This window comes from Falco biarmicus, chromosome 6 (genome assembly GCF_023638135.1).
Source record: "Falco biarmicus isolate bFalBia1 chromosome 6, bFalBia1.pri, whole genome shotgun sequence".
NCBI classification, from domain to species: Eukaryota; Metazoa; Chordata; class Aves; order Falconiformes; family Falconidae; genus Falco; species Falco biarmicus.
The window spans coordinates 27,963,460-28,251,817 of record NC_079293.1 but is presented as its reverse complement, the minus strand read 5'-3'; the positions used below and the strand labels follow the sequence as shown (position 1 = coordinate 28,251,817).

The window sequence follows — 288,358 nt, the reverse complement described above, 5'->3', positions numbered from 1 at the left end:
TCAGGTGGTTGGCATTTATCAGCAGGAAAACTCACAAAAAAGGACAGCAAAGCGCTTTTCAAAAGGGAATTTATAAAATCCATACATTTGTCAAAATTGCATGTGAAGTCTAGAAACCACAGCACACAACTTGGGTAGCTAATCAGCAAAGCTCTAATGGCAAACCCTTGCATCAGGCAGCTGAGTCACGAGATAAAGTGGGAGAATTGGGGATGAACAGCAAGAAAATCCACATTCTTGGCTTGGAGAGAGTAGAGCATTTCTGGTTCCCTCCCTGGCTGCTGTCAACGCTTAGCAAGTAAATAATCAGCATGAATAATCTACGCATTTTATGCACACTACTCTCATAGAGTAGTTTTAATTTGGAGAGGGTTTAAGGGATTTTGAGAAAAACTGCTCAGAGCCATTTGAAACAACTGCTAGGTATTAATGTCATGTTTGCAAGTCCTGGTGTTTTCCTGATTTTAGCAGAAAAACATTTTCTGCTTATTAAGGCTTTATCTTCTTGCTGTAACTGTAAAAATACCGGGGACAGATGGTAAATTGCAGGTAAATACACCGCCGTGCTAGGGAACTGCCTTGTACCAGACATAATTGAGGCAAACACTTTTGAAAGCCAGGAAGCTAAAAATTTGTCATTCATTCAATCTGCTTAACAAGGGTTGATGAATACAATTAGGGAAAATCAGAGCTGATTCATGGGGTATACACTGCCCAGAAGAGAAATAAATATATGGTGAATATATTTTATAATAAGCAGTTCAACCAAGTCTAATGTCAGAATCGTTCACAGCGTGATGGTGTGCTTTATTCTTTTTGAATTGAGATATCAGGCAGAAGATTTAGTTCTTCTCCCACCCTCTCCAGATAACACACCAGGCACCACTCATAATAACACATCTGATAAATTTCCAGTGTGAACATCCCCATGTATGCAGAGCCCTGTGTGTCTTAACAATTTCACAACGTTAGGATTACATGTTTCCAAGAACCCTTCATGAAATGTGCGGTTTGAAGTAGTGGTTTTAACCACTATTCTGTGTGTCTGAGTTGGCTGGTGGCCTGCGCTTTACTGGCAAGTGGGGAGAAAACCTACTCAAAGAAAATTAAAACCTTTTAGGGAAAGGAAGTTACATCTCCTTTAAGGAACTTCAGAAGGAGCTTAGTGGATGAGGGAAAGGCTGTGGATGTTGTCTCTCTGGACCTTAGTAAAGCCTTTGGCACCATCTCCCACAGCATTCTCCAGGAGAAACTGGGGGTCATGCCTTGGACAGCTGTGCTCTGCACTGGGTTACAAGCTGGCTGGATGATAGGGCCCAGAGTGGTGGTGGATGGAGTTACATCCAGCTGGGACCGGTCACAAGCGCTGTTCCCCAGGGCTCAGTTGGGGCCAGTCCTGTTTAGTGTCTGTATCAGTAATCTGGAGGAGGAGATCGAGTGCACCCTCAGTAACTTTGCAGATGACACCAAGCTGGGGTGGAGTGTTGATCTGCTTGAGGGCAGGAAGGCTCTGCAGGGGGGTCTGGACAGGCTGGAGCGATGGGCCAAGGCCAACTGTATGAGGTTCAACAAGAAGTGCTGGGTCCTGCCCTTGGGTCACAACAACCCCAGGCAGCGCTACAGGCTGGGGCAGAGCGGCTGGAAAGTGCCTGGTGGGAAAGGGCCTGGGGGTGCTGGTTGATGGCCGGCTGAACGTGAGCCAGCGGTGTGCCCGGGTGGCCAGGAGGGCCAGCAGCACCCTGGCTTGTGTCAGACACAGTGTGGCCAGCAGGACCAGGGCAGTGACCGTCCCCCTGTACTGGGCACCGGTGAGGCCGCACCTGGAATCCTGTGTTCAGCTTTGGGCCCCTCACTGCAAGGGGGACTTGGAGGGGCTGGAGCGTGTCCAGAGACGGGCAGCGGGGCTGGGGAAGGGTCTGGAGCACAAGTCTGATGAGGAGCGGCTGAGGGGCTGGGGTGTTTAGCCTGGAGAGGAGGAGGCTCAGGGGGGGCCTTATCGCTCCCTACAGCTGCCTGAAAGGAGGCTGTGGGCAGGTGGGGGTCGGTCTCTTCTCCCAAGTAACGAGGGACAGGACAAGAGGGAATGGCCTCAGGTTGTGGCAGGGGAGGTTTAGATCGGATATGAGGAAAAATTTCTTCACCAAATGGGTGGTCAAGCATTGGATGAGGCTGCCCAGGGGGGTGGTGGAATCACCATCCCTGGAGGTGTTTAAAAGACACATAGATGCGGTGCTTAGGGACATGGTTTAGTGGTGGCCTTGGCAGTGCTGGGTTAATGGTTGGACTTAATGATCTTAATGGTCTTTTCCAACCTAAATGATTCTATGATTCTATGAGTCTGTGAGAGGTTTCCCAGCGTAAGTCCAGAATACCTTTGAACTGTGATTTGGTAAGCAGTGTAGGAGAAGCTTGGATTTAACTCCCACTTATGTCTTTGTTAACACCGCTATGCCAAATTCATGTAATTAAGGATTGTAGCCCCTCTGAAAGGCTTTTTTGTAGATCACAGAGCTTTATGGCACAAGGCAGAGAGCATCTCCCTCTGATGCTCTCCTGAAACCAGTGAGAGGGTGGTCTGGGTTACATGCAGCAGTAAACCATGCCACGACAAGCCAAAATTGCAGGTTTAGGGAAGTTTGGCTAACAGCCTTTGGGACACAGTTTTGCAGCACCTTCTGCCTTTTCCAGTATGAAAGGCCTCTTCTGTCTTCTGCTAGCAACACTTGGGTCTGTGATGCAGCTGTGCTATGGAAGTCAAAGAAATGTGTTTATCATGACTGAGATGAGCAACAGGCAGCACTGGACTGGAGCTCAGCCTGCTGTGACCCCCACCATCTCCACCATGTGCACACACACTGCTGCGCCCCAGGCAAGGGGTGGCATCACGAGACATGAGTGCAAAGCAAGCAGCACAGCCACCTCCTGGGAATGGTGGGTCCCAAAGGGTTGTCCCGTGTTCCCCACCAAAACCAGCCTCACTGTGATTCTCTGATGTCTCATATGAGAGAAGTCTGCATCGTGGCCTCTTCCTCATGGTGGGTATTCATTTCCTTTTCGGCTGCATTTATTTTTCAAGGTATCAAAGCTGGCAAAAGCCTGTAGAACTAATAGTCACCAAGAAGATCCCAACAGATCACAGCTGTCAGTGCGTGAGTGAGATTTTAAGGCAGACTAACGCAGATCAGTGGTATCTCCTCAGCAAACCATCCTACCCCAGAATTTTTATCTTGGAATGTGGCCTCACCCCTTTGGGGCTTATTTGCCAGGAATTCCTGAGGAAGGGTTGTGCTGCTGCGACATGCCTGGAAAATCCCATATTTGTTCATGTTAGGAAATCAATCACTAATGTATGGAAAACTGAACCTAGGATAGGAATGATTCTACAATATGCTTACTTTTTTTTTGGAGAAGAAGCATAGCAGGATCTTTACTTGACCCTTCCACCCCACACCTCAAGAATTTCTGATTATGGAACAGTTCTTTTTTTTCCATTTTACAGGGGTTTTAAACTGTAAACCTCTTTCATTACTAAATGGAGTGTGGTCTCCCGCAAGGCTTGGATCCAAGATCTTTCCAGAGCAATTATGGAGACCTTGCAATAGGGCTGTCAGCGGTAAAATAGCCCGGAGAAACTTTCCAATACAGACTTTCAGACTGGCTTCCCTGGGAATATCCTAGGGTACTTTTTACTGTCACTTTAAGTATATGTTCTTCCCGATTTTTCCTCATGGCACTCTAACTGTAAACAGTTGGATTTAACTTCACAGTAAAAGCCAAGAGCTGTGTATGGTGTCAGCCTCAGCAGATTACCTTGGTTTTCACCACAAAAAGACCTGCCTTTGACTATCGCAGTCCCTGTGGTGCCTGAGAAGTGATTTGTCCCTACCCATGCGCTCTGACTTATGACTTCAAGGTCCTGAGAGCTTATGGGTAGAGCATACCTTAACATCCACAGACATCCAGAGAATTTCTGCATGAAGATCTCAGTTCACGTTTGTTCTTAAAAATGCAACATGTAAATCTGATGAAATGTCACAGGTTTAAACCAGTATGAACCTACAATGAGGTTATCTGGATTCACAGCATGAGGGCTGGCTCTGTCACTGCTTGGTCTACAAAATTTGCCGGTTCAGGCAATCGGGCTTCTTTAGTTTAAATGTCTTGGAGCCAAACTTATGCAATTTATTAAGGAATTAGCTTAGCATGAAATGCAGGAATGAGCTAACGACATTATAGGCAAGGCAGTGCCAGCCCAGCGGAGGGACAGGCTCTCCTACAGGAGTCCGAAATGGACCAGGCTCAAGAAAGGGCTCTGGGGGTGATCGGGGTCAGGGGAATGCCTGGCTGATGCAAGGAAAATAAGCTTGATTTAATAAGCCTAGTAAACAGGGGAAAGGGTGGGGATGGTAGTGATCTCCATTAGTGCAGCAAGCACTAGGGACAAGGATGATGATTAAGCCAGGGGATGGCAGGGCTGGTGTCAGCAGTTGCACTGCAAGAGCAAATGGGCTGCTCTCTCAGGAATGGCTTAGGACTGAAAAGGCAAAGGTGATTCTGGCCTGTTAGAGCAGGGAGGGTCTGGAAAGGCTCCCTGCGGGAGCAGAGTGGGGAAAACCACTTGCGAGTTTGAAGATGGGATTGGATTTGACTGTGAGAGGGTGAGAGGGAGATCCCTGCCCACCCCCTGCATCTCACGTGCCTTCTTGTACTCACTGTCAGGAACTGCTCTGCCCAAGGGGTGCTCACAGCTCTTTCCATGTAGCATTCAACTCTGCTAACAAAAATCCACTCCATCCTGTTGTTAGTTTGGCATTTAAACACTCACCCACCAGCTGCTGGGCTGCACTGAGGAACCACATCTCAAGGCATTCAGCATAAACTGAGTTCAGACCAGTAGCACTGGAGTAATGGGCTGCGTTGTGATGCCAGTGCCCTGCATCATCCAGCTCCCACAAATCCACCTCCTTGTTTACTAGTGTGACCCTAAGTTGATACAGCTTTTGCATGAACAACCTTTTTTTTTCCTTTAGATATACTGCTTTTTCATTTATTACTATTAACAATAAAAAGTCTGAAGCTATGTATTAAACAGCTGTGCATCTAACTGAGCCAGCCACAACAGATTATTTTTTCTTTCTTTCTTTAAATGGGAAAAGACTCTTGTCAGGCCCTCCTAAAGCACAGGGAAGATAAGCTAAATAAAATTCAAATCAACGTCAAGAAAACAAGCCTACAGATAATGGAGTCCACAAGGATATCCTGGGGAGAGAGCAGCACTTAGGTCAGGTAGAGCTTGTGTTTCAACATGAAACTCTTAGCTGTATCAAAACCAACCCTTGTTTCCACTGAAGTCATTACTAGCTATTCCCAGTTGATAAATACCTTATTGAAATAGGATGCTATTAACATTACCTGCAGCAAAGCTCAAAGCACACAGATTTTCACACAAAAAATGCCTGGAAATATTTAGGATCTGTTTTTCTCTACTTAACTACTTATACAATCTGGATGTGTTGCAAAGAACGTTTATGCTTAGTATGACACCAGTATGATCTGATATAGTCCTTCTCTAAATGGACATTTGCAATAGACTGGGCAATCGCTATGATGAGGCATTAGATGAGCAATAGCAGCCCATAAGCAATGACACAATGTAAATCCAGGAGGCTGGGCTGAACAGACTACTGTGATAAGATGGATAAGATAGCCATGCTGTGTTCTTACTAGCAGTACTACTGAGCATTAAATGGGCATGTCAAGGAGAAAAAAGACTTATTTCAACCCATGTTTTAAGTACAAAAGCAAGTGGAATTGCTTTAAATTTGGTCCAGATGTAGGAAATGTGGTTTGTAATTGAAAACAAACAAGCACAGAGATGCAGGGTGGTACAGCGATGCTCCTGGTGTATTGTTCCTGACATCAGCCAGGATGAGGAGGAGAGCTAAGGGAACCTGGAGAAGGCTCTGTTTCCTCCTGAGCCTGCCTGCCTTCCTTATTCGGACTCAGCTGAGACAGGAGCTCTTCCTGGCCTCTCACGCTTTCCCTCTCTATAGTACACAGGGCACACGAGGCTCCAGCCTAGCCAAAAATATCATGGCCCTGGCTCATGTACCCTGCTGTTTGTGTAATCAGGCCACGCTGTTGTGGCGCATGAAGCTGTGACTCCCCAGGAGCATCTCCTGGTCCCTGGGAGGATGCTGGAGGGCGGCTGGCGCAGTTGGGAAGCCAGCCGGCTCCCTGCAGGCCAGCAGCTAAGTGAGGGTTTTAGGTGGGAAGTCTTGCAGGCGAGACAGGCGCTGCTTTCTCTTGTCTAAAGATACTCTCCTTCCTTCCTCTCTCCCTTCCTGAGACAGACAAAAGTAGGTAAAATGCCAGGGCCTGTTCTCTGCATGGGGCATCATTTCTGATTCGTTTCTGTTTCCAGACTCCTGTGGAAGTGACAGTCCCAGATATTACTAGGCTTCATTTCATCCAGGCTAATTTAACTGTCGACTTTTTAATGCAAACATCTTGTTATCCTGTTCTACAGAAAAAGTCTGGATTGTAAAGGGATCCGTTTATGTACTTAAACCAATAGTTAAGATTTTGCCTTAAACATGCCAGGGGTTAATCATTCAGGATAATATTTCTGTTGTGCTCAGCACCACTTACAGAGTCACAAAGGATGAAGAAGCCCTTCAGCAGCAATGCTGCTGTAGGAAAGCTAAAGAGCAGACGCTTGTTACCGGCATTACCCAAAGAGTAACACCGACTAGAATACCCTGAGTTTGGTATAATCAGCCTAAACACAAAAGAGTGATTAGTGAGAACTACGAGAATCTGAACATAAATGCATGTTCATCAACCTGCCTTCAAATAATGTAAGGAAACAGAAATTAAGCCTTGGGACTAAATTCCTTCCTCAGGGTCACTTTGAATTGCCTGTGGACCCAGGGACGAATGTGGCCAGGGTATTTTTCAAAGGCCAGATTAACATGGACTCCAAAAATACAACCACAGGTCTGGCGGCATTCAGTGCAGATAGTAAACCTGCTTGATGAATAAAGGGCAGAAGAAACTTGTGGATAAAACCCAACGTGTCTCTCAGGTGGATGGTGCTCTCAGGGCAGCAGTGTGTGCCTGTTTTCTGGTGCTGTTATTTTTGGACACAGCCACCCTTCTCCCCTGGAACTGACTCACCTCTGCAGGAAAGCCTCTTCCCCCCCGTGCAGTTCTCTGCATTTTCCTTCCAAGGCTCCTGATTTCCTTCTAGGGGTTTGCATCAAACCTCTCACACAAACAGTTTTAGAGCATGACCACTGTGACTGTTTTTACAGGGAGAAACCTGAGCCAAAGAAAACAATAAATGCTTGAACTCTGTCCCGTTAATCAGATCTCAAAGCATGATTACAATGAATCTCGTAAACCCCAACAAATTTAATTCCTTTTATCCTTGCTTTGAGTGCATGGAAGGTCAGGCATAGACAATTCAAGTTATTTTCCCCAAATTCATGCTGCATGGCAGGGTCAGGAATAGATTTTAGCTCTAGAAATTCATAGGCAGCCCAAGTTGGAAAAGATGAGTTTTCAATCAACATCACATCAGAAGCTGGTCTGAGATGTCCCTTCTCAGGGCTGTTACTTAGATTGTACCAGGAGATAAATCAGGGCAAGGAACCCTCTAAGCACAAAGGAGACACAAACCTTTCTCTTAGAAACACCGTAGTTACTCTTTCTCCAGTGAAAAAGTGTTCTTTCATGTAGAAAATGAAAGCTGGTGATTCACGAAGCCAGCCGGCACCATGTTGCAGAGCCCGCTGGGAGCAGGCATTCCTGAAACACAGCCCATTCAGAAGCTGCGGGCACCTTTTGCAGGAGATCCTTGCAGTGAATCTTTCCTTCAAATTCCCACATAAATTGGTCTTAAAAATAACAGGCAACTGAATAAAGCAAGCATCTTAGTAATCATTTTAAGTCTTTAAAATAAGAGGAGGGTGAAGGTGTCTTCTTAGAGCTCAGCAGGCTGGTGGACCTGTGGGTGCCTAGGGCTGTGCGTGTGGTGGCAGACCCTGCTGGGAACGGGAGATGAAGTTGTGCCCAGTCCTGGATTTTTTTTTGGGGGGCGGGGGTTTGTCTCTTTGCCTTCCTGTTCTGCATCCTCTGAGATGATGCACAAACTTCTTGTAACTTCCAAAGGTTTACAGTCATTACAGCCTTTTGATAAATGTTTCATTTTAGCAGATCCAACTCCCCCAGCCCTAGGCACGCTGCAGCATCCAAGAGGAAGGCCACGTGCTCAGCATCCTTCCTCCCTGAGCAGCACCACCAGGTATCAGCCTACTGCAGCCAGAAAAACTTTCCCTATTTGATCGGAAACCATAACATCAATGAAAACTGCAATTTCCTGGCTAAAATTCAGATACAAAATTTGCATGTAGTCAGGGCCTTGCAAGGTCATCTTGTGCTCTGGGCTGATCACATTTCTCTTCCTACTCTTTCTCATCTGAAGTTTTTAATGGCTTAAATATGTACATGTTTGGAGCAGCCACAGTTTGTATCTGTGTTTTAGAATAAATAGGAAGCGAGAAGACTTGAGCAGCAGTGAGGTTGCCATAGCAATTGTTTGTTGGAGGAGAGAAATTGCAACAAAACCCTGGAGAACGTGTCACTGTGCCTCTACCTTTTGCACCATGCCCGTCTGGACTTCAGAGAGGACAGGTTGTATGGGAGAAGAGTGGATCCTTGGCCTCCCTGCTGCTCTTCAGCAGATGTTCCAGGGAACCTGCCCGGGGGCATGGCCGAGGCAGCAAACTTAATGGTTCAGCCTGAAGTTTCACCAAGCGACACACGCAGGAACTTTGCACACACCTTAAAACACGCATGAGTCATCAGGTGATCTGGATCGTCATTATATCAGTGCAAGTACTTACTTATAAATCATAGATGAATCATAAGGCATTAGTTTGACTTTTTAAACCACGGAGTATCAATCATATGTTTTGTCTCAGATTAAAGCGTGCAACCACTTTGAAAGCAAGCTGATCTCTGGTGTAGGGAGGTTATCTGCAGGGTGCTCTTGTGCTACTCAGCTGAATGTTGATGGATCACTACCCAGAGAAGTAGCTAAATGGGAGATAAATCCATGTGCAATTTGGGAGATTTACTTTCTTTTACATGAGAGTATCTCTGAGAACCGAACACCAGCTATATCAGCATAGCGATACTTGTACTGCTGTTATCTGAGCAACGCAATGGTAAATTGACAGCATTTGTAGAGGTTTTCACTTGTGGCTTCACATTTGATGCTTTATGTATTTCATTTGCTTACACCTGGCAGCAGCCTGTAATGGCTGACAAGCATCTTACAACGGGAGGGACAGGGACAGAATGTAAATGGGGGCCAAGGTGAGTTAGAAACAGCAGAGCTGGAAATAGATCTTGTTTCCAGGCTCTGTTTGACACAGACCTTGCCTAATAGTATAAACTCACAATCGTTTTGCTGCCATTACAGCAGATGCTGCTGGCACCTCCTAGATACGAGGGTCACACCATGTCTGAGCATCAGCGTTTCGGTGACAACATTCAGAGTCACTCATGGGACATTTATATTCATACGTTAGCATCACTGGCCCAGGAAATAATGTTTGAGAAATAGTTTGAAAATACTGCCTGGAAAATCTTAACCACCATAGGACACCCTTCTCTAAATCCAAGAGCAAAGTAACAGTTGTGCCTTAAGAAGAGAGATGGGGTGACAGAGCAGTGTCTCACTGGTCACCAGACTGGCAGCCAGCTGCACTGGGCATCAAAAAGCACTTGCAGAATCGCTCTGCCATCCTCACCCACAGGCAAAACAGTGGAGACTAGTACGGCACTTCTAGAGGAAGGATTTAAAAGGTCGCTTCATGACTGTGCCTGTGCTAGACTATACTGAAGTATGAATGCCTAAGCTGTGCTCACAAAACATACACGGGTGATGGCCTGATCAGGCCTGACAGGTCTGATCACCTTATTGGGCATAGCTGGCCCCAAATGATTTTTTTCTCTTGAGATACTTGCCAGCATGTTGTCAGACAGAGCTGATCCTGTCTTGGAGCATGAGGATGGACCAGAAAGCATCCCAAGATCCCTTTAAGCTCTATTTTCTTGTGGTCCATGTTCTGAATAAAATCAAATCTGTAGCATCATTTTTGATCCCTGCTTTGAACTGTTAGAGCTTATGAAGCAGAACAAACTGCTCTGATACTTCTTCAAAGCAGGGAATTGCCAGAGAGCCAGCTGTGTGAGGGATTCACCAAAAGCTATGGAAGAGCACCAAAAACTGCTTTCCTACAACAAACCACCAAGCCACACAATCTAGGAGCTGGTGTCTAGCAGCAGTCAGTTATGCCACAGGCAGAAGGAGATGCAAAGTAGCACTTGGCGTAAATACATTCCCAGCATATCTCACAGTATTGACTATGAGTTAATAACATTTAATTTCAGGAAAAAAAAGGCAGCTGTAGGACAATTCACCCCCACCTGCCCTATAGCTTTACATCAAACATAGCTTCCTCGGAACGGCTTGGTATCGGTAGCTGTCGAGAAAAACTCTAATGCGCAAAGATCTTCTTGCTATTTAAAATAAAAAACAGCTTGTCATAAAGAAATGAAAATCTGGGACCTTTTAGATATTCCCAAGGCAGTTTCCAAGACAGGATATGAAAAGCTAAGGCTGCACTTAAAAGCATGCATTAACTGAGTGCTTGTGTTAGTTGAAGGTTAGAGAGGAAACAGTCACCTTGCCCTCAAAAAAGACGGGAGAAAGTTTTGAGGTGAGAATTTGTTTCATCTGCTTGGACCAGCTCATGAGAAAACTGCCCCATGCTGGGGAGGGCTTAGCCCTGGCACTTTCCCCAAGGCTGCTCCCTGGCACAGTATCTGTGTTGTGGTCCCTGTAGGGAAAACCAGTTCACTCACTCAGTGATACAAACCTTCCCGGTTACCAGGTGCACCAAGAAGTGAAGGTCAGTGCAATAAATCGTACATGTTTGCCATCATCTGGAAACAAAACACCTCTCAGTCTGCAGAACACATTTCTGCACAGCCTTCCTTCTGCAAAAACATTATGTGTGCTTCGCATCGTCCTACCTCGGTACCGTAACAGCGTCACCAGGCAAAGCTACTTCCCTTGAATAGCGTACTGAATACCAAGGAACACAAACCATCCTACATGAGGAAATTTAGTAGAGCTCAGATACCAAATCCAAATTTTTCTTGCTATATACATGTTAAATAAAAAAAATATTTATAGAACATTATTCCTTGAAGGGTTTGAACTGCAGGTTTGGTTTTCCTACTGACTGTGCTTCAACACACAAATGAAAGCTTTTCATATCTCTACGTTCCTGCTTTCTAGCTTGGTCAAAGATGATTTGTTTGACAGCAGAGCACATCTTCTGAAGCCCAGGTCAGAGCCCATGTGTGCCGGCTCTCTGTCAGAGATTGCACTGAAGGCCCTGGTTTCAGACATGTAAATATTGGCGTGATACCAGCCAGGCACCATTTCTAAAGCAGCTTTCAAATCCTCCATGCTAAGGAGCTATTGCTGCCTTATGAAAAGCTTTACCGAGCGAAGACAGGTCTGCTCATGGGTCAGTTCCCTCCTCTTGTTTTGTTGCAGATATTTACGTGAAAATAAGATGCTTTATTCGTGAAAGATCATCTATTCCTTGACGCATTCCCGCACTAAAATCCAGGTTGTCTCATTATCATATGCAGAATTAGTAGGCTACATTATCAAGATCAGCAAAAATACCTCATTTTTAGGGAAGATTTTGGTACAAGCCACAAGCAGGGAGAAGCATAAGTTTATACTGTCTCAGCAGGGCTATTTTCTACTGGAAAACTTTTAGATTTGTCAGCAGTAGATTATGAAATTCATTGCATTTCTTAGCATCCCCCTTCAAGGTTATACATACACTGGGACCCTTAAAAATTAAATTTTTCCCCTACCCCTGGCAGAAGGACTACCAGTGACCACAACAAACTCCTGAGCAGGCCCAACCCACTCCCCAGCAGCAACCAGGCAGCATCAGGGAGAGAAACTAGGACAAAATCTGTATGGCATATGGCCCATGAGGTGACATGCTCGGCCCCACAGCTGCTGAGGGGGAGTGGGAGCCACGCGGCACCTCCAGACACCACGAGGAGCAGCCAGATGGCCCACCAGGCTGCAGGGTCCCCAGGTCAGGCTCTTGGTCAGTGTCAGTGCACATACCATTTGGCTGGCCAAGAGGCACGTGCATGCTGCTGGCTAACAGCCAAGCTGCCTCTGTTTCCCTTTGGCCAGCCCAAGAGGCAAGCGAGCGGGAAGCTGGATGCTCTCCTGGCTGGAGAGTGATGGAGGGGGGCTGTTGCAGTGATGGTTGAGGGCTCCAGGGATGCAAAATCAGGGTCAAGTAAGAGATGTGGGAGGTGTTACACTTAGAAATCTGAAGGCATTACAGATGGCAGATGTAAGGAATGAGGAGGAACCACCCTGGGATCTCGTGGAGAAGACGGAAGGGAAGCTGAGGGGTAGATACCGTGGGTGCAGGGAGTTGTGGCCCAGTAGTGATGTTTGGTAGTCTCTAAAAGCCCGCATGAGCTGGGTTGCTCTGGGCTGTCTCCTCAGGCTTCAGGAAACTAGCTTCACCTCAGGGACTACCTTCGCTGTTTGCATTCGTAAATACCAGACCCACCAAACAGCAGGGTGTAGATCAGCGCCGCCTGCGCAGCCTATTCGTATCCTGTTCGGGTTGGGCAGCATTGATGCTTGTCGTTTTTTTCTTTTTTAATGAGGGAGTTTTCTACTCCTCATGATTGCAGACAGAATTTTCCAAACTGGGGTTGGATATCACAAGGCCCACCCAACCACTTAACTTCAAGTTCTCATTTCACCATGGAGTGTAATTAAATGTGAAACCCTTCTCTTTCTGTCCTAGTTTTGGCTGGGGTAGAGTTAATTGTCTTCCTAGCAGTTGGTACAATGCTGTGTTTTGGATTTAGTGTGAGAATACTGTTGATAACACGCCGATGTTTTAGCTGTTGCCAAGTTGTTGCTTGCTCTAAGTCAAGGACTTCTCAGTTCCCCGTGCTCTGCCAGTGAGCAGGTGCGCAAGAAGCCGGGAGGGAGCAGAGCCAGGACAGCTGACCCGAACCGGCCAAAGGGATATTCCATACCATAGAGCGTCACGCTCAGTATATAAACTGGGGGGAGTTGGCCGGGAGGGGCCGATGGCTGCTCGGGGACTGGCTGGGCATCGGTCAGCGGGTGGTGAGCAGCTGTACTGTGCATCACTTGTCTGTCTTGGGGTTTATTCCTCTCTCTCTCTCTCCTTTTCATTACTATTATTGTTGTTGTTATTATTATTATTAACAACTTTATTTCAATTGTTAAACTGTGGGTAAAGCCCACAGGTTTTATCTTTTTTCATTTCTCCTCCCCATCCCACCGGGGTGGGGGGAGGAGGCGGGGAGCACGCGGCCGCATGGTACTTAGTTACCAGCTGGGGTTAAACTTTCTTATGAGCATGCACGTCTTGTGAGCCACCCTGGTTAGGAGTTTATATTCTCAAATGCATCTGAGCAGGCCTACAGAAGGAGAACGATGGTGACACTGATTTCTGCATCGCCTCCCTTAGCTCTGACTGTGCGTAGGTTCCACTTCTGCATTCACAGATCAGCTCTGGAGCAGAAAGCCCCTGACTCCAGCGAGACACAGCACAGCTGTACGTGCCCACCAGATCAGACTGCCAGAGCAGAGGCTTACCTATTGCATTACAGTCTCGGTGCAGCTAAGCAATAACCCAGTTCTCACCACAAGTCTTACAGATTACCATCAAATGAAACGTGTTATTCATTGCATTATTATATACTTTAAAATAATAATAATAATATTATAGGAGAAATATCATGATCACTTTCTCTTAGCAATGATTTTATTTCTGTTATTAGTGCCCATTAGTAAATTTCTTACATCAGAATATGATGTTGGCTGGAACTTAAAAATGTCATACAGGCAAACAGGATTTTATAAGCAAGTATGATTCATTACCAACACCAGATAATGGAATTACCAGTTCAAAGACCTCTGAACTATTCACTATTCACTGAAGGTGAACTATTACGTTTATTCATAAGAGGTATTTGTATGAGGCAGCTTCTCCACATTCCTAAGAGGGTACAAAGGCACTATGGTGTGCGTCAGCCTGTGCAAAGAAAATTAGACACATCAGGAGCAAATTAAAGGACTTAACCTCTCCAATTTTAGTTATGAAGGGAAGCACAGTGAAAGCTTGCTCTTCTCCATACTGCCACTGGAAGGTCTCGAGGGGGGCATGCACCAGCACACAGGCTCCTGGGATGGCAGTGGTCCTGGGCAGATGCATGCTCTTCACTCGGCCCCAAGCAGCCATGGAGAAAGAAACACAGGAGCCTTGGTGATAAGTGCTTCTTGGACTGTGGGTTAACGTTGCCTTACATCATTGCGGGCACATCAGCAAGGGCATGGGTGCAGGTGTCACCGCCTGTTTGCTCTGCCCTTCTGGAAACGCCTCCAGGCTCCCCACAGCAGACCCATAAGCCAGCACCATCTTCAGCCTCTCCTGATGGAATTTTCCCCTTCCCATTGCAAAAGCGGTGTGCTGTGCAGCACTGCCGGCACTGGGAACATGAATGTCCCAGCAATTTCCCAGGCATCTGGCACTTTGCTGGTCAAACGCATACTCAGGAACCATCCTGCAAGAGTTTAATGTGCATTCAAATCTTCTGCCAGGTGTCCTTAGATTACGACAAGGTTTCAAGAATGGGGCCAAAAGAGCCCCAGCAAGCAGGCGCAAATATCTCATTGCTAGCCCTTTCTGTTCGAACAATTAAACACCAAACCTTTTGAAGTCTCTGGCTTAGTACACTCTGCTATTTCATCCCATGGTGATGTTCTGCTACAGAAAGCGTGACCTGTGGAAGGCATGAGTAATATCCCTTGTAGCTGACCTCTATTTGTTTCTCCTGTGGAGACCAGACAAGGTGCATTTTGGCTCAGGCTAACAATCCTCGCTCTCCCTGGGTAAGCCTGCAAGCTAGTCTCCTCATAAACTTCCTGAGGAGGAAGGGCTTTGCATGAGCAAATCACCATTAAAAGACAGACAAACCAAGTTAGGAATAGGCAGCAGTATTCTTGGACATGGATGATTACCAGTGAAGTCCCACAGGGATCTATTCCAGGGCTGAGATCATATGAATCGTATGGATCATATGACAACATCTTCACAAATGATCTGGAAAAGAGAGGAAGAGAGATTGCTGGCGATATGAACTGAATCAGAACAATAAAACCAAAAGCTGACTGCACAGGGTTGTAACAACCTTGCAATAGTAAGTGGCTGGATGATGAAAAGCCAGGTGAAACGTGATATTGATAAATGTGGAATAATGCATTATGGAAAGAGAATTGTAACTGTGTATTCAGTCATGGGCTCCAGCCTGGTTATTGCCACCAGAGGAAAGACATCTTAGATAGGTCTGTTAAACTGTCTATTCAAAGTTCAGGAGCAGCTTTAAAAGACTAATTTTAATATTAATATTAGGAAATGTTAAGAAAAAATCAAGAAAAAACCAGACAATATTATAACAGTGATATGCCTCCATCTTGCCATACATCTCTACAGTTTATAGCAATGGCATGTCTTTCCAAAGCAACATAGTAGTAGTAGAAAAAGCACAAAGACAGGAGGCAAGGGTAATCTTCCTATATGGGAAATAACCTGGGAGAGATAAGGAATCTTCAACCTAAGGAAAAGAGGACCATAAGGAATACATTAGGGTTTATAAAATCATGAGACACATAGGGAATGTTAACAGGGAATAATGATTCAATTGCTCATAATAAAAATAAATAAATAGAGGAACCTCACCTAAAACTTTCTAGTGGCAGATTTGAAAACAAGAGGTGTACACAGTGTGTTGTTAAACCGGGGAAGTCACTGACACATGACATTGGTGGGTGTCACAACTCTATGCGTTCAAACAGTGAATTCAAAAAATTGATAGAAGAGAGAATATATCAAGGATTATTAATCACAAAGATATCATACTTGACTCAGGATTTCCTTAGCAAAGCCTCCCGAGGGAGCTATCCTACACCTTCCATACTTCTGTGCCCTTCCCTAAGTGTCCACTGTCAGTGACCTTATTTTTTCTGTGCTTTAACTTCTACATGGCTCTAAATATTGTTCTGCAGACCTGTCAGAGGTGTGAGGATGCAGCAGAGAAACCTAGCAGAAATGTAAGTCAAGCTCACAGGGGACTAAGTGGCCCCAGAGTGTGCTAGCCCAGGTCACAGAAAGAACAGGTGCTTCTTAAACCAGAGGATTTCTAAGGCAATGGCGGAAAATTATGATCTTCTTGCTTGTCTTGACATCTTTTGATCTGCAGCAGCCCGTGGCCTGCACAATGTTTATCTCTCCTTCTGGACGTGGGCAGAGACAACCTGCTGACCAACCAACCATCCAGTCTCAGCAGTGCAGAGTGGGTCGTAATGCTTTCTGGCTGGCAGGGATCTTAATAAAAAGGTTGCTAGCGTGTAGTGTCTGTAGTGTGCTTAATGCAGTGGAGGATTAAGTGAACAAAATCAAACAAAAAAGAACAGTTTAGATTATTAATTGGGAAGGTAATAATAAGACAATATTCATTTGTTATACGTAGGAAAACAAACAAAAAAAAGTCTTTTTTGGGTTCTTGAACTTGTAAAGAACTTTGCAGCTTTCTCTTGTGCATTCCTTTTCACTCTTGGCCAAATTTCCACGTGCCAGCCTCCATGCGCTTGGGGACAACCAGCAAAATCCCTGCTGAGGGCACTGTGCAAGACCTTTTCACAGGCTTCCTTTACGCTGTGCTGCCCAGATTGGTGCAAAAGGGAGCTACAAGCCACACAGTTCCTGGGATGGGTCTCAGCCACCCCTTTCACTTGCCAGGGCTCATCTGCAAGGTGCCCAACACACATCTCTACAGAGGAAGGGCAGTCGCCCAGATGTCTCGATGTCTGGGAAAAAAGACAAGTAGCCTCTACATTCTGCAGGTACAAACACTTCGTCCTCACCATGGGTGTGCTGAGCACCTGCTAGCAGTTGAAGGTAGTTGGATGTATAGGCACTTATACAGAAAGGAGAGGCATTTCTTACCGCAAAATGCTGCTGCCTCATCTGAGGATGGGTGAGCAGGTGTTAGGCGTGTTTTTGGAGTGTCTGCAGTGTCTAAACGGGAGCTATGCATTAAGTAAGGTTACTAACTTTAAATGAAAGTGATCAGCCAAACATGGCTCTGAACAGAAACATGTTGAGTTTAGCTGTTATTGGGGGTGTGGGTGTCGGGGGGACTGTGCTTAGGGGAGTCATACCTACATGAATGAGCCAGAATAAGGCTGTACTTTCAAAAAGTTTGAGAAATATTGACTTGGACAGACCCCACTGATGGAAAAACCAGTGTGAGCAGGGTCTGGTCTGCTGTGCTAGTGTGGGGCTGTGCAGTGTCCCCAAGGACACTCTCCTGTCCCATGGCTGCTAGTGCCAGCACTGTGTCACTGCATGGGCACAGCTGAAATGCCCTTTAAATGTCAGTAAACAATGTAAGGAAGACATCAATTAGATATTTATCCTGCCCTATTTCATGCCTCCTGTGGCATCAAAATCCAATATTATAAAATTTAGGAAATTTATAAAGAAAACTAAGTACCTGGAAGAAAAGGTCATACCTGGCAAGATGGATGGCAATGAAGAGACGGGATGTCCACTTTTTTGGTGCTAACTGTTGGACAAACCGCGGCTTCCTGAGCAGGTTGTGAAGTCTACGAGAGGGCTGTTGTAGCAGCAAATTCAAAAACAGTAGGCTAAAACCCCTCAGCAACTGAAAGACAGTGAATTGTGGTATTAGACAAAAAAGTGTAAATGCTGATGAACAAGAGCAGAAATATAATTATGAAACATAAGACCTGCCAAAGAGAAGAATTAATTCTCTGAGGAGATTATGTGTTTGATTTATAATGGCAAAGACATAATACATCTTTTGCAAGGTTTTTTTCTGAGCACCATATTGGCATTCTGATTAGAAATTATCAATATCCAATATTAATAAAGCATAAAGTGGACTAAGAAATCACTAATAAACAGCTCAGAAACTTTTTTTTTCATCAAACAGATTTGTTATCTATGAGAATTAGGAAGATCATCAGGAGATTGGTACCTCTCCAAAATTTTTATCTGTTATCCGTCAGACACAGAATCACTGTTGGTAAAAATTCAAATGCAGAAAATGTTGGGGAGGACAGAAAGATCTGGATCGTGTAGCAAACTGAGACTTTTCAAAAGCAAGGCATTTAAAGGCAGTCAAATTCAAAGCTGGTCTGACCCAAGCAAGGCAGACCAGCCCTAAGAAGAACTGCATCCAAGAAGTGACTCTGGAGCAACCAGTGCAACGCACTATGAGCACTCAATGTGGTTAAAAAAGGCAAAAGAGTTGTCTAGTGAGCAGAGAGGCAGTAGAAGTAATGCACTATGTTAAAAAAAGCATAAAGCTGAACACATTTGTCTCAGCCTCTTCCAGTGCCTCCAGACACATAGAAACCATCAGCAGCCCTTGCACCGTGTTGGGTGCTGAAGCCCTTCCCCACGCACCCCCACCAAAGCCTGCATCCCTGGCACTCCGTGCTGCTGCTTTCATTGGTTTTTAATCTCCGGTTATTTAAAACCAGAGTTTGCACAATCACTTGAGAAGCAGCCCCCTTGAGAGGGAGACAAGAAACTCCAGAGAAGGTGGGTCTGAGAACAAGTACTCTCATGGCAGCTGGTAAGAGCAGGGAGAGGATGGGACCAGCAACAGTCATGCCACTGCTAAGGAAGCATCAGTGGTCAAGGGTGCTTCTGCTAGGGCATGCATAAGAAACTGCACTGCTTTGTCAAAGGGCTTAATTTCTCAATGGTTTTGAACTACTTATGGTGTACACATGTCACTTTCTAATTTATTTATGGCTAATGAGATTTCTGAGAAGCAAATCAGATTGCTATTGACACTGAATCTAATGCAGCCCCTTCTTTGTCACAGCCACTTTCTGAAATGAAGTTATAACAGTGCTGTAAAAAATACTTGATGTGACAGGCCTGGAAGATGAAATGGTTTGTTGATGTCAGTCTGTGGTAATGGAAGCTGAGCTGAATTGCTCAAGAGCAACAAATTATATAGATTTAGGGCACAGAACAATTTCAGCTACATCACCTTAATGTCCTTTTTAATGGAAACAAATTGCTTTGTGCTATGTAAAGTGGGAGCTGGAAAGTTCAAAATGACACAAGGGCATCGGTAGGATCCTCATCCTGTTCAGTGGAAGCATGACAGAGTGAAAAATGAGGAAGGAACCAAGAATTTGGCCCCCAGCACATACTCTGGAGCCTTTGTTTAGAGCCCGTATTAAACCAAATATGAACAAATATTCTTGTTTTTTTCATAATAGTAACTGCTTATCATTTGACTTCATCAAAGTATCCATCAAACTTCACTTAAATTTGCAACTCCTCTGGAGCCTGGCTTAAGTTTCAAAGTGTTTAGTCATTTTAACTATGATGATATATTTGCAACAGAAAGAAAACAACTCCTGAAACAAGTGGTGGTACCAAAGGGCTGTTATCTCAATACAGTTTATTTTCAACTGTGCAAAGCAACGTAAGCAGTTACCTTATGAGTGACCGTTATTTATACAGTGTGGCACCTCAGGCTCCCAGAAACACACCTGCATCACTCAGTACTTACTAGGTGCTAGATGAACATACAAATCTTAAGCCAATATTTTTGTACCAGGCTTTTAATATCTGCATTACATTTGCAAAAGTTCGTTTTTAATTGACGTAGTGTAACCATATCTTCATTTTAAAGAAGAGGAAAAGGGAAGTCACTTGAATTCTTCCTTCTGTCACAAAGGTGGAAATGCAGAGATTTACAGATTTCCACAGAAGAGACTTGACAGGACACCTTTGCCCACAAAGATACTGGGTTGCTCATTCCAGGTCGCATAATGAAGTGGGACTGAGTGCTTTCCTTTTTCCTTACCCATGCAGAACTGCTATCCTTTTTCTTTTGGAGATGAATATATTTTAGTGCCACTCTTCTGTATTGTAACAGTGATATTTTTCAGGAATAAACCTTTCCTTTGTACGTGGAAGTTCACAAATGACTTGAGGTTAGTCTTTAAATTCAAATAGTTTTACTAGCTGCAGACATTATTACCTTCTGTACTTAAAAAAAACCACATTGGAGTAAATATTAAAGTCATTATACCTGTGTTGTTACAAGGGGCCATGGGAAATACTGACTTTGATCGGGCTGGTGAGCCTAATGGAAGAGCTGTGGTATTGTTCAACAGACAACACAGCTGTGCTGCGGCTCCACTGTGCCAGAGCTCCGGGACTGCCCTTGTAGGGCTGAGATCGGAGTAACCACACAGTCATCAACGCTTTGTTCTGCAATAAAAGAAAGCTCATACTGCTCTGACAGGTATATAATGCTTAGATCATATCCCATTTCCAGCTTTTGATGCTTAGATGACACACAAACCACTTTGTTCGCTTTTGATTAATATTTCTACAAACTTAACTTTTTGCTAACGCATCTGTAGGAAAAGCATCATAAATACTTCTGGAGATAGACACTGATCATATGGCTTGCAGGAAATTGCTGCTTGGCCAAACTGAAATGCATGAATGAATTGGCGGATGCTCAGAAAGCAAAAATCACATTGTATGAGCTGGGTGACTTTCCCTGCAGCATGAACAATGGATTATCTCGGGTAACATAAGCAAATTCTAGGAGGAAATGTATTTACTCAACCGCTGGCCAAATAATTTGAATATCAAGTAAGTTTGTAAAAGATCAAAGTCTATTCAAGGACAACTAAAATGAGTTAGTGTGGTGAAACACATGGCCAGAGAAAAAGTATTCTCTGCTCTACGCTCCATCAAAATTATTCAGGTTTCCAAATGCCCTCTATTCCCTTGCACGCATTATTAGTGCTTTGGTTATTTATGTACAGATGTGCAGTCAACAAAACCATGAAGTATCCATGTGACCCCACATATCCCAGTGCTGCCATTACCCAGATACCTTTCCATTCCCATGCAGAAGTTAAATTTAAGCGTAAAATGCCCTTTCTTGTAAAATACTTTCTTTTCAAAATTACCATGCTGAGCAATGGCTATTCTATTATTTGACAGCATGTAAAGGATTTGTGAGGCAAAACCCATGCTGTTATACCAGAACCTGGAAGCTGAGAGTCTCCCCAGTACAAGGAAGATCTGGACATACTAGAGCGAGTCCAGTGAGGGCCACAAATGTGGTGAGGGGGATGGAGCATCCGTCCGACGAGGAGAGGCTGAAAGAGGTGGGACTGTGCAGCCTGGGCAAGAGAAGGCTCAGTGGGATCCTATCAATGTGTTTAAATACCTGATGGGGAGGGAGTAGAGAGGATGGAGCCAGGCTCTTCTCATTGGTGCCCAGTGACAGGACCAGAGGCAAATGGGCACAAACTGAAACACAAGAAATTCTGTTTAAGCATAAGAAGACGACCTTTTTTTTTCTGTAAGGGTGGTTGAACACTGCAACAGGTTGACCAGAGGGCTTGTGCAGCCACCATCCCTGGGGATACTCAGAACCCAATTGGACACAGTCCTAGGTGACCTGCTGCGGGCGACCCTGCCTGAGCAGGACTTGGACTCACTGCTCTCCAGAGATCCCTCCCACTGGTACCACAGCATCCTTGCCCCACTTGAAGGCCTGGTGGAAAGTAGAAAACACTCTTGCAGTTTGCAAAATTTCATTACTTAGCTTCCTTCTCCTTTTCTACCTCTCTCTCCTCATACCTTAATTTATTTCTGATGAGTCTTTTTGGCCTCTGAGCTGCAGTTTAATGAGCCAGCTGGCTGACTTTCACTATGGCTGGACTGGATTATAGCCAGACTGTGTCTTCAGTACCTAACGCTTTTTTATTGGGCTAAAAGAATGGGAGATATTACAGTGGGACTGAGCTGGACAATGCTCATGTTGGAATCACTCTGTGTCAGGCTGCCACAGGGAATGCCACCACCCTCGCATCAAACACTTCAGCAAGAACTAATAATCCAACTTTAAACTAGATCACAGTGACAGGGCTTAATTTAGTCTTATTTTAGGGTAGCTGTTATAACTGCAGTGAAAGTTGATGATGATACAATATCTTGTGGGATGGGAGAGGTAAGACCAGGATTCATCTACACAATCAAGCTGGTAAACTCCTGACTTTGTCATCCCTCTCGTGTGGCACTACGTGCTCCACAATGCTTGAGAGCTTCTGCCATGGACAGAGCAGGGGCAGTCAGCAGGGCTGTAAGCACCCATGGGACTGCTGAGGACCTGGGTTACCATCCCATCTCCCAGCAGGGCTACCTTCCTGACCAGTCTCCTACTGCCACATGCCTGCAAACAGAGCGTGCATGGGCCTCAAGCATTGCTAACCATTCATCTTCACAAGTCATGACATTAAAAATAAACCGACCCCTCCCTTTTTTACCATTATTGCCTTGTGACTTTTAGCCCACACAGTTGTTGCAGCTCTCTCCCTGCCCCAGAGCACCTACAAAAGGGAGGTAATTTCCCCTCTTCCAGCAGGGAACACCTCACTGTGGTAAGGGCTATCCCTGTGCCAAGGTCACCTCCTTAATTAGAGCAACTCCTGGTCTCCTATCTTAAAAACCAAAGGAAGATGAATAATGTGCAAACCCGGTATGCCAAAATCAATTGACTCAATACAATGAATTTTGACCCTCGCCTCCTGAATTCCTGAGGAAGAAACCCTTTCTCTAAGGATGGGCAGTTCTGGAGAAGAGAAAAATCAGAAAAATAATTTAAAAAAAGAAATGTGAGGGTTGTCATGTTTCTAGTTGGATACCTATACATATGTAGGTGCAGTTTAAGTTCAGTAGTGGTGCTAATAACTTACCTCATTCTGTGCGAAAACAAGAGTAGTATATTGAGGTAGGAAACAGAAGCGAAGGGGACGTTCATAAAGATGCCAGCAAGCACAGTAAATCCTCAGGATCTAGGCAGGACAGGACACTCACAAAGGCACCGCTGTCCCTGGCAGCCCTTCGCCAGGGCGCTGTCGCTGATGAGACAGCTCTTGGCCTGGGAGACCGCCGTGCCTTTCCTGCGCACACACGGGATGAGAACTGGTTTGCTTGGATGGGAAAAGAGAGAATTTTCATTAAATCTGCTACCTGGGCAGGCAGCCTGCTGCCTGCTGAAACCTGACATATGCGACTGGCTCAGCCCCACAAGAGGCAGCAATAGAGGGAATCCAGGGTAAGGAATAACTCATACTACAAACAGACACACAGAAAAAAAAAAAAAAAAAAAGGGAAAAGATTACTTAGGTGCAAACTCCTGCTAGGTATGACAGATGGTTTTCCAGGGCCAACAGCCAAGATATATATTTTTTTTAGTGTTGGCCAAGCAATCACATTAGATCTTATTTATTTATTTATTTACTTAGTCTCCAATTAAAAATATCATAGAAATAAATCCGACAGTGTTCAAATTCAGTTTGCTCCAGCCTTATCATTCCATCTGCCGGTGGGTTCAATTCCTTTTTGATCTTTGATTTCAGGATGGTGAAGTTTAAAAACTGCTATATCAAACCTTTAGGAAGGCTTCTGATTTTTTCACTCGGCATCAGCACTCCCAAGGCTTGCCGGCAGCAAACCCACGTGGACAGGTACGGCATGAGCAAGCCTCATTCCTTCTCCCCTCCACACCAGTGATTATCCTGGAAGATGATGTCATGGCTGATTGCAATGACATCATCCGTGCACAGGGAAGGCAAAAATAGTCCTGCATATCTCAAACCAGGGCGAGGGGAAGGGGAAACCTAAGTCTCTGTGCAAGGCAGGGTAGGCACCGGGTTCTCACGCAGCACCATCACAGGCTGGGAGCCTACCTGCTGCGGGGACCCTGCCCCCCTCAGCACAGCCACTTTGTTTACCCCGACAGAGGATCAAGCCCTCTGCGGGCACATGCTACATGGAGGTCCTGGCTGCATTTCTGCGACTGCATGGCACCAGTCTCTCAGCACATGTTCGCAGAACAGTTCAGGTTGGAAGGGAACTTTGGGGGTCATCTGGTCCAAAAGTGGTTGTCTTCATCTGCGCAAATATTATTTGTGTTATTACCTCCGTACCAAACTGTGCAAGGTACGCTGAGACCCTTGAGTCTAGCTTTGCGTAGTAGATTCTTAGGAAAAATTGGGGTGTGAAATCTACTTGTCTCTTTTTGTTACATTTTTTCGAAGTGCTGCCATGTGCATTTTGAAGTGATGGTCTATCACAGCACCATACCCCAGCCAAGTTTTGCTGAAGGTGAGGATTGTCTGGGGGTAAGGTGATGAGACAAGCAAGCTTGACAGCAGATTTGTGCTTGGGCTGATAACACAAGAGTAGGAGAGAGACTGGCCTGCCCTGTGTGATGGGGTCTCCTACCTAAAACACAGGCAGTGCTGAGGACTGTCACAGCCAGTCTAACCTCACCTGAGATACTGAGGAAAAAACAGGTAATCCAAGCAAACACGAGACAGAGGGGAATAACCTACAGGAATGCCAAACTTTGTGATGACGAGGCCAAAGGAGAAGATGTCATGGGTGTTGGGCAAGGGGCCAGCAGCAAGCAAGGCACAACACTCCCAGGCTTGGAGACCTTCCACCTCCAGCCCCCTCTGCCACCGACTACAACTGAAGCAGGCAGGGAAGGGGACTGGAAGCACCTCACAGCACTGATGGGATGTGACAGACGCGGTCTGGGAAAAATCCCAATGCATTAGGTAAGCCTTTATCTCAGGGCTGGCTCCAAGAATCGGCAAACAAGAAGAGTTTGTATCACATAATGACTTTTAAAAACAGAAGTGGTGGGTTGGTGGTTTTTTTTTTTTTAAGTAAGAAAGTTCTGGTTATGTGATCCAGCTGGGTTTTTGTTTAAAATCCTCTCCTTCAGTTTCATGTCATAACATTTCCTTAAAGCAAACTGCCCAAGGACTGAATTAGGATAAGTCAGAGCATTAAATCTATTAGTTCACAAGGTTTTAATTTTCTGCTTGTTTAAGTTAGTGAAAGTCCTTTTATAACACCCTCAAACTGTTATTTAAGAGAAAAAGTGATTTTAGCAGTTAGAAACAGGAGAGAAGGTGTCAGGGCTTATGAATCAAATCATAAAGGGCAAAGCAATGAAGCTCCACTGTTTTCCACGAAGCTAAAGCCATTTTACACCACCTGAGCATCTGGTCTTTCAGCTTCAACTCACCTCCACTGCCAAATCACCGTTGTGATAACGTCCTTCAATAGAGGACATCTATTAAATTAAAAAACAACAACAACAATAACAAGATTTTTCTTGCCTTTCTGCTGTTTCAAAGATAATTACAACTAAAAAGCCTCAAGAAAGGTTGTCTTTGCTTTCAGTTTTGTACATAGATGTTATTTTGTGGTGTCAGGCACAAGATTTAATCACAGTTTGCATCTCCTTAGATAGCACTGCCAGTCACCCTGAAACACACACACTGAGGGAATTCAGCCCCTTGAGCATCACCACACGGACCTGCGTGTGTCCTGCCTTCCTCGGTGGGTGTTGGGGGGAGCCTGTCTCCTCCGGGGTAGGTATAGGAGGGCTCCCTGCTTACAGACTGGCTGTCTGGTGCTCTGAGTCCAGCCCTCCATACTCATGTGCATTTCATGGTCTTTGATAAGGAGGGGGAGGCAGACATCACTTGCTTATTAAGCAGATTAAAACCCCTGAAATACTAGAAAAGGGAGTCACGAGGGGACCAGCCCACAGCCCCAGCTGCAGCATGGGAACCAGTGGGAACCAGTGGCAAAGGGAAGGGCTTTGCACCACTGTAGAGGAAACCATGGCCCTCCAGAAGTGCTGCACAGGGAATTTATTAATGTTTTTAGAGTCCTGCCTAGAGGTCAGACCACATATAAGGGTCTCTCTGGGGATTTACTCCATCATTTACTCATAAGAAACTCCCAGATTTGCAGCCTACCTACAGATGACCCATTTTTGCCCTTGGATGCATTTCACCAGAAGTCCCAGTGTTCCAGTAGAGGCAGGACCCAGCTGTCTCCATGCCTGGCATTCCTGTGCTGGTTCACAACTACTCATAAGCCTTTTTTAGGGTCTGCTCTTCAGAGCAGGGGGAAATCTGTGGATCTATTCCTTGCTTTTAAGTGTGCAGTCTGCAGGTGACAACCCATTATGGACTGAAAGTGCCATAGGAGAGATCTTCACAATCTGCGGAGTGGAAGCTTCTCTTCAGTCTAAACTACGATCAGCTTTAGGTTGAATAAATTTCCTTTTCTAGATAACAGGCTTCGTTTTAGAAAGGGCAACACAGTGCATAGCAAGGACCTGAACATCCCAGCATGGTGCAAACAAGCCTCAGAGCCTGCAGATCAGCCAGACCGATCCCAGCACATTCAGTCGGCGTTAACAATGTTTCCAGTCCACTGCCTGTGCAATAAACCTGGGCTGAGATGAGACTCTGAGGAGTCCCACACTGTTTCCAAGTAACTCAGCCTTATACTTCAAAGTCAGTGATCCTGCCGGCTGGAGATGAGGCAGGCTGCCAGCAGTGCACGGGGAAGGTTTTTGCTGATCACTCCCTGAAGCAGGAGTAGTAACTTCAGTCTCCAGGGCTGCCTTTCAGCAGCACAAAATTCATACTGTTTTTAAAGACTGTTTACAACCGTTAGTAGGTCAGTTCCAGGTAAGCAAATCAGGTTATTAAAAAATTTCCATGAAATAACATGCCTCAAAACCACATTGAACTGCCTACCTGCCCATTTGTTTAGTTCTCAGACCTGCTGTGTGATGCCTGCCACGGATGCCCACATCCTTAGGGTGGCATCCCTGGGGCACCAGCAGGGCTCTGCTACCTGCCCCAAGCCCCTGCATCATCCCACCGCGGGCACCAGTCCCTCTGGGGAAAGATGCTCACTGTTACCAGAGGTCTCCCAACTCAGCCCAGTAGTTCCCAACTACAACCTGGAAATGCAAATGGCAACAGGATTATGATCCCCATTCACAGAGAGAGATCGCTGGCAGAACAGGCTGGGGTATCGATCCGGCAGGCAGCTCCAGCACTGAATCAGGCTGCAGGGCTGGGACTGCCTTTGCAAAACACTGCGTTTTGCAGTGAACAGCTTGGGACTTGGTCCAAAGCTCACCCAACGCAAAGGAAAAAGCACTGCATTTCACGGAGTTTGGATTAGATTCCCCACCTTTAATACAAAATAATATTCTCTTGACTTACTTTTCTTTCCATTATTAAAAAAAAACCCAACACAAAACCCCAGTAAAAGAACTGCTACTTGAACCTACAAGATATGTCCCCTCAAATCCTTATCCTCTTGCATTCCAGGACATCTGCGCATATGAAGCAAAAGGAACTATTATCTGCTACAAGGCAGGTGCTTTAGCTGTACTGGGAGTTAAAATGAGCGTCTCACTAAAAACTAATGGGATTCAATGGGAAATTCTTTAATTTAACAAACAAATTGATTTGTTTTGGTTGATTGATAGTGATAAAAATAGAAATACATGCTTTGAAATAATTAAAGAAACACTTGACTGGAATAAAATGTTCACTACAAATGCCTTCTGAATGAGTATAATTTTGACTTCAGTTTTCTGAGAGAAGATTTGGAGCTGACAATGCCCTGGACCAGTTTTCTAATGTTGGGGTCCTCGGCTGGTTAGTTGGTTGCTCTCCCATTATAGTCTACAAAAGCTAGATGCTACATTTGAGAGTAATCATTTGACTTCAAGATATGGCACTTAAACTGATGCCATAATTTTTCAACTGCACCTACTTGCACATCGTGTTCAAATCCTTTTTCAGTAGGCAATTCAATGCTCTAAAAATTGAAAAATACATGGTAGGAAAAATCATGGCTCTTAGTTTCTATAGTTCCTTGTCATTTGCTCCATCCCTGAACTGCTCAGAAGCTGTAAAGATCCAGAAAAATGCAGAAGCATCCCCCTCTAAAAAGAGTTACGTAGTGTTTTGCACTATAATAACAAAAATGTGACATTATTGAGTGGTTCTTCATCTCTGCAAAAACTAAAGCATTACTTCTTTGCTCAGTAGTTCTTGCTCTAAATTGAGGGATAAATCAGGGTGATTAGTATGAGATGGAAATTAATGAAGTTCCTAAGAAAAAGTCCTTTAGGCAACATCCAGAAAATTGGTATGTGGCCTATCTGGGTGAAAAGCCTGCAGTGGGAATCAAAGCAAAGGTGCTGAAAGCTTCCTGGTTTTAAGTTCATGAGCTTGGAGAACTGGAGCACTCCTTGACAGGCATTTGCATCATTTCCAGTGGAGAAGTTATTAGAAAATATTAATAAAAGTAATTAATAATATTTTCCAAGAATAGGCACCAGTAATTTTCTTTGGTTTTACACCCATAAAGACAAACCTGTAACAGATATTTATGTTCAAACAATAGACTGTGGTGGGCTTTGCTGATGCATATGACATCGTTCATACGGGGTCAGTTTTATTACTTTTTTATACTAGTTTGTATACATTGATTTTGTATACATTGGAATTACATTGAGGACCTGTTTTCGAAATAGCTTGAAAAAACTGTACAGAAGAAATAACTTGGACAGACGAGCCCCCTGTATTTTTAATGTGTTGCAATTCTCAAGGGACCTTGTCATATGGGGAATATGTCTAAGCAATCACTCTTGCAGTGGGAGACCAAGCGACGGAGCTGGTTCATGGGCTGAGCGTGGGACTGGGAAGAAGGACTGACCTCCAGGGTTTTCCTCCTGCTTGTGCCACTGACCTGCAGGGTCATATTCTGCCAGACTTTCTGTAGGACTTAGCATCCTTGAGGTACTTCACCTTTAGAATGCTTGACCAGCTCTGAAATTTTGCTCCTCAGAGTCTGATGTGTTCAGAAGCGATGAGCACTCTCGGCTCTGGCTAAAGTCATTGAGTGTCAGGGTATCTTGCAGCACGTATGTCCAAACAGCTGTGTTAAAACAGAAAACCCCTGGGAGGTGGGATACAAACCACATTTACTTCTGTGTAGATGGAGAAAGCCGTTCTTCCAGCTTCCAGCAGGGTTTTCCTTTCAGTAACTGTCTCAGGGTGGGCACAACCCTGCCTTATCGCCATTAGCATTTTACATGCAGGTGGACAGCTTGAGCTCACTGTGCAAGGTAAGAACATTTTCTATTTTTATTTTCTTGTAAAGACAGCCTAAAAGTCAGGATATTACATTTATACTTAATGTTCACAAGGAGCCCTACAACCCTGGGATCACATCTGTATGCTGTGCAAGAGGAAAATATTGTCATAACCACTGTGAGCAAAGGCTCATCACTCTTTCTCACAACCACCTATATTTTCCTAATTGCACTCTCTAGTAAATTGTTTATAAATAGGACCATTGTGCAGCTAACGTAGTCTCTGAATGAAATGTAAGCTCATGCTAGACACTAATACTAAGAAGGGAGAAATGACATTGGTCAATCTTCTAGTCGAAGCAGAAAAGCTGAAGAAGGATCACAGACTGTGCCAAGAAGGTCTCTGCCTGTATGAATGCAAGCGCTTTAATCTGCATGACAAAGGCTCCCCTCCCCTTCCAAACTGCTACTTCTTTCTGCTTTCTGAAACCAGGAGAAATAACATCGCATTCATTATTCATTCCATGCAGTCTCCATGCTGCAATGTGGGAAAAGAGGCTGAACCCATCCATGCAGGCAGTGCCGTGAGTACATTTTACAAGACCCAGAACATTAAATTCTCGTCAAAATACGTACATTCACTACCTTGCCCCTGCGCAGGGCAGGACTGCATTCTGTGTTTCCTTTGTACTGCACTCGGTCCCTTCACTACACCAGAGATTTTGCAAGCCTGACTCTAAAATATATTGCAGAGGTTGTATTACTCACCCAGTATGAAATTGTGCATGGTAATAAGATGCCCCTTAGATGCAACCACTGTGCTGCGGTCGACACAGCAGAAACAGCGCAGAAACAAAGGCAGAAGAGTGAATCACCAAAATCCACAATAAAACGAGTTTCCAGTCCAAAACACAGGTTGCCTGTTGATACTGGGTTTTGGGGAGAGCACTAGTGAGATACCACTGAGACCTGCAGGGTGGGTGACCCCACCGAGCGCTACCCACCCTGTGGTGTACCGGCTGGGGCCAGCCCCCAGGCACAAGACCCTGCCTGGGGCTGGGGCTGGGGTCAGGGCAGGGCAGCTCCCCAGCTGCCCAGCAGGCAAGCACGCAAGCCCCCCAGACCCACTGCCTCCCCAGACAGTGCCAGCGCTGGGGCAGGGGCTCTCTTAACCAGGTGGATTTCTTTAATCAAATGGTATGTGTCACTTTTGACTCACGTGTGCTTGTGCTCCCCAGACGCACCGATTCAGCTACCCTGTCTACATATTGTCAACTCCAACCCGACTGGAAAACCTCAGGCACTCGAGTGCCAAGCTCTGCTCTGAGCTGCGTGGTGAAAGACAGATGAGCTGCAGCGAAGACAAAGTTTTACACACAGTAAATAAGCAAATGTTGGCCTTTTTTCCCTTTAACACTGGCTTGCATTTCATTCTAGTGAAATCTCTCCCATGTTTTTGGCAGGATCCTCGCTCTCCGATCAGACAGAACTCCTGATAAAGACAAGATGAATTTTGCTCAGAGCAGGATGCTGCTAAAAACAAGAAGGTATTTGTTCGGAATAGGATTTTTTCTTATTATTATTTTGATCAAGTGGCAAGTGGTAGGAGAAGAAAACAACAGATTTAAGGGCCAATTTTTAAAAAAATATCTATTTGCCCTACAGATCTGTGCCCCAAAAATATTTGAGATGCTGAACTACAACAATTACCCATCTACTTGCTTGCTGACATGGATAGTTCAGTAGCTTGGGACTGCGGAAAGTTCTTATCGCGCGGCACTGAGATGCTGTGCCAGATTCTGATCTCAGCTGCACGTGGTGTAATTCACCTTATGTTCATATTTCACTAGAATAACTGAGATGGAAATGTGCTTCACCCTTTCCATCTTTTAGCCTTTGGAATTGAAGCTAAGGGAAGCTTTCCTTCAAAATGTAGGAACAGCGGAATGATTAACAAAAGCTAAATAGGGCAGCTTCAGGCTGAAAAATGTATGATTCATAGCAACTTGTTCAGACATATTCCTAAGTCATATACATTATGGCAATTTAATTATGTAATAGAAGGGATCATGTACTGTTGCATGCCCACAGATCCCACTCATCCGACTAAATGCAGATGGGCTCACACTACATGGAAAGTAACACACAAAGGAGAGGGAGAGAGAGAAAAGTGATGCTGGCATTTAAGAAAAAACTACGTAGCAAAAATAATACCCAAATGGCAAGTTTTGCATACCACAAAGTATTCATTTGTTCAACTGTAGCGAAAGGCTGGGCAGAAGAGCGTCCCAGCAGCAAGCCAAGGCAATCCCAGCGTAGGATTAATGCCATTAAATGGAAGGGAAATGTCACAGCATGCATAAGAAATCTGAAGACTTCAGACAAGCAAGTACCACTGCTCTCGAGTGAATGTGGGTGTTTCTATTATAAAGCTGGATGTGGAATTTCACAGCCTTTCCAGTACGTTTCTCCACTTCAATCAGAGGTTTAAAGGCTAGCGAGCATTGCTTCAGCTTCTTTAGCATTCTGATAAAAGCTAGCAGGCGATTTCTGAGCAGTCTGGGGAGGGTGCAGGCATTTTCTGGACCACTTGCACCCCATGACTGCATCTTCTGCGAGCCCACAACACTACCTGCTTCATCCAAAGAAGCACCATCTTCAAAAAAACTCCTGCTTTGTTTATGTGCTGGAAAACTTAAGTCTATGGGAACGTGCATCCTCACAGATTTGTATCATATCAATCTCTTTTGCAAGTAGTGGTGGCAAACAGCAGCTGAACATGAGGGATGCAATGGTGACAGTGCTCACAGAGATAAATTGCTACTCACAGGGATGGAAAACTTCTTTAAGAGGAAATGGCCTCAAGTTGTGCCACCAGACTGGATATTAGGAAAAATGTCTTCACCAAATGGGTGGTCAAGCATTGGGCCAGGCTGCCCAGGGAGGTGGTTGTGTCACCATCCCTGGAGGTATCTAAACAATGTGTAGATGCGGTGCTTAGGGACATGGTTTAGTGGTGGACTTGGCAATCCTGGTTGGACGCGATGATCTGAAAGGTCTTCTCCAACTGAAACGATTCTATGAAGATTCTAATGAAGAACTCACTAAGTCCACTGAGATGCCAGAAGTTACATCCTTCTTTTGATTGACCTTCATATCGCAGAACATCATTGGCACCATCTGCCATCTGCTGTAGCCATCAGTCCTGCTGAAGACCATTTCTTTGTGAGAACTTGTGACTGCAGTTATGCGATCATCAGCTTCAGATTTGTGCAATAAGAGATAAACCACTGGTATGTATGCAATCTAGATCTGACACCAGCACATAATTACATTTATATGGAATTAGTAGGATCAGATAATGCCAAATTTATGCTCGCTTTATAGTTTTGTGCCTGCTTTTGTCAGCTTTGGGAGAGCAGATAAGAACTGAGTGGCCACAAGGTGCCTGGTGTGCTTTGCAGTCCCTGGGACAGGGTCATCCCCCTGTTCATCCTGCTGTCGGGGCCACGTCCTGCCAGAGAGGATTGCTCCCAGCCAGAGAGGAGGAGGGCTTAGAGCCATAAAAAATATATTTTAAAAAATTATACTACTCAGCTCTCATGAGACCCCACCTAGAGTACTGCAGTCAGCTCTGGGGCCCCCAAGGACATGGACCTGTCGGAGCGGATCCAGAGGAGGGCCACGGAGATGATCAGAGGGCTGGGGCACCTCTCCTATGAGGACAGGCTGAGAGAGCTGGAGTTGTTCAGCCTGGAGAAGAGAAGGCTCCGGGGAGACCTTATAGCAGCCTGTCAGTGCCTAAAGGAGCCTGCAAGAGAGCTGGAGAGGGGCTTTTTACAAGGGCATGTGGTGATGGGACAAGGGGGAATGGCTTTAAGCTGAAAGAGGGTAGATTTAGATTAGACATAAGGAAAAAATACTTCACTGTGAAAGTGGTGAGGCACCGGCACAGGCTGCCCAGAGAAGCTGTGGATGCCCCATCCCTGGAAGTGTCCAAGGCCAGGCTGGATGGGGCTCTGAGCAGCCTGGTCTGGTGGAAGGTGTCCCTGCCCATGGCAGGGGGTTGGAACTAGGTGATCTTCAACGTCCCTTCCAACCCAAACCATTCTATGATTCTATATATGATATAATAAAAAGCGTACATTTGAAAAATAAACTATGTTTTGGTGGTCTGGCTGAGCACCTGGGCATGCCCCCCAGATGCATGCTCTCTGTGCCAGCTCTAGCAGGGCTATAAGTAACCCTGCTGCACTGGAGGAAAACCTGCTTCTTCCAGGTGAACAGCACTTGAGCCACGGGCAACTTAAAAAAAAATATATAGGGCACACAGTGTGAATGGCCTCTGAGCAAACAGGGCAGGCACAGGCTCCAGCAACCCTTGCTTCTTCATATTTGGCTGCTTCCCAACGAGGGGAGCAGAGGGCTGCTCACCGGCTCAGCACCTCACTCTGGCCACCCAGATGTGCAGGGGAAGCCAGAGGGATGCAGAGAGGTGCAGAGGGATGCAGGCATAGGTGGGAGGAGGCAGGTGCTTACAGGAAGCAGAGACAGCATGGGCACCCCCAAGGGAAAAGGGACACCCCACCGGCACGGGGCGAAGTGACACGTGGAGCTGCCGTTGGCCAAAGCTTGCTCCTAGTGCAGGGTGGGAGCTTACACCCTGCAGAGAGGGCAGGGAGGACCTATTGTGCAGGGGAGGTGTTGACACTCAGTGTGAGAATGAAACCTTGATTTACTAATCTGTGCCCCACCAATGAAGAGAGCCAGGCTGGCACTTGCCTGCAGGATGTACAGGGAAGAAAACATAAAGCCTGAAGAAACGGGATTAATCAATTTAATGAAGAATAGTAAAGTGTAGTAGCCTCCTGCAGGAAGGAGGCCTGGAAGGAGGAACAGCCCCCCGTGCTCAGCTGCACTGTCTCTGGACCACCACTCCTAGAGGGGAGAGCAGCCTGCCGCCGCCCCGTGTGTAAGCAAGCCATTAGCTGCATTACCTCATCCCACAGGAGTGACTCAGATCAGCAGTATCACCTCTGCATGCCAAGCACATCAGGTCAATACATTATTTCAAAGTATTGAGGAAGCAGGTCTAGTATGTAAGAATCCCTCAAGGGAAGAGAAACAGACAGAAACTGTAGGGAAAGGCACTATACTGTACATTCCTGTACATCATCAACCCATGTAGTAACACGCAGAGGTGATCAACGTCTATCAGCTGTGATGCTGTCCCTTCTCTCCAGGAAGAGTGTGGCATATTCATGCTTCAGGTGTGCATCTATCTTCCTCATCCCTGCTGTGTGCTGTTATCAGTGAAGACAGGGTCAAAGAAGTTCATCTGTGTTTGGAACAGAAAGGGAGAGACTCCCAAAGACTTGCAGAGCTGGCTGCGTGATGTCGAGCTAGTCCCTGGAAAATCGCAGCTAAAGAAGCAGCCTGTACTGCACCATAAATATTCATCATCAAGTTTACAGATCAGCAATCACACAGCAAGACCTTTGGGCTCTGATTGCAGAGTTATGGGGTTTTAAGCTTGCTGGAGGCTGAGAAAGAGGAGTAAGTCTGATCACAGAAACTGTTCTGGTCTGGATGCAAGCTGGAATGGTATCTTCTTGTATGGGAAACTGCTCTGTAGCTATCACATAAAAATGTGGAGCTGTGCTTTGGGAGTGATGCAAGGAATACGCTTCAGTTTGCCTTATCTTCTATAGCTTCGGGTGAGAGAAAGCTGTGTCAGGAGAGACACAAAAGCCAAGCCTGATCCCACCCTGACTTTACATGTCAGCGCCCCACTGAGCTGTGATCCCTGTGGCACCGTTTCTAAGCTGGGTTTTCGTGAAGGGCAATTTGGTGCACTTTCTTATAAGAAAGCAGTATTCAGGTTTTAACATTTTCTACATATGGTAAGGCACTGGTCAAAACTGGCTCAGTGACAGTGTAATTTAACACACTTTTCCTTAAAAAGAAAAATAAAAAATACAGCTGTCTGATTCGATGACGGGCATCATCTCCAGTTTAGAGCTATCAGAACCCTAGGATGCAGGAGGCAGATTTTTGACCTCAGATTCTATCTGTTGAACCTTCATATAATTAAGTTGGGAGGCAGAAGCTATTTCTTGGTTCATCTTTACTCACAGCGGCTTTAAAAGACATTTTGCACTCCTTTCTAATCTAGGTTTTCAAAGATTTGCATAAAATAAAGCAAAACCACCAGATTTATTTTTCTTTATGGAATTAAAACCAGCAACACGTATTTAACAATCACATGAAGAGTACCCGTTTTATTTCAGTTTGCCTTTAAACAGAATAAAAAGGCATCAATTAATCAATGCAAGCACTACCAACAGCCAACAGCAGGCTCTCCTCCCTGCTTTGTCTGCAGGGCAGGTCACTGCAGATGGCACCGTGTGTGGTGTCCTGCCAGCCACAGGGGATTTGCTGAAGAACAGCCCTTCTGGCACCGAGATTGTTGACTATGGTATTTGACAATATGGCACCTTTTTTGCCAGTCAGATTGAGAAATGGAAGGGGGAATCATTCTGGGGTCCAAAGTGTAGCAGGTCATGACAAACAACCAGGAGAAATGGCCCCAGGGCTAAAAAACAGTCCTTATTGCCAGCCCGAGCTCAGCCTTCGTGCAGAGCCTGAGCAAGTTTTTGTGCACATGGTTACATCCCATCAGAGCTGACAAAACTAACCCGTCTCATGGGGGAAGGTTTACTAAATTCACTAAACCCGTTGCTTGATGGAGTGAGCCCAGGGCTTGGAACTAGGCACAGGTATACCCTGGAGAACTGCTCTGGCCTCTGGGCAAAAACCTTTCCCACTCCGACCCTCCCCAGTTTCTACCAGTGGCATCAGCGGGGCCAAGACTTTATTTTTTGTACCAAGCACAAATAAACAAGGATGTAAAACTGGGAACAGTAATGTTTACTGGACACTGTCCACTGCTTTGAGGTCTCAGGGACACGATTACACTGGCAACTTCTGGCTTTGCCCAGCCCCGGTGCAAAGGACTTTCCTCTTAAAATGCCAGCAATAAGGTTCTCTGTTTGGACATCTCATTAGCAGCAGACTCTCAACAGAAGTTTAAAAAGGCTGTGAGAAGGATTAACACTGCCTTGAACCTGACACTAACCACAGATAGGGGGAATTACACCAGTATAAAGGAAGGTGTGAATTTAATTAATCATGCTGGCAACCTAAATGCCCCATGTGAGCATTTGTCTTCCAATATGGACCGTGGCCATTTTCAAGACAGTTGATGTTTCTTAAAAGGCAGTTTAAACTAAGCTGAGAAAAAGTCACTCTTTACCCTGTAATAAGAGGATCCACATGGGAGCTTATACGGCATAACTGCAGCAATATATCTATAATTACAGTGGTCTGACTTCCCATGCAGATGAGCCCTGGCTCTGGTAGAGTTACTGATTTGTGCTGCTGCGTGTGAGAGGGGAACAAACTCATTGCGTCTGAATTATCCTCTCTGTATGGCCAAGAAAGAAGACAACAATTTTTGGTAAAGAAAGAAAAGAAATTTCCTCTCTCCCCTTTTCATTTCACAACTCCCAGTGAAATTATTTGATGCCAAGCCACGTAATCTGTAGGACTGTAATCCTCCCCAAATACCGTTTGATTTGTGGAGGGAAAGGAATACATAAACAGATTGCTTTTTATTTCTCATTTTTTTAGGCACTAATGCAGTTGCTTTAGATACTAAACCACAGGAGAAGAGAGAACATGTCCTCGCCTTTTCCCCCTGCAGCCAAAGGTTAGACAGCTGGCACTGTAGGCTGAGCCTGGTTTCATGACATCTTCTCTGACAGCTCATTTTCAATCCCTGATTCAGCTGTCCCTGATCACAGGTACATTGCATCAGACCTACAAGCTCAGTGGCAATTTATCAAACTACAAAGAGCATACTGTATTCCCACATACTGTACTCTATATGTAAATAGCATAACATGAAGTCATATGTAAACGTCTAAACACAGCCCAAACCACCATTAACTTCCATATAGACGTATCAAATACAGGCACACTGAAGTCAGTGTATCAAATGCAATTTACCCCAAACGAGGATCTAACCCCAAATGCTTGTGAAGTTCAGCACTGCCTTTGTTAGCACCAGGTGTCATTCCACATGCAGCAGACAGTCCATATGGCAACTTTTAATTATTTGCATAAAAATTTGACCAGAATATTAATATTAACAGCACAACTTCTGCAAAACAGTGCCATGCACAATCACTAAAGTCTATGAACTCTAGTCTTTCATCAGGCCACTGATATAAAAGTCTATTTATGAACTAGTTTCACTGCTCTTCTGATCAGGGTCATTGTCAAGTAAATGTAATGACTTGGGCTGAGAGACACTTTGTCTTGGCATAAGAATATCACCTTTTCCCTCAAGCAACATTTTCACCTAAGCTATCATATGTAAATAGTGCATGAAACAAGGAGTGCCTGTTAAAACACTTTCCTTGATGGAATATTTAATACATTTGTTAATTAACAACATACATACCCCATACCCCTTATCTTCTTAAAATAAATTTTTAAAAAAGTTCTTCTCTGCACAATGAATGAAAATGAGAAAAAGCAAATGGTGAAGGATATCAGAAAGTTTTATGAAAGGCAAACACCTCACTCTTAAGATATTTAAGAACAGGGCTTCCAATTCCTGTGTGAGATGGAAATGCCTGACTAAGGACTGCACCCTGGCAATGCAGGACACTGACTTTGGAGAAGACCTTTTCTCCCTGCCTGGACTTACACAGCACATGGGTCATGAAAAGCATCCATGGTGGGCAAGGGGCAACAGGCAAAACCTGGGCCAGCTGAGATGCCAATGAATCCTATTTCCACAGCCATTATACAGGTGCCCCACAACATGCATGAAGACCTGAGCCCTAGATGACCATGATGATGCCCTGCCCTGGAGCAGAAAACACTGTTATGGGGAGGCAAGATCCTAGGGCAAAAGCACAGGAGGACTGAAACTCAATGGCAAAACACTTTTGGAACCAGGAAGAAGAAGAGCCAGGACAATCGGCATGTTGTGTGGCTCACCTGGGCTGTGTTAATACATGAGGACACAGGTAAACACAGGCAGGACTGTGAAAGATGAGCATTGGCATTGTGACGTCCTGAGGGGTGAATCCCATTCCTGTCATGGCAGGGGGCACCCATGGAAACCTCCCGTAAGGAGAATCCTGAAAGGTTTCTTTCTCCTTCTTTGATCCTCTCAGGTGTCTCCTGGAGAGGATGTTCCTCCCTTTCATGTTCGAGGGAAGTACACTCCTGAATGGAAAGGGCTGGCCGTACCTGCGATGGTGGTGGGAAGAAGCATCAGCCCTGCAGGCTCTCTCTGTTGCACAGGAGAGCACACACTGTGCACAGAGGTGCTTTGGGGTCAGGCCAGGGCACAGACCCCTTGGTGTACTTGCTTTGCATGCACAGCTGTGTCAGTGACACAAAGCAGGTCTGCAACTTGAGCTGGGCCACTGCCCTCCAAGGACTTCCTTCTGGGGCCTCCTCCAACCAGAGGATCCACAGCAGAGGCAGGGATGACTCTGACGTGTTTGTATGATTTTTGAACTGAAGATTAACAACAGTAAGCTATAAATAAGAATTTGGACCTGTCGTGGCTGCTGGGCCACACTGCGCTCCCACCTGGAGTCTCATCAGGGATGCTTAGTGAGCAGAGGGGCTTGTGTCTCTCCTCTCCTGGGGAGTTTGCCAAGGCTCACGCTAAAGCTGTGACCCACTACAGCTACTTCAGCTCTCCCAGAAAAAGGTTTGCTTTCTGCCAGTTGATTGCTATGGATCTGCACCTTCCCCTCAGGAAATCTTTTTTATTCATCCCCACCAAAAATCGAAGTGACATATGGCCAAGGTATAATCCCCCAGGCACCCACTTCTTCCAGCATATTCCCTTACCTACATGTATCCCTTCTGTTCCCAGCACAGGCAAGTCCCGTTTGCTCATCCTCAGGGGTAGCAGCAGCAGCCAGCATCACTTGCAGCCAGCTCCCTCCATCTCCAGCTTCCCACCAGCACACCCCGGCATCCCCCAGCTCCCTTCCTTGCTGTGGAGCTCCTACGGCAGTTCAGCTTGCTCCCCTCTCGCCATCCTTCCCAAAGCAGCCTCACAGACAGGGAGCTCAGTGATCCCTCCTCATCCTTCTCAGCCTGGTTACCCATTTCTGTCCAGGAGAATGGGTTTTATCCAAGCCATTGTTTTCTCTTTCCTGCCTGGCTTCTTTAGCAACTCCAGCACTGCCTCCTTTAACTCTGCATTTCCAGTTAGCAACATAGAAATGAGCTGGGAAAGCAAGTTGTAAGGGATGATAATTAAAAAACAAACAAACAAACAAAACCAAACCCCTGAAACAACAACAACAACAAACAAAAAACAACTAAGAGCAAAACATTTTGGGTGCTTTTCCATCATTTGAAAAACGATGCAGAAATTGGTATGCATAAAAACGCAGGACTCTCCTGCCGAGATGCTGAAGCCCTGCAGGGAGAGCAGCGGAGCCTCCAGCGCTGAGTCACGCTGGCAGGCAGGGCACTGGGGAAGGCAGCCTCTCCTGAGGTTTGGGCTTTCATATGTTGTCCGAATAATCAGACATGTTGAATCCTACAAAGGGGTTAAGTTCAAACCTTAAATCAGTAAGCTCCGGTGGGAATGAGTCGCAGGGTGTTTCCCCATCTCTCTGTTCCTCCCTCACAGCAAACTGGCAGACTGTTCAGGTTTATCCCTGCAAACTGCCAAACCACTATTAAGCCTTAAACTCGTGCTGCTGGAAAGAGGAAACTATTTATAGAATAAAAAATTGAATGAGTTTGCTGGACCTAGTTCATATTTGTGACTTCAACAAGTTATGTAAGCGCAGGTTTCAAACCACCACCTTTGGAGAATCTCAGGCTTTTCCCATTTTTTCCTGTTGTTTTGCTCACCTCTGCTGATTAGAGCTGGGCATCATCCTGCAAGAGTATTTTAACTGGTATATTTTTTATGTTTTCTTTAGGTGAGGATTCTGAGCTCAGAGCCTCACTCCAAGCAGTGGGATCCAGCAGCCTCAAGAAGTCACGGTGTAGGATCCCCCTGTAGTCTACTCATAAGCCTGACAGTGTGGAGATGATCATGGAAGGGATGGAAGATGTCTCCTTCCTTCAAATCGTCTGGCATTTATCAAAAGTAAGTTCTGAATAAAATATTTGGTGTAAAAAGCACTGCAGCTTAACTTGACTTATTGGTAACAAAAGAGCTTTATTAAGAAATATTTCATGGCTTGCATAACAAATGCAGGATGAATATCATAGTTAAATACATAAATTGAAACTCAGGACTGAGCTGCCAGAAGCCCAGGAATCACGGATGCTCAGCACTTCTGAAATATTAGTTGTCCTCAAAATCAAGATGCAGACAGCTATGTGGATGAAATACTGACCTTTTGGGTAACACAAGTCTGAATATGGAGACCAACCTAAGGACACAATTTATAATCCAAGGAACAGAAAGAGCTGCTGTCCCATTGAAAAGTGCTCCTGCAAACTTCTGAGAACCCCTCACAAGATATCAGCCCCAGCTGCCACCGAAGCCAAGGTGCTTGCGCAGCATCTCCACGAAGCAGAGCTCTAGTTTGCAACTGGGGGGAAACGATCCATATTACAAACATGGCACCCACCGCACCCCTATCAGTTGTGGTGCTGCTTTCCATCAGTGAGATGGATTGCTTTTCTTATTTCAGGACACATCATAGCAATACCTGACCTTTGGATTGTACAAGGGGCCTGGTGGGATCTCCAAAAGCATTGCATTGCTTTTTAATATCTGTGTCCGGGAGCTCACATGCATTAACAAATGCTGCAGCTTTTTACAACACAGATCAGCAGCCTAGGGATGGTTTTGGCATCTCTGCCTACCTCAGGTCCATGTGGCAGTTAGAAAGCAGTTTCTCAGGTCACATGGAAGGTGTGTCTTATTTCCTCCAGTTAACAGAGGCAGGGAAGTGCCCCCTGGGGACCGTGTTCTAGTTGTAGTATTTCCTTTGTTGTAAACAACAAGTTGTGCCCTAGGACAGGACCTGCTAAAAGGATCTGGAGGGTGAAGTGTGCTTCACTTGTGGCTTGGCTTAGCTTGGCTTTCCCTCCTGGCATCAGAGTTCATTAGCCTGTGCACCTGAGTAAGTGGCCAAGCTCCCACAGCCTTTAATGATGCTTTTGAGGTATTTAACAAGGAATTAATTAAGACTCTAAACTGAATAACATCTGTTAACACAATCTCAATTTTTTTCATAAACTGCGGCAGTTGCAACATTTAGGAACTTTAGATCTGTTGGTAAAACCTGAACTTCTAACCTTGAAAAGGAACTGAGCAGTGTTTCGGGCCCCACGCTCAACCAGTGCTTCAGGTTTCCTAGTGATTTCAGCTAAAATGATGAATTATAAACCAGTCCTTGGCTTGCAATTTAAATATTTTAGCTATCTGTCACACAGCAATCTCAATCATTTAAATATTGTGTGGGCATACACCAAAAACAACAGGTGAGGAAGTGGACTTTAAAAAAAAGCAAGATGCTGCATTAAGTGCAAAAGGGGAGAAATTAAATGGAGTGTTAGAATATAACTTAGATGTTTAATGTTCAGATTTAACAAGCTCTCAAGCAGTGCTTGAAGCAGGGATTAAATCTAATTCATGAATCAAGCAAAACTCGAAAAACTCCATGACAGAAATGTCATACTTCTTTGCGCTGGAGGTTACTAACAGCACATAAGTGACTTCTAGGCAGCAGAAGATGATGAGAGCAGGGGCTGCATCTAACAGCCTTCTGTATCTGCAGCTACTCAGGGCGAGCAAAGCTTTCCTGTGTGCACAAATGAAACACTGTATTACAGAATAATGAATCATTTAGGTTGGAAAAGACCATTAAGATCATAAAGTCCAACCATTAACCCAGCACTGCCAAGGCCACCACTAAACCATGTCCCTAAGCACCACATCTATGTGTCTTTTAAACACCTCCAGGGATGGTGATTCCACCACCCCCCTGGGCAGCCTCATCCAATGCTTGACCACCCATTTGGTGAAGAAATTTTTCCTCATATCCGATCTAAACCTCCCCTGCCACAACTTGAGGCCATTCCCTCTTGTCCTGTCCCTCGTTACTTGGGAGAAGTGACCGACCCCCACCTGCCCACAGCCTCCTTTCAGGCAGCTGTAGAGAGCGATAAGGTCCCCCCTGAGCTTCCTCCTCTCCAGGCTAAACACCCCAGCCCCTCAGCCGCTCCTCATCAGACTTGTGCTCCAGACCCTTCCCCAGCCCCGCTGCCTGTCTCTGGACACGCTCCAGCCCCTCCAAGTCCCCCTTGCAGTGAGGGGCCCAAAGCTGAACACAGGATTCCAGGTGCGGCCTCACCGGTGCCCAGTACAGGGGGACGGTCACTGCCCTGGTCCTGCTGGCCACACTGTGTCTGACACAAGCCAGGGTGCTGCTGGCCCTCCTGGCCACCCGGGCACACCGCTGGCTCACGTTCAGCCGGCCATCAACCAGCACCCTCAGGCCCTTTCCCACCAGGCCCTGCCCAGCCGCTCTGCCCCAGCCTGTAGCGCTGCCTGGGGTTGTTGTGACCCAAGGGCAGGACCCAGCACTTCTTGTTGAACCTCATACAGTTGGCCTTGGCCCATCGCTCCAGCCTGTCCAGACCCCCCTGCAGAGCCTTCCTGCCCTCAAGCAGATCAACACTCCACCCCAGCTTGGTGTCATCTGCAAAGTTACTGAGGGTGCACTCGATCTCCTCCTCCAGATTACTGATACAGACACTAAACAGGACTGGCCCCAACTGAGCCCTGGGGAACAGCGCTTGTGACCAGCCACCAACTAGATTTAACTCCATTCACCACATCTCTTTGGGCCCTGTCATCCAGCCAGTGTTTTACCGAGCAAACTGTACACTCATCCAAGTAGCCAGTTTCTCCAGGAGAATGCTGTGGGAAACATGCTCCAAACACTTCTTCGTTAGAAAGATCCTAATGTGTCCTCCCCAGCTTCTGTAACTCTGTAAAGGGCTGAGACGGAAGCATGGAAGGGACTAAATAAACACAGCACTAACCACATACCTACAGGGATACTCGGTCTCATGTGTCATCACATGACAAAGTGATACAGGAGCTTCCCCAAGATAGTATGGGCAGGGCATCACTGCCTGTTACAACATGAGTTCACCTCACATTACTGCCTTTAAATTGCTAATAGTCTCTTACCGGCTGAGTGACACAACTGGGCGCGGCAGGCGCACTTTCACCACCAGACTGGGAGTTTTGACATGGGCTCAGCCTCTGTCATGACGCAGAATGAGGACAGAAGGAAAATTGCCAGCGTACTTTGCGGCAAGGGCAGTGCAAATTAGCGTGCAAGTTTTGTTACTGCAATTATAATGCCTTTTAACAGGCAAGATGCACATCCTTGAAATGCTTTGACAGAGATTAAATTTCATCTATAAAGTCCAGATTACTTGATGTCCTTCATTTTTCTGTTCAGTTAGGTTAATACAAAAGGCTGCAAGGCTTCTGTTTTATTTTGCTCTCTTTGAGCAGGATAAAAGCAACATTCCCAGTTTTATTTTCCCTAATGGTGGGATGCAGTGTTGTGGCCATATTCGTCCTTCCAGCTCAGAAGCTGGCTTGGAGCAGGTTGCTGTGGTTTCTCAAGCTGTCCTTTGCTGGGCATTACAAAGGAAGTGTCTCATTTGGACAAATGCTTCAAAGGACAATTGCTTGGAGAAAGCAAACATCATTCAGAGCAGATCCATCTTGGCAGATCTATACCTGCATTACCATAGGAACTAAGCTACTCCCAAATATTTGGCAGTGAAAGCGTACAACCAAAATGGGAGTGAGCCTGCTACTGTACATAGGAGGCATACTGCTTGTAGTGTACCTTAAAATGTGTGTCACATCCTCCTTCAAGTGTGCTAGGAAGCTTCTGTCCACACTTGGGGGAACACAAATAGTAAAATGCACACGGGAAGGTAGATAATATGACGTCCTGAGTTCAGGGACCAATTCTACCCCTGGTCCTCCCTTTTTGACCTGGGACAGGGAATCTTTCCTCTCCCCATCACTGAAAGGGAATAGCTTTGAACAGAGGATATTTGTTCTTAACTCCCTCTCCTTTGCCAAAACAGATCCCTAATCCTTAAGTGGTAAGAGTCAGGTGCTCCCCAAGGCACACTCCCCCTCCTCCTGCAGGTGAACATTCACTAAGGTTCATCTCTGTGCCTCAGGCTCATGGCTTTGCAGAGAGCTTATGGTCTGGCTGGTTCTTGCTCCAGATCCAGCCCCAACTGAGAAAGAATGCAAAGAATGTGGGGAAATGGAGCAAAAGTGATCACCCACAGTAAAGGATGAGCCAGGAGAGGGCTTTTTGTCTTTCCATGCCTAACTCCAGCTGGATGGATGTCAGAGGGATAGGAGTTATGTATAGTGCATTTCACAAACTTGCTCTGAGTTTAATAGCGTTGAGATGAACACTGAATACACAATGAACAATAATAACCGCATCCAGCTGGGAATGGCAATTCCCTCTCCAGCACACTCAGAGAGCTGCTTAAGCCTAAGGACTGGTACAACAGTAGAACTACAGCTTAAAACACTAATACAGGAATGAAAAGGGGCGATACTGCCCATTCAGATGTGGCTCAAGCCATGGAGGCACAAGTTTTTCCACCTCCTCCTTTTTGGCCTTCTGAACCAAGAAAGAGATGAATACTACTGAAGGAAGGATGCCATCCTTGTCTTCACCGAGGATCCTTGTAGGAGAGCTTGTAGACTAGTGTGAACTAGGCTTGCTCCTACAACTAATGTTACTACTGCGAACTGGCAAAGATTTAAACCCAGTTTGGAGGCAGACTGAATAAGCTGTTGGAGGTTATCTAACGCTTTCAGAATAACAGTGAAGTCCATCCTTCTTCTGAAGATATCCCACATTCTTCTGCTGACATCCCAACTTACTTTGCCAGCTACCCATTTTTTCCTGCAGCCATTACTTGCCTTCTTGCACTCTGGTAAGCAGCCCAGTGCTGGTCTTTGTGTTCTATCTGGCGGCAAGCTGATTTGCCACCACAATCTCATAATGAAGCCTGGAGCTGATGACCTTTTGAGAAGACTGCCTCTTGGCCACATCACTAGCAAGTGTCTAGTGCAGGAAAAAAGCAGATGAGGGATACAATGCTAGTTAGGACCCTCACTGTGACAAAAATAGAGGAAATAGAGCTAGGCTAGGCAAAAATGGTACCAGGGCACCAAGAAAAGGTAACATGGCCTGCTACTGCATAGTGTTACTGAAGACCTGACTGCTCCAGTTCTTTCTGAATCCCAGCTGGAGCTTGGCTCTACCTTGTAGACTGGGGAAGGGACCATTCCAAAGGATATCATATGATACATTACATCGTACATGTTCAGAGACAATAAAAATACCTCTCTTCAAAACAAGTAAGATTGCAGACAACAAGAAATCTGCTCCATTGCCCCCAGAATGCCCTTTGACATAGCATAGAATCATTTAGGTTGGTAAGGACCTTTAAGATCATCAAGACCAACTGTTAACCCAGCACGGCCAAGCCTACCAGTAAACCATGTTGCTAAGAACCGCATCTACACATTTTAAATACCTCCAGAGATGGTGACTTAACCACCTCCCTGGGCAGCCTGGCCCCAATACTTGACAACCCTTTCTGTGAAGAAATTTTTCCTAATATCCAACCTAAACCTCCCCTGGCACAACCTGAAACCATTTCATCTTGTCCTGTTGCTTGTTACTTGGGAGAAGAGACCAGCACCCCCAGGCCCTTTCCCCCCAGGCCCTGCCCAGCCGCTCTGCCCCAGCCTGTAGTGCTGCCTGGGGTTGTTGTGACCCAAGGGCAGGACCCGGCACTGAGCCTTGTTGAATCGCATGCAACTGGCCTTGGCCCATCGGCCCCAGCTGTCCAGATCCCTCTGCAGAGCCTTCCTGCCCTCCAGCAGATCAACACTCCTGCTCAACATGGTGTCATTTGCAGACTTACTGAAGGTGCACTCAGTCCCCTCATCCAGATTATTGGTAAAGCTTATTGCCTCCTCCTCCACTGAGCTGATAGCTGAGCCCAGATGATAGAGCATTATTACATCAGACAAAGAAATCCACAACTAAGGGAAAACTACATCAGCTGGAAGGAAAAGTTCTTTTATTCTAACAGTGCTTACTGAACAAGGGGACAAAAACTTCTAGAGACATGTCGCTGGCTTACAGTTTAATTGATGCCCTCAGCTTTGAGCCAGCATAAATTATTATTATGAGGGAAATCGCTGAGCTGAAGCTATGCAGACACTTGCCAAAGGAAAGCAATTCTGACAGTTGCTATAGGGAATTCTCTGCAGCTTTCCTGTAATTTTGCAGTGTACTTCATGCTGACCTGCTTGAATTAAATGAACTTATGCCAAAAGTAGTGCTCTCCCTTAGCTGTGCACCGACACAGCTCTCTGGTGGTGCTCATACTGGGAGGCAGTGTGCTTGTACCTAGTCTGGGGCCAGTATCCTGGAAGAATAGGATGTATCTTTCCTCCTCTGTCCTTATCCTTGTTAAAATCTGATTTTGCCTGCTAGCAATAAACTTGACAGTGTCATCCTTCAAAGTGAGGAGAGCATAAATTTGCCCACTTACTAATTTGCCTTTCATGTACTTTGCTACCCCATAATGAAAGCAGCCATTGACCGCCCTAACAGAGACTCATACACCCCCTGAAGCCTCTCTCCAGTTAATAGCCTTCTACCCTCCTGCTCCTTCCCTGGATATCTAAAAATCCATGCCATGTTTAATGAATTTCAGCTTGAGTTACCAGAGAAGCTCTGCCTTTATACAACAGGCCCAGGGGACCAGCAAAAATTTGGGAAGATGAAATTCTTGCAACTTTGGATTTGTTTAGGTCTGGAAAGAGTCTGTGAGAATGAAGACCGAAACCTGAGGAAAAGGCAAAAGGACATCTGCACTGGGTTAATGCTTGTAAGTTGGAAAGTAAATTCTTGTTCTTCTCCTTTGTGATTCCCCAGAGCATCAGTATAATAAAGAGAAGAGAGACAGAAGAGGGCAGGAAAAGGGCCAATACGCTACAGCACAACAGTTCTTGGGGATCATGGAGGGGCAGAAAACCCTCCTGAAGCCCATGGGTTTTAATACTCCTAACTGCTTTTCAGATGCTTAATAATGATTTTTGCTCAATATTTAGCTCTATGTACTCCTTGCTATTTATTAAAAAAATCACTGAAAATATATTTCCATTCCATAGAAAGTGCAATGAATTCTGCACAAAACGTAAAAGGTACACATGAATCATGACAACAGTATTCCATACACAAGAAGACATGCAATAAGCTTGACTAATCCTTTATACAAAGACATATCTGTTTTTCACAAGTGGCTGTTCGAGTCACACCAGGAGCACAATGCATTTCTGACTCCATGCCCCCAAGAACACACAGCATTTCTGTGAGGCTCCTTATCTGGCTATTCACGGCATTCGGCTCATGTATCCACCACCACTTCCCACATCTGCACTAGACCCTCTTTTTTTTCCTTACAAAGTTACTGCAAAATGCACTCAGCAGTAAGACACTAATATTTCTGTCCTGTCTTGACCTCAGCATTGGTGTTTTCCATCCAGCCATGCTTCTTCCAAATCATATTTCATTGTCCTCATAAAACTACTCAGGCCACAGCACAAGGGACTGTTTTGCTATCTGAGTGCAGGACAAAAGACTGAAATGAAGCAGCATCCTCCAAATAACCAGAATAAATCTACAGAAGACACCAGGATTAGGCCGATTTGTTCCCACGAGGATCTGTGCTGCGTCCTCTGTTTATCTACAAAATGTACCCTGCACAACCAATTAAGGCTTCTTCAAGCTTGGGACCTTGGAACTGATCTTATTTAATACTTTCATTAACAACCTTGGCACAAGAAAATGAAAACATGCTAATGAAACTAGAGCATATCACAAGATTCAAAGGCTGTGTCAGTGCAGAGAAAGATCAGAGTATTATACAGGTGGAGTAAAAGTAAACCAGACAGGATAAACTGAAGATCATGGAGTATAAAGTCATGTATTTAGGCATTAAAACCAGAATTTCTGCTACAAATTTAGAACCAGGATTTCTGCTATAAATTTAGGAGCTTATAATTTAGCATCAAAATAGGAGCACCTGATACTTCTTGCTAAACACAATCTGACAACCCCTTGCTAATGTGAAGCTGAAACCAAAGTGTGATGCCAAGAGGTTTAAGAAGAGTCTTTTTCACCAGTAATAAAGGGAACGTGCTAGCACTGAAAGTCCTACTGGGACCTTGCTGGCATACTCTAAGACACGGGGGGTGGGGAGTGGGGTGTTGTGTTGAACAAAGACAAATTCAGGCTGAAGAGGTACTGGGGCTCTTTTGGTCAAGGGAAGGAAGGAGATGCAAAGGGACTAGCACATAGGACATTTAGGCTACACTTGTGCAGGCAGCATGAATGAATTGTAAGGTAGGATTGCAGCATTTGAGGCAGACGCAGCCAACCAGGCACGCTCCTGCCTTGAAACATGCACAGAATTTACTCTCACGCTTCAGTGAACAAGCACAGAGCCTTTCACCATCACTCGTACCGCCTTCCCAAAGGTACCCCCAGCATACTTCTGCTGTTCATAATTAAAGACAGACCTAAGAGGGGAGACAGGCCTGCAGGAACAACTCCCTCAGAAGCTGCCTTAGTGAAATATTGAAAAGCAAGTGGATCTTCCTTGCCAAATTGGACTAGACATAGCCATCTCCTTCCAATAATGAAACACTTCTTTTTGTTCAGATTTCTCAGCTGGGACTCCTATCCTTGTATTTTGATACCTGATCCCATTTTTCCCCATCTGTTCACACATTCTCTCCCCCCACACCCCCATTCCCTCTGCAAGCTGCCTACGTGCATCTGAGGGATGAGATGAACTACTGAAGGGAATGTCTCGCATCAGGCTCTTGTACTTAAAAATGGGCATTGAGTGGCTTTTTTGTAATGAAGCAGCATCAATATTTCAGCAGCATGAGAAGAGTGGAATGCCCATAGCTGAATAGGAGCCAGGCAATCATTCCAGAATGCAAAAGATGCCAAGACTTTTCATCCTGTGTTGAAGCTTTCGGAATATAACACAGCAAAGAGAACAGAGTTCCCAGGGATTGTGGACTTCCATACTACCCCATCCTTGTTGAATGAGCCACAGTGATGATGAGCTATGTGCAGAAATACCCTTTTCCTGTAAGGACTAGAAAGACAGATGGAAGAAAGAGAAAAAAAAAAGTACAGAGAGCTTTACATTGATCCCAGTGAAATCCAGTCTGCTGTGTACAATCCCCAGTGCGCCAGTCAGGCTTATGCATATTGTAGAGAGCAGAACATGCACGCACCAATTACCTTAGCCCACACTTCAGCTCCCACCCAAGCGGTCACCTGCTCTGCTCCTGAAACTCCTATAGGTTTCTTGGAACCACCCTGAGATTCTGATGCCACCACAGCTGCTCACAGAACAAATTTTTATCCAAACTGGTTCAAACTTCAACCAATGTGAAAGTCTACAGTGGCAAGAAGATTTTTTTTTAGCTGCCTTCTCAGCTGCATCAAGTTGTGCCGTTGTCACTGATGTAATCAAAAAAGTGGGAATACAGTTTTACTTTTTACTCAGGCCAAGGATTAACGGCACAGTGCCTAAAGATGCAGGCTACTGCTCAATTTCCTGACTGATGATCTGGAAAACAGAGTGAGCAGAGAAAGTTTACAAGTGACACACTGTTATTTACCAGTCAAACGGAAGCCTGAGATGAGGTTGTAAAAAAATTGCATACAGACAAATGCTGATTGAATGGACAACACAAAAGAAAGGAAACTCCATGTTACCGAGTACAGTCTTGGAAGAAATCATTTAAGTATTGATGTGGTCAGCAAAATAAGAACATTTGCACAATTTTCAGCAACACTCTAAAAAGCTGACAGAAGGAAGCACTGGACAGAGGAAAGTCCTGAAAGCATTAAACCACTGCCTAAATCAATATAGTCTCACCTTGCAAGCAGTGTTCAGCACCAAGTCTCCCATCACAAAGATATCTAAGAAAAAGAAAGTGTCCACAGCAGTATAATAGAAGAATTTCAGAAGCAAGGATGGACTAAATGAGATTGAACAAATCCTACAATAGGCTTACAAGAAAAATCTTCAAGCAATTAATTAAATACAAAAGACACACACTCACAACAGGCAGCACTTTTCTCTGATTTACACCAGATGAAAATCCAGCCTTATCCTTTTAATGTGAATCAAAGGGAGTTTGTGCTCTGTGAAAGCAAAGCACTAAATGATTCTTGATGACAATCACCCTACTTATCAGGCCCTGCAACTACTGTTTGTTCAAACCAATTAAACAGCTGTGTGCCAAGAATAACAATAAACCCAGTTGCACCAGCAATACAGAATATTCCTCTCCACCTGAAGAAATGTATGACTTTGAATGGAAGTGTCTAAGTATGATATAAAAGGGGAAAATATGGAGAATTCAGCTCCCTAAAAAATAACACTTTGCACAGTATGAAATTTAGCCCTACGTACAGACCTGATGACTGCTTATGTGCCTTCTGAGTGAACCTGAACATAATTAGTGTATTGTCTTTATATTGGTCCATCAGGAGTAAATTTCAGCCATTGTGAATATTCATCAAATTGCTCTCATATTTGTAGACTTTGGCTTATGTTCAACCTATTTAATTTTATTTAGTTGCTTAAGGATCTGGAAAGAGACCCCTCCAGAGGCTATGTGATAGGAAGGATTGTACCCTGGAAATGCTTTCCGCAGGCTACAAAGAGATGCTAGGACTACCACACACAAAAATTCAGCAACTTGGAGTGATGCCTACCACAGAGAAATCCATGTCTGTCTTGTCGTGGAGTGTACTAAGAAAGTATTGGGAAACAGACCTGACATTTCCAGGATACACCTTTCTATAAGGGTGACCTTATTACAGCCTTTCAATATATAAAGGGGCTTATAAGAAAGATGGAGAAGGTCTTTTTACCAGGGCCTGTAGTGACAGGACAAGAGCAATGGTTTTAAACTGAAGGAGTGTAGATTTACCTTGGACATAAGGAATCAGTTTTTGAAGATGAAGGCGTTGAGGCACCGGCACAGGTTGCCCAGAGAAGCTGTGGATGCCCCATCCCTGGAAGTGTCCAAGGCCAGGCTGGATGGGGCTCTGAGCAGCCTGGTCTAGCGGAAGGTGTCCCTGCCCATGGCAGGGAGGGGTGTGACTAGATGATCTTTACAGGTCCCTTCCAACCCAAACCATTCTGTGATTATGATTCTATAAGAATAAATACATATTCACTAAATAGCCAATGAAGTACTTCTAATTATTCAATTGAATTGTTTCATAAGTCTCCAAAAGGGGTTCCTGATTCCCCTGTAAACTTGTCATAAAGCTGAAGAACTAATTATTTCTCAAATGATTGCTCATTGTACAAAATCTTTGTTATTTCACATCACTACTACACAGACTATGTTTGTCCCCACCATACCTAAATCTTATCTGGGCAGTTACCTAACCAAGCCTATCAGTTACAATACTCTCCTATGGAAACAATCTTTTTCATTTATGATTTTTCCACCCTCAGCAATGACTACCTGCCAATTCTAAAGAATCTTGAATCCAATCACCTTTATCAAAGGACCATTTTCTTACAAACATACTTGGAATCAAGACAAGCTATTTGAAATGGTAGAACTATCTTATAGTTCAAAAACCTCAACACAACAGGGTGCTGGTCTAAAAAGAAAGTTGGCCCATTATGATACCATCTCTGAAGCACAACACTTTCTGTGATGTCCCACTAACACCATTTAAAGCAGAAAGGCCTTTCAGGCTTGAGAGGTACATCTGATGGCCACTTTCTATCTAAAGGAATTTTTTAAAAAGAGAGAGACTATGTGGAGGAGTGCGGCAGAAATTGACTTGCATGAAGCAAGACCTGATGCATTTGGCACACTGGACAAAATATATCATATTTGGGGAAACAATGTGCGCAAGCCACAGATTTTAATGATTCTTAAGAAGGAGGCATTGACTGTCACCTTGAGAAGGATGAATTTTTTTAGTTTGTTTATAGAAAGTTTGCTTCTGATAAGTTCTAGGAAAATGTCTTTCCAGGTTCTCTCCTCATGCAGCATTTTTCATGATTCTGATACAGTTTCCAGTATATGTTATAGTACAACAGCTACAATAATAGCCACAACAAATTTTTTAAACTATGCATACTAACAAGGAAAACCTACTTACAATCAATGTCAAAAGCTTTCTCCATATTTCATATTATATAGCCAGACATTTCTTTGATATTATGCACATTGATTCCATAGTACGGGAAAGATTGAGATTTTATGTATTTATTTTCAGGGGAAATTTTGGACTGAAGCCAGGAAACAACAGCCGGTCCTGGTCCAGAGTTATCTGCTGAAACATGAGGAGGGACTGCTGGAAAATTAATGATCAATAAACCTTCTGCTTTGAAAAGTTTCTTGTGTTGGAGACAAGGAAGAGACAGGAGAGATCACTCTCCATTTAAAATAACCCACCGAGATAAAAAAATGGCAAAATGGGGATTTGAAAAGAGATCTCACATACCAGATGAGTGCTTTCATTACTATTGTAGAAATATGGTTTCTTTTTTCATTAGAAAAGTTCTGCAACCTTCCTCTGCAGGGTAAGAAGCCTGAATTCCTGAAGAGTTTGACAGGGGAGGACATTCACTTCCTACCCGGCTCTGATGACAGCGGCATGGGAACAATAAAGCAAACTGGCCAACCAGTACTCCTCCGACGTCGCACCCAGGAAAGTAAGACACCGTCTCTCCAGGAAAACATTTGAATACAATGGCTAAGAAAGGTGGTAATCTGTGATGCCAGAAAAAGAGATTTATGAAATATTTGATACATTTAACATAACATTTTATACCAAAGCTTTCCCATTAATTACCTTATGGTTTTAATGATCCATGCATAGCTTTTAAGCACAGGGAACAATTTATAGAAACGTTGTATTTAAACTTACATAAATTAGATCACTTAATAGAATTGCCTGTTCTTAAGAAGGGGAGCAATGCTAACTACATAGCACTAACATCTAACCTTTCAAAAACACTTTACTGAAAGTTACACAAACATGAATAATTTGAGAAGAACAGGAACCGTTTAGCTGCTGTGGGAGGGATCCCACAAAGAAGCAGAATGAAATAAATACTAGGATTTAATTACAGCTTTTCTGTGTGTTCTATTTGAAAGTCTCCAGTGTTCAAATACATGGAAATTAGATCTGAAAACTCCTCCCAGCATCACTGGTTAACATTGTGAACATCTAGCACCTCCAGACAAAACTCCTCATGTATTCATCCATGGATCAGGACCACATGCGAAGCTCTCTATTCAGAAGTATCTCCCACTGCAGAGATGTCACTACCTCCCAACACAGCAAACAGTGTTTTATCTTGTTCTTTTGGGGACTATATGTTGTAAGTGTAGCTCTTGACCTCATCAGAAAGCTCTACCATCTCATTAGCAGCAGAACATGTACAGAGAGGAGGGATGCCTCTCTCATTTCAGTTTCTCCAGAAGGCAAAACTTGCCGTTGGTAAGCTCATCCCACTAATGTAGGAGGCAACCCATTGCCTAGATACCTCTTTCACTGGTCTGAAGCTTTTTTCCCTTGCTTGTAACTACATGGATGCTCATGCTGTGTATCTGAGGCTTCCTACAACATTAATGGAAGTAATTGATACAATTTGCATTAGCACAGGCCACCGTTAAGCAGCTTCCTTATAATGATGGCAGATAAGTACAACAGTGATAAAATATTTCAGTAAAGCAAAGATGCAGTATGTTAACTGCCAAAATTAATCCGGTTACTAAAGATCCATGTATAGTGTCCTGTTCTTGTCCCGTAAAAGAGCATTTCAGTCTAAAGTATGTATATATGTGTATATATATGCACATGCCATTCCCTTCTTCCACTGAAGGATTATTTCATTCTATCTATAAATCACTATTAATGGTGTGCCAGGTACATAATTATAACTAGCTAGAGATTTAACACGCACTTTTCATATTCCTCAGATTTCTGATCTTTGTACAAGGAAGACAGTACAGAGTCCTAATTAAACTCATAACCAAGAACCTTGTCATTATAAATTGCAAGGAAAAATTCAATCCTTCTGCCACACTGAGCTGATGGAAGAGCAAGAACTCTTCAAAACTGAGGTTTAAAAAATATCTTACCTTTTAAACAGACTTCTGAGGCTTACTACAAGGTTTATTTTAGCCTATAAAGTTCCCATGAGAAAGGATAGCTATATCACATCTTCCCACAGCTATCTCTGGTTAACTGCTTGACTACCTTCTTTCCACCTCTGTCTTTTCTGTCCTCTCCCTTTCATTCCTTATTATTCCTTATTATTATTATTACTCTTCCTTATTATTGGTCCCTTATCAGGCACTGTATTTCAGAATAAAAATGGCTCGCTTTCTAGAACAGAGTTTCCATGTGAGAAATTACCCCAGCTTACCTCCAGGGTACAGGTATAATTGTTCATGATTCCTTTAACAATCAGTTTCCCTGTACAGACGAACACTTGACCTTCAAATATCCATCAGCCTTAATATTATATGGCCTAGAACAAAAAAGTATGTTTAGATTATATACATTAGGTGCTTTCAGATCAAATGCTTGTCTATTTTTCCAACTGTTAATTGATCTAGTACAAGATACTGCCTCTCTGCACCAGTTTTGCCTGTTGACATCCCTGGCCCATCACAGCTACACCAGTTTAGATAACCAACCTAACAAAAGTGGCCTGCAGTGACCTGCCTGCAGAACCTGATGCTTTCTTACAACCTCCCCACGCTCCTACCTATACCTCCAACACCCCCTTTTCAGCCCCCATTGTGCAATCTGTTTGACTGACGTACCTTCTCCTGTTTGGATAACTTGCTCGTATGGCAGCTGCAGAGGAAGGAGAAGACAGAGATAAAAAAAAAGCAGAAAGTGCAGAGATCAAAGGCATAACAGACAGAGCTCTCCCTGAATTTACTAAACAACTGATGAAGCCTTTCCAAGCACCAGTGGACCTTTATGCTTGTTCCCTAGTGCCCCCTTCCCCTCCAATACGTCTTGCTCCCTTAAAGACATGCTAAATGTGTGCAGGGTTTATGCTCTCTGCCCTCTGCATTTCATTTTTGCCTTGTGCATCCATTCCCACTACCTGCTTTCTCATTTGTCATGACCACTGGCAAAACAGCAGAAAAGCCAAAAATCTATACATATCTATTGCAATATAGATATTTTCTGAAACCAGCAATCTCATAGCACCACAATAAACTGTTCATGGATGACTGATTTTAATGGTCCACTACCATAAATTGGGTAATTTTTCTTAGATAAAAGCAAGTCATACAATTAGAAATTGTACATACAATTAGAGGTTCACTGGACCTACTTGGGACCAGAACGGACAAACTTGTATTTTTTATGCCAACAGCATGAAGAAGGGAATGGTTCTGTTTAGCCAGTATCCTCCCTCCCTCGCCAGCCATCAAGACGAAAGGAAAGGTGTCTGAGGTGGGGAGGCAGCTCACCCAGGTAACATAGGTCTGACTCTGCTCCCCAGGGCCTCTTCCACTTTTCAGCACCACATTCCATGGAAGGAAAGGATGCAGAGAAACCCTGTTACATTTGATAAGGTGCGATATATCACACTCCCAGAAAGAGGATTGGAACTTAACATCAACTACCATAACAGTAAGAGGGAAGAAAAAGTGTCAGACAAAAGCTGAGACGTTACTACCAACATGATCAGCAGCTACTCCAGCATATCAGACTACAGCAGCATTTACCCTGCAGCAGATATCAATATTCATCAATATCATCCTTTACCAGCAAAGCCCAAACTACCCTCAGCATGGAGATGCCCTTATCCTGCAGCAAGTTAAACCAGACGAATGGCACTCAGCAGCAAAACTGAGGTTCGGTGCCACCCTTCCACACTGACAGTCACCTTCCTAACCCAAGCATTCCTTGATGCCTCTTGTCCCAGCAGAAGAAAACGGCTCACATACAAGAGCACTCACGATTAGCTACACACTCAACAACTCCTTCAGAGGCTTGTCCTCCCTGAAGCCATTAGCTTATCCCAGCAATGAACAAGCCATGCAAGTATTTTCAAAAAATTAGGAAGTCCTGTGGCCCTCCTCACAGCACAGTGCAGATACAATACAGAATCAGGCTAGATAATGCTTAAAGACCTTGATCCCACTAGCTCACATTTATTTGCTACTTCCTGGACTCTGATGCTGCTTTAGCCTCTTAAATGGGTGACTTTTTATTTTTAATATAAGCAGAAAAACACTCATGCCAGCCTCTAGCACCTTTACACAATGAACATAAAAAACAAAATATCTTCTCCTTTTCCTTTCATTCCTAAGTCCCCAAACTAAGTGAGACATAAATAAGTACTTTACCTCGAAAAGCTGTGACCATCGTTTTAGTTCTTCTGCAAAGGCTTAAACATGGATGTCTATATGAACATGCTTAGAATGTTTTCCACATTTGAGCTAGAACAGTTTAGCTGTTTCTCACAGGGAAAATCAGAGCCAGTTCCAGTTTTGCCCAAGTTAACAAACTTTATTACCATTTTACTGAAGAATTCCAACACCTACAACCACTGGAGTGGCACCTTTAAACTCATGAAGAAGTTGGACTGTTGGAAGTAAAGTGTTCTGCTGGTTCCAAGGAAGCCTACTCAAATATGGAAAATCTAATGTGAAAACTCAATTTTAGTATGCTCAGCTGACATCTTAAAATTTGCTAGCAGAATTTCCTTAAGACTCCAGCTCTCACATAAGACTGCTAAATGTCCAGTCCTCCTAAGTCCTCTTCTCCACCCACAAGCTTTACTAGAAGTTGGAACAAGAAAAGAAGGGCAGAGGGTACAACTACCAAAAGAATGACAGCAAGGAGAACAAGATCGGGAGTGTATGGGCAGGAACTGAGCAGAAGGCAGGAGTCAGAAGGGGAGGAGATGGAATAGCAGTGTAAATTAGGGGGCAGATAATAACGCAAAGAAGAGGACAAGAAGCAGCACAGGAGCAGAAGAGAAAAGTCCTTCACCACCAGAACACTGGGCCTTTATAAACAAGAAATACATTCTCTCACCATTAAGCAAACAGGCATGAGACTAGTTGTAAAGAATCTCCATCCCACTCAAGGCAGGACACAAAATGAGTAAGTTTTTCTACTGCTACCCACGACAGGACTATTTCGGATAGTATAGGAGTATGCTGTGGATCCAAAGAACTCAGTCATGCTGTTGTTCAGGGGCAGCCTGTGTAAAACCCATGACAGAAGTCTGTTTTTCGGCATTCTTTGTGTGTTTACTTTAATTCACTGTTCTATATGTTTGCTTTGTGAGATGCTACCTTCACCTGCCATGTCGCCATTGTACAGGGTGTAGGGAGGGAAGTTGCTGTCTATACCATCTCTACCTGATTTGCTACAGAGATGAAAAGCATGTGATGGAAGGGGTTGATTCTGCTGGGGGAAAAAAAATATTTAAAAAATCTTATATGTATGGCAAATAACGGAGCCTTTAGAAAATTGGGTTCTAACTCTCTTGTAAAGTTCGCATGTAAGTCTAAGGAATTTGCTTACATGTAGTCCTCATTTTTCTCCCACACTCCAATTGAGTAATTTGTGGTGTGAGCTGCTAAGATGCTGAATGTGAGTAGGTGCATCTGAAATCAGTGGGAAGCGGACTTTCAGTACATGCCTAGTAGCATAAAGCATGTACCACCCTGGAAATGAAGGTTCAGTATTTACCACTCTGGAAATTAAAGTCTTGTATTTGTCCACATAGGTATCCAGAAGTGTTGAAATTCTTCATTTCCTGGACATAAGACCAGATAATGCCAACCATTTCATAAATGGTGTGACAAGGGCAAAGTCATTAATGGTTAGTAGGATGATAGCATTCCTGAAATACTCTAAAGGAAATTAACTTCTTTTTTTTTTAATTCCATGAAGGGTAATGCTACGCAGTAAACTGTACATTAAATATACATGTAATGAGCAATAAAAGAAACATTAAATAGAAACATAAAACTGGAAAACTTCTGGAGTTTAGCCTCCTGCTATCTCAGGCAACTACATCACATGAGCACTTTTATAAATTGAGCAGGCTCCAATTTCAAAGTGAGTGGGCTTCCTGCCCTCAACACATGGGAGTTGGTCCACAGCCTCATTGCTCTGAAAGTCTGAAATCTTCTAATTCACAGTCTAGATTAATTAATGTCCATTTTACACAAATGTGTCTTCCATTTAAATAACAATTCTACATCCACATCGTTTACTTTCCTTTTGAGACAACACCAAATCTTCTTTTAACCTTCACTTTGCTAAACTAAACACAACAAATTCTTCAAGTCTCCTCTCATAAAAGCTCCCTGAAGAGCATCATTCCTACTTAGCAATAGGGTTCCTCTGGGGAAACGAGCTTACGGTTATGTGATTAAAAGCACTATCACAGTGCAGTCTTAAGGCACATAAGTCCACAGGACCCAAACCTGAAAAGCGAGAAGCACACAGTAGGTCTGAAGCCACCACAAAGGCCACACAGCTGCTCTGCACACATGTATCTGACTGTATCATGCGTGCAGTTAAGCCTGGATCCATCACACAGCTCTGTGCACACAGACTTGCTAAGCTCAGCACTTCCCAACTTTTAAGATGGCTCTGCACCTCCTAATGCAACCTCTCAGCAGGTGGGACAGAGACACGAACTAAATGGTATGAGGCTAATTCTAATACCTTCCCCACTTTTTAAGGGAATCAGTGAAGGAGGTAGCCTTGATTAGGTCAGGTGTCCTTCATCAAATAAACCCCACTCATCCGTGCCTTATACGTGGAATGATTAGTTTTATCTCTGATGGAGACATGATGTTAATCAGAAAAGATTTTGTTGCACAATTGGTCCATTTTGGTCTTCATGTGTAAATGAAGATAATCATTAGGGACTTCGGTGAAAATGAGAGTGTCCTGCTGACAAGGAAGGATAAAAAGGCAACCTAAAACCGTAGCAAGTTGCCAAGACAGTCATTTCTGGGGTAAAGTAATACATTTCCGTAATGTTTTCTGAAAGAGTTTAATTAACTTTGAAAAGGGTGTTATCAATAGGTCCTCTTTTATAACGGAATAAACACTTCCCAAACTCAAATGACAAAGAGAGTGGCTTGTCCACAGCATAGATCCAATTTCCACGTACGTAATCCCAGTCCTAGTCCAAACGCAGACCAGGAGCTTTATGAATTGAGACAGTAACATCCTGGGGTTGATTCAGAGAATTCATCATCCCACTTGGATGCCGAAGTTGCTCAGCATGACTATATTTGGTGATGCTGGAACCAGAGGTAAGAAATCACATCACCCCACACCGAGACTTGGTACGGCGCAAAGACATTGGTGAACCCGAACCAGCCCGAGCCCTGACAGACCAGATGCATTCGATCCATGCCTGGATTTTGGATGGTGAATGCCGGGACAAACAGAACAAACCCACTGCGTCCCTACCGCATCCTCTGAGATCAGGCCTGAGGGCAGATAAAATCCCACACCTGCCAGTCAGCATTTTGGCCATATGTTGGGCAAAAGGCGCCTCATGTTTATCCATTCATAGATGGGTAACATTTTATTATTCGTATTTCATGACCATAGACCTAAAATTCCAGTCTGTGCCCATCACATCTCCGACTTCTTGAAAACTGAGGTGTAATCAAGGGGGAAGGGGAGTGGGGGGGGGCGTAGTAAATTTGTTGATGGCTGCTTATGTGAAATGCTCGCCTCCCCCTGCGCGGGGCCTCAAGAACGGAGCTCTCCAGGAACACCCCGGCCCTGGGGCACAGCACAGCCACCCGCGCTGGGAAACAGCTTTCGAGAACCTGCCACCGGGGACAACGCCGCGTCAGGAGCGCAGTCCCCGCGAAGCCCCGCGGGCACGGGCCGGGCCGGGGGGGCGGCGGGCCGCGCCGAGCCCCTCTCCCCCCGCGGCGGGAGCGGCCCTTGCCCCGGCGCGGCAGCTCCGGAAGAGCCCGCCGGCCGTGCCCGCTCCTCCCGCCCCTGCAGCGGGCCCGCCCCGCCCCAGCCACCGCGGGGGCAGCCGAGTAGGGCCGGGCTCGCCGCCCCGCTGCTGCGGGAGCTCCCGCCCGCCGGCCGGCGGTACCTGAGGGGACAGGCGACCGAGGGCACAGCCGCACCGCAGGCAGCGCAGCGCGCGCTGCCCCTCCGGGAAGCGAAAGGCCGGCCGGGGCCGCCTCACCCCCCCCTCACCCCGCGGAGCCCCCGCCCCGCCCCGCCCGGCGCCTCCCACCCGGGAGCTCCGGCCCCTTCCCCCGCGCCCTCTCTCCCTCCCTCCCTCCCTCACCCGGCGCGCCCGCCTCGGCCCCTCGCGCCCCCGCCGCCGCCCCGGCGCGCGCCCGCACCGTGCCGCGCCCCGGCCGCCGGGGGGGGGGGAGGGGGAGGGGGGCCGGCGAGGGAGGGGAAGGGGGGGGTTGTAGCAGCATCGCCATGGTGACAGTGACGTCATCTCACCCTGGATCTAATTGGAGGAAACCCCGTGGCCCCAGCCGCAGCCCACGGGCCAACCGAGCTTGTGCCCTGCCTGCGCTCGCCCCCGCGGCGGCGCGCTCTGCTCGGATTGGTCGTCGGGGCGTGGAGGGGCGGAGCCAGGCTGGGAGACCGGGCTGCGATTGGCCGCGTGGGCGCGGGCTGAGCAGCGGGTAGGCTTGCCTGTGCCAACGCCCTTTAGCGCTGGCTCTCGCCGGAGACGGGAGCGGCTCTTTCTCTCCGCCACAGCCCCGAGCGAGGCAGCCGATCGGGTGGCGCCCGCGGCCCGGCCTAGCGCAGCGGACTCAGGTGAGCGCGGTGCCGCGGCCCGGCAGCGGGCGCTGGTCTTGCTCCGCCGCCTCCTGCCGCCGCGGCGTCCTCCATTTTGTGATCGCGGCGTGGAGCGCTCGGCGGCCCCGGGGAGCGGGAGGCGCAGCCAGCTAGCGCCGCCATTTCGCACCCGGCGGGGCCGCCGGCTTCCCCTTCCCGCCCTGCTGCCGCGGGGGCAGCGCCGGCCGCCCACCCTGCCCGCCGCCCCCGCGCCCCCCGCTGTCCCAGGGGACGCGGCCGCCCCTGGCCCCCGCCCTCGGCGGGGCCGAGACCCCACCCACCGCCGTGCCTCCGCGCTCCCCCACCGGCAGAGCGGGGCCGCCGCGCCCCCCCCCCTCCTACCCCCGCCCCGCCGTGGGCCGCTGTCCCGGGGCCGGAGGTGCGGCCACTCCCGCCGCGGCCGCCGGGGGGAGGCGGGGAGGCCCGGGCCCCGGCCCCGTCGCGCCCCGCCGCCAGGAGGCGAAGCGGCCCGGGCCGCCGGCCTGGCCCGAGGGCTGCCCCGCCCCGGCCGCTCCGAGCTCCCCTGGCCTCGCTCGCCCCGCCGAGCGCGGGTGCCTGAGGGAGGCGGATCCCGGGCCTGCTCTGCTAGCCCGTTGGGTTTTAACCCCTTCCTTGCCTCCCCGCCAGCGACCTCGTCTCCTCCTTTTATATTACCATCCCCCCCCCCCCCAGCTGGTCTCGGCTTCGCCATCCGCCTTTCCTCGGCCCTCACCTGCAGGGCTGGTGGCACACGGGGAAAGAGCTTTGGGCAAGGCCCACCCGGCTTGGCGGTAACCGGCTATCCCTCTCCAGGTCCCTGTTAGACACCGTATTAATACGTTCACGTAAGGCGAGGAAAGAAGAGCAGGGTGAGGGCAAAAAGTCCGCTTTGGTGGAAAAATAGCAATTTCTAGTGCTTGGTCTTCAGGCTGCTGACCCTTGGCTGGCACTGAGCTGCCTACCCCGGCTGGGTTTCTCGGCCGTGGTTTCCCTAGCGGTGGAGCCTTGAGACAGGCACCTCTCCCCTTGGCTCTGCGTGGAAGGGTGCAGCGCTGCAGTCCCTCTCCATGAGAAGCACCTGAAGGTGGGGAAGGGGAGGCAAGGCTCCCTGGGATCCTTGCTTTTTGGTGGGTTGTGAGGGGTGGTGTAAGATTACGTTCTGTAGTGTTTCATCCGTTGCTGTCTTCTTTCTGGCAGGTTTTGAGGTGCATTCTCTTGTTGATAGCGTGACATCCCCAGCTTCTCCTGCTTTTGCTACTATACTTCTCTTGCCCCACTGCCAGCCACCATGGATAAGACCGAGTTGATCCAGAAAGCCAAGCTGGCTGAGCAAGCTGAGCGCTACGATGATATGGCCACCTGCATGAAGGCAGTAACTGAGCAGGGTGCCGAGCTGTCCAACGAGGAGCGCAACCTGCTCTCGGTGGCCTACAAGAACGTAGTGGGGGGGCGGCGCTCTGCCTGGAGGGTCATCTCTAGCATTGAGCAGAAGACAGACACCAGTGACAAGAAGATGCAGCTTATCAAGGACTATCGGGAGAAGGTGGAGTCTGAGCTCAGGTCCATCTGCACCACTGTGCTGGTGAGTGGAGACTTTATTTTTTCTTTTTCTTTTTTTCCCTTTTTTTTTGTTTTAAGAGAAAGAATTACACTATTCATGTGTGCTGCTGTGCTGGGGAATAAGACTGGGAACTTGATTGGGGAATATGATGTGAAGTATTACACTGGGGTAAGGGAAGTCAGTGCAGTAACTTCTGTGACTGTTAACGTGGGTTACTGTGAGGAGGGAGATATCAGCGCCATGCTGTGGGCCCCATATGTGTAGAAGTATTGAAGATGCACCCTCAAAACTGAGTGTGTGTGGAGTAAGTTTTTGGATGGAGTGATGCATATACAGTGTTGTTCTAGGTAACTGCAGAGATGCAGAGAATTTAGCCTCATGCCTGTTTGTGCTGTGCTTATTAAGCTTATCTGTTCATAAGATAAGCTGAAAAGAAAATGAGAAAACCTCTTTATTTCTTCAGATCAGAGCTAATAACCTGTTAAAAGCCTTTAAAGTAATTGGGTGTGCATTTTGTTTACTTCTTGTGAAGAAAAATACTCTCAAGGAGTCTTTAAGAGACATTTTGAGGTTTTTTGATCAAAGATGGGAAATAAAGACATAGAAATTGACTTTGTCAGATTCAAGCCAACTTCTCAGCTTGAAGAATGTTTTAAGATGAATTTGCAGGAATTGTGGAGTCATGTCAAACTAAGGCGTAAAGACTGGTATGACACCCCAGGCATGCATCAAAGCCCAGGAACACATTCCTGTACAAGCAGCAGGATTCCAGATGCTATCAATAGTGAAACTGTACTGCACTGTAGTGGGAGCTGAAGAGATGAGTGTTAGCAGTGTGGAGGCTGCTGGACCCTATTCTGTGTGATCAGGGAGTTGTGGTTGCAGTAAGCTGCATGTTTGTGATGCAATAGTAATTGTGTGGCAGGTAGTCTTTAGTGGTTTATTTGCTCCTTCTAGGTTTTTTTGGTTGGTTTGGGGGGATTTTTGGTGCCTAGGATTGCTAACATGAGAACAGGAAGGAGCAAGTCTGTAAGGACATAAACAATTTTGAGGTAAATGTATCCTCAACTGGTTTAGGAGACGTAAATTTAAAGCTGACTGGTTTGGAAGTGATGGAATTCTCTTCCTGATTAAGTGTTCTGGCTCATGTACAAGGCAGTACTTCTTTGGATTGTGCTGAAAATACCTTTATGCTTCCTTGCATGCTGCCACCTAGGGTGGGTTGTTGCTTTTTTTTCCTAAATCAGTCAAAATTAGTTACCTTTGCTTGAAAATAATTTGGAAATTTATTAGCTTAATGAATCAATTAATTCCTTAACACATTTAAGAGTCCATGCCTTCCAAAGAAGCTGTTTCTTCAATTACAGGTGTAGTTGTAAAACTTTCACCTTTGTGAAAATGATGTGACTTGTGTAGGGCACCAATTCCTGTTTGCTGTGACAAGAGTTCCACTGGAATCAGTGTGGTAGGGTGCCAGCATTCATGCTGTTGGCATTCCTCTCGATCTGCTGTGCTCAGTGCCCCACTTCAGAACTAACTTCTTGGGACCTCAACATAAAGCTTACTCTTAAGACTTCTTAATCTCCCTCTGTCCTTCTACCACATCTAGTCCCTAAGAAGAGGTTATGCGTAAAATCTCATACTGGTTGCTGTGCCATCTTCAGGAGCTCATGCTTCCATAGGGAGATTAAACATCTCTGAATGGTAAAGGTAGTGAGCCATTTCACGCAGTGTCTATACTGAAATTATTCCAGTTGTATCAAATGGTGGACAGCAGGTAGTCTGGTAGCCGTGTTAACGCAAACCTCTGATGCAGGGAAAGCAAGCTCTTCCTGTGCCAGCCAAAGTTTTGCCTGCATTCTAGTCTTTCTCTGTTCTTGGCGATGGCCTGGTTGGCAAATATGTCCTTCCCTTTTTGCCTGGAAGGCTGCAGGAAATAGAGAAGACCAAAACCTATAGCTTTGCATGCTTTTCCTGTTCTGCCCTGCTGGCAAAGACATGCCTCCCTTTGGTAGGAGGAGATGTCGGCTATCTACTGCAAGCCTTCTGATTTTTACTCTATTTGTTTGAAGGCCATGTGCAGTTATGTTCTGTTCTGCTCCTCTCCCTTTCCTCCTCAATCTACCACTCCTATGATCCATGAGTCAGCATCCAAGAGGTTGGAACTCACAATGTGCAGGCACTACAAAGGACCAGCAAAGTGGTTTTGACTCCTCCTTCTTTGAATGATAATCTCTTCTTTACTAATACTATAGTAACTGCCTGTAGCTTTTTTAGGTCTCTGTAGCTGAATCTCGGGGATGCTTTTTAATTCTAGGAAGGCAGCTAAACTGAAACAACTGCTGGCAAGTAGTATGGAAAGGTTGCTTGTCATCTGGAGTATTTGGATTTAGCAAGGGTGGATGTGTTGGGTGGAGTGTGACTGCTGTTAGTCATACTACTAACAGTTTTTTCAAAAGTTTTTTTTTTGTTACTGGTATGGTACAGCTTTTCAAAATTAAGTATATCTGCTGTTGTAGAAACCCTCCATTTAGAAACACTTGTGCTAGCATTACAAAATACTGCTAATTTTTGATTTAATAGGCAGCAACACTGAATCTGCAATTACTTTTCCTGTAAAGAGTGCCTCAAGCCAGTTAAGTAAGGCATTGTTTTAGGGCACAGATGGATAAGGAACATAAATTTAATCACTACTAGAATACAAACATCCAAGATTACATTGATATCTAGATATAGATAATGTAAATAAAAATAAAACTTTTACTAATTAATTAATGTACAACCTCCATCAGTGGTCACAGTAAGATACTCCATCTCATGCCAAGCACTGAAGACATTTCAACTATCTTGCAAGTAGGAGTAGATGTGATCTGAACCCTTTTTAACTGTTAATTTTATGACTGGTATTTCAGGTGAGAGTGGCATTTTAATGAAGAAATGGTATGACTTTGTCAAGCAACTTGCACAATGTTTTATTTGAAAGGTATGCTAGGAGGTTTTATTGAAGTCCCTGTATTGATTGACTAGTTCTTTGGTAATGTACAGAATTAAGGTTGAATCATCCTTTATGAATCATAGTTGACACTGTTCTTGAAACTCTTGTCCTTGAATAAAGAAACAGGTTGGCAACTTAACTTTTTTTTGAAGGTAAAGTTGAACTGTGTTGTTTCATATACTCTCTGAGCACAAAGCTCATGTTTCTTTGTATCCTCTGAGTGATTTCGAGACAGGGATTACTAGGCAGTGTAGGAAGAGGCGGGTGCAGCAGCAACTTTCACATAAACAGTGAAACGATTTGTGAAGCTTTGAAGGTGGAATTTTTGGTTGGTTGGAAGGTACAATATTGGGCTAATGCTTTGTTGTATATACACCCTGCTGTGTAGCGACATGAGATTTTCAAAAAAGGTAGCTTCTGAATTGGAACTGATCTGTGGGAGCAGATCAAAACTGCTGGGTTTTCAGAGATCCTCAGTTTCTTTGCATAGAGATAACTTGTGTTGCATTCAAGCTCCTTCATTCTTTAGAGGGAACTAGTGTAAAGGCAGGAAGAACACCAGCCCTTGCCTGGAAGCACTTCACTCTCTACCTGCAGCTTGGGGTTTTTTCCATGTATATTTGGAAGTGCTTTGCATATGTTCAGTTTCTAGGTCCTGGTGCTGTTGGAGCTTTTCACAGAGCAAGTGAGATGAAATTTGGCAACTACTTGCCCACAGTTTAAAACTCGGTGAAAATGCAATGACTAAAATCATTAGGGAAACAACTGTATCTTAATGGCTACTTACTCCTCACATCTCTAGCTGAAACATAAAAGTTTATTTTAATATGCTTTTAAGGTTTTGCACAGAAAAGTTACATATATGAAGCTTTTCATTTGTTTCCAAACATCTATTTTTATGAAATCCTCTGTAAGCAGTTTTGCATTGCACTGTGTCAGGCCCCTGTCAGCCAGGTTTTTTCTAGAAATGAGCAAGGGCATTATGAACTTCTACACATGGACCAGCAGAAACGTTACTTGTGCTGTTGATTCTTTTCTGTACCCTGCAGCAGTGCCTGCAATGAAATAGTCTTGAGCTGTAAGGTGCATCTTATTTAAATTTTTACTGTCTTAAGGTGGAGAGGATGCTTGTAAATGTTTGATCTGTGAGATTGCAGTGTTAATTGTTGAAAGCATGTATTAATATGTTGTTCTTGCCAGCTCCCCTTTCCTTCCTTCCACTCCCCCAAGGTTGCCATGTTACTACTTCAGCTTTGCATAATTAAGAAACAATAAATGCTAATAAAAAGAAGGGTAAAAATCTATGTCCACTTCTGATTTTTATCCATTTTGTAGATCTAGTTCTAAAGTTAATCCCATAAACATAAAAAAAGATAATTCTAAATCCCCATACTAGAAGGTAATGTTCAAAGCAGCTTTTTTCAAAAGCACAAGTTCATAGCTTCATTGGAAATGAAGTTGTTATTTTCTTGCAGCAGCAAATAGAGTCCTGGTATCAGCTGAAATATCTGGTTTCAGATGATGGATGATCTTTGACCATAGCCCTGTTTTTTCCCTGCTGTTACCTTTGGCTTACAGAAAAGTGAAATCTTGATTTATTTATCTTTTTTTAATTGTACACGCAGAAATTTAGCAGGTTCAGTAAGTGTCAGCTTGATGTTGCTGTATGAACAATATACTAAGACTTGGTTTCATGTCTTTGAATCCATTTTCTCTGCTTTTCTATTTTCAATGAATGGCCAGAGTTTATACAGAAATGCATAGTGTTGTAGAGGTGAAACTAGCATCTGAGTAAAAAGATATTATGGTTTTCTGACACTGGGAACTATGTAGAATGCAGTTTTATTTTGAAGGTCAGGCATATTATCACTTCAGTTAATACTAGTTTTGGGACTTGAATTGTCCCAGTAGTGGTTGGGACAGTGTTTCAACTATTACTTTTTTTACCTTTTGTAAATTAAAGCAAATACTATTGACTCGTCCTTTTTAAGTAAATGACTAAAAGGACTAGCTACTTCATGATTTAAAGCCAGACCTTAGGCTGGGGACATTACTTCTTGGCAGATCCAGAATTGTGGGATGAATGTTAAATAAGTGTTTTAATTTGGAATGACAGTTGCCTTTTTGATGAAAGGTAATATGTGGGGAGTCGATTCTTCTTTGTGTTCTCGACACAACTTCTTATCATAAATGTGTTGATGTTTACTAGAATTGTGGAACTTAATGCATGAATCTTCTCTAGTTTAATATGCTTGAAACTTAAATTTAAATTCATGATCTGAACTTGACTTACTCCTAGCTGTACCTTCTCTTACATTAGTTTTTGCCCTTCATTACAATCTGCTGCTGGACTACTATGCTTTTGTGCAAGGAAAATTGAATCCATTTCTAAGAAAGGACTGACACTTGCAGAAACAAAGCCTAGAATGCACTGAGGTTCTTGAAGTGGCTGAAAACTGTTAAAGCCCAACTAAAAATCGTTCAGGGGATTTTGAGGGTAGCTGAGGCCTCCATCCCATACAGTCATTGCTTGCTGCCCCCTCCACTTGCAACTGGATACTAAATTTCTAAAACATACAAGCAAGCTAGCAAGGGATACAAAATAAACAGATAAACTGTAGCAAAGTGTTCTGTCTGAGGTTGCTTAAAACTTGGCCATTATATTATTTCTGTGTGCAGTGTCATTTCCTCTTTCAGAAGCTACTGGTGTAGATCGATGGCTTGTCTATTCCTAAAAATTTAAGAAACGACCACCAGAGATTTGCACTTATACAAAGTGATAGCTCCTAACAGTTCTGAAAGGCCTGTCCTAAATGTTAACATCTTATGAGAAGCAGGATGTGGAGCAACTGAAAATAGGAAATGGTAATACCGATGCAGGTGACCAGCTGTTGAGAATGGGACAGCAAAAGCCTCATCTCTCTCCAGTGTCAAATCCATTTTTTTATGGAGTTAAGCTGTAGATTAACTAGCCTGGTTGTAGTCACGGCTGTTAAAGCTTTGCCTATACTGTACCTCAGTCTGCTCGTACATCTAGAATTACTAAATTTCCTGGAGGACATTTACTGGTTTGGTGGCCTTAAGAAAGTATGTATTGGAAAGATAGAACTTTATGAGGAAAGAGCATACTCGAGCTTGCAGGTTATTAGCGGTTGATTTCTTTGGTGGCACAAATGGCAGTTGTTGAGCACATGATTAAAGCAGTAGATTGTACCAGGTCTGCCTGGGCACAGAAGCTTCATATTTTTTCAGTGCTGAGGGTTACCTGATTTTCAGGGGCAGGTAGTGAGGAAAGTGGTGATGGGAGGAGGGCTGGTGAAACCGCATGGATGTGCTTTCTTTGTTAGTTGGGTAGGTGAAGGTGTGTACTTGATTAATCAGTGTTTTCTGATTCGTGTAGATCTTACCTTTTTTAGTTTTATGCTTTTTATCTTTGAGAGTGATGGGCCTAGTGCCCAGTTACTTGGTGTTTTTTCACCTTTTGTAAACACAAACATGCTGTTTGTGTTCAAGTGCTTTTATATTTGACCATACACTTGGAGCTAATTTTATCACAGACTAATTAGGTAAGGTAAGTAAGACTGTTCTTGCACACTTCATTTGTGGCACTTATTCTGTATAGCTCTACTTAGTTCGTTGGCCTGATGTTTACAGGTTCCTCCTCATCCTTTCTGCTTCCCAGGATGCTGGAACCAACATCAGAATGCTCCAGCTGAGTGTACAGCTGAATTGTAAGCTTGTAATTGGCTAATCGATTCTGTACATCCAAATGTAAACTGGGTGCTTAGACACAAGCGGCAGTAAAAATAATTTAAGCACCAGGTTTCACGTGGTGTGGTTCTGTGCATGCACCAGAATATCAAATATGAAGACCTGTGAAAGTGGATGTCCTGAATGAGCTGTGATTTTGGTTGTGCCTTTCTTTTTATTTGTTAAAAGAATCAAGGGTTTGATTTACCAGTTTCAAACACTGATAAAGGTTTATTCCTTGCCCTAGCAATCTTTAATCTGTCCTTTAATTTATGTGATCCATCCGCTGAAACAGTTGGATATAGGAGTCATGTCAGGCTCTGGAAACAGAAAACTTTCCATTTGCTTTGATAATAAATTTTGAAAATACACTACATACACTCTTATCAGACTGACAGCCTCATATTTCCTGGATAAAACTTCTTCAGGAAGTTCTGTTCTGAAGTTGAATACATTTTGCAAAATTCTTGTAAGCAGAAGCTGGTTTAAATCAAAGTAGGTAGCAGGGCCTTAGCAGGAAAGTCAAGGTTCACCTTCTATGTGAAATTATTATAACAAGGTTATCTGAAATGTTGTCTTTAGTTTTTGTGACTTAAAGGTTAGACTTCATTGTTGCAGGTTGTCTCATTTGGGGAATAACAAATTACTGGCACATTCCTAATACACTGGATAAAGTAACACATTGCCGTGTTTCCTTCAAGGTGAAGTTGGGCAATGCAAAAGGCTCTTCCAGCTGCACTTAGTGATCATGTTTCATGATCTTTCTGGATTTCAGTGGTCATAAGCCTCTGATCTGGGGCTCCCAAACAGGGCAGAACTGAAGCAAGTAGAACTTTTAGGTCCTGCAGAGCTGATTTATTACATAACTGATTTTTAAAGCCAGCCTTTTATTTGAACAAGGGTAACATACCCTAAGCCCACGTAACTCCTGCATGCTGCTGTTCATTTTGAGGATTGTTAGTCTAGATATATATCAGTCAGTCATTTAATTGTACCTTCAGGGCTTCTGTAGCTGCAGAGTATAGAAGTATTTTTGAATGCAAATTTAGACTTTTTTGTTTGATTCTATAGTATTATGGAAGACCACAAATGGAGGATGCTGGAAGAAATTTTTAGGTAGTCAGGATTCTGAAGGGAAGAATTTGATGTCAGTAATGCATGTTTACTAAGAGGAAAGTAACATTTGAAGTATATTGAGGAATTAGAAATACAGAAAATGCAACCATGGAAGAGTGTTAGAATCAATTTGAGATAAATCTGTCTGATACCAAGAAAATTTTCCTGAAAGTTTTTGCCTGTGGTGTTTGGCAATTACTTCAGCAAAAATTTATAATTATTGAAAAAGGGATTGGTATTTTTTTGAAGACTCACTTCTACACTTGGCAGGGGAAGACTGGAAAACTTTAGGCTAGGTTCTTCCATAAAAACTTGAATAATTCCTTGACTTCCGCTGGATTGTTGGTTTTGTCTGATGAGAAGCTATTGAAAGGAGAACTTGCGTTTCCACACACTTCTAGTTCCTGGCTTCCACAGTTCTTTGGGGACCACAGACCTTTCTAACTTGTTTTAGGAGAAATGTAAGCGTTGAATGTAAGTTCTAGATGAAATTAATCTCAACCCCAGGTGGGAATAGTGTGGGCAGACATGCTGCAGCTCAGGCTTCCAATGCATCTGTTAAGTGGGATTCCAGATACTTCATTCAGGGCCAATCCTAAATATTGACTGCCAGTTTTTAAAACTATGTAGACAAAGACTCGGAACCAAATGGAAAAGATGAATTAGGTCACCCTCGCTGTTTCCATGCCAGGTACGTTTGTCTCTGCTTTAGATGGTGCTTTGTCAGGTCATCGTAAGGCCATGCCATTACTGGAAAGGCGTACATGTTATTTTCCTCAATATACAAACTGAAGTACTAATGCTCTTAAGAAGTCTGTATGAAAACTGTTTAATGTTCTTCCAGAAGGAGTTGATGCATAGAGCTTGAATTCAGAAGGATGAAGAACTTCTGCTGAATTACACTTCTGAAAGTAAAGAGATCTTACTGTTGTAGCAGGGGACTTTCCTGTCAAGAAAACAACCGCTGAATGTTAAAACACACCTAGGTTGCAGTGAGTCATACTGTGGACTTTGGAATGACTGATTATACTTGAAATAGTCAAGAAGTCTTAATACCAATTTACTAGACGATTAAAACAGGCAGTCATTTGTGAGAAGCCTTATTGAAAGGGCTGAGCCTACACCCATCATCTGTGCTGTCAAACACTATGGAACATTTAATGTGTTCAAATTTGTGTTTAACAGTTACATTAAGGGAATACATTGGTCTGAGCTGCCTTACCAACTTCTTAGCTTTACTTTTTGAGTGCAGTTAGGGTGGAAACCATTTCCCTGTATACTGCTTGTAGGTGGTTTTTCTCTTATTGGAGCTGGATGGACCTACAGAAATACTTGAGACTGAAGAATTTTTCCAAGTATTTTCCATATTGCAGCATGGCTGAGTTTATGTAATGTCACACACTTTGCATACTGTGCCTGTTGGATGCAAGCTGCTTATCTTCTAGGCGGAACTGTGATGTTGAATCCATGTTCAGAGTGGTGAGTTAACTTGCCAAAAAAAGTGGTGTTGGCATGCACTATGTGCATGTGCATTATTTTTAAGGAACCTTATCTCAAAATATGTTTATTTCAAAACAGTTTCTTCCATAGCGTGTGACCATTTGGTTCTATGGGGGTTGGCCAATAAGTACACTGTTATAGGCAAGTATAATGTTAACTAATCAGTTACTTGCTGTCACCCATGTAACATCTGTTCTGGTGGCTATCTTCAATACTTAAAAAAAATCCAAAAAACAACAAAACCAACCAACCAAACAAAAAACTAATACCAACAACAAACCAAAAGCACTTAAAAGCTGGATACAAGGAACATTCAGTGTTGGCTCAGGAAGGGAAGGAACACCTAGGGAACAGCAGTAAAAACTCAATCTAGTCTCTGTAAGACCTATGAAAATCAGTACCCTGTGGAATGGTAGCACCTCCTCTGCTGGCAGGTCTGATGAGCACTTGGACAGCAGAGAGCTTCTGAGCAGTTAATTTGAACTTCAAGCTGGTCATTTGTTTGGGGGTGGTTTTTTTTCAAATAATTGAGCTTTTTCCATCATGGGGTGAGGAGGAATATAATTTTTTATTATATTATATGCATTGATATTGAATAATTTGTTCTTGTATCAAAAAAGAAGTAATACTACTGAATTTTCTTTTCTTTAGATGCATTGTGTGTCATATGAGTTAAAGCCCAGCAAAGGACTTTGGCTTAAATTACGAAAACCTGCAAATACAAATTACTTCCCACAAATGGTTATGATCTTTGTTTTTAAAGAATAGCATTTAAAATCATGTGCCCAAAAGATGAATAAGGTGTTCTAAACAACTTGAAGTACGATATATGTGTGTTAGGCTCAAGAATACTGCTAAAATACTCTTGAGTTGAAAAACAAACTTTATTACATAGACTTTATTCACAAAACTCTATGCCAGCAATTCTGAACATCAGCACACTCCTTGTAAAGATCATGTGGCAACTTAACCAGTTCATATTTATGGGGACAAACTTTTGGAGAACATTGCTGCTCTGATGGTTGCTTTTACATTGACTTTTTCTTTCTGGTGGGGCAAAAGTAACAAACTGGACTAAGTTGGTGAGAATGCAAATGGTGATGTAGATCAGTCTTATAATAGCATAATGTTAAATAACTTTGTGCTAGTGATGTGACCCAGACATGTCCTAGGTGTTGACATCTGAGTGGTGGTGGCACTGTAAATATTTTGAGTTACTTGAGTTTACCACATTGAGAACTTCTGTCGGTATACCTAGGCACATGATATCTTTAGCTTGCTTTGAAAATTGACCTTAAACTACTTATGATCAGTAGATAATCTCTAGAGCTGACCTGGTTCATGTTCATCCTCTGGTATTGAATGGGTAAGTTGAAGAATACATCTATTAACTAATGGTGTTGGAAGATATGCAGAGTCTTACACTTGTATTTGCTTTTGTTATTGAAGTGCAATTCTAAATGGTTCAAGTGCTGAAGGCAGTTTGAAGGTCAATTTGGTATACAAGATTAATTTTTTTAATTTATCTTCACTGTCAGGATTCTTTATTGCTGAATATGTGGGAAGAGAAGAGCACAGATAAGATAGTGGCAGTATTTTTCTGCCTACCATAGTAACATTGTACAGAAAGTATTTAGTGTACACTGTGGCTGAACTTGATGTCTCAGTCAGGCTTGCCTTTTAAAATAAGCTTATTTGGAATAGGGAGGAGGTTGGTGGGACTTCCTGTTTTGATGTCAGCTTTTAAAAGAAGGAGCTGTCCTGAAAACAGGTGACTGAAAGCATATGTGGAGTGGAACTGGTGCATGAATTGCAGGGGATGTGTGCATAGTGTATGTAAGGAGAGGCTGGCTGGATGCATACTCAACACGTAATTATGAAGGAGCTGTGTCTTCAGGGAGCTTCGTTGTCTGTATTAGGTACTTCAAGTAAAGATACGGCTGGCATATTCCTTCAGGGCTTGCTTTTCATAAAGCTGAAATAATAGGGAAGTGATGAGAGCAGCTGAATTAAATTTAGCATTCCTGGCTCAGGTTAATTGCAGTGGTCTGATACTACAACCACATGCTCAACCCTTGTTCTTGCTTAAGCAGAAGGGGAGAAGAGACTAAGAAATGGCAGTTAGTCAGTTGGGGAAGAACAAAAGTAGAACTGGAGAAGGATCCAAAAAGGCAATTGAAATGTTGCTTTCTCTTGGCATGTAAAGGAATGAATCTGCCAATAGAGAGAAAATAAAAATAAATTAAAAAAAAAAAAAAAAGAAATTTCAGCTTTAAAGGGGGAAGAAGTGGACTGCTGCTCCTAGCCTGCTCCCCGTGGCTTCTTCAGGCAGCTGCGGATCCATTCCAGGGACTGGTAGCCTATTTTTGCTGGCATCTCTTTAATAGATAAATAAATAAGATGGCCTTCTGTAGGAGGGGAAAAGAATATAATGTATGAGAATATGATTAATGTTATTAGCACACTGTGAAGGTAGAAATAAATTGAGATGGATGAGCAACACTAATGAGAGGTGGGGTGGGAAATCCTGTCATGCTACAGGAGGATCAGCACGACCAGCACAGAACTTGAGAATAATGTATCAGTGCAGGGGAAGTAGCAGATACCAACACAAACTGTCCCAGTGCAAACCTATTGTAATGCAGCTGCACCAGGACACAACGGGTCTGGCTTGAGGACACAGTTTTGATTCCTTTGTCTTTGTACTGTTCGTGGTTCTGAGAATCACCCACCAACAGGGCAAGCCAGCAGCTCAAATGTGTGGCTTTTCATGGCAGCATTTGAGGCATGTTTGATGTTGTAAAGCATGTAATTGCTGGTTGTTCAAGCCTTGGGTTTAAAAGGTGGTAAGAACAGTTGCAGTTCTTAATGATTGGTAGCATTTGTATTTTGATAGATAATTTTCTCTGACAAAAAAAAAAAGTGATGGGCATGCTTGCTGTTTGTGAACATGGATGGCAGTCTACTATACTGTGACTTCATCACAGAATCATACCTGTGGCAGTGCCTGTCTCTAGTTAAAATTTCTCATAATGAATTTTGAGGTTGGCTGAAGTCTGCTTCATTGCTCAGGCTGCCTGTATTCATTTACTTACTATCAAGTGATGTTTAAAATGAGGATGCCTGGCAGATTGCTGCCTGGTGGAAAGGTAGAAAAGGCCAAGTGAGGAAAAAGAGAGAACCAGATATAGGAAATCTTGAGTTTTCATGGCTATGACTGACTCACGACAGTGTAAAGTAAATCATTTAGCTTATTGTGCTGTCTGCTCTCAGTACTCTGCCAACATTTTGTCTGTTAGAGGGAGGGTAAGATGCCTTCCAAGAAATGATGATGATATCCTGAGATGAATGGCTCACTAAGTGTACCAAATACATTATTGATTTCAAAGATAATGTCTGGATAGATAAACAATTAGCTTTACTCAAAGTCTGTTTGTATTCTGTTCTGTCCTACATGATTCATAAATGAGATCTTGTTCCATTTAAGGCTATTTAAAAACCAAAGCCGGATACATGAAGTCGAGAACAAGGATGTTCCACCCTAGCTGATACAGGCACAGATCTCTCCCTTACCATGTGCTGTGGTATGGATTCAGAGGCCCTCAAGATGAACTGAGAGTGGGAGCTGCTGACTAGGCAGCTTAGCTCCTCCAACTGAGGAGTGCCTAGGAAATTAAGCAATGTACATAACCCACTCTTTGCTCTCTGGAAAACTACAGTTTGCTCCCAGATCCACTTTTTTTCCTAAGTTTCTCAGAAATCTGCACAGAATCACGGGTTTTCAAACCTGCATAGTGGAGGTATCACTTCTAGGATGCACTGACACACAGGCTGCAGCTCTGCATGCTTATTGTAGGGCTGGGGCCATGGCAAAATCCTTTCGTGCTCTTGGAAGTGTGGCCTACAGCATCTGGGGAAAAAAAAAGTGAACATTAATGCTCTAGGGACTGTCGATTTGAGGCTCAGCTTAAATTAGACAAGTTAAAGCTCTCCTTTAAACATTATTTAGTGTACAGTAGATTCCAGGGTGCTAGTATTTTTAAGTCATAACCAGGCCACATCAGTTATTAGAGCTACCTCTGAAGACAGAATTTTTTAGTAAGACCAGTAATATTTTTTGCGTGCCAAGCTTGCAGTAAATCTTTAGGTTTTAGAAGGCATAAAAGAAAAATGCCTGTTTATTCCCTTGTTGATGCAGTTGTAACATCTTGAAAAGTTTTTATTTCGCTATTTAAAAGAAAAAAACAAAGATACAGCTTTGTCAAATATCTGATTTAAAATCCCATACAACATATCTGTCTTGGTTGTCTGGTCAGTGCTTCTTAGATGGTGGCACAGTTTTTCACATCTAACCTGAGTACATGGGTAAATCATTCCTCTGCTGCTGAACATAGTACCAACCTTAGGGTGGCCTTTAGAGGCTGGTAGTTCCTCTTTGATTGTGACTGATTTAAGGAACCTTTCTAAACATAGGTGTATCATGTGTCAACTTTTATCTTTCTGGGCAGTTTCTTGTAAAATCAGACTTTGTGTTAAACTTGAAGTTACTGCATTGTCATCTCTGAAATTTTGAAACTGGTTTGCTTTTATGGCTGGCGCTAACATCTGTCATAAGAGAAAACGTCAGGAAAACATCAAGCCAAAATGTGAAGTTTTTCTCATTGCAGAATCTTGTAGGGTGGGAATAACTCGTTCTAATATGGGAATGATTCATGCAAAATAACAGTATTACTATGGGGCTGTATTACCCATCTGCCTGCTGTGTTTTGAAACAGATGTAAATTTTTGCTGCTTTTTCTGTATCACCAGTGAGGTGTACCATTCAGTCCGCTTGCTCAAGCATCTGTTTCCGATTTGGTAAATGGAAGGGTATGTCAGGTTCAGTATCGTCTTACTCTCCTGCTGTTTTCTCTAGGGTGGTAATAAGAGCACTTATAACTCTTTACTGTTTCTTAATGCCTTGGTAGGGGGATCTCTGAAGGGAGCTTCTCTGTGGAGCTGTATGCGGTATTACATCCATGGTAAGCACACTGTGTGGATGCAGAAATGCTTTTTTCACCCAATTGGAAGTACCCTACTTACCAGTGTTGGTTTATAATAATTGCCAACACTTCAAATGGACTTGGAATGAGTAAACTCTTTCGGCTGGATTGCTCTGCTGCTGTTGATTATTAAAGGAAGTAATAATGGTACGGTGGTATGCATAGGAGTAGGTTTGTGTCTAAAATTAGCTTGTTTTGACTATACTGCTACAGTTGCTAATTAAAATGCCAAAGGTTTTTGCCCTGAAAGTTTACAGTTCCTTAAACATTTTCTTTATAGTGGCTTCATGAATTTGGATACATGTTCCTGTAACAAAAATCTTACTTAACTAGTCACAGTTGGCAAGCCTTGTGGAACTTTCTGCTTTTGTGACCTGTTTGTTTCCCAGATAACTGAATGCAGATCTTTATTACTTAAATTCGTACTGTAAAGTTTTTCTGAGTATTGTGGGGTTTCCTTGAGTTTATTTGCATCTTTTGTCAACTTCAGAGAGCATAGGTTGGTTGTGATAATGAGTTGGGTAAAATCACCAGTGCTTGGGGACAAGGAGGTCAGCCAGAAGCTGCTCTCCTCCTTGTCAGTTCTCTGAAGTACCCCCTTTGCTGGAAGAAAAATCCTTCTCTCCTTTGCCTTCACTGCTATACCGCTATGTTGGAAGGGTTAGAAGGCCTCGCAGCCTTGGAAGACAGACTTACCTCCTCATGGTGGAGGCTTGTAAACCTTTCCCTCTCCTTCTGGTTATCAGGTAGGAGAGCTGTGAGCAAATTCAGCAGCAGCTCAGCATCTGCTGGTGAGTGGCAGGGTGGGCATGAAAGATGCCTCCGTGCTGTGCTGGAGTGGGTGTTACTTTACAGCCTTGCAGAGAGCTGGTACGGTTTGGTGAAACTGGCTACCAACTAGACGGGGTTGAATCCTTGGCTCTGTCTGGTAGGTGGGCTGGAGATGCCTTATTATATGTCTAATGAATGCAATTTATACAAAAAATCAGCACAGTTGGTTTTTTAGGTTTGCTTTTTTTTTTCCTGTGAAGTGGGAGTAGGTTCTAATCTATAAATAGCTTTAAAACTTTCTGCATAGTGTTTCACTTTTCCAGTAAAAGCTTACTCATTTGCAACAACATTTTTTGAAATGAGAAGTGCATATTGTGAAACTAAACTTGGTCCTGAAACTATATGCCAGTAAACCTTTTCTTGTTTTTCTGCAGTTTGATCAGATGGCTGACTGATCATCTTGATGTAGTCTCTAGTGCTGCGCCTTTATGCAGTTTGTTTAAATAAGTGTGCCTCTATCTAAAATGCCATTAAAACTCCTTTTTTCATTGCAGCAAACACTTGAGCACATCCAAACTTTCTGGAAAGAAGAAAAATAATTTGAACTTAGTTGTAACAGTGTATATAATATGTTGGTGTCTTCTTGTTGTTGTTTCAGGAGCTGTTGGACAAATATTTAATAGCTAATGCAACTAATCCAGAGAGCAAGGTATTCTACCTGAAGATGAAGGGAGACTACTTCCGATACCTTGCTGAAGTTGCCTGTGGTGATGACAGAAAACGTAAGTACCTTGTGGTCTTTGGGTTTTTAATAGCTAAAGAACTTCAGTTTTGGGCCATGGGTGAGGGAACAGTAAATGAAGTACACATACTGGTATCTTACTCTGAATTCACGTGAGTTAGCTGAGTGGAAACAACTAAGTTTCAGTTGGAAATGTCCAGTGTTCCTACAGACAGAGTAAAATTCTGAATAGATCTGAAGCATAGTACACTAGGGAATTTTAGCTGGTGTTCCTGTCACCTGCCCTAAAATTTTGGATAGTTGTTCCATAATGCTTATTCAGAGCTTTTGGAAAACAATTTAGGCCAATTTCTGCTAACATATTTAGTATTGGTTTGTATTTACTAAAATAATTGATGAAGAAGTGTAAACGGATCTCTGCAACATTTTTACTGCGTGTTGGAGTCCTGTTGATCTGTAAGTTTTAACCATTTCAGTGGCAAGCAGACTTCATTGTAGTCACCTAAGTTTATTAAGAAGCCACAAAATTACTAGGTCAGTACACTATCCAAAAAAGTGTGAGCTGCACTCTGAAATGGTTCATGTTCGTGGGGATAATACTGTCCCTGTAATATTAGTTTGCTCTTTTGGGTCCAGCAGAAAAGGCCTGGAAAACTTCACAGCTGGTACTGTCACTTGATACAGAGCATCCGGAGAATTTGTAACATTCCTAGAGGTTAGAACATGTGCATAGTTGGTTGGAGGTACCTCAGGAAGCTCTTCTGGGGAGCGTTTTAATTCTCTGTTCAGAGGGCGTATTGAATTAAGTGTAAGAACTGTCTTGCAAGGTGCCTAGATACTGTTGTGATGTTAAAAACTCCTGGTATGGCATAAACTAGCGATACACTTCTACATAACAAACTAAAATTAGTCCTGGAGCGATGCCATGACACAGAAAGGAGATGGACTGTTGGAGCGAGCAGAGTGCTGAAGTGACTGTCCCTTTGGGTTGGGCATGGTAGGCATTTGACTGTGTTGGCTAGTTTAAACCGATTGAATTGCCAAGTAGGAGGACAGAGCTGATTGTCATTTAAATAAAGGCTTTGTTAGTCTCCTGGTATTGTAAGAGCATTTAAGTTGAAAGACAAAAATATCCAAAATGGAGTAAAAGTCTTTGCATTAATGAGTTGCATTCAGAAATTCTTAACCCTTCTCCTGACTCGAATGACAGCAGCAGGTCCAAGTGTAGCGGAGACAATTTCTCTTTGGCTTTCACAAAGATAATTTGATTTATGGTTTGTCTCAAGCAACAGTTAGAAATCTGTGGGCTTTTCTGACAGAGAAATACCAGCTTATCTTCGCTAAAAACACTGCATTTAAAGTGATACACATGCTGATATGGGTGCTCACTGATAAATTTATTAGCAGATCTTGGTGTTATGCTGGGAAGTTACAGCTTGTGTGTATCACCATGCATGCATTTTGTGCTTGAATTCTCGTGATTAAAAATTTTACTTGAAGCTTTTCTGATGTTTCTTGTCTAAGCATCTGTTCATTTCCTCAGCTTCAAATATGTGTACTTATAAGCTAATTTATTTCCTGCATTTGCTAGGGTTTTTGCCCTTTTTTCACCTGTTCTCAGCAAACTAATGGTCCGTTAGCACTTATTACAGTGTGAACGGTGAAAAAAACCAAGTCTGTGTTTGAGTCTTTTGAATACTTAACAGATTTTACTTACCAAACTTTTTTTTCAGCTCTTTCTAGAGCAATTACAGTATCAAGTCCTTCAGAGCTGTATTCTGAGCTCTGACAATGGCCTTTCTTTTTCTGCCAGTCTCCTTCCATTCTGCAGGCATGTTTAGGGTGGATGTTGGCTCTTTGGTTGCCTATGGAAGAGAATTTGGAGTAGACTATATGTAGCACTCTTGAAGTATTCTAGCCTGGTAACCTCTTTTCTCTGTGGCGTTTCTCCCAGTTATTTTGGGCACCACCTTGTGTTTTTTATCTTGACCTGTCTACACACAGTTTTTGGAGGCAGACTTTCAGTTTTTCAGGAGCACGCAGTACATGCCTTGCAAACTTCCTCAAGAAGAAGCAGGGCCATACAGAGTAGCCTTCTTTACTCTGCACCTGGAACTCACATGAGCGTGTCCATCCTGTGCAGGGAATGAAGCAGGAGTTCTGTAGAAAAAGTAATGCACAATTTTTCATTTTTTTTAAATACCTAAAGTATCAAAGGCCATTGAGGTAATAAAGTCATTTTGGATGTTTGCATTTACTGACTTCTGTGTGTTTATCTGTCTCCTAAATACCTTTGCTCTGTAGTAGCTTAATTTGCTGCCTGTGTTTTGTCAGTGTGGCAGCTGTGCTTAAAATGGGTTTAAAATCATTACCTTGATTAAAGTCAGTGCAGGGTTTTGCTAAGAGTGGGCTTAAACACAGGACTGTTCAGTCTCCTACTAATGGAGTACTTTCAGTAGTCATATTTTTTTTAAAAAAATAAAAATAAAAAACAACCTTTAATGTTTCTCATTCTTTTAACAGAAACAATAGAAAACTCACAGGGAGCTTATCAGGAGGCATTTGATATCAGCAAGAAGGAGATGCAGCCAACACATCCAATTCGCTTGGGTCTAGCTCTTAACTTCTCTGTATTTTATTATGAGATTCTCAACAATCCTGAGCTTGCCTGCACACTGGCAAAGACAGTAAGTTACTTTCTTTTTTTTTTTTCCCTCTGTATGCCTGCAGGGACAGTAGAAGAGAGTTTATGCTTAAAATAATGAAATAACGTGAAGATCTCGAGTTTATGCACTAAATGATCCTATTTAATGTATCTGGTTTTCAAGCTCATATTGTTAGTGGGATTAAAGGGGTATAAGCAGGCTGAATTTACAATGTGATTTAAATTTTCAGCAACACTGCAAGCTTCTATTATTATGCCTTTATTCTTCTTCTGTTTCAAATAGAGCAGGTCATTAACTTACATTGCGTGTGGGGCGGGCTCTTTTTTTTTATTACTATTTTTAGCTACCTTTACTGGTAGGTTTAGCTTCTGGTTGTTTAATGATCAATTACTAGACTAAAGATGGTTTACTTATTCTAGGCATTTGATGAGGCTATTGCAGAACTTGATACACTGAACGAAGACTCATACAAAGACAGTACTCTCATCATGCAGTTGCTTAGAGACAACCTAACAGTAAGTTGCCTTTTTATGTGCTATCTTGTTCTCTAACCATGTATTTGCTTAGTTAAACTGAATTTGTGATGAAGCAAAACCCTTATTTGTCTCTAATGCAAAACATAAAATGGAGCACTGTTTTGGGCTATTCACCCTACTATACCTTTTCATAACTTAGTTTGAATGTAGTGTAAGTTGATGTCAGCAACTTGATGCTGTGTAATCTAGAGTAACAGCCTGGATAGCTCACATTCTTCATTGTTTGCTGGCCTTTTCAGTGGAGGGGGAGAAAGGTGCACTCACGAACTTCATGTACAAGATAGGACAAGGATTCAAAAATTAGTAGTCCGTTATCTGTCTGAGATTCTTACTCAGAGTTTTTGATGACTACCTCAGAAACAGTGTCATCTTTCCTGTTGTACATCCAGTGCAGCTTTCTTCATTAATTTTCCTGATTTTCATTTAAAATAAAAGATCTGAAATTTCAGTGTATTCGGAATAGAATCAGTTGATGTTTGAGTATGTATTATAATGATTAACCGTTTAAGAGAAGCACCTAATGGAGCCACTAGATTCTATTAAAATATGTAACTAAGGCAATTTTTTTAGGGAATATGCTCTCTGGGTATTCACCGCATTTAAATCTACAGTAACATTTATTACTTTGCAATACTCCTTCAGTAGAAATGTCTTTTATTAGCACTACAAACTGCTTAGCTTCAGTAACCAAAATGGTCATCTTCACTTCCAAGATTCAGACCGCTGCTTTTGAAATTGATGTTACTCACGAAGCTACCGTTCAGACTTGTTGAATGATCTAGGATCGATGATGTAGCTCGCTATTAAACATGAAAGTCTGGACCTGTTTAGAACACTGTCTGCTCTGCCTCTGATACCTGAGGTGCATAGCTAGTTGTGCCTTGTGCATGGGGAACCATTTCCAACTACCTCTCTCTGAGCAAGTACTGGAAGCCAGGGTTGTACAGCCCCAGTCAGTGCACCGGTACTTTGTAGACATCCTTAAGTCTAATTCATTATCGTTTCTATACAGTCAGCAGTTGTCCGTTTCCAGAAACTGCACTTCTGAAAGCTGACAGTGTTTTTCTTTTCTTTCTAGTTATGGACATCAGACAGTGCAGGAGAAGAATGTGATGCTGCAGAAGGTGCAGAAAACTAAACTGCACGTGGGGCGTCATTCTCCCTTTCCTTCTCAAGAAACCTTTTTACACGTCTCCATTCCTTATAGCTCCACTTGGATTTCCTATAGCAAAGAAAACCCATCCATGTGTATGGAAATCAATTTATAGTCTTTTCACACTGCAGCTTTGGGAAAACTCCATTCCTTGATTTGTGTTTGTCCTGGCCTTCCTGGTGTGCGGTTACTGCTGTAGAAAAGTATTAATAGCTTCATTTCATATAAACATAAGTAACTTCCAAACACTTATGTAGCGGACTAAAGTGTTCCTGGTATTTAAAAACAAATCTGAACCAGTTCCTGCCAGTTGACTGTGTTTTGTATTACAGTAAGATATGAAAATGTAGTTAATTGCAACTAAAGAGTGTTCCACATAGCTTTTAATTCTCCACATTCCCTTCTTATTCTGCAGGGTTTCCTTTTCATAATTGACTTTCACATGCTACTGTGCATTCTTGTCAGTAGGAATATGGAAGTATTGGGCCAGATCAAGTTGAGCATTTCTAGTTTGGAAAATGACAAATTGAGTTGCTTCCTGTATCACATAATACAGAAGCTTGTGTGTTCAAAAACAGGGGCTTCTCTTAATCTTCAGTTGCTGCTGTTTAAGTTGATATCCCTTCCCAATAAAAGTTCACTTACACTCCCGCCTTTGTAGTTCTGGTATTCACTTTACTATGTATTAGAAGCAGCATGTTACTGCTGGAGTACAGGCAGTGCTTTTTGGCAGTCTAAAGTGCATGTCATTTCTTAATACACTGGAATGGGAAAACCAATTGAAGTTCACATGTCCAAGTATAAAATTTAGTACTTTTCCATGCAGGTTTGTGCACATGTGAGAAGGTGTCAAGTTTGTCCAGTGATTGTTATTTAGAGAGTTTGGACCACTATTGTGTGTTGCTAATCATTGATTGTAGTCCCAAAAAAGCCTTGTGAAAATGTTATGCCCTCTGTAACAGCAAAGTAACATTAAATAAAATTACATTTTATAAACCACTTACTGTTGACTTGTAACAATTCCATGTAATCACTTAAGGGCTAAACTTAAATGTAAGGATCTTGCGCTAGAAGTGTCTCTTGCAAATTTAGTGCATACTTTTAAAAAGTCTGCTCTTAAATTAACTTGTTTGATGAAAATATCCTGGATAACTTTTTATAGTTAACCTGACATGTGGACTTCTTAACTAAATCTACTTGAGCTAATGGCTTCACCTTAATAATGACCTACGAAAAGATAGCCAATTTCTTGCTATTCTTCCATGGTTTGCAAATCTTCTCATCTAAATCACACATTTTTATTTTTTTTTTGTATTCTCTTGAAATTCTCTGATCCGTCCTCTGGTTGTGTTTTTTTCACTGGTGGTCATCATTACTACAGTATTCCAGCTACACTTTTAGTAATGCGGAGGAATTTGTCCTGCTCTAAATATTAATTTGTGTGCTGCCACATCATAATCTGCTTTCTGTCATTCTTAGACTGCTTGTAGTGTTACTGTTTCCCCCAGTTTTTGGAGCTTTCTGTAATAATACATTGCTCTGCCACCTTTTTTTTTTTTTTCCCCCCCCCTTTTCTTTTTTTTTTCTTCTCCCCTAAATCACTCAAGAGTTTGTTTCCTAAACCTCTACCTCTTAGTTTCCCATGTTGGTGGGTTTTTGAAAATATTTAACTCCTATTAGTGTCCTGTCTAGCCAGGACATGACATTATGGAAAAGGACATATTACTAGTCCTTGCAGGCTTCTGATGGTACATCTTCCACCTTCCATGTGTGTGTTCATTCTTTGAGTGTGCACAATGAGTGTTCCTACAATAAAACTGTTCAGATTATGTGCTTCAACTGATATGCATTGATTTTTTTTTTTTTTTAAATATTGTATCAATTCCATTTTCTTCATACAGTCACTTTGAATTGCTGTCAAAAGTATTGTGTGGCAGGATTCTACATAAACTCATATGCTTCTTAATTGGTGTTTTGGTTTCATAATTTCTTCCCCTCCCCCATGCATTTCTTATTGATCCTTTATTTGTTTCATAAAGGTTTTTAACTCCTAAGTGCTCTCATTTTCTATTAAAGATGTTTCAGTACTGACATATTAGCAGTCAGCTTTATTTGCTCATTTAGGAGTCTGCTTTCTCTGCTGTCTTCTGGAGTGCTGTCTTAGCTTCCACTACGTTGTCAGCTAATGCTCTTCTCATTTCCTTCCTTTTGCAACTTGTTGAGAGAATTGTCAGTTTTCCTTACAGGAACAGTAACTCGGCCTTGTGTCTAGATTATAGCTTAACTTAGACATTAGAGCATTTAATATCAAGCTGGGCAAATTCTAGTTGTCTCTTGTTCATTGCATCTACATTTTGCACAAAAAAGAGTCTTGAAACTGCAACATTAGCTCTTGAACTTTAATAATAATGAATGCAGCATCATCTTTCCTCATACTGTTACTTCCAGAATTTGGCCAAATAGATGTATTGTTTTGGAGGGGGGAGGGAGTGAAAGGTATGGGAGAGTAGGATGATAGTACAGAAAAAAGGAATAGACCATAATTCCCTACATGGCTTTGCCTTGTCATCCTCCCCCAACCCCAGTAAATTCCATTATTAGTACAACACCCAGACTAATTAGGTGCATTCTTGTGGCATTATGGTTTCCAGCTCCAGGAGGTAATTTGCACTCGTGTGCTGCCCCACCTCGCATAAAAGGACCTGCCCCACAGCTCAGGAAACGCTGCACAGACACCTCAGATCCCAATCCACGCTTATTATTTGCAAGGCAGACAGACAGTTGACAATACAATCAATCTAAGACACCTTAGTAAAACAATAGCATCTTTTTAGATCAAGGATGAGACTTTCGTATGCTGAATATGGGTGTGTATAGTAAATCCTGTGGGGCAGTTACTGTCTTAACCCCTACAATGAATTTCATAGTAGTGCATTAATCGTTTCAACTTCTAAGTATTTTGAGAATATTAAGGAAAAAGAGACTTCTTTTCTGCCGGATGGGTGATGGTAACGGAGATGGTACTTCATGCTAAGCCACTTTTATTTTGAGGTATTTGTGTTATAACTCAGTTTGGCGGCAAACCATAGACTTCTGTACTTAATTTCGCAGGATCTTTGTTGAAATGAGTAATGTCAACAAACACACTTTTCTCTAAGTCTAGTTGCAGTATTCTTGGCATGATAGCAGGCTACGTGTTATACCAGGAGACAAATTATTTTACGATTCTATAAAATACAGCACTTGCTACTTTGCATCTGGCTTTCTTTTGTGCAGTACAAAGCAGTGTAGGGAGACCAGAGTAAGTATGGGTTGAAAGTTTGGGGGATTGAAAGCTTTTGACTTAGACATCACCACCCCCACAAAAAAAAAAAAAAAAAAAAAAAGGCCAGTAGAAATATTAATTTAGTTAACCAGATTTTACATGAGCATACCAAATGTACTAATGTTTTAAATGTTAGTGTGGTTTTCAGAGTAATAGTAATGTCCTCAATATGTCTGAGAAATGGTGTGATGCCACCTAAAATTATCTTCTATGTCAAACCAAGAGGGTAAACTGGGAAATAAATCATCGTATATTGGAAAAGGACAAACCTGACATCCCAGTTCTACAACTGAAATCCCAGACTTCTGTAACAAGAACTAACTGCTGTCTTTTGTGTGAGTGTAGCTAGATGACATGGCTGCTGAAAGCTTCAGCAATTACAGCTTGGCCAGCTTTCAGATGAATAAAATGCCAGTGTGGGAAGGGTGAAATGTTAGTACCAGCTCTGGATTACTGCCATGGTATTTTCCACTACGCTGTGAAGACTCCAACTTGCTAGAGGAATGCGTTTATCGTCTTCTGCCGGAATCTTCAGATCGATAAACAGACGTAAGTACATCTCTGATAATAAAGTGTAGCCTCAAACTGTGTGATCAAGTATTTTAAAACTTAAAACTTAAATTTGCTTAAAAATATGTGCAAACTCGTTTAAGGGAAGTTTGTCAGTGTAGGATCTGTGAGTTGACGGTAAGAATCCCTAAGCTGAGATTCTGTAAATGCCATTAGAAGTGGCTCATAAGCTCTTTTATTGCAAACGATATTCTCAGTTGTCCAATCCTTTCACTTAGTTAAATCCTCATTCCTGCTGTTGTGGTCATTGTAATTGTAAAATCCCTCTACTCTGGAAACAAAAAGGACAGTTTGTAAAACCTGTTTGGGGGAGAAGGGTGGGGGGTTTTTAGACCTTGGGTTCAATTTACATACGGCTGCAGATCTTGTTATTGCTGGGCAGATGCTAGGTATTTCAGATTTGTTGTAAATCTGTTGGAAACAATAAAGGCTCGTTAAGGCCCTGTAGGAGGGAGGAAAAGGAGAGGGAGAAGAGATGTTTGTTTCTGTGCTCTAAATTACTTAAATTGCACTCTCCAAGGAAAACTCCTGATGTGTTACGGCCAGGGAGCAATGAAGTTTGGTCTCGGCAGTGGCAGCAATAACACAGCTGTACATTATAACATTCTTCATGTAACTCAGTCTTCCGAAGAGATTTTGTGTGTGTATTAGAGATACTATAGCCTCTATAGTACAGGATCCATGAATCAGCCCAGTTTAGATTAGAAAATACTCAAGTTTCTGCTCATGGAACAATCTATGCCAATGTGAACGGGGAGTCAACAGAATGTTTTGGGGCTATTTTGTAAAACGGCAGACACAAGGTTTTGCTGCTTTCTCATCCCTTCTGGAAAACCCAGACTGCCATAAAAAGCTGCTTTTGCTCTGTTAGCGTACTTTCCATCGGTTTCAATATATAGGTGGTTTAAATCCCATCCATACAGCTAATTTGATGGGAATAAGTGGTCTGAACAAGATCTTGCTGTCCGATTTAAAAGGTTTCAGGTAGCTGGTGAACTTTATTCATCACTTAATTCACCTTTAATGCTAGAATTAATCAGTTTAAATACAGGACCTTAAGAATATAAGTCATTTTTTGTAGATCAGGTCTTCAGCAAGATTTTATTCAAACACTATTACCATTAGTTTTAGAGGTAGTCATGCAAAATGTGGTTTATTCCGAGGCTTCAAAGCATATATATTTGTTAATATGTAGCCATGCCAAAATGCATTAAATGTTAGTGCCCAGGAAGTATTGCATCAAGTGGAAACTGTTACTCTCATGCCAGTTTGTTGCTGTTAAGCTTTGTGCTTGAGAGAGGGTTGACCTTTTTATCAGTAGGGTGTACCTAAGCATCACTAGAGAAGTTTGTGTACAGTAGTACTGCAGCTAGAGACAGTTTAACCGACCCCATGTTTCTGCTGTTGCATTTTGTCCCTTCCCTCAGTTTTTATCTGTGACAGTTCCAATAATGCTCAGTGGGAGACAGAATGAAAGCTTTTTCTAGGCCCACTCTTAATTGCTTACCAACTGAGTTAAAAACTACTCTGTGTTTCTAATGTTCTAGTTACCCTCCTGCTCTGCTTCCCTCCAGCTGTCCTTGCCCTTCCTTCCTACCCTGCCCTTCTAAGGATCTAAAGTGAGGGCTGGGCACAGATGGTTCTCTTGTACCTTGACAATACTTGTGGGAGGGTATGGTCTCTGCACCCAGGTGCAAGGTGTGTAGGATCCTGGAGGGGACGAGGTACAGCAAGGTGATCACTAATGAAAGTGCACTGTAAGGCAAGAGGGAAAAAAAGGAAGAGAGCACATAGATCAGAGGAGTATTGAATGCAAACACTACTGTCTCTTGTTCTACCTCCGAAGTGGAAAGAACTGAAAATATCTTTCACTTGCAAAGCGATGCATGGCTGTGCAGAGGCATGAAGGCGCGTTCTGTGGTCAAGGCTGAAGAGATGTTTATAGGCTTCTGTATGCGACGCTCCATTCTGCGAGCAACGAGACAAGACATTTATGTGCTGTTCTGCATCGAGTGTATGGTCACCTCTGGTGGAGCTGCAGAATGTGGTTCAAACACAGCTTTGATAAATAACAAAAAATACTACTTTATAGAAATAATAATATAAATGTCCCCTGTGGAGAAGAAAGCCTTAAATGTGCTGATCTAATCAATTAGAGACTTCTGCTTCAAAGTGGGACAGCGTATACCATGGTTTATGTGTTTAAAAGAAGACTGCTGGAGACCCCCTAGATCATCACATCCCACTCAGTCCCATCACAGGCACTACACAGCATGTTTATCAAGCCTTTATCAAGCCTTATATTTAGATTCTTTTCCTGCTTTGCTATTGGAAGCCTGCTCCAGGTCCTCACCCTGCTGATAGCTAGAAATCCAAATAAAAAGCTTACACTTAGCCAGTTCGTACCCACTTGATTTAGTGTCAGTTCTGCCTGTTGGCTAAAATCCAGTCAGCATTCTGCCGTCAGGAGGTCTGCAGAGAGAGCAATCTTGGATTAATAGATCAGAGTGCTCCAGGAACCTTTTGCGGTATGCAGGGATGGTAGGAATTGCAGAGCTTCAATGTATCTGTAATAGTAGCTGTTTTTCAGGGGCAGGTCCTAATGCTGCACATCCTTTTGCTCAAGGTTTTGCTGATTCTAGTGGGGATTCTGTTTCTAGATGGTCTGCAATAGTTAAATTTGTATTTTGTCAATGACTGTTTGGTTGGTAAGGGACGCATTCTGTTTTGGTGTCCGTGTGCACAGGATCTATATTGCAAAGGGAAAAAAAAACCCAGCTGAGGAAGGAGGATCTCCAAATTCTCATTTTGGTTGCCTAACAGAATGATCTTTAACAGCATGGGCATTGACATTTGAAAGAAATAAACATTTTATTTTCTTATTGCTGCTCTTTTTAAAGGTGGCTCACGTCTTACTTCACTGTTAGAAGTTGTTAGTTATTGGCAGGAAATGTTGCTTACCTGTCTTGATTGATGGGTCAACTGCAAATACTATTTTTGTCTAATTAGAACCAGAGGAGAAAGGGTGGATCATTATTGTGAAAGGCACTTTGATTTTTAAAAGATGCTCAAGCCTTCCAAATGTAAAATAGCGGGTTTTATCAGGCAGATGGAAATACGAGATCAGTATCAGCATCTTGGAACTTCCTACTTTATTCCTTGACTTTCTACATTTCACTTGTCGAGACAACTAGGCAGGCCTCATTACTAATTAATAAATCACTAGAATTAAACAAGTTGACTGTTCAATGGATTGCAATACTAGAACATTTTTTGGTTTTCTGAAATGGTATGAAATTGCTACACCCATAAAAGCACTATAATTTAGTCTGTTCTGTTAGTAATCACACCTTTCCTCATCAAGTGGAATCTCGAAGCCTGTTACTTCAAGAAAATCAGTGAAAACTGTCGTGTCAGAGTGGATCTAATCGTTACTTTTATTACAGTAAAGCTTCAAAACCATGCCGTGGAGACCATTACGTACACAAACATCCAGAAAAGTCATGCCCCTAGGAACTCACACCTGATATGCTAACCCTGCTTTCATGACTGATGCCTTTTTGACAACCTTTGGTCACTAGCTGAATGCTTCAATGACTACCTAAAACCATGGGGTAAAGCCCTAAAGCCCATTTAAATTAACACAAGGTCAAGCATTATTTATGTACAAGAATTAAATGCTCTTGTGCTCTTTAAAAGATAAGAAACATGGTAAGAGCTTGACAATGACTTCTGGTTTTATAGTGCAGGTGGAACAACCCTGTCATCTGTTTGAAGCCTTGAGTCTGATTTGCTGGAGACAAGAGGAAAAGCTATGTGGATTGATTTGCAGATTAAATAAGGCAACTGTAGAAAATAAGCGTTTAACTCCTGAGCTCAGAAGCACCTGAGAGCACTCTTCTTCCTCTGTTGGAGAAGGGGAAAAGGCATCTTTCACCAATAAAACCTTCTAGTTCCTTTGGTGGGACATAAAAAGCCAACCACATGAACTTGTACTTGAGGTTGTAGTGGTTGTGATCTTTTCAGAGAAGTTATAGAGGAGAAATTACTCATTTTGTCATGATGAGCTTGAACTGCTGGGTTTCTGCTGAAGTTCCTTAAATGCTCTTGGGTCCTCCCCAGTGAAAATGTTGCAGAGCGCAGTGCGAACAGGATTCTCTAGTGAAGGACGATGGTCTAAGACTGTCACTACAAGAACTGATGTAAGTAAGCGTGTGAAGGCAGTGAAGGATGAGAATTTGGTGGTAGAAGGAAATGCTGTAGCAAAGCTGAGCAGAGTTTGGAGAATCCCTAACTTAAGACAGTAAATGCTTAAACCAAACTACATGGTGGCACCTCCTGGTAAAACAAAGCAAACGGGTCCTTTGGGAAAGGAGATCGAATTTAGGGAAATATTTGGACTGCCACTTACTAATTGAAACCATTGGACTTAGGCGGTGAACGAAGTGATGTAGTCGAGGGGTAAAAGATGGGGGTTACTCTCATTCGCAGGCAGCATGGAAGTTAGTAATGCTGAAGTTGCTGAAAAGGAAGTAGTTTACCGCTTCCTTACATCTAAGTTTTATCACTTTTTCTATTTGCATTTGTTCATTTCTTTCCATAATAAACCAATCCTGCTCTGTACAGTCTGAGTGCTTTCACATTAAGATGTTCTGCTGAAGGATGGGGATAATTACTTGGAGTAATTTATCAAGGCAACCTGGAATGCCTATAGTCAGCTAGCACAAGTGCTGAGTCTCCTGATGAGGGTCTGCTCAGAGCATCACAAGTACTGGCTGCTTCCTAAACTACTTACTGAACTAGTTGTTTAATTTTTTTAGCAGGAAACCTATTGTTTATTTTGTAGAATTGAGTCATAGAAACTATTTCCTGTCTGAATGGAAACAGTGTCCCCGATTATCCCAAATATTGCACACTTTTTCTATTAAAAAGTTTTTACTAAGAATCAAATTCTGAGATTTGCTTGTTTTGTCTTTGAAATATATTTAAAACTGTGAGCTCCGAGTCTCTTATTAAGCATTTTTGTCCAAATAAAACGTCCTCAAAAGCTCTGGTAGTCATAGCCAAATGGGACTCTGAATTGCATTTCCATCTTACAAAAGACAGTTGGAAAGATAACTGTGTGGGAAGTGATACACTGCAGGGAACAGTCATGCCCTGGCAGCGAGGATGGACCAGATGACCTAATTTCTCTTTTCCATTAGAGCTGTCTCTGATTCCCCAACTAGTCATGCAAGCACATGACTGACAATAAAGATAAAAAAATATGGAAAACATACCTCTCAGCGTAACAAATAAATCCTGCTGTTCTTGATTCCACCACTTTGCAAGTGCTGACGGGTTGAACACTATATAGTCTTATTTCATTATGTTGGTCTTTCAGATGAAACCTTTAAAACTGACTTGCCATCTGCTCTGCCTGGAATTGAGAACTGCTTTCTCAGCTGCATGAGACATCTGCTTCATGCAGCTGATGGGCGAATATAAGCAAGATCTGAGAAGAACAGCTCAAAGAAGCAGTTGTAGGGGGTAATAAACTGTATGCCTCATTGTAGTAATATCCCATACAACTCACCTACAAGGTTTTGGAAGCACAGCACTGCGCTGACTACTTCTATGTTATCATACCTTGTACACAAATGACATGGGCTTGCTGTGCCAACTGTCTAGTAAATCAGTCATGACCTGGCTGTCATGATCCAAAGGACTGGATTTTGGGGTGGTTTTTTCAGGTAAAATCTTCCCTGACCTTTTGCCAGATCTTCCTTTCCCATCACCTGGTGCTTCTTGCTGACTGACTGCTGTCCCTCAGCCAGGTAGCTTGTGGTCTTGCAGTGTCAGATCTTATCTGGAACATGAAAAATTTTGGAATCAACATTTAGATAATTATCATTGGATAAGTCTTTGAGATATGTGTTATTAACATAACCTCATGATGCAGCATTTGTACATGAAAATTTATTCCAAATTCAGTCATCCCATCTGTATCATTCTCCATTAACATTATTCACGTCGTATCTACAAACAAAATCAAATCAAATACCAAAGACCAGAGAATCCTGAATGTAGCATTATAATGAAAATGGATTACAAGAATGCACTTAGACCTGACTTGCATCTAGGTGAAGAGAAGTGAGGGTGTATAAGATAAAGAACTTTAGAAAGCAGAACACACTGACCAAAATACACCATTGTTTTGATGGAAACTACACAAAACCACCCTATTGTCTGAAAGTGGGTGTTTACCCTTGAGATTTGTCACAACTCTGATCTGCAAATACTAGATGGATGCTCAACTATCCAACCAAGACCCAGGAGGAATTTGCCCCTCAAATCCATTTTGGAAGGATTGTTGTAGGTTTTATTTCCTTTTCTGTAAGGCAGAGTGGAGTAGAGTGCTGCCTGATGGAACTTTATGTCATATACTTTCTACTACTGCAGAAACTTAGGATCAGGATCTCTGTAGTGCCCAGTCTCTCCTGAACTCTTCTTGTAGCTTGCCTTTTTTTTTTTTTTTAATAGTTGTGGCTTTCAGTCTTTTTCTGTAGGTATTTTGTGTTCCAGGATGTTTAAAAAGCCCAGATTCATGGACTAAATGTTTTGTGGAGCCTTCTGAAGTCGAAGTCTGTTACATGTTTACTTGGATGTAAAAGGTTGGACCAATCCTGTGTTCCTTTGGCACTGGTAATTAGATCTTTTCTTCTCGTATGGGTCAAAAGAAGAGGTCTCTCCACCCTGCCACCTGTGGAGCCAGAGAGAAGGACAAGGTACAGGGACGTCAATTGATTTCCATGCCCTGCATTCCTCTTCCTAAAGTATTTTCCTGTGCAGAGCAATCCCAATTTCTAAAACAGACAATGAGGAAAAATCTTCATGCTCTTAAGAAATATAAATAGATGTGGATTATAAAAATCTTATTGATTAATAAGAAAAATACTCTGATAATGAAGGAAGTTTAACACTTAGAAATTAGGAATGTCTGACTACTGAGGGCACTTTGTGGAAGAAATGACCAAAAATCCAAAATCCTACATTTAACAGCATATTTCCTGTCTGTTGCTACTTGTTTTTTCCCTTGAGTCGTGAAGTTTTTCCGTGTTTTCCAAACGGAATAGAGAGATTGTTGCTGTTCAGGGAAACTGCCTCAGAGACCTACCTCATGAAGACAAAAAAGTAACTAGCAGGTACAGTTTGATGTATTTTTCTTTGGTTTTCTTCCTTGTCACTGAGGTTTCATATTCACTTGCATCCACCCACTCCCCAAACTCTTATCTGCTATTAGTAATTTGTTTACTTGTTTTCACTGAACCACAGAATGGTCAGGGTTGGAAGGCACCTCTGGAGATCATCTAGTCCAACCCCCCGCTAAAGCAGGTTCCCCTAGAGCAGGTTGCACAGGATCACGTCCAGGTGGGTTTTGGATGTCTCCAGAGAAGGAGACCCCACAGCCTCTCTGGGCAGCCTGTGCCAGGGCTCTGGCACCCTCCCAGTACAGAAGTTCTTCCTCATATTCAGGTGGAACTGCCTGTGTTGCAGTTTGTGCCCATTGCCCCTTGTCCTGTCGCTGGGCACCACTGACAAGAGCCCGGCCCCATCCTCTTGGCACTCGCCCTTCAGACATCTGCAGGCGTTGGTAAGGTCCCCTCTCAGTCTTCCCTTCTCCAGGCTGAACAGGCCCAGCTCTCTCAGCCTTCCCTCACAAGGGAGATGCTCCACTCCCCTCAGCATCCTCGTTGCCCTCCGCCGGGCCCTCTCCAGTAGTTCCCTGTCCCTCTTGTACGGGGGGAGCCCAGCACTGGACACAGCACCCCAGATGCAGCCTCACCGGGGCAGAGCAGAGGGGACAATGACCTCCCTCGACCTGCTGGCCGTGCTCCTCCTAATGCACCCCAGGGTCCCATTGGCCTTGGCCACCAGGGCACACTGCTGGCCCATGGGCAACTTGCTGCCCACCGGAGCTCCCAGGCCCTTCCCCGCAGAGCTGCCTCCCAGCAGGCCAGCCCCAGCCTGTACTGGTGCGGGGGGTTATTCCTGCCCAGGGGCAGGACCCTCCACTTGCCTTTGCTGAACTCCATGAGGTCCCTCTGCGCCCAGCTCCCCAGCCTGCCCAGGTCTCGCTGAATGGCAGCGCAGCCTGCTGGGGTCTCAGCCACTCCTCCCCGTGCTGTGTCACCAGCAAACGTGCTGAGGGGACACTCCGTCCCTTCACCCAGGGCACTGATGAATCAGTTGGACAGGACTGGACCCAGTACTGACCCCTGGGAACACCACGAGCCACAGGCCTCCAGCAGGACTCTGCACTGTTGATCACAACCCCCTGAGCTCTGCCACTCAGCCGGTTCTCAGCCCACCCCGCTGTCCACCCATCTCACCCACACTGCCTGAGCTTACCTGTGAGGGTGTTGTGGGAGACAGTGTCAGAAGCCTCGCTGAGGTCAAGGTAGACAACATCCACTGCTCTCCCCTCATCTACCCAGCCAGCCATTCCAACATAGAAAGCTATAAGGTTGGTCAGGCGTGATTTCCTATTGACGAAACTGTGTTGACTACTCCTGGTAACCTTCTTTTCCTTTGCATGCTTAGAGATGACCTCCAGGATGAGCTGTTCCATCACCTTTCCAGGGATGGAGGTGAGGCTGACCAGCCCGTAGTTTCCTGAGTACTCCTTCTTGCCCTGTTTTCTTATTTCAAAGGTCCTTGGCTTAAAAACGCTAGACATTGCTTTTAAATGATGTTGCAGGATGAAATATATCAGTCTGAGCCTTATAAATTACAGCAACTCAAAGGGTGTGCTGATTTATACCAGCTGCCAATTGTGTCTGAGGACTGTTTAAATGGGAATTGCTGCAGTACCAAGCTCCAGTGGCAGGCTCCCTGCCTCCCCTCCTCCTCCTGGGCTATGCCTCCTATGCTGACAACCAGTTCCTGCACTGGATACGTGCTTTGGAGCATCCCTGTGAGGCCATAGTTACGTGGTCAGTTCAGCCCGACGTAAATCCATACTGCCTCCAAAGCCTTCTGCTGTGTCACATCAGGCAGCCTGAATGCAAAACCGAATATGAAGATGGACACCTTTCATTTGTCACTTCCCCAACCATGTGCTGACGCACACGCAGCCTGGTTCTGCAACAAGAAAAATGAAGAACCAGAGGGCAGACTAGGAGGACTACCTTCCCCATTTCACAGCAAATTACATTCAGCTGATGTGGCTACTTAACCAAAGCCTGAGTACAAGGACTTTTTGAACACCCCTATTTGTCAGACTCAAGGCAGATTTATTTGTCTGCTTTGCACTGGATGCTGGGTCTGGTCTTGTAATGTTTATTGTTGGCTTAAAGTAAATGATACCGATTTGCACCTATTAGGGCTGCATGAGAAAAGTCTCTGTAGGAGTTATACTTTGCAGTATTGTAAATATAGTGAAAGCTCCCAAGACTCAAAAGTAATTTACACAAAAATAAAAGCTGTGTCTAAAAGACAAAACTACAATCTTCACCAAGGAAAGAACCATGAAAAGAACCTTAGCAGAACCATCAATCCAAATGACACCCTAGAAGAACACAGGCATGGTAAGCAAATGTGTCTTACTACAATTTTCATATATTCTGTATGATCCAAATTTCTTCCTACCTTCACAGCTGAGTCTAGGGGTAAAAAAAACAATTTTAAGCATCAAAAGACAAACCTTGTTTTCAGTCTTCCTATGCTTTATTGTGTGGGAGGCTGTTTCTCTAGTGTTCCAGAATGAAATGTCCTGGTACGGATGCCTGTAATCAAGGAAATGGGAGAATATGGGATTAATACAACAAAAAGATGATCTGATAATTATCCACAAAAAATTTGTTCACTAAAAAAAGTTGAACTGATTAAAATAAAACAACCTAGGGCAAGATTCCTATTAATTTCAATTGCAAAGCCAAGAGAATTTGGAATCCTCACTTTAAAATTACAACCTAAAAGATGCACCACATTCCTGGGAAGTAAAAGTGTAGGAAACTAATCAGTAGTATGCCAACTAGTTTCAGTTGTGCTGGTCTGTTTATACTGAAATATACATCTTATTTATAAATATTATACTGTATATATATTTTATATGTATTTGTGTGTGTGTGTGTGTCTATATATATATACATATGTATTTATTTATGAGATGTGACCATGTCTGCTTGCAGATAACTGACTCATTTCATTTTGGAAATTAGTTATAATCAGATGGTAACAACTTTTGGTTACTAAGGTCCTAGGCTGATACCATGCCAGTAACTACACATCGTCAGGTCTGAGTTTGCAGTCCTCTGAGCCACTCATGCCTTTGCATAACTCAGATTTCTGGACTCAAATGGGGAGAGAAAAATATTGTTAAAGTTAAAATTTTGTACCAAATATATTACTCTTACTTTGATTATGGCATCTTAGGTGAAGATTATTTAGAAACATTTGACAGTAATTACTGGTCATGTTGACTGAAAAAAAACAGAAATAAAAGTATAAATCCTTAAAGATAGAGATAAACTATTTTCTCTATGTTCTTGTAGACTTACATAAGAATAGCTAGTTAAATACCTATTCTTTAAGTAAATTTAACTTTTCAAATACCTCATTTGAACATTGTTTAAGTTATTACAGGAAATACTAGAGGCATGCACAGTAAAAACAACTGTAAAAGTCTAATGAATGCATACAATGTAAAAAACTGCTCAGGTTTACTTACTATCATATATGTAATATCTTTGCATTAATAGGAGCAAGACAAGTAATATACATTTAGAGTTCTTACAAAAACATCTCCTCAGACTGTTTCTCTGTTGCACAAATGGCACACGCGTTTATAAAATACAGCCATTGGTTTATGTTTTTATACCTTACAAATTACAACTTTTTATAGCTTACCATCACACCTGCATTGCTCTTATCATTAGACAACACTGTCAGCCACTAACAGGGCAAACATTTTAATAAACTAGCCTAATTTCACTAATGCTTTAGAGTCATAAATTCATTAAGGCTGGAAGGGACCTCAGGAAATCACCTGGTTCAACTCTCCTCTCCAAGCAGGTCCAACTTCAAAGTTATAGGTTCCTCAGGGCCTTGTCTTTGAAACACACTTAATGCTAAACAGTCCTAATAATCTACATAACATTAAAAACATTAACATAGTTAGTTGTTGCCACTATTAAACAGATACATTAGACTTATCTTGTGTTAAAACTCAGCCACTATACTTATTTCATCTTACATAAACAGCAATTTGTCTGTTTTTCTCTCAAGATATTAATTGCTTTTATTTTTATACTATCTTATTTTTATTTTAGACCCCTTATTGCAAAAAGCTGTCAAGTACAAATACATGTGTATAGTCAGTGGTGGTGGTTTTATTATCAGTGAACTGTCACTGCACTCTGAAGAGTGGGGCTCGGTGAATTATTTAGACTGCTATTATTCAGATACTAATAAAACCCAACAATCTGTGTTCTTAAGGGAAAAAGACCTGGGTTTGTATTAGCTGTGGTAAATAAGAAAACATGTCCAACAGCAACACACTAAAATTCAACTGTTTCAATTTCATTCTGATAGCTTCTGTGTTTGTAAAAGGTCCTGAAAAGTGATGTTTTCTTTAATGTCAGTATAATTGCATCAAAAAAAGTAGCAATGCATCCTTGCTGTTTCTGGCTACAGCAATGTTTGGCAACAAAAGACATAGAAGAACTGTCTTTTGGACCAGAAGGATGGTTTGATTTGCAGAGGACAGTCTGCTGATCGTACTAATTCCTACTGAGAAATTATTCCTACAGCAAGGCCTCTGTAATTGCAGCTGGAAGATGCTGGTACGTACATCTGATCAGTCTGTAATCCTGCTGAAGACAGCCAGCCAGGATGACCATTGTTGTAAGAGTCTAGGGGCCCCGTGATGCAGATGCACGACAAGTTGTGTTGAGAACAAATCCTATGTAAAAAGTAAGTGGAGGCCCACGGTGTTCCATCACAAGTGTTACCATCTGTGTCTAATTTTTCTCAATCAGCTGTCTTTCAGGAGTCTTTCAGACAACCCAGGAACAAGCGTAGACCTTAATTCTGCATAACTGTTTACACCTTTCCCTCCTTTTTGTAACCCGTGTTTGTGAAGAACACAAATAAGTGCAAAAACCAACCAGCCAACAAAACAAACTATGAATGTACCTAAGAGGTCAGTGCAGTTTAACTACAAATACATACAAGGGCAAACCATATTTGGCACCATTTAACTGGTCAAACTGGAACAGTTTTTGTGAAGCTCAAAGGGAAAAGCAAAGGCAGAGGAGAAGGAGGTATCAATGGGACAAGTGCAAGAGCAAAAGCTCTGGTGGCAGTATAGAGTTCAATTTTTTTTTCTTGGTCACTTTGTTGACCTCCTCATCTTTCATGGCAGTCTTTATGGCCTGTTTCAGAGTCCTTCTGTGCCCTGGTCCCATGCGGTCAGCTTTTCTCAGCATCCCAGAGAAAGCAGGAACAGTTACGCACTGCTGGTTTCTGTCAGCAGAGTAAGTTTGATTCAGCTGAAGCCAAGAATACAAGTACCATAAGATCAGAATCAGGCCTTCGGTGTGTGTCTTAGAGATATGAACTGTATCCTTTGAACTGCATTCTTGATGATATTTGTCACACACTTCCTCAGCAACTTCAAAAGAGTTTGAGTCCTTTGATTACAGTGCTGTTTACCTACTATCTTAACTAACAGGCATTTTACTCAGAACATTCACTCAAACACTCCCTTTATTATCTTTTCCCTCAAATGCAAAAATACTTTCATTTACAAACAGCCATATTAACATCCCTGGTTAAATATAAAGTAGTATTCTTTTGAGATCAAAAACACTAAAAGAGCGATAACCAATTATGGGTTTCTGTCCTAGATTTGCAGTAAACTCTGCCTGTGCTTTCTGCTTTAGGGACCTTAGAAACTTCCTGCCTACCAGTTCTTCACCATTAACAGTATGCAGTCACATGTGAGAAACAGGAACTCTAACTATCAGTCGCACTTTTCATAAAGAAAATTGCCTCTTGTCTCTAAGATAATAACTTAAAAATGGGTCCAGCATTGTGCTTATTTTCAGGTTATTTCCCAGTTGTTTTAAATTGCTGCTTTAGGTCAGCAGGTGTATAATAACTATGAATACTTGGCACTTACATTGCATACTTGATGTATGCCAGTATCCACACCCTACCATTGGAAAACCAATTCACACACAGAAAGATGAAAAGACTTATCTGAAGGTCTCCCCACTTCTGTAGAGGTACCTTGAGTTACTTACAGTTGAAATGGTATTTTGGCCAGTGGCTTCCTTACTGCGCCCCATGAGCCACTGGTATGGGCTCTGCAGTACCATAGGAAAACATATTTTCACGTGGAATTCTAATAACAGGGTACAATTAAGTTTTAAGACTACAACCCAGTAGTCCAAACCTAGTTCAACATTTGTGATTACAGAATCACCAAAGTGCTCCCAGGTGTGTTATGATGGCACAGCTGTGTTACCAGCTGTTACCAATCCAAGTGACAGCTCAGCAAGTAAGATAGCTCAGTGGCATATTTGCTGACCCAGAGGGCAGATCTCTCAAGGTTTTTTGCTACCACTGCACAGAGTATACTTCTAACCAAACTCTCCAGGTAGGCCAGAAGGACAAAAGCTTGCACAGTTGTAGCAAGGGAACATGCCTTCTAGCAGCACTGTCCTGAGGCAGAAGTGTTCCTTGGAAGTACACTTCTCTGTCTTCCTATCGTGTGTCCTATATCAGGTGTAGCTGGTGAGCAAATTGCAGAGTGTAATCAGGTAGGGCTGGGGAATGGGAATTGTGTGCATCACATTTTTCAGCATAAGGAACTGAAAGACCTGCAGTGGAGATAGCAATGAGGCACCATGAAAATGAGAGATTAAAGGCATGTAAGTACAAAGACATCTCAAAATAATGGTTGAAATTTCAGCTGATGGGCAGGTGACTCTTGAATTGTAGGTCTTAAGCAGTTCAAGTGTGACTCCTGCATCAAAGCTCTGTCATGGGGATGGCCAGTCTGGGTAATCTGAGCTCCAGCTGCTAGATGAAGTGAGCCAGCTGGTGCCCCTGAGCCTGACATCAGTAGAATGTCTGCACATCAAAGATACATGCAGGCCCATTTTGCAGCGGTGAACTGGTGTCCCTGATGCAGACTGATAAAGATTTCACAGAGATTTCCTTTTCTTTTTAGAAATAGGTGGCATGTGCGGATTCTGGTCACGTGAAGATTTTTGCATGGTGTTCACAGACCCAAGGCATTTGGTGAAATTATTTTCTTTGCAAAGAAGTGACTTAAAAAAATAAATCCTCCTGGTCTTGCTCACACAGTCAACAGAACTATTTTGTCTGAGAAAGAACTGTGAGGAGCTGGATCCGGATTTCCTGCTCAGTGCAGGCACTTACACCTACTCAGAGTACGAAGTACTTGCTAGTCTGGAGCAGTAATGCTTAGTATTTACATTGCTCGGATACCAATGAGTTGACAGGGTCAAATATAACTGAGGAGAATGAAAACTCTGAACAGGTTGATAGCTTTTTGACACTGAAGGTTGTACCAGCTCAGCAAAATGCTGCCTGTATTCCTCCAGTTCTGCTGTGAATAGGTTCATTCAGCCAGTGGTGCAAGTTAGGATAAATCTGCCCCATCCTGCTGCTGCAAAGCCACAAGGTCGCTACAGGCAATCAGAATTTCTTCTTCCTTTTATCCTGATCCTTTCCCTCCATCAAAGCTTTAAGATGGTACCCAGAGGAGCATTAAAACAGACACGCAACTTCTCATTGTACAGGAGGAAACTAACTGCACCACCCCATCACAGCAGACTTTTTTCAAGAGCACCTGATTCTGTGAGAGGCTCTGGGCTCCTGTTCTCACCATGGAAGCCAAGGAAGATGCATGCTCTTATTTGCTTGTCTGAGCCATGGGTCTCATTTTCAAGCAATTCTCAGCAACGCCACACTCACAAGCCTGGTCTACTATGGCTGTAATGAGCAATACCAAGCAAAGTCTAATGCTATGCTGCATGTATTCCATGAATTGCTCTCTACTTGAGATCTTGCCAGAAAACCTAGAAGGCATTAATCCATTCCAGCTCAGCCTTCTAGCCCACTCTTTTCCTGTTTCTTTGTAATGCAGATTGTACAGCATTCAATACATTAATTTTTCATAGCAAGTTTAAGTCTCCATTTACACTTAAATCCCGTATTGCCAACATAGCTTGTGAGAAAAAAACAAACCAGGAGTTCTACCTTGCAACTCTCACTCAGGAGAATAAATCTCACTTATGAAGCCACTGCATACTGATGTCAGAGTTTGCCTGGAAGAGTTTCATTTTATAAAGCTTCCCGTACAGTTCTAAACCTATACAGGGACTGTTCATATGTATACATACACACAAATGTGGCCAAAGCTGTCGGCATAAGGTGGTTTCCTAGCAGATCTTTCAAAATCCAAATGTGTGCAAATTTAGTTAGTTAAAATTTCTACTAAGTTTTCTTTTTGCAGTTCAGTAGATGTTTAGTTGTCCAGCTGCCAGTTTTTGCTTGAGCTGCTGGAGGATACTGGCAATCAGTTCCCTCTGTATCTCATACACCAAAATAGTACAGCTGGAGAGTAGCCCACATTTCCTTACTTTCCAAAAAGCTCCACGTTAGCTGCCTTTACATTAACAATACCTCCTGGAGATATATTAGCCTGATCAAAAATATCACCCAGAGGAAGTACATTTTATCTTACTGAATACTTAGATTGTCTTTTCTTCTATGTTATTTCAAATCAGAGAAACTTTTTTCTTAGGAGAGAAAAGAGAACCAATAAAAATATCTGACGTCCTCTGAAAAGCAGGAGATTGGTACCAGAGATGTTAACTTTCACCAGTATCTGTGACAGCTGTTCTGTGGGTAAGAGAAATCAGGGTAGATGTTAAATCACCAGGATGTATTTTAGAACTACAACATAACAAAACCTAGCAATTTTAAATTAGGTCCAGTTCTTTTTTGTTCTTTTTTCTTACTGTAGCCATGACTATTACCAAAGAATTGCACTGGTGAAAAGAAAATCTGGTACCAAACTAACAAAGCTAAAAAAAGGGGTATTTTGAACTTAAAAGGAAGTATGTTGCTCTGTGACCTTCATACATATTTATAAAGGTAACCCCAGCGCTGATAGTACATTAAAAATCAAGAATAAGCTATCACAATGATCGAACAGAATAGAATGTGTCCTTCCATTACATACCACACAGTCTTTTCAGGCCAAATGCTGTGAAGTGTGCATAGTGAAACCAGGGGCTTCAGGAGCTGTTCACATCAGCATTGATGTTAAAAGAACTGCCTAAATTGCCTGAAGTGATTTAGGCCGAGATTTAAAACCCCATCCTGCTTCTATTTAAAGCAGTGTCAAAGCTCTGGTTCTCTGAACAGGGCTGGGATACCTGTGAAAGCAAGAACCACCTTGCCAGAGTGCACCCAGAGGTGTCTGTGAAGGTGAGAAAGGCAGGTGTGAAACTAACCGGCAAATCATGAAGAAGAGTGTTTATATTCATCATGCTGTCACGGAACACTAGAAAACTCTGGAAAACTTCTGATGGATCTTCAGTATGTATGTCCCATTCTAAAACAGCAGCAAGCTTTACATATGGAAAGGCGTTTTCTGTTTCCGTTAAGGTCCCTATTAGGACAGAAGTGCAGCAGTCAGACAGCAGCAGTATCTTCATTATTTGTACATGTAATTCCACATAAACGTGTGCCACCTTTCCCCAGAACTGGAAAGGAATAGATGGAAGACTGGCAGCACCATCTCCTGGCAGATACAAGAAATAGGGACCACTTTGTACCGGAAAGTAAGGGCAAGTAAATTCTTTGTGGATTTTAAAAAGAGTGTAACAGGAAGTAACTTCACAGGAGTATATTCCCTCCCTAGGAAGATTAACTTATTCATGCTTAAGGGAAGAAAAATATTATGTGTTATTGTAATTATGGAGAACACATACAATTATGAAGAAGAAATTCAGGTTGCTTCTGCCTTTAAAAAGCTCTCTCATGTTGGCCTCTCTGCTTTCCTTTATATTGATAGTAATAGCAGATTTCAAAACTAGCACAGCAAGTAAGTTAGTCCAGTTGCAGTGTATTAGTGTCATCCTGGAAGACCACAGAAGACCACAGAAGTTCCCTGTAGTTAGAAAATAAGGCAGTGTGTAGATTTCAGGAGTCGTAGCCAAGTTTCTGTCTTGCTGAGTAAGTAGGGGAAATAGCAGGAAGAGCTATTAATACTGTAAACTGCTGGATCATTAATGTGGAATGCTAATATACGTATTTGGAAAGTGACAACGGGCCAAACAGCACTAAGTAAGGGTGAGGCCTTTGGAGTAATGAAAGGCTGTACAGGGAAGAATATCTATGGAGATAAAAGAGAGGAGACTAAGTCAGATGACTTGGTGAAAGACAGCCATAAGGGAACAGTGGAGAAAATAAAACTAAAAAGGCGAGGAAGAGAGGAATTCTAGAAACTTCTACAGTTTTTCCTTGAACAGTACAGAATTGGCATGCCACAGGACTCCAGATCTCATTTATCAGAACAGGCTCAATCAGCAAGATGGAGAAAACTTAACCTCGTCGATCAAGACCTCAGTATACCAGTCTTCTTGTCTGTTAACTCTTGCAGATCTGTTCTTGCTATTAGGTCCCATGTTCCATGGTATTAAACAAACACAATGCCCGCCTTGTGTTACACAAACATGGATGATGGTTTGTTGTTAGGGTTTTTTCCATGGTTTGGAGGTTATTTTACTTTGAGAAACTCCCAAGTGCCTTTAAGGAAGTTTTTTGCAGATGATCATGAAAATGGAAGAGACTTACAAACTCATTCATTCCATCCTCCTCCCAAAGGAAGAACACTCCTTATAAGACAGCACATTTCCCAGGACTTCACCCTATTAAGACTGAAAAGCCACAAGTAATAGGGGCTCCAATAATTCCCATGGGAAAATGTGCAACTTTATGCAGCCTACCAGGGTGGGGTGGGGCTTTGCTTATCTTTTTAGCTCAGAACCAAGATCAGGCCTTTTTCCTCGGGGCATCATTTACTATTCAAACATTCACAAAACAAAGGTAATCCTCCATCCTCCTCCAGGCCCTGCCACAAAATCTACCTTCCTTTCTAAGCAAATTATTAAACGGTATATTTTAGGAATCACTCTGGTTAGTGGGCTAACCTCTTTCATCAAATACTTGTTCTTAAAGGAACTCTTCTTCTGAACAGGGTTAGCTGTCCCTGCACTTCTCTAGCTTTCATTAGTAACACAGGAAAACACACTTTACTGGCTATATATATATAAAATTATTTTGTTTCATTTTTTAGTCAATGTGCTGTACTCGTGCTGTTCCTCACCAAAAGACACTACATGCAGTTTCCCACTCATTTCTAATGATACCCTATGTATTTATCATATCCTTGTTTAGGCCCTAATCACATTAATAAAATGTCAAATTCCTTAATGGGGGAAGCTAAAAATGCGTTGCTATCAGTACTGAATATTAACACACTCCCAAAGTGCTCTTGTACTGGACACAAGATTGTTTATTTGTCTGAATAATTTTTTTAAAAAAATCACACTCAGACATGCCGTTAAAGTAACCTACTGATACAAAATAATTGTTATTATTAATGTGAAATAATCAATGCTGCTAAATCAATTACACTTTCCCTAGCTACTGTTTACTTTTTTGCTATTACATTCTCTAAATACCTTAATCTAACAACTCCATTGCGATGGGCTTCGTCAAAACACAAATCAAAGACAGTCTATAACCCTAAAAATATTTACAACCAATCAACTTTTATTGTTAAGGTGTCCTTGTGAGATAAGAGGTAAATGGAAGAAACAAACAAATTCATTGGGAAAATTCAAGTGATAACAGAAAAAGAAACCTTTTCTTTGGTTTACAAGTTACAAAATAGTGAGAGACAAGAAAGCCCACCCATCCACAAAAAAAAAGGATCTGTACTGGGACCTCTGCAGTTCAAGATATGATCTGAACATAGAGATAAATAGTTTGCAGATAAAACAATGCTATTCCCAAATCAAATTAAAGTTGATTCTAAGAGCTGCAGAAAGATCCTGCAATATTAAATGACACCTGATAAAATGGCAAATGAAAATTGTTTATAAATGGCAAGTATAACCTTCACCAGATACTCACAATGATGAGCACTTGTTTAGTTGTTACTACTGTGGAAAGAGATCTTGGAAAGGTGGTGGAACATCAACTACTTGAAATCTCAACTCTGTACTCGGTATGTTATCCCAAAACTGGCTTCTTCCCCTGGTGTGCAAAAGCCAATCCACGCACAGTCGAGATACTTCTGTCTGCGCAGAGATGGGTGCTAGGTGGTAAATCCACAAAGCTAGCACACCAGCTAATACATGGTGAAAAATTTTGTACATTCTGAGTGACTGTTATCAGTTCTTTCACACCGACGTTCAGTCACCCTTGTTCTCATTGGCTCTTGCGATGCCTCATCTTCACTGGAAGGTGCAGCATTTTCTCTTTACGCATGTTGCGAAGGGCCTTTGTTAGGGGCGGCAAGGGGGGTCTTTCTCTACCCAAGGGCAGTTTTTCTACTATATTAATTAGGATAGTTCATACATAGTTCAAGTGGTTTTCTCTTTGGCCTTATCAATCATTTGGTTCTCCTTGGGCTTATCTTGGTATTTCCTGGTTTGATGGATTTATGGTGTCACCCTATTCCTTCTCCCAGGGCCACGTCTTGTTAACTATTCGCAGAGGTTGATTAATATACTTTGTTTTAAATCCCATTGACCTCTTGTTCTTCATTATAGATATCCTGTTTCTCATTATCCATTGATGCATATTTCTTTAAAGTAAATAGTTTTTGAACAACTAGTCATCAAGCAGAGGTCAAAAATTAGGAAAGTCACTAGAATTAAGACATGAGCAGAGGAAAAGGATATATTATATACTTCAGAATGGGTATACTATATCTAAAAAAACCCCAACACATTAAGAGGTAACTAGAACAAGTACAAACATAAAATCATTCCACACAAGGGAAGACTAAACAAATAAGAAAAAAAAAATGGGGAAAAAGAAGCCTCAGAGGGTTACAATAGATCTCATGAATGACATGAAAGGAAAGAGTTATAAAAGGTATGAAATTAAATAGTAAATCCTTTTCAAGAGGGTTTGAGAGGATTTCAGTAATCTTAGTGTACCAAGTACCAGAAGCTTGGTAGGTTCTGAAACCTACCAACTGAACTGGGCATAAAAACAGCACTCAGAGATGATAATAAGGCCATAGTGGAAAACCTAAGAGAACTTCCTGTGCTGTGTTCCTCTGCTGGAACACTTAATCACCGGCCTTCTCTCCCATCTGTTTCGAACTAAGATGTTGACTTAAGAAAAGATTCATAAATTAAGAGTAGACAAAATAAACAGTAACATTCTCAACAGATTTTTCTCTGTTCATCCAAGAAACTCAAGGGTGTAACACCTGAAATTCTAACTGTGGTGTATTTTTGCTTAAAATTTTCTTGGCATCTAAGGAGTGGATTGTATCAAATGTTACATTATTTTTTAAAAATATTTCTAGAGGAAAGCTGGAGAACTACTAACTATTCAAACTTACACCTGTTCTGCAGAGATTAGTAGTAACTAGAATTTGTGCATCTGTGGACAGATATGATTTACTATGGAAAGATCAACATGGGTTTTGTCAACATTGTTTTTCAAAAAGAAGTCTTGCCTTATAAAATTGGCATGACAGTTTCTGAATATGTCGGCAAGCACTTGGATAAGAAGGATTGGAGAGAGGGAGTTTGCTGGGATTTCTGAAAAATTTTCAACACCTGTTTGCCAAAGGCTCTTAAGGAGACAGCAACCATGGGACAAAAGAGACCCCTGCATGGATTAAAATGTGTTTAAAAGACTAAGAGCAAATGGTCAGTTTTCACAGTGAAAGGAAGTCACTAATGCACCTTCACATGTCTGTGCTTATTCATAAATAATTTGAATAAGGAGGTGAGGAGTGGTGAGACAAAGCTTGCTGATGATATTGTGTTATTCATGGAAGGAAAGAAAAGGTGTGGCTGAGAAGAACTGCAGAAAGACCTTGCAATACTTGGGGCTCAATTATCCATACTCATGCTCTATGATGTGAGAGACATCTTAATGGTTCTGGCATAGGACATAATGGAGACCCATGCTCTTCTGGAGCCTCGGTAAGACACCCTCTGGCATCTGAAATAGCACTAGACGCCTACACATGGGCAGCTGAATTGAGCCTTCAGTGACCAGCAGCAAAACGATGATTGTGAATACACACAGATGCAAAATAATGCACGTGGGAAAAACACAATTCTGCATTACACGTAGAATAACAGTGTCTGAACTGACCATTACACCTCAGGAGTGAGATCTTGGAAATTTAATGTTACTTTTAAGACAATGTCACCTCAGTGGGGGTCAACAGCACATCAAACATTATAAATATTTATGAACAATATTGGGAACTAGACAGGGAATGATGTTATGCCACTTTATAAAATCACTGTGTGCCCCTGTCTTGGACACTGTATGCAGTTCCAGTCCCACTACCACAAACAGGAATGGTAGAAATGGTAAAGTTCATAGAATAGCAGCAAATACTTTCCATTGAAAGAAGAACTAAATTTCACTTGAATTTGTCAGTCTGCAAGAGAAACCTTGCCAGACTGAAAGGGGATTTCATGGAGGTTATAAAGTGATGAGTGACACAGAGAAAAAATTGTTTACTGTCCTTTCCAAAGCAAGAAGCAGGGGTCATCAAATGGTGTCATGAAATGCCTGGTTGAAAGCAAAGTGATTCTTCATACATAGAATTAACGTTGTGGAACTCCCAGTCACAGGATGTCATGGATGCTACAAGTTTACAAGCAGTAGAGGGTCAAGTGGATGCACATCTAGAGGAGATACATTGTGAGCTGCTAAGGAACAAGCCAAGGCTTCTGATTTAGAGTCAGTAGATGTAAACTGTTGGAAATTCAAAGCAGACCCACTGGAAGCTTCACCAGCAGTTTGGCCTCTTATAATCTTCCCAACCTTGGATACAAGAAACGGGAAGACATATGTACACTCTTGGTTTAAGCACCGTGTCAGTCCTTATGTTCTTATAAAAAATTGAGTAATTTTATTCATGCTATAGCTATTTCATTATTTCAGGGTAACTAATGAGCAGTGCGGCAAAAAGCAGGATGGGTGACTCTGTCAATTTTTCTCCATTTTTGCTGACTGCATTACTTGCCATCATCTTTGCTAGAGGCATCTGCAAATAGGTTAAGAGATCAAGCCAATTCCAGAAAACTGGCACGCTACAGTGCAGCTGTAACTCAAGTATGTTTTCCCTGTGTTTTTATTGAAGTAAGGTGTGCTGTTTGGGAACAGTTGACTCACGGAGTCATTATTTATATCAAGTACCACAATCCTCAGTCGTGCTAAGAGCCACACAAATCCAAGTAAAGTTGCCTAGTAAAGTCACCTGCACGAAGTGAGAAAAACCTGTCTCCTGCGAGCTGCACACGCAACTGTAAGAGACATCACTGTGCATGTGAGAAGATGCGGGAGCGCTGGAGTCGTCCCCCCCCCCGCCCCGCGCAGGCCTGCATCCCCAGCTCACCCCAAAGGGGCCTGCAGAAACACGGCGCCCCCTCCCTGCCCTCCTTCCCGGGAGGCAGACGGGAGGCCCACTCGCCCTCGGGCACAGCAGTGAGGGCGCCGCGGCGAGGATGCCCCAGGAAAGCGAGTGCCCCTGGGTGGCGGGACGGGGCAACCAGCGCCTCACGCCCTCCGGCCCCGGAGAGAGAGAGCAGCCGCGGTGACGCCTCCCACGCCGCACCGAGGGCGGGCTGCCCCCACTGCGGCCCCGCCACCGCCAGGCCCCGGGCCGGGCCTCGCCTCCCTTCAGCGCCCGCCCCCGCCGCCTAAGATGGCGGCCCCGCCTGCACCCACAATGCTCCGCGGGCGGCCGCCGCGCTTCCGGGTGCGGGCCCAGGAGGGCGGCGGGCCCGGCACGGCGCGAGGGGCCGCGGGCGGGCGGAGGGCGAAGCGCCCCCGACCGGATGTGAGCGAACGTAGCGGGCGGACGGTGCGGGAGGGAGCCGCGCCCGGACCATGAGGCTCCGACTGTGGCTGGTCCCTGCCCTGGTGTTGCTGTGGGGGCCGGGCGGGCTGGAGGCGCTGGGGCGCCCGCCGCGCCGGCAGCGCTACGGTAAGGGGCAGGGCGAGACCACGGCAGCCGCGGCAGAGGGTGTGAGGGAGAGACCACTGCCGCGGGGCGGGGGGGGGCGCCTCTGCCGAGGGGTGGCGATGGGGTACGTGGGATGTGGAGAGACCGCTGCTGAGAGGCGGGGGGAGGACAGGGGCTCCCCGCTACCGAAAGGAGCGGTGGGCTGAGGGAGAGACCGCTGAGGGGTGGGGGAAACCGGGGGGAGAGGGGCGCAGCAGGCCAGGGGTAGCGGTGGGGGAGACGTCACCGCCGCGCGGCGGGGGCGCGGCCACCCTGCCGGGGGTCAGCGGTGCGGGAGAGGGGGGAGGGCGGTGGGGCAGGGCCGGTGCCGTGAGGCGATGGGGAGGAAGGGGCTCTGCGGCCTGGCCGTGCGCCCTGCTGGGGGGCGGCCCTCGGCGGCGGGCAAGGCCGCGGCTGCGCCCCTGCCGGCCTGTGGGGTGGGGGTGGGGGGCGCCCGGGCCCCCCCTCAGCTGGAGGCGGCGTTGGGGTTCGCGGTCGTTGCTCTCTGCGGGGGCCGTGTGTGATGTGACCACTTTATCTTCACATTGAGGTCTGCTAAACGAGCTTTTCTCCCAAGAGTTTGTGTTGAATTGAGGCAGGATAATCGTACAAATGGCTTCATCACAGTCCTGGGTGGAGAGGCACCAGTGCAGAGAGAGCCTGAAGCTATTGGAGCTGAATGTGGCTTCTAGAAAAGCTTAACCCGGAGAACCGTTGCTTTATTTAACTTCCCTACACTTAGTTTTGCACCTAAACTTTTACTTCAGAATGACGAAGTTGCAAAGTTATGTTTGGTAAGCAAAAGCTTATCGCTGAAATGGCAGTTGAGCTCTTGCGAGAGGCAGTGGTTGTGTCTTACCCAGTCAGATGTCCTGTCTCCAGTTGGAGTGGCCGGTGGCGAGTGCTTGTTCCCTTTGCTTGCTTAGATCTCTCAGCAGACATCCTGATGGCTGTGCCTCTGCCCTCCTCTCCCACACCTGAGGTGGGCCTGTGGTTCTGTGCAGATCTCAGCAGCTGGTGACTGCAGGAAGCTGGGAAGGATGGGGTTCATTTGTGGATGCTCCTGGAAGCGTAACAGAGACAGAACAAACATAGCGTGTCCTTTCAACATCAGGCAGGCCAGGGAGCTCCTCATACAGAGATTGTGTCTTGGGCCATCAGATTTTTATGCCTTCTAAAGGTTACACAAATCATAGCTCCTTTATCTAACAGCTTTTGTATTCTTGGCCTCTGTAGCACCATGCCTGGACTATGAGCTCTTCAATTTTACGGAATACTGCGTAGAGGAAGAAGTCCTTTCTTCTGTTTCTAAACTTTGACCATTTCTATTGTCAGAAATGGTCAATATGGAAGAATTATTAATTTCACACCTTTAGTGACTTACAGACCTATGTAATTTGTCTCCTATTTAATATTTTTCTTCCCCAGTGGGAAAATCATGGTCTATATAATAATTCTTAGTATCGAGGGAAAAATTACTTTATTGATCTTTATTACTTTTGTCTGTATACTTTCTATTTGTATCGGATTTTTATTCTTACTTATTTGAGATGTGTGACCAGGACTGCAAAGCAGTATTTGTGATGCAAAGGTACCATGGTTTTATAGTGATTGAATGCTTTCGGGTTTGTTTTCTTTCTGACTATTTTGTGGCCTTTTTTTGTTGTTTAATAGTTACTCCGAGATCTCTTTTCTTTTAATTTTTTTTATTTTTTATTTTGTGAGTGGCAGTAACTATGCTGAAGTACTTTGTTGCATAGATAACATGGAGGTTTTATTTTCCTCATGTTATTTCACATGTTCACACACTGAATGTCATCAAACGTTTTGTTCTGTTGTTCAGTAAATATATAAAAGCATTTCATGAGGGAGCTTGAAAAATCCAGGTGTGCTCCATTAATTGTGTTACGTTTATCCACACACTTCAGTCTTTCAAAACACTAATATATATGGGGCAGCCACAGGTCTAGTAATTCACACTTTGTTATTATTACCAGTTTTTCAGGTAGGGGCACTGAGTGTATTTGTTGATTAGGCCTCTAGGTGATACCTGGAGTGGAAATTGGTCTTGTACTTACCACTTTTCAGGCCACCTCCAGCAAGACCAGTGGCACTGTACTTGCATACCATGATTAGTAGTTGACCAGGTTAATTTTTTCAAATCTTTATAACTCTTGGGTTTATACATTTATGTCCTGTTGACTTATTGCCTTTTTTTTTTTTTTCCCCTCCTTGTTATAAAGCCCCTTTTCTTGAGTCTTGGAGGTAGGTCTTTAGAATCATCCTATCAAGGCAAGCTTTTGGGGATTTTTTTGGTCTCTGCAGTAAATGCTCATGTCAGCTATTCTTTTATGTTTTGGTACTGGCCTTAAGCATTTGTTCTTGGAGCTGTACTTACAGCTTACTTGTTTTAAAAGTCCCTTTGATTATTTAGCTGAGTGGTTTCTTTTGATACAGAAAAAGCCATTTCAAGTATTAGCTTTATGCCTTTTACAAGCTGCTCTTCAAAAGATCTTTGCCTACTTTACTGTGGTTTTAGGTTCATACTTTGCTGGAGTTCTGTTGTCTTCATCTTACACACAGCTTGGTTTTCTGAAATATTATCTTTTCCTTCTGATAACTTCAACTTTGCTATTTTGAGAGCTCTGTTTAACCACAGCTTTTGTTTCGTGAACTGAAATCAGATTTCTGGCGAGCAGTATCTAAGGAAGTTTCAAGGATTACCATTTTGTGATTTCTATTAAGAACTTTCTTGCTTGTTTCTCTGTAAGTTCAGTTTTTCAGGAAGGAAAAAAATGATTATACAGTGAGAAACAGAATTTGACAAGGAGTAGAATAAGGAGATAAAAGACGCGGGTCGTTTCCCAGCATTTTTGAGCTGAAGTAATCTTAGGGTGTGGTGCTCCAGCAGGCTAAACAGATCTAAATCGGGACTGCCACAATCCTGGCCTCAGCTTTCTGATCCCTTCCCCATTCCTGCGAGCACATTCGTGGAGCTAAGCTGCCTAGAAGCTGATTGCTTTTTTTCCATAAGGTGTAGTGTGTCTGCTTTCGGGTGTTTTCTGTTTGTGGTGTCCGCTCCCTGGACTACCTTACAGCATGATTGTCCAAGTACCTGCCCTGTGTGTTGGGGGGTGGTAGTCATTGTGCTCAAGGTGAGGGATGAAGGTAGGATGGTGTCCACCTCAGTTTGCCTTTAGATGATCTGGAAGCTCTTTTTAATAATGTTGGCAGCAGGAATTAATTTCTGGGAGAAGTGTAACTCTACTAGTCAATACAATGACTGTTATTATAGTTTTGCCTCTGAAAAAATAATGTCAATGCTTTTAAAAATTTTATCCCTCTTGTTTATCTCTGAAGATAACCTTTTATAACTATTAAATATTAATGCTGTTTGTCTTGGAGCTCAGACATATCTGGATGATAACAGGGTCTAATGTACTTGAGAAGAGTAACACTGCAAATACTGAGTTTCAGTGCTGTTGAACGTATCTCTGAATGTGTCTAAAGAACTGCTTGAATCTGTTTTACAACACAGTGGTATTAGTAGTCTGCAGCAACTAAGCAGCATGCATCCAGGATTGCCCAGAGTAGAGTCTGTATGTAAAATGTGTCTTACTTAATCTGTTTTGAATGAGATTTTTTTTTTTAATCACAAGCTAGGCAGGGAACTGAAAGAAGTAAGATAGCTGTTCCTTCCTGGATGGATGATATTCTTTGAATCACTCGCTGGTGGTCTTTTTCTACCTGCTGTATTGCACTAATAAAATCTGAGGCAGCTAACCTGGGCCTGAATTGTTTTTTCTCCACAGTGCTCAAATAATGCAGAACACAAAATGAGCTGAAATAATGACCCATTTTAAACAGACTTACGTAATGCACTTGAAAAAAATAGAATTTACAAGTTGTTAAGTGGAAAAAACAAATGTGGTGTTGGTGAATAAATTGGGGGACCCAAGTGATACAGAGGGCAGCTTAACGTCATTTGCAGTCAGTTTTGAATTCTGCTTCACACGTGTGACAAAATGCAGGAAGTCTGTGAGGCTAGGAATGTAAATGGCTGCCAAAGAGTTTAAGGGGCTGGAAGTTTAGCTCGGTGTCAAGAGCATGCAGTGAGATAATTGGTGACAGAATCCTTATGCAAGATTAAACTTTATCCTTCTGGATTGAAGTGTGTTGGAGACTAAGGCAAAACCCAGGTAAGGGCCAGATGTCTCGTTTCCCTGCCATAGTCTGCCATTTTTGTTACTGTTTCTTATCCCATTTTAATATCCTTTGAAGGGAGACAACTGTTTTGGGTTGAGCTAGTTTTGCAGTCTGACTCTGCAAGCTGGAGGTTTGGTGTGTAGCTCGCCAGGCCAAGGAGGAGATTCCAAGAACACACAGCCTAATAACAGTATGCTGCAGCATGTGCTACCTGCCCAGGATGTGGTGGGATTGTTTTGAAATCATTGCAGGAATTTGTAGATGCAGTGTTTCTATAGGTGGTATTACAGGGTAGGTGATAGTCTTCTTACACTGTGTCTCCATATAAACAGCAAATGTTTCATGTAGTCGCAGCCTTACTGAATTCAAATTGTCAGTGTGATTTTGGGGTTGTGGATTGCTAATATCTATTCTGTGGAAGTACTTAATACCAAGGTTTTAAAGTAGTTTTGTTGGGTTTGTTTTCTTTTGTTTGTGTGAATCAGTCAATGTTTCCATTGCCAACTGAAAAAAAAAGTGATAAAAGTGTAATTCCTGAGAAGTACTCAAAGTCAACAAAGGGAAGAACATCAACACTAGATTAGACTAATTATTAAGAGTTACCCTTAACTATTGCAAGATTTTTGTAATGGGAACGTAATCAAGTGCTCAGCGAGTATGGTTTTCAGTAGTGCCAATATGGTCTGTCCTCTAAGCAGCCAGAAAGTAAAATTCTTGTTTGCATTTAAGATTTGGGGTGGTTTTATTTTCCGTTCCCCCCCACTGTAAAAACTGACAGCTTCACTGCTGCTGTTCGTGCTGATAGCAGCAGTGACTCATCTCAGCTTCATGCTTCTGCTGCTCTGGAATTTTTGTGTGTGTGTGCAGAAGCCCCAGCATAGCTTTCTGCTCTGTCTGGAAGGGCCAAGTGAGGAAGCACAGCCAGCCAGCTCTTCAGTGCAGAGTTCTCTTAATGTTACACCAGGATTTAATTGTGTGTTTAGTAGACAGTAGAGATTTATCTTTGAAATAGAAGTTTATGTCTAACTTCTGTTATAAACAGATAGTTTATTTTTCCCCAACTTTTTTATAAATCACAGGACTCTGAGTTTGCCTGTTTCCCAGACTGATCGAGGGAGGTCCTTTGTTGTGTGTAATAAAAGGTTAAAGGAGAGGCAAGTTTCTTTAACAAAGAGCAGTATATCCTGCTGTCCTGTTCTACAGAGTCCATATGCCACACTGAAACCTGCTTATGTTGGGGATATCCTGCAACATTCTCAATGGTTCTGATGGTCTTCCCGATGTCTTTTGTTCTTACCGATGTATGTGACTGTACTGCCCATGTTTATGTCACTTGTGTCCTGCATCTCTTCACAATATCCATCCCTGTTTTCCTGTGCTGCTCTTAGGATGTGTGCATTATTTGTATTTTTTCCCTTCCTTGATACTTGCATTTTTAACATGTGTAGGTATATGGAGTGGGGGGTAGGAAGGGAAGGGGGCTCTTTTATGCAGGGAGGCACCTACAGCTGCCACCCACTCAATGTTGATCCATAATTACTGAGGTGCTGAATGAGAACATGGTATCCCTTGCATTCCTTGGTTTCCTTTCTCACTTTTTCAGATTGTTACTGAAATCATGAAAGTCCTTCCCCCCTCAGTACCTGTGATGTGCCTTGAATTTTGGAAGGTCATGTCTGAGCGAATCTGAAGTCGTATCCACAAGAAGAGATGCAGTCAGATGGGGAGAAGGGATTGGTCTCACAAGTGTAGTCCAGGCAGTAATTAGTCTTCACCTGGAGTCAGCTGCACTCAAACTTACTTTGTGCCACAGCAGGATTTTGTGGTGTGGTACCTAAGCAGAGTATTAAGGCTGACAGTTTTTGGAGAGCCAGACAAATGATCTGTTTCCAGAGAACACTACATCCTGTGACTTGGCTCTTCTTTCTGCAGGATATATGGAAGCATGTGATTTTTGGTTTGGGTTGGGTTTTTTAGGGTTTTTTTTAAGCATCGAGTCTTATGATGCTGTTCAGGTTTAAGGTGAAAAAGCTGTATTGCCCTTGTTTTACTTTGAATATGAAGATGTTCATTCAGTGGCCTTCCTTATTTTTTGTAATGTCAGTATTTGAGCAGGATGTTGCATTCTTTTTTTTTTTTTTTTCTTCAGAATGTGCTTTCTGCTTTCACTAATAGGATAGACTGAGTTACTGAATCAAGTAGATCCAACAATAAATTTTGTTCTCAGTGATCCCCATTTAAGATGTGTTTAGTGAAGAAGAAAATTTGCAAGGTTGCAAGTGTGTGGGGTAACATGTAGGAAACATTGGGGGTATTCAGCTGTATTGAAAACCACTAGAAAGAGCAGTTTAATTACCTGTACAGCTTCTGCTAAACAATTTGCACCCTTAAGGAAATACACTGTCCAGAAACAGATGTGTGTCTTACTGTAAGCAAAAAACTTTGGAGTAGTAGGAAGGGTTCAGCTATATAAACAAGTTTTTCCTGAGGTGAGCTAAAGGGGGTTTTGTAAGCTGTTAGCTTTTCCATGGTTTCCATTGCTGGTGCCTCTGAACGTGTGGTGAGTAGAGAGTAGTTTACCCTGTGTAACTGCAGGGAAAGTATACCATGGAGTAGCTGGTAGACAGTAAATCAGCAGCCTACCTTGCCTCCCAGTGTGAGGTCTGTGTATCTGTACCCCGAGGCTTTGTCTGTGCTGTACTGGTGACTAACTGAATTCAGGCACCTTGTTTTCTCACATGGTTTAGCAAGTTTGGTGCAGTTGGGATCAAGTCAAAAACATGCCTTTTAAAACACTCAGCAATGCTGACGTGGCTGGCTGTTCTTACTAACAGGTTTGTCTAGAAATGTGTTTAAACAGAGTGTAAACCTTTATCCTGTTACCGTTTATAAGCAGGCTGACGTACATTTGGTTCTTACTTTGAACCTGTTTCTCACACAGGTTCTTCTGTTCACATATACCGAATGAGCAAACCAGCAGCCACTCTTTGGTGGAAACAAGTAAATGATTAATCTAAACTGTTAAAAGCATGGGCTGTTTCACGTGGGATAAATGTTTCAGTTCACTTTTTCTGTCTTTGGCAATGGCTCTGTACCAGATGCACCAGAGAAAGATGTAACAGCACGTGTAATGAGCTGTTGGGGAACAGCGTTCCCACAGATGGAACTTCTCAACACATCCTCTTCATCAACAGTCTCCTAAAAGCAGTGTAAACTGTTAAGAGAAGGTACACATACACATTTAGGCATGACTGCATCACCTCCTGGCTGGTGAAGACCATCTGAGTGCTCAGTTGAGATATGAATGTATTTGCCTTCTACCTTAGCACTCCCTGGAATGGTGCTTCTGTCAGACGATCCCACTATATCGCAGCCAGTAACCGGCTGTTACCACAAACACGAGGGCAGCTGTTTTATTTAGGGTGATGGAGACCTGCTTTAGCTCATATGGTTAAGGTTGGAAAGACTCCAGTCTGTGTTTCCTGGTCCAAATTCAGACTGAGGCTGTGAATTATATTTGAAGTGACTATATTTGGTTACTTTAGTTAAAATATTTTAATATGTGAAGAGCAGCATAATTTGGAGAATACAACCAGAAATAGTAACAATAGTGAATACAGAGACCTTCAACCATTCAGGCGCTCCCCCGCTGAACCAGAAAAACTCTTATTAGTTAGCTGCTCACAAGCTTTTGGTAGGTGTTTGATAAACATTGGAAATCGGCTGGAGATCAGTACATGGGTTGTAGTTAACAAGTGCCACACAGGCTAGAGCCCTTTTTTCAGTCTGGGAGACGCCAATGATTTAACAGTCACACTGCAAAATCCTCACCAAGTGTGTTTGCTGTGCTTATTGTAGGACTACTCTCTGTAGGCTTGTCATCCCATCCCAGTGCCTTTTGACAGGAGATCTATTTCTGCTTTTATTCCCTTTGGGATGGTTGGAGAAATAACTGCAGGCATTCCTGCAAACCTCTCTGGTACTCTTGTGGCCATTTTTAAATCCTGAAAGTAATATTTTTTTAAGTATTGTTGGATCTTGTGTTTTAAGTAGAGATATTTTCTATCGTGGGATAATTGTGAAGAGTTTTTAAAAAATATTGTATCTTCTGGGTTAAAACATCATGCTTCTAGATAAGCTTACCTTTCTATAAATAATGCAGTGCAAAAAAATGCTTATGAAATGGCTGACTTGCCACATTGACTTGTTGCTTTCTAGGCAATAGATTGGGCATGAGATCATGGGAATTTACTGTTCTGGTTATGAAAGCTGAGCTGGTTGGAGAAGGATGCCATTGGTATTTGAACTGGTAGTTGAGCACTTGGAGAGAAACCTCTTCTTTTGAAGTATACGTAGTGGCCTCCACTCAGTGAGCTAAGCTGTTGCCCAGCACATTTTTGAGCTCTGTGCTGCTGCTGGGGTGGCCTGCTGCAATGGGTACCGACCATAATTTATCCAAAAGATACTTTCCTGTGCTAAATTGTGAAGTCTAGTGGCAGTAGGGTTTTAGCCTTGAAGTGAGATGAAAGGAGGAAACAGTTGATGAGTTCAAAGTTGGGGGCAGGGCGAGAGTCCCTGCTGTGGATTTCTTCTTGAGAGCTTTGCGGTATTGTCTTTGTCACCGATATTCCTTCCCCGTTTCTGTTCCAGACCTGGGATGTGTATGTTCTGGGGAAGTCCCCATCCAGGAGAGAAGTTGCAATGAAGTGAAGGCTGGTCATCACAAATAAATAAATATTTGGACTATCAGGATGAAATTAGGGTGTCCTTCTCCAAAAAGAGAGGAATGCAGAAATCTAGGAGGGGTTGGGAGGGAAGGAACCACGGGAAAGTGGTTTAGGAAAACCTGAGTCAGCTTGGTGCTGTTGAAGCCCCTGGGAAATGATTCTTGGACCATAGTGAAGATAATGAGGAAGGAATGCCAGAAAGATTATTAAACTTGAACAAAAAGTAGTCGAGTATATGCTTGCTGTGGCTTCCATCCACAGACTGCTGTACAGTTGGCCCCTGTACAGTTCTGTATTTTGTTTAAAATAATGACATTTCATCTTTTATTTTCAGTAAGCCATGATCGTGAATTCATTTTCACAGTATGAAAATTGTACTGAAAAAATTTTAAGTGTTACCAATGTATTTTTTTCCGCATCTGTCTGTCCCTGAATCAGTTCACAGATTTATGCCTAGAGTCTTTACTTATGTTGCAAGTAAAATCAAAAGCAAACAAATTTAGGAAGGTTAAGAGGAAATGCGAACAAGTGCATTCTTGTTTCAGGGTTACAGGAACTAGGAGTGTCCTGTGTTTCATGCGTTAGTTTAACAGAATCATCTTACTCATCTTCAGCGCTCTGTAGGTCTTGTTCTTACTACCCTTCCTGTGTCCCTGTGAGGCATTTCCAGAAGGGTGTTTGTGTGTGCCTTGAGGTGAAGCAGGACTTCTGAAGTTCTTGCCTACCAAATAAAATAAAATTGATTTCTTTGGCAGACTTCTCAGTTCTCTTGCTGTGAAACTGAGACATTTTGTCTTGGCTGCAGTGACAGCTGCGTCTTGCTCTTTGGCATGACCTTCCCCTGGTTCTGGGCTGGTTTCAGGCAGAGGTGGAAAGGGGCAGAAGGAGTAGTGTTTCACAGCTGGGGTTGTGCCCCTCGGGCAGATCTTGTGCTTGGTAAGTCCCCGTGTCAGTAGGTCCTCGAGCAGAGCAGCAGTGGTACCACACCTCTCTTGCTTCATGGCCCACATACCACACGCTTCCTCTGTATCATGAACCAATGTTTAGTGTCCTGTGTATCCACGTTCACTTCAATCGAGGAGTCTGCTCTAGCTGAGTGTGTTGAAAGAATCTCAGGTTTAATTGAAAAAATTCAGGACTAGACAGTTTAATGAGGGTTTTTTTTGTCACAATTAATTTTCCCTGCCTGTCCCTACCCTCCTCCCAAGCGGTTCTGGATGAGGGCAGGTGTCAGACCAGGAGCAATGAGTTATAATGGGCTTCTTCAAGAAAAAGGATGCTTTGAGGAGTTTTAGGTAGTTGCGTACTGTGTGGCTATAGTGAACCAGCTCTGCAGCATGTGGCAAGCTAATGATGAAGGCGCTGTCAGGCATGCAACAACTGGGCACAGAATGGGGGGAAAAACCCACAACACAAAAACAAGTGATGGAAACTTGCCTTTGCCTATAACCTGAAACACGTGGTAATTGGTTGCAGGTTCTCTCAACCTGTGGGTTGTAAACAGAAATCAAGAAATTGCAGCTGCACTGCCCTTCCTGTGTTGCTTAATGCCAGGGGAGGGGCAGCCAGGTGGAAGAAGCCTGGGAGCCACTGCTCCATGGCTTCTGCTGCATGAGAAGGCAGCCGTGTCACCTGTCCATCACCGCTCGTGGGTCTGGTGCAGGACCGAGAGGGCTGTGAGGGTCATCTTTGTTTCTGCAGCTGCCTCGCTGCCAGTGTACACAAGCATGTGTGTACATATGTGGGTGGTTAATTCTCCCCACCTGCCCCCTCTCAAAAAAAAGCAAAGTGATTGCCTTGCCCTGAACAGGTGCGGCTTGGTCTTTAGAGGCACGTATTTTGGGGTGAATGATGGTATTGAGTGTAACGTTAAAAAAAAAAAAAAATATTCAGGAGCTATACCAATCTAGAGTTCAGGTTGGCAACCTTGGCTTGTTGCACAAGAGGCAGTAAAACTCCGCTTACTAGTGGTGCTGCTTACTTAAAAGTCCAATAAAACAATGTGATGTTGGTTGGCTGAGTGGTGTAAGCTAGTGATCAGCGGCTCTGAGGAAGTGGAAGGCTGCTGTTGGACAGAAAGGTAATAAATGTTCTGATCTGCAGTGAATTTGGTGGAAGTTTCCAAGGTTACATTATTTTCTTCCTTGGACTCAGGAGGGGATGAGCAGGTGAGGAGCACGATTTCCCCATTTAGTTTCCAGGGGCAGACAGGGAGGGCATTAGCTCTGCACAGCTGTGGCAGTAAAAATGATGGGGTTGGTTGCTCAAAAATTGCTATTAGTGAACTAAATTCCTTGTTTGCCTCTCTCAAATCCTGCCTTGTCTCACACTGTGATTTCTACTTGCCTACATAAAATGTGCCATTACAGAAATGTACAATAGTTAACCTAAAATCAGAGCAGACTGTGGTCTTGCTGTTGAAATGAGAGGTTCTGTTTTGCTGGTTTAGGTGTGCGTTTGTGAAATAGAGAGTGTGTTGAAACTAAAACTTTCCTTGTTGCTCTTCCAGACACAGTTGAGTCCATGCTTTCAGACTACGACATCCTTTCTCAGTCTAGCATCCAGCAACACTCTTTAAAGAAGAGGGATCTGCAGCCTGAGACACACGTAGAGAGGCTCTTAAGTTTTTCAGCCCTGCAAAGGTAATTAAATCATCAGTAATAAAATAGCATAATATTTTCCTTCCGTTTGTGATAATGTGCAGTTCCAAACCCAGAAATAGTTGTCTTGTGTTCTGTCATGACTGTCCAGTTCTTCTAAGTTAGTGATCTGCATGGTTATATGATTTTAAGAGACTCAGAGGAAACAGAAAAAATTGCATTGTATTATTCTGCTGAAGTGACAGTGATTTAAGAATTCTGTTGCTTTGTTCGTAGCTTTAGTTCTGTTCTATTCTGTTCTTTCAATTCTACTTGTTGGGTTGGATCCCATTCATACCTCATCTAGCTACTTTGTCGTACTTCTCGACCGTCCTCTGGTTCTTGAAAATCTGCCTTCAGTTCAGGGAGCGTGTATTGTGTTGCCCAAGAGATGTATGTTGTGTTTTTTTCATAATGCTTAATCCTCTTCGTACCGAGTGTAAATTCCCCCTCAATGAAACACTTCTTTTAATCATTTTTTTAATAAGACAGGAAATAGAAGCACGGGTGAGAGGGGAAGGAGGGGTGGAAGAGAGCAGGGATGAAGGCTGTTGGGATTTTATTCTGAGTGTCAGTCAAGTGCTCCGAGTGTTGAAATGGTGAACCCAAAATGGGAGAGCAGAGTGAGAATAACACTTTGTATTAACAAGTATAGGTTGATTTTGGTCATCTGATGTCTTTGTCTACTGTGCTCTCATGTGCCTTTCCCTGTCTGTCATCTCCAACTACAATTGTCACGCAAGTTGTTGTGCGTTGTTGTTGAATCTCTAAACATTTGGAGGGGGTAATGTTTAAGTACCAAGTATAAAAGGTTAATGGGATCAAATATCTGGCTGTTCCTGTTTTGCACTGCCTCGTGCACCCTGACTTTATCGTGAGGTTGCGATACTGCCAGTGATAATCACAGAATAATTGCAGAGGGCCATGCCAAAAATCTTTGACTCAAAGCCCACATAAACCAAAAGTCCTTGAGGCTCCTTCCACGGAAGGTTCTCTACTTCTTGGGATAGCCTTTAGTTTTTGTGACAATATATCATAAAAATATGCAGAGTTCAAGTTTCTCTTTATGGTCTTCTGACTGTATTATTTCAGAAAATAAGAACTGTAATTTAATTTAAAATAAATGAACAAATTCTGTGGTCTGATTTTCTTTAAATCGTTACCAGTAGCTGTTTTTGCTGGACTGCACATGGAGAAGGTGCATCATGAGCAAACTGTGACTGTTTTGGATTTTGTTTGGTTTTTTTTTTTTATTAACATCTTTGACTCTTTAAAGATATTTGCAGTTATGAATTACACGGTGTATGTTTTTGTAGCCTCCTTATCGGAGGTCATGTGTTCTAACTTCTTTTGGACTCTCAGTAAAATGGAGACTGGATGTATGTGTTACGTGTATACTTTGCTTAAAAATAAATGGAAGTAAATTCTTTTACAGGCACTTTAAATTATACTTAACTGCAACTGCTGAACACTTTTCAGAAAAATTTCAAGCATTAATTGTGGATGGTGAAGGCAAGGAAAAGGAATACAGTGTTCAATGGCAAGACTTTTTCACTGGACATGTTGTTGGTTAGTATGGACTAGACACTGCGTCAGTGCTGAGAAAGCACAGCTTTGCACAAGTATCTTGACCAAAGTAAATGGTGTGTTGCCCTCATTTTCACCAGATATGGTTAGGATGAAAAGTAAACTTAATTTTCTTGCCCCTTGGGTTTTCTGGTTTTGTTTTTGTGGTGGGTTTGTGGTGGGTTTTTTTAGGTTTGGTGCATGGTGGGGTTTTTTGAGCTACTGCATTAAGGTTCTAAGATAGGACTCTTCTGTTTAGTTTGGCAGAATGCAAAGGTATAATTTACTGAAGCAGCAGCTTGTGATTTATTTTTTTTTTTCAATGATGGTGGTAGCTTTAATTCCAACTGGAATGTAGGACGTGAATGTTCCTTGTCCCAGAACACAAAGCCCAGGTAGTGGTGATGCAGTGTTGTGCAGATTGTTATATTAAAACGCTTTCAGATGGTTCTTCACAGATTACTTTTCTGTAAAGAAAGAGTGTCTTACTCCACTTTAGTCCAGCACTAAAGCTTCTGCTAAGTTGTTTTGATTTTCATGTTGCCTATGTGATGTGGCGGAAGTCTTTTCCACTGGAATGCAGGCTGACGCCATGAAACTGCTGGCTGATAGCAGTAAGATGCCAGCTGCTTTTGTTGGCAGAAATATTCTGTGTCCCATTACTAACCCCCAGAGTGGTTTCAGCACTTTCTGCAAAATTAGCAATTAAATCTGAGTCTTGATGACTATGACCATTGGGAGGTTAAGATTGCGGGGGAGTGCTGGTTCATTTCTTTTTTTTTCTTTAAACTGGACAGTATAGTGTTCTTCAGAGACTGAGGAAAGTAATTTGGCATGAAGTTTAGAAACAATTATAAAAATCCAACAAGCAGTGTCTGTGCAGGAGTGCATGCAAATAGAGCTGAATTAATTTATATTTTCCTTGCTTATGTTAAAGGAGAGCATAATTCCAAGGTTGTGGCACATATTGGCAATGAAGATTTTACAGTGAGGATCAGTACTGATGGAGAAGAATACAATATCGAGGTATGCTTTACTGCTGAAAGCTATATTCAAACAATAATTTCTTTGTTGGTTTTTTTTTCCCCTGTGGGTGTTTCTCTTTCTAGCTCGTCACGTTGACACCTCTGTAGCTCAAAATAGACTTGGTGGCGGTGTTTATTTTGGGGCAAGGAGGGAGAGAAATGTGAAACCAATTTGACTTTTGCAAGCGTTGAGTTTTATTAGTGAGTGATGTTCTCTGACATTTGCATGTTTTAGATAAATCACAGGTATGTTTTAAACAGGAAAGGTTTTTAGAAACATAAATGGATAATATTAGGAATTAGTGGCGATTATGTCCTTTAGAATAGCAAATGGTGCAGCTTTTTGAGCAGAGTCAATGTTGAGCTTTCTAAAATTTTGGCTTTGTTACATCTTGGAATTTTTCCCATTCTTAGAGCTTTATTGGAAAATTTGGTATTTTTCCCTGCTCCCCTGTTTCTGTTTTTCACCATTTTCATTGCTTGTTATTTTAAACCATTGGTTTAAAAACCATATTCAACAAATATATAATTAGAGACTATCCTAATGAGTTGTTCAGTGCAGTATATTCCCACGCGCAAGCTGTATTAGAATGGCTGAATAACAGTTATTATGGCTGCGTGTTATATGGATATTGTAATTGTCTCGAAACCCAAGGATATGCAGAATTATGGGTAAACCTGGGAAATCCAGTCATGTTAAAGAACAAAAATGTGACTAGAACACCCAAACCACTGTACTTGTGTTTTACATTAAGAGCATATAGTAGCTGTTTGATTGTGATTGAAAGCATTTTTGTGTTTGTGGTTCAGAGTAATGTAAGCATGTCTCTGTTCTCCACACAGCCATCCCCCTTGCTCTTTGTTGGCTGTGTCTGTACAGCTAAACAAAGGCAGGCAATGGCATGGAGGCTCCAGCTTGCCCATGCTGCTTAGCTATTAGCCTCCCCGGGTCAACTTTGGCCCCTAACCAGCCATGGATGTGACAATGCCCATGCGCAGTCAGAGGTGGTGTGTGCCAGAGAATATTCTCAAAAGGCAGCATGCTCTGTCATTGTCTGTCTTTGTTTTCGTGGTTCTCCTGTACCATTCAGAAAGGCTGAGTACCTTCGTATAAACTCGTGGTGTCCGCACACCTTGCCCTAGGGTGCAAAGCACGTTCCCTCAGTTTTGTGCAGCAGACGTGTGGCTGCTGGGCTGGCACAGCCTTTGTGTTTCAGGACCTTTTTGCTGTGAATGAAAGCACAGTATTCTAAATAGCAAGCAGTTCTCTTTCAGCTTGAGACAACGAAGGGCCAGAGGAGACCCAGACCCAGGTGCTCTGCATTGTGGATGTGGGCAGTCTATGCTACTTGGCCTTGCACAAAGAACAGACCCTGTCTGTGTTGTATTTGGTGGTGGTGCTGTGAGCTCTTATATACAGATAATAATAGGGATGTGTCAGTAAAGAAAAAACACGGTTCTTATGCATCTGCTGTGGGAATTAGCGTCTTACATTGGGGTTTCGTGGTTTCCTTGCTTTCTTTGGTTTTGGGGAAGTTTTCATACTTCTAAGTGACGTGGGTAGCTATTGAATGTTGAAGAGCCTGCCTTCTGCCTTGAAGACTGTGTTCTGCTGTACACTTAAATATTAAATACTCTGTTATCTGCCAGCTCCTGTGCTTCTGCTCAGTGTATGTGTTAGCATAGTTTAAGCATCTCCACCCTGGCTGTGCCAGTCTTTATACTGTTATGGAGGGAGCGGAGGAGCCTTGAGATGCCTCCTCAGCTTGCTCATATTCTAGAGGGGAAGAAAAATTCTGTCTTCTACAGCCTTATCAGGTAGCTGCCACCACTTGGAGATGATGATAGATTCTTGGATGCATGTGTAGCATGAAAGAGTTGTATTCTGTTGGCTTTCTTGTGGATGTAGTTTTATCAGTAGGCTTACTGCTGTGGGTGAAATTATTGTAGTCAATGTGTTTGTGTGTGTATACGTAAAGCTGTGGAGAACTGATGGTGCATACGTATAATTTTTTACTTACATAGACTTAGTCTTTGTTTTCACTGTGCTCCTAACTAATTGCATTTTGGTTCTTCCTGTGCTGTCAGCCACTGTGGAGATTTGTAGAAAATGTGCAAGATGAAAGGCTGCTGGTCTACAGATCTGGAGATATTAAAGATTTCTCAAGATTGCAATCCCCCAAAGTGTGTGGTTATTTAAAGCTGAACGAAGAAGAATTATTGCCAAAAGGATTGGAAGACCGGAAGGAAAATGAAGGTGAGTGCGCCTGTCCCTTGGGAGAGCAGAGCCCTTCTGGCTGTGTTGGCCAATAAGATCAGAACCTGGGCAATAATCTGTGTTGCTGCTTCTAGTTTAACTATTAGCTCTTTAAATTCATTGGGGGGGGGGGGGGGGGGGAAGCAGCACTCCTCCTCATGCTTGTTCCCCATCCAAAAAAGCCCCAACAACTGATGAAAGGAAGAAACTGTCGCTCAGGGCGTGTTTCTTCCTGGCTTGTTGAAAGGATGTGTCACCCTACCAGCGTGTAGGCTAAGGAGAGGAACCTGTTTCATCAGGCCTGAGTAGTGTCTGTTGTGATAGCTGGCAGCAATGGAGGTACGCTTTCTAAGGTGAACACTGAAACAACTCTGTACTTCTGTGCACTGTGCAGCAGGACCAGTTTGGCCTCGGTGGTCACTCAAAGCATCCATCTTCAGCTATGATGGGTTTTTCAGAGTTTTTAGTCTCTCTCTTTCCTCTGTCCTTTGGGTTTGTCAGCTGAGGTTGGGATGATGACTAGGAGCAGGAGGAGGAGAGGCGTTGAGGCTGAGGTTATGACCGTAAAAGCTCTATAGGTATATTTATTGAATAACTCTATTACACTGCTGTACACTCCTCTCCTTACAACAAGTTTGAAGACTGCTATGAAGAAAAAATTTAGGAGTAGTTATAAAAAAAATAAAATCCAACAAACTGACCCCAAACTAAACATCCCTATTCTCCCCACAAAAACCCACCCAAACTCACATTCGTGTCTTAAATAAGGATAATAGACACAGCAGTGTCAGTTTTAACTGAGTGTTTATTTAATTGTATTTAAAATGTTCACACTAGCAAGCATCCATCGGAAGAAAAGAGCTGTTCCAGAGAGCTCCAAAAACACATGCAAGATGTTGGTAGTGGCAGATCATCGCTTTTTCAAGTACATGGGCCGTGGGGAAGAGAGTACCACTATAAATTATTTGGTATGTAAATATACTCTGTTACAATTTGCTGGAATAAATGCAGGAAAAAAAGTTAATTCAGTAGTTAACATACACTTTATACTACTTTGTACAGCATAATGGATTTACATCTCATGGCTGTGTGTGCTTTTTACCTGGGAAAGTGCTAAATCAAACCTTAAAAATACTTTATACTGGTGATAGTGTAGTTAAGTAGTCTTCACGTTTCACTTATAAACAAATCCTTTCCCTTCACATACTTCTTGCGGCTGTGCTATTTGCTGCCTAAGAATTTTTTTTCCAGTCGGAGCTTCAGAATCTGGATTTTGAAATCTCCTGCAAACAATCCAGGTATCTTTAAAGTTCTAGCATGTTTAAAGCTCATGAGTGGCACAAGCAACTTGTTTAGATTCCTCCCCCTGCCCCCCCCCTAGTTATTTCAGAATCCTCTGTTCAGAATGATAAAATTAGAAGCGGGTGCAGTAAACAATTTGTTTGGTTGTACATGGGTGTTGTGGGTTAACCCCAGCAGGCAGCTCGGCCCCACCCAGCCACTTGCTCAGTCTGCTGGGTGGGATGAGGATAGAGTTGGGATCAGGAGAGAATTGGAAGGGTAAAGGTGAGACAGCTGGTGGGTTGAGATAATAATAGTTTAATAGGTAAAGTAAAACCTGTGCATACAAGCAAAGAAAAGAAATTGATTCACTACTTCTCATCAGCAGGCAGGGGTTTTCCCAAGCCACTCTTGGGAAAGCAGGGCTCCATCATGGGTACCGGTTACCAAGTAACCCAACCAAAACCAGTTGTCTATCTGACAAGTTTTTGTGAAACAGAACGCCTGCCCACAGACTTTTGGCAGCAGTGGAGAGGGTGGGTTTGGGGGCTGGAGACAAAAACCAAATGAAATAATTCTTGGAGGTCTGTTGTTTGTCAAAAGTCTCTTTCTGAGCCTGAATCTTTGAAATGCTAATCACTCTGTTCCACCTTTGCTTGCTTTTTGACCTTTCTGTTCCCAGAAATGTTTACATTCCCCAGGTGATGGAGCCTCAATTCCTGTGTTTGCAGAGATGCTATTATCTCAGCATCTGACGTGCTGAGGCTAACCTGCTGTTCTGTTTCCTGGATAGATACGTACTGTTAACAGCACAGTGATTGGGAAACTAAAACATAAACTACTATCAAGTGGCTCTGATTGTAACTTCTCGTTCATTTTGCAAGTTTGGTAGTTTTTGAGAAGATGAGAACAGCTTGAAAAGGGAGGTATTGATAGTGAGCACTGATGAGAACCTTGTGTTTGAATTGTAATGGGGAAAATAATAGGTTTTTGACTGGGAGAGGGAAGCAAGCCTCAGGGGTCAGTTAAACTAGGTAAGCGTCATGCTAAAACAAAGCAGTAGAAACAGCTCCCTCCTCTGTCCTTCCGCTCCCTCCTCTGTCCTTCCCCTAAATAAACCTGGAAAATGAGTATATGAGTGAAGTGTTTCCCAAGATGTCTTGTTCTTTAATATTAATCTCTCTACCTAAACAAGGGTGATAAGTGGGAAAGTTTGTACTGCTTTTTTATGATGGAAAATTTTCAAGGATATTTGATAATACTGTCTGGATCCAAGTACTGTTAGTTTTGGATCAGTGAGTATGTCTGTTATGTTATATGAGGTTCAATTTTTAATTTGAAGCAAGTGTTTCTAGATAAGTATGTTGCAGCTTCTCTGAGTGCCTTGATCTTCATTGCATGAAAACTTGGAACTAAGTAACTCGTTTTTCTTTTCTATGCAGATTGAATTGATAGACAGAGTAGATGACATCTACCGAAACACTTCCTGGGACAATGGAGCCTTCAATGGGTACGGCATACAGATAGAGCAGGTATTCACTGAACTATGCAGAGAGTTTCCAATTTAAAGGATAAGAACATGGTTTAGATATCAGGGTTTCTGATAATTTTATCTGCATTAGAACTAAAATAATCAAATCCTACATTAACTCCAGCCAAGAGCACTCTGAAATACCATCTTGCCAGCGGTGGCAGTAATGGTCTGACACGGCATGCCCATTTTCAGTTCCTTGCAGGGTTTGAGATGGGCATTTTCTGGGAGAATCTTTCCATATTTAATCTCAATTTTAAAGTGGTTTTTTTTTCCCCTGAATATGAGCAGTTCTTGTTTCTGTCAGACATACTCTTATGCATGTATTTAATGTTTGTGTCTATGGCCAGTGCTTAACTTACGAAGCCTGAATGGGCCAAACCCGCAAATCCTGCCTGAAGAGCTTTAATGACTGCCTTAGATATGATAGTGTAGAGGCTGGTGTAAGGTAGATGCAGGGGATGTAGTGACTTCAGTTTATATGATGGCTTCTGAATGTTAGTGCACAGAACTCTGGAAAAGGGCATTAAAAAAAGAGGACTCCACCAGCTCAGAGTACTGCAAGAGTTGTGGTGTGGAACGTGGAGACTACTAATGGTACAAGCTAAGCTAGCTGCCTCCGTGCTGGAAAAAGGTCGGCAGGAACAAAGAAGAAGGGTTAGTTGGGCAGGGAGGGGGAAAGAACGTGATGCACTAATTCTAGGTTACTGGGAAAGTGGCAGTCCTTTAAACTGTGTTTTGGTTAACTAGAACTCTGAAATGGTTTGGGGTTATTTATGCTAGGTATAAATCCTGGTTGTATTTGTTTTTTTTGATAGAGTAGCATGCATCTCAGTGTATAGTGTTACAAAGAAAACTGTTGATGTTGTCCTGTGAAAAGGCTGGTGTAGCTACTTATGTTGTAGTTGGTGTATCTTAACTAGCAGAGGCTGAAGTTAGCATTAGAAGCATGACGAGTTTGAGTTTTTCTCCTTGCAATTCTATTGAGACATTTAAAATTACAGTGAAAGCTTTTCTGTAGCTATGAAATTGACCAGAATTCCTCTACATTGTTGTTGCCCTTTTGGAAATGTAGATTATCATCCACAATGAGCCAAATCTTGTAAAACCTGGAGAAAAGCATTACAATATGGCAAAAAGTTACCCAGATGATAAGAAAGATGCCTGGGATGTGAAAATGCTGCTAGAGGTAAGTTGTAACCCTTAAAAATTTGTGCCCCTTGCAGAGAATTACTCATTCATACAGCTGCTCTGTGGTAACAGACTAAACCCTTCTACTTTGCATGACGTGTAGATGTTACACAAAGGCAAACTAGCTGATGTGCCCTGTAGCCCATGGTAAAGGGCTCCGTTGCATAATTACAGAGCACACACCAATTAGTGTTATTAATATGTGGCCTGAGTCAGAAAGGCAGTCCTGATATCTCTGGCCCTGAGACGGGCTGCCTTGTGACCTTCATCAAATTATTGTACTTGGTTTTCCCCTCTGTGTGAAAAGGGGAAATGAACAGACAAATTATGTAAATGAATGCATACGATGTACTTGGGTACTCATTTAATTTTCTACAGCTCTGTAGGACAGCTAAACGGCTGCTTTTTTCTGACTGAACCAGATCTAGGAGGTGCTTGTCTGGCTTATTAGATAAATGTTCTTACCTTTAGACTTGTAGTATGCACTGTGAAGTGTCTTATAAAGATTTAATTTTTCTTTTTTTTTTTTTAAAGCAATTTAGCTTTGATATTGCGGAGAAAGCAGCTCATGTGTGCCTTGCTCATCTCTTCACGTATCAAGATTTTGACATGGGAACACTTGGACTGGCTTACGTTGGCTCTCCCAGATCTAACAGCCATGGTGGCATTTGTCCTAAAGGCAAGGCTTCTTTTTCTTCCATCCCAGTTGTAGGTTGGAAGCTAGTTCCTGTTATTTGCATTTAATCCTCTTCTCCAGCTCTCACAGAGCATGATGTATTGTTTGCCTAGACTCTAGTTACTGGTTTTTGGATAGAGTAGATGACCATTCTCTTGGCTGGAGCTGGAAGAAGAAAGGAGGGAAGGATAAAAGTCACTAAGCTATCTGGTGTGAACAAGCTGGCTAGAACAAACCCTGAACCACGGGCTGCTTTGTCTGAATGCATCTTGCAGTGGTTCAGGAGTGTCAGATGCCGATATCTTGGAAATTTCTTATATTTTGCCCTTTACTGCAATACACGAGCTGTTTGTGCTGTGCTTGAAAGATTCCCTGCTCCAAAAACTGGCAAGAGACAGGGTCTCATGGGTGAGCCTATGAGAACGATAAAGCTATTCCTTTCCCCAAACAAGGATCCCTCTCTCTCCCCGCAAAACCCTTGAAACCCAAGAAAAATGTTTGTCAGTTGTTGTTTATTTCTCACTTCTCTAGCTTATTATAGTCAAATTGCAAAGAAGGACATCTATCTGAACAGTGGCTTAACCAGCACCAAGAACTACGGGAAGACGATCCTCACAAAGGTAGGAGAGTGTCCTCCTCTGCACAGTCTGCTGTATGTGTATGTGTGTTGGTGATGTGTGCCATGGGATTTTGACAAGCTTCTGTGCCCTCTCAGAAACAAGCTGCTGGCTTTCTGATAAGTCAGGTCCCTGGGGACAAGGATGTAGGTCGTAAAACCAAAATCATTGGGTTTTGTTCTTGCTGACAAAGGGGAATCAGGACTGAATTGGAAGATTGAATTCACTGCAAAACAGGAATGAGGAAACATAGCTAGCGTGTAATAGGAGCTATAGTTGTCCAGATATAAACAAGGTTTTGATATATAAAGATGAAATCTAAATGTATTTTGCTTTAAAACAAAACACCCCAAAACAACCAAACCCTCAAACAGAACAAGCAGTATTGTACAAGTAACCTTACATTAAGAATAAAATCAGTCTGCTGACTCAAATAAGAAAAGACTCATGTGTTTGCTACTACAGGCACCTAAAACATGCAGTTGGATGATTGTGTACACTTGGTCAGTTCATTTGCAAGGTAAAGCAGTGAAAGTAGTGCAGGCAAACTAGTTTTAGTTTGGGCCTTTTAGTGAAATTCCTCTACGTGATTTCTCTGTGTGTCCTGACAAAGTAGAGCAGAGAACAGTATAATGCATAGGGCTTATTAGTGCTAATATTAAGCCTAATGTAAATTGTTGCTGTCTGGATTTTTTTTTTCCCCATACTTGATAAGATAGTAGATATATAAAGGCCTGAATATGAGCTTTGTCTCACTTGTACCAGAGCAGTGCCTGTGTTTGCATCTACCAGATCTTTGCAGTTGGGCATATTTCTCTTCTGTTGACTTCAGATGACTTAGCTGTGCTTTTCTGTAGCCTGATTATAAAGGGAATTTGTAATTGATGTGTGAGCTAAAACTTGGCACAGAAGCTGTCAAGAAACTAGAAAAAAAAGACAGTGAAGCTTTGTGCTAGAGGGATGTTGACAAAGAGCTCTAGCTGTTGCCATGCTATTTGCATTCATTGTTCAATCTCCAAGCTGCAGTTCTGTCTTGGATTACAAAGGAGATTGTTTGCTGTCTTCCCAGCAGCAGGCACAGAGCTTGGGATGAGGCAGCGGGAGCATTACGGATTGGTTTCCACAGGAAAAGTGCTGTATGGTGGCCAATTGTGTTAAAAACAAACAAACAAAAAATAAAAAACACCAAAAACCCCTGAAACAAAACCAAAACCCTGCTTAAAAATCCTTCCCCAAATTAAACACAGTGAAGCACAGGAGTGATGTCTGGGCAGCTCTCCTGTCTCTGGCTCTTGCATTAGCTATGCCTAGACACAGACATTGGTGCTGCTCGCTGCAGTACTTGGTCCTCCCTGTGCCTGCAGAGCAGCTGGAATGACAGTTAGCTCATCAGAACTCGGTTCTCTCTCTCCTGAACTGCTCGGTCTCCTTGTGGTTAAGGTTTATTTCTGATCCAGTTTTATTTGTGGTTGTCATCTTGTGAGCGTGATGCCGTCTGCTGGTGAACGTGCTGTGAGGGGCGCGTGGCAAGGCAGAGCCGGTTTGGCACCCTCAGCAGAGGAAGTCCTGTCTTGCATAAATGATGATAGAAATCCTCCCTGTTGGGCCACATTTGCAGATGTCTTTCCTACTAATCGTGGAATAGAAGAGCTTATTCAGCACTCCTAATGTCATCATCAATTTAGAAGAAATAATTCTAATGGCAAGATATGTTAAACAAGAGATTGACTAATTGTAGTAGCTGGTGTTTGTTTGGACTGTTCTTTGTTTCAACTTTTTATGCCTTCCAGCTATTCAAAAGCAATTTTTCATATTTTAAATATCTGCATTGTACTGAAAACAAGATTGAATCTCTATTCTAGGACAGCGTTTTGCCTTTAACAGTGGTTTAGTATTCAAACCTAGTCCTGGAACATGTGTTTGGAAATGGATCATAATTTTACTTGCCTTCAGTTCCTCAATTCTAAAGAAACAACCAAACACACATAAAAAAACCCAGCCCCCCCCCAACAACTTCATAGCGGGAAATCCTTTTCCATCTCAGTGTATCTTAGAATTGCTGGTGGCCCGCAAATAGCTGGGATCTTCTGTCCTGTCCTGCTCACACTAGTTTTTTTTCCACATTGCTTTTCTCATGTTCAAAAAAGGAGGCTGACCTAGTTACGACACATGAACTCGGACATAACTTTGGAGCAGAGCATGATCCTGACAGTCTGCCGGAATGTGCGCCCACTGAAGACCAGGGAGGGAAATACGTTATGTATCCAATTGCTGTCAGCGGAGATCATGAAAACAACAAGGTATAGCTGCATAGCGTTGCTTCCACGTACGAGTTTCTGCTATGTCAGTGACCCTTTGTGTGGAAGGGCTATTTAGTTAATGATTCCTGTAGCTTGAAGCCATCAGAATGTAATGGATTAGCTATAAAAAGAAAACATCCTTGCATGTTGTTGGGTTCTCTGCAAGATAAGCTCATCTTTGGTTTCTGAGTTTCACTGGAGTTCATAGCATGTCCAGGTGGTTTTTTAATTAGTTTTTTGTAATAAGCTGTGGCCACATGCTGCTAAAAGCAAGTCATCAGCGAGAGTCAAACGCAGGACCTTCAGTACCAAGTAGCATTTGGGTGGTCCATAGCTGTTCTTGTTGGAGAGAGACTGCCGGGCGCCACAGCCATGGCGCTTGCTAGTCTCAGAAGCTTGCACTGGCAGCGTGGACTTGGCCTTGTGCCTGTTCTGCAGATGAGAAACCAAGATTATGGAGGGAACGATTAGTCTGCAGTCTACTCTGACTTGTGGTTCATGCCTAGTCCCGCTGCCGAGAGGCAGCACAGTCTCTCCCTGTTGCTACAACTTCGCTTCCATTCTTGGGTTGCTAGTGCTCCTGAAGCTGTGGGAGAGCTGGAGTTAGCTCTAACCCTGAACCAGACTGCGTGCGGGTGGCCCTGCATTGTAACATAGCAATGTCCTTTATGGACCCAGCCATTACTTTCCTGTCTTAAAATTTTCCCAAGGTATCAAACTGGCAGTATTGAAGGAGTAACTGCTTTCTGAGGCACCCAAACTGGAGGTGTAAGGAAGCTGAGGCTGTCCTAGATGCCACGTGTTGATAGAAGGGTATGCTCCTCAGTGCTGCTCTTTTCCCTCGTCACTCTAGATGTTCTCAAGCTGCAGCAAAAAATCCATCCATAGGACCATCGAGATCAAGGCCCAGGAATGCTTCAAAGAGCGCAACAACAAAGTGTGTGGGAACTCCAGGGTGGATGAAGGGGAGGAATGCGATCCTGGCCTCTTGCACCAACAGGCTGATCCCTGCTGCTCTGCAGACTGTAAACTGAAAGCTGGCGCGAAATGCAGGTAAGGGGAAGCTGCAACTTCTCTTAACGTGGGAGAGGATGGGCTGGGCTGAAGGCTCCTAAAGCCACCTGCAGTGTCACAGACCTGTTCCTTGCCTTTAAGGCTTAAATGTGTGAGCTGAAGACAGTAAAGGAATTTGGGAAGGGCTGCTGTGTGTATGCACTGTTTGCATACATCAATGTTTATAGCATTCTTTTTCTGACAAGTGTCAAGAGCTACAGGCTTGAAGCAAACTTAGACAATCAAAAATTAATTTTAAAAATATCCTGTGCAAATACAATTTTTGCTTGTATTTCAAGGTGGCTTTGAACCGAGGTCACATACTGGTATTTTCAAGACTGCTGCAAAATGTGTATGAGCAGACAACACAGTGACTGCACTAAATAAGCCCTCTTTCTGTTCTTGCTCTTTGTGGTGTTCGTGGCCCTGTTGCAATGTAGTATCCAATCTGTTTTTTCAGAGTTCAGCGCTGCACCACGTAACAGTAGAGAGCTTGTGCAATTCCTGTTGTTTAGCAAGAAGTTCCATCAATTTTAATGAGTGCTTTTGACCTAAGGTCCTTCTTGCATTAGGTACGGAGCATTGAGTGTAAAGACAGCACAGAATAAAGAGTAGTAAACCTTCAGGGACAAACAGAAGAGGGGAGAAATGTGTAGGGAAGAGTGTATGGAGATCTTCTCCAAAGTTGCCCAGCAAGTGACAAGAAGAGGATCCAAGTGCCTTGAATAAATATGAGTCCCTGCGTAGTCTCTCAGTGTGTTGTACTTTCTGTGCTTTTACCTTTGATAAATGAAGAGCGAGTGGGTGTGTAGAAAGGCAGTTGTGGGAGGAGGCAGAGGGCAAGGGTTTTGAATCAGTGAGTCTCCAAGAAATACCTTTTATTTTTTTTCCCCTTAACATCCTTTTCCCCTGGCTTTGTCATACTTGTACTTCTTTTTTAAAAAGTTGCTTAATAATTCTTTCTTTCTTTCTGATCTTTCCGTAGTGATCGGAACAGTCCCTGCTGTAAAGGCTGTCAGTTTGAAAGTGCACAGAAGAAATGCCAAGAAGCCATAAATGCCACTTGTAAAGGAGAGTCTTTTTGCACTGGTAGGCTGTGGTTCTGTCCCCTTTACGTCAGCTAGCAAAGTGCTTCAGGCTCAGTGTCCTGTTCGATCTGCTTTCAAACTAGTGCCCTTTATGCATCCAGTACATGTAATTTTAGAGATCAGTTAAGCATCATGGAATTACCTTACAATGAGTTCTGTTGTAGTTGAGGAGTCACTCGGTGATTTACTGCCCAGAAGAACATGAAAAATGTTGACTTTTTTTTTTTTTCCTTCTTTCCCTTAAAAGAAGAAAAAGCAGAACACTGTGTCACTGGGAGGGGACAAGAATGAGCTGAATTTTGCCATAGAAAGGGTGGAATTACTGCAACTCTGCTTCACTTCCCCACTTGTTTACTTCCTCCTCATAAACTTTCCCGGAGGCAAGGAGTCATGTCAGAGCGCCTGCTTTGCTGGTGGTGCCTCCAGGGTCTGCTGCCTACTGCTTAGATGCCAGAGTGCCACAGTGCCAGAGTTGTTGAAAGCCTCCAGAGCTTCCGCTGTCTCTTGGAGGAGCTGGTAGGCAGCCTGCAGATGAATCACAGAATGGTCAGGGTTGGAAGGCACCTCTGGAGATCATCTAGTCCAGGGGTCCTCAAACTACGGCCCGCGGGCTGGATACGCCCCCCCAGGGTCCTCAATCCGGCCCCCGGTATTTACAGACCCCCCGCCGGGGGCTGGGGGGGAAACCAAGCAGCCGCAGATGACTGCCTGCCACTGCATCCGCGCGCCGGCCCCCTGGTTAAAGAGTTTGAGGACCCCTGCTCTAGTCCCACCCCCCGCTAAAGCAGGTTCCCCTAGAGCAGGTTGCACAGAGGCACATCCAGGTGGGTTTTGGATGCCTCCAGAGAAGGAGACCCCACAGCCTCTCTGGGCAGCCTGTGCCAGGGCTCTGGCACCCTCTCAGTACAGAAGTTCTTCCTCATATTCAGGTGGAACTGCCTGTGTTGCAGTTTGTGCCCGTTGCCCCTTGTCCTGTCGCTGGGCACCACTGACAAGAGCCCGGCCCCATCCTCTTGGCACTCGCCCTTCAGACATCTGCAGGCGTTGGTAAGGTCCCCTCTCAGTCTTCCCTTCTCCAGGCTGAACAGGCCCAGCTCTCTCAGCCTTCCCTCACAAGGGAGATGCTCCACTCCCCTCAGCATCCTCGTTGCCCTCCGCCGGGCCCTCTCCAGTAGTTCCCTGTCCCTCTTGTACGGGGGAGCCCAGCACTGGACACAGCACCCCAGATGCAGCCTCACCGGGGCAGAGCAGAGGGGACAATGACCTCCCTCGACCTGCTGGCCGTGCTCCTCCTAATGCACCCCAGGGTCCCATTGGCCTTGGCCACCAGGGCACACTGCTGGCCCATGGGCACCTTGCTGCCCACCAGCACTGCCAGGCCCTTCTCTGCAGAGCCAGGACAAGCTAAGAACAGGCTATTGGGGTTCCTCCTCGGGATGAGTCTGGATTTCCTTTATTTTCCTCTTTTCTTCTGCACACTTAGGTGCTCTGCCCTTTGCTGTAACACAGTCCTCCTGCTCTGTTGACCCCCATCTGTAGGGAACAGCAGCGAGTGCCCCCCTCCAGGGAATGCTCCAGATGATACAGTCTGCGTGGATATGGGGAAGTGCAAGGATGGGGAGTGCGTCCCTTTCTGCGAGAGGGAGAAGAACCTACGGTCGTGTGCGTGCAATGGTGGGTGACGTGGGACTGATCTGAAATGTGTGCTTCATCTCTGCTCCTCAGTGCTGGCTTTGCTGTGGGCTTGCCCGTTGGAGAGCCGAGTTTATGGTTTCTGAAAAGTTTAAACCGTTGTTCCTTTCAGGGCTCGTGGTTTCTGTTTAGAAAAGGCCTGTGAATGTCCTCCTGTCTTCTGACAGTCTGGGTTGAAGTCATTAAGATGAGACTTACAGTCTGGCGCCCTGGTTAGAGAGGGCGCTCTCCTATCTTCCACGTTCTCTGTCATAGTGGACAGGAGGGATCATAAGGAGATGTCAGCCAACCTCCAGACCAGGCATGGCACAGGAGTAGTGGCCTCCAACAAGTGGTTAAAGAAAGATTTCAAAGAGGTTAAAGTTCTTGAGAACGTAAGATCCTCAAGTCCAGTCCCCTGCTACTGCAAACCTGTCTGCCATGTACTTCTGTCAATAAGTTTTGCCGCTCGCTTGCTCTCCGTGTTGATTGTCTCTGAAATGCGGGGAGGCAGCTGTGAGTAGGCGGAAAGCTTCAGTGAGGCAGCGCGAGGAAGCGCTGTGAGCGCCGCCACGTTGAGATGGAGGGCATAGCCAAGGAGAAGGGAGCCTAGAGGACCCAAAGCCCAAGAAGTATTTGCATCTGTCTTTTGGATGTGTTTGGAGCCTCTTTGCTGCCCTGGTGATTCCTGCGGTGCTGGGGTATCGGCTTGGAGAGCTTGGTCCCACTGTGTCCCCTGATATGTTGCACAGGGCACGTGGTTGGGTTTTGGGCTTGGTCGTCAGAGTGCCTGGCACGGGGTGACGCGCACAGTCCTGCCCTCCCTGCGGGGAAGCTGGGCAGGAGCATGGTCACCCGGGGCCACGCGGCGTTATGGGTTGCAGGTGACTCTCGGTGCTTCAGAGGAATGAGTTTGTTGCTTCGTTACAGAAACGGATAATTCCTGCAAGGTGTGCTGCCGGGACGAGCAGGATAGGTGTGTACCGTACGTCGATGCTAACGACCAGTTCCTGTTCCTGCGCAAGGGGAAGCCCTGCACTGTGGGCTTCTGCGATACCAATGTAAGTTCTCCCAGCTGTCAGCGCACTGCATGCTCTGCTGCCGCGGCTGGGCGTTGCGGAGTCCTCTGTGACGAAGCCTCTGCTGGTAAAGCGAAGGCAAAGCTCGACGCGCTGCTGAGCGGGGCGATACTGTTAGTACCTCTGCGTAGGATAAATCTGAAAGGGTGTCCGAGGCTGCAGGTGGAGGTTGGTTCTGCAGCAACCTGTGCAAGGTGAAGCTGTTGCCTTCTGCCGTTGCTTATCACCCCCCTTCTGCCGCCCCCGCAGCTCAGCCAGCCAGCAGTTTGTGCGAAGGAGGCGAATGAGCGCTGCTGTAAGCTCGGCTAGGTTTGCAGCGCTTGCTGTGTCAGTTGTTCACGTTAGCTCAATTAATTTTGACTAAAATATTTCAGGTTGGGGAGCAATCACGTGGAAGTCTAGCTTGGTGGTATCTGACAGGGGCAGGGAGAGTGGCGGGTTGCTGGCACTCGGTGACCATTGTTTCCGTGGTACAGCCACACAGCCGGCCGCCTCCCCTGCAGCCGCCGGTGGCTGAAGCCACACTGGGTGTCGGCAGAAGTCCTTTTGGGGGGGGGGGGGCACGCCCCAGCCCTTCTGCTGGCAGAGCTGGGGGACCGATGATCTGCTGTGTTAAACCAGCACGGCCCAAGGGTCTGGCTGTTCGTAACCTTCTGCAGCCTTCTCAGGGGGCGATGGGAACTGAGGCTTGTGGTGCTTAAACCTCGCCAGAAGCTTCAGTTTTATGTCAGCTAACGTGGGGCAAGGGTGGGGCAGTTTTTGCAAGTTTCGAACGTTAACATTTCATCTGTTTCGGGCAGCAATAGAATTGAAACCATTTTGCCAGAACTAAGAGCGGTGCAAATGGGCTGCAGCTGCTGGGCGTGAATGTAAATCTGTATGCAGAATGCGAGTCAAGTGCTGCTGTGTCTGTCGTTTTAATTTCATTACTGTCTTTGTATCTTCTTCCCTTTGCAAGAAGGCGGTAGTTAATGCTTAGATTATTTTGTAAATAAGCGTTTACTTTTGCAGGGCAAATGCGAGAAGCAAGTGCAGGATGTGATTGAACGATTTTGGGATTTCATAGACCAGCTCAGCATCAATACTTTTGGTAAGATACGTAACCATATCCTTTGGGGTTTTTTTGAGTTCATGACATGAACCTCTGAAGCCCTGGAGGGAGTTAGCTGGCTGTTTCATTCATACCCTGTATGCGAGCGTAGCTAGTAGCTGTGTTTAAGCGCTGATCTTGCCTTTTAAAGCTGAAAGGATGGGCCGCCACTTCGCATTTTTCCACTCCGTTATTTTTTAGGCACCTTCCAAGCTTGTAAAGGAGACGATAGCTTCTTGTCTGGATACCAAGAAGTAGGTCAATTAGAGAAAAGGAAATAACAGACAGTCTTTTTAGAGGTCAGCTAGATTCAGCACAGTAGAAAGTGGGCCACTCGGTAGGATTTAAATGCCAGCAGACTGGGAGAGGAAAACCTCATTTCTCTCTTACTTAAGAGAACCACGCACCTCAAGCTGTGTGCTTGAACCGTGGCACTGCCCGGTGATTGTGAGTGGGCCTCCTTGGTCTTCATCCCCACCGTGCAGTGCCAGCAGGTGCCCCCCCCAAGTGTCACGCCATGTCTCACTCCACGTTACTGGCACCGTACAAAACCCTGTTAAGCAGCCGGCGCTGCGTAACTGCGTGTGCTCACTGTACTGCTGTGCCCACACAGTGTAATCTGGGTTTGGGGCTTCCAATCTCGAGTTCTAGGATCAAAAAAATTATTTCTTAGGTAATTGTTAAAGCTATTTAATAGCCTGCTCAGGTAGGGACAGTTTGATGTTCAAATACTTTGTTTGTGGAGGCTGTAAAGTCAGGATTTAGTAACAGACTCGGGGTGTGTCTTGTGTAATTGAGAGGGGGAGCTTGGCTGGCTCAGTGTCGCCTGTTCCCAGTCAATTCACGTTAAATGTTACAGTCTGCCAGCATTTCTCACCAGAGAAGAACAGAGGAAAAAACCTGTTCATGTTCAAATACTGGATACAATTTTCTAAAATTACAGAATTTCTTTTATTTTTGCCTAGTCCTGCAGCTTGTGCTTTTCTGAGCAATTCTGTGCCTTGGCTTGCATGAGCAGTGGCTGCAGAATGGGGTTACACGTGTATGTTCATGAAACGGTGTTTGGGGGTAACTAACGGATTTGACCTGATTTTGCAGGGAAGTTCCTAGCGGATAATATAGTGGGCTCTGTGCTCGTCTTCTCCCTGCTTTTCTGGATTCCTCTGAGCATCCTCGTGCACTGCGTGGTAAGATGTCTTTGAGCTGATTGCCGTGTTGGGTTGAGCTGTAAGAGAACACCCTTCCTATGTGAACTGGCAGACGTCTGTGGGAGAAGGTGATGGGAAGCTTTTAGCAAACCCCAGCGGGGAACCCAGCATATGTAAGACTTACTGCTCCTGCAACAGGCGAAACTCGGGCTTAAGTCTGCCGGGCTTGGCAGGCCCGGCGCGCCCGTGACTGTTCCCTGGAGCCCTTCCCATTCTCTCCTAGGCAGGCTTTCTTCCTCCATCTCCTGAATCGTACCCAATTATAAGTTCGGTGATTTCTATTAAGAGTCAAAGTTTTCTAAAGCCCTGCTAAGAAATAAGACGCGTTTTGTGGGGAGACCCATAGCGGGAAGTGGTCCTGGCTGACGTTGGGCGGATGGGTCAAGGGAGAGCTCGCGGCAACGGGGAGCGTGGGCACATGGTGCGGATGGCAGTGTGGGGTTAGAGCAGAGGATTGCTGTGCCCACAAGCACTCCGGGGGGGATGGGAAGGTAGAAGGTAGGGGAAGGGACAAGAGCCCCACGCACTGCTGTGTACCTGCAGGGAAAACGGGGATCTTCTAACTGTGAAACTTAACCTTTTTTATTTTGTGTGTGTCTGTGTTGGTTTGCGTGTGCGTGTGTTTGTTTTCCAATAGGACAAGAAGCTGGACAAGCAGTATGAGGAGAACACGAAGTCCCTGTTTTGCCCCAGTGTAAGTTGCTGTCAAATACGAATTGGCAGAAAGCTCTCCGATGTGTGTTAGCAAATCTGAACCTAAGGTGGGCGCAGAGTATTTATCAAAGGAGCGATGACAGAGAGACGTGGAGCCCTGTGCCTCACGCTGCGGATGGATGGATCAGTTGGAGGGGAAACGGTCTTCTCCCACAAGCCAGTGTTGGACGTATCGAGCACTGCAGCTCGGTGGGGCCTGGCTGTTCCTTCCTGTAGCAGCTGTGCCTTGACCTTGTTGCCGGAGCAGCTCTCCTGCAGCAGCCGCAGCTCCCAGGGCAGGAAGCCATGCCGCTCTGCGGAGCACCGCCTCGCGCAGTGGGTGCCCGTGCGCAGCGTCCCCTCAGCACAGGTCACTTGGCAGCTTCAACCACAAGCCGCTTGTTCCCAGCCAGGTGGTGTCAGCAAAGCGCGAGGCTCAGCAGGGCGACGCTGCAGCAAAACCTCTGCCAAACGCAGCGGCTTTGCTGCAGAGTGGTTGGTTGCAGGAGGTGCCTTCTAGGGGCCCGATGTGCTAAAGCCTTCCAGTTGCTTACGGGAGAGCGGGCCTCAGGGTGCAGGCCACCCATCGGTGACCCTTCTCACCTTGTAGATACCGAGCTGGGAAGAGGGGAAGAGCAAAAAAAGTGCCTAGATACATTTTAATTACAGCACAGCACAGGGCGCCTTCTGATGTAAATTTCTGGGTATCCTGTCCAGTGCTTTGACACCTCAGTTCTTGATTAATAACTGAAACTTTCAGCTACGGAAATGTCCTTTTGTAACGGGAGGTGGAAAAAACCCTCCTGCAGAGCTTTCTTGCCCAGCCCCCGAGGGAAGCACACTGAAGTCAGAGGCTGCTGAGGCAGATTGCCTCTGGCACCTGCTCTGGTGTAACTGGAGGTGATCTTAGTTTAGGTGCCCAGTAGTTGGCCTTGAATATCCTAAGAAAAGTCACCTTAGAGCTTTAATACCTGAATTCAGTCAAGAAGATGCCAGAAGCAGGTTGTAGCCTTGTTGTAGCACAGGTATAGTTAATGGGTTCCTTGCACCAGCAAGAGTTCTAACGAACAAGTCTTGTGTCTTTTGGATTTGCTGAGGATTGAGTAGTTGGGAATGCGGTACTGGCAGCAGGTCAGCCTCTCATCCTGCCCGCTGTTGGCATTTACTGATGCCAAAACAGCACAGAGTAACTGCTCAAGACACAAATTTTGTCTTTAAGCAGCAAAGGTATTTATTTCATGCAATGTTAGGGAGCTAGCCGATTTGCATTGGACAAACTAGCTCCCAAGTTTTCAGTGAAAAGTCAGGTAATTTATACAGTTTTCATGAGAGGTTACAGCATCTTTACATGCCTATTCATTTGATTTTGACACCTAATCATTCTGTTCATAATAGGTGGGATCTAGGTGGAGTGAACTTTTCAACTTTCTTTGTTTAACAGTTTCCTGACTCATGGTCTCCTTATCTCCTTCAGGTGCCCACCTTACCTTTCCTATATTCAGAGTACATTCCTTTCACACAAACAGAGCATCACCCAGAGCATTGTACCAAACTCATCCTTACCAATCTTTTTAAGACCTTGCTCTGTTTCATACCAGGGGTTGTGAGGATGTCTTTTTACGCCCAGAAATCCCTGGATATTTTCCAAACCATGCTCAAAATAGAACAGAAACCAGTGGGCTTTAACTTTAATCTGAGGTGCAGAGTCTGGGTATGATCGCAGTGGTCCCCCCGGTGTTCAGTGCAACTTCCTGCACGTGAAGGGGGGAACTCTCCAGTTGGAAGAGTGGGATAAGCTGTACCGTGGCCAGTTTCCCTGCACTGAGCTCTTGGTGTTGTCTGGCTTGACCGTGCATTTCCAGTCCTGGGTTTTGCCAAAGCAGTGTTGGGCCCCAGGGGAGGTGGGGCTGAGTCGTCAGCTCTGTCCCGGTCACCCGTGGTGCTTTTATGGGGAGAAGGAACACGCAGAGATAAAAGGGCCTTTCTGCCGTTAGCGCTCAGCGTAGCTGAATTTCTTGAGGAAAAACCTACTCAACGAAGGACTTCTTTTGGATGGTCCCTTGCTCCTACGTTATGTATAAATCTACTGTGAAACTCAAAATCGGACTCCTTTCCCCCCCAGCGCAGTGGGCTCAGCCTGGCTCGCGCAGGGTAACCTGCAGCGCACACGGCTGCTGGGGGCGGCGGGGAGGACGCGGTTGCCTTTAAACCGTTCTAACAGCAGTGCGGGTGCTGCTCAGATGGTGCCCGTTTGTTGCCCGTCCCCTTTGAAAACGGCGCAACAAAAACTGAACCTTGGACTAGATCCCGGTTGCTTCTCCCTGTGACGAGGCTGCTTGTGTCTTGCAGAACGTGGAGATGCTCAGCAGCCTGGACTCTGCCTCTGTTCGAATCATCAAGCCCTTCCCCGCAGCGCAGTCGACCAGCCGGCACCAGCCGCTGCAGCCCATCACGGCTGTGCCGGCTGTCGCTGCAGCACCGAAACAGGACCACCAAAGAATGGACACTATCCAGGAGGACCCGAGCACTGACTCTCACATTGACGAGGACGGGTTTGAGAAGGACCCTTTCCCAAATAGCAGCTCGGCCGCCAAATCTTTTGAGGACTTGACGGATCATCCTGTCATTAGGAGTGAGAAAGCTTCGTCCTTTAAACTACAGCGCCAGAACCGTGTAGACAGCAAAGAGACGGAATGCTAGTGTCTTGCTGCCTTCTAAATGTGTGACTTGTATCTGCAAAAAAAGGATCTAAAACCATTTCATTTATATAAATATAAATATATGTATATATATTTTTGTGAGGGAGTGGGAGAAATAAGGAAGTGACCTACTGCAGATGCTGGTCATGTGTATGACCTTCCTTAAATTACAATTATTAGAGCATTATATCTTTTAAAAAGGAAAATCCAAACTAAAACTGGCTTGTTTTTGAAGCTTTTTGGATTTGTTTTTCTATTTCCTTGACCTTTAACATTTCCTTCAACCTGTGGTGCAAAACCAAATATCCTGCTGGATATTGGATTGTGTATATCAGCCTTTTTTATAATTTAATATTTTGTAGACGGACAGCACTGATAGACAGAATTAAGGGGCTTTTAAAAACAAAATGAAAACACAGCAGTATGTTCCATGTAGATCATTTAGCGATTTAAGGTACATGCCTAAACAGATGCCTTGAGAACAGAATGGGATTAATGAAACGGATAAAAATACAGTCTCACAGCACTGAGTGAAGATGCATGATCAGAATCAAGAAGCTTAACACAGCTTCTAAAGAAATAAAACCAAAAGGATAACAGAGAGGCTGTTAAACCTTGCCCGATGCATGGAAATGCTCCTCTAGCAGGAACCTCTTTTGCCTCTAGCCGTGAACTTGTCTTTGTGGCTTTTGTTGGGAGTTCCCCACTCTGCTGAGAGGCCTGTGTGTCACAGGTGGCTGGTAGCAGAAGGCAGTAAGGAGGGAAATCATTGATGTGGATGAGGACTGTTTTAACCAGCTGTTTACAGCAGCTGTTTCAGTGCAAAAATGTTTCTCCAAATGTTATTTTGAAATGGGTAACACTGTTGTTGAGATGTTCAAAGAGCTGAGCCTCAGTTGGCTGTGCCCTTTGGAAACTCCTGCTGCATAAATAAGGGGTGGTGGTGGAATTTACTCCATTGCGGGGGGGGGGGGGGCATTTGTTTAAAAATAGTGAATTTAACCAAAAAAGAAAGAAACCTTTGTTAACAGGGCAAGTATAAGGAGGAGACTTCATGAATTCAAATTCCCACACAGGTCGTAAAATGTGACATTAAAAAGTTGGTAATCTAGTGGTGTCCTCTGATACACCTGGAGATGTGTAAGGTGAGCCAGGATGGTTTAGGTTAGTGGCAGATGGGCTGACAGTGCAGTCACAGAGCAACCGCGATAGTAAAGCAGAATCTTTAATTCTACATACGTTTGCTCCCATAATACTCTGCTGATAGAACTGACATAAAGGGGGACCAAGGGTCAAACCGTTGGAACTGTTACAAGCCTGTGCTCAGCTACGGGGGAGCCACAGCTGCAGGAAGCATCTGTGTGCTGAAAGGGTTCCCCCCCCTCTCCTCCCTGCCTGAGGATACCTGTTACACTAATACTTGAACTGTGTGCCTTACGGTATTTCTATCTGACTGGCTGTTGTGTTTTATATACTGATTTTGAACTTTGTTTGGGGTTTGTTTTTTTTGTTTGGGTTTTCTTTTTTTGATTCAGTGCAAAGTACATGTGTGAGGAGTTAATTTAATTCCCGGTACAATAAAAGCTTTTTATACTAAAAAAAAAAAATAATAATTAGCCAGATGAGCTGTTTCTGTCCATCCTTTTAGAAAAGATGTAAGTTTTTCTGTTGTTAAGCCTGGCTGTGCAGTCAGACTTGAGCCAGTCAGAAGTAACTGCTCCCCTCTGGAACTCAGCTGCTGCAGAGGCCAAACGCTGAGCACCCGCAGGGCTGCCCTGCTTCCCCCAGGGAGGGAGCTGGTCTTGCCCTGTGTGTTATGGTCAGTTCTAATGGTGAAATTCGTATCTAAGGTACGGGGGGGTGCTTGGATGTCTTCTCGGGTAGCAAACCTGTAAAAGAGGAAAAGCAGGCACTTGGGAGCACAAAAATGGAGGTTTGGAGCAGCCCTTGGAAATCACAGAATCCATCCCCAATGTGAGCCTTGCTCTAGACACTGTGAAAGCGGCACCTGCAAGTGCATTTGCAACACCTAGTGCAGGGAGATCCACAGCTTCCACAGGGAGCTTCCTCTGCTGCTTAGCCAGCCCTTCCTGTAAGCATTTCTTACAGAAAGGACAGCCCCATTTCAGATATTCATCTTTATTTATAAATCAAGCTAGCTTCTGGTCTGGCTCCAGGCACATGAGAAATAACTACTTATGCTGCACTTCATAACACCCATTACATAGCGGAGGACAGTCTTGGCCAACTTGTCTGATTTGAGGAAGCAAAGGCAGCCTCACGGCGCAAACAGTGCAGGACATCTTGACGCGCTCTCATCTGTCTGTCTCAATGCGTAACAAGTACATCGCTATCGGCCTCATCTGGTTTGTGCCAATGTAACGACAATGGTGACAATGCTGCACTGTATGTCATTTGCCATCAAGTGAAGGAGACCTTTCAAGTGAGCTTTGGTATTCATCCATCATTTAACTGATACAACAGATGAGTACTACATACTACGTATAGCTTTTGTTCAAGAGAACACAAACTACGAAAACTACCTTCACAAACTGCAAAAAATTGCCTGAAGCCTAGATGAAATTCAATAAGCATAGAAAAAAAGCAGTTTGGGAAATAATTAGCTAGCCAGATAGCAGCAAAAGTGAGGATACTACTGGACCACGGATTAAAATCAAATAAAGAGATGAAACCCCTACATAATTCTGGGCTGTATTAACGTGCATCACCAGCTTTATACCACCCAAGAACACCCACTGCTTTGAAATCTGCGCCTATACACAATGGCCAGGTGTAGAGAAGCTGCTGCTGGTGCCAGAAGAAGTTAAACTTTAAAAGCCCTGCTCTGAACTACAATACAGCACTATAAAAAGCCTCACTCTCAAGCTCAGATAATGGCTTTTACTGCTGTATTACAGCCAAATAAATTAATCTGGACTAACATTAATGGCTCTCAAGAAGCTCCATGCTCCTGCCTCTTACCACTCCCAGGTGTTTAAAGCCAGCAGATTGTATTGACCAAAGTGTAACCCCCAAAGCTCAACCGAGCCAGGAACGCCTCAGGGCAGCCAAGGCTCACTCTCCTCCAAGTCTTCCAAGGAAAGACCTGCTCGTCCCCACAGCTGTCCAGGCTCCTGGCACAGGCAGCAGGCAGACAGACCACCCCACAACACACCCTGTGTGGTCTCACCTTTATTCTCCCACAGAGCAAGAGAGGGGACACGGAAGAGTACTGACGGCGGGCTCCCCACTACCCCACGCGTGCAAGGTTTGCGGCGCGTTGCTGTCTGCACGCAGACCGGCTTTCTCAGGCATGGCTGCTCTGGCTCCTGACCGCCGGGGATCTCACAGGAGACTGGCCTCGGGGTTCGTATGGTCAACGTCGCGCCAATAAGGAAGCAGCGAAGGAAGAGCGGACAGTTTTTTTTCCAGGCGTGACCAAAGTTGTGCTGCTAGAAAGCTGTTGCCTTTTGTTGATAAATGAAGACCATCAGACAAATAGGAAGAGAAATCCTACGGGGGAGGTTAAAACCATGATTTAATGTATTTGCTAGCTGCAAATAGAAGGTCTTGAGTAATGAAGTAAATTCCTCAAAGCTAGCTGGTATATATACCGGTTTCATTTTTCACCGTTTGTATTAATATATTAAGAGAATGGTCTGATGGCCAAGGCCACTGCTATTCATCAGGAAAAGATCTGGGGATTGATGCAGTCGAAAGATGGACTCTACTGCACCAGGGAGCGCAGGAGAGAGAAAAGACTCGGTGTCTGAACTGGAGTTGCCTGCTTGCAGGAAACTGTGCAATCTGTCACATGGACCAATTTGGGTACTTGGCCGGAAGCACCAGCAAGGTACCCATGCCACCTGGTTAAACTTTGAAGCCAGTCCAACCCTGCGCCGTACTAGGTGCCTCCAGAGGCCCCTTCCAACCTGAACTATTCCATGAATCAAAGTCCAAGGAAAAGTTATTTACATGTAATGCACCCAGGGGACATCTAACAAACATAATGGCCAGGGTGTATTAAGATTTATTTCTTACAGCACACTGTGAAGCGTTCCGGATTATTTTTCCTTCCCCAAAGTGTAGTTTGGATATATTTTATACCATTTCAGTGATAATGCAGCACTACTGGTTCCTCTACGCTAAATAATGCATTTCACAATTCATGACTGTTTCAAAGTCTTTCTCAAGACATCATACCTGATCTTTTTGCATCAGCGTCCAGAGGTCGAGCACATCCGTTCCACAGTCCTTAGCTACCTGAACACAGGCCTGAGCGTATTCCCCAGTGGTGGCATTGCAGCGATTTAATTTGTCACCTATCATTCAGAAAAAAAAGAGAACATTTAGCAATTGCAACTGATACAGCTTGATTTCAGTCTTCTGTGGTACATGCGATGCATATCCATTTGTTAAACCAGCAGACATAGCTAATTACAATCTAAATCCAAAGCACCTCAATTTCAGTTGGAAGCTACAGCTCATTTAGTCTCTTTCAGGGCACTTTTTGTTTTTGAGGCATTTCAAAATACATCTCTTGTTAACAGATGCGTGACAGGTAAAAGAGAGGCAACAGCAACAAGCACGCAGCATAAAGCTCGCTTCTGTGCTGCTCGCAGCCTTCACCTTCTGGCAAGCTTCAGGTGAAATCAGTGCACAGATTCAAAACTGTTCATACACCTGCTACCAGCGTGTAGAACAGAGTTGAGCAGATGTAAATCTATTTACAAGTTTGCCTTCTGCTTCCTGGATGGCATTTGACATTTAATATCTCCTTGCAGTAGCCTCCTTGTTGTAACATGCTGGTGGACCGGGGTACGTTCCGGTCCAAAGCTTTACTTTGTGACTGCCAAGCACTTGCGACTGCCACGTTTGTGCGCAGACACCCTGGGAGCTGGGCCTTCAGCATATGCTCAGTGCCGGCTACTGTAAGCCAACAGCTTTGCACCGACCACTGCGACACGTTAGGGCAGGGTATTACTAAGTTACGTTGTTTGGTTTTTCTTCTTATTGGGACCTATAATGCAGTGCAACTCCTACTCCACTCCCTCCTTCCATGTAATGCACCTAATGATTCTGACTTTGCAGTGCCACCTCTTTCCTCCCATCATTTCTTTTCATCCTAAAAACATCCTCAGCCTCCTCAGTGGTCCTTCCTCACCACGGTATGTTTCCTAACTCTTGCTTTCTTCAACTCTCTTCCTGGTTCAACTCTCCCATAGGCTGAGTGGTCATTCAGCCTCCACCACACAGCCCTTCGTTGCCAAGATCCCTGTACCGACCACAACTTCACCTCCCTGCGCGTGACCCTTCAGTCCTGTCCCTTTCCCTTTCTATGACTTCTGATCTAGCAGAGCCGATAATTTCTTACTCTGCCTTTGCCTTTTCTTTCATCGTTAGCATTACTTCTCGACTGTTTCACCTCTTCTTCCATTCTGGAAGCACACAAACACACACCTCCTCCCAACGTGCAGCTCTGCAGGTGCATGTGCTGGGTCTACAAGCAAAGAGCAGCAGCCAAAGGAAACTCAGGGAATATAGGGAGGGGCGTCTCCTGAGGGATCAAGGAGCCAACCTGGTGATTCATCTCGACCCGCACGTACCCACCCAGCTTGGGAAGGAGGACAGCCGGGAGCAAAGGGTTAGGGGACACTCAGAGATGCCAGATGCATCTGGGTGTGTGGGACTGACCTGAAGGAGCTGCCTGTTGCATTGGTCAGCGCCTACCCCCTACAAACATTCACAGCTAACGGGAGACCGAGGGTGAAGAAGGTTAACATTACACCCACGTTTAAGAGAGGCAAAGAAAAAGGACCTGGGGAATGGCTGATCACTCAGCCTCACCTCATTGCTGGGAAAGACAGCGGGATTGCCTCCTTTTGAGATTCATTTCCAAACACATGAAGGACAAGAAGGAACTGTCAACATAAAGTTAGCAAAGCCAGTGCCTGACCAACCCAACTGCCTTCTGTGATGGAATGATGACCACCCAGATGATGAAGAACAGTTCTGACTTTAGTAAGGGCTTTGACTCCATCTCCCACAGCACTCTAGTTTGGAAGCCGTGTTTATTTTTGCACCTCTCTTCACACCTGGATGAACGTTCCTGTGAACACTATCCTTCTGATGCTTCGCATCTCTCCTTTGCCCTCGTATTGATCTGACAAAACTAAAAATAAGCAGAACATTTCTCCTGAATACTGGTTGAGGGCAGATGATGCGATGTTGCTGCTTACTGTGCCAATACTTGTATCTGTGGTCCACAGTCTGAGATCACCTGTCTCCTGTTCCGTCCCTAGACAGCAATCTCTTTTAGACAGATGCTGGCAGATTCAACACTGTAAATGCAAGTTTCCTCCCTTGCTACCCCATAGAAAGGATAGCTGTAAGACAAAAATGAATTAACATTTTAGAAGTGTTACTTGACAGCTAGGAGCCAGCTAAGCAGCGTTCATGGTGTGCTCCCCTGAGAGATCTTCAACAGGACAATACAGGTGCACATTTTGCTAACTACAGCTGTTGCAGCTTTAGCAGGACCTGGGCACACACGCCACGAAAGGCTGCTCTGCACCTGACCTACCCCCTTACGCCCTACGCAAGGATCTACCGCTGTCACATGCACAGCACTAGCCCTGTCTGATGTCTGATCGGATCTGCTACTGTCTTACACAATTTGTGAGCATTACTCTAGGACTTTCTCTTCTTTTCCAAATTAAATGTAAGAACTACCCTGCTAGATGAGACTGAAAGTCCACGTAGTCCAAAATCTGTTTTGCACAGCGATCACGGCTGCACACCAAAGCCCCCTAACGCAAAGTCATGCGATACATAGCCTAATTTAATGCAGTTTAAACATGAGGCCACCTTCAAAACGTCACCACTTTGATTGAGTACACAAGTCAGGATGCAAATACCACCTACGTTAGAGAAAACCCTGCAAATGCTAAGGTGACAGCTCTCTACTTACCTAAATCTAACTCAAAAGACTTATAAACATGCAAGAGGTGGACAAGCTGTCCCAATGAAAAAGAGGAAACACTCTCAGAAGGTATCAGCTGTCGCTGCTGGAGTCAGTGGGATTACAGCATTTTCCAACAGTTGAGTAACATCAAGTAAGCAGTACATCTCTATTTCTAGAGTTAGCTTGAACAACATAATGAGAAATCATTTATTCGCTTCTTGCTTCTTTTTAAGGTACTTCTATTAGCATCCTTAGAATGTGCTATTCTCTGGGGAGATTTTAAAATTTAAAATAAACCTGCCTAGTACATTACTGCTTATCCAAACAGATGTGAAAGACACTGTGCCTATCACAAATTTTTCTAAGGCACACAGTGCCAAAATTTCTTCCATTAATGTTATTTTGGAAGCTGGTAGGACATGATATAGTCTGCCTAGGACATCTTGGCAAAACCTATGTGCTCAAAGGGCAGCCACTTCTGTCAGTTTTATGCATGAACAGATCAATCAACACTTCTGAAAGGATGTTGCTAATTAGTTGGTAGTTACTCCATGACCTTATCCAAAAGCTGTTTAGCAAAACAGCTAGCAGTCCTCTTCCATCAACTCAAAGAACATGACTGCAATCTGGCACAAGCACAAAGCTAATCATCTATCAGCCTGGGATCAGTAACTCACACTCTGCCAGTAAAACGCGGAAATTCTGCCCATCTGTACCATTCTTTTACCTTTGGCAAGACACTCCTTTTCCCAAGCGGACTCCTGAAGAGGTGGTGGTGTTATCAAAATAATCCTGTCTTCAGTAATGTCTACTGATTTCAGATACTGTATCATGCTCTTTAAGTTTGCAGCATATTCCTCCAAAGGAACGTGTTGCTTAGGGTTCAGATCTGTTAGGGGATAGAGCACATGCATTAGCGATGTTAAACTGCTCACAGATTCATTACACCACAGAATGTGCTCTTTACACAGCATATGAATGTGGGCACTCATTTTCAATATGCACTTCACCTCCACCATCGATTCAGGAGATGGGGCAGGAAAATGCTATTCCTCAGTAGCCAAAACAGACGAATCAAGAGGTTAAACACAACACTTCCAACTAACACAAATAAGGCTCGGGGCAGGGGAGGGGAATAATAAAAATCACCTTTTAAAAGATGCTTTGTCTTACAACTCCGCATCTTACTATTAGATAACATAATCACCTCAAGCAAAACTTAAGATTTTTAACTCTCTTGGGATGCAAAGAAACTTTTGGAAATTCCCATGGATGTACAGTCAGTCCTTTGTGCACCGATGTTATCATTTTGAGTAGACTAGCTCTGCATGCTGCTACGCTTGTCTTAAAGAGAATCCAAATGCTACCGTCCCTCATTTCCTCAACCCATCTGCCACGAATTCATCAGACCGCTTTAAAAAGTAGAAAAATCAGCTAGATGCACAACTCCAAGTTTAGCCAATGGATATAAACTAATTCTTGAGCATCTTGAAATTTACTTTTAATATTAAAACTTGCTGAGAGGGAGAGAAACAGAAGGCACTGCATGGTTTAAATACAAATAAAATAATTGAAAACAATCCACTGTAAAAATGGAAAGAGGGCAACCAGATCATAGAGAAGCAGCAAGAAAAGTCTGTGTAACATTCTGTCTTTTCTGCTAAACTGTAAAACTGTCTTAAAGAGAACAACTCATGGGGAAAAAAAAAAAAAAAAGAAAGAAAAAAAGAAAGCTATCATACCTTTCAAAGCACTGTCATTAGCTCCAAAGAAAATAGTAACCGCAGCAGTACTCTCAGCACCAGTACTTTTAGTGATCAGTCTTGGAAGGATCAATTTAGCCCATCTGGTGTTGTACCCTGAGAGCCCACGGTTCACAACATCACATTTTCTGAAACAGAGACAAATATCAAAAAGAACATATCTCTTCTGCCCACCAGAACGAAACTTGGTAAGTTGTGAACCATCCTGTCAGGATACCTGCCTCTGCTTCTCTCAAAGACAAAGAGATATCACAGGAGTTTTCAATGGGATTATAACTTTACATTTTGAAAGTGCATGCGCAGATTGCATGTGTACTATATGCCTGCCACTCAGACTATGAAACCAGAAATACAATCTTGACAATCACTAAGGACTTTTTTCTTTCCAGTCAAGCTCTGAGGGGAAAGAAACACCCAATGAGTATTTCCACCAGTACCGGGCAGGTCACCAGTAAGGCAGCTCCACTTCAATAAATAAATAGATGCCAATAAATAAATATACAGTAAATATTAACTTGCGTTTGTTTTCTTTTAGAAAAGCTGCATGACTTCCTGTGTGCTAGATAAATTACTTGAAATTTAAGCTCTTACCTGACCAGTCTCTCAGCAAGGGATGCCCCCCAGCCATTTTCCTGGAAGGAGAACTGAAAGCAAGGAAAAAGGTTAAGACTTTCACTGGAAGAACTCCCTCCCCAGCTGGTGGTCCCAGCACCAGCACCTTGCCCCAGCATTTCCTCCCTGCCAGCCGGCCCTGTCCCTGCAGGGGTCAAACAGCCCTGGCCTTACTAGACACAGGACTGGCATCAGAGGCAACCTGGTGCCCTGTGGTCCCTTCATAATCAAAACCAGCTGCTGTCAGGCTTCAGTTTTATTTTGGCTGGTGAGGCCCCTTTTTTTAAAAATCTTTTTCTACTTTATTTCTAAGATCCTTTCACCGTGCCTTCATTCTGGAAAGCACCTCTCAAAAATCCTTTCTCCACATGCTGCTTCAGAGTGCAGTTTGATACCTACCTCTTCTAATAGTGGAAAAATTAATGGGAATAATCCTTATTCCCCTGCTGCTGCATCACCCTTCCTGTTACAATGCTGCACAGCGAGTCGGTTCAGACAACCCGTCTCCCATTACCGATCCCCTTTGTCTTTGTCCAAAACTTGTGCCATCAGAGCGGCTCTGCGACCCACCCCACCACGCAACAGAAAGCAGGGACACAAGCTGAACACCAAAAAGCCGGTGCTGCATCGAAGGAGACGTTCACCCAGCCACGGTCCTGAGACAGAGCGTGTCTCCAGGGCAGGAGCTGGATGCAGGGAGCCGCAGGGAAGGGGCACACCAGCAGCTGGGCTGGGGGGAGCGTGGGGGTCAGTACAGACAGCAGGCTCGCCTGCCCGCCTGGAAAACGCCACTGCCACCGCGACGCCAGAAGCTGCACTTCAACCACATCACGCCTCTCACACTGGAACTTCAAGAGTTTCTGCGGGAAGGCTCCAAATCTCCCAGAAAACCATCAGGTGTGAAAGCCCCCGGGGCACTGGCGGGAGGTCCCACGGGGACGCGCCTGTGCCAGGCCTCGCTCCCCTTCCAGCCGCCTCACGGCGCCAGGGCCCCCCGCGGGCCGGGGCCCAGCCCCGAGGGGAGCGGCGGGGGCGCCCCTCACCCCGACCCCACCGGGCAGGGCCCCCGCACCGGGACACACGCGCCCCCTCCCGCCGCAGCCGCCGCCCGCTCAAGGGAAGCCGGGCGGCCGGAGCGAGGAACCGGGATGTTCGTGGGGCCCCAGAGCTCCAGGCGGCACCGGCGAGGCCGGCCCGTCCCGCGCGGGGCTCCCCGCCGCCCTGAGGGGCTGCCGCAGGGCCGCTACCTCAGTGATGGAGTCTCCGAGGAGCACGACGCGGGGCCAGAGCAGCAGCCGCCCACGGGCGCCCGCCTCCCCCAGCGCCATGGCCGCCGCCAGGCGTGCGCGGGGGCCGGGCCGGCCCCGCTGCTTCCGCTGAGGCGGGAAACGGGCCGGGCCGGGCCGCCCCGCCCCCGGTTTAGGCCCGCGTTAGAAACCGGCTTCACGTTCCAGCACCGGCAACGCGTTACTGCTCCTCCGCCTCTCCGAGTGAGGCTTACCGCGGGGCGTGAGGCGGGGGCAGGGCGCCTGGCGCGCCCAACCCCCGCCTTTGCGCGGGCTGAGAGCACTTTTTTTAAAAAAACCAAAAAGGCGTAATTTTAAAAATGAGATTTTCATCGGTTCCAAAGAAAGACTTCCTTTTTAAAGAAAATACTTCCGTCTTCTTTAAAAGACTTCATACTCTTAGCTAGCTAATGACATGCAATTTGGGGGGCTGTCACTAATTTTGCTAATACTAATAACACGCTAATACTAACATGTTAATTCTGCTAATTCTAGCAGGCTAACAGAGCTATAAAGCTTATCAGGTGCCAATGTGATCAGCTGAGAAGGGGCGGTGGGGGGGAGCTGCGTGTCCAAGAGGCAGAGGAAGCCCTTCTGCGGCGGGCGGGCTCGCCCGGGGGGCCACGCCGCGGCAGGCCGGACACTGGGGGATAGCCCCGCTGACCCCCAGCGTGGCGCTTGTGCCTGGAATCCTTCCCTAGGGATATGCCGTTCCAGCCTGCCAGGAAGGCCAACCCACCAGCAGCCAGGCCCTGCGGGAGCAGCGGCTGCCCAGTGCCGCAGGAACAGTGACGGCCGCCATCGGAACGGGAGGCTGCTGCAGGCCGCAAGCGCTCACCTCGCTTGAAGCTGGTTTTGTTCAGGTAGTCCCACGAAGGGTGACACCTGTATACATAGACTGAAAGCTCCAATTAACCCCGGTATGCAAACACTGATTCCATTTTAAATGTGTTCAAGCCCCCTTTGACTTCCAGGAGATACAAGCGTGCAGGTAATTCCGTCCTTGCCAGGCACAAAATTATGTACAAGCTTTAATTCTGAGTATATGCAAACCCAGTACATCCAATTTATCCTACAACTGGTCGGTAATCTTCAGAAACATAACACTCTCTCAACTTAATTGTTTTAATTCTTTGTTTAGATAGGTTACAAATTTTCCTTATTTCTTGTATTTGCACATAAGAAAAAAGAACACATGCACTTTCCCTGATTTTACTACGATCTATATGCACAAAGATAGTTGCTATAAGGTTGCTCATCCATTATTTGAAATAACTCAGCACTTTCACAGTCACAGAATTAATACATTTGACTTACTGAAGAAAAAGATTTTATTTACTCTTAAAAAATAGTCCAAATAAATTGAACATTTAAAAGATTTTTGGATGTGACCTAGGTATCTACAGAGGTCAGTATACCGGGCTGAGGGCATCATAAAGCCTCTGTGCAGCCAGTTCCACCATTTCACGAAGGGATTCATCATCTTCGCTTCCTGGCTCACAGTCAACTGTCTGGGAACAAAAAAAGTAGTATATTAGCACCTCATATTCCTTTTTGGCATGTGAAGAATGGTCACAGGGTGAAAGGAAAAAGAAATAATGCAAACTGAAAATAAAGTTATCAACAGCAGCAATGTGTGGTTTTAAATGGTCTGCCAACAAGTAAGACTTCACAGAAGACTTACGCAAGTCCTGCTATGGAACAAGAAGCTTAATCTCGAGTTTTATGTTTGATTAATAACTTGTTTCGAAACTACTATGTAAAATGCATTACGTTCTGTAGATTACATTTAATTCAAAACCAAATAAAACCACACAAGGTTCTGTCCTTGGAGTTTTCATTTTATCTGTGAATTCACCAGTGTTGTATTAGGTTGATCACCGGCGTTGCATTAGGTTGATACTGTAAAACACGTGCATTCATCACAGAGGTGCAGACACCTGTAATCAGGGAGTCTCCACACTGTTGTTTCCACACCAGTAAGATAACATTTACATCAAAATAAAACCCCAAAGAAATTAATTTATCACTAACCCAAGCCTTCCTAGAGAGAGATGCCCACCCTAAACATGCAAGCTGATCAACCTTCAGCCCAATCCCTTGACTGCTGTATCACAAAACCAAAGGGCATCATTTGCATAGTAATACTATTCTTGTTCCTGTGGACTTTCTAGGCTGTAAGACTGTACCTTCTCTTAATTCAGTATTGTTACTCTTCCAAACATGTAACTCCTTTCAATCATAAAGGTTTTTTTGGCAGGGGGTTGGGGGGAAAGGCATTTGAAACAGAGAACGTACACTTACCGTTACCTAACAATGCTGTTAAAAGCATGCTAACTGTAAGAGCACTGTTTTAAGAGTTAACGGTGGAAAAAATAAATCCACATGCCCCACCATATAGTCAGATCTATACTAAAGAGTTATTTTAAAGTTATTAAAGTATATAAAGTATATATATATAAAGTATATAAAGTTAAGAAGATACATATGCACATAAAGAAGGACAGATCTTTCTTCTAAGACTTGGTTCACAATGGCACAAGGTTGCCATTGCCAACACAGTATGTAAAATAAGTATTACAAAGATTAAGTATTACAGTGTTGGCAGCTGAGTTGCCATTAGGGTTTCTGTCAGTACGTAAGTCTTTTAACAATACTGACATATATCAGTACAACATGAAAATGAAATCTAACTTCTTGATTCAGCAGTACGCATTTTTTTCCAGTCTTGCTACTTTTTTCTCTCCATTGCAAAAGCTCTTTTCATCACTCCTGTATTTCTCTGTACTACGTATACACTGAAATGTAGCACATGTTTATCAAAAAACTAAAAAAAGATGACACAGCAAGCATGGTGTCTTAACTGCAACACTAATTTACTACCCTCTTAAGATAATTAACATTCATTTGTTCTGTTTCCATAGGTAACAAATTTTGGGCAGGGACCAACCTTTTCTTCTGGGTTTGTAGAATAATTAAAAACATTTGTTGTGGTCCCTAAGGACAGCATCTGAGAGCTACTCCAGTGGAATATGTTACTACTATGGATAGTGGTAATACATTATATATTTTTAATATGTATTAATAATGATAGAAAGTCAACACATTAACATGCTTAAGGACACAAAGGATGTGGTTTCAACCATTCTTTACAGTTCCACATTAGTTCAAGCAACTAGTTGTGATAGCTTCTTAAAACAGCCTTCTGACACGCGTGGCATCCAACTCTGAACTTGGCTAGTAAACTATTTCTTTTTGTGAGTATTTCAGGCTTACAGTTTAGCCACAAAAGGATCAAGATGACCAAAAAAAAGTTATTAGCAACATTCCTACTCTTTGATTGTCCAATTATTCAGACCAAAGCCTACGTTATAAGAGCATTTTAAAAAAATGTGTGGGTTAAATCTGTTTCTCCTCTACAAGCTTTCTTTATTCATTTTTATACGAGTAGAGAGCTGCTGAAAAATACTGGGTTTTCCTCCAAATTTACTGCATTTGTCACAGAAACATTGCTAGCATTTTTTTTTTTAATGAAGGAGAAGTTGTCTAGAAATGCTTCCATAAGAAATTCAGTAAAGTCAGCTTGCAGGCTGGATCAGTACTTCTCTCAGAAAGGCTGGGTACTGATCGACTCATGAGAATGTCAATGAAATCAATGGAAAGCAAATAGGCTTAAGTTGTTTTGATACCAAATACAAAAACATTTCCTTAGCAAATGGCTATATGATATTCTAGGCAGCACTGTAAACTAGACAGAAGACTCACCTCTGCTAAACACAGTTCACACAAGTGCTTTGCTGTACATACCCGAGTGTCCAGTGAGACGTTTGCAGTCTTTCCATCAACTGTGATGCACAAGACAGAGCCATCCTTTGAACTCACAGAGTCTTCTCCAAACATATCCCTAAAAAAATAAAAGACCTATGTGTGTAAGATGTGGCCAAACAGCAAACCTATGTTTTTATTTCTATTAAACTTAGGGCTCCAAAGGCATTTTTTCAGCAGAGTGACTCTCCTTTCAGCAACTATTTTTTAACCCACTCAGAAATAATTAACAAACACCAATCTAAATCATTATGAGAATGGGTATCACATGGGTAAGCATTTTAGTGAAATAAATCTTATCATAAATGAAGGGAAGGATTCCTTTGATTTCAAAAGAGGCAAGATTTTTACTTAAATAACAGAATATACATCAGAGCAAGTTTTAAAAGAGACTTGATCCAAAAAGGTATTTTCATAACCATTTATAGCGTAATTTTGGGAGACAATTTAAAAATCTGCTTCTAGAAGTAAAAACTAGGCCCTGTATTCAAAATTTTAATGATGCTGAGAACTTTTTACTGTACACCTCTTTAATTAATTCCTGGCTTTCACAGAAATTAAGACTGAAGTAAATGTGCATAAAGTGTTTCTAAATAATTGTATCTTTAAACTGTATTATACTAAAATTATTGTATTTATATGATTAACAGTGATAATCTTCCTTTAGAAAAATATATGCCAACTTACTGAAGCATGATCTCCATCCTCTTCCTATACACATCCATATCTACTTTTTTGGAAATTTTATGTACTGCAGCTGAAAAGAAAAAGTCGTTTTACTTTCACAGACATTTGCTGAGAAGGAAAATTGGCTAATTGATACATCTGGTTTCTAACTGATTTTCATGAAAAACAATCCAAAAGCTACACAAAATCTGTTTAAGCAATTTATAAAGAAAATGTTTTAAAAAAGACGGAAGAGTCAAGGAAAGATGTACATTTTAAATATATATTCCCTGTATTTACCACATTTTAAAACAGAAAACTTTGCAAGTCTAATTCTCACTTTTATTGTTAACACTCACTACTTCTAAGAGATTTCCTTTTACTTAAAAATGAAGATAATTACTTTCATCATTTATTTATAATCCCTCCATTTTTTCTTCTTAAAGGAAAATCCTGTATCATGGAGGCTAGGAGCATGCAGAGAATACATAAAGTACAACTGGACAAGGAACATGAGTAGTAGTAAGAGGCATAGACATTCCTGGAATGTGTTTCAGCATAGAGAGGTTGAAATAAAAATAGCAATACTGGTTTTAGACTTGGATTTGAAATCAAAAGGTAGTTTAAAACAAATAATTTTCTTTTGAATGTTATTATTTAAGTATTTGATCATTAAAGGAGCCAGAGTCTACAGGAAGAGATAATTGTGAAAATCACTACCTTTCCCACTGATAGATAAACAGATAAGGCTTTTGAAAAACTAGTTTTCAATACTTCTAAATCAGCTGAAGAATTCAGAGAACTGAACACAATGATAGTTAGAAATTCTTTGAATAACTTCTTGCAAGAGACCAAGCAAATTTATCTTAAAAATTTACCATCCCTTAGATAAGACGCAGTAACTGAATGTACAAAGCAAAATAACTTTATTCTGGAAATGAGGTAAAAGCAGGCACATCACCAGCTAAGTAACAATAACTTAAGATGTTTTAATTCACTCACTCTAAAATATACAGCTGCAAGAACTATTTACAATGTGGTTTTACTCCCCCCAAAAAAGCCCTGTAAGAAGCCACACCTGAGATTAGTTGGCAGAATCACCACCATGAAACAACATGAGAAACAACACTAAAAGGCACAACATAATACAAAGAGAAATTAACTGGAGGCAGGGCAGTGAAGCTAGATACTGTCATGTACGAACCATACAGAGAAAGCATAGACTACCAAAAGTCAGGCTAATATATACTGGCTGATGTTACAATAAGAAATTTTTAAAATTAGCAAATCAGCCGAAGATTTTTCCAGCCATATAAAGAAAGCCAGCGTTGTGGTTTAACCTCAGCCAGCAACTAAGTAGCCACTCGCTCACCCCCAGTGGGATGGGGAGGAGAATCAGAAAAAGGTAAAACCCATGGGTTGAGATAAGAACAGTTTAATAATTGAAATGAAGTAAAATATACTACTACTACTACTAATTATTGTAATAAAAAGGGAGATAACAAAATGAGAAAAAGAAGTAAAATTCAAGGGGAGAAAAAAAACAAAACAAAAAACCGCAAAACAGGTGATGCACAGTACAACTGCTCACCACCTGCTGACTGATGCCCAGCCAGTCCCAGAACAGCGATCCCTGCCCTGACCAACTCCCCCCAGTTTATATACTCAGGATGATGTCATATGGTATGGAATATCCCTTTGGCCAGTTCGGGTCAGCTGTCCTGGCTCTGCTCCCTCCCGGCTTCTTGTGCCCCTTCAGCCCCCTCGCTGGCAGGGCCTGAGAAGCTGAAAAGTCCTTGACTTGGTATCAATGCTACTTGGCAACAACTAAAAACATCAGCGTGTTAACAACATTATTCTTACACTAATCCCAAAGCACAGCACTGTACCAGCTACTAGGAAGGCAATTATTTCTATCCCAGCTGAAACCAGGACAGAGGAGGGACGAGAAGGAAAAAAAAAAAGTAAAAAAGTACCATCCAAAGAAGTAGCAGAAAATAAAATTATAAAATTCCTTTTTTTGGTTGGTTTCAGTAGAGAACATGAAGGTGTGGCTAAAGGGGCTGTATATACTGAAAATTATCACAACCAAGATAAGAGAATTACATCTGAATTTGCTTAGATCAAGGTGACTGGAAAACCTCAACTGCTAAGTGCATTTATAAACTCAGGAGAAAGGATTTTTAATAAGTTTTTTGAGTCAGGTATGGGACTAAGCACCTAAGGAACACTGATTGCTATTTTATCTAAAATCATTAAGATAATGAAAAGACAAGAGAAGTAATCCAGGGAAAATAAACATTATTTGTGCGTATAGCTCTAGTGCTTTCCATGCTGGTTTGGAAAGAAAAATCTACTAGAAGTGTTATGAATAAAACATCACATGGGGTTCACAGAGTCAGATCAAGCCTGATTCCTCACTATCAGTCTCTGGTAATTTAAAATTATCAGTTATTTTAAGGATACCTTGTGGATCTTGACCATCAGACTTCGGTAGAGGCTGATACAGAATGACATGAAAAACCCTTAGGTAAGATGAGAAGATGTGGAAGAGTACAGAATTTTTAACATTGGAACTCATTAAAAGGGAGATGATGACAGAATGAGTTGACAGGGAAGTTGGAGGCTGAAGGGGTGACAAGTACAGGATATGGCACAGGATCTAAGACTGCTCTGAAGGCTTCTGGGTTCAAGTGCACACCTCAGATGTGTCCTGGGTTCTTGTCAGAAGGACCTCCTCCCCAGTACTCTAGTTCTCACACAAAGGAAAAATGGGCACTCAGGTCCCCTGTCTTAGGGTCACAGAACATACCCGCTGGACATTACAGACACAGCCCATGAGTTTTTAAGGTTTGACCTTGGGATAACTTAATAAAATCTCTTACTTTTATTGCCCTTTTGCTGAAAAAAACCCAAGAAAACCAACCACCAAATGGTATTACTTTTACGTAACACCCAAGGAATAGAATTTTGTGTTCTATTTGCCTAACCACATCCAAACTGGAGATGAATAGTACTCCAAGATGGATACCCAACTGTTGCTTATTTCACTACGTAAGCAAACGTACCCAAAGGCAGAATTTATTAAGATTTCTGTAAGTTACATAGTAATATATATTCCAAGTAATGATGCAGGTAGTGGGAAAAAAGTGATTTAAACCCCTAGAAAACAAAAAAAATATACCTTTAATTTAATGATAGTCCCATCTATCAAAATATCTGTGTTACTGTGTTGCCAAGCTGCCAACATTCACCCTCAGTGGCCAACCCAATATTCAATACTTGCTCCAGTTCCTTAGCACAGTGACATATGTTTTCAAAATCAAAACAGGGGAACAAAAAATATAAACTATCATCAGTAATGATCCCAATAAAACTGCTGTGATTCTTGAACAGCAACATGAAACTCAGTATCTGATGATGCTATCGCTACCCAATAATATTACTTGGTTACAGGGTCTATGAAGTGTAATTGTGAAGTTAGTCTGACTTTTTTTCAGCATTGCCTATTTAACTCTTGCTGATGTACAGGCATAGAAATACCACTCATGAATGGTAATCACAGCTTTCAAATGAGAAATGGAAATATTTAAATGAGGTATCACAAATTGTTTATATACAAAAATCTGAAGTAAGTAACATTTAACTTATTTTAAGTAAGGTCATGTTTCCAGTCAGCTACCAGTTGCCAAGAGAAAGTTTCAACAAATGAATGCAATACAAATAATAAAGACCAAGCTGTAATTCTTAAGTAGAAAATTAATTAAGTAGAAAATTTTACTCTCTAAAAAGTTTTACAAGGGGAGGAAGTACAACAGGGGAATTGCAATCTATTGCAAAGCATTATATCCCTATAAGCTTGATGTAAAAAAATTAAGAAGAAATGCCTCAGTTAAAAAAGCATACACTAAACTTACTACCTTTCTGTATTTTGGGATTTGACTGAACTTCCAGTATCACTGTTGTCACGGTGTCTGCATACATATCATTAGCAGGATTTGCCACCCACTGGAAGGTAAAAAAAATATAAAATCGTAATTTGAGCCCATTATTTGGGCTTAGTGAATAATGCAACATAAAAACAATGTAACAGTCCTTGCATTCTGCCATTTGCTTTTCTTTGAATTCTAGCTTCAAATGACTGTTACACATTTTACAACGAGTTATTAACTACTAACTTGGTATATTCCAGTAACTTCCCATGAAAATACAAGTTGTCGAGTGTTCCTGAACACATTTATGAAATAATTATTAATTACCAGAGTTATGTGGGGGGAGAAGGGGGAAGGAGGGAACACCATTTGACATTTTTTCCAATTACTATTTGCCAAATGAAAAAAGGGCACTGAATCTGCCTTTACACTCCTGAGTCACGACAAAATAAGAAACTAGCAGTGGCTAAATGAAACGACATGCCTTAACACAGGGCCATAGCTCAAGGGAAACTTTGTTCTAGCTTTCCTTCTACTTGTCATCCAACAGAAAACTACTTGAAACACTTAATTCTGCATGGCATCTATATGATACTATTTTGCAGAAACTGGAGAACAAAATACTTCCTTCTCCCTCACCAATGCCCACCTCAAGGACTACCATGCCTGGTTCCTGGATCACAGTAATATTTTTGAAAACCTTCAGGGCTGGTTTTTGTTGGATTTCTATTTCTTCTACATCACCTAGTAAGTGAGAACAAATGGTTAGCAAGAATACAATTATACTGAAAGCAAGACTAACTTCATCTGCATAAGAAAATTCGCCGTTTTAAGAATAAGAGGGGTTGTCTATTACTACAACTGCTCAGAGTAGCCTACAAAATATAAGCACATACTCTCTTCCCTTATCTGACAATATTGTGTTCTTTGTTCTGGATTGTTTGGGGTTTTTTTAGTATGTAATATTGGCCATTTTACTCGTTTTGAATTCTCTCATTTGACTAGCTCAGTACACTGATGTGAATACACCAATTAAAAAGAAAACAAACAAGAAATTTAACGCTCCATTTGCAGAATTAACTAGCTCCTCCTATACCCTTAAAGGATAATCCATTGCTTACGAAAGTGCCTCTGTGTGCCAGGCAGCACTCAGGTTATGAGACCTGAACACCAACTGAACACACGTTTTCGCTTCACTAATCTGAATTAGATGCTGACACTAAAGAAGAAAAAAAATTCCTGAGCTTTAAAACTGGGAAGAAACCTGTAAAGCGTGCTTTTAACAAACTAGGACAGGAGTTGCCCTTAACCTTTAAGAAAGCTTGACAGGGGTACCAGGGATCACACTAGAGGCAGATTTAAATTGCTCCTGACTCAGAAAAAGTCAACAAGGCTGAAGTAACAAGGTTATATTCTTGACACTTGGGGAGGGACAGAAGAGGCTATCTATCACAAAGGCGGTCAGAGCTTTTGTTTTTATTAAATGCCATTACCCATTCTATTTTGGGGCTGGAGATAAAAGATCAATTAATACATTTTATATGAGAGTGGCTATAGCACTCACTTTGGGGGCTGACAGGAGACAAAGATCGGCCTAAGCTCTATATTGCTATACGTTAATGATCTTGTGAAACAACTACAGCAGAATCCCCCCAAAAAGGATGTATCATACTCATGAACTGGATCTGGCAGAAGCTGCATAATCTAATGAAAGTTGTAAAATATGAAACAAACTGTGGCACCTCAGTTACTGGCAAAGAAATTTCCACTCAGAAGACCTCTAAAGACTAGAAGTTGTTCTAAAAGTTGACCACTATGAACCATAACCATGTCTGCCCAAATACACACCAGTAAGTTTTTGTAGCTGGTAACAGAGCAGATTAAAAGGGCCCGTGTATGGAATGGCTTGTGTCTGTGTTACAGTGCTCATCGCCAAGTCTGTATAATCTGAAAGAATTTTAGAAAGTAGGTATTAAAAAATATCCATCTGAATTTACTTCCTAAAAAAAATATTGCCACTATAGATGAACAACGGCATCAACACATCTAAAACAGAGTGTTAAAAACGACAATCTGTAAAGAGGAAGGTGGAGCATCTATTGTAAGATAAATAATATATTTGTGGTTAAGAAACCAGTAAGAGCTTGTTATTTTGCCATACCCATTAGAGGCAAACAATGAACTAGAAATTCAGTGCAATTGTTTTCCCCCAAGCTCTTCTGACCTTACATTTAATTAATCTTCTATTTTGAGAACAGATCCATTTCTTTAGGAATAAATAGCATAGGAGTAATGCAAACATTTTCACTGTACTGCAATTTTTTATACTAAAAACTAATGCCATTTTAGAAACTGGGAGAACACTTGATCAAGATGGTCTTTTGTTCTCGCTGGCACGTTTTATGCATATTCAGGCAGAGGAAGAAGTTTTAAGTAACAAGAAGGGAAATGGAATTTGGCTTCTTTTATCTGACAGAAAGAACAGAAGAGATTTTAAACTTCAGTGGACAATGAATCGAATGCTTTTCTTCTCACTACAACAGTTCAGAACTTCAGGTAAAACTTAACCAACATAATCCCAAGATGTTCACTAATTGCTTATCAAACACAAAATTACAGAAAAAACACCCAGTATTGTATGTGTTCTAATGGCAAAAGAAGGATACAGTAAGTTTCAGTTACCTACTGAGCACATCACTGTCTTTACTTACTGGACAGGTCACATGGAGAAAGGATGTGATAGTTAAAATTTCTTTTAACTAGGATCCCAGAAATTCTCTGTCCTTGCTCTGGTTTCTTATCTGCTAAAGATCCCATCACCTGGAATCAAAAGGACACACAGTGCAACAAGGCACTCTGAAGTATTCATAGCTTAAAGGTAACTATGGAGATGAAATACAGTTTTCTCAGAAAGGTCAAACATAGCAAAAAATTAACTCTGAAAATAAAAGGTCAGAGTAACCAACAAACATTCTGAGATGTAACACAAGAAAAGGCTGGAAGAGTGAAGAGAAAAAACAACGACCACCAACCAAATAAATAAGTAAATAGCCCCCAAACCACCAACCAACCAAAAAAAAAACCCCAAAAGCAAACCCCAAATACAAAACATTCACATACTTTGAGTCCCTGGAAAACATACACAATCTGAAATCAATTAAAAAGACAGGCTTGGAAGAAAATGTTTTTATCTCAGAGGAAAATACTGTTGTACAGATAAGAAAATATTCATTTTATACCTTGGCAAGTTTTTCTCCTCTGAAGTTTAATGTCACAGCTTCAGTATTCCTAGGATTATGAACTTCTATGTGAACTTCATCATTATCCTCATATTCCCGTATCAATGCTGCTTTCAATCTGGCCATTTCATTCTGTTCACCATGAACCAAAATCTATGGGAAAGACAGTTTCCCTTTTAGCAGAAGTTATTTGTCCAACTGGACATGTTTAGTAAACAAATTATCCAAGAAAACTGCCCCCTTGTATCTCATTTTTATAAAAATGTAATTTTATGAGGTCACGATACACGAAACATTAGCTCAATTATATTACATAGTTCTATGTGTGTCTTTGATTTCTATGCAATATTCAAAGGCCTAGATCTCACAATTCTGAGTATTAGCAGAAAAATACATGCAATCAAGCCGAATGCATTCCAGAGATTCCATTTAACCTTTCATACACAGACAGACTGTTATATTATGAAAGGTAATTATTAACTTAAGTTCAACAATAAAAATCAGTTAGCTTTACATTTTTGTGTCTGCATGTAGATAAACATAATAAACATGAAATTCAGACAGGATGCTTCACAGTTCACAATTTTCTTTGCCAAGTTAAATCCTCTTTTATTCTGTTATAATTTGTTTTCTTTCTTATCCATGCTGGCACATTGATTCTCCTCCAGTCTCATTACGTTTCAGATACTACTCCCCATTTTCATATTCTCGACCTTCACACCTCCTGCTCCCTGTGATTTGCTCACGCTTTTCCCTCTCAGGTGCTGCCTTTGTCTTTTGCTGCCTGCTACATACCTTCCATCAATGTTTTCTTGTTTATTCTGGGGCAAATTCAAGTGAATTATTCCAATACCAGTGTCCCAAACTTAATGTTGTCCTACGCTGTATCTTACTTATGCAAAACACTGCTGAACAGGTTACGGACCATACCACTTTCAAGAAAGTCATTCCCAGATACCCCACATGCAGACAGTCAAAAGCAAGTTCATCTTTACTTTGCTAAGGTAACATGATGAAAAATGGTTACACAATCTCCACCTTTTATTATTCAAAGCACAGGGATGCTAGCTAGTGCTAGACACCAGTACCTGCCTTGATGACTCAAGGCTGTGAACTGGTGTGATGAATCCCACTCTGGAGAAATGGGCAGCATGTATACTAACCACATGTGGAGGTTTCAGAGCCCGGATAAATTCACTAGTTTGTTGATAATCCGTGTGAGCAGAGAAAGAAATGTAATCCACAGACATCTTCAATGGGAGTTTTTGCCCTGACATAGTTGTGATCTCTTCAGGTTCAGACATGATGTGCTGGAAAAGAAGAGTACTCTAAATAAAAAATTGAAATCCTCCTACAGACACCACACAACTAATGCTTTACATTTCAGAAATCAATGAGATAATACTGGCAACCAGGTTTAACGTGAGGAACTGAAAAAAAAATTCTTGAATTTCACAAAACGTACACTCACAAATGAAAATAGCACGCACAACACACACCGTTTCATCTGTTGCATTCTCAGCTGATCCAGGAGTTCATTCTTCTCTCAGATACATGTCTCTCAAATTTGCACTGAAATTATAACAAGTGTGTGACTTCTATTTCTAAAGATAAAACTAGATGTTCTGGTCACCCTTAGCTGCTGGAATTTGGAAGGAAGGATTTCATTCTCTGCAACTGGACAGTGGCACAACAGCTGTAAGGCAGTCTAACATCTGATACATAAGTACTGTCAGATTTAATATCAACTCCTCTAGAATTAGTTAGGGCTCCCCTCAAGAAGTTAAATGGCGGAGGGGTCTAAAGGTGGATAAAAGTACCTATCATTGTTTCTCATGGCAAGATAACTGCTGCTAGAAAAGATTATTCTGTATAACATCACTGGAAATGGCCATATGCACATTTTCCTGTACTTTTCATTAGTATTAGCCAAAAGCAATTAGTTTTGACTACATAATTATGCATACCTGACAAAAATCTCAGTAAATCCAAATAAAGACACTTGCTATGGGCCAGTTCTTTTTAAACACAACTTGAGTACTAGTTTGTATTAACAAGTTGTGGTGCATTAGCAACTCACCTTGGCAAGGGTTCCTTCAACACAGTACCCTGCTATAATGACTCCGTTTCTCTTATCTGTGCACCAGCTCTCAAACAACTCTCTGGATAAGCCACTCTGCATCATACCTGGGGAAGCCATCACAACACTTGGGCCAATATCATCGAAATGATCCATACTCTAAATGGACAAAGAGCAAGAATATCAGTTACCGTAACTCACTTAAATGAGGGCAGCCTAGCTGCACCCTTGAACAACACACAAGTGAAGTCCTGTGTGCACAGATTATACCCGATCTTTGTACCAAGTGCCCTGTGCAGGAAAGTGCCTCCAACTGATGCCTGTAAGGAGCAAACCATAAGCACAGAGATCTACAGTGGAAGAAAATTTGGGCATAAGCTCCCCTCGGCCAGCCCTCTATAAACACTGGGATAGCAGGTAACTCAGATATAAACCTGTACCTAATCAGTCTGTTAGGGTAGTACCCACACCAACTACTCAGCAAGTATGAACTCTTCTGTCACCCTTCCTCTTTTGTAAGACAACCTTATCTCAAGCTTACCTTCAGATTACTAATATGCTTGAAAACAAATGGATTGTTGATGTTAATTTGCTTGCGGATTTTGTCATTCATGGCATTGACATATGTCTGATAAACTGCCATACATTTCTTTGCCAAAGAGGAGGCATAGTATATAGGGATATCATGGAGTTCAGGGTGATTCTGCCAGTATTCATCTAAAACAACCAAACAAACAGGCAAACAAAAAAGAAACAGATGAAATTCATATATTTTTGGCAGGCCAAACTCCAATCAATCATCAACTTCAACTACAAGGTATAAAGTATACCTTACGATATTACACAGCAATAAATCTACTTTTACGACAATTCAAGTTTTACCACACCACTGTAATAAAGCTAAAATGTCTCTGTCAAATATTAATTATACATGTAACAGCTAGGGACATCTGCATAGAATATATTGGCGAGAACTCACTACATCAAAAGTTCTGTAGAACAAATCCATGGAATTCAAGGCATAAAGGGATCACCCAGTTACCAAGTCTGGCTTCCTGTGTACCACCAATAGTTATATTTTACAAGCTTAACTGAAATGAAACCAGGAAAAAAGGCTCCACTAACCACAACTTATTTTACCACTGACGACAGTAACCATGACCTTTACTAAACACAAAAAAAGGAGATCTGAATGCAGCTCTACAAACATAACTTACTTGTTTTCCCACTTGGATACAGTTCTGCTGGTCTAAAATCTATTTATATTGCAAAAGTGAGGAACAATCATCCAAAAATAGAGGCACACACTTTTGGCTGTATTTGTACATTTAAAGAGTACGTCTGATTTGCAGACAAAGCTTTTCAGAACATGTCAGAGAGGCTCACTGCCATGACTGTCTTAATAAGCTCAAGTGTAAGGTGGAAGCAGCCAATAGAAGATAACCAATAGCAGGACTTAGAGTAACATTAAAAGACTGCACCCATTGTCAGCATTTTCTACACCATAATGCAGTATTTATTTTTTTTGTCATACACTTACGGAAAGAAGAAAAACAAAAGCAGAAGCCTGCGGGCTCAGTTGTGTAGGCATGCTAGGTGCAATAGCATTTTCTACTTAATTAAGCATCCAATTGCATGTCTAGCTTTACTAGACGTATTTTCAAGCCTATCTTTAGAAACTCACTTTAATAGCTACACACAGTAAGGAGAGGCCAACAAATTACAAGCTACTGGCTACTTAAGATTTAAAGTGTTCAGTTTTTATCTTCTCTATAAAATAAAAAAAAAAAACCCTCAATCAATGATAAATAGTAAATAATCCTACAACATCGACACCTATTGCTTAGGTATTCTACGAATAGAATACCCATGCCTAGATCCAAATTTCTTGTTAACATTTAAATACACCAGTAACACATTTTGAAAACAAGCTAGTTCCTAATATTGAGCTAAACTGAAATGGAAAGCAGGAAGAATTTCAAGTATTTTAGGTGACACTTTAGATGCCACACCCCTAAAAATAAGTATTTTAGTTTTGAGATAGTTATCTTTTGATCTTGCCTATATTTGCACGAGCAAAAAGACTAGTGAAAAATCACATTAACATAGTATGAATTAAATGTGGTAAAAGGAAGTGAAGAAGCTGGAAATAATTTATTTTAAAACTGTTTAATCTGAAGTACCATGTAACAACTACCTATATATTTAATGTGAAGTGGCTTGTTATGATCATGTGTAATTCCCCTCTCCCCACCATTTTTGCTCCGCTTAACAAAGCCTAATTTGCTTTCCCATCATCATTAGGACTTTAGAAATGCTAGAAGTGTGTGTTATGGTCTTCTCAGCTTTTCCTATAAAGAATTCTTCATATAGGTTTGTGAATTAAAGGGGAAATACAGTGAAACTTTGGAACAAAATATACCCTTTTTTTTACCAGTACAGTTTAAATAGAACAGCTGTCATTGTGACTGCTTACTTTTCAGTCTGTTATAATAGTCCCTATTTGCCAAAATCCTGGTTCAACAAGATTCAAAAGTCAAGCACATACTACCATGCTATTACCCTTTCTTTTCTAGGTCTCCATCCCAACTCACAAAGCAGAACTGTCTCGTTCGGTTTATTGGATTTTTTGCATTTGAACAAACATGCATTGTATATTCTCAGGTAATTAACATGCTAGAAAATGACTGAAGAGTTATTTAAAAAACTATGATATCTGAAAGACTGCACATGAAAACATTCTCATTTACCTCTATATGACTTTTATTAAGAGGAGCTGGTAATGTACATACCTAAAATTAAAAGTAGTTCTTGAGCTCGACCCAGGGCAAACACAGGAATGAGACCTCTACCTCCTCTATTTACAATGTCGTGAACGGTATTACAGAATCTTGCCTCTCGTTCTTCCCTTTTTTCATGAATATGAGTACCATAAGTGGATTCCTACACATGGAGAAACCAAATACTAAAAGCACTGACAGAGGCTACCTCTTGTTCTTCTCCTCTGAATCCAACAAGAAAATGCAGAAAAACATACTGGTATTAACATGGCAGGGAGGGGAGGGAGAGGGGTAAGGTGAAGCGAAACATCAAAACCACCCCCATTAAGACAAATAACCAAAATTTCCCCTCTCCCAAAGTCCTCTCAGCAATCTGGAAGACAGATCCTGTTTGCAAAAAGAAAGAAAAACAAAACCAAACAAACAACCAAAAAGAAGTCAGAACTATTAATTTTGATGCTTCTTTTAAAAGGTTTCAAATTTAGCATACTTATTTTCCTAACTGGAAATGCTGCCACTGCTTTGATGAAGGGGTTATCATGTTCACATGACTCAGTAGTGGTACATGTGCCACAGTTCAGAAACACCTAGCCTAAAACATAGGAATACACAAAATACAAGATTTTGACATGACTTAGAATGAACTTATCAGTCATAAAAAGCTACAGAAAGTTAAAGAAGGGACATAATAAATGAAATCTTTTTAAGAATTACTCTGAAAGATCCCACTGTTAATTCCCAGATGCAACTGTTACTTTTAAAATTTCCCCTGAGCTTCTAATTTTTCAAACATAGATTCAAAAGAAAACCATTTTGCTCAGAGAACAAAACAAAAAAACAACAACAAAAAAAAGGAATAACACTCAGGGCACCTCCACCCAGGACTAATTCTCAACATGACTGGAAATAGGTTAGGATCTACTACAGAAAGATATCTGGCTAAATTGGGGTTTGTACAACATATCTAGCAAACCCAAGTCAAAACCTAATAAATCTCCCATCTTGAAAACCTTTGTTTAGAGTCTTAAGGAATGTAATCAGAAGAATTATAAAACGAAAACTAGAGTGAAAAGAAATGCTGGGAGTGTTCTGAACACCCAAGCATTTGGATATTTAACAGACATCATGTACTGCCATTAAATCTCCACTGTCTTTCTCATTACATTTTAGCTTTCATTAAATAATACCCCTACACATATTTAATTGCTGATTAAAGAAACAACTTTGTAAAACTTACAATTATAAGAATATCAGGTTTAATATTGGGAATCTCTGCTGCCATCAGATGTCTGTCTTCCTGTCTTGAGAAATCACCTGTATATAAAAGCTATTGAAAACAAAGAGAAGCAGTTACTCTGATTACAGGTTCCACCATGTCAGCAGTCTTTAAAAAGCTGGTGTATAGGATACTTTTAAGCAAAGATGGTTTTAAGGAATTTGTGATAATAAGGTCACTTGCACTTTAAATAAAGCCTCTTCTGATGTGGACAGTGCTTACAATATTAGACCAAAAGTACTACAACATAAATATTTTAACCACAGGAAGTGAAGGTATTTCAAGCAGTAGTGTAATTCCAAGGGAACATGGTAAACAACTGTTGAGATTTTATCTTTCTTTTGGGACATAAAGGTGCCGTTTTCAGCCTTTTGCATATGTGCACTGTCCATTAAGAAGAAAAAACTGTTGCAACAGAAAATATAGCAGGTCCTAAGTTGAAGTAAAAAGCAGATAAAACTGCATTTACATATCAGAATGCAAATATAATGAATAATCCAATAAAATTACTTATTAAAAATTATTCTAAGATTTTCTGATACTAAACCAACTGTAATCTAGTATTTCCCAAATGGAATGACCATGTTCACCATTACACCAAGAAGTAATTTGTGACTGTTAGTAAATGGGTTTTTAACTGCAGGGTGGAATGCAGCTCTCTGTGCCCAAAATGACGGTTTCAAAACCCAACATTTTTTACTTAATCATTCCATTGATGAAAATGTGAGTAATAACAAAACACATAGTCAGCAACAGCAAATAACTGGTAATCTACTATCACATTCCTCATTTGCATCACAGGAAATTAAAGAAAATTATGGCTATTAAACCCCAGAACTTTTGAGTCATGCATAGTAAGAGGGAAATCTCTTTCTCCATCACGCTTTAATGAGGGGAAAATAAAAAAAACAGCAGTAAGATGTCTAAATTTTATAGCAATCATTGTAAATTCAGTTCTATTTCTATACTTCTTTTTAAACTTTTCGAATTCTCAATCTTTGTAAACCACAAACAAAGTCCTACTAGACAGCAAGCCTCAGGACCACCACCTCTCTTTCCCCTTCAAGGTTGTAGGAAACTTTGCTTGGGCCACAATTATCCTACTGAACTCCAATTCATGAGATTAGTTTCAAGTATCTGTTTTTGACACAGCGCTGCCTGTGATTACATGATGACTTATTTAATTTCTCTGTACCTAAAATTAATAATAATCCTGTTTCTTTAGGTACTTTAGACTGTTACATAATTCACATACTTTGACAAATGCGATTTAAGCACTCAAGACAGGCAGACATGGTAAATAGGAATTACAAAAAAACCCATCTGTTCACAGATTTCACAAAAATGCATTTTTTGTAAGGCTGCATCAGCTATCAGCTATCTCTGAGCAGACCAGGAAGGAAAACTACATGTTTACTGGTTCCATGTCTGAGTCATAATTCGCTCCCATAAAATCCAAACACCCTACCCGGTTCAACACATGCGCCACCTGCTAGTTCTAATCAATGAGAAATTACATGCTCAAATTCAAGGCCTCCCACCAAGTCTACTTGACAGCTCCTGTCACAGCAGTGGGGCTTAACACACAGTAACAAATAATTAATGACTACATTAGAATTCAGGCTTGATTTCAACTTTATAATTAAAAAATACCTTCACACCAGCTATTTCAATCATAAACATGGCTGCTCCCAGAACGTGGCCTGCGTGGTAACACCAGAATTTGATTCCTGCCACCTCTTTCACTTCATGGAAGTTGATGGTCTCAATCTTGTCCATGCTTTCTTCAAGGTCTGTTTCTGTATATAGCATGTCATCCGCTGATATATTACTGGATATAAGTGAAATGGCTAAATATCAGCTCATTTTACCAGCTCAGATTATATAACAGATGGAAAAAAAACTTCCTGGATTTTTCCCCACTGACAGTAAGACTTCCATTCAGTAACGCTATGTCTCCTACGTTAGAAATCAAGTCCAGGTACTCTAATGTAGTTCACATAAGCAGAGTTAAAGCATCTTTCTTTTGAAATGCCATGCTAGAATAGTCTTTTTTACTTCAGGATCTGGTCTGTATTTGTCTAGAAGTACCAAAAGATTCCCAGCCCTGGACAGAGATGTGCCACTTAGCTTGTAACAGTCCTCAAACACCGAACTAAACCACACATCAGCCCAGAAAACACAAGTTACAAGAGGACTGTTTATCAGCTTTCTGACCCAAGCTAGAATCTGCTGAACTGAGGTATGCTCAGGCCCACTGCTCAGGATGTAGGAAAAGTGTGTCAAGGCATGTAATGGAAGAAAAAAAAAAAGGGGGGGGGGGGGGGGGGGGCTGAGAGAGTAATCTCCTCCCCCCCCAAAAAAAAACCCCATGTAAATAATAGAGAACTCTTTGTATATTTAATATTTAATCTGACCTTGTCCTGAATAATGATTTATATCTTTAGGGGTTTACAATTCAATACTTCTGTGAAGCTTAATTAAGAACAGACATTAAAAAGCATGAGAACAAAAGAGTGTCTTAAGAGAGACAGACAGGAAGAAAAAGGGATACTATTAAAGGTCCAAACAAGGCAAATGAAAAAAATGAGGAAAGAAGTATTTTTTTTATTGATAGGAAATTATTTGAGAGACACATTATCCATGAGGCAGTAAGAAGATTCATTACTCCTAACCTGGTTCTAATGTTGCTACCTGTGGCGATATCCAGGTTCATCTAGCCACCTTTGGTGGCTTCATCCTCGGTTTCCTATTGGATATATAGGTGAAATAATTCAGGAGGTGAAGACACAACCCATGGGTCAGCTTACCTGACTTTGACATAGTCTGAAAGTAGCCATCTATAAATAGCTTTTGTGGCATGAGTCATAAATGTCCTTCCTTTAAAACTTGTTTTCTGCAAAAACCATGGTAGAGCCCCACAGTGATCTAAATGGAAACTTAAAATAGACACACAAATCCAATTAATACACTGACATTATATAACATCAATATATAACATATAATTCAGTAATTCACTGGATTAACATGGTGTCATGAAAATCCAGAAACAGAATTTTCAGTCTTATTGTTAGCTATGCTGGTCTACATTCTATATATTTAGTGACTAGAAATGCAACCAAGAAAAGGTAAGAGTAATACAGGAAATTCCCCATTAACTGCAAAGGTTTTATCTATACAACTTAAAAATTAATACTTTTGTAATTTACATAGAGGAGGAAAAATAACAGGAACCAGGAACACAATATATGTCAAAGATAGAAGAAAGTCACAAATGTGATCTTAAGTTTGCATGTTGGACACTACAGACTAAAACATGAGCTACTAAAGTAATATTATTTGGCCACACTTCCAGTTGGCCCTATCTTAAGAATGTACTTTTGAAATACAGGTCAAACAAGCATGTATCATGAACACTCGATATTTTATAAAGACCCTGTTATGACTGGTTCAATCATTTAGAAATGGCTTTCCTTGTCTCTCAGCCAGTAAACAATACTTAAACCACATTCAAAGCTTGCTTAAGTCTCTAAGAACATTCTTCATTCAAAGCCAATCGAGCAAAACCCACAATGAATACTTTTCAGTAGCCTTCGTGTAGAAAACTCATTTTAGAAGCTGTCACCATGGTGTTAAAGCAGGCCAGGTTATAAGAAAGTCAGACATCACAGCGAGCTCAGAGGAGGGCTGTAACGTCAAAAATGGCTGAACTTCCTTAATTCAAAGAAAGTTGGCAACTAAATTTTTGCCATGCCATTACCATCTATGTAACACCCATTTTCAGTCTGTCAATAACCTACAAGTGAACACAGCTCAGCTTATTTGTTCTCTTAGGTGCAACTTACTGACTAATTAGGAGGAGATCGATCTCAGCAGGATCTATCAAATCAATATAAGGAAGAGCATCCATTCCTTCCAGTCCAGGATGGATTCCACAATCAAGCTTGAAAATGAAAGAAAGTTAAAGCTTCTAACAGAACATGTGAAAAACTCTCTTCCATTCTGGTCTAAAATAGTGACTGGTAACTTTTAGAATCATGCAAAAAAAGTACCGTTTCCTTAAACACAGCTTTTAGCATTGGATTTCACATCTCAGGTTTCTGTCTAAACAAACGACTTGCCTTCGTTGAGAAACGGAACACCTTTCACAAGATCCCAGTCTTTGTTCACATTTTGTACCTATGCAAGCCTTCATTCACACTTCAACACCACCTGCATATACAGAACTAGTGTATGCAAGTTATTTCAGCCAACATCACACCTAAGACAACAGCTGGAAGACGCGTGTGTTTATATGTGACTGTTTACACACAACTGTTGGTAAACATTAGCCTTAGGCTCCACTGAAACCTAACAGGCATAAATGTTAGAATCTGTATTTCAGACACATAGGTTCTGTTTGGGGATATGGATTTATTCTGCAGGACAGCCTCTGTACGTCTACAGTCCTATATGCTATATTGTTCCAGAAAGCTACAGAACATGCCTCTTCCAGCACAGTGCCTGACTTCAGTGCAGGAGGCTGAATTTAACCCGTAACATCTTTCTGTGATCTGAAGTATCATAATGAGAGGGTGTACAAACACATTCATGCAATAATTACCATTATTTTTCTTCCTTTAAACTCCAGAATAATGCATGACCTTCCTACTTCTTGGCCAGCACCTCTGCAAAAGGACATCAAAGTTGTAAAAATTAAAACAACCTACACCATACAGATGTAACTGTGTACTGGATGCCTCTAGAGGGATTATTTTTCTGCATAGAAATAATGATTGTACAGTCCTTTTAAACTCAGATAAAGTAACTGAACAGCTACATTTATCTCAATGGAAATGAGACCCTACTTAATGCAGCAGAAATAAAGAAAATCTGTTTGGGGAAAATATTTTTGTCTCTTCTGGTTTTTATTGCATGCCTGCGCACTCGAGTCTCAAAGTACTGTGATGTATGATGAATGGAAAGTTTATGTAGGTAGTAGCATCTTCAGGTTGTCCAGAAGACAACTCTTGTGATGCTGCCAGAAAAACCTTCAAACAGCACTGGGCATCTTTACCAGAAGAAAAAAATTTCAACTTAAAAACACTACAAAACCTATGATGCTGTCAAAGCATAAGAGGAAAAAAAAAATTTCTCAGATAATCTTAAGTAGTGCATCAGGGCAGGACGCAATCCTTCTAACCGAGTATGACAGCTACCCCTGAGCCTGCAGGCTGCCGGCTCCTTGGAGAAGCAACCAGAGGAAAAACAGGACGGGGGAAAAAAGCAGCTCGGGGGATCCCGGCGCCTCCAACAACGTTTCGCTCGGTCCGCCCAGGGCACGGTCCCGCCTCACCCATCCCGTGGCACCACCGGTGCCTGGGGGAGGCGCCGGCCCGCGGCCCGGCAGCAGCCCGGTCCCGCTCCGGCCGGCGGGCCTGCCCGCTAGCCGCCCGGCGGCCCCGGCCCCGCCAGCCCCAGGCCCAGGCCCAGGCCCAGCCCCAGGCCCGGGCCCACCGCGCAGCTCCCGCCGCCGCGCCCGCCCCGGGCGCTCACAGGGGCCGGATGAGCAGCTGATCGCTCTCCTCCGCCGGGATCAGGGCCTCGGCTTTCCGCTTCGCCGACATGGCGGCGCCAGCCCCGGCGGCGGCCAGCGCGCTCCCTCCCGCCGCCGGCTCCCCGCCCCCGCCGCCTTCCGCTTCCTCCCGGCCGCGCCCGCGCCTGCGCCGCGACCCGGAAGCGGAAGGGTGGGCGCGCGGCGGGCTGAGGTGAGGGGCCGGTCGGCTGGGGGCGCGCAGCGGGTGCGGGCTGCCGGGGAGGCGGGGGAGGCCGCGGCAGCGGCGCCGGGTGGAAGGAGCCGAGGCGGAGCGTCCCCGGGAGGCGGGGGGGTGCCGCAGAGGAGCGCTCGGCCCGCGGCTGCGGCGGCCAAACCGGCGCTGGGCGCTGCCCGCCCTGGCGGAGCCGCGTTCCCGCCGGGGCCCCGCCTCTCGCCTCTCCGTGGGAAGCGGCGTTGCCGTCGTTGCCGTCGATCAGGTTATCGTCTGGGGCTGGAGGGAGGAACGGGAGGGAAAGCCACGCGCGGGGCCGCCCTTCCTGGCTTCTCCGCGCCCGTCCCGCCGCAGCACCCGGCCTCGGGCAGGACCCGGCGCTTCCCGCGGCCGCGGGGGGAGGGGAGCACCGCAGGGAACGCGCTATGGAGCTGCAGGAGCTCCCTAACCATCTACCGCGTTGGGAAAGCTCGTGAATTACTATCTGCTGAGTTGTGCCTTCCTCAGAGACGGCAGGCAGAATCAGCGAAGGGGGGGGCTGCTGGATCCGCGCTGGTGGCTGGAAGGAGCTCAGTGGGGTGCTGGGTGCCACGACTCCCTGGCAGCACAGCTTGTCGCGAAGGGTCGTTTTTGGTCTGCCAGAGACCAAGTGTTCGCTTAATGACAAACGCAGCAGCAGCCTGGGGACTGTAATCCAGCACTGCATCGCAGATCTAAGCTCCTCCTTATGCATCTTCCATTCTTTTCTGCAGTGTCGGCTGTCTTCAATAGGCTGTCTGCCTCCTCTGTCCTCTTCCTTCCACCTGCTTAGCATGTCTGAAGCCCTGTAATTAAAATATTCTTCTGTGAAGCTGGGAAATAGGGGTTTTGTGCTCCTGCTTTTTGACACGGGCCAGCCAAATGTTAAGCAACTGAAAGCAGTAGAGCAGATACAGGAAGAATACTTCTGGAATACACTCGGAACTCCCAGTAAATCAGTTCTAAGGCACTAAATATAACATCCTTCTTGCTTGGAGTTTTCAGGAACATGTTAAGTAGTAATGGCTGCTCAGAGAAGTATTACAGTCAGTAGTTTTTCAGAAGTAGGTTTTTTTTAATGGGAGCATAATCTTTGGAGCAGGGATTGCATTGGATGCATTTTGCAGGGCACTTAAAAATCATTAATGCTTTCAAGTGATACTATACATTTTAAGTTTTGTCTCGTTTCGAAATCTGCATCAATAGAAACTGACCTTTGCAATAGTCTGTAAAGTCGGTAGCAGCATTTTTTTGATTAATCAGAGGACAGGGAAGTTTTAGCAGAGAGGTTGAGGGACTTGCCACAGTCACACACAGAGCGCACCAGAGGAACATTGCTACTTCGGTTCTCAAATCCTTTATAAATTTCCAGGTTTTGTCCACAGTTACTCTGTTGTTTGCCAGGAACTCCTTCCCTTGATGGTATGACAAGCATTAATTTTTATTTTTCCTACCTAGAAGATCTTCCTTGATCCAATTATGAAAAAATGTTTAGAAAAGGAAAAAAACGACACAGCAGCAGCAGCTCACAAAGCAGTGAAATCAGTACTAAAAGCAAGGTAAGCTGAATTTAGTATATACTCTGTTTATGGAAGCACTTTTGTTTGTACCAAGCTGACAGTTCAGTGGTTCGCTTGCACTGATGGTAGGGTATGTTTCCTATATAGGATATAAAATGCCATGTTCCACAAGGACAACTTTCTACTTCTGCTGTTCCTCAGATTGTCTTATGAGAGTTAAACCCCCCCTACTCGTTGTAAAGCCCTTGCATTCTGAGATGACTGCTCGATTGCTTCCACAGTGAAGCCCACAAGAGTTTATGGCAGCACATAGTGAGTGAGGTTTGGAGGAAAAAGTAGTATGTTTGTTCTGTAGTGCTAAATACTGTCGTTAGGAAGATGCCTGGTGCTAGGTACCAAGAGTTAGTTTATTCTTCAATACTAGTTGGTTACTCAGGATCTCTAAAAAGTATTCTTCATTTTGAATAATGTGTCCATTTTGTCTGATAGGTTTTGGAATGATCATTTGAATATTCTGGATTTTCCAAGGTGCCGTTTCACTTCCCTTGCACTGCTATGCTATTCCAAGCATTGGTGACAAGCATGTAGTTGTCAATTTCTTCAAGTTAAGATGCAGTACCAGAAAAGTCTGGACATAACCTTAAGGTTCATTTTCTCTTTTTCTTTTATTTCCTCCTTCTTTCAGAATATTTGTGGACTTCTCAAGGGTTCCTGCTGTTTTTGTATCAATCTAATCTACACTGAGGCAGAAAGATAACTTCAGGAAAGAAATAGGTGGTGGTGTTTTTTTTCTCCTCATTTTGCAGTGCTGCTGAAGTAATTAGAACGTAAACACTAATTTATTTTTTTTTAAAAAAGAGTTGAGGCAGGGTATCTAAAAGTGAGTTTTTAATATGTTCTCAGTAACTTTCTGATGATCCCGATTTTTAATTTTTTATTTATTTTTTGTAGTCTGTAGATTCCAGTCTTGGGGGACTTTCCAGGTCTAGTACTGTGGCTAGTCTAGATACAGACTCCACGAAAAGTTCAGGTATGTAATCGCAGTTTGAGCAGATACTTGTGGAGCAGGATTAACTTTATGTGTGTTCATATGAAAAAGCAGAGAATGGAAAGGGTTAAAATATGTATTTTTAATAATTGTGAGTGACTCTGTAGGTAGCCTGTTGACTAATGTATGCATAGCTCTAGGCTTCTAAAACATTAATAATGATTCATCTAGGATTATGTCACTGTTTTCAAAGTAAAGTGTCTGAGTAAGAAAAACTTAGTTGCAGTACCAGTCACGGCATAAATCTGGTGTAACTTTTTGGAAGCTATGTTTCTTGCTTTTACATTTGCCCTGAAATAATGGAAATAAGATTTGATTTCACCTGTTCTTGCTCACTAGATCACAGTGTGTCACTGTTGGACCAAATAGTTCATTTAAAACAAATCTATATAGAAAAGGAGAACCAGCTGATTCAAGGTTGTCAACTAAAAATGTGAATTAGTATAAACAACACTGTATCACAGATTCATATGAAACTGTTGCCTTTTCCAAGGACTGTTGTGAATCGACCCAGGACAGTTCATTAAGGAGATGATTTAATATACTGTGGTAAAGTTTAGTGTTTGATGAAAGTCAGCAAAAATTACGCAATTTAATGTTAGTTCCATTGGCACCAATTAGAATAGTGTTACTGTTCTGGAATTCTTCAGAATTGCTTTGTTTTATTTTGTTGCAGGACAAAGCAATAGTAATTCTGATACGTGTGCAGAATTCAGAGTTAAATATGTTGGTGCCATTGAAAAATTGAAACATAATGAGAGCAAAAGTCTTGAAGGGCCATTGGACTTGATAAATTACATAGATGTTGCACAGGTAAGTGGGTTACAAAAGACAATACCAACAACATCAGAACACTAAGCTTTTAGGCGTATATCTTTCGTATTATCATGTGATCTGACATCTTTTTATGTAAATTTTAGACTTACTAGAATGAAGTAGCTTACTTTAAAAAACATTGTTATGAATCTCAAAAGCTGTCACACAATTCCATCCTACTGAGTAACTGGAGAAGGTGCACCCAAAAAGCAGTTTTGAAGAAGCAGGCTCAGGGCGAAGGCACTTCTCGTGAGTCATTACTGTATAAGTAGCCCACTTGAAAGTTGTTATATTGTCTTGAAAGTTGTTGTATTGTCTTCAGTGCTGTTAGAATTACTATCCAGGAAATAATACCTCCTCCAGATTTCCTCAGTACTGTAGAAGTTTTCCCATAGAGGAAAATGTCAAATTTCTGCTTACAATCACTTATGAACCCATGACCAAAAAACTTGAGTAATATTTGGGTCGTCCTTGCCAAAGTGTGGTTACCTGTACTTACTTTTGTGCTGAAAGCCGTAACTGGTTGTTCTCATTATGTAGGTGATTGTCTGTATCTTCAAAAGCACAGAATGTCTGTTTATCTTACAGCAACTTGACATTTCAAGTACCTGAATATACACTAAAACTCTTTTTACATAACAAAATTGCTGCCAGTGTGGAACATAGATCACCCAGGGTCAGCGCAGCATGCCAGGGCACACGTTATTTCTCAGCCCATCTGATTTGTCCACAGGGCCAAACTCCCCCTGAGATGATCAGTTCCTTTCTGGAATCATGTAATATTTAGAACACAACAGAGTATTTCAGTTGGAAGGGACCCACAACGATCACCTAGTCCAACTGCCTGACCACCTCAGGGCTGACCAAAAGTTAAGCGCATGTTGTTAAGGCCATTGTCTAAATGACCCTTAAAAAGTGACAAGCTTGGGGCATCGACCACCTCTCCAGGAAGCCTGTGCCAGTGATTGACCACCCTCTTGGTAAAGAAATGCTTCCTCATGTCAAGTGTAAACTTCCCCTAAACATTTTTCACATAATGTTAAGAGATGGGAGGAGTGCAAGTGTGGCAGGCAGACTCCACGCAGCAAGATACGAGCCGGGTCAGTGATGTTGCTGATTCTGTAGGCATAAACACATTTTCTGTTATGTATCTTCATTGTTCACGTTCTTCTGTCTGCACTAAAGGCTTTTGTTTGTTTCCCTCCAAAGCAAGATGGAAAGTTACCTTTTGTTCCAGGTGAAGAGGAGTTTATTATGGGAGTTTCCAAATACGGCATTAAAGTTTCAACATCTGATCAGTATGTAAGTGACTCACAACAAACTGTCTTTTTGGTGAGAGTTGGAAAGTTGCTTTTATTTTTTTCTCTGACAGATGAACTGTTTGACCAAAATGTCACTTCAGGCTTTAAGCAAAAGTCAAAGAAACAGACAAAAAAAGCTCTCACAGCAGCACTGCTTAATGTTGTTATCTCCTCAGGGCTCTGTATTTCCTAGTTGGATTGATTTGGCTTAGGACAAAAATCCATCCCTTTTGAGATAGAGCACCAGACAGAAGGCAAGCAAGCCCTTCTGCTCTTTGGGCGCACCTTTCTCTCTCTGTAGTTGTCCTGCCATCCTCTCATGTGGAAGAGCAGCATGACTCTGGTGGCCAAGACCGCTCCTCAGCCTGAGTTAGTAATGCAGTTCCTGTGCAGTTGTGGAGAGGAGAAAACAAAGCATGGGGCTTTTTTTCAGTAATACTTGAGTTATATTCCTCTTTAAAGTTCCAGCCTTGCACCCCTAATCCAAGAGTGTGAGTTTGCTGCAGCATTAAAGCCTCATGATGCCGCTTTATTGACCAAGCCTATTTTTCGTTTGCATCGTTTCTTACAAGTAGTTTATTTTCCTTTAGTGCACTTCCAAGTAGCTTTTTTTGCTAAAAATAAATAATCCGGTCTCTTCCCCAGGGCCCTCTAGTTGCCTTTGTGTAGCTTTGTATTGCAGCCGTGTGGTTTCTTTCTGGTGGCCCTCAGGGCCCCAAATACCATAAATACTTGGCCTTGATGATGTCATGACCCATCAACAACCCAGCAATGCCTGTTAGTACAAGCCTCGAGTATGAGGACGGTGAATAGCATTGCTCAATAGCTGAATACTCTGAAGAGAACCAAAAAGTTTCCTTTGGTCCCCTCAGAAAACACCACGCTTGTTTCCAGTGCCTGGGAGGAAGTGTAGTAGTTGTTACTCGAACTTTGAATTCTTTCGGGTTCTGTTTTTGCTGTCTTCCTAAATTGTTAATTCTCATTAAGAACATAGGTTACACTGTTATTTGAATTCCTTTGTACTTTGATAAAGATCAAATAGGTATTTTTAAGACTTTTATCCATCATTCTTCTGTCTTTAAGCTGAAAGCATGCACAAGCTGATAAAGCCTTCTGTGATTAAGCTAGCTTGCACTGGCATTTTATTGCACTGCATTCTACTTCCCAAATTCTGGCTTTTTGCATCTTTTGTCATGGCGGACATTTAGTTTGTCCTTTAGTGTGTTAGTCCACGTAACTTTTCATAGAGCTCCAAGATGGGAAGGTTTTCTCTGCGTTCATACAGAGAATTCAGTCTTTTATGACTTTGGGGGAAAGGCCAATTCTGTGATTTGTAGATGTTTTTGCAGGTGAATAGGCAGCTATTTATTTCAGATGCCAAAAAGAGAACGGATTGCAGGATACAAATGTTTTCCTCATGGATTTCAGCCCGTGTTTGAGAAATTATTTCATTAGTGACCTAAATATGTACAGATATATAATTCACTGGTACATTTCCATTGTTGGTGGATGCAACCGTTAGAAACCAAAGGTGAAGTATTTACATAAGTCACAGAGTCTTTGCCCGCCTTCACATTCCATTTGTGTGTGCTTGTACGTTATATGTCTGTACATACACTTATGGCACAGTTTGTCCACCTGTCACCTCATTTCTCTCTCAGATGTGAAATCCCCTCAGAGCCAAATACTGGAAGGAGGGAAGGAAATGAATTTACAGAGTGACTGCGTACTTAACAGAATTCTATCCTCCCTCTTTTAGTGGTAATCCACATGCACATTAGCACTGTAGCAAGTTCCAAGCAAGTAACTAAAAAATTACAAGCAGTTTGGAGGAAAATCATGGCATCTTTCATACAGAGACTGGAGAGTTGATCCACTAAGTTCCGTGTCAGCTCCAGCTGCCTTCAGTATGGTACGATGGTGACGGTATGAATATTGTGATTGTCGAGTGAATGTTTTCATTCATTTCATTCACGAGTGATGGAGATGTTCTTTGGCAAGGTGATCTCAGGAGCTCTGACAGAGGCTTCTCCCTTCATGGTTTCATAGTAGGGATCAATCTCACTGTCCATTTTTACAGCTTCTATATCGAAATGGGCATTTCTTTAGACCCTTCAGCTGCTGGCAGGGACAAGGTGTTTGATGCCGTGAACATGGAAAACGAGCTGTATGGAAGCCGTAAGACCCTAGAGGTGGTATGACTGGAGTAAACCAGATGAGCCTTATTGGTTGGGTAGGATGGCTTGAGAAGAAAGGCTTTGTGTAGGGTAGGTCTGCAGACCTTGCACTGGATGACATCAACCAACCTTTGTGGAATGGCCAAGATCAGAACTGTTGGGACTGTGCTGAAACCCTGCAACTGCAGTGTGGAGAAGTCTCCTGGACTAGATCTCTGCCAGAGTCAGGATCCATGCTGTGGCCAGAAGTGGCCTGGCTATATCCGCATGGCTACCCACCCCCCAAAGCAACTAACCTTGTCCATGCCCTCTTCTGGGAACAGGGGAACAGTTTCTCATGCATACGCTTCCTGGAACAAAGGCAGGGGATTGTCTAGAAAAATACTGTAAAAGCAGAAAGTTGTTTTAAGTTACCTCTGTGCCAGAGGTACAGTGTACCACCGGTCCTACTCACAGAGGGCGAGTGAGGACAGGTTGGAACCCGATGTGTGCTTCTGCAGTATGGCCAGGAATAGAGTCCATATATGAATGCAATTCTAAAACAGAAGCAAAAATTAAAGCTAAAACTGTGTTAGACCAACACTTATTTTTTTAAAATGTTGACTACACTCTCATTTAAAAAAATTGTAATTTTGCCAAGGAATACTCTTCTCGGTAAAGAAGTATTCTTTTGTAGGAGACAGAATTAAATCAGGTGGAAAACTGAAATAGCTGTTGCAGTGTTCCAGAGTAACTTTTATTTGCCACATGGTTTCAGGATGTGTTACATAGGCATGCTCTCTATTTAATTGTACGGATGGTCTGCTATGATGATGGTCTGGGAGCAGGAAAAAGTTTACTGGCTTTGAAGACAACAGATGCAGCCTCTGAAGAATGCAGCCTCTGGGTATATCAGTGCAATAGTTTGGTAAGAGTTTATGTTTAAAGTATTTAATTTAGGTATCAGTATTTTGATTGTAAAGGGAGATTCTAAAACCCAAGGCCCTTGTGAAGGCTTTTTGGCAGAAGGGGAATTGCTCAATCGGAAGAGAGCATAAACCTGGGGAGAAAAACCCTGCTGACTGCATTTGATCAGCTTTGAGGAAAAATATTTCCATTCCCTAAAATTGCTAATGAATGTACACGCCAGAGAAAGCTCTTTGCGATTTCAAGAGTGCTGATGTAGCTGCTAAGGACAACCCTCTGTATTTTCAAAGACAAAAACCTTTTAAGATCGGACAGGGCAGGAACAGATCAAGTTAACAATTCTGGTAACAGAGCATGCATTCATAGTTATAAGGAAGGGAAGCGATCCTTTCTTAAGAGTAGGAGAATTCATTGTCAGGATACTTTTAAGACACACACCCTTAGCAGCACTGGGGGAACACATGAACTGACTTTCTGAATGCTGGTATCATGCTATGATGAAAGCTAACAACTCTGACTTGTTTCAAAAGAGCTCATTTAAAACAGCTTCCCACATGTCATCGCAGACCACAGAAATCAAATTAGATGTCATTGTGCTACTCCACTTTGCATGTCTGCCTAAAGAATGATAAAGGCCACATTGCGCTTTAAATGAGTTTTGAGACATTTAGAAGTTCTTCAGAAAGTGTTAATATGTGTGTTTGGGTGTGTTTTTTTGTTTTTTTTTTTAGGAACAAGCACAAGCTATTTGCAAAGTGTTATCTACAGCCTTTGATTCAGTTTTAATGTCAGAGAAGTCCTGATTTTCCTCAGCAGCACGTGACAGTGCAGTACAAGAGGCCTCTGCATAGGGACAAAACAGGGCTCCTCTGTGATACCGCAGACCGGCTGTAGCTATACACAAACCTAGAAGAGATTTGCTGTGCAAACAAGAGCCATGCACCACTGCACATGGTACTTTGTCATGCCCCAAACGTGACTTGAAGGAATTATACCATCTTCGGTTTCCAGGATAATAGAAAATTTTATATTTAACATTATTTTTTTCCTAAATTGTGTTTTGTATATTAATGTCAATATTGTAGAAATGTAAAATAAAACTGACACTTGCTTCTATCTCTTTGTCTGAAAAAGAATTTGTTAATATAAGCTTCACTTCTGCTTAGCCTAGATACTAGAACAAAACGAGAGCAAAGCAATAATAGGTAGCTGTTTGGTTATTTACACCTCTAATTTCATCTTAGGTGTGCTGTCTACACAGTTTCTATGTTCAACTAAAAATCCAGAAGACGTAGCACTTGAGCAAAAAAATGTACTTGTTTGTATTTCTCCTTTATATGTCAAAAGGAACAATATTGCCTAAGCAATGCAGAGTAACAGAAGAGACGTAGCCAAAGTGATTTTAAAAGTAGTTTTATTTTTCCAGACATTTGACTGGTTAACAAGAGTAAAATTTATTAATCATGCTCTAATTATAAATCACTGCATCCAGGACATTGAAAATAAGAGTTGATTTTAGGTTATACAATATGTACAGTTGCTCTGCAACTAAAGAAAATAAAAACAACTGAATTGAATATTATACATCTCATAGCATTCTAAGCTGCATTTTAAGTGTCACTTGCTCCTTTTTAAACAGTTAACACAGCAACCTAATAGTCTGTCTATTAACAGGGTTTTTTTGAATCATTATTTTAATCAGATTTGAAAAGTTGTATGAAATATGCCAAAATTTTGGACTTAAAATTCTTAATTTTATATTATAAATAGATATCTACAGGCTCTAGAATTTCTTTTTCCCTCTGCCAGAGGAGCAAACTTTGAGAAACATGGAAAAATCGAGGGGTAAATTTTGTTTAGCTGCTCTTTATTGGTCCTCAAGATTGTAGCTGTATGCACTGTTAGTGCCGTTATGTTGTGTTCTACAAGTTTCCTGGTTTCTAAGTGACCAGGGAAGAAGGCTGTGATACTTTAAAGTGTATTCCTCTTCTAGCAGAACTCAAGGAAAATTTGCATCGTTTAACTTTACGAGTTGTTACATACACTATAAGATTCTGTGTTAAAAATACTGTACATTAGGAGATCTGTGCAAAATAATATGCCCATTTACTCTCTAGACTCTATCAGGGATAGAAACATACAAAATAGTGTTGCAAACTGAACATATCAGTAAGTGAATAAAACTGTAGTGCTAAACTATTACTCTATGGTTTTACCGGGAACTTTGAAAATACAGACTAATTTGCTTCAACTTGCAACAAAAATATCTTGAAACATTCCAGTTTGTTCCCCATTTATTACTGCAGCAACAGCATCTAGGAAATCAAAGTTATGCATGGACTTGGCTGTACCCACACTTTCGAGAGGCTGTCAACCAACTGTACCATGTAGGAAAGGCAATACAAGGTAAGATCAGTGTTGCTCTTCCAGCACTAACGCAACGGGATTTTTTCTCCACATAAGCATATATGGTGCTGGCCCATTTTCCATTCCGTTCAGTATGAAATGGCCAATTTAAACACCATTTGTCAGAAATTCAAAGTTCTCTTGATAAATCTAGAGATACAATATTCACAAAATGTGATCAAAGCCAATGTGACCTAGACATCAGTTTTTCTTATTCTATGCCATCAGTTGTTTTCCTGTAGCATAAGCAAAACCTGGTACAATTTCACAATATACAAACATCAAAATGACATCATTTTGGTGTTGGTGTTTTGTATTCCATCAACCAACTATGAACTATCCATGGCCTAGCTTTTTTTTTTTTTTTTTTTCCACAAATTATTAAAACAAATTTAACAGTGTAGCTACCATATATGTGGGTATATTATATAAATACAGAGTGAGTGAGCAAACTATCATTGTTTGCAAGGTAGTGGCACACAAACTTTATAAAACGGAACATAACGTAGCGTACTTGTGAGGTGTCTGATACCCTATTGACCAAGGATAATTATCTTAAGTGTTCCACCAAATATGTTCTCTCTGTGAACACATTGCTGGATGATTTAAGAAAATTCAAGAATTTAAAAACAAAGTCTAATCACTATAATGAGACAAGTGTAAGAAATGCTCTGCAATCCATCATCATAGTTGAGTACATTTCAGGAAGTGCAGTTTTCATATCCTTGAGTTAATGTAGTAACTCGTTAATATTGCCATAGTTTAGTTAGCCAGCAGTAGTCACATTAAATGACCGAAATGGATGTAACGTACATAAAGAACATTCAAAAAACAGGTTCTACACACGTGCAGCATAGAAAAATGAAACAGTCTCAAGCTCACAAAATTAGAACTAGGAAGTTCAACGACTAACACAGATTTCAGATAACTTTACGCAAATATCTACATCCGTTCTGAAAGAAAGAAGTTTCTCTTGTGGTAAACTGAAATACTTTTTTGCTTTTACCTGGCCAAAGACACCCGATTAAAAGTTTCTTCTACAATTGTTGACATCCTGGATGACAGCCAGTGTGGCAAGATGCTGAAGTCCTTTTAGAACTATGCAGCAGCTCGCGTGTTTTGGTTCCAACACTTCAAATGGCACTGAGTGTTGGATAAACTCACTGCCCTGTTAGATGCACACGATTTCTTTGACTGGGGAAGCAACACTGAACTGTGGTACTGTCATGTTACAGAAGGGAGAGTAAAATTACAGTGAATTGATTGAAAAGAACAGTCATAATGTTGTGATGTTCACACACTTAGATGGATTTTGATTGTTAAAGCTTTTCAGTTCACCTTGAAAAATACAGGAAGAATTGTTTTCTTTAAAGTGTAAACTGCTCACAAGAAGTTTTCACATAGAAAAAGTTTTAGAAGTCCCAAAATCAGAATGATGGCAATAAAAAAGTAAGCTACAGTACCTAGGACTTGGGCAGTGCTCTGGCAAGGCATCTGCAGATAGGTAGATGAAATGAAATAGAGCAAAACATATTTCTGTGACCGCTGGAAATGAGAAATGTCTCCACTTATCAGTAGCAATTTAGTCAACAATAAAGTGCACAAATGATACAGGGAAAGCTCCTTTCCGACTGGGATCTCCATCAATATGACCAATCTGAAAGAGTCCAGATATTTTTCAAGTTAATTTCAAAACGCTATTTCAGTCACACCAAAATGAATACCAGTCACCTTCCTGCCTATAACATGCAAGCCTCTCCCTACATATTTTTTGCAGTAGTGGTGTTTTTCTTTTGTGAAGAGGAAAATTCAGTCCTACTGGGTGCACTCATTTTTCAGCTGTAGACGTGTCTTTTTTTTTTTCTAAATTCAAATGTATTATCCAGTTCTTTGAAAGTAACACCTCTTAATGCAGTATACTGCTGCACCATTTCAGCGCATTCTGTAATGCCTCACAGCCCATGTTCTGCCTCTGTTAAGTTGCTTCTTTTTCCCCCACTTACCAATCACCGAAAGGTAAAAGGATAGATGAAGCTTCAACAGTTTTGGGTTTTACATGCATCTATTTGTGTTTCTGCAGCATTATTGTCAACTTAGATGCAATTTGAAGTTCTATTCTTTGTTAGCTAACAGAGTAATGCAAGTATTTTCATGTGTAACAATTTCCCAAGACTTTGTAGCTGATGAGAACCTGGGATGTAAATAGTTGAGATGGTTTCCCAGCTCAAATAGACCATTTCTCCCTCTCAGTCAGCTGATGAGTTAGGACAATACAAAGCTGTCTTCTGAGGCCCACCACCCAGCATCTGGAACAGTAGCAGATTCTTAATTCACTGACACCTCACCCCAAGAATTTCCTGAATCACACAGACCATGTCCCCTGTGTATTGTGAACCTCACTAATCAGGTTTGGTTTTTTCTGAATGAGAAAAGCTGAAAATTTGTCTGGTTTGATTTTTTTTGAGCAAATGAAATGTCTGGAATCAGGTTCCCATGAGATGAAACTTTTCTTGTTATTTGGAAAAACAGCAGGGGACCTTCTGAAGTCAGTGTCAACCTCTAGATTTCATTTCTTTCCAAGTGTGTTGATAGAAAATGCAAAACACTCACCCACCACTCCTGATCTTCTTCACCATCAACCACGATAATATCTCCCTCCGAAAACGTAAGCTCATCTGGGTTATCTGCTACACAGTTGTAAATTGCTTTTACTCTCTTGGGTTTAGTTTTTGACTGAAATATAAAAATATGTAAATGTAAAAAGCAATATAGCAGAGAAGAGACAGAAGAGACTTAGAGCTGGTCTATAGGAAGCTTCAGAACTGCTTCAAACTGCTACTTTTCATAGGTTAGAGTTCAGCTGTATCTTTTACGCTGGGTGCTCATGCTTCAGGCTGAATTTGGCAGCACCCAAAGCCTTTTGGAACCAACGGCACCTCCAACAGGGGCCAGGTTCCCCTTAGCAATCTTCCACTGTGACTCATCCAAACCTGTCCTCAGAGCTGTGTATCACAGCAGTGAGAATGATTTCATGCAGGAGGCAGGCTGATCAAGTTCAAGTGCTACACAGCAAGTGTAACAGCACCAGCATTATCAGAAAGAGGCTTGAGCCACCTGCCAGTATGCCCCTTCTTAATTTGCTAAACCCATTTCAGCAGTGTACAAACCCTCCGAAACATCCTCTGCCTCTCTGTAGTGCTTTGAGGACTGCAAGCTACAGGAGTGTGGTTTGGCAACTCTTCTAATACGTAAGTTTAATAAGAAGTTGCAATACTCCAATATTGCAGTGGGACTCCAATCCTAGTTGGGTTCTGTTTGAAGTGATGCTGAAATTGTTTTGCTCTGCTATCACAGTATCCACTGTCCTAATCTCATACCCCTCTCGGTGCAACCCAAGCCTTCTGCTACTTTTGTTTTCAGCCTCCTCATTCTCTATTGCTGACTGACAATAATGCTACCTACCTAGTCTTTCCATGCAAGGAGTGAAGAGGCACAGGACCTGGAGGCAGGGCATAAGTTCCTACCATGAGTCCACCCTTTTCCCCTCGTTGCCCCAGCCACAGCCAGCAAAAATCTCTCCTTTCTACCCTAAGATGTGAGAGCAGAGCTGTAAGTGCCATTTAGATCCAGAAACAACTGTTAATGCAATGGGTGTATGGGACAGAGGCTCCAGATGGGATAAGGAAAAGAAGGTCTCATCACCATCCTGGAGACTCCCAGGCACCAGTCCCAGCCTCTAGTCAGGTCAGCCATGGAGCAGGAAGCTTGTAAGGAGGGAAGAGAGTCCACTCACAAGTCTGCTTCTTCCTACCAGCAAAATGCTCTGCTGAGGACAGTACTACCCAACAGCTTCTTAACGTGCCATTTTGTTAGAGCTGAGCGCCATGCAGAAAAAGGAGGATGTGTATGGGGAAGGAGAAGAGGTAGCATGATGTTATGCTCCTCTGTAACTATCCATTTGCATTTCAATATAAAAAACTGGCCCTGCCCAGACCAGGCATAACTTTAGGCTCCAGCTGTTGGGCACACCCTTGTGAGCTGGCAGCCTTGCACGGCATCAAGGCAATTTTGCCAGATGCTCCATCTCAGTCAAGTTACAGTTTGAACCACAGCCACCTTTTAGGTCAAAAAGGAAAAGCTTCACACCAGTACAACAGTGATATAACCACTAACTTCAAAGTACAGTAATTACAGGTATTTCTTGTTCTTTTGGAAGGCAAGGAAATGAAAATAGATCCTATTCCCAGAAGACTAAAAACTTCCAGGAAAGTTTCCCATGTATCTACAATATGGTTCCAAAAATCTAAAATATACATAGAAGAAAAAAAGATGCATCAGGAATTTCCATGTGAAAATTAGACTATTAGGCAAATGCACTGTATAGGAGATAAGCTGCTGGCTACATGCGCACGTCCAACTAGACCTCTTTTTTCTTTACTCTTCTACAAGTAAAGCACTTGTGCAATCATTTCCTAAACCTGGGCTGGCTTCTGGATCCTCTGGCAGGGTAAGGACTCAGCAAAAAAGCTGGAGTATAAGGCTAAATGGAGCGATTTAGCCAAAGTACTTTAGCTAGACTGATCTAGCTAAAAGCTCTTTAGCTGAGGGGCCCTTGACTAAATCTCAGCTAAGATGCTTTAGCTAGATTGATTTAGCTAAAGCACCTTAACTAGCACATACTCCCTAAGCCAGGTTTCCCTTAATTCTTTGTCCTATGACAGAAGAAAATCATCCAGCTGATTTTCTCAGTCTCACAAAATTCACCCTACTGAAGCCCTAGAGACACCTGAAGAGTCAGATCTGTTCTTCATATTACGTGCAATTAATATTAGACAGTGGAGATACTGTTCCCTAGAAACTAGCCAGGATAGCTCATTTCGTCATAACTAAAGCAATTGTCCTATAAAACTAAAAAGGAGTGAACAAGATAGAGAAACTAATACAACTTTCATTTATACAGAAACCCAGGTAAACAGCCATTTCAGAACCAACGGATGTGTTCAGAGTATGTGGCCAATGCTCACACCTGAATCCCAGAAAACACAACAGAAATTGTGATAAGAGTTCAACAGCTTCACAAAATAAATATGGCAGTTCCCTCTGTGCACGTAAGCAAAAGGGATAGATATTCCATTTTACACTACTCAGACCGTTTTGTTTTCTTGTAGCCTAAAACATGGAAGTTGTTTTGATGCAAGAAAGACAGTAACTTGATTGAACAAGAGTCGGGGAGGCAAGAAAATAGAAGATTTTATACTCCCAACTAATGCAAGATGAACTCCAGATGCCTCCGTGGCTTTTCAGCATTATTATATGAGAAACAGCTAATAGTAGTTCTAAATGCTCAAGATAAACAAGCAAGGCTATGCACACAAATACACTGAAGTCTGTCCTGGAGAGCTATTATTTCAGTAGATGGGAAAATGGATGAAGGAAGAGAGGCAGAGAACTGAAGAAGGCAGGTCTTCTCGTTACAGCTCATTAATATGACAGTCGCAGAGCCACGAACAGCACATCTCCTACCTCTCAGTTTATTATTCACCCACTGAACCACACTCCTGCACAGAATGTAAAGCATGAAACAGCCCAGACGTAGTCACATACAGCGTCTCAGAAAGTATGGACTCTCACAAAGTATGGTGATTTACTTACTGCAGAGAAATACTGTTACGATCAAGCGTGTATGAATGTTTTATGTCTATCACACGAGAAAGCAACATAAAACGAGAGCAAGGACCAAAGATCTAGCTGAACTACACATAATGTACAGCTCACCTGACATATGGAAATGCATCCCTTTACCTACGCCAGTGTAAGAATACAGGTATTGACACTAACATGTGTGTTACCATTCATGGTCCTAGATTATAAATAAAAGAAGGCCACACAGTTGTATCAAGAGACCATCTAAATCCAGCATCTCTCTTCTAACAGTCACTGTAAGGCTGGGGGAGGGTGCAGAAGAAGAACATACAATACTTGCAGCCTTCCCCTTCAGCCACCTTCCAGCTGGGGATGTCTCAAGTCAGATGCGGTTTCTGTGTACTCACTAAGAGATTTCTCTCCTGTCACCCAATGAATGAAAGACAAAGAGATGCAAAGAGAATGAACCGCACAAAGAACCAGTTTATTTTGTTCTGAGCTTGACTCCTACTAGTCTTGTCTGAAACCATTTGATCTATTGATGCGAACAACTCTGCTAACTTATATTACAAAAGTAAGCACAAAAGCTCCCTTATTACTTACTTCACTGAAGGTTAAGAATGAAGCTACGTATGATCTACAAGTGACTCACTCACCAAGCTCACCTACAAGTAACTAACTTATGAAGCTTACATACCTTCAGCAAGTTATACCATACATTCTGTACATTGTGTTGGTCACATTTGGACAACAAGTAAAGAGCCATCTTTTCTTTGCTTTCTCTTTGGGTTTTGTTGGTGGCTTTTTTTTAAATTTAAAATTGCATACTATCATATAGCAAATGCAAGAAAAGCACAGTTTTCATAAATAATTAGCACAGTCATGCACATATTTAACACAGGATACGGGTTTTTTATTTTTCATGACTCTCACACTTTCTCCATAACAGGATACACTATTATATCAACACCGTGTCTGACAGAAACCTAGATTGTCTACTTACTATTTGTGATTTCCTTGGCATTGGTGCTGGTGGCTGGATCTGTGCCAAAGTATTTGTTGTAGAACCAGTTTGTGTTACTGGAATTTCACATACAGAAGATGACTCTCCTGCTCCTAAGGTAAGTAAAACAAGTAAATTTTAGGCATGCTTTAAAATAACAGTAAAAGTGATTCTACAAATTGAAACCAAATTAATTATTCTTTAAAAGATACAAATAATTTTATATCCCACAAGTATTTCATTTTTTAATGGTTCCTTCAAAATAAATGAACAGAATTTTTCTATCCTTTTCCTTACCAAAACAGGCCTGTTTTCCCAAAGACAACTGCCTAAGACCTTTAATACTGCAGACATGCTAAAAGAGAAAAAAGCCTATGACACAGATGAGAGCAGAACCAAATATTCCATTTCCCCATTTGCTCACTACAGACTGTGCGCTTTCAGCACCCTTCTTTCCTAGTAAAGACCATCATTATCAAGATGCTGTATCCTTCACAGGAGACTCCTGACACAGATGGCAAATAGTCATTAGCAAATTCCCCTTCGGTATGTCAAGCAAAACAAGAAAGAATCACAGTAAAACCCAATGAAACTAATAGATACAGTGGAAAGTAGGAGAAATTCCACTACAAACACCACAGAATCCACACAACTTTCCTTTGGACATTTTATTAATATGACATTAATGTAACGTCCCAAAGTAGTAGTTACTTTGAACAATGAAAAGTGCAGAATGAATAATGAACTCTGAATTCTGTTCATTATAATGAAAAGACAGATACTGATCTGCAATTTAATTACAAGTGACATTATATGAGCTTTGGATTTTCAAACTAGAAACACATCCTTCTATTCTAAAAGGTGTATCTGCTACCTTGTTTATGACACATGCAAATAAGAGAGTAAACTAAGGTTTTCATAATGCATCCTTTGTTTGAGTGGGATTTAGGTGAGGTTAGGAAAGATAAAGCCCAACTGGAATTGAATCTGGCAAGGGATGTCAAAGACAACAAGAAATGCTTCTGTAAATACGCAGGTAACTAAAGAAAATTTAGGGAAAATGTGGGTCCATTGCTCAATGAGATGAGGATCTGGTTACACAGGGCATGGAAAAGGCTGAGAAACTGAATGCCACTTTTGCCTCAGCCTTTACTAGCAAGAATGGTCTTCAGGAATCCCAGGTCCCAGAGACCAGGGGGAAATCTGGAGCAAGGAAGTGCGAAGTCCTGCACCTGGGGATGAACGAGCCCACGCGTCACTATATCTTGGTGGCCACCCAGATGGAAAGCAGGGCCAGAGGCAATAGGCACAAACTGAAACACAGGAGGAGCTATCTGAACATCAGGAGACACTTTGTTACTGTAAGGGTGACCCAGCACTGGCACAGGTTGTCCACGGAGGCTGTGGAGTCTCTATCCTGGAGATATTCAGAAGCTATCCGGACACGGCCTTGGGCAATCTCCAGAAGTCCCTTCTCAACTTCAGCCATTCTGTGATTCTGTTTCTTATTACACGGCCCCATTATTTACATTAATTGGCCCATAACTGTTCATGCTGAACAGCCTGAGGCGTCAGGGCCTACACAATCAAGAGAAACAAGAATCAGAATCATTTAGGGTGAAAAGACCTCTGACATCATCAAGTCCAACCACTAACCCAGGACTGCCAAGTCCATATCACATGTTTTTTGAACACCTCCAGGGATGGTGATTCCACCACCCCCCTGGGCAGCCTCATCCAATGCTTGACCACCCATTTGGTGAAGAAATTTTTCCTCATATCTGATCTAAACCTCCCCTGCCACAACCTGAGGCCATTCCCTCTTGTCCTGTCACTTGTTACCTGGGAGAAGTGACCGACCCCCACCTGCCCACAGCCTCCTTTCAGGCAGCTGTAGAGAGCGATAAGGTCACCCCTGAGCCTCCTCCTCTCCAGGCTAAACACCCCAGCCCCTCAGCCGCTCCTCATCAGACTTGTGCTCCAGACCCTTCCCCAGCCCCGCTGCCCGTCTCTGGACACGCTCCAGCCCCTCCAAGTCCCCCTTGCAGTGAGGGGCCCAAAGCTGAACACAGGATTCCAGGTGCGGCCTCACCGGTGCCCAGTACAGGGGGACGGTCACTGCCCTGGTCCTGCTGGCCACACTGTGTCTGACACAAGCCAGGGTGCTGCTGGCCCTCCTGGCCACCCGGGCACACCGCTGGCTCACGTTCAGCCGGCCATCAACCAGCATCAACACTCCACCCCAGATTGTTGTCACCTGTAAACTTACTGAGGGTGCACTCAATCCCCTTGTCCAGATCATCAATAAAGACATTAAACAGGACTGGCCCCAACACTGAGCCCTGGGGAACAGCACTTGTGACCGGCCACCAGCTGGATGTAACTCCATCCACCACCACTCCTTGGGCCCAGCCACCCAGCCAGCTTGTAACCCAGTGCAGAGCACACCCGTCCAAGCTGTGAGCAGCCAGTTTCTGCAGGAGACGGTGCCAAAGTCCAGAGAGACAACATCCACAGTCTTTCCCTCATCCAATAAATGGGTCATCTTGTTGTACAAGGAGATTGGGATTGTCAAGCAGGACTGGGCTTTCATAAACGCACCCTGGCTGGGCCTGATCCCCCGGTTATCCTGCACGTGCCACGTGATGGCACTGGGGATGATCTGCTCCATAACCTTCCCTGGCACCGAGGTCAGGCTGACAGGCCTGTAAGCTCCCCAGATCCACCTTCCTGCCCTTCTTGTAGAAGGGCATCACACAGCTAACCTCCAGTCTTCTGGGACCTCTCCAGCTTGCCAGGACTGTTGATGGATGATGGACAGTGGCTTGGCCACCAGCTCCCTCAGTTCCCTTGGGTGGATCCCATCCAGCCCCACAGACCTGTGTGTGTCCAAGCGGAGCAGCGGGTCACTGACCGTTGCCTCCTGGACTGTGGGGACTGCATTCTGCTCCTCGTCCCTGTCTTCCAGCTCAGGGGGCTGAGTACCCAGAAGGAAGCTCGTCTTGCGATTGAAGACTGAGGCAAAGAAAGCATTGAGTACCTCAGCCTTTTCCTCATCCTTTATGGCAATGTTCCCCACTGTATCAAATAAAGGATGCAGATTATCCTTGGCCCTCTTTTTGTTTCTAACGTATCCATAAAAACATTTTTTTTTGTATCTTTTACAGCAGTGGTCAGCCTGAGTTCTGGCTGGGCTTTTGCCTCTCTCTAAACCTTGCCCTGGATAACCTCGTGACATCCCTGTAGTCCTCTAGAGCTGTCTGCCCCTTCTTCCAAAGCTAGTAAACTCTCCTTTTTTCCCCGAGTTCCTGCCAAAGCTCTCTGTTCAACCAGGCTGGTCTTCTCCCCTGCCAGCTCATCTTTCATCACACGGGAACAGCCTGCTCCTGCGCTTTTAAGATGTCCTTCTTGAAGAATGTCCAGCCTTCCTGGACCCCTTGGCCCTTCAGGACTGTCTCCCAGGGGACTCTGTCAACCCGGCTCCTAAAGAGGCCAAAGTCAGCCCACTGAAAGTCCGAGGCAGTGGTTCTGCTGACCCCCTTCCTTACTTCTCCAATAACATCTCAGGATCACTATGCCCAAGACATCCTCCAACCACATCACCCACCAGTCCTTCCCTGTTTGTAAACAGCAGGTCCAGCTCGGGATCTCCCCTGGCTGCCTCACTGTCCAGCTGTGTCAGAAAGTTACCTTCCACAGACTCCAGGAACCTCCTGAACTGAATGATTGTACTGACTGTATTTAAATGTGTAAGGCAAATAAACCCCCCCCACACACTCTCCCTTAGACCGTTATAATGATAGCTTGATTACAATAAAATAAATGTCTAAACCACAATTACCAGTTTGTTGTAGGGAACCAAGTCCTCTGGACTGCCCTTTGTTAGTTAATCCAGATGGCTTCTCAGTCCTGTGCACAAAGTTAGAAATTCATCCATTTGAGAAACAAACAAGAACTTGAAACACAACAATACAGAGTAGTTTCCAAATAATAAAATTCTTGTCATGTCTTCTGTATATTCTGGTGACAACTGTTTTGCTTTTAAAAATACTACTTTGCTTCCGTATTTTTGATTATGCCAATTATAAGATGCACTTAATTAAAAAAGGCAGAAGAACAATATAGGCTTTATTACTGCAATTTGTGTAGAGCTGATTTTCTTTTCCTAAATTCTGAAGTTTCTTTCACTGCTATTTTAAAATTCTTTGTTAAAATCACGTATCCATACCAGTCAGTACATTACAGCAAGCTTCAGGAAGTTGCTTCTCCCTTTTACTTTGTATGGTGTATGCAATCAAAGGACTAGAAAGGGAGCTCAAAGGTAATTTACCTCCATCATTCACAAAGGATCAATCAAATATATTTATCTCACATACAAGCACACACATCTTCGTTTATTTTATAACTATCTAAGTTTGCATAGGCTGTACTCCGCCAAATTTTCAGCATCAGAGACTCCAAAACCTTCCCAGGTAGTTTACTGCTTTATTTCCTTATGCTTACTTTTGGAAAGCTTTCTGTAGTGTCTACCTGATTTTTTCTTGACATAGCTTAAATGAAAGTCTTCTTTTTTAGAGCCATTATGAGATGTAAAAAGGAATGGCATAATCCAACACTATGTATTTTGTATATATTTTATCTATTTTGTATCTATGCTACAATTTCTTTTTTAAAAAATGTAAGAGAATCTTCTTTGTTCCAAACTTTTCTCACAGGTCCTATTTTCTAGACTACTCATTACCTTATTCATCTGCCCTGGTTTCTGCCTCACTACAGCAGTCCAGCTGAGGCATTACTGATGTTCAGTCAACTGGAAGGATGAATTCATACACTTTGCAGGCTATAATCAAACAATACTATCTCTCTTTGACTCTTCCACAGCAGCATGAGTTGTCTGACTTCCTTTTATTTATGACTCACTATGTCCTTGCAGATCTTTCTTTTAAGGACTTTTGCTTAACCACACTCCGCTGCTCCCCATGCTTGTTTTTGTTGTTGATTGTTCCTAAGTGTTGCTTACTGAATGAAATCCCTCCCTTGACTATTATTCCAGTTTCTCAACTGCTTTCGATATAATCCTCTTTTCCAGTACACTTGTACCTCCTAACTTTGTTTCCTGAAAATTTAAAAACAGTTTTTTCTGTTCCAGGTCTCTGTACTCCTGCCATGAATGAAAATATTGAATGGAACTGAACCTAGTCAAAGTATATGAACAATAAATGGCACAATCAGACATAAGATCCCATTATCTCTTTTTTGTTATTAGATGAGAATTAGAAATGGATTACTCTTTGTGGCTTCTCAGTTCTATCACGGCTAAGCATTCTTTAGATATTCTGCAAGTCATACAATCTTAAATCACTAGGCTGTCTTGTGATCTGCTCCCTTAGTGCCTGCCTTCTGTTCATTCCCATACTCTAGAATACATCATTGGCAAAAGTATGCATGCTGTATAGATGACTTCCACGTTATATACCATAAAATTAAAAAGTTACTAATAATCATGAAGTATATTAAATATTAAAATGACATCAGTTACCCAGGAATAGGCTTTCTTTGAGAGATTCTACTAGGAGGTTGTGGGGGCAGCGGTGGTGGGGTTGGCTTTGTTTGTGGAAGAGCTGGTTGCTGTTTAGATTGCTGGTTCAAAGCTTCTATAATGCTGGCTGTTTTTGCCACTGGAGGCGGTGGTGCCGGAGAAAGCACATCTATAGAAGAAAGTTAGACAGTGAAGTGGAATTAAATTCCTATTTACCATTTTATTTCTTGTGTTCCCAGCACAGGATATTTTCCTGTTACAGGATTTACCCCAATCCAAGAAAAATGCTTTACTACCTGTAATCTATAACATAAACAGAAAGCAATCTTTCCATTGAAAGGAGGACCTCTTTGGAAAGAGGTTTACCTCTTGTTCCACCTAGCCAAGGTCAGAGAGCTCACAAGTACTTCAATTCATTCAAGCACTAAAGTACAAACAAAGAAAATTCTTACCAAAGTCCATAATTTTCTTGAAAATACAAGATCAGAATATATTTAATGAAATGCTACTAGTGTTTGCCCATCAAGACCTTCAGTTCATGTTTTATAGAAAAATAACTGAGGGAATAATATCTGAGAAGTTTTATTTAGAGGAATATCAAATCCTGTTACAATTAACATCTAAATAACTTCACATTACATTTAGCAATTAATTAAAATTTCTACTGAATTCTTGAAACCACAACAGCAGCTGGTAACGCATTAAAGCATCTTCTTGCATTCCTATGGTCTGCACCAACCAAGCACAACGTGGAGACATAGCCCCAGGCCTACATGTAACACTCATCTTTACAATTAGGGAGAAATGCGGCATTGCAACAACACATATATAAAAAGTGAAGAGCTCTTTCGCTCTAGTAATAGGTAGTATTTCCTGTTGACCCTGCACTACACCATACAGTCCTCACTAGGGCATCAGAGAAGACAGTTCATACAAAGTTACTGGATGGGAACGACAGGCCAAAGCTACAGTCACCAAAAGAGGAAGTATGAGTTGTGGAAATGGAAAAATAAGCCAACTATGATTAGATACAGCAGAAGGGAAAACAGGGGAAAGTGGAAACATACTTGTAGATGTTACACGCAATGGCGGCACAGGGGGATGAATAGCTGGTGGATCTGATGAAGACCTCTGCCTGCTTATACTTTCCACTCCTAAAGAATTTGTCTTCCACATTGCATTAGATGAAGAAATTGTCTGAATACCACTGCCAAGAACTGAAGGCTGAACTAAAAAGAGAGGAAAATACTGTATTATTATTATTGCTTACCCTAAGCACAAAGTGTTAATATTCACACCCGTGCTTTTAAAAATGGTGTAGCTATACCACTATTTCAGCAATAGGAACCATTGCCATCCTGCTGGAATGCCACAGCAGAAACCAGAGTCTGGTATGAAAAAAAAAATGACATACAAGTTTCTGGGTGAAGTCTTACTAACACTTTACCCAAGTAAAATTCATCCGCAGACATTACTTTAAAATACGTCAACACTTGAAAAAACAGAAATTTCTCAAGACGACAGAAGGCAAGTCTTGCTACCTTCTTTAATCCCTGACTGACAGCTGTAATCTTCTTGGGTACTGCAAGAAAAGAACTTTACTCTTGCATGAGCATTAGCAGACATTGCTGACTTAAAGCAAAACATCAGTTTTGTCTTGGAATTGACATAAAATTGCAATTCTGAATTTCATCCAAACAAGAAGGTATAATAGCTAGTCATGAAACAAAGTACAACTTTTGGGGGGCCTCCTAAATGACTCCATTCTTAAGCTGAAGAGCTGCCTCCCCAGTTCATAAAAACACACTACAGGTTTTCTTCATAAAGCCAGTAATTTGCACGTATCATGCCACTTCTCCCTACTCAGCACATGAGCATCATATCAAGAAAAGATGAAACAGAGTAAGGTATGAATAAATATTAGCTTGCAGGAAAAGCATAAAAGGCTCAGAAGACTTGGAGAACAGCCTAAAGCTAAGAAGATAAAGGAGTAATAATACACCGTAAGCATAACATCAACAACATCAGCAATCAACAAGAAGCTAAGATCAATGATACTATTACAGCTTTTAACTAAGAATATAAAATGATAGGCTAATACATTGCTAAAGTAAAGAATATGAGCTAATAATCTAAGCCAGGCAGCATGCTTTCTTGGCACGAGTTGCACTATACCACTGCCAAGTTGTCTGGGGTTGGGAATGAAATTAAAATGACGCTCTTTGAAAAGTGTCATTTAATCAAGGGTAAACAGTGGGTAAAATAGTATGGTTGGCCATGACTAAAATAATATCAAAGGGTAGAATAGTCTTTTTAACTACTCAATTGTATTACTAATTCAGAGATAGAATCTAACAGTTAGACTACGCAAACTCCTTGGGTAAATTTTCCTGTTTGGTGGGGGAAACACTCCTTTCCATCAAGGAAAAGAAGTGTCTAGATATTAAGCTTAGACTTTATGCAAAAATGTTAGATGAAAGGAACCCCACCTTGGTTAACTTCTGTATGTTGCTAAACTTCCCCCAGTCTCATGCCACCCTTTTTAAGTAACCCAATACCACGCTGTTCTATCGTTCTTAGTTTTTCTGTCTCCAAGATAACATATTAATCTGACTTTTATGCTGCAGCCACTTCTGTGAGACCAGTAACTTGACTTTTCATATTACACAGACATTCAATTTGCCATCTCAGACACAATCACTGGTATATGGAGTCTTGCATTCTGACCTCTGTACAGTCCTCCCAAAGGCAGAAGCCACTCACATATGCCTAGAACATTCCATGCTAATATCTCCTCTTAGGGAGTCTGAATTACAGCACCATAGAAAACCATGTGTTTGGACGGCCATTTTTCTTGAATTGAACTTTACATAAATTTAGCATCCATGAAAGCTGCTGGATTAATAGAGATACTAAAACAATGAATTACACCGCACATGTACTGTACAAAGAAGACCTATACAGATTTCTCTATGCTTCTTCACTATGATCCAAACAGATTACATATGAAGATAAGAATGATGTGCACAGTATCAGCTTTAATGATAGAGTTTTGCAAGCACACAACCCTTCTGAACCAGGATGAGGCATGTACATTTCACATTGTTTTGCTGATCAGGGTATAACCAGAAATTGGCAGTTAGATTTTGAGTCAGCTACCAGTTCTTTAAAATCATTCAGTTCTCCACATCATGACACTTACAATTTTATTTCAACAACCTTGAAGCATGTATTTAAGAGAAGACTTTGCAAGGTTAAACCCTCTCACGTTCTGCATATGCTCTCCATTCTCACAGGCCTTAAACAATTTTCCACAGCAGTCAAATGCTATTGAAATTGTACGTTTAAACGGAACTCTGACAATGACATCTTCAGGAAGCAGAAGTATGAAAAGATGGAATATAACAAAAACCAATTTGCTGAACTAACCTGACTGCAGCCTTCCTTTAAATAAATAATTTAACTCTACTGAGGTTACCTAGGCATTGTTTTCCCGAACACTATTGTGTGCTTTCTTGCAGGTATACTGAAAACCAAACTCAGAACAGGTTGTGCACATTCACTTCAAGTACATAAAATGAAGTTATCAATAAACTGTTCCAATACTTACCTGTGCAAAATAGCTGCAAAAGAAAACCTAAAAATGTAATAATATAAAAAAAGTTATGATCTCATTCTTCTAACATACAATGATATTGTCTGGTGTTAGTACCTTTGCCAATATTCCTTGGAGGTAGAGGAGGTGCACTACTTGTAACAGGTACTGCAGGCTGAATGGGAGGTGGACTGCCACTGAGTATTGCTCCGTATGTTTCGTTCTGTAATATACTTGGCATAAATCCTCTTTGCTTATCCTTAGCAATGTTTGCTGCATCTCTTGCCAAGGATGCTACATTAGGCTGAAGTTGGTTTGACCCAAGTTGATAGAAGCTGACAGGCCTGTCCTCTCTCCGATTGGGACTGGGTTGCTTAAACACAACAACAGAAGTAACTCACTGATACCACATTAGTTGTACTCATTTTGTTTATTAGTAGATAGAAAGTTAATAGTGTCTAGAAAGAAAAAATGCCTTCTAAGATGCATTTTTGTTGCTTTTAATACGTAATCTAAAAGCTACATTCCGCCCTCTTCAAGGCCAAGTAACTGTGAACATTAACAAAAGAAAGATTAAATGTGAATAGCATTTCAAAACAATTATTTTCTTATTTTCTCCTGTAGTAGAGTCTTATAGGATAATACTGTATCGCTATATACACAGGACTATACTCTTATCGATGGTCAATATAAATATTCAGACTGGATCCAGTAAAGTTTCCCTGCATCAAAATACCAGGTAATATTTTCAAAAGTAAATAAAACCCTGAAGATCCTAAGCCTCATCTGATGTTCAGCAGTATTAGATCCCAAATAGATGAGCGTGATCTCAAAAACCAGACAGAAATGTATCTAAGTATTCTACCTGTAGCTCAGCCTACAACAAACTATGAGCCAAAACTTCTCATGAATTCTTTTTAGCTCACTAATACCATGGGACAAGTTCGTGAGATTACTTCAGTTGGCAGCAGGAATGGAACATTGCTCATCCCATGCAACTTATCAAATGAGATCTAATTAGTTATCTGGGACTTACAGCAAGTCATCTGCTTGCTATGCACACTTATCATTATTCCTCCTGTTTGAACAGCAAGCGTAGCAATAACTGTTATCAAATGATAATTAAAATAGCTGGAGTTATAAATTCATGGGGCTAGTACAGGAACGGGTTGTAACAATTCACAGCTCAGAGAACATAAGTATGCCTTTAGAAATAGTGTTACATAAACATGTCGCTGACGTACTGTCAGTATGAAATTAAAATAAACATTTATAGTAATAGCATTTAGCCAGAATAAAGATTTACACCAACAGTATCACAAATAAACAATCTATTTTCATCTGAATATATTCAATACTTACTCTGGAGTGATCATGTAGGGCCTTCAGACATGTTATAGCACAACATTATAGCTCAAAGATCTATTAGAATAACGTACTTGACAGCAGATGCATTAATCCCTACGTTTACTTCGGTTTAGCAGCCTTACTCCTCGCTGGCTGACACTCTCCATTCCCTGACCTCTCCACTGTCCCGATTCTGCTGTTTGTTTCCGTCCACACTTGCTTCTGCTTTCTAAACCAGCAGAAAATTATTTTTTGTTTTGTTGATTTGGCTTTGCACTGGTTTACCAAACTGGAACAGCTCAATACGGCAAAACGTGTGCCAGAATGCAGGCAAAATATGAGGCAGGACCAGGCCAGCTGGTGTGTGGAATGGCAGCAGAAACCAGTTGGATTGTCTTAGCCTTCTTTTAGTTTAGGCTCTCTTTTATAGGAAAACTGCTGAACTAAAAAACCCTTAAATTTCAGACATGACCTTTTCTGACAGAGATTACAAAATCTATTTGATTGCTTTACCAGAAAGAGAGAAGCCCAACAGCTTGACATCTATAAACAGAGCCCAGACGTGATCCTAAGCAACAGCAGTATTCACTAGTGCATCCAATGTAGTCACAGACACAAGTCTGTGATTAATAGTCCTTAATCTCCTTTTAAATGTCCCTGTAGTATAAGCCTATTAATAGTGGGTATTGAAGTTGCAGTTTCATTACTTTAGTTTCATTGCTGAGTAGCAGGGAACTTCCTATATGAGATGGAGCTCAGGGACTAGCCAAAAAGAGAATGCTCAACCGAAGAAAGCAACTGGCAATAATGAAGCGAAGGAAAAACAGATCCAAAGTACACATTTAGGGTGTCCCAGAAAGGGATTTGCTTGATACCTAGTTGTAAATTACCCAAAAAATTTTACAGCCGAAAAAAATTAAATCTCCAAAACATAACAAAGTTTCAAGCTGCTTTATCAAAAAGAGGTCATTGTTACTGCTGTTACTATCTGAACGGTGGTACAATATATAGGAATACATAAATACCGGGACAGAATATGAAAGCTCACCCAGAAGAAGCTGGTTTTATCAGCTCACAGATTCCAGATTCTTGCACCGATACCAAAATTGTCAAGGAAAATCTTAAGACTCTAAAGGTAGCAACTGTGCTTTGAAAGGGATGACTCGTGACATGTTTTTTGCTCTTTGTTGCTAGTTCAAGTCAAGCACCAGAGGTAATAGCCATCTTGGACTAAAAAGATAGGAAGGACATGGGGAGAAGAATTCTATGCAGACAAAATCTTGCGAAAATGGTATTTTGCAACAGAGGAAACTTATTGGTGTCAAAATTAGTCTTCAAAACATTAGGACAATTCAATGGTTTGATGACCTAGCATTTTTAAAGACATCCTGTGAAGGCAAAAATGAACCTATGGCTGTCAGGATTTAGTATTTCTGAAAACAGACAAATCCAACACACAAGATTTGCTTTTACATTATGAATTATTAGCAATTCATGCCTTAGCTGAGATGGGGACTTTGCAAAAGAAGTATTAAAATGCTAAAACTTGTAGAAAGAAAAAAGTCAAATTTCACTATCCAGAAGAGAAAGGGGTTTTTGCAAGCTACTTTCAAGAGAAAAAAAGGTTGTGCTAACAACTGAAGATTAACTAACATAAAGCCTATTGTGTATTCCTTGTACTTTATAAGGGATGCAGAAAAGGAATAAACAATCATAACACTGCACACAGAAAAAGAACAAAATCATGTGTTCAATACTTAATATGGAATACTTCAAATTACGAAAGTTTCAGAATGTCATTAGTATTTAGGAGCCTATATGCCATTTCAAATTATTTGGCCTCTAGAAACCTAAACCATTTTAAAGTGTTGTTCAGGCATCCCAACATGGTAGTTCGTTCCCTGTTGACATGTTTAGGTGCTGCAGTTGGTCCCTAAATTGGGAAATTAAATTCTGAAAATGCTTTGAAGTTCCTATGCTACTGGAACGCTTCGTAATATTTACAATATGACCATCCTTGGAGATACAAAAAAGCCATCTGGACATGGTCCTGGGCAACTGGCTCTAGTGACCCTGCTTTAGCAGGGAGGTTGGACCAGATAACCTCCAGAGGTCACTTCCAACCCCAACCATTCTCTGATTCTGGACCCAACAGCACCACAACACCATCAGAAATTTCAGGTATGAGAAGAGAGAAAACCAAAAATACTTCTACATGAAGATTTATAATTAAGACCCTACCCTGCTATTAATGGACATAGCTTATTTAATGCACAAGTTTAGTTCTACTGAAGACAAGCTGATGCATAAACTGTTCCAAAATTAAAGCTATGTGCTCACAAACGTGAGAAGATACTATAAGGCCCGTCTTTGGAAAGGCAATTTTCCTAGGTCATGCTAGTTCTGCTTCATGATCAGCAGATCTAAATATTCCTGATGTATTGAAAAAAACTATTGACTCCATTAAAAAAAAAGATACCACATCTGGGTAATCATCATTTGATCATCACATGTTGATATGTTCTATAACTTATATTAAAGAGGAAAAAGAAGACAAACTAAAATTTAAGGAACTAAAATTTAAGCTATTACATTTTACTATAGAACTTTATTTCACAGTGCCTTCATACCTGTAGTAAAAAGTAGTGTTACTGAAACCATTGTGAACATCATGCTCACACATCTATATGTACAGAAAAAAAAAAATATTGATACACACCTGCAGCTTCTCATCCACATCATCATCACTTTCATCAAGATCTTCATGGAGTAACCGCCATTCATATTCTACATGAACATGAGAATTAAATCTTCCAGACAGTGCTTGAGTAAGCTAAGGGAAAAAAAAAAAAAAAAAAAAAAAAGAAAAAAAAAGACTGTTAACACCTGTTATGGGCAGTACTTATTCTAAAACAACATATTTAAAACCAAACAAAAGCCACATAAAGAAAGAACCTCGGTTTCTAAGTACTAATTTTATTTTAAAAACAGATTTCGGTAATCTGGAAATTACTGTACTGGGCTAAGCTTAAAGAATTATGCTCTGTGACCAAATACAACATAAAGAAATCTAAAGCAACCAGTCTTTTCATTAACCACTCTAGGTCCATTCTCCATTTTCTGAGAATAAGCACCACATCCTATTTGCTTTGCTTTAGAAATTCCAAGTCAAAGAAATTAACTGCAATGGCACTTGTTTTTTTTTTTAATCAGACTCACTTGTGAAGAAGCCCTGAACCCACTAATCCATTTTTCTTGTTTACTAAAAGTAGTGACAGCATACAACTTGTCTTGACAAAAAATCACAAAATGGTTTGGGCTGGAACAGACTTTTGAAGGTTATCTAGTGTTGTGTTGTTGTCCCTACCCGCTCATAGGCTGCGACATCTTCCACTAGCTCAGGTTGCTCAAAGTCCCATCCAATGTAACATTGAGCACTTCCAACAATGTGGCATCCACAACTTCTCTGGGCAACAAGAAAATGGCCTTCATCCATGTCCCTCACCCATAAAAAGTACTTCAGTGATGCCATTTCAGTAAGACATGAGACACTTAGAATCACAGAATCACTTAGGTTGAAAAAGACCTTTGAGATCATCAAGTCCAACTGTGTACCTAACACTGCCAAGTCCACCACCAAACCATGTCCCTAGACACCACATCTACATATCTTTTCAAATACCTCCACAGATGGTGATTCCACCACCTCCCTGGGCAGCCTCATCCAATGTTTGACCACCCATTTGGTGAAGAAATTTTCCTCATATCCAATCTAAACCTCCCCTGCCACAACCTGAGGCCATTCCCTCTTGTCCTGTCACTTGTTACCTGGGAGAAGTGACCGACCCCCACCTGCCCACAGCCTCCTTTCAGGCAGCTGTAGAGAGCGATAAGGTCCCCCCTGAGCCTCCTCCTCTCCAGGCTAAACACCCCAGCCCCTCAGCCGCTCCTCATCAGACTTGTGCTCCAGACCCTTCCCCAGCCCCGCTGCCCGTCTCTGGACACGCTCCAGCCCCTCCAAGTCCCCCTTGCAGTGAGGGGCCCAAAGCTGAACACAGGATTCCAGGTGCGGCCTCACCGGTGCCCAGTACAGGGGGACGGTCACTGCCCTGGTCCTGCTGGCCACACTGTGTCTGACACAAGCCAGGGTGCTGCTGGCCCTCCTGGCCACCTGGGCACACCGCTGGCTCACGTTCAGCCGGCCATCAACCAGCACCCCCAGGCCCTTTCCCACCAGGCACTTTCCAGCCGCTCTGCCCCAGCCTGTAGTGCTGCCTGGGGTTGTTGTGACCCAAGGGCAGGACCCGGCACTGAGCCTTGTTGAACCTCATACAACTGGCCTTGGCCCATCGGTCCCAGCTGTCCAGATCCCTCTGTAGAGCCTTCCTGCCCTCAAGCAGATCAACACTCCCCCCAGCTTGGTGGTGTCTGCAAATTACTGAAGGGATCCTACTTGTGGATCTGGGACTAATAGCTCAAACAGTATAATTCGTGGGCTCCAAGAAGTTTAGCCTTTTCAAAGCATCTGAAAAGAAATGTGGTTTTCTTCTTAAACACATCTAACTTATGATATAACTATTTGTAAGCCTACAACTATTCTGTCTGGAATATATTAGTCGCATATTTAACTGTAAATGTTAAATATTCAGACATGATTCTGTTCAAAAATACACAAACATACAATAATATGCCATACTTACCAACTCTTCACAGTGAGTATGTTTTAAACGTTTAGCTATATCAAGTGGTGCCTCTCCTGATTCGTTAGCTATATTACAGCAAGAAAAGAAAATTATGATGATAGCTGTCACTATTAACATGACCATTGCTAAAGATAAAGACAAACCTACAGGTACATAGTGAAGAACTAGACCAACACACTCTAAAGTTCATCTCTTTTCTTCACATGTTGGTCCAACTCATACCAACCCTCTGAATGTAACAAGCAGTAGCAACCTAACATGTCATATATATGGAATGATAGCCATGAAATGGCAAGTATAAAACTAGACAAGGTATCAGCCAAAACTCTTGGTACTTACTTATCTAGATTTGTTAAAATAACAAGTCTAATGTGTAAGGAAATTTTAAGCTTGAAATAAACACTGAATACTGGTGTGAGTTTTTTTATAATGAAGATTGTCTTCACAGAATTATGATAAACAATTGAGGAGAAAATGCAATTCTTCCACATTCACTGTTTCTTATCTGAAGCAGTGACGAATACGAAATTGAAGTACACATTACCCTTTTACCTATTTCAATAGAAGCCTTCCCTCTCAGCAGCAGTTTGAGGCACTCGACGTTGTCTGTCAGACAGCAGTAATGCAGGGCTGTGCTACCTTTACATGTTTGCTTATCTAGATTGCCACTATTGGAGTACAAAAAAGAAGAAAGCTGATTAAACTTAGTTTCCTATCCTATATTAATAAACCTTTCTCATTACAAGATTTTCAAAGAATAAAATTACATTTGCAAATACTAGAATTAGTTTTAGTATTTATATTACTTGACATAAAAGCAGTATCAATAATAGTTTTCCATACACTTACCTGTTCTGCACTAAAAAGTCAACTATATGAAGGGATGTTCGATCAACTGACCTAACAGCAAGGTGAAGTGCCGTTTCATCTTGCTCCTAAGAATAAAAAAAAAAAAAGAGGACATTTGTTTTTTCTGATCTACAGAGAAGCAGGAATTTTACGAAGACACCAATTAGATCAATTAAAACTTTTCATTTCAAAATATCAAGACATGCTACCATTAAAACATGTCTTGTGAAGACTTTTATTGCTTCCCTTTTGTTTCTTTGAAGTAAACAAAAAAGTGGGTTGAAAACTAATAGATTACTGATTGATTTCATATTTAACATTTTAACACATTTAAAATAATGACAGTGTATAGAAACTGTTTTAGATAATATCTTCTGTTACCATTAAATTATGTCCCTAAAAGGACAAGTGTTCAGAACAGTGTTTCAAATCTTATTTACAAATAAGAAAAAAAAAAACCCAGCCATTTTTGATTAATGAAAGCATATTGCACTTATAACAATTTGTCCAATAAAATTTACAATACTTACATGGCCATTGGCCAGTGGAATTTTTTCTGTGAGATCCACACCGTCAGCATATACTTGGACTAATCCAAGAATGTCTCTTGATTTGACTGCTTCACAAAGAGCGTGCAATTTAGCTGCATTGTCAGCATGCTTTTTCCTTGCGTATTTTCTCTCAATATACTTGGCAGTAATATAATCTTTTCTTGCATTCCTGAAATTGAATATAATTTACTTCTATAACTTTTAGCAGAAGATACACATTAGAATTTCCATAAATACATGCAAGTAATTTGAAATAAAATCTGGGAAAGACTATTTCTCATTCAGTAAAATTTTTCTTTTTAAATATGCATGTAAGACATGCAGTCTCGTATTTCCAGTATGAAACACAGCTACAGAAGAAGATTCAAACATCCAGTATGAAGACAGATGATGAATTTTCCCCTCTGAACTCTGGTGTGAAGCTGAGATCAAGATTACCCAGGTCTAGGTACAGAAGATACATCAAAGCTTCATAATGCTGGTTTGTTAAGAGCAGCCTTGCAGGTTTATGTTTACCTAACTTGAACTCCTACACATGCTGGAAAGAGACAGAAGGCATGGGATACAAAAATATGTCTTACACCTCTGATGCATAGACTATCCAGGCCTTGGATCTGTATTGACAGCAGCGAGTACGTTCTGTAAAGCAACTCTGGATCACAACTGTAACAGGGAGGATGTAGTGGAGCGTTTAGTTTCACCTCTGAACTGAGGTGAAGACTTAGAACACTTGAATCAGCATATGAGTTACCCCTTCTGCTGTTGATACTCAACCAACAAATGACTACTCTTCCAATCACAGCAAGAGGGGAGCTTGCATGCCTCCCAAAGGCATAACTCCTTACCAGCTTTTGGGATGTATGTAACACCGCACAGAAGACATGTAACAAAGTCATACTTTATCATCTAGATACTACATAATGGGCAAAAAGAAAAAAAATCAAATAAATTCAATCAATGGATAGCTCTTATTCCTAAAGCATATGAGAGTATGCCTTCACAGTTAAAAAAAAAAGCCAGTCTTCAGGTTCTCATTTCATTAAATGAAATGTTGATATGCAGAAGTATCAAACTAAATGATTTATCTTAAATATGAATATTTAGAAGTCTTCGTATGCTATTGATTCAGCATTGTCAAATCATTAGTATTTCTAATTATTAATATTCTCTATTATTACTGATAGTACTGACACTTGAATATAATTGGCAAGAATTATTTAAACTGCATGGTTTAATGCTGGTTCTGTCGGAATGGTGAAAGTCCAAATAACGTAAAATCAGCTTAATCCAAAGCCAATTCTTTTGGGCTTGTTTCTGCATCATTTACTAGCTCTTTTCTGATAGAGTAATACCCAGCCAAGTAGCCAGCTGTTTTTGCTGTGTCTCTGCCATCACCGTTCAGTTTTTTTCAAGGAATTCAATTAAATATTCTGTCTTCATTCCACATAGTTATGGACTTAAGTCCTAGGTATAGCTTCTAAACACTAGGTGTTCAGTATCTTTCAGGTAACACGTGCACCTTATTCTGGTTCTGTTTTAAATAGCACAAAATTAATAGCTGTGGTTTTAATTACTACCCTTGTAAGTCTTTAAAATTCCAAACAAGTCATGGCTAATTTGTTTCTGTCCCACAAATCATGATTCAGAGGGCTGGTAAAATTATCTTTACTATTAGGGAAGGTACAATCAGATAAAGTTCAATAAAAGAGGCATGCAAAGCATCAGAAAAAAGGTTTAATCCTTGACTGTAAGTCTATGTGTAAAACATTATGCCTTCCATGGCCTGCTGGTGCAAACCATAATGGCACAACCCATTAGCAATATTACATTAAATGCCTGCCTTTTTCAGAAGTAGTGGCTCTTTACTTACATATCACTGCTTGGATTAGGTTTGACCATCTCATCAACTGGCAGACAGAATTCCATAATCTCATTAAACCCAGCATTCCCAATATTCTTTGCAAGCTGTTTAAAAAAAACATAATCCAAAGACCACTTAGTAAACATGTTCAGTTATTGGCCACGCACATACTAGTGGGAGGACAAGGGAAAATCGGAGTTGGGACTTTTTGTTTCCGATTCCTAGATTCCAGCAAATACTTTGTGCTGGGTAAGAACACACACATGAACTGTAACAGAACAGCTGATATGTGGAAACTTCTTTGTGTAGCAAAGCTGAATACATTTTCTTCCTTTGAGGATTACAGTTCTCTCCTAAAATAATGCTAAATAATTAATGGAGTAAGTATTTATGAAGTCCTTAAATTTTAAATCTGAGAGGCACATTCATATGTCAAACAACTGTGTTCTTTTAAAAAGCAACCAAGGGTAAAAAGACTTGGAAACACAAAAACTCTGTAGCCTCTAGTAATTTGAATTTTAAGATCAGGCAAAGTTTACAGTAAGACACTATGTTCCAGGAGGTTCCCTTAAAATTGAAGAATTAAGTTTTCTTAATTTATGCTTATCCAGAGGCAACCTTCAGGACTGGAACAACATATCATAGAATGGCTTGGTTTGGAAGGAACCTTAAAGATCACCTAGTTCCAACCCCCTGCCATGAGCAGGGACACCTTCCACTAGACCAGGTTGCTCAGAGCCCCATCCAGCCTGGCCTTGGACACTTCCAGGGATGGGGCATCCACAGCTTCTCTGGGCAACCTGTGCCAGTGTCTTGTCATCCTCACAGTAAAGAATTTCTTTCTAATAGCTAATTGAAACCTACCCTCTTTCAGTTTAAAGCCACTTCCCCTTGTCCTGTCACTACACGCCCTACTACCCTTCTTTTAGTACTGAAAGACCACTAAAAACTCTCCCTAGAGCCTTCCCTTCTCCAGGCTGAACACCACCAACTCTCTCAACCTGTTTTCAGGCAGTGCTCCAGCTCTCTGATCATCTTTGTGACCCTCCTCTGAGCCTGCTCTGACAGGTCCGCTGTCCCCTCTTTGGGGACCCAAAACTGAATGCAGTACTCCAGGTGACAAAAATATACTTGTGTTGGAATTATTTTATAGTAACTATTTTTAAGTTACTAAAAGTAATTTGATTACCAAAAGTTCAGATGTTCCCAGCACATCTAATGTCAGTGATTGCATTCTGGAATAGTGAACACCAAGTTCTCTATGGATTCCTGAGCATTCAATGCAAGTTAAAATTCCCAAATTTGTTGAAAGCCAGGTAGGATCTGAAACAGAAAGCACCCACAAAATTAAAATTTATTCAGGCAATTATTTAATTCTAGAAAACTTATTATACAGAAATTAAATTCTGTAAAATAAGATACCTGTATGTGAATTATCTTTTTTATTTATTTAAGTCTTTACATTACTCTGTTGGGGTTTTTGTTTGTTTGCTTGTGGTTTTGGGGGTTTTTTTTGTTTGTTTGTTTTTATAAAGGCCATTGCTCTCAGTGTGAGAGCTACTCAAACAGTCCAGTTTGTCGTTCTCCACACAGCTTTCAAAAACTGCATTTTTCCACCACCAATATAATGGTGTCACATTCTCAACTGGTGGTATAGGTGCAGTTCAAACTGAAATAACAACACCTGCAGGGTTGGGGTTTTTTTGTATTTCAAGTATAGACTTCAGACTAAGTGAAGCAGCAGTGATTCTGAAGTACACATACAGCACCGCACTACAATGGTTTCTCACTCAACTATTTAAAACATACTAAAGCTCATCCCTCTCCTTTTGTAACCCTTGCTTGTCTTTTCTCCTGGTATTATGCATTCTTGCTATAACATTCCCTAATCTTCCAGGCAAATTATTAATTTCTGAAGTATTCGACAGCTTAGAATTTCATTTCTTTGATAAAAGTTTGGTAGTAGTTATTTAGAACGTTCTCTTTAAAGACAACAGGATTGACTCTTCCCATAGTTTTTATACAGTATTATTGCTGGAAGTTATTATTGATTTATAATAAAGTGCATATAGCCTCTAGATCTAATGTTTTCAGCTGCAGTTTCAGATCAAAAAAACCCAGTGCCACCCAGTTCTGCAGTGCCACTGTAACATAAAAAAAACACAGGAAGCAGCAAGATTTAAAAAATCATTTGAAGAGGATTAAAGTAGAAATTCATCGATCTGCAAAACCAACACTGTAAACTGGAGACAGCAGGTACATTCTTTTCCAAATAAGCACAGTCTTAGACATATCCCCTGGCTCACTCGCTAAGTCAAACATTACCAAAAATAAATAATAAAAATGTGTATAGGAAAATGCTTCCAGTATTTTACTGCTGTCCAGTTCACCTAAATCTTATGTAAAATACAGGCTAATAAAGTAAGTTCAATTGACTTATATAACCAAAAGTTACAATTAGTAAAATACATGGGAGAAAAATAAGCTTCTTAGTAACTTTTTTCCTTACTGACAATATGCATATAGCACATCAATCTTACTGAAGTAGTGCAATTAAATTGTTAGCATATTCTACTGTGTATAATTTTTGTGATATAAGCAGTAAAAGTGAAAGCATAAAACATCAGCTTAAATACTCTCATAAGACACAGAATTTTTACCAATTAGAAATATGCTTAATTGAGTCACCTTGTGCTCCACAGTCACAACACACATCATTTCCAGTCATCCTCTGGACTTCAGATATAATTTCTTTTGTCAGTTCCTGGACAATATTATTTTCTCCTGTGTTATCATCTCCTTTGAATGCATTATTTAAAGCTTCCTCTTTGCTGTTTTGTAGCACAGATGTCCATCTAAAATGGCAGTAATATTTTGCTATTAAATGTTTCAGCACTTCTGAAGTTCAAGGTAACGTCTCAGTAGAACACCAGTATCAAAAATAAACTTAGCAATGTAACTCACATTTGACATTCCTGTTCATCCTCTGCTTGAAAGTGGTATGTTCTGTCATCTGCACAATAAATAATTCACATACTGATTAAAAAAATAAATTACTGAAAAACTGATTTTGCAGAAATCTCTCAGAAAAATTTAAAATTAATTGATGTATGACTCCTGAAGTCTCTAGTCTCATCACTGGAGTGATAGGCAAAAAGTCTATTTAGCAAGTTTCACTCTTACTATCCACAGTTCACCTATGTTTACTGATGTGGCTTGTTGCTCTTTAAACAGAAACCGTTTTCTTCAGTGCTGTGCTTCTATCACATAAGCAACAGGAGAACAGTAATTTTTCCATGTTTTAGATATAACCTCAGTAATCACAAGTCTAAAATTATGCTGGGGGGTGGTGGTGTGAGTAAAATATAGTGTCTGTACTTGAGTTTATCTATGTATAAGAAAGATTTAAAGTTTCCAAATGAGCTCTTAAAACCACAGTAATCAAAAACGGCAAAAAAAAATTGCCAAACACAAAGTTCAAACTACAACTGGAATAAGCTCTAAGCTGTTTCAAGTAAATCAAGCTCAAAAATTTCAATTTGTTACTACTCTTGAAATTCTAAGCATTATCATAGTGTGCTATTGAAGAAAAAAGCATAATACATTTTAAGTCTGTGAAACAAATGAGATATGATACAATTTGATTTGGAGTTAAAGTTAGAATAGTTGATGAGAAGAACAGAGGTAAAGCTACTGACAAAAAGATATCCTAGGCTGAAGTTTGAAAAATATTCAGGCAAAAAGATACTAAAGGATAGTTTCAAACATGGAAAATAGTAAGAGAGTAAGGATACATTAAAGACAGAAAGGAAAATGCTAGATAAAGAATAACAGATGTTATCTTGCCATGATACAGCAATTTGCAGTATTTAAAAAAACAAGGAATGCTTTTACACTCTATAGTAAATCAAAGTGAGAAAGTGATCTGGAGAAAGGTAAGAGGCCAGTTATGACTTCTCATATGTATGACAGGACAAAAGATAATGTTGTGATAAGCTGATACTGTGCAAGATATGACACAGTCATCAACAAAGAAAGAAAGCGCAAAAGCAAAGAGAGAAGATCACTTGCTTGTGCAGAAATGGAAAAGCTGTATATTGCATACATGGGTACTACTAGTCTATTAACATAAGTAGCACACTTACATTTACTAATACAAAAGAACTTCATGCTCCAGTAAATGAACAAATAAGGAATATTATGTTCTTCTCCCCAAATAATTTGAGATACATATTTTAGTAATGTATTTCTATTGAGTTCATAAATACATTAAAATGTTGCAGTGAGAAAACAAAGGAAACATTCTACTGTACAATTTCATATCATCTCGTTAAGTTCCTGAAACTATTAGGTTTCAGTGGTTTTAATAGGTATACTCTGTCATTTTTGTATCTATTAAGAGAAAACAAAACTGAAGTTTTCAGTATTTTTTCCAGTTACACAGCAACCACTATGCTTAAATGTCATGGTTTAAAAGCTTGTTTTGACCTTGTACAAAAGTGGTAACTTTTCAAGATCATTAGCTATGACATTTTCAATATAAAGAATGATGTCACAGCAAAAATACTGTTACTCTATTGTAAGGTAGCACAAAATGATGTAGAAAGGAGTAAAGACAGCTTTAAAAACAAGTGGTTTTCCACATAAACAGGCAGTTAGCTGCATTATGCTAAAATAAGTAAAATGGTAAATTGTCATAGGAAGGACATTTTATAAAGGCAAGCATTCTACAACTGTGAAAATGTTTAAGTGGGTTATTGACACATCTACAGAAATAATGCAAAACTCTGATATTTGCTGCAAGTAAAAAGACCTAAACAACAAACCTACGTGATATGAGGTCAAAACATTTTTTCTCCTCTGGATTTGTTTTCACTTGGCAGGTTAACAGATTGAGCTTTGCTGGAGGTCGGTTAGCCTATTTGAAGATAAAACATACACATTTTAGTATTTTGATTACTGATGAAGCCCTGCAGTCTGAAAACATAGAGTAACACCCCATTGGTCAAAAAGACTTGACAAATGGCTGTTACTTTAAGGTACCCATGTTTTGATTTATGTTTTCTCCTGCATCACAGTTTGTAAACTACATTTTTTTTTATAATTGACTATTTTGTTCACTCATAACTGGATAGACACTAGAATTTTGAAAGGGGAGAGGGGTAAAGTCACTTTAATTGTCACTATTCTGATCACCTTACCAGTAACACTTATATGAAGGAATCAGGTATGACAGAGAGATTCATTTTATGTAAGAGTAATCCTCCTAACTTTTAGACATTTAGTTCAAAAAAACTTAGTTGTCTAGGTTTTCAATAATCAAACAATTTGACTCCTGCTAATGTCTTTAAAGAATCTAAATAATCAGTTTAGAACAAATGCTCAATTTTAAAACCAGCAAAGTGACACTGAGAAGGAAAATAAGAAATTTGCACAAAGAAGTCTTGCAACAAACATGCAAAACTAAACTGAGATAGTTCATTACTAAAAAATGTAGTGAAACAAAATATATTCTATAGTGATACATATTTTCTAGTCAAGTTCCTCTCAGTTATTTCAGTTCCTTACTGAAGAAAAGGTGGCAGTGTTTTACTAAAAGCAAAATGCACAAGCAAACTTCATTCTGAAAAAGTCTCATAAAGGCTACAAAGACTTTTCAAATAGCATCTCTGTACTAATGTGTTCTTTCTCTTAATTTGCCTGTCCTACAGACTTGGGGTAAGACCTAGAAAGACATGTTTGCAATCCTGACTTGAGGAATGGCTTGCACCTGCTGCAATGGATAACAAGTTTCACTCTTCTTTTAGAATAAATAAATCAGAAATCAAATTTAACCAGAGAGGCTCTGGTCTAGACAATAATACCTGAAAAATAATAGTTCAATCATTACGAATGTACTATTATAAAGACAGCAATATCCATAAACACGTTACTGCACTTGTTGCGTTCTAATATTTTTAACCTATCGAGTTGCTAAAACAAGATATAATAATCTAAACAAGAACTATTATAAAATGAAGCTAAACTACCACATAATGTAATTAACTTGCAATGAATCATAAGAAATGTAGATCTTCTCAATCTCTTCAAACTTATTAATGAAAACCTTTCATTCAAAAATGAAGGGAGAGCAAGTCTGAAGAGTACAGGTTTCCTTGAAATAATTGTATAATGATGATGTTGGCCAAAAAAGAACATCATTGTATCTGAAGACCATTAAAAAAATCAAAACCATGGAGAAACATAAGAAGGAAAAGAATTAACATATATTTTTTTACTGTTTAAAAAAATAAAAAAAGGCTAGAAGCATGTTGTCCTTGAGAAACAGCATGCTCATGCTTTGCCCAACATAAGCAGCAGAATAACAAAGTCATGCGTGCTTTGAAACAACAAACCTGCAGGTCACTTGCTGGGCAACGTAAACAAATTGTACCCAAGAGAGGTTTTGAAGGCAGCAAGATGACAATTAATTAATTGTATTCTCTGCCTAGTAAATAGCTTTTCAAATTCCAGACATTCCTTTTAGTAGTATAAGCCCATACAGTTTTCATTATTTTAGCCTATCAACAACAGTTCTTTGTAACTAGAAGCATGCAAGAAAACTTCTTGAAAACGGAAGCTTGAGCCCATTTTCTCGGTTATATTTAAATATACTTAATATCCATTGCACTAAAGTTCCCAATGTTTATATTTGTTAATGTAACTGCTTGTCCAAGAAGTGTCCAGAAGCTGCCTACAATGAAAATACAAAAAAAAAAAAAAAAGCAAACAAAAATAAAAATTTAAGTACTTGGTAAACAAGCCACTGGGCAACTCATATATGCCTTTCTCACAAGCTCTACGAGAATGTAAAAACACAAGTAAACTGCAGTTAAGAAAGAATCAACTTGCCCCCAGTCCTTTGGATCTGAAGCACATTCAGGACCTAACTAGTTTTCTGTAACTTATGAAATATGAGGCTGTAACTGGATCACTAGAAAGCTTCAGAGAGGCCTGAAGGACCAAAACACACAGAACTCATCTCTCCGGATAGGAAAGCACAGCACTAAGATCCATATCAGGATCTGAGAATATAAAGAAATGGCTGCAACAACCTAAAACACAACCCGAGCCAATGTGCTGATCTTGATTCCAAACAAATTCCAAAGCTTTTAACTGAGGACCTCCCAACCTGAAGTAAGCATTAATAAGGGTATCCTTATTAATCCTGACATCTTCATGTGTGGCTGATACCACCTTATTCATGCCTCTATCCTGTAGCCAAGTAACAGCCTCCCTGAACTCACTTCCCCAACATGCACCCGTTACTTGGTGGACAACACACTTCCATCACACAGCGGATGCTGCCTGCGGAGAAGTTAGAGCCACAAGACAAAGGGAGGTAAGGCTGTATAAATTCCTTAGCCACGCTATGCTGTACAGGGATCCTCACATTTGGCAGGATTAGGAGACACTAGAAGCAGAAAACGGTAACAAATGTGTAACTGCTATTACACTACTTGTTTGAAGCCTCAGGGCTTCATTTTCCTGCTCAAGTCTTTGATTAGACAACTAAATTTCAGACTACTACTGAATTTTTGGACACCCACGTTAACACACCAACACCCTGAAAAGATGTGCTGCCACCTTTCATGCCATACACACAGATGTCAGCATCAACTCATGTTCCTTCCTGCAGAAACAGTAACCCTCTATACAGCAAAACGGACTTACAATCCATTCTAGCAAAAAACAGTAAGTGTAGGAATCAAAAGCTGGGGCCTCTAAAAAAATACAAAGGAGTGCCATGATACAGAGCTGATTTTTACAAAAGGCACAAGCAAATGTGTCCACTTACTTAACAGACTGGTTGGCTGATTTTATCGTGCATTTTTTTCTGGATATCACAGTCATTTACTTAAGAATCAAAAGATTAAATGTGATTCTTTTGCCTTCAGATTGTCCTGTTAATCATAACTGTAGATTAAAGTTTTCAGCAGTAAAGAAAGAACAACAACAAAAAAGATTCCTTCATGTAATGAGTTTCTTGTATTCCCTTTTTGCAGACAACGACCAAGTTCCATTTAAACTCCTTAAACACAGATTAACTTTGAGGGATCTGAGGTTCCTCAAATATAAGTTTTTCTCTTGTGACTTCTTGATCCAGAAACCACTCAGGAATTCCTATTTACATGGTTCAATCTGCTTCTATCATAGTTTTTTCTTCCACATGCATTAAATTGCAGTCAGGTAGATGTCAGAAGATTTCCAACTGCTAACAATTACACAAAGGAACCATCAACCATTACCTTGCACATCCAACAAAATGTCTTTTTTTCCATCAATCATTACCTTGCACGTTGCCCTATGAATCCTAATTTCTTTGAAGCTTTTAGTTGTCTAAAAGTGTAACTTCTGCACATGTGCCAATGCAGACACATGTATTCAGCATTACAGCTGGGTGTCTGACAGAGAACCAACCCTATTCTACCCATGCATGCCAACAGCACCCGGCAGTCAGAATACAGCATTTGCAACTGCCTGAAGACAGCCGTTCTAGAAACTAACGGAAACAGTAGTCCCTCAATAAAGAGAGGCTACACGACCAAAGCACAGAAATCCACAAAGAATACTTAGCCTTTAAAGGAAAAGCATTTACAAATTTGTATCTGATAAAGCAAACAAAACTGACAACTGAACTTCTAAGAGATGTTTCATTTTGATGAACAGCTGGTAAGAGAGAACAACATATCGTATTTTAGACACCAGGAGATATTAACCCTGAGAAAGCTTGGAAATCAATGTTGTTGCTTCAAAAGTCTCAGAAGACATTCAGAGCAGCCCAGGAAATTCTTAACAAACAGAAATCACTTCTACCTATTTCAACGTCTATGAAACAAGCATTAATTTTTTACACAAAATTGCAATCAATACATAAGGGGAAAGTAAGCAGATAAGCAAAAAATACTTTTTAGGAGTATATTTTGAAACAAGAGGGTATTCTTGATTTTGAAACATAAAAAGATCAAGACCACACCTGTGAAACCCACATATCTAAACTCATATCCACCTTAGCAACTGACTTCCAGCTACAGCTCCACTGATTTCAGTGGGAACTTACTGCTTCTAAAAATGTTAGACCATCTGGTAGACAGCTTATAAAAAGAGAAGAACAACAGTATCTTGATAGACTCAGTAACTGTACTTGCATGTGAAAGTTTTAAAGCTGTGTTCCACGAGTGGATTTTGTAGCCTCTGCCAGCCCTGAGCTGCCCTAGCTACGCTCCTACTGGTACCACTACAACACATCCAATGCCAAGCGCATTTACAGCACATGGAGACACCAGTATGGAACAGACTGATAGACTTTTCTCTAACAAAGATGTACTCATACACACTCAAATGAGAACAGGGATAAACTGGTAGATAATTCCAAAGCCACAGTAACTACTCTACTTTGCAAGCGCAGTTTTGCACTCCTCCTTAACTCCCAGTTGTCAGTTCAGAAGGCAACAGCTTGTGGTTAGATGCACAAATGAGAGATTGATTCATTTTTGCTGCCAGGGTCAACCTGTAGTCATAGCAACAGGCATAACAGGATGAAGAACAGAACGGTTCATAACAGGATCAAGACACAGTACTGTTCATTAGACCAAGAATGGGAAATAATGTCACTACCAATTTTTGCCTTACGAAACTTTCTCAAAAGTTTTGAGAAAGTAATATAAAAAGAGAAAAGTTACGGGAAAGCAAAACCAGCTGAGTTCAAAGCCAAGTGTACAAGGTCCAAAATATCAAGTTTTAAAACTTTAGGTATAAATATTTAAGAGCTTGTAAATCTGTTTCAAATATTGGTAGCAAATTAAAAGGGACTTCTAACTCTCTGTTGTCATTCTGGTAGAAGTTGCTTTCAGAGTTGATTTTCCTCAACAGCTACACCCTAGGAAAGCTGCCTTCCTAAGAGATTACCACAGAGCAGCAAATACAGGGTAGAAAAAAGATTCAGCATTCTCTCAGTTTGTCTTGTAAATATAAAAAATTGTTTAACCCATATCTAAAAGACTGCTTAATGCCCAACCATATCTTTCCAAAAAAAGGAAGTTAGAATTTGTATTTTTAGATAGTCTGGTAAAATATGAACAGTTTACATGAACTAAATGAGTCATTTAAAAAGCCATTTTATCCCCATTAACAGTCATGAACATTAAAACAGTTGTGGTTTTAGATACTGTGTGTGTCTTAATATATTTCTGAAAGACTGCCTTAAAAAACTATCCATCATGTTCAAAACACTGCATCAGGAACCTAGCTTAATTCCAAATTATAAATATAGACCAGCATAGCTTGCCTTTTTGTATTAGCAACCATGTACATAAAATACTGTAAACAAATACTTACTGTACCATGGGAAATTGTAAGAAAACCATTTTTAACTGAGCACTTCCTTTTTTGCCATACTTTTCTGATTCTGGTTTAAAGGGGGAGAAGAAGAAAAAAAAGTGACTCAGTTTTTAATGTATTTAGTATTACGTTGCTTCAGCTCTTAGGACCTAATTTTTTCCCCCTAGTTATAATCCAGCAGTACTTACCCATCACTTTTCTTGTACAGACTACCATTTCGTTCAGTGCCATGTTCCTTGTTTCCCTGAGGCTGATGTAAACTGTAAGCTGTACTCTGACGAATCTGAGAATCCTGAAATATACAGAACAGCAATTTATAATGCATTCCACACCTTCAACCAAAATATCTCCCCTATTAATGAGCTTCAGAGCCTTTCCTTCCTGCTCTAACCCTACAGGGCCACACGAAGAACATTTTTCTTCCTCAATGAGACAGAACAAGATCCACTTATTTATTCAGAGGGCACAACAAAAATTTGAGAAGTAGCCATTAGCAGCTACATTATCAGTCATTATCACCTGCCAAAATCCTCCTACTTGCTTTTATTTAGCTTTACTATTGGCCTTAATATATGGAGGGGTTTACCAAAAAATTAATTGAGCAGCAGGCTTTCCAACTCATGCAAACACTGCAGTGTACAAAGACTAAAAATTATTATTACCTGCAATTCCTAGTGCACCCTTCCATTGTAAAAAAATTACATACAGAAATTTGAAGAAGTAGTTTTCCTTGTGGGAACTGAGTCATTACTGTCTGAAAGCAGAAGAGACCTCCTAGAACCAGTTCAGGTGGCATACAGGAAAACTGAAAAGTTATTTCCATAAGAACAATAACTTAAACCAAAATTTCTTGTACAAAGTAGAATTCTGGGACAGGAACTGACAAGGATTAACTAAACCCTTCTCACTGTTCTTAGAACGACCCAGAGGCAGGACCCACCTGCTGCAAAAGCCCAACTTCTTAAAAAATAAGAACCTGATAATGAGAAATCTGATGTGTCATACTATATTAGCAGTGGTAACATGGGATGGACTTTTCAATGCATACAGTAACAATGAGTAGTACTTATAATTTTACTGTTTTCTTTTCTACTGTCTTTGCTCTATGGATGCAATACACCTCTGTGATACATGGCGGATAATATAAGTATAGCAAGGAAAAAACCCACAAAGCAAGCAACTCAACTATCTGAACTATTCTAAGCAAAAACTTTAAAGAGTTATTAAGAAATAAACTTAATACTTTGATTAAAAAAATTCCTTTTGCTAAAAAGGTGAGAAAGTGTGTCTCATATAATAGGAATATGATCTTGAGATAAAACCTTTTGGGTTTTCACAGTGCACAGATGATAAAGTACAAAGTGATGTTAAAAGTATAGAAAAACTATCTTCCTAATTCATAATTACAATTAGCTTCATACACTTTAATAGCCTAAGTATAAGACATCTCCGGATATAAGCAGGGGAAAAAGACCAACTAAAACCAAGAACGCACTTGGACTGTGCTTTTCCCCAGAGAATGGCTGCTGAGATGGAATGCTGCTCCTTTACAAACTCCAGCAGGATACTCTGCTACCAAATCTACTAATGCAGCCAAAGCTGTTCAGGATCCACCTCCACAGTAGCAGCAACACATGACAGGTCCAAAATATGACGGGAGGAACAGAGCTACCACCTATACCCCTGTTCAGTGCACTTAGGACTTCGCATCTCCAGGCTGCAGGACTTCAGGCTCGTCCCAAATACAGGCTGCAGCACTCCATGGTGCTCCTTTTCAGCAGAAAAAAACCTGTGCCCACTGCCGTATCTCTCAGCTAGTGATCTAGGAAGCTGTCTCAGGTAGCTACAACATTCACCTGAGGCTTTTGAAGACACTACAAAACCACTGCTTAAATGTCCACACCTGACAAAGCACCCCTTCAGATTAAAACCAGTCTGTTTATCATTCCTCACCAGTCTGTTTACACATAATTATTTGGTTTCCTGGCTGCCCAACATAAAACAGAACAACATTTTAAAATAATTCTCTTTGCTCGTTAAGAACCACTGCATGCATACATTTACTGTCGTCTGAAGAAAATCTCATCTGACACTGCCTATTGTGTCCTACCAATGCCTTGATCTCTGCCTCCCATTAGCCAGTAAAGGAACTCCATTCCCAGGATTAGAGGCCTTACAGGAAATTAATTTCAGTTTTCCACATCCTCAATCATGTAAAATTTTCAGGTGACCTCCAACACTTGCCCATAGCACCATTCCCACTGCTTAAGATTGTGCTGCTACTTTTTGTGCACTATTTTCTGCTGCGTTTCAGCTACGTCCCTTCAGCTGTTGTTTACGCTCAGCTGCTCTGTTTGGCCAAACTGGCAAGCCAGTAATACAAGCTTCCTGCCTTACTTCAACCAGAGAGGAAGCTGCTGTAGCTGACGTGTACTTCCACACATTCATTACTATGAACAGTATCTTTAAAAAATGTAATACTATTTCATAAGAACAACTTAAGGACAAGACAAGGAGATTTTCAGTTTTAAATCCTCGGTTCAGGCCATGTCCAAATCAATAGCATCCCACGTGATTGCCACATCAACGTTTTCCACAGCTCTCTGACAAGCAAGTTCATGATTTTGATCTAGTTCCTAACAGACAGGATGCCATATCACAAATCACTCATCACAATTAACATCCTTCTGGGTAATTTCAGCATGCCTTTTCCATATGCAGGCTCCCCAAAGGATCTTCCCTTGTTTCTGGTTTGCATATTGCACATAACATGAATACAACAGGGTCAGATCCCATGGCCACATCAAGAGAAGCAGAAATAATGTACATTACCTATGGAAGGCAATGGATCACTGCAGGATATAGGACATACCTAGTGTAGAGTACTGTCATTTTAAATCTCCCTTGAACATACCAAGATCAGAACAAATTGAAGTACACAAGCCTAAGAAACTGAACTCTGTCCACTTCATCAGCTTTGAAATGCAGATAGGCATAAAAAAAAAAGTGAATCATTTAATTGCAGCATGTTTATAGTGAATCACTTCACTGACCATAAAGAGGTTTGAAATGATTTCTTCCAAAGTCTTATAAAGATCGTCTGACTTGCAAATCAAGTTGAATAGCGTAGCTAAAAACGAAAGAAATGTAAAAACAGCATTCTGTAAGGATGGTCTGTGACTACTGATGACAGACTCCAAAAACCTATTTATCTCTTCTAATATTTGAACACAACAGAACTTTCCACACAAGGTACTTTAACTTATACACAGCAAATTTTGGCTAGCCATTCCACAGCTCCCAGGGAGCAGTATTTTAGACTGTCCGGATCACTCCTGTGTGTAAAGCTGCCAAAAAGCCTTTACAGTTCTCCAACAGCCTGAGCTTCTCTTGCATTTGCACGATAGCTGCCAAGAGGATGTTTCAGAGATCCATCCCTTATCTGTTACAGCCCCACAGAGCCTTCAACAGATGTATCTGCCAGAACCCCCTGCACGCAACCTCTCCTATAACACAGCTACTATAATTTTTGTCAAGAAACACAAAATTTATCCTATTTTGCAGTGGCCTAAATAGATTCTGGGTTCTACAAACATGTAGAAGAAGCAGAGCAAATCTAAACACTACAGTAAGACTACCTTCAGACAGCGCACGGAAAAGAGAGAAATGAAGGCAATATGACTCTACAGTTGACCTCGAAACTTGTAGGAGCTGTACAGTTTGAAAAATAAAAGTTTAAAAATTAAAAATTAGAGGGGTGTACACACAATGACATGTCAAAAAGAAGTTTCAATACAAACCAAGTTTGAGAAAGTTCTGTGCAGGAGGAAACTATGTATACAGGCACAACGAAAAAGGTTCACTCTAAGTGTGTGTGTCTTTTTTTTTAAAAACACAACAGAAACAATATTCGCAACATTCTATTACTTCATACATTAAGTCCATTTTAATTAAAAATACATGTATCTTCAAAACCTTGCAAGAACATCAAATCAAGCAACTGGATTTGTTTCCCAAAAGAGAATGCAAAGGAAATTACCAATTCGTCTTACAGCAATTTTCTTTCCCAAGAACAAACTTCTTTTTTCTTTTTTTTTTTTTTGGGGGGGGGGGTGTGGTGGTGGTGATAATACAACAAACAGAAGAGGGAAAAAAAAGGACCAGCCTTTCATACCAACAGAAAAAAACTCAAAGGAAAAATCCAGTTTCTTGAAATCTGAATGGAAATCATGCCAACTATTTTCATTAAAACATAGTAACACTTACTCTCCTAGACTTCGGTCACAAAATGTAAATGCATTTCAGGAAGGAAAAAGAAATCGGTTATAGTGAAGGAAATTACAGTGCAACAAGAACAGTATTAGCGGGTCGTGCAGTCAATTATACCAGGATTGTTTGGCATCCCATTGATTAATTGATGTTTTCAAAAAACTTTCAAAATAATTACAGTTCTTCTCATGCTCTGCAGGTAAGCATCTATATCTGAATTTGCAGAATTAAAACTGAATATAGCACAAAGCACTTTTTACACGTGTATTTTTAAATGCAACAAAACCAGTACAAGTAATAAATTTAAGTGTATTATTACATTTTTCAGTCTCTGAAAAGATGCGTGCTCACCACATCTTACATATGCATTTAATACCAGTATCACCGATAAACAAGTAAACAACAGAGAAGCAACATTCCCAGCAACCGTGAAACCCTGTTGCTTCTATTATCTCTCTTGAACACAAACCCAAATAAAATGGGAAGCCTCATAACACAACCTAAACAGCAAAGACTCCTTACTGAGAGTGGGCAATCAATGGTGAATGCAAAGTAGTCACCACTTCCACTATGACCATTAGTCTTTCGTTCCACCAAGCTCAAATTTGGAAGTTTTTAGCAAATGCACCACCCTGTGAGTCCTAAATGCCAGGCTGAACTTAAGAAAGTGCCTGCAAACTGTACGGGACTTTGTAAATGATGGTTATTATCACAAACTTCACATGGGAACAAACAGCACCTCATAGTGAAGTGTGTTTAAGACTGTCTGAATGCCTATCAGCAATTCACAGAATAACAAAATGGTCTGGGTCGGAAGAGACCTTTGAAGACCATCTAGTCCAACCCTCAGGCCATGGGCAGGGACATCTTTCGCTAGAGTACGTTGCTCAACAGCCATCATCTGGCCACCACTAAGAGCTAGAAGTCACCATAACCTTTACGAGAAGATGAAAACAAGACTGGAAAAGATGAAGGAAGTCTGAGCTCTACAGACTAAACTATTTAATTGTGATCCCTCTCAGAAAAAGAATTTGAAAAGGGGGAAGTAGGATCATTCCTCACTTACTCATGACCCAGCAGCCACACAAAGGAAGCTGGCTGGTATTTATCTATATGAAGAGGAATCACTAGCACTCTGAAACAAAGTGGACCAAATATTTAGGATTAGATTATAAAAAAGATGCTTGCTCTCAGATCAGTTTGCCAAATAAAACTACTCCAGAATTCTTTAAATCTAACACCAATCATAACCAAAACTCAAAAAGTACGTACTTGTTAGATTGCCGAACTGACCCAGCTCTTACACATTTGAAAACTGGCATTTTGCAGTAGAGTAGCAAACTTAGTTGTTATTTTTTGCATATGATAATGACAAAAGGTGGTTTGGGATTTTCAGTTTTACGTATTTATACAGTTTGGAATATTATTGTGAGACAAGACTGCACTAATGGGATGTCCTCAATACTGCCAAAGTTCTTCCATTCTCACTTTAAGCAACGTAGGCACATTTGCCTGTTAGTTCACAGACAGTGCATCATCTTGAGTATTTTGCAATATTGGTAACAAAAAGAAAATATTTTGTAGTATGTCTCATATTTTTAGTGGAAATTCATTTTAAAAAACACCTGCCTTTTTCAAAAACATTTACTATCAGCATCAAAACAAAGATCAATAAACAAAAGAAATTAGATGGCTAATAAAAGTTAAAGTAACTCAATTTCAATTACTAACATTACATTAGAGGTAATTAAAATGGGTATTTCAAAGTTAAACCACCTTATATGCTCACCTCTTTCTGATCAACCTGGAGTGCTGATTTTAAAATATCTCTAAGCTGTGTTAATTGTCTTCTTTCCTCATCTTGTGCTTGTTTAATCTTGAATGAAGAAAAACACAGGTTAAAAATAACATTATTGTTTCTTTCAATGCAGTTCTTCCAAACTTGCTACTTAATTAGTTCATTTTTCTGAGAAATGTTCAGCTAAGAATGAAAACACAAAGAGAAAAGATAAATGTGATCTGTTTATTTTCCTTTCTATCTTCAAAAAGCTTGATAATAGCTAGGATGTTGCTGGGTTAAGACTTTGATATTGCCTCACTGTGTTCTTGCTTCCTTGCGTTCGTTATTTTCCACTTAAGTCAGTAAATATTTGAGAGCAAAGGCTGTTCTCTTAACATTTTACACAGTGGGGTCCTGAACTGAAACTAAGGCTTCTGGATATGATATTAAAACAAAATTTTACTCAAAACCTTAGAATGCTGACTATTAAAAGTCAGCCAACCTGAACCATAATGATGTAAGTTGTACTGCAAAAAACTAAGTTTACAACTTTCACAAATGTGAAAGGTTGCTACTCACTGTATAAAGATCTGTCGAGAGTGTCTCAATTGAAGGCTTGAGACTTTCAACTGCTTTTAACCCATCCTGAAAGAAACTTGAAAAAGAAAAAGCAAACTGTTAGTAAAATTTACTTTGTATTTTCTGTTTTAAAAGTTGCCAAAGAAAGACATGCATATTATTATGTCATGCCATAAACTTCAAAACATTAAACATCTGGTTTTTATACATCTTTGACTGCTCCACCTCTTTATTTCCATCATAGCTTATTTTAAGATGCAAAATCACCAATTAAATTCAGAACGCCCACACAAATTTTCCTCATTCTCACCTCAAATACAGGTTCTCATCCCACTTTTTGAAGGCTCAGAACAAGCAAGATTTATTTGTAGAACAGCAAAAGCTCTAGCAGATCTAAAATAATTGTGACTTCTTGGAGCCCAGTAACTTCACACCTGACACAATCTTCCTACTAAAACAAAAGCCCTTTGTTTCCCAAGCATTAATTATGGCCTATATGTGAACTGAATATGTTACATCTTTCTGTATCATATGCATTTTTGTATTGACACAGTAATGTTATCTATGTCAAGTAACCCAGCTCTTTAAAAAAAAAAAGAGTGAGATTTAAAAAATAGATTTAAAGAAACCACAACTATACGCACATTTGATTACAAATTGCTGCACCATTTGCAACAGAAAATATTTTCATTCTGGGAAGCAGGCATGAAAGTGACAACATAACACAGCATTTATGTTGTTGAAAGTCTATTAAATGGATAGAGCAGACAAATGACATACTACAAGTGAAACTGATTTTAAAAGCAACATAGCTATATAGGGAAAAAAACCTAGATAGATTTAGACTGGTCTTTTAAGATGAAAACTTACTGATTTGAACAGGTTAACAATGGCTCTTTCAAGTTTATAGATATGACTTAATTGATCTATAAGCCTACCACAAAAAAAGTACATCATTCTAATGACAGCTTTGTGTTTTATTACCGAGTCCTTCAATTAATTAGAGTGATTCTTTCAATATAGTTTTATCCCACTGCTTATGCAGTTTATGTTTGAGCACAGACAATTTAGATCATTGCTAGATACACTCAAAAAAGACCATCAAAACTAATGCAGCAGTAGCTAATTACCCAAACACATAGCTTTGTTTCAACAGTAGTTTATGAAATATGCCAAATTATTGCGTGGCACTCCTTTGGAACAACTATTATATTCCATGGGACTAGCTGAACCTTATTACGTGTTTCAGAATACAGTAGCAAAACCAGTAACTAATCTATGACAAAAGCAGTTTGTCAAAAGACAGCAAGAACAGTTGAATCTTAGATTTTGAGAAATCTAGAAATGTGTTATGAAGATGTCAAAAGTTTAAAACAAAGCATTGCTTCACTTATTGTGTAGATAAAAGAAAACTAAAACATACTTGCACTGAGCATGAAAATACTTGATCAAGTTCTGAAGTAAGTCCACTCCTTTTTTAATCTTGATTTCATTGACTTTCAGCAGGTACTGTTAGAACAGTAATTCACAAAAGAAAGTAATTATTACTGCTACACTCTTTTTTAACATTTTATTTTCAGTTATATTTCAACAAGCTTTAACAGTTGCAGATTTAGAATGCCTAAAAGAGAGAATGCGTAAAATAGTGGCTTCAAGTATTAATCACACAAAAGCAATTGTCACCAGTGATTTCTGAACCCTGTAGGGATACTTCACCGTGATTAGTTCAAATTGTTAAAACATCCTTGGTGGCTCCTACTGGAGGCCTGGGTTAAAGGAAGCATAAAAGGGTTTGTCTAGTAAATTTAGGAACCCATTCTTAAACCTAGCAGCCCATCTAGGTATCTATCTCACCAGCTGTTAAATTTACTGCTAAATAGATGTCATTAAGGAAGAACCACTTTACTCTCAAAAGTGAGGGATTATGTTAAAACATTTTTTAAATCTATCTTCTGATTTTATCATTCTGTGTACAAATTTCTTATACATGGTAATTATAACAAATTACAGTTTAGCAAAAGATTTTTAAAATCTACTGTCAAGCTGAAAAAAAAAAAGTCTAATTAGTGTCCTTTTGCATTAGGCACAAAGTCTATATTAAGTGGCAGCTCCTCCCCTGAATTCCATAGCACAAAAGTGTCAGCCATGCCAGCAGAAATAAGATTGACCAACCTTACTTACATACTTAACTGTCCATTAAATGATGACAATTTTTAACCCCTGCTTAGACACTGACCTCCAAGCAAAGGAGTGAATGTCATCTTATTAATGCCCTAATGCATATGGTTTTTCCTAACCCCCAGTACATCCTAAACGTTTAAAACCCACTAAAATAAAGCCGTATCCAAGTGCCATCTCTTTCTCTGCTGGTTCAGGTGAACAGATGATTAGCCTAAATGTAGACACATGCACTAGATAGTACTTAGGAGAATAACCTCTACAGCTCCTGTTAATTTAAAAAGGAGCTCTAGGCATCTGGTATTCAGTTCACTCTCACAATTTACTAATGACTAGCCTGTCCTTATGATACAACTTTAACAGGTCACACTTCTGACTTACTATCAAAACCAAAACAAAGTCCCCATATATGACGATTCAGAGGTAACTGAGTATAAACATCTTTTCTCAAAAAATCAGAAGAAATACAGGATACACTTCAGCTATTCCACATTTAAGGTGACTTGATCCAATTTCACAGACTTCACCCTGCGTTTTATTATCACTACAACTGACTAAAGTGAACTTCTCCTTTACTGTGACACAGGAAGACAGAAGTATTTGTTCCTGGTTGTTTCTTAGGAAGGATACAGATGGACAATTAGCTGGCAACATCCATAAGTTTACTGGGTACTCAAATCTTTTCATCAGTTTTGAGTACTTTAGTCTGACTGTATAGAAACGTGAAGCTTTTCAACCAAGTATCAGTGCACGAAGTTACTAAAAGCCATATTCAGGACAACTGCAGTTAAGCTGTTGGCATATGAGTCAAATTAGCTCTAATCACCATAGTAAAACCATAAGAAACATCCATAGTGTATTTCTGAGTTAATGCACAGAAACAATGAACACAGCGACTTGAATTCCTGACCACAGGACCTGACATGCCCTTAAACGAATCAAACCAAAAATATTCAAATCAGATTTAATGTACTGCAAAATCATGAAGATTTCAAAGTAGAAACATTCTGAAACATCTTGAGAGACAACTGGATTCCAGCCATAGCACTTTTTTTTCAGCACCAGCCCAACAGTGTGCTAGACTGGAGTCTCTCCTCATAATAACACAACAGCTGTCAGCATAGGGAACAATTCAGAGAATGATCTAGGGCTTAAAATAACTTACAGTGAAGCAGTAGTGTACAGGCTTATTTATTATCATCTCTTCGCATTTAATTGAGCTTTGCATTATTTATTTATTCTACAATTTACTTGTTAAGTGAAATTAGAAAAGATCTAAATTCCCTGCAAAGGCAGCACATCAGGATAAAAAAAAAAAAAGTGGCTTAGCAAATGGAGTTCACTAGCAACTTGGCTGTCCCTCTAAGATCACAGCTGCCATTAAACAATTGTGGTTTTCAATTTTTCCCTAAAAACATTAGCAGAGTATGAATTTTACATTGAATCTCACCTCACACATCTGTAACTGGAAGAACCTTCTTTCCTTCTCCATCTCTTCTGCAATTTCAGCTCCACTTATTTCTGTACGGATCATCCCATGCAGCTTAGCATGCTCTTTTTTCTCCTTCTCTATTTTTGTACTATAAGGCAAAGAATCAGTCAATGAAGTGAGAAATCCACAGCCTCTCTGGAAATCTGATTATTCACAAAGTCTACTGACAGATGCAGAGCCAAAGTCTCGTAGCTTTGCATATGACTTAATTCCAGATGACATTTCATTTGAAATTTGACAATGACTAAAGATCAGCAACGACATACAGTAGCTGAAATCTTAATTCAATCATCTGTTAAAATAATGTCCTGACAGATATTCCAAAAGAAGATATTAAATGAGAGGAAGATATTAAGTTTTTGCACTGAAGAAAAAAAATCCTGAAACAAAATAACGAATTCTAATTGGAAACCTAGAGGGATGTTTAATTGCAACTGACCAAACACTGGTTAACAGAGTTCAATTAAGTCACCAGATTTATTGAGTCTTGCCTGTCGTCAAGTCATCTTCTATATATACAGGGTTTTCTAAGCCAAAATCACAGTTGCCATCTCTACTTGCTACTGAGCCAGTTGGCGCTGGGAATGCCGGCCAGCCGGCTGTATTGCAGACTTCAAAAGTCTGCTAGACCAGCTGTCCTAATTCCCTAAAAGTTTCCATGAACATTTTCCAAGAGCTCTGAATAAAACAGGTTCTCCTACAGAATATAAATGAATAACCAATGCCTAGCACACAGTATAACTCCCCTAAACACACTTGTGCATTTGTTACAGCTATTCTCTATATTATTCCTAAAGGTAGTAGCTTAATTACATAACCCAGTTAAGACAAGCCTGATATGGAAAAAGATACTAATAAAAACAAATACATGAGGGTGTTTACTTTTTGGAGAAAGACTTTTAGTTTGCTACTTGTACTGTTCAAGAAGCTGAAAATTCTGGGAAGAGCTTCCTGAGGAAATGTTATATTGCTTTTTAACAAGAGGAAGCATTACACAGGAATACAGGAAGCAGACGAGAGGTACAATTAACATCCGCGCTATCATACCTCCTCTTGGGCAGTCAAGTGTCTCTCAGCTCTCCCTCTGAAAAGATGATGTCTCAAGTGCTCTCTTAACCTGATGTTAACTTTACCTTAACAGCTTATGGGAAAATGTCCTAGATGGTCTACGGACTTCCAGTCAGCAATATATGCTGTACTTACACTTCTCAAGAATAAGGAAATGCCTCCTTCTACACCTCAAGCAGCAAGGGAAAACTAGAATTAATCCCATCCCATAACATTTCCAAGGGGAAGCATTTTGAACAGCAATTCAAAAAGCTTCACTGCACTCTTGGTGCTGGCAGACAGGGCAGAGCCAGCCCTGTGCAGTATTCCAGCAGCCAGCACACCCAGCCAGCACTGCACTCCTCCTCAGCCCATCGTGTCCCGCCAGAAGCAGACGTTCAGAGGGAAGCTCCTTCTCCTTTGAAATAAATGTTCTGAAAACCTTTGCTTGCCTGAATAAAAACTTGGTTCTAGGACGTTCAGTTTTCATCAGAAGTAAGTCTGTACTCCTACTCACTTACTGCCAGGTATGCCATTTTTTAGCCACAGAGTCCAAACACAAGAATTAATGAGACATCAACCGCGAACAGGGGAGATACACCATTACAAAAAGATTCACAGAAAATTACAAATAGGCAGCTCCTTTCTACCACACACTTTAGGAGACTTTACATTGTATCATAATTGGTAGTTCTAAAAAAGTCAAACCTTACAGCAAAGATCCAGGACGGTTTTTGCTCTCTTAATTTCCACGTTAATCTAACAATTCATGAGGCCAGAGAACTCACTGAAACGTAAGTCAAATCTAATAACTATCAATTGCTATTGTACTGTATTTTCCTTGTTTACAGAGAACAATACTCAAACACATGATAACATAACCCTCTCCAAAATTTTAAGAGCTTGTTAACATGTTATAAGGTGTCTCTAAATGCTAGTTAAACCAAAAGACAACTGCCTAATAGTCAAACATTATGCACACTATTACAGCATACATTGTTTTAAGAAATATAATTCCTTTTAAGGAAAGAGCTAGATTTCAGTGAAAGAGTCCTTTCTACTCTTTAAAGGATAAATCTTACTCCACAGACAAAAAGTACTTAAACCAAGACCGACATCTACCAAGTAATTCAGAGAAATAAAACATCCTTGAAACTGTTTGCTAAAGCTTCAGAAAGTTCAGAGATGCTTTACAAAAAAACCCTCAAACCATCCCTCAGTGACAAGTACCAGAGATCAGTGATGGTGCATTTCACATTTGCATTTCTTTGTTATTAAGGCTTTTAGTCTCTAACTACATTTCCAGCTTCGTGATCCAGAAACCAACCTGTTGTTTTGCAACAGTAATATGCCACCTCCTATCTGACTGATACTACAGGGAACTTGTTTCTAAGGAAACAAAGAAAGCACATACAGTAGCGCTGCATGCACATCTTCTGAGTGCTAAAGGTTGGCTGTGATTCCTACCCAAATGCAAGGGTCAACTCAGCTTCAAGTGTCACTGTATGGTGACATTAACCAAATCCTTCTGGCAAAGACAGTTCTACAACGCACCACTGTAAGATTTTCAAATACTGCAGGGTATTCAGATTTTTCAGACAGATAATTTAAGCAAAATTCATAGGAAAATTGGGAAAACTCTAGAAAAATCCTCTAGAAGCAGCAAGACAAGCAAATATTTTGTAAAGCTGCTGTTCTGGAAGGTCATATAGCACATATCACATAGATAGACTTCGCTGACTAAGATTAAAAGCTAAGCACATTTCAGATCATTTGCAATGCAGCTGCACATGACTAACATACAGTGAGCTCAGATCTGTGTAACAGAGAAGTAAAGCTGCAATAACGGATTAAGAATTACAACAGAGAAGTCTGTCAGTTACAGTTACAACATAAAGTCTTACACATTAAGTGTCCGCTATATGACTATTTTTACAGCTCCACTTTGAAAAGCAACTGGTTTTCAACGCAGATTTTAATTTGTATTTCAAATAAATCATTTTTTTCATACAAATCATGGTATAAATAAACAATAAAGTAGGCATTTTTATTGTTTCAATCTTTAAAAAGGCCTTATTTTACTGTTCAACATGCCAAAGACTGGTATTTATTTTCAGCTAGTGAACAAGGGTAAACAAATAGAACACCCTGTACACACACAGCAGTAGTGAATTGGCTGGCTGGGCAGCAACTCTTAGGTCTTTCTTCCTCTCCTTCCTCATACAGCAGTAAGCCAGGCTGAGTCTGGGTATGTACATGAGAAGGTGCAGAGACTGGGAATAGCAGCTGGAATGCACAGTCTTGAATGGGGAACACTCTTGAAAATGGAATGCTTCCAAGGGCTATTTTGTTTGACAAAATAGTATTACACATTTTCACTTTAAACATCCTTTTTTTTCTTAAGAATTCCTTTCCAGCCTGACTCTCCAACTTCAGCTCTGGCATCCTACCTTTTAAGTGAAAAACCTTTCATCTGATTGTATCCTACTGCCTGTCGAGGCTGACAGTAAAGCATGACTTTCTTACTTATCACCCAAGTCCTGAATGGAGAAGTCACCAATTCCTTTTGGAAATGTGGGAAAGATTTTTGCTTTCACTCATCCTGCACTAGAGGATGGGGGAGAAGATGGCAGAATGAGCAAAACATGTCCAGACCTCTCCAATATTTTATTAATGATATCTGGAAATTCATTCAAAGCTTTTTCCATTTAATTTGCAGGTAATGTCTTTCAAAATAAAAATACTTAATATGAAATCTCAGACTCAAAGCAGTTTACCGCGGATGCGGTTTACCTAAACTTCAGTAAAGCCTCTGACACCGTCTCCCTCAGCATTCTTCTGCAGAAACTGGCTGCTCACGGCTTGGACAGGTGTGCTCTGCACTGGGTTACAAGCTGGCTGGATGGCTGAGCCCGAAGAGTGGTGGTGGATGGAGTTACATCCAGCTGGGAGCCGGTCACAAAGTGGTGTTCCCCAGGGCTCAGTGTTGGGGCCAGTCCTGTTTAGTATCTTCACCAATAATCTGGATGAGAGGACCAAGTGCACCCTCAGTACATTTGCAGATGACACCAATCTGGGGTGGAGTGTTGAACTGGTTGAGGGCAGGAAGGCTCTGCAGGGGGGTCTGGACAGGCTGGAGCGATGGGCCAAGGCCAACTGTATGAAGTTCAACAAGAAGTGCCGGGTCCTGCACCTGGGTCACAACAACCCCAGGCAGCACTAGAGGCTTGGGGAAGAGCAGCTGGAAAGTGCCTGGTGGGAAAGGGCCTGGGGGTGCTGGTCTCTTCTCCCAAGTAACAAGCAATAGGACAAGACAGAACAGCCTCAAGTTGTGCCAGAGGAGGTTTAGATTGGATATGAGGAAAAATTTCTTCACTTAAAGTGTTGTCAAGCATTGGAACAGGCTACCCATGGAGGCGGTTGAGTCTCTATCCCTGGAGGTATTTAAAAGACACGTAGATGTGGTGCTTAGGGACATGGTTTAGTGGTGGACTTGGCAGTGCTAGGTTTACAGTTGGACTTGTTCTTAAAGGTCCTTTCCATCCCAAATGATTCTGTGATTCTATATTAAAGCTACCTTGTTTAGCACTTTCATTCTATGCCACTACTTTCAAGATGTGGCCTCCACTTTGTCTTACGTACATGCTTTATAAGGAAACATGGCAGAAATATCTATGACCTATAAATATCAATGATCTACTGAGTCACATCAGGGCTCTGAAAAAGTAGTTTAGGAAAAGCTTGCAGAATTTTCAGATAAAATTTCAGATATCGTTTAAAAAATGAGTTCACCAAACTGGAAACATCATCACTTAATCATGCATGCTATGCAGACATCTTCACAGGAGACTGTAATAAGAATTTATTCATTCCTCCACTGACTTCCAATGGTATAGGAACAAATCATTCATGTTAGAGATATACCTGGATACAAGTGCTTGCGTTTCTACACAGTAACATAACATACCTCAGCCTACTGTCTTGATCTTATAATCCAATAAGCACATTCAAACAACTTATCCTCTTCACTCAGTTGTGCGTAACGGACCTCATGCCTGGCTTTTCAAGGGAGAATGGCAAAGGAGAGGAGGAAACCAGCCTTTCCAGGAAAATCTTGTTAGTTTTCCTTAAGCATTTATGTTTCATAGCATTAGCACAACACTCATTAGCGCAGGACTTCTGAAGTTAATAATACATTTATAGGCCTAAAATTAAGACACCTTTATATAAAAAGAATAACATTTTTTTATTTTCAGAAAGACAGGTTTAGGTCTGGATTACAGAGAATATTCAGCTAAAAATGAGTAATTAATACACCTCAGTAAGTTTATCCTTCTATTTCCTGTGCAACAATGATACAACATCTTTACCTCAAAATCTACCACAACAGGGCCAATTAAACTAAAGAATGTGGGTGAAATCTGGCCCACTGCCTTGTTGAATACAGTCTGCCTGCTGGGAGAATGAGCAGTTTTTACAACATGTGTACTCCTTCCCCATATGCTCCCCCAGTGCGACTGCCATTAGTGTTTAAGTACATGGGGGAAAACAACTGCCTTGTAACAAGAAGAGCCCAGTCTGCACCAGTTCTACCCGAAGGACACAGAGAGACTAGTCCCACGGTGGTGCTGAGGTGGCAGGCAGCATCGCCCAGCTCTTACATGGGAAACAAACACTGTAACTGAGGTCCTAAGAGAAATGCACTGCTTCTAACTACTTCAAAGCTTTAAAAACACTTTAAAATCTTTATGGCTTCAACTGAAGCATGTTAATGACTGATGGTGAGAAAAGATGAATTATTCATGAATGTCACCTCAGGATGTTCCCAATTTTTGATTGAGGTAGGCTGGCATAAAGCTACAAGTTACTTGCTCCCCTTATTCCCTTGTTTGAGAACAGTCCCAAGGTACGAAGAAAAATGGATCCAGCCTCCCTCAGTTACTTCAGCTAAGGTGATCTTCAGGAAAATACTCTGAGAAGTTAGGTAGCTACAGGGCGAAGAATTTGCATAATAATCAGCATTGATGGATGATGATCCAAGAGCGTTAAAAATGGATCTTAACATCACTCTCTCAAACAAGACTGAATACATAGTAATTTTTAAACACGCTTAATTACATACAGAGCTTGAAGAGGCAGCTCAGAAATTGCTATGGGGAAAAAGCAAAACAAACCCCATTTTTTAATTAGATGAATTTACTTTCAAATAGGTCACACTTGGGTATATTAGCACCTGATATGTCATCACAAAGGTGCAAGTAATAAAGATGAGATATCGAGGCAAATAAGTTTAATTCTTCCATATAAAGACAACCTATCGAGACAGAAATCAGGATGAAGACACTCACTTCTCCACAGACTACAAAAATACCACTTTGGTATATGGCCCTTAGCTTCACAGGTCTGTACTTGTGACTAGGAAATGCAGAAGAATGGTGTGATTTTGAACATATGACACAGAAGGATATGCAGACAAAGAGCAGCCTAGCAGCTTTGAATGGTTTGTTAACCCAAAGGGAAAACAAAAAAGAAAGGAAAATGAAAGAGACACTCATATATTGGAAGAAGTATCACTGGAAAAGAAAGCTAACTAAGCATAAACCTAGGAATGGCTTTAGGCACAGTCCAAACAAGGAACCGTCTAAGGTAACAGATGGAACAAGGCTGAGCAAACCTATGGCTTATCAACACCTACATCCACCATCCCACTCTGACAACACCAGCTGCAGGTGAGACTGAGGTTAGCTCTCCCAGTCCCTCTGCCCTTTTTGTTAAGGCAGAGACTGTTAAGATATTACAACACAGAAATTCAATTTGCAATTAAGAATTCTTGCAATGACTCTGCATCCACCCATTGCTACAGATAACCAAAATGCACAGCTATAAGAAGTTAGATCTGCTTAGGACAGCCACAGAATCAAAACAGTTATTATCTCAAGAAATCTCAGTGGCATATATAACAGCGACCCAGAAAAACCTCCCTGTTTTCCTATGTCCATAATTTAGTGGATAATAGAGGTGACCTGACCAGACTCAGGCTCAAATTAATACTCTCACCCTAGCTTCAAACCCACGTAATTAGACTTCCTGTCTCTGATTTGTAAAGACCAATACTCAATAATGACAGCTGGCAACATCTTAACTTATCTGGAAACTGATCTTATGCACAAGAGGGTCTGACAAATTCTGCAGTCCTTCCGCAGGGGCAGGGCACTTGGGGAAGTTGCAGTCTGAACAGAACTAGAGAAAAATGGTAGAAGTAAGACAGCTTGCACTGAAAAACAATATTCTCTCACTGCCAAATTTAAGCCGCAATAAGTAATTTCTCATGTTGTGAAACCACCACACAAAAAAACAACCAACAAAACACACAAATAATAAAAAAAAAACCAAACTAACAAAAATCAGCCCCTTGATTTAAAGGATTTTCCTGTACATAGAATTCCCAGGCTCCTTATCCCAAGCCTCAAGCAGATGATCCTTTGGTCTTGATCAAAGTGAAGGATTCCAACAGGCTAGACTAAGAGCTTTAAGCTCTAGAATATTGATGTGGAGCTTTCATCTAACCACTTAAAAAACCTAGAGCACACAGCAATTGTACCAGCCCACCACCTGGAAATATCACAGAAGATGGTAATGGTTCTGGAAGAATTTCCTGATGAACATGTGCTACCTTCAGTGTTTGCATGTTGAATAACCTAACACATAAATGGCTTAGAAATAAGCATTGTCAAGGAGGTGTGCTTCATTTGTTAAAAAATCTTGCAGAAACTACAGAGGTGACTTGGGAAGAGTATCTCCTTACAGTGGGAAAAGGAACCTGTTTTGGATCAAAACCCAAGTGTCTTATTTGAAAGCAAAGTCATAAAGCAGGCTTTCCAAAGGACTGTTGGTTAAAAGGAACAAATAAAAATAATGTCATTGTATCATACAAGCAGCATTGGATCCAATCCCACAGACAGCAAATAAACACCATGTCAACATCACATTTTCAGGTCCTGAATGAAGTAACATACGCTAGAGCATTTCCAGGTGCCTACTGTCCTTAAACTCAAATGAGAATCCCTAAATATACATTTTCCATGGGCGTTTCTACTTCTCAAATACTTACCTAAGTTAAAAAAAGAAATGAAAATATTTCTGGAGTACCTGGCTCTGAAACAGACCACCTGCTCTGACTAAACTGAGGATCAAAGTACAAATCTTTGTATTACTGCAATACACTTATCCTGGTGAATATTATATCAGAAATTTAAAAGCATTAGAGAACTTGGTCCAGTAGTAATAGTGTTCTTGGTATACAACCCAGCAGCATGCATAGGTATTTTAAATTCTGCACATAAACTTTGTAGGATGCCACTATCAATAAGTTATACATAAGTAAACAAGCTTTCAGATCCAGCAACCAAGTACTGGGACACAATAACAGACTAACTTACAAGACTGTTCTTTATGGCCCATTCTCAGAGATCAACTACTGCCACGAGCAATGACTGGAAATCTTAATTACTTCAATAGCCAATAACTGGCACGGCACCAAATGAGATTGTTCATTAGCATTAATATGAAACACTGGAGCCATCACAATTGTCCAAGGATTCAAACTGTCAGACTGGAGGTTCATCTCAATATTTCAGAATGTCTCATTGTGAAAATCCAGCTACAGTCAAAAGCCACTCAGGTCCTCCTCACACACGGAGCCTACAAGAGTAGTAATGAGACTATTCTCATTGTTATTCACAAAAGGAATAATGAAACTTAGACAACTCGCTAAACTTCCTGCTTTTGTGAGTAAACCACTTACAAAAATGATTTCTGAAGACTGTTTGCCCACGGCTTCAGATGGGCCAACTCAGTGGGCACCAGAGAATCATTATAACTTTTCACAATTAAAAAAATACTAAAAGATGTTGCTAGATTCTTAGCTAGTCTAGGTGGCTGGGGATCTGCAACCTATTTACACTAAACAGTGTCATCATGTGATTCTTCTGCACCTGTATCATCAGAAAAGGTCTGACATCTGCAGCACTATCTCACAAGATCAAAGAAGCTGGATGTGTGACGTGAAACTCAACCGACAGCCAGAACTCAGGTTATACTGGAATAAGGAATAAAATCCACCATGAAATTCTATTTCAGGGACTATCAGCTGAGACAATACAACAGACTTGGCCAACCCAGGAAACAACTGTTCCTGATGTAGGGCACTAAACCACTTGAAGATTTACAAGGTACCAAAATTAATTTTGTTTGATCTTAGGTGCTGAGGTTTGTTGACTCATTTGATTCACTTAGCTGGATATAAAATTCAGTTATTAAATATGATTTTATAGTTGTTTATACTGTGCATCTGGTACCTTCACACAGTGGCTTATGGTAAGCTGGGCTAGATACACAACATGAGACACAGTTGACAAGACTCAGATTGATGTTCATCCACTTCTAGTACACAATACGCCTGCTGAGAGCATCCAGCCTTGGCATTAAATGCAGAAAACATCTGTATCTTTAAACAATCTACACTAATTAAATGTGATTTACCAAGGTTCTGGTACTGGATCAATCTGGAGTCACGTGCAGTTTCGGAATGATAGCAGCTAACAGCCCCTCAACAGCCTTACCACCTCACTGGTAAGTGCCAAAAGCTCAGCATCAAATAAAGCCTTCCTAGAGACCTCAACATTGGGCACAGTCTCCTAAGATGTGCTAGAGCCAGAGACATTAGAGTGATTACAAGGGGTTTAGGCTAAACAAATCCGGAACTAAATCTTGATTTGCACACTCTTGTTATTTTTTGTTAAGACATTTCAACACACTCAGGCATAAACCATACGATTTCTTTTGTGCTCTTCAGCTAAAGAAACTTGCTAATTATAGTGAAGTAATCACTGATGAGAAGAAAAAAACACCACACCACAAATGCTTAGGTCATCAAGTACCATTATGGTACTGCACTTTTTGGTAGTTAAGGATGAAAACACAGGGTGGGTAACTTTTAGTTTTATATAGTAGTGTCCTCCAAAAGTAGAGTATGGCAGAAAAGGAAGGGAAAAGAAAAGGAAAAGGAAAAGTAGTAGATTACTGGGTAGTAATATTGATACTGTAAAAAAATTTAACAAATTTCTTGCCCAACTAAAGCAAAACTTTCTCAATTGAAGTGGAAGAATATGCAGTGGAAGAACAAGCACTGGGAGGTTATGCTTGTTACTTGGAACTTCATTAAGCAAAGAGGTCTACCACAGACACTAACTGTCATGGCACAAAAACATACAAAAGATAATTTACTCATGAAACAAGCTGTATATTACAAAATTTGAAATTACTGTGTCCATGCACTTGCACCTTCACACAGCTCCAGGTTTTAAGAAAAAAAAAGTAAGAACAAACACTTCCCAGATAAAACTTCTGGCTGGAACCTGAATATTAACCAATGACCTTTACAGATTTCAGTTAGACTTCCCTTCTAAATAAAAGTTTAAAAGATACATACACTTTTGTTTCATAGTCCTTCCAAGCTTTATCAAAGGGTTTTTTCAGGTCCTGTCAAGAAAAAAAACCATACAGTTAAGTTATTTGCGTGAAAAATACTGTAGATCTAACAATGAAGACACAACATGGCCATTTGCAGTGCCTGCTAGAATAAGGGACTTTGCTCTTTCTTGAACAGCTCACCTGAGGATTGTGTAAAAGCAATCTTGCACCTAGGAAAAACAATCTTGTACACAAAATTAATACACTCATTTTTTTAAAAAACATCTCTAGGATGCTCTTTACTATGCTTTTTACAGCTCCATTTTACCCCTTAAAAGGTATAACCACATGTCATCCAAAGAGCACTATGCAATTAATCAAATCAGCTATTTTCTCATCACTCCATCTGTGGCTTTACTGGAAAGAAGTGACTGTCCTGAGGCTGTCACACAACCTCAGCCTTGGCTAAGGAATTGATTCATCCCACTAAAGTTAAAGAAATCAATTTCCCACTGACTTAATGGGAACAGTGTAGGCCATACAGCTCGATGTAACTCAATTCTGTGAGAATTCTGAATTACTTATGTTCCACATTTTTTTCCCTCTGAAGCAGCCAATTTGGATAAAATGATCTTAACAAGTTGTAAAATTATTTCACTCATGTCTAAAACTGCAGCAATTGAAGTTCTGCTTCAACACTGAAGTTCCAGAGATCAGCCAACTACAAAATCAATACGTTAACTATCAGACATTGGAGAAACTTTGCAACTACAGATCAGGAACTAATTCTTACATGTCAGCTAGTTATTTTGACAATTATGAAATTAATTCAAGCAACACTTGATTACTTTCTCAAGTCAGGAACATGGGGCAAGTGTATTGTAACAAATGTATATATTCTGACACAGAAAAAGAGAAGAACAAGAGGAGCGAAATGTGGTAAGCAACACAAAGATGATAGGCATCTTTTACTAAATAATCTATTTATCCTCCAATAATTTACCCAGACCATTTTTAGTCTATGCGTATTTTTCTTCTTTCAATGTCCTAGAACAATAGCTGCCAGTCACTTCCTGTTTGTTCAACAGTAAATAAAGCACAAGCCAAATAAGTTTGTTGGCTATAGGCTTTGAAATTTATTATAAACGTATCATTACTTGAGTTCTAAGTTATTATTATTTCAAATAGGAAACATCCTCAGGGCACAAACAGATTTCAGCTTTGTTAAGAAAAATCCTATGCTCATGCAGCCTAGTATGTCTGTCTTAATAATCTGTATTGTTCCAGGTAGGTTTAGAATGCTAAATAAATATATTAATAACAATCCTTTTAAATAAAGTACTATGCCCTTCTCAACTAAGTAAATATCCAAATACTTACCCTTCTTTCTCCACTTATCTATATCTCAGGGCTGCTTCTAAAGCTTGTAAAATGTTGTTTTGTATACACAGTCAAGAGCATGCTGTATGTGAAACCACAAACAGGAATGACTCAATTCACAAAAAAATCCCCAACATCTCCTGGTTGGTAAGCTACTATGTTACTTTAGTAACCCATTCCTTCCATCAAATAAGATTAATAGACTAGCTAAATGTATATATTGTACCAACAATATATGTATATTTATTTATAAATAAGAACATACCCCTTTCACTCCTTTCAGATCTCCCTTCAGCAAACTGTCCAATGGAAAACTGATTATGTTGTTCATATTCTGAATCTGTAACAAAAAAATTACATTAAAACTTCTTAATATATTTTAATGCAGAACAGACACTGCTTTAATTCATGCATTTCAGAAAGTTCCACAGTGAAATCTTAAGACATTATTTTCCTAACCCTCCTTTATGGAGATATTTACCAGTACAGCCAGTAATCAAAGATGGAGGGAACATGAGTTAATTAGACTTACTCTGGAAACACTATCACGCAAGCCAGCAGGAAACCTGCAGAATTACTGCTGATGATAAACATCTCATCCAACAGTGACTGCAAAGTAAGACCACTAGTATTTACATTGCCTGATTTCACTGTTTAAATTACATGAAAACAATCATACAATTTTTCAGCAGTTATACATTTTAAGTTCATCAGTATATTTTATATTGAACTTTTTTATTTTCCAGTCTCTTCAGACCTATTCCATAAAATGTACCTGCAATTTTCACAATACAAGGCACCTTACTCTAACAGAAGTTACAAAGACAAAGAATGCTGGCCTGTGAAAAAGCCACTATTCAAGTACTTTCCATTTATTTTTAAAATGTAATATATCTGCTTTATTTATCTTTATTCTCAAACTTTGAAGCAAAGATTTTATGACATCTTCAGTAAGTAATTCAAGACAAATTTCAAATTAAGACAGCAGTAAAATACTCTTGGTTTTAGATCAGTATTGGTATGACAATATTTTGATAAGGAAAAAGAATGAAGACCGACAGGAGGAGTAAGTAGCATACACCAGGAAAAAAGAAGACTTCATGTCCAATCCTTTATGATTCAGAGAAAATGTTCAAGGTATGGGCCATGATGTCTAGACACAGAGTTTAAACTGTAACATTTCAAATGGACTGCATGCAAGAGTAAAAACCAGAGTATTTTAGAACCACACAATGGAAAAAAACAGAATAACTTTTGCAGCAGTTTGGTGAAGGTTGCTTTGGGATGGGTTTCTTTTTTGGATATTATTATTAGCTGTTCTTTTAAAACGTGATTTTTTTCAAGAAACACTGAAATGCATATATGAAGATGGATTTTAATTTTGCATCATATAGCAACAAAAGCTTCTGTTTCTTCAGGAACAATATGAGGAACATCAAAGGTCCTTTTAGTATAATCCATCCAGAGAAGAAAGGACAACAACAGGAACTTCAAGAATATTTTTTTCTAATGGTCATGCTTCTGCCTCCCCAGAATGGAAAAATACAAAACATTATCACCCTATAGTTACTTGGTGGTCTCACTAGAGAAGAGTCAGGGGTCCCATCCCCAGCAGTACTGCTATTAAAAGAAACAAAGACCCCAAACCCCCACCCTTCCTCTTCAAAGATGCTACCTTACTGAACTTGTTTGAATTTTCAGCCAGCAACCAAAAAGAAAGTGAACGTACATCAATTTCAGAGGTTAAAGAGATCGCCTCTGCATGGGAAGGCTGGAGAAATATAGAAAACCTGGTCTTTAAAACTCTTATCACAAATCACATTTCTCCTCCCCCACCCTACTTCTCCTCCTTCCCAAAAAGCTGCAGGACTCAACAAGTTAAATTTCAGCTCTCTCTCTGGGTTTTTTTCCCCAAATAATTCCCATAAAAATTGAAGGAACAACATCTACACATGCTTAGCTGGCAGTGCTGGAGGCCATCCACCTCGTAGGTTCTCAGCAGTACTATAACATCTGCATATCAACATAACCATGCTCGAAGTTAATAAAATTGTATGTTGTAGATATAGGAGATAAGCAAAAAGGTTTACATCACACAAAACTTAGGTAAAGAAATAAAAAATTATTCTAGAAAAAGACAGATGGAACATGTAGACACATACCCAGTATGGCTATCCAGGTGGACAAGCAGAAGAGGTCTCATCTAAGATATCATTCTATACAAAGTTTTCTACTTTGCTATTCTGTTTTATAAGTATGATGCAGTCAAATGTCTGACCTAAAGATCAACACTTTCCATAGCCTCCATTTAATTACCTTAAAATCCAGACAAATAGGTACAAAGCAAGAATAAAGCATTTCTCAACAGCAGATTCAAGACAACTATTTCTTCCTTAAGTCAAAAAAGAAAAATAATGTCAGACCCTGAAGTATTATCCCAGACACATTCATATAAACATCAATCAGCCTCCCAAACAGTTCTGGATACTTCCTAGAACTTCAAGTCATGGGGCATGAAGTCCAAAGCAACTTAAAAAAAAAGAATAGGAGGAAAAAAACAAACATTTTTTCATTTTTTTTTACAGTTTGGAGAATGCCTGCCTATTCGAATTAATTCCTTTTGTGTGCTATCACCTGTATATTATTACTAGTCTACTGTATTCCCTATGCTCCTCTTTTATTTGCAACAAATGTAAACATACATAATGCATTAACTTGTCATTATTAACCTAGCTAGATGAATCATACTTGCTCATATTTATAAATCAGCAAGCGATACAAAGAAGAAAGATCTTTCATGTTTTTCCCCTCTCTCGAGAAGCTTAAGCTGAACTATCTAAAAATACAGACCCATTTTTGGAACTCAGAGAGGCATTAATACGCTGCAGCTCCTACTCTGTGTGTATACAGGGAGCCAAAATGTATGCAACTGCCTCTACTCTGACTTTTTTATGTTTTAAAATATTCTTTAAAAAGAAACATACTCAAAGGTGCAGGAAAGCTTCACAGAAATTAGTCACCCTGCCTCAGAGGAACACTACCAAGTTCCATGTGTTTGGGGGGAAAAAAGAAAAAAAAAATATTGAAAACCTAGTTGACCTGGTTTCCACTTCCAACACTGCTGCTTTGGCAGACCCGCAGTTTTCCTCTGACAGCTTCCAACAAGATAAGACGACACAGACAGGGTAATAAATTAAAACTTCCTAAGTTGGAGAAGGCTCAGAGGAGGAGAAAAAGAAATGTCAGTAGGGAGAACGTAAAAATAAACAAAACACGTAGCTGCCAGAAGTGATGGTAGAGGCAACAGGGAAGCCAACATTTGCAAAGGGGAAAGAAGATTTTCAAGTAGTTTAAGAGCCTGTGGCTAAACACTGACGTTCTTCTTTCGCCAGCCCTCCTGATTATTTTTAATGAGTCTTTTCCAGAAGAGCTTTGGATACTGTTGCCTGTAGTACCTGAATTGGTTTTGCTTTCTAAATCCAAGCCAAAAAAATGAAAGCCTTTTCACTACTTCAGAAATTAAAATACTTACCTTAACACGCAGATAAACAGAGCAGATCTTTAAACATTTTCAATTTAAACTAAAATTCAGGTAGTTGAACGGTGTATGATATGACTCCTATTGCCATTGCTACATTCTACATGCAGTCGATGTACTTGGCTATGGGCTTCTCAACCACCCATGAACTTGGGTGTGCACAGATGGTGGCAGTACTGCCTGCCAACAAATCACTATTTAAGTTATTTTCATGTTTTTATGGCAAGTACTATTGGATTTAATACTTTCCAAAAGTTTTCCCAGTGATATGAGCTTTAGTAGAACAAGGCCAGTCAACGCAGCAGGGAGCAAGTGGAAGTGAGAACATCCAGTATAGAAGAGACACTGTTTGTCTGACCTTTAAGCTTTAGCATCTAACCCCAAGACTTCAGAAAACCATGTAACAAAGGCTTATAGCACAAACTTTCATCTTTGCACCATGCTTCCCTCTCATACACAAGGACACAACACTGCCTTTCTGCTGTCCTCACACCCTGCCCCAGGTGCAGCGCAGTGGTGTCCCCCATGGCACAAACTGCATCACACCAGGCTGGTGGCTGAGGTGGACATCACCCACCACCCATATATGCCATAGGAAAAGTGACTTTAGCGAAACAGGAGCTGAACATCGCTATCTGCCCACACATGGATCTGCTGGCTCAGCTGCCTAGAAACATGCCTTCACACAAGGTACCAAGTGTGGCCACCATGTACTACTTGGAAACAGTCCCTGTACCACCACCAATATACAAACTACAGGCTAGGAGCTTCTCTAATAGGAAGTGCAAACACAAAAATGACAGGAAATACTTTTTAGAAGGTATTCTTAAAAGCATAAAGTCAAGAATTCTAAAAGCATAAATTAAAGAATTCAAAAAGCAAAGGAAGAAAGAGACTTGAGGTTACTCCAGCCCATCTTCCTTGCCAGTGGAGGAGACTTCCCAACTGCATGCTTTCTAACCTAGTTTATAACATCTAAACAATAAGCTTCTATCACTTTCTCTGGGACACTTCATCTAATATTTCCACAGTGAGATCCCATTTACGTGCAATTTATTATTTTCCTCTTCCACAATCAGTTATTTGTGAGGCAAACCACACACTTCCAACTGTTCCAAGCTTTCTTCATAAATCAAACTATTCAAGCTCCGATCATTTTTTGTTACTGTCCTCTGAGTTTCTTCCAGTTGGATCATTATCTTTCGGGGAAAGAAATAAAGATAACATCCCAGGTAGAGCTGAACCCATGCCACTAAGGAGGAATTATTGCATCTTGTATCTTTACAGACGTAAATCAAGCAGCACTCTCCTTTTTTTCTTCTCACCATTAAGCCAATCTTTCCTCAAGGGTAACAGTGAAAAGCAAAACAACACAACTTAAATCATTAAGCTTCACATACAATACTCCAAACCTCAAATATATCTATCTGTAGCTTTTTTTATGCACTTACTAAGATGAGTCCTTCTAAACAAAATATGCTTGTGAAGGTTCAGGCACCAAACATTTTTTAAAAACTTTGTGTGAAATATTACCCTGGAAAGAAAATTCTGAGCATAAATCACATAATACAGTTCATTATGTAATACAGAAAAGGTATTTCCTTCAGATTTGTTATTTGTTACCCTTTTACATGTAATCAAATCTCCTTTCTTCTTACTTTTAAAAAACTGAAGTAAAACAAGAGCATATGGTCAGAAAAATATTAACACTGTTCTTCCATCTCTCCTGGCTAAAAATCCAAGGATTACTAACAGTAAAACTTCCCACATGGAATCTCTTCCTCCCAGCTACCTTCCACAGAGCGGAAATACTGGATTCCAGTCCTCCAGCATGTCTCATTAGCTTTAAATTTAAACAAATGAAAAAGAACGGACAAGAGTATGTACAAGAACGACAAATACAGAAAATAGAAATCGTTAAGTAGCTACTTCATCTTCACAGATCAAATCCTTTTCAAGGACTGCTGACAAAGATGACAGGCAACTACAGATTTTATTTCTTCTTGGTGTAGCAATCTAAGAATAGGATCTAAAGGAAAAAACATTTAAAGTGCAAACACATTGCCTTTCCTTGTCCTAACATTTTCATATTAAGATTCACACTTTATTACTTGGCACTAAATTTATTAAGACAGAGTAATTAACATTATAAACAAGTGCCATGCAGACCTAACCTACCTGGGAACTGTGGGTGCTACCATTCCATCAGGAATTAACACCAAGGTTACCATCGAAAAGCAATATTGTACATGCCACCAAAGGTACCATGTTACCTTTGAAAATGCCTCTAGTATTTTCTTATAGTTCACTAGCAAAAACAGACATACTGATAGATCAGTCTTCTTAAAAACATTTCTAATCCAGAAGAAGTTGAAGAAAAGTTTGTAGCTTGATATTGGAGCTATGGCAAGAGAAAAAAAAAACAACGCACAGTATATCATAAAGTGATCCAGACCATGCAAACAATGTGTTAGAAAGTCTAAAGTGAGTAGTTACAAGGTCGTGAAATACAGTATATGTCAAGTCATTTCTCCTCTTAAAAACACGTTTATAAATCACTTCAATTGTGAAGAACCAAAGCTCTTCAAAGTTTTTTGAGTTTTATGCAGTACTTAAAAGTGCACAGATAAAAGAAGCATAGTAAAACACATACAAAAACCCCAAGACTTGAACTTTAACTTGAATAGCTTACAACTGAATAATTGGATTCCAAGAAAAAAAACAAAAAACTTCAGCTGTTAATGAAGTATTTTAAAACACTGATGCCTTGGTAAGTCCACAAAACCATCAAAGTCTTTGGGGAAAACTTTAAAAACACTAGAGAAAACAACAACCTAAAACCCTGTTAAAGCAGAACAACTTTGTAACAGCTTTCCTTCACCTTGCTAAAGACAAATTCAAGGAAAATCTTTCTGCAGAAGAACTTTAGAGCTACAGCTCTAAACATCACCCAGGCCAAGAGCTGACAGAACACATCAGCTTCTAGAAACAAAAGCAAAATATATAACAAAGCAAAACTTGACAGTAGCCCTACAGCTTTGCCAGCGTTAATAGCTTTGGCATCTGTTCCAGTCTGAACATGTCCTCTCACTTCCTTGCACATCCCTCACTCATTTCAGCTAAAATCTGTGGAAACTCAGCGCCCTATGAAACTATAGGGATAGGTCTATTTAAAAAACAGAGTACCTTTCAGAACTTTTTTGTTTAAAAGCAGAAGGTTGTTTGGCCCTAGCTACATTTTGGATGAAACTATTTACAACCAAAATGTGTTCAGTGCTAGAAGGAAACCCCAGAGGAGAGGGATGGTTTTACTGCTAACATGCTGAAAGAATTCAGAGCTGAATACTTCACCACACCGTGAGAATACATGGGGCTTCTTTCACATATGCCCGTGACTATAAAAAGACAGCAACCCAAATTATTTCCAACTACTGTATAGGACTTTTTACACTAGTCAATACCCTTGTAACCTCTTAAACTAGACACCCATCAGTGAACTTATGAACAAACTTTCAAAGTGACAAGTTACCAACAGTTTATTCTAGTGATATTAACTTCTAATAGGCAAAGCTACATAAAACTATAGTTCTATTTTATAATTCTTTTAATTATATAAAATAACTCCTATAATAGAGTTATTTTATAACTCTAAAATTATTTATACATATGGTATTTTCAAGCAATAATGAAGCTTACATCTTTTTTTCTTATGTACTTCTTTCTGGAGGAAACTATTTCCTTAGAAAGACACCAAATTCAGGGACCATTAGGTTCCTCTGTATCTTCAGTTTTGCCAGTCAGGAGAAAACAAAAAGCTTCAAACCTCAACAATATGAAGCATAATAGGAAAGAGCAGAACCTTACAGAGACCTGTCCTTCACCAGACAGTATTAGAGAAGGTGCCTATGCTATCGCAATGTTAACAACAACAAAATTAAATTACATTCATGTCCATCCAAAGTTATTATTTGCTTCAAAAATAGAGAAAACTCAAATAATAAATGGAGAAAAAAACCTAAAGACTTAGCTACTATCTCAAGACATATCCTCTTCTTACACATACAAACTGAAGCAAAAATACATAATTGCTAGTGAAAAAGCAGTACGTAGCAAAAAGATTCAGAAATATTCCTTGGAGAAGACACACAAAAGTTTATGTGGGTAAGAAAAGGTAATAACAACATACATTTCGTTTCCTATAGATACTTTGTTTTTCTTGTGCTTTCCAGTTTTTGGCTGAAAAGCTATTCCTGTCAGAAACATTTTGCAAACATAGTAATTACTGTTTTGAAGAGAACAAATAGCTAAGATTTTTTTTTTTAAATGCCAACATTTTTTAGCTTTTAAAAGTCTTCTTGAAAAATAATACATTAAAAGTTTTTTTCTGAGGAGGGGGTGCAGCTATTAGTAGATTGCTTTTTAAAACCACCTAAAGATCACATTTCCCAGATCCATTTGCCTAATGAAGTCACCATATTGCAATTAATACATGATAGAGAGGGGCTTTTAGTCAACAGAAGGTATCAATTAGAAGAATTCCATTTCCCCTTCCATATGAGCAGTCTGCCTCTGTATGGGAGACTCAGGATAACTGACTGACACTCAGCAGGGATACCTCTTCTATATATAATCTCAGATAATATTTGTAACTCCAGATATATTCAAATCAATATGACCACTAGGAAATATATTTCAGGGTTGATCAAGTACATTTGGGGCTAGATTCTCTCTCATCAATATCACGAATGGGTAAAAAGAGGACAGCATCAGGGAGTGAATGGGACTGTCCTAAATCCCATCAGCTGGAAACATTCCCCAAAGAACTGATTATGACCAGCTGGCTGCAAACTACAGACATTTGGTCTAGACTCACAAAGGCATCTGATGCGTCTCCATCCCATTGATTACAGCAGGCACAGATTTTTAAATGCTTGTAGGAATCTGGGTCATCTCCCCTTCCTAGCCTCTGGTTTATGAGTTCTGTGGTTTCCAGTGAATTTGGGACTTAGACATAGGAAAGCTCCAGCTAGTAGAATGTAGTCAGAATCTGCTCTTTTTGTGCCCTCTGATTAATGTCAGAATGAGGCTGAAAATTCCCCATTCATAATTAAAACTCCTGTTCGCCCATTTGGCTCCATCCCATTTGGCTCACTGAAGAGTGTTTTTAAATCTTACTGGCTTCAGTTGCAGGATTGGTCCCCAGCAGACAATACTGTCATTACAGCGTTATGTTTGATTTTGTTTTTCCTGACTCTTCCCTAAGAAGCAAAAGACTCTTTCAGGGACACTAAAATCTCCCTTTATAAACACAAATGAAAAGTGTGAAAAAGTAAAAGCAACATGAATGCAGAGTAAACCAAGCTGGGTTTTGCTGGTTTCAGAATTTTAAAGCAAGTCGATATGTGTGTTTTATGATACACATTATAACTACTTTATTGTGGGAAGCTTTTAGACATGAGAATTGTTAGAAGAGGGTTTTTTGTTGGGTTGGTTTGATTTTTGTGGTCATTTGGGTTGTTTCATGTTCTTTGAGTTTTGCAAGAGGAAAGGCTAGAGCATGAAACGTTTTCCTAAGCTGAGAATTTTTTAAGAACACTGGTTGCTAAAACACAAATTGTCTTCAACATGAAGAGCTATTATAATTCAGAAATAGAGCCTTTGTAATGGATTTAAAATTTCTACATATTTTTCTTAAGTAATTCTTACCAAATTTTTGAAGAGTGCAGTTAATTCCTTTGTAAACACAGAAAACTTTAAAAATGCTGTTCCCAAATCTGGGTCATCCCTGCAAACGCAGTTGCCTCCGAATTTCTCCAGTGCTTGTGTATACTGTTCTTCGTTTTCCACATGAGCTTCAAAAAGAACAGAACATGAAAATATCAGTAGATAAAAGGTTATTGAAATTACAATTGAGTGTTTTTTTTTAAAAAAAAACTGTTCAGATGATTTCTTGCTAAAAATATTTACTTGATATGCTAAACATTCATTATTTATCTTTTAATGCTGATATGCCAGAAGTATGACGTATCTCACTAATTCTGGTTTATGTCTATCTATCCACATGCTGTACAATGGACAATATGTCATCAAGACAAGACAATCATCTGACAGATACCCATTCTACAAAGACCCACAATACTTCCGCATTGGACCGGAGACTGCATAACAATTCTCAACTCATTATAATGATCTCATAGAATCTTTTGTTATCGCTCTCTAATTTTAACTGTGTGCTGAACAAAGAAATAGAGGACATCAAGTGAGTTGGCAGAGTTCTGGATCTCTACAATAGAAGGCAACAGATCAAGTAAGACTTAGGAAATGGGTCTACAAACTACATTACAGATGAGGGCAAAGCCTCTGTCTGTTAGCTCTCCAATTCAGAGCAGCACTCGGATGTGAGGCAAATCCTAGGAGTCTGCGCTTACCACAGGCCAGTTCAGTTTTCAAAGCAGTTTTGGTTCACAACAGCTAGACACCTTTCCGAGACAACAAAACCAGCAGCCCTGCCCCAGAAGTGGTCCAATGCTTAACTGAGACAGCAGGTTCTGAATCATTGTGCAGGCTGCTGATCAATGTAAGTCATCTAGCACACACCTAATGCTTCGGCCCTTCAAAATGCTTTGAGCCATGCATGCTGGGGGATTATTCAGCCCGTGGAATAAGACGAAGTCTGGGCCTAAAGCAAGTTCTCCTGATTCAAATATAATGGAAATCTGAGGGGCCTCAGTCTTAACTACTTTGGCCTACTAATTCACTCCTAGGACACCAGATTACTTGTTTGTGTAGACAGGCATTAAGTTCCTGTCAAAGGAACTTTTGGACAAAGCACACCAAGTTGGCACCTGAGAAAGTTACTGTTGCCCATTTCTTATTCTAGCTGTGGCAAATTTCTAACACTTCAAAGGAAGTCAGGAAAAGAAACCACACCCTAGAAAACAGATTAGGCCTTAATAAGAACAAAGACCCGTTCTTGGTCATTACATGAGACCAGGATAAACCCAAGCAATGATCCAGTTTCATTTCAAGCCCTTTTGTGTATGTCAATGCATTTAATATCCAAAGGATTCCTGATGCAATGTCCTTTCTCCAAATTTCTATGAATTAGTTATACAACCTGTTCACTAAACTTAGCACGCTTCAACTTAGAAACAAGCCTGTCTGTTCACATTCCTGTTCGGACAGCCATTTAAGAACTCTGCTTCTCAAGTAGCTACAAATTTTATTTCATTTCCAATATATGAAAATAAAACACTGTGGAGCAGTGGTATAATAACGTGTAATTAAAGACTGTCGTAATTTACATGTAGAACTAAAGTTACACAAACGACATTAATTCTACAAGTCTCTAACATCAGCGCTTGAATTTGCAGCCTGTGAAAGATTGTTTGCATATAGCTATTCAACTAAAAACTAAACTCTAGCACTAAATCGTACTTATTTTTCCTCAGCATCAACAGCAGGGGCTGAGCACTTACCAAACTTCTTGCTACTTGAGCTGCAGGACGAAGTAAGGATGTTCAACTAATACTGTTGTGTGATGTACACACACCTGAACAAGCTTTGAACAAACTGGCACAGACAGCAAACAACAGGATGTGGCAGGTCGCAACTCCTCTAGTTCACACAGCTACCCAGCAAGCTGAATTATTTCCATATTGCTTTCTGTATTCTTACTGCTTCCTGCATCCAGCTTAGCATATTTGAAACCAGGTGAGGGTGGAGGTCAGGGCACAATTCACACAGCAAAAAGAGAAGGCTGCCACTGCATGAAAACAAGGTGAAAAGGCTGCTACCATTCGTTGTAGTTAGATGTGCAATATGCAGGTGAACCATGCTGACTTTTTTACCTTACAAAACAAGCAAGAGCTTTCTATTCCATACAATATCCCCAAGGGTTTTCTATTCCCCAGCACCCTAGGGACCAATTCTTCTGGATCTATGTATAAGATTAAATAAAGCCAACAAAGCAGCAGCTCAACAGCAGTTCGGTGACATTCCCCGGAATGCTGATGATACTTATTGCAGCAATACTATTAGCTGAACTGGTACTTCAAAAGTGCTTCTGAAGAATATGAAATGGCATTTTTTTGTGGAACCTTCTAAAATACTTTCCCTGCATTACGGATTCTTCCTGATGAATATTAGAAGTTTCTCCACAAACCAAAGGCTTGGGATCTATCAAAAAAATGAAATGAGCCAGGTTGGTTTGAGGTTTTAGAGGCTTTTTTTAAGTAAGAAACTAAATTATGTACAAATTGGAGTCACTATCTAATCCTCTATAATGGTTTCCTAAATTCACACATTAAAAAAGAAAGCCAAAACATGTACACTTAATGCTCAGGGAACCTATATTAAAAATCCAGTAACTGTGTTCTTATGAGTGCAGGGCCCCAGTTTTTATTTTGTCAAATGAAACCCCAAGGGCTGGCAAGTGGCTGGGTTAGTGACATTTTTGTTGGTGGAAGAGAAATGCCTCGAAAACTTTCTTGTCAAGACTGGGCAGCATGAATTTAAAAACTAGACAAGGTACTGATTTTATGCAAAAACTGTAGTATTTGATATAATGCTTTAACATGTATACTGATTATTAGGCATACTCAAGCACTCAAAAATTAATAAAAAAACCAACAACCCACCCTCAAATGCAAAAAAAAAAAAAACCCAAAATGCCCAAAAACCCAAAGGGTGCCAAATAAACATGTAAACACATGACACAGCTGCAGATGAATCTTAAACTGGACTCTCCACAATCAAAAGATAACAGCTTCATTACGTTAGGCAAGAAGGAACTTCTTTTCAATTGCCTGATAAGAATTATACCACAACAGCAGTTCTTGTTATAACCTTCTACCTGAACACCAACATACCCACAAGTTCCGTCAGATATTGGTGGCTCTCCAAGGTTGCCAGGCCTATCTATTTTGCATGTAATACAGGTTTTGTTAGCTCTAATTGCTATGAACTGCATAGCCAGAACAAAAGTCAACAAAACACTGTTTCTGATTCACAAAAACAAATGTTGTTTCTTATTTACAAAATGCTGCTGGATCCACAAAAACAAAAGCTTTTGTTATTTTGTCAAAGATGATGAACACACAAAACTCCAAGAAATTGGCACACACAAAAAAATGCACACAGCAACAGTGCTTTGTATTTTTATCAGCACTGTAAGAGAAATATCTGACTTTGTGCATGATGACGATAAAAAATTGCAGCTCATCAGCTCTCCCTTGTCACGAAGTTCTCAACATACATAACTGGAAGCCCCCAGGAAGGGTGAGGTTTCACTAAGCAGTAGAGCCAATGCAGCTTCTTCCTGCTGCCAAAGAGAGTAATTTCACACCTTCCATGCCCTCAGTTCTCAATGATACATATGCCTTACCATTTCAGGTGCTCATCTAATCCCAGTTAAGTTGATTTCACTGCATATGCAGCTTTATATGAGCTAAAAATTTCATCTAAGGATCTGCCAAGCATGAGGGGGTGGCAGGAGGAACAGGTAGCCCAGACCTGGTGGAAAGAGGAGAGCACAGCTTCCCCACTTGGTAGCAGTAAGCCAGCTAGATAGGTGCAGCTACCTCACAAAATTTCATCCTTACTGAGCTCATGATCAAGCAGCTAGTTCAAGACTGTTATTTAAAATGTACGTTTTCTCTTCTCAGAGTTACCTATATAACTGTTTCCGATTCAGTTAAGATGACTGACTGTTTAAATCCTCCAGTTTCACCGATTCAAACTACCAGGAGTTATGATGTACTTACCCAGACCAGATATGTTTATGGCTTTGACAGATTTCTTCATCTTATAGAGAACAGTTCGGTCAACATCCAGAGCCTAAACCAAAAGAGAACAATTAAATGTGAAATACTGGACTGTCCTCTGGTAAACCTGTACTCTGGAAACCTTCTGTAATTATAACACTATTATGTTAGTTAACTTTATTTCTGTAATTAATCAATTACTTGCTAGTAGCTCCTACCCCCATCCACACAACTGGTTTCGTCCCCTCGTCCACAAAAAAAAATATCTTCCCTCTTTTGCTGGTGACCAGCATCACATATATTCAACACCATCTAAAATGAAACTATCTACACAGTATCTTCTTCCTGTGTTAAATTATTAAAGAAGCTTAAAACAGTTCCAACCCATCGTATGTTCTGACACTGCTGAAGAAACAAGCAGTATTGTTTCCCCAGGCAAAATATTAAAGATGGAATTTAATTTCAGTTTTCCTAGATAATTTAGTTAATTAATTGCACTTCCAACCATATGAACTTTTTCACTGCTATGCTGAACAAAATAAATTGCCTATCTCTCAAATATCTTTCACACATTTTATCACTAGGCAAAGCTTTCAGCAACACAACATAAAATTCAAGATTAAATCCTGTCCAGAAGATTCAAGCACTTATAGTCAATTTGTTTCAAAGAAAGAAGTGCAATGGAAGCAGGCAACCATTTTGCTTACTGAAGTGAAATATGGGCAGATCCAAAAATGTACAATTGTTCTGGAACAGAAAAGCAGAATTATGGTCCCACAAATGTGGTTAAAAAACAAAACAAAAAACCCAACCCAACACTTTGTGAAACTGGAAGATAATTTAAGTATGTCTTTAGACTCCACTGAAGAACAACGCTGAACACTACAAATTGTATTACAAGAGCTGTTTAGCATGATACATGCTAAAAAACCAAAAAGCACCAAATTCATTCCAGTTTTCATTCAAAAGATTTCAGTGCATCACAGCAGCTACACATCTGATCTACCATTGTTTTATTGCTAATAATTTGTGTAACAGAAATGATGCAGAAAAGTCAGTCCCTAGGACTGTATCCAATTATTTTAACATACTGAATGCAAAGAGAAATATTCTCTCTCACATTTCTGGGAGTATTCTTAAACTGAATCCATTCAGACCACAAATCGCTGGGCAAAATCTCTGCAGCATTCCATGGAAACCAACAGATTCTGATGTTGCCTTAACATTAATGTTACACTGTCACAGTACTCCTATATCAATTGGAAGTTTTACCTCAAGCATCTTTAGAGATCACATCTGAAACATTAGCAGAAGTGCACAGGCCTTTTCACCTGGAATTCCAAGTACAGAGGAAAGGGAAAAAAAACTCTAAGAAAGCCCATAAAGGTCACATCAGCTCTCTCACCCTCTTCAGCAATTTGAATTGTATTCACTATAACAAACCTGTATACAGTGAGATCTCAAAGGTTAGATTAGCCACCTGCCTGGATGGGAGTACACAAAGTACATTCCCTCACTGTGTACTCCGTGATTTCTAAAAATAACCTCATAAAAGCACCATCCAATCAGCTGAGTACAGAGGAATGGTAATTTCATCAAAGACTGCATCAAAGGGCAATTACCCTCTTGGAGACAAAGCTAAAGGAATGTCTCCAACTACAAGCCTTACAAGTAACAGTCTATGGTGATTTAACCCCAGCTGGCAACCAAGCACCATTCAGCCGCCTGCTCGCTCACTCATCCAACCCAACCCACCCCAAAGAGGAGGCTGACAGCCAGAGACTCAGAAGTTACAGATTCATTTCCCAGGTAAGTCTCAGATTTGTGCGTGCAGTTGGTAAGTTATTTCATCTTTGCACCTTAGTTTGGACGGGCAGTAGAAGTCAGTACTTGTTAAAAACCAGAAGCGTTGCAAGGATAAACACATTGGATTAATTACGAACAACTTGTACTACTGTGGTTAGGGATCCAGACAGACCTATGGATTCATAAAATCTTTTGGCCCATGGCTGCCTCAGTCAGAAAGCACAGACTCTCAGTAAGAAAAAAACTTCAGGTCCTTTTCCTCAACGAAAGTCATCATTTTGGTTTGCAGCTTCTCTCAACCAACTCCTGCTTTCACTGGGATTAGGCAGTAGAAGAGCAAACACGTGAGGCACCGCATAGCCAGGGTCCAACAGAAACGATAGCTAACATCCCTAACATACCATGATGACAATTTAAGCATCTAGTTATCTCAGCCAGTTGGTCCACAAAAAAATTTGTAACAACGATGACATGGAAAAAAACCAACCACAGACAGTACTGAGGGCAACAGAATAAACAAAACCTAAGGCCCAGATGTGGTGAAAATGTACAGGACTGCCAGGTCAGGCTTCCTTGGGTCCTCCCTTCTTCCCCTGCCTGCCTCTTCAGCTGTGCCAGTGCAGATGCTTGCAAGGATGTGTCGTGAACCACAGGAGAGAAGCAATCCATGTCTAAAATGATGCAAGGGGAGGCGGGGGGGAAAGTTACTTTTCAGTTGCATCAACTTTCCAACTCTGGCTATCTGGCATCCTCTTGATAAAACACAACACAAAGGAAAACACAATGGGAAAAACAGGAATGAGTACCCAGGTACTCCCGCTGAAGAATCCCCCAGGGCCATTCCTAAACAAGAACTCAGTAGATGCAAGAGTGTGGTGTGCACTCTTACTACACAGTTACCTCTACCAGCTACATTCTTTTAACCCTTATCATTACATTAGTCTCAACATTTCTTCACATATTCATTCACCACAATAGAACAGGCTTTGTAACTTCACCTGGAAACTGCTATCACATTTGTATGGTGTCAGCAGACAGTGCACCTGTAGAATGATGCCGAAATACTCAGAAAACCAGTACAACTGAAGCAGGCTAAATACCACCTTCACTAACACTGACTTAACACTGACTTTACTAGCTGAGGACTTGGTTCAGCTTCTGTTCAGATAGATAATCCACTCCAAAGCCATGAAAAACAGACCAAAATTATCCCAGTAGCAAAGTATTCTACCTTTGTACTGAGGCAACATGGACTCATTATTTCTTCCTTCTCCCAGTCAAAAAAGAAAATCAAAAAAGTGGGGAATTGAAGTGATTTGTGACAGTCAGTACTCCATGGAATTTTATTTACATATAAAACCTAAAAGACTATTGTAATTAGCCAAGTGAACAAATGGTCACAAAAATAACCTACGTTTCATTCTTTAGAAATACTGTTGATTCAATCCATTGACGTGATTAATAAGAATGGGAAGAAATTCAACAGTGAAGACAAAGGTGTGTATCCAAAGGAAAAATACACATATGAACTGGGAAATCAGTCAGAAAAAACTCAGAAGAATAAATTGTTTTGTTTTACCAGATGATGGAAGAATCACCACAGGGTACCAAAGTGTTATAGCCATGAAAAACAAAGAAACGAACATACAGGAGATCTCCTTCTACCAAAACCAAGGAAACAAATTTTAAGAAGTCACTAAATATTACATACTCTTTGAAATGCAAAAAAGGTGTAGGCCCAAAATGTTGATCTTGACAGCTTACACATCTCTCAGCCACTGGATTTTTGACTGTGATAGAACACTTACAGAAAAATTACACACACAAAATGGGAAGCAACGTATGTGTTGCTTTCATCCACCGCTAGGTGAAGTATAGAATGGAATAAAAAGTCTTTCTTAAACTGCTCTGGGTTTGTAATTAGATTACTGGGAATAAGCTGTAGCAAACTTCAAATTGGCTAGCTCAAGTAGATAGCTAGAGAGAACTGGAGTGTGCCCATTACAGAAATATAAATAAATAAAAAGCACAAAATGCTTAAATAAATAAATATTTTTAAAAAATTAAAAAGCACAAAATGTAGGAAGACCAGGCTGCCTTCCTGAAATGATCCCCAGTCACCCAAGCTTGTTAGGGCTATTATCTGGGCAACTAATGATCAATACAGTTTTGTTTGGATAATATAGCACTGACTGTCTGTACCTCGTGCTTGTTCGGTTACCCTGACAGACAGGGTGTAGGTAGCCTCTTCTCTCCTGAATGGAAAGGGTCCTACATAAATTCCTTACTGCTGGCAATAAACAGGAAAAAGGGATAAACACCTGGAAATATTTAAGCTGAAGCATAACAACAGCTGAGTGAAAGCTGTACCTGAATAAACTGCGACTAGAAATTGTGGAAAAACAAATCCAATTCTGGAAAGCTTTCCAAACAGGAAATAAAGGGTAACAGGTATCTCACTATTTTAAGAGGTACCTGAGTAAATTTATAAAATATTATTCTTTCCCATTGTGGTAAGAAACTAGACTTGGTCCTGTAGGAGGTTTCTTCTAGTCCTCCATTCCTTTGTGAAGTCTTTTCATAATGCTACATTTAAGAGGGGCTATGTACACCTATGGACTAATGGACAAAATACTGAAAAACTTTGCAACTTTAATACAATATTTTAGTCTTGATTACAGACCAAAAAATGGGGAGGGGGACTTTGCATTTGTTTAATTGAAAGACATTGGTGCTTATTCACAACTAGTATTTCAAAGGAGTCATTTCAGCATAAAAGATTAAAGTGTCAGCTCTTTGTCTGTAGTACAGTTCTTCGGTATTTTCTCATCCTTTTCTTTGTCCAAATCTTAGCACTTACAAATCAGTTTAAATACACCTGTAGCTTTATTATACTTTGAACTTCTAATCCTGTATTTGTTTCATAAATATACATATGCTAAACCTATTCACACACATGCCAAAATGCTACCCTCCCCCAATTCAACTGCTTTGTGCACTTTCAGTACAGTGTCAGAAGCAGTGAAATTTAAAATGGCTTCTGATGTTGCATATTCTAGCTTTTCTTTTTATCGATTTTAAACGCCCTGTAAACTTCTGAACCAGAAGTGATCATGTAACTCACATGGTGGGATCATTTTGTCCTCTCATGTAATGCTTCTAGTTTTGACTCAAAAAACTCTATTGCAAGACTGTTTATTTTGGCATCTGTTTATTTCAGAACAATGTAATCAAAGAGGCCATATAAAATCACTTTCATCGTCCCACTCAGTTTTTGCTGATGAGCGCTCAGACTTCCCTCTTGCTAACAACTGTAAATATAGCTTTGATTTAGGGAAAAACACATTCATTCCATACAGTACATAAGAAAAGGAGGTATATCATTACAGAAGTGGTGCTATGCAGCATGAACTGAAACAAACTTGAAAGTGACCTTCTTGAGCGTGCCCTTGTCAGTGCATTATTTTTCCAAACACAGTATTTGTGTCTTCTATTCGCTTACTTTTATGTGACTTCTAATGTTAATCTTGTAAAACAGTTATTAAGGTAAAATACCTTTTACATCAGAATCTATGTGGTGTTGCTGCAGCGTACCTAGGGATCACAGAGATCACTTGTTTGACAAGTCTAAAACAATTATGCTATGATCAGCCTGGTATCAAACTTGTTCTCTTGACATGAATATCAAGACTTCTAAATAAATGGCAGTATTTGATTAAAATACAAGAATGTTAGGAAATTCATTACCAAACCTGGAACTCCTATCAGTATTACTCTTCAAAATGCACAGCCAATCTCTCTTAAAACGGCACAGAAACATGATTTTGCTTGAAAACTGTTTTACCTTACAACCTAAGGCTACACAGTGAAAACGATTAAAAAGATGTTACCATACATGATCATATACACCACAAAAACCCCAACACTAAAATTACCTGCAATATGCAAATATTTTTTTAAAACTGTTCAAGTTGTTTTTTTCCTAGCAAGTTAAGGCTAACATTTTGGCACCCATCACAAATACACTTCGGACACACTGCTCATGTACTTTTCACAAGGTATTCAGTAATACAAGTGTTAGGTATTTGGGATGCCACAGGCTGAAAATTTCAAAATTACAATAATGAAGGAGATTTCTGAGGCCCATATAGAGTGTAGAAGCAGCAATTCAAATCATTACACAAATTATTTTAAAGTTCTATGTGCCTGATGAGAACTGAGCAACAAACATGTCTGTAGTAAGTATACTATGCAGGGGGACAAGCATACCAAAACAAACAAAAGAAAACATGGCTTTTAAAACGAGCACTAGAGAGAACTCGACTATCAGTGATGAGTAGCAAAGCTTTTTTCCTCATGTAGAAACAAGGTCCAGTTTCACTTGCCAAAGGCCAATTTCCATTTTAGCTGCTTCAAAGCTTTGTACTCTGAACAATAAAATGTGCCAATTAATTTTCTTACCAGGAAGAAATCAGTCTGAGGTTACTGAAACTTCCCGAAATGTTATTCTATGTCCTACTTTATATGCCACAATCTGTCCTGACACATCAGATGTTCAAATACCTCACTGCTGCTCCCCCTCTTCCCCGAAAGAACTTCAAAACTAGCATCAATCCAAAAATCTATATTGTCTAAATAGGTCTGTGTAATATACAGGCTTCTTTCTTCTGGAAGGTGTATTAGCTCAAATAAATAAATACATTTTACACATTTCAGGCTGGCATAAAGAATGAATATATTATTTGCTTTTGTCAGTGGAGCGGGGGGAAAAACTGTTCTATTTTTATCTGTATGTTCTATTTTTATCATACTTAATTGGGCAAGGAAAAAAAGCATGAAGTCAGAAACTGAGTTACTGAACATCCCGACAATGATTTTGGCACCTTTTACAGAACCAAAGGGTATGGGGAAAAAAACAGGCAGTAGCAGCATAAATGGAGAGTCTCCAGGCTCCAGCAGTTAATGTTCATTAAACACCCTCTATGCCAAGCTTGCAGCAGAAGTCTAGGTCTTCATCTTAATGCAAGTGTCCCTATACCAGTGCCTTATTCCTTTGTGGCCCAGCAAATAATTGTTTATCTGCACATGAAGAGAAAAATAGCCATATTGGGTCAGATCAACCTCCATTTAACTTGATATCCTTTGTCAGTCGTGGCCAACAGCAGATGTTTAGGTCAGCAAGCACAGAAAAGGATGTATACTTCCTTCCCCAGGATTATCTCCCAGTTTCCAGCAATCAGTGTAAGAAGAAAAGACAGAGAGAGACTCAACCAGAAACACTACACAGCCCAACAGGCTGTTCTCAAGCAAAACAAGAAGCCCAACTTTCTGAACTCTACAAGGGAAAGAAAAGACTTCTCGCAGCTCAGTATGAGTGCCTGCATGACTGCACGACAGCCTACTGTGGGAAGCAGTGAGGGAGGAAGGGGAAGGAGTCAGTCATCATCTTTATTTTTTATTTAAAACAGTTGAAAGCCTCTAATACATTCCTTTCTTCTTACCAACTGCAGCTTCATTTTAGAAAGGCTAAAATTAACTATTTCACATTTTTGGTTATTTAGATGGGGGGGTTGCTGAAACTTCACAGAACTGGATCTGAATTTGTGAAAAGTCTCAAGGTAACCATTTTTTTTCTTTCTCTTTTTTTTTTGTTCAGTATTTTTTAAGAAATAGAGTCTACTGGAAGTACAACAACAACAAAAAAATGTTTGGAAGTACTGCTGAAGTAGTAACAAAATTTTGGGAAATAAATCTTCCTGCTATGTGAAAAATAATCCTGGAGACAGGAACCTATGTTCTTCCCCATCTAACAAACATAGATACATATAAAATATTACCATAGTGACTTCAGATCCGATACAAACAATTATCTTAACCGTTATATCTTTAACAGAAAATGTAATCTCATTCTCAGTTTTCACAATTTGCTTTAAAATATGGGGCTACTCAACAGCCATAAATCCTTCTGTACTTTACCCATTCCAGTATTTCTGAGAAATAATGCTAGAGGTTGCTGCAGTTGCTGAACACAAATAGGAATGTCCTTCCCAAAACCAAAAGGATGCAGGAAGAAACTTTGCCAGTTAATAAGGAAAACTGAAGTGATTAAATAATTACCGTAGAGACAGCAGCGCAAGAATCAGCTCTTGTGCCTTACTGGACTGATTTCAATTAAAAAGCAGCAATAGAAAGTTTTGAATACTCATATCCAGCAAGCACAATTGTTTGGCTTTTCTGGTGTATCTTTACAGCAATCTGATACTTGCTGTAATTAATCCTCTCTGACTCAAAAGATCAGAGACATCCACAGACATTCTATCTCAGTTTGTTATTTTTCTGTTAGAAATTAAATGTCTACACTGCTGGCCTCAATCCACTTTTCTGTTACAGAAGGTGGTATAAAACTTCCTAAAATGTGTTATTCCCCTCCAAAATCCTCCTTCTGTTTTCCTATTATGTCATTTCCTCCCTCCATTTATTACTTTCTTTTCTAAACCCTCTCCAGTTTCCTTCCACTGATCACTTGGGACACTCAGGGAGGGACTGATACAAAGGGTGGAAAAAAACTCACAGGCATAGTCTGGGGAAAGACATTCTACCCTCTGCATGTATTCTAGAAGAATAGTAACTTTAAAAACTTACATTTTAGGTACTTTATTTGGAGTGTGCACGTGAAGAAATGTTCCAGAACATTATATTCAACAGTAGCTATGACAGTTAATTTGCATAAATAAGCTCTTAGGCATGAGACCTGTCTATTTAACAGACTGTGAAGGTACAGAGACAGACACGCAATAAAAAGGACAGGTTTATAGCAAAATTGTCTCTGCAAAGTCCCTTTCCACAAAAGCATTATTTCTCCAGCATCTGGGTTTGTGGTTCTTATGGGCCCAATGCCAAGGCAATCTGTTTGAACAAGCACTGGTCTATGTGGCAGAAAAAAGTAGTAAACATTTTGGCTCTAAACTATTGTGCATAAAGCTATGGGTATGCACGGTAGAAAGGTAATACCACTGCTTTAGGAAATTAATATTTGTAAATAAAAGGTAATTCTGTTGCAAAGGCAGAAGCTGGAAAATTTGATGCTGCTCAATGTTGTATAGAAAAACACACTTGAGCATGATGACTTTGTACAATTACTTTATTTTTTATAAAAACAAAGAAGCGATGCCTAAAAATCAGAATACTCTAACAAACCACTTCTATCAGTAAAGAGAAATTCCAAATCAGAGGTTCAGAGCCTACAAAATGTTGCATCATTAAGACAAGTCACTACATGATACCCTTGCACACTGACAAAAAAGGTGCTGTATCTGTGTATTAATCATTCAATTTCCTCTCGCCTTTTTTTTTTTTTTTAAACATAAAGTATGTTGCAAATGGGTGGTATGTCTCTGGTTTGGTACGCTAATAAGTTGGAAATACAACAACTACTTAAGGTGGGGGGGTAGGCAGAAAGACAACAAGCATTTTTGTATAATAAAACCTCTTGCCTAAGAGAAAAGAATAGAGGCCACTTATGCCAAATATTTCTCTAGAACACATCCACCTCCTGCATTAAACAATTTTTATACTGCAAAATATGTTTTCCTTCTCTTTTCATAACTTCACCACCAATATTACAGCCATCTGCTTTCAAAGACAAGATGACTGGACTTTAAATACAGATCTCGTAAGCAACAGAATAGACTTGATGCACTTACTCTTTACAGTGGTTCATTTTTAAACAAAAGGTTGTGTAAATAAAACTCCCTTATTTATTGTTTAATCTTCCAGTTGCACTAGCCAATTCCTTATATTGATATCATGTATTTAGTATTACATGCTTCAACACCCTAAGATACATCATTCTGTAAAACAAAGTGATATCAATGAAAACTCCAATGACGACAGCCTTGAACACCCAATAAGCTTCACTATCCCTTTACCCGTGTCAAAATTCTCTGGTCCTCAGCCTGCCAGAGACTTTTCTCTAGATTTGTTTTTGCATTTCTGTCTGCTGTCAACATCCTTCAAAGCCCTTCATGGTTTGGAGCCCAGCTGCTGGAAGAGGCTGATCCTCCCCCTGTATTACTCAACAGTATTTACGATGAGCTAGGCTGAAGGATTTTCCTTTTGCAGATTCCTCAATTTAGTACTCTTTCTCCTAGTATTAAATCCTTTTATACACCATCAGAGCCAACAAGAATTAATCTTTGCAGAACATAATGCCCTTTTATTCTCCATTTGACAAGCTTTTTGAATAGAGAGTTTTTAGTTATTTACAGGAGTAATCAACAAATGAAACACCACAACTCGAAAGTTGGTCTATCAATGGCCTAATTCAGTTTTAGTAGTCTTCAAACCTTCTACTTGAACCAGGCATACATTCCAGCTGCAATCTCTATAAAATGATGAAAAACTAAACAGTAAGTTTTCCCTATATACGATGCACTTAGTCTACCCTAAAAATCAAAACCTCTGTGGTGTGTGCATAGATCAACTGGATGTCATAAACCAGGGGTCCTCAAACTACGGCCTGCAGGCCGGATACGGCCCCCCAGGGTCCTCAGTCTGGCCCCCGGTATTTACAGACCCCCCCTGCCGGGGGTTGGGGGGGGGTGGGGTGGAAACCAAGCAGCCACAGATGACTGCCTGCCACTTCATCCGCGTGCCGGCCCCCTGGTTAAAAAGTTTGAGGACGCCTGTCATAAACAGACCTATATCTCCCCATCCAGCACTCCTTTGACTTTTTCAGCATTTATCCAATAATTCTAGGGACCAGAAATTAACCAAGAAGCATCTATAGCAATGTTGCACAACCAAATATCAGTCTTAACAGGCCTCTGAGAGCTTCTTAACAGAAACAATAAAACCTGTACATTACAAAGATCTTTGGCGAGGTGGCCATTCTGAAAGGGAATAAAAAGGCACACAAACTTTATCTAGTTCATGATACACAAGCAACTTTTAGGACACCATACTCCCACAATAAAGAATGTTAGGTAACTAGAGGGGACTCCAGAAGAGATGAAGACAAATCACCTCAAATGTACTACTTATTCCTAGGGGAACACTGAACCAGCTGTCAAAATTAGGATAAGCAGAGGCAAAGCAACATATTAGACATCACCTCTCTATTACTAGGATAGAGATTTACAAAAGGCATCTTCCTATAACACTGGTGGCATATTAATTACTACAGCTTAGTTTTCTACAGTGGAGAGCTGCTTCCTTTTACAATTTAATACATTTTGTATAGTTAACCTTTTGGTTTCATTCACCAGTTCTCAAATGAAAGCCCACTGTCAAATGATAAACCTATTTTCTCTTGTAACATTGTAAAATTATTTCTATTCTTTAGTTGCTTCCAGACTTCAGCCGTGATTTTTATTCCACCCTCTCTATAATTCGGTATACCACCTTTGAATATCTCTGCATGGTCTCTCAGTATCAATAAATTTCTTCCTCATTAAAAAGTAAATGCATGATAGTATAATTAACAGCAGCTAATGCAAATATAAAATTAGCCAGCTTACAGCAATCAAACATTCAATAACAGCAGTATCTTCCTCTTTTGGTTAAATGGAAAAAAGAAATTGCATTAACTTCATTTTGTTGAAGCTTTGTCATGCTGTAGCTATCGGTACACAGCTTGAGTTCTTGTTGTACAAACGCATAAACATAATATTCTATGAATTTCCATTTGGGAATTTGATTTTTAAATGAAAGAATGCATCCAAACTGTCATATGTTGTAATTCATATTAGGTGCCCAACCAGACAAATCTCAAGACACTATTACAATCTTGAAAACAATGATCTTAAATTCTGCTGGAATTTCAACAGCTTTAGGTATAACTAAAATTAACAGTTCAGGCACTCCTGTCACTAAGGACAGTTTCCTAGAAGTTTAAGTGCATCTTAAGTCACAAAATTATTAGCGTACCAAACCAGAGACATACACCACCCATTTACAACATATTTGATGTAAATTAAAAAAAAAAAAAAAAAAAAAAAAGCAGCTTTCCCCCCAGGGTGACCCTTGCCAAAATAATTAGGGAGTTCACATACATAGATGGTATCTATAAAATGGAGCAAACCGTACTTCTCTATACCAATGAGCATTGGGAAAGTAAAATCATATACAGCTGCTCCTTAAGTCGAAACACTGAACAACTTCTGCATTTAAAACTGAAGCAGTTTAGAACAGAGAAGCACATCCAGGCCTATCAGCACTTTTGTTGTGTTCTTAGAAGAACAGGAAACATCTAGATAGAGCAGAGATTAAGTTTATGGAAAAGTAACAAAGTTTTGCCTGGTTTTATCCTTTAGATTCTGAAGAGACAAACACCTGAATCTACATGTAACCAATGTGTCCTTGCACCATCACCACATCTATATGGCTTGGGGAACAGGGAAGGCAGTGGCAAACACTACCACTCCATCCATCGCACAAAGAAGACTGACTGAATATACTTACATGAAAAGCTTGTCATCCACAACCAGAGCAGTTAAGCAACAGAAGAGAATGAGCTGAGCAGAAGAATGAATAACATCAAACAGAAAGCAGCTTACAAAAGATCTACTCCTTCATTGCTTCTTCAATGCTACCGTCTTCAGCACAGCTAGCATCTAGTCTACATGGAGCTCTAAGTGTAGGAGGACTCTACTGGTATTTTTCTGTTGTTGCATAACATACACCTACAGTTCTGGAAAACAAACAAATTATTAAAAACATGTGCTTTGCAAGACTATACTGCATGTTTTGCATGTGACAACAGAGCAGGGGCTCTGTATTTGCATGAGCTAAGGAAATTTCCACTCCTATTGCTATAGCCAAACAGTAATCCTGTTTGATTGAAGTGGATTAAAATGATTAGTAAAATGTATTTGTTTCTAAGTTGACTTACTCAGAATACAATCGAAGTTTCCTTGAAATTGCGTATCCTAGGAAAAAAATCTTTCACTAAATAAAGACTAGAAACCATTTAACATGAGAAAATAGTCCATATTAATGTTTGCATCCCTTCACTACCTTTTCCCCTTTCTATATGCCTTCTAAATGTAGAACAAAGCTTTTAGGAATGTGGAAGTAATTTGTTCAGCTCTAATCACTTCAACCGTTTTGATGTATCTACATGCATACTTAGCATAATGCTTAGAAAGAATTATAGATTTCAGTACTGGAACTACATTGATAATCTCATCTTTAATCAGGGATAGCTGAGGCGTCCACAAACAGCAGATGGTTCTATACACCATACTGCTCCAAGACAATGAGGAGCAGTTTCAGCCTTCCCTCTCAATTTTCTCTTTCTTCTTGGTTTAGTAAGTCAGATGCTAGAATTTAAACTATAGGTTCTATCACAGTAAGTTTTACAGCCACCTCTTCAAAGAACATACTCCAAAGAAATACACTTCACTGCATTGCACAGTAAATATTGTTGTGAAACAGCATACACATATACAAAGTAGCAAATTTTTCAAATTCTATCCAACATCTACATACTTGAAAACAAAGCCTACTGCTCTAGAGGAAAAGCACCAAATTGCACTACGCCAGCTTATTTCCTGCAAAGCGGCAATGCTTGTAAGAAAAAAGCTATTCAGTTACAGTGCTGTATCTCAGTTCCTCCATCAATAAATTCTCCCCCATATGGTAAATTATTTTCTTTTTCCAAATAAAATTGAGATATATACAACAGCTAATAAAGTCTGCATAATACTTAGTACTACATCCCATTTTCTAGATGTATAACATGCAGAACTCTTCTTCCACTCCCCTAAACTACAGGGTAGGTTGTAGCTATGATACCATTATCCACTTTCCTCCATGACCATCCCTGCCTGCCTCCTTCCTATACTGATCCTTTTCACATTAGCCCTCCCTCCATATTCTCTGCCTGGTGTTTTCATCCTGTTTCCTGCATAAACACTGCCACACTCCCCATTCCTTTCCAGTTCCTGTCAATTCTGATGCCTCTGAACTTCCTTAGACTTTTGATGCATTTCCTTATCCCCTCCTTAATGTTTCTGCCAATTCCTGACCCTCCACTCTTCATACATCATCACAGTACTTCTGCCTCTGGATGACTCTCTCAGACTTCTTAGACATTGAAGCTATTACTTTCTGAATCTCACTTTTTCTTGTGTTCCCATTTTTTGTTGTTTCCTAGCTGAATTTACTCCCCCCCCTTAATCCCTACATTGATGTAAACTTCATGAAAGAAATCTGGGTTTAGTCCAAATAAAAGAAGCCGATGGTGATCTTAACCACAGAAAATCTTGTATCTAATACCAAAACTCTTCGAGCTCCTATCTCTGTCCCCACTGTGAGTACCTACATAACTACATGCAGCTACAGTAAGCATTGCGCATACAGAAGAGCTTGATGCTAACAAATGTGAGACTGCATGGGGAAAAGGCTAGGAAATAAAAGAAAAACAATCCTACCATCAGATTGCAATAAAACCAGTAGTTATGAACATTAAACTTCTGTTTGTCCCACAACTTGATCTACATTTTCCAGCTGCGTTTAAGCTAAAGAAAACAAAAAAAACCCCAAACCCAACCTGTCTCAGTTAAAATGGACCAAACCAGAGATTTTAACTTTATATGGAACCTGGGTGTAACCACCCTCTACAGCTTTACAAGTATGATTCTCAGTAATTCTTGTTTTTCTATAAGAAACTGCCAGCACCAATGCAAGAGTAAACAAGGAGCCACACAATTTATCCTGATGTGAAGTTCTTGCACATCTGACTATGCTTCAGCTTAAAAAATGAAAGTAAATGTGATAGTAATGTCTTCTTGCATAGCATGGCAGTTGCTGTAAATACTTGTTTATACTATTTTTCAAGCATTTCTGAAAGCAGGAAAGGGAACTGGTTACTTTGCTAGCGTGCCACTCAGCCAGGGATACTTGCAATCTTTGAGTAAGAACATCTCTTCTCCTCAATGTAACAGTCATGGTCTGCATTTTTGCATCCACTGCAATCATTTTTAGTAGCTGTAAATACTTCTGCTCTTCTTTCCATCCCTGCTTTTTTAACCATCGGTGCTTAAATCAGGTATCTTCCTGGTCTTCTGAGGATTTGTTAGGAGTATGTGCCAGTTATCATCCTAGTCCTTTCAGAATCCTGGTAAATAACCAGCTGCAACAGAGTGCTTTAAGCTCCCAGTTTTGTTTAATACTTTGCTTGTTTGCATCTCTATTCCCACTATCCATTCTACCTTCTCCCACACTTTGAGCTCAAAAACTGCAGCAGAGCACTTACTTAGATTTGGCAATACCTACATTATCTTTAATACTACCACATTCTAACTGCCTATTATCCTTTCCTTTTCTCCTCACAACTCTGTGTGCTTAAAGAGCATTTTTTGTTTTCCTTACTGCCTGCTGTCATTCCTAAAGAAACTTCACTTTTGCAAATTTGTCTTTTATCTTTATACATACTTTTAAGTGCAAAACTTTCCTCTGACTACCTGGCGATTTTTTCCCATTTCTGATAGGCTTAGCTAATTTGTGACATTCTTCTTGGGGTCTTTCAAGTCCACAGTTTTTCCCATAACTTTCCCTTTTCTTGGGATACTTCATGAACGTTCTTCATGCTTTAGTACGTAAAGTCCTCAGTTCTGTTGACCTCACCAGCTCTCAGTTTGGTGATTCTTTCCCTTAATATTTCTTTTTGATTTCTTTTTCTTGTTTTGCCTTGTTTTTGCTTTTAATTTCTTTGTTTTGTTTTTCGTACACAATGAACAGAGTCGCAACAACTCAACAAACACTTCCCTTGTTTGCAGTCTCATCCACAACATCCATTTGATTCCTGCATTTAAATCAGCAATTCTCACATTATGTTCTCCTGTCTCTGTCTGCTTCCTTCTGTAAAAGTTAGCATCTGGGCTTGTTGTCACAGATGCCTGACCGTAAGGTGGCCAAAATACAGCTCTTGTCAATTCCTCTTGCACTATTCCTCCATGCTTGTGATGTTAGCAGACAGCCTGCTTTACCAGATACAACCAACAGGTTCTCTTAAACTATGCAGATCCCTTCTCCATAGTATCTCTAAAATATAGCCTTTCCCTCTAAGCTTTTTATCCATGATCTCATCATTTAATTTTGATTATTTCAACATTCCAGCCTTGATAAATACAGTCTTCCTCAGTCACATCCACTCACAATATTAAACGTTTAGTCTTCTGTGCAATACTTGTAACAGCACTCTCCTTTGCATCAAATTTAAAACAGTCGGTTTTGATTCTAATCCTTAATAGGAAACATCAATCATCTCTTGTTCACTTAGGACTCCCCTTCTCTCCAATCAGACTAACTCCATCCACAAATACCCATTTGTTCTTTCAGAATCACACCTTCATGTTTTTCTACCAACACTTAGGTTTTACAGCATCCACAAATTCTTCTGACCTGTGCAGATCACTAAACACAGAATGGGCAGGGGAGCAAGGATGGAAGATACCCCTACAGCTGGAGAAGCTGCAGAAATATTTAATCCAGAGAATGTCTCTTCTTCCCTCTCTACCAACTTCATGAAGAATGTAACATTTATTTAGAGCCAGTGAGGACTGAGGGCAGGTGAAGACTTGCTGCTAGCCCATCCAGGAGAGAGAACCCAGTTTGGCGTGAAGCCCACCTGAGCCCTAGCACCATGGACAGGGAGGGGGGCAAGGCTAGGGAGCTCCATGGAGCTACGGCAAAGTGCCAACAACCTCTGTAGCAAAGCAGTTTCCAGAAATCAAGAGAGATAAGGAGACTGCAAACATCAAGAAAGTATAGAGAAACTTGATACCCAAGATAATAGAGGGAAGAGCTAACCTAAATAGGGTTAGGCCCAACTTTTCTGGAGCTTCAGGCACAAAGGTTGTTTCTGAGAGCAGGCAGATCGCATGGGTTGTTAAGAGTGAGGCTCAGAAGCTGGGGTGCAGGAGTTTAGATAGAGAATGGTTGTGTGTAACATATATATACATACACACAAAGATGGCAGGTGCAAATTATAAAAAATTAGAAGATTTAAGAGTTGAACCAAAACATTTAAGAACCACTACTCAAATGCATATGAATAACAAGAAACCACCTCACACTGGTTCAGCTACAAACAGTACAGTAGTCAGGTGCACCAAGTTTTCTTGGATTCTTCCACCTGTATTCGTCAACCATGTCCACCTGACATGTGGATTGTAAACGCTTTGGAGCAGGGATTAGAGGCTTTTGTTCTGTGACTTTGCAATGTCATTCAGAATGAAGGCTTCACCTTTACCTAGCTAAAATTGCTGTAAATTATGGTAAACAGATAACAACATGAGGATGAAAAAAGGAAGTGAAGGTGGGTTAAGTCTAAAGCAAAATTAGCCACTTGCACATCTGCTCTCTTTTTTTACCAGCGCAAAACACACTAAATTCAGACAAGATGGTTCTGAGGAATGCAGCAATGCTGAAGAAAAATCAAAGGACAAAAGCCACAGTTAGTAAAATACCTCAGAAATGTACCTATTTTCCATCGATACTTCTATGGGGAATGGGGGCATTTGGTAATAGGAAGCAGATGGATCATCAGATGCACCAACGTAAGGTGCACAGCAATCTACTTACATGGCTTGAAACCGTTTTAACCGACTGCAAATTGTTGGTACTTTAAAGGTTTAAGTTCTGTATTTTAAAATATACACAAAGGTTCAGCTGAAGACCTACAGCTTAGCTCCTGTATTTCTGCAACTTCCATCCTCTATATTCCTCCCCCCTAAAAAAAAGTTCCCACACTCCTTTTGAAATCATCATGCCATTTGTGTCATAATGACTTTTCCAGAAATCTAACCTCTTTGGATGCTGATGACAGACAATCAAGATTCCAAAAAGGAAGCAGAAGTGGAACATCAAAAAAAGTTTTAAACATGCATTTATGGAACTGTATTTAACCATGAGGTAAGAGAAGTCTGCAAATATGTTCTACCAAAGAGCATGTTATAGTGAGCACAAAGATATATTTTATTAAAAAGAAACACATAAATAAAAGTAAATTTCCCAAAACACCACAATATGTGACATTTCCTGCTGCTTCTACGAAAACACCTTCTTCACATAGCTTTCAAAAGCAAGTCAAAATCATGTAGTATAGGAAGACAGAACTCCAGGCCTAAAGACCTAACAAGCAAAAAATTCATGATGGGGAAAAAACAAATTTTAAACACACACATCTGTATGCATGTATCCAGTCTCACATTCGCCCACCCTATCAAGCTGTTATTACTGCTTGCCCTAGTTAGCTTTGCAGAACCAAAATGGAGCAGAGAGAATTACAGAATTTTAAGATAGAGGGAATGAAATTCAATAAACATCGATCCCTCATGCCTCTCCAAGCCAGCTGAAAACCATGGGATTGCCTTAGGTGGCAAGAAATTGTTACCATTTCTGATATAATGCAAGTTTTTTTAAGTGACAGTGAGGAAGAAAAGGATTTGATACTGAGATGACATACTGCATTCCTAGGAGTGGAAATCACAAAAAAAAAAAAATATTTGTAAAATAACGTATTCATTGAGGTGCAATTATCATGAAACAGGACCTATAGAACAAAGGCAAGTAGAGACCTGAAATTACAAGTTATGGCTTTCACATTAATTTCAGGGATTTTAGAGAAATTTCTGGAGACTGGCTTTTAAACAGACCCCAAACAATTAAAATCTATTTCTATCCAGAGAACTAAGACCATCTTTGGTATCACTATACTGTTTCTTTCGGTTGTATGTTCTACATCTTTCCACCATGCATTCATCCTGTCTACTACTTAGAACACATTCAACCCAGTAGCAAGTGCTATTATGCTGGGGACACTGTTTCAGTAACTTATTAAACTTGCCGCCTTGTTTCCGTTCTTCCCTCTTTATAGGGAAACCTGAACATGCAGTGAAATTTAAGCAGGCAGGATAAACTCTGCACCTCAAGTCCTGACTTACATGGAAATGGCATAAGCACATGAACTGTCTGCTACTCTCTGTTTATACAATAGGCTACACAACTGACAGTGCGCCCCACCGCCCCCCCCCCCCCCCCCCTTCCTTCTTGGTCCACAAGCACTGGACCATGATCAACAGTTAGAACAGAAATAAACAGGTAGGATTTTTATAGGCCTCAGTTCCAGTCTTTATTGTAAAAACATAACCCATGCTGCAAAAAGAAGTGGCATACTTGGATTCTACTCATTAAACCATTCTATGAAGAAATTTCTAAAAATCTATAATGATCACATCTATTAGGTCCACTTTGCAAACTCCATTACACTTTAGGGACTATTTTATTTAACTTATAGCACATAAAGAGAGAGAAGTGTATGTTCTAAATATTAGCAGTACTGAAACCAAATTTTTAAGCGTTCACAGCTTAAGAACGGTCACCAGACATTTTAGATCCTGGGACCTTTAATAGAAACAGTCAACTAAAAAGACTGCATGTCAAACTAGATTACTGATTTCAAGCAACCCCTCCCCCAGTCATGTGACCATGCTTTGTACTCCATCAATTAAAACTTGTTTATCTTAGTCACTATCATACGTGCAAAGATTAAACAGTAACCTGTAAGGGCCTGTGACATATACTGCTCACTTGTAATTTTGCTTAAGCAGAAGCTAAACATTCCCAACATTTTGCTAAGCAACATCCTAATCTGAGAACAATGCAGAAATTATATGATTCCTTTTCCTTTGAAATCATGTTGTGCTCCACAAGCATGCCTTTCCTAATCCCTTCTCCACTACCAAGAGCAAAGGATCAGATTCTCTTTCTCCAACTGTTTGAATAGGCACCAATTCCCAAACTGCAATGCAGGTGCTTCTGGTGATCTCAAAAGTCAAGATCTGGGGTCTGTAATTGTGTACACAACCACATAAACCAGTAAAAATCAGTCTTTTCAACTGATACAAAAAATAAATCATACTCTGCAACTGACAGAGGTCAGTTAATCCAAGTTCTGAAAACACTGATTTAAGGCAATACCACTGCCCACAGAGACACATTGGTAAATTATACACTTACAATTGTCCAACATCCTATTGATTTCCTCACCTAACAAGCCTTTTCCACTCCGCCACTGAAAGCAAGGCCTCACTAACTAAACTTCTAAGACACTATTAGATACCTGCTAATTAACTAAGAATTACAAAACTGGCAGCCAACAATGTTAACGGTAACTGCAAAAGATTTCCCAGTGGGATCTGGGAACAGCTATCTGTGCTTCCACAGAGCTGAGCTCAGGCTAACAAATCACACTAGCCCCCACCTCCTGTGCTTCTGCACTGCCTCCCCCGTGCCTCTGCTTCCAAGAGAGCACGAAGCTTGGGAGACTCAAGCTGGCTTCATGCAAGTAGTTGCACAATCCATTCCAGAACCAGATTAGCTGGGAAAAGCATTTAAGACAAATGCTCAAAGTATCAGTATTAACCAGTTAATTTGTTGATTTAATACATGTATACAATATCCTCAAAAATGAAACCTTAACAGTCTTCAGTTGATAAACTAGCCCTTAGAGTCACTTGCTGAAGTCATGCATACACAAAGCCAGCAGTCAGCATGGTTTCACCTTACCTATTAACTGTTTTGAGTAACACATTCCAGAAATCATACACAGCCAGACTTCCTAGTTTTCAGAACCTTACTGTCTACTGCAATAGAGCAGCGTGAACTGGAAATTGATGCTTCACAGTACTTGTGACACTGGAAATGCACAGGTTCTTTGTATTACCTATACATTTTTAGACGCATTCTTTATCAAGTCTTCATTCACAACGAGCTGATGAACTAATTCTTGCCTAGCCTTTTAGAAAAAAGGTGCTGAGCACTGCCTTCTCTATTACACAATTTATACACAGCTTTTTATCAAAGGATCACATGTAACCTGAAAAACCAGGTACATCGTGCTGAAGGACCCAAGTATTTCCAAACCAGAGAAGCCCAAGTCTGAAAAATGATTTCACAGTTTTGAAACCATGAAAATTTGTTTGCTGCTCTTGATAAATTACAAAGAAAAAAATTCAGTAGTCATTTCAACATATACTTTAGGACAGCAGCACAGGCAGCAACTGCTGATATTTTGCCAAAAGTGTTAGACAGATCAATACTATTAAAAACAGCTATAGCCAGTGAAATCTCCCATCTCCTGCCTTGCAAACTTTACTTAAGATCTAAGACATTAGGCACATTCTTTATTATCATTATCATAAAAGATAAGTTTTTGTACCTAAGCTAGCAGACAGTGTCTAATATCCAAAATATGCAGATACAAAGATTTTACATACTGATTGAGTTTCTTTAAATATCAAACAGCAGTGTACCACAGATATGACATAAAAACAAATGCCAAGCAGATTAAATAAGACAGGAATTCACAGTATTCAAATTTCTAAATGTGTATCATTCTCCCAATGTAAAAAAAAAGGTCTTGAAGATGCAACTTACTGAGTTCAATTTTTGAAAGACCCTAAGATGCATTACAAATTTCATGCCATCATATATAAATTTTGTATCATCAGACATGAAAATGAAACCAAAAATCTCTGCATCTTTTTTCTGAGAAATTATATAAAATTTTTGCAACCACGCAACTCTAGAAATTAGGGCTTAGAGAAAGACTAATTTTTGTGACACTTGTAATGAACATCCCTAAATCTAGCAAAATTGCTTTTGACCCAAACATTTACACTTGCTTGAATTTAATCAATTAAGCAGCTCTACCTTATAAGTAAAATAATCCACTATTTATAAATATTCTTTAAGAAAAAGTTCTCTGATACAGATTGTTGATCTTAAGACTATCAGGTTAATAAAGTGTTATTAAATCCAGGCCTTTAAGTGCAAGCTTGCAGGGAAGAAAATTACCTCAGGAACAAAACAGTAATTCCCTCTGTGCAGATTATTTTGAATTCAACTCCTTACTTTAGTGGTTTTGAGAACTGGCAAAACAGGAAAATCTTGAAAAGGCTGTTTAAGCACCTAACCTGGGTTTTGTTCGTTTAAGACATGTTAATAATCCATTGCTAGTGGCAGTTCTTTTGTAAGAAGGGGCATCAACTACTGACAAGATTCTTTTTGCTGAAGAGGCTGTTTTTAAAATACACACATACTGCAAAACAAATCAACTAAACACACACTGTAAGGACTGATGTAACAGGTAGATGGAGCAAATTAATCTGCATCACAAGTAAGATTACACACACACAAGTTACTTCAGAGAAGCTGCTAGAGGAATGAAGATACACAGACGCTTCTCATTTCATTGTGCATATATGACTGGGATGTGGAATGTGCCCTCACTGTGTTCAGACCTGTTCCACATTTCCCTCTGATTTGAAACAGGAGGGAAAGAGTCTCTCCCTCTCCCGCTCCAGTGCTGGCAGCCACCCTCCGTGGTAGGGAGGGCTCTTACCATCAGGTTCAGCGGCACGTTTCGAGTATCTTTAAAGAAAGAAAAACAAACAGGTCTCTTCATGAGACAAAAGAGGCTCACACGAAGTATCCGCAGCCCCGGCTGCCCCAGAGGCGGCAGAAACGAGGAGGCTCAGGCTCCCGCGCACCGCGGGGAGGCTGAACCGTGTTCTCGCCCCCCCCGGCAAGGGCGGGCATCGCCCCACGACCCTGAGAAGCGGTTCCTGAGGGAAGGCTACCTTAAAGCATATGTCCGAGAGAGGGAGGATGTTTATATTTTATGTGCGGTGACAGGAAATAAGATTAAATCCCACCTGTGCCAGGAGGCAGGCAGACACACACACACGAGGGGGAAGAAAGGACACTCCAGCCGCCCGTACGGCTGGGGCTGCCAGGGCCCAAGCCCCACCGGCAGCCGGCGGGGCGGGAAGCGGGCGCGGCGGGGCCGAGGCGGTTCAGGTGTCGCCGTGCAGGCGCAGAGGAAGGAGGCCGGAGAGTTCGAGTTCCCCCCCCAGGTAGGACGGAAAGAGGGAGGGAAGGGCGGGCGGAACCGACCGGCACAGGGCTCCCCGGGCGCCAGGAGGAGCGAGAGGACCGAAGGCTCGGGCTTCCCCTGCCCCCAGGCTGAGAGAAGCGGGGGTGGGGGCCGGCCGGCGCCCCTGCCCCGCCGAGGGGCGAGCTCAGAGCGGGGGAGCCCCGCGGGCCGGGGGCAGCAGCGCCTCAGCCCTTCCCCCCTCTCCTTTTCTTTCCCCTCTGCACCTGGGCGAGCCCCATTTCCTCTCAGCGGCGGCCGAGGGCGCTCCTTGGGGCCGGGCGCGGAGAGGGAGCGGCAGGAGCCAGCGCCGGTAGCGCCTTGTTCTCTGCTGCCGCCGCGGCGGGCAGCCAGGCCGGAGGGGGAGCCGCGCAGCCCGCTCCCCGCCCCGCCGCGCCTCCCCTCCCGGGGCTCACCTCCTCGATGGCCGCCACCGTGTTCCTGCACTGGGCCATCCGGGTGGTGAAGTTGGAGGCGGTAGGTGACTTGTAATCCTCATTGGTCTCGGACACGAATTCCGACACGGAGATCTGGTCCGGCATGGCGGGGCGGGGATGAGTGAGGGGAGGGGAGGGGGGGAAGGCAGGCGGCTCCGGGGGGAGGGGAGGGCCCAGGGGGGCTCCCCCCTCACATCGCTCGGCAACGGGCGGCAGCAGCGCCCTCCTCGCAGCCCCGCCGTCTGGAGCGGTGTTGTTCCTCCGTCGCCACACAAGGAAATTCCCCGCACCCACACTCCTCCGCCTCCCCGCGCGGTCACGCAGCACCGGGGGCCGGGCACACGCCCAGCGGCGAGCGGGGGGGAGGCGGTGGCGGCGGCGAGAGCAGCCTCCACACCCCGCCCTCTCTCTCTCGCTTTCTCCTTCGCACACACGCAGGGCGGAGGCGGGCCGAGGCGCGGCCGCCTGACCCCCCCCTCAGCCTCGGCACGCCCGCGGGAGACCTGCCGCCGCGCACTCGCCCCCCGGCGCCCGCCCGGAGAAGATGGCGGCCCCCGCCCTCCTTCCCCAGCCCCGCCGGGGACAGCGGAGCGGGCGGACTGGCGGGGAGCTGCGCGACTCTAACGGCAGGCACCGGCAGGGTGATCCCAGGGACAGGCAGGACCAAACCAGCCGTGTAATTAAGGTCGTGTTTAACAACAACAATAAAAACCCAAGGGCAGGGGAGGGTGAGGTGCGGTGCCTGCCTGACGCGGGAGGGACGGGTGGAAGCCCGCAGGACAGGTGTCCGCATTGTCCCCTCCGTGGCCGCCCGGCGGTGGCGGGGACAGTCTCTTCCCCCCACAGTTCATAATCTTTATTTTTACAGTTAAATCTGTTTTACGAGTTTGCTGCCTTGTTTCAAGGGAGCTAAAGTTGAGAAATGCTGTCGTTCCCAAGAGGTCCATGTGAAAATACTTCCAGGCTAAGTAACATTTATATCTAAATTCTTAGAAAGCTGTTGCTGTACTCGAAGAGGAAGTGTTATTAGAGGAGGAGACGCTTTGTACTCTAAAGCGACAAGGATTAATCGAGGCAGAAAGGGCAAAACTCGGCCCCAGCAGTGGCGTTTGTGACTGATGCGGCAGAAGGGAGACTGGCAAGGTGTCACCGAGCAGGCATGGTGCTTGCTTCTGTTGGGAATGCAGCGGTGTGATCCATCGTAGTGGTTTCTCTTGGCCTCAAAGCCCTTAGGACTTCCAGCCTGTTAGTGCAGAAAGCTTTGGAAGTCTGTTTTGGCCCAGAAACTCTCCCGTGGCTCTTTCGCTCCCCGCTGGTGATACAGTTATTAGCTTTCTGTAAGTGATCCTCTGTTACTGTGATTTAAAACTCTCCGGGGAATTCAGATGAGTAAGCAGGTACTCTTTTGCTGCAGTTTGTAAAATGTCAAAATAAATAACTGCAGGCCTACCTAGACATTACTGCCCTTTGCGATCCTTGCTAGTGTTAAGAGAAGTTCTCCTCTCACATATGTGATGAAGCTTGTCAGCTTTATTATTTTATTGTTTGTAGCAAAGCAGATGAATGAACGATGACTATCTGCATATTCTTTCCTTTTTTTAATTCTTACTAGTTTTTTCATTCTAATAATTCTTTGTTTTCTCTCATACCGTTATATGGAGACAGAAGTTAAAAGCAAAATAACTTGGTATTATAAACCACCCTCCTTGCTAAGACTTGTGCACGTTTCTGTTAATGGGGCATGTACATGTATAAATGGTTCTGGTGCTAATGCATTAAACTTCTTGTCTGTGTTTGTATGTCACATAATAAATGAGTATATCTGTGGCCAGACTGAGTATGAATAATTCATTCTTGCTAAAAATATGTGTGATCTTACATCTTCATTTTTGTGTCAGCTGATGGTGATACGTTTAGAGCAATACTTCTCACGCCATTATCCAAACTTAATAGACTTTTTAAAAATATCACATCTTCCAATGCAGCATATTTATTTAGAAATTCTGAAGGGAATGAAAAACTTGGGGTCTGAAAGACAAATAATACTAGATTTTAACTTTATGCAAGAGCTGTTCTATCAGGTCTTGAATCTGTAGCGCATCAATGTAGTCTCTAGTGGTTGCATCTTCAGTTTTATATTAGAGTATATACAACTAAGACAGTATCATCGTGCAATGAATCTTTAAATTCTGTAGGCCATTATTTACACAGCAGGTTAGGTTAGATGGTTGCGGTAATATCTTCTGATCTTTAACTTCACAGATTCAAAAATTTGCTGTCCCAATGAAACTGCTAGGCCTTTTTGCTTGACAGACTGTATTTGACTCGACTATCCTTTTCCTGAAGCTAAAGACTTGTGCTTGGGTGAACCTTCTAGAAGATATCTAATCTCGGTATCAAGACTCGACAGCTTGGAGAATCCACTGCTTCTGTTAGTGTTTTATGACAATGGCTAGTCACAGTTACTGTGTCTTCCAGCTATTGCTTGTTATTTTTTCGGTAGCTTAAGGAGCTAAGTACTCAGACTTTTCTCCCTATGAGCATTCTAGTACACTGCAATGATACAATGTCTCAGTTTTGTTTCTTGATAAACCAATTTGATCAACTCCCATCTTTTAAAGAGGGCAGAGCTAATTTGTATTGCTTTGCATTGGCCACAAACCAAGATTTGGTACACAGATGGTGACTGTGGGTCAGCTGACAAGGCAGCTTATTACTCTGTGGTAATACTTTTATTAGTGTGTGTGAGTCCTGCATCTCCCACCAAAAGGATATTTTCTCAGCCTTTCCATCATTTTTGTAGTTCTAACACCTCAAGAATTTTTCCTGGTTCTCTACTCCCTCATTGTTATACTCAAGAGTATCATTAGACTTTCTAGTCCCACTATCATATGAGCCACCATGGCTCATCTACCTGTCTACTTTGGCCTCTAGGTCTTTGTGAGCAACATTTAATTTCAGCATCCAGCACCATTCTTGGGATCTGTGAATAAGTGTCAGCAGTGGAATGGCTTGATAATGGGGCAGCTGTGAATTAGGCTTGTTTGTGCGGGATCTGCTACTACTGTTTTGTCTCTAGGTTTTTCCTGATTGTTTGCACATCACTGCTCCTTCTCCTCTGACTTTGGATGCTCCTTTCTTTCTTATCTGCAATTAATACTAGATAAAATGTCGCTGTTGTCTTCAACACAGTCACACAGTTAACAGATGTTCTACTAAAGAGAAATAAATAACAAAACTACTTTTGAAAGATTCAGGCTTTGCACATTGCTGCAAAGCTTCTAATCTTGTGGATATGCATAGACTGCAACTCCATAAAGTGGTGTGGTATTTCAGAGTTTAGATCTCTTTCCCTTGCAGAAGGTATGAAAATCAGAATACTTGATTTGTACAAGCATTTTTTTCCTACACTGACTTTAAACCAGCATTAACGGTTCATCGGGTGTTGTTAAAAACATCAGACCTTCAAAATTGTAAGATAGATTTTAAAATAATAAATTTTCTTTTCTTTTTGGTTATTGAGCCCTTAGAAATCTTTATCTGTATGTCAGAATATTTATTTGTGTTGCTGCCAGTAAGAACCCAAACCAAGGACCAGGTGCTCTGCAAACACAGAACAGTAAGTCAACTTCTAGAAATCTGGGGATCTAAAATTAACTAATGGGAAGGCAATTGAGTGAATATAAGGAAATGCTGGACCATTATTGGTCTGTATGACAGTCTGTGATCTTCACACATGGTTGCCCAAATGTTTCTGAAGACATTTTAATTAAGTTTTCAAGAAAGTTTATGAGATAGATTAGGGTGCTTAAGGGGAATTATTACAAGAATGAGGGTCAGTGTGAGAGAAAGTGCACAAGAAAGTTGTGCCTTTTAAACTGAACAGTTCAGAATTGGAGGTTAACATCATGGATCAAACAAAGGCAAAAGTTAATGTCTGTTTAATGAAAGGGCATGCTAAAGGAGTTGTGAGAATAGCAGGGAGAGAACATGATGAGCTGGCTAGCGTATTCGATGATCCCTCAAGCAGCTGCCTGGGATAGGACTCAAAATGTGTAAGGAATTTTTTTTCCCCACAAGAGTCATGTCGTTATTGTCCTTCAGTGACTAGCTCGATAACAAATTGTTTCATAGTATTTGCTCTGCCTATCTTTCTTTGATATGAGTATTTTTTTCACAGAATTTCTTTCTTTGATAACTACAGATAGTTTGAGAAAGTATTTTTTTCCTGGCCTTCTTTGTAGGTACTTAGTATTTACAAGGTTTCTGAGGTGTATTTGTTAATTCTATTAAAAGTGATTTGAGGGAAAACAACAAGAAGGTGTTTCACAGAAAATCTCATTAGCCTCGTTGCTTATCTTTGAACTTAAAAAATAAGCACGCCAATAAATGTAGTCTGTCAGCTGCTAATTACTGGATGACAATTTTCAGGCTTGTAGTTGTTAAACTGAGAAATTTACATAGTACGTGTAAGTCACATCAGACTTACAGTAAAACAGTATGTGATAAGCCTTGTTACTGGATCCTGTTGTTTCATCCCAAGTCTTACGATTTTTTTTTTTCTTAAAGTATCAATCCCTGGTGTTGTGTTCAGGTAAACCCCTTTGAAACAGGTTCCATTTTTGAAAATCAGTTTGCACAGTTTTGGAGAAAGACTTCTCTTGATTTCTAAAGGTACCAAACCCCCAAAAGAGCAGATACTTGGTTATTTTTAAGTGTCTGCTATGATTTTGGAGGTCTAACTCACGTTTTAATGATACCAATACAGCATGTAGCAGCTTTAGAATAACAAGTGTGTCTGCTGTTTAAGAATGACTTTGTGGCATTCTTCTGTTGAAAATAATACCTATTTGAAAATATACTTGCTCTCATAGGTGTATTTCTAGAGACTGATG

The 288,358-nt window shown here is 41.5% G+C and overlaps 6 protein-coding genes and 1 long non-coding RNA gene across 23 annotated transcripts; 3 read left to right on the top strand and 4 right to left on the bottom strand.

The window, feature by feature from the left end:
• Positions 1–13,918: 13,918 nt before the first annotated feature.
• LOC130151196 (uncharacterized) lies at positions 13,919–61,067 on the bottom strand. Of its 3 annotated transcripts, none has more exons than XR_008822530.1 (6): positions 60,993–61,067; positions 55,325–55,358; positions 54,922–55,026; positions 52,989–53,257; positions 17,750–17,901; positions 13,919–15,278 (listed from the first exon to the last, which is right to left on the bottom strand). It is a non-coding gene; the product is annotated as an uncharacterized LOC130151196 (long non-coding RNA). The 3 variants fall into 3 exon arrangements; XR_008822531.1 differs by lacking the exon at positions 60,993–61,067 and adding an exon at positions 60,625–60,715; XR_008822532.1 differs by lacking the exons at positions 55,325–55,358; positions 60,993–61,067 and adding an exon at positions 60,625–60,715.
• An 86-nt stretch (positions 61,068–61,153) lies between these two features.
• Positions 61,154–84,147, top strand: YWHAQ (tyrosine 3-monooxygenase/tryptophan 5-monooxygenase activation protein theta). Its single transcript, XM_056343078.1, has 6 exons — positions 61,154–61,316; positions 62,514–62,898; positions 78,710–78,833; positions 81,317–81,480; positions 81,879–81,974; positions 83,074–84,147. The coding sequence occupies exons 2-6, from the start codon at positions 62,605–62,607 to the stop codon at positions 83,131–83,133; spliced, it is 738 nt and encodes a 245-aa protein (XP_056199053.1). The 5' UTR covers positions 61,154–61,316; positions 62,514–62,604; the 3' UTR covers positions 83,134–84,147.
• Positions 84,148–110,082: 25,935 nt separating this feature from the next.
• On the top strand, positions 110,083–145,377 carry ADAM17 (ADAM metallopeptidase domain 17). Of its 2 annotated transcripts, none has more exons than XM_056343011.1 (19): positions 110,083–110,333; positions 121,794–121,926; positions 123,359–123,492; positions 124,427–124,515; positions 126,603–126,771; positions 127,609–127,739; positions 129,495–129,584; positions 130,659–130,772; positions 131,309–131,453; positions 131,982–132,070; positions 134,215–134,367; positions 135,221–135,420; positions 136,406–136,509; positions 138,048–138,182; positions 139,110–139,240; positions 140,270–140,348; positions 141,447–141,535; positions 142,194–142,250; positions 144,599–145,377. In XM_056343011.1, exons 1-19 carry the CDS (start codon positions 110,237–110,239, stop codon positions 144,947–144,949), a joined length of 2,490 nt encoding a protein of 829 aa, XP_056198986.1. In that variant the 5' UTR covers positions 110,083–110,236; the 3' UTR covers positions 144,950–145,377. The 2 variants fall into 2 exon arrangements, with proteins under 2 accessions (XP_056198986.1, XP_056198987.1); XM_056343012.1 differs by lacking the exon at positions 110,083–110,333 and adding an exon at positions 111,124–111,145.
• A 2,750-nt stretch (positions 145,378–148,127) lies between these two features.
• On the bottom strand, positions 148,128–155,723 carry IAH1 (isoamyl acetate hydrolyzing esterase 1 (putative)). Its single transcript, XM_056343013.1, has 6 exons — positions 155,535–155,723; positions 154,267–154,319; positions 153,655–153,803; positions 152,640–152,801; positions 149,152–149,270; positions 148,128–148,461 (listed from the first exon to the last, which is right to left on the bottom strand). The coding sequence occupies exons 1-6, from the start codon at positions 155,613–155,615 to the stop codon at positions 148,294–148,296; spliced, it is 732 nt and encodes a 243-aa protein (XP_056198988.1). The 5' UTR covers positions 155,616–155,723; the 3' UTR covers positions 148,128–148,293.
• Positions 155,724–156,886: 1,163 nt separating this feature from the next.
• Positions 156,887–179,065, bottom strand: CPSF3 (cleavage and polyadenylation specific factor 3). Of its 2 annotated transcripts, XM_056343754.1 has the most exons (18): positions 178,907–179,065; positions 177,975–178,038; positions 177,217–177,314; positions 176,182–176,310; positions 175,025–175,202; positions 173,333–173,422; positions 172,108–172,258; positions 169,857–170,032; positions 169,316–169,474; positions 168,399–168,545; positions 167,236–167,388; positions 166,708–166,816; positions 165,845–165,943; positions 164,646–164,740; positions 163,985–164,072; positions 160,086–160,155; positions 159,381–159,477; positions 156,887–157,084 (listed from the first exon to the last, which is right to left on the bottom strand). In XM_056343754.1, exons 1-18 carry the CDS (start codon positions 178,975–178,977, stop codon positions 156,983–156,985), a joined length of 2,076 nt encoding a protein of 691 aa, XP_056199729.1. In that variant the 5' UTR covers positions 178,978–179,065; the 3' UTR covers positions 156,887–156,982. The 2 variants fall into 2 exon arrangements, with proteins under 2 accessions (XP_056199729.1, XP_056199730.1); XM_056343755.1 differs by lacking the exons at positions 177,217–177,314; positions 177,975–178,038; positions 178,907–179,065 and having other exon boundaries at positions 175,025–175,074; positions 176,182–176,233.
• A 5-nt stretch (positions 179,066–179,070) lies between these two features.
• ITGB1BP1 (integrin subunit beta 1 binding protein 1) lies at positions 179,071–188,020 on the top strand. Of its 11 annotated transcripts, none has more exons than XM_056343759.1 (7): positions 179,071–179,118; positions 180,595–180,695; positions 181,608–181,686; positions 182,381–182,517; positions 183,730–183,822; positions 186,756–186,905; positions 187,636–188,020. In XM_056343759.1, exons 2-7 carry the CDS (start codon positions 180,624–180,626, stop codon positions 187,705–187,707), a joined length of 603 nt encoding a protein of 200 aa, XP_056199734.1. In that variant the 5' UTR covers positions 179,071–179,118; positions 180,595–180,623; the 3' UTR covers positions 187,708–188,020. The 11 variants fall into 11 exon arrangements, with proteins under 11 accessions (XP_056199734.1, XP_056199736.1, XP_056199735.1 ...); XM_056343761.1 differs by having other exon boundaries at positions 179,100–179,118; positions 180,598–180,695; XM_056343760.1 differs by lacking the exon at positions 179,071–179,118 and adding an exon at positions 179,153–179,383 and having other exon boundaries at positions 180,598–180,695.
• Positions 188,021–188,301: 281 nt separating this feature from the next.
• On the bottom strand, positions 188,302–284,661 carry ASAP2 (ArfGAP with SH3 domain, ankyrin repeat and PH domain 2). Of its 3 annotated transcripts, XM_056343752.1 has the most exons (28): positions 283,443–284,651; positions 260,280–260,352; positions 256,222–256,367; positions 247,243–247,317; positions 245,617–245,666; positions 235,038–235,167; positions 232,833–232,918; positions 231,410–231,485; positions 230,840–230,926; positions 224,970–225,073; positions 224,779–224,848; positions 219,232–219,319; positions 217,366–217,414; positions 217,090–217,256; positions 215,591–215,724; positions 214,411–214,505; positions 212,520–212,709; positions 211,990–212,075; positions 211,693–211,808; positions 211,138–211,205; positions 209,157–209,270; positions 205,208–205,463; positions 202,563–202,724; positions 201,496–201,664; positions 199,798–199,865; positions 195,957–196,069; positions 191,921–192,043; positions 188,302–190,967 (listed from the first exon to the last, which is right to left on the bottom strand). In XM_056343752.1, exons 1-28 carry the CDS (start codon positions 283,566–283,568, stop codon positions 190,893–190,895), a joined length of 3,096 nt encoding a protein of 1,031 aa, XP_056199727.1. In that variant the 5' UTR covers positions 283,569–284,651; the 3' UTR covers positions 188,302–190,892. The 3 variants fall into 3 exon arrangements, with proteins under 3 accessions (XP_056199727.1, XP_056199726.1, XP_056199728.1); XM_056343751.1 differs by lacking the exons at positions 188,302–190,967; positions 191,921–192,043; positions 195,957–196,069 and adding an exon at positions 196,610–199,034 and having other exon boundaries at positions 283,443–284,660; XM_056343753.1 differs by lacking the exons at positions 188,302–190,967; positions 191,921–192,043; positions 195,957–196,069; positions 202,563–202,724 and adding an exon at positions 196,610–199,034 and having other exon boundaries at positions 283,443–284,661.
• Between the last annotated feature and the right edge of the window lie 3,697 nt (positions 284,662–288,358).

What these genes read in the sequence shown, in the direction of transcription:
- YWHAQ (XM_056343078.1), top strand. Translation starts at nt 62,605, where the DNA reads ATGGATAAGACCGAGTTGATCCAGAAAGCCAAGCTGGCTGAGCAAGCT. An exon ending in CCATCTGCACCACTGTGCTG is followed by an intron (nt 62,899 to 78,709) that starts GTGAGTGGAGAC and finishes TTGTTGTTTCAG; the next exon opens with GAGCTGTTGGACAAATATTT. An exon ending in CCTGCACACTGGCAAAGACA is followed by an intron (nt 81,481 to 81,878) that starts GTAAGTTACTTT and finishes TACTTATTCTAG; the next exon opens with GCATTTGATGAGGCTATTGC.
- ADAM17 (XM_056343011.1), top strand. Translation starts at nt 110,237, where the DNA reads ATGAGGCTCCGACTGTGGCTGGTCCCTGCCCTGGTGTTGCTGTGGGGG. An exon ending in GAGAAGAATACAATATCGAG is followed by an intron (nt 124,516 to 126,602) that starts GTATGCTTTACT and finishes CTGTGCTGTCAG; the next exon opens with CCACTGTGGAGATTTGTAGA. An exon ending in AGTCCCTGTTTTGCCCCAGT is followed by an intron (nt 142,251 to 144,598) that starts GTAAGTTGCTGT and finishes TGTGTCTTGCAG; the next exon opens with AACGTGGAGATGCTCAGCAG.
- IAH1 (XM_056343013.1), bottom strand. Translation starts at nt 155,615, where the DNA reads ATGGCGCTGGGGGAGGCGGGCGCCCGTGGGCGGCTGCTGCTCTGGCCC. An exon ending in CTTGCTGAGAGACTGGTCAG is followed by an intron (nt 153,804 to 154,266) that starts GTAAGAGCTTAA and finishes TCTCTGTTTCAG; the next exon opens with AAAATGTGATGTTGTGAACC. An exon ending in CGCTGATGCAAAAAGATCAG is followed by an intron (nt 148,462 to 149,151) that starts GTATGATGTCTT and finishes CCTCCCCCGTAG; the next exon opens with GATTTCTCTTCCTATTTGTC.
- CPSF3 (XM_056343754.1), bottom strand. Translation starts at nt 178,977, where the DNA reads ATGTCGGCGAAGCGGAAAGCCGAGGCCCTGATCCCGGCGGAGGAGAGC. An exon ending in AGAACTACTTTTAATTTTAG is followed by an intron (nt 170,033 to 172,107) that starts GTATGTACATTA and finishes TGGTTGTTTTAG; the next exon opens with ATGAATACTGGCAGAATCAC. An exon ending in AGCATATTAGTAATCTGAAG is followed by an intron (nt 169,475 to 169,856) that starts GTAAGCTTGAGA and finishes TTGTCCATTTAG; the next exon opens with AGTATGGATCATTTCGATGA.
- ITGB1BP1 (XM_056343768.1), top strand. Translation starts at nt 180,624, where the DNA reads ATGTTTAGAAAAGGAAAAAAACGACACAGCAGCAGCAGCTCACAAAGC. An exon ending in ATTACATAGATGTTGCACAG is followed by an intron (nt 182,518 to 183,705) that starts GTAAGTGGGTTA and finishes TCTGCACTAAAG; the next exon opens with GCTTTTGTTTGTTTCCCTCC. An exon ending in TATATCAGTGCAATAGTTTG is followed by an intron (nt 186,906 to 187,635) that starts GTAAGAGTTTAT and finishes TTTTTTTTTTAG; the next exon opens with GAACAAGCACAAGCTATTTG.
- ASAP2 (XM_056343751.1), bottom strand. Translation starts at nt 283,568, where the DNA reads ATGCCGGACCAGATCTCCGTGTCGGAATTCGTGTCCGAGACCAATGAG. An exon ending in CGGTGGCGGCCATCGAGGAG is followed by an intron (nt 260,353 to 283,442) that starts GTGAGCCCCGGG and finishes CTTTTGGTTTAG; the next exon opens with GCTCTGGATGTTGACCGAAC. An exon ending in CAAAGAAAGCCTATTCCTGG is followed by an intron (nt 199,866 to 201,495) that starts GTAACTGATGTC and finishes CTTTGTGCACAG; the next exon opens with GACTGAGAAGCCATCTGGAT.